This window comes from Sturnira hondurensis, unplaced genomic scaffold (assembly GCF_014824575.4).
Source record: "Sturnira hondurensis isolate 20B ecotype Veracruz unplaced genomic scaffold, ASM1482457v3 Scaffold0015596, whole genome shotgun sequence".
NCBI classification, from domain to species: Eukaryota; Metazoa; Chordata; class Mammalia; order Chiroptera; family Phyllostomidae; genus Sturnira; species Sturnira hondurensis.
The window spans coordinates 8,223,308-8,511,665 of record NW_028088227.1 but is presented as its reverse complement, the minus strand read 5'-3'; the positions used below and the strand labels follow the sequence as shown (position 1 = coordinate 8,511,665).

General features: G+C 42.4%; 2 protein-coding genes, 1 long non-coding RNA gene, 1 other non-coding gene and 1 pseudogene across 4 annotated transcripts; 3 read left to right on the top strand and 2 right to left on the bottom strand.

Annotated features, from left to right (window-relative positions):
* Nucleotides 1-73,024: 73,024 nt before the first annotated feature.
* Nucleotides 73,025-73,893, bottom strand: LOC119000299 (uncharacterized). Its single transcript, XR_005069283.1, has 3 exons — nt 73,847-73,893; nt 73,477-73,530; nt 73,025-73,154 (listed from the first exon to the last, which is right to left on the bottom strand). It is a non-coding gene; the product is annotated as an uncharacterized LOC119000299 (long non-coding RNA).
* A 4,701-nt stretch (nt 73,894-78,594) lies between these two features.
* LOC119000380 (small nucleolar RNA SNORA42/SNORA80 family) lies at nt 78,595-78,727 on the bottom strand. Its single transcript, XR_005069311.1, has one exon. It is a non-coding gene; the product is annotated as a small nucleolar RNA SNORA42/SNORA80 family (small nucleolar RNA).
* Nucleotides 78,728-85,758: 7,031 nt separating this feature from the next.
* On the top strand, nt 85,759-186,632 carry PREP (prolyl endopeptidase). The gene is made up of 15 exons (XM_037064957.1): nt 85,759-86,018; nt 91,251-91,325; nt 108,386-108,519; nt 109,686-109,816; nt 112,200-112,409; nt 113,299-113,420; nt 126,933-127,038; nt 137,515-137,706; nt 141,032-141,229; nt 146,905-147,008; nt 170,730-170,866; nt 173,517-173,611; nt 176,785-176,916; nt 180,522-180,678; nt 185,413-186,632. The coding sequence occupies exons 1-15, from the start codon at nt 85,959-85,961 to the stop codon at nt 185,705-185,707; spliced, it is 2,148 nt and encodes a 715-aa protein (XP_036920852.1). The 5' UTR covers nt 85,759-85,958; the 3' UTR covers nt 185,708-186,632.
* On the top strand, nt 181,405-183,489 carry LOC119000324 (kinesin-like protein KIF2C; annotated as a pseudogene).
* Nucleotides 186,633-252,869: 66,237 nt separating the features above from the next.
* On the top strand, nt 252,870-270,940 carry POPDC3 (popeye domain cAMP effector 3). The gene is made up of 4 exons (XM_037064956.1): nt 252,870-253,069; nt 267,057-267,790; nt 269,073-269,181; nt 270,125-270,940. The coding sequence occupies exons 2-4, from the start codon at nt 267,306-267,308 to the stop codon at nt 270,404-270,406; spliced, it is 876 nt and encodes a 291-aa protein (XP_036920851.1). The 5' UTR covers nt 252,870-253,069; nt 267,057-267,305; the 3' UTR covers nt 270,407-270,940.
* The last annotated feature ends 17,418 nt before the right edge of the window (nt 270,941-288,358 follow it).

Genomic DNA, 288,358 nt, shown 5'->3' with positions numbered 1-288,358 from the left:
TTTCTGAGGAAATTCTATATACTTTCCATAGTGGCTGCACCAGTCTGCATTCCCACCAACAGTGCACTGGAGTTCCGTTTTCTCTACAACCTCTCCAACACTTGTTTGTTGCTTTATGATGGCCATTCTCATGGGTGTGAAGTGGTATCTCAATGTGATTTTAATTTGCATCTCTCTGATGGCTAGTGATGCTGAACATTTTTCCATATGTCTCTGGACCCTTTGTATGTCCTCCTTGGAGAAGTGTCTATTAAATTCCTTTGCACATTTTTTTAATTGGTTTTTTTTGTCTTCCTAGAGTGGAGTCATGTGAGTTCTTTATATATTTTGGAGATCAAACCCTTGTCTGAAGCACCTTTGGCAAATATGTTTTCCCATATGATTGGTTCTCTTTTCATTTTAATGCTATTTTCTTTAGCTGTGCAGAAGCTTTTTATTTTAATGAAATCCCATTTGTTTATTCTTTCCTTTATATCACTTGCTCTAAGCGACATGTCAGTGAAAATATTGCTTCATGGAATATCTGAGATTTTCCTACCTATGTTCTCCTATAGGACTTTTATGGTGTCACCACTTATATCTAAGTCTTTTACTTACCTTGAATTTACTTTTGTGTATGGTGTAAGTTGGTGGTCAAGCTTCATTTTTTTTGCATGTAACTGCCCAGATCTCCAAACACCATTTGTTAAAGAGGCTATTTATACTGCATTCTATGCTTCTGTTCCCTCTGTTGAATATTAATTGACCATAGAGACTTGGATTTATTTCCAGGTTCTCTAATCTCTTCCATTGGTCTGTGTGTCTGTTCTTATGCCAGTACCAGGCTGTTTTGATTACAGTGGCCTTGTAATACAGTTTGACATCAGGTATTGTGGTCCCTTCTACTTTATTCTTTCTCAAAACTGCTGTGGCCATTTGGGGTAGTTTATGGTTCCATAAACATGTGAAAACTAAATGTGCGGGTCATATTTTCTTATCCATTCAGCTACTATATATCTTTTGATTGGAGCATTTAATTTAAGATTATTAAATGCAAGATTTAAGATAAAATGTAATTTAAGATGATCACATTTAAGATTATTATTGATAGGTATTTATTCATTTCCCCCCACCTTTGTACCTCTTGTTCCTCTCTCTCTCATGCTTTCCTTTTCTTATAGGAGTGCCTCTAGCATATGTTATAGTACTGGTTTGGTAGAAATGTATTTGTCCAGCCTTCTTTTATCTGGAAAATTCCTTATTTCACCTTCCATTTTGATTGAGAGCTTCTCTGGGTAGACTAGTCTTGGTTGCAGGCCTTTGTTTTTCATTACTTGGAATATCTCTTTGCCATTGTCTCCTGGATTCAACTGTTTCTGTTGAGAAATCAGCTGCTAGCCTTCTTGGATCTCATTTGTATGTTATTTCTTGTTTCTCTCTTGCTGCTTTTAAGATTCCCTCTTTGTCTTTAAAACTTGGCATTTTAATTATGATGTGTCTTGGAGTAGGCCTCTTTGGATTCATTTAATTGGGGCTCTCTGTGATTCCTGAGCTTGCATGGTTTTTTCCCTCTCCAGGTTTGGAAAATTTTCTGTCATTGTGTTTTCAAAAAGGGTTTCTCTACCTTGTTACTTTTCTTCTCCTTCTGCTACTCCTATGATTTGAATGTTGTTGTATTTCATGTTATCTTGGAGTTCCCTTAAGCTGTCTTCATATTTCTTTAGTCTTTTTTTGTGCAGCTGCCCTACCTGGGTGTTTCTTTCCACCCTGTCTTCCAGCTCGCTTATTGAATCCTCTGCTTCATCCAGCCTGCTTGCAATTCCTTCTGGTGTGTTTTTTACTTCCAAAATATTATTTTTCATTTCTTCCTGGTTTTTGTTTATAGTTTCTGTTTCCTTTCTCATACTGCTGTTGTTCTCACTCAGTTCCTTGTAGTTGTTTGTGAGCTTCTTGAGCATTCTTGTAACCATTGTTTTGAATTCTATATTTGATAGTTTGCTTACCCCCATTTCATTTAGCTCTTTTAGTGGGGAGTTCCATTCCTTTTGATTGCAGGTTCTTTTTTTGTCTCCCCATTTTAAATGACTCTTTTTGTTTGTTTATGCACTTCCTGATGTTCCACTTTGCTAGCTGTCTTTGTAGGGTGAACTTCTATGGTAAGAATTCTATGGGATTCAGTGATGTGGTCTCTTTAATCTCTTTGTCTGAGTGCTTCAGGTTTGCCCTTTTTTCTGTTTGTGTGGCCTCTCTTGTTGTACTTGGGTTTTTACCTGCTTGTGGTTCCTTTGTCAGTGGGTTCTCTCCTCCAGCACATATACTGGTGTTTACAGCCCCTACCTAATCTTGTATGTGATCAGTGGCCGGGGGGGGAGGCAAAATGAATTAAGACAGCAGTAGAGTATTCTGTGGGATTTAAAGTACCAACAAGTAGAGAAGAGATAGGCGATCCTTTGGTTAAGTATAGCATTAACTGTGATATTTCACCCAACCAGCCACTTTTTTTAAAAGGTGAAAAAGAGATAAGACTCTTGGTAGAGGGGAGAAGGGTTGTGAGCTGAATCTAGAAACAGAGCACTTGTGCAAGGTTCTATGATGAGGTATAGTGAGAGTACAGGACAGAAAGTAGGCGTATCATGCAAGAGAATGGAGTTAACCACAACAATAATAAAGCTCAGGAAGATAGTGAAATGGGCTAAGATCAGGGAGGGGTGCTGAGTAATATTTATAATTGTATGGGACAACAATTATTAACAATAGTACTGGAACAACTATAATATGACAAGAAATATATGATTTGGATAACAAGAATATAAAGTACACTACCAAGAGTAGTGTGTTATTGGAACATCAGTAAAGTGAAAGAAGGAAAATTAAAACACAATATGAAAGAGAGTTCCAGCCAAGATGGAGGTGTAGGTAGCAACCCTTTGTTTCCTCACACAACCAAAAGGAGGATAACAACCAATCTAAAATTGATAAACAACCAGAAGTGCCAAAAAAGCAAACTGCATGGAACTCCAATGACCAAGGAATTAAAAAAACAGTCAACCAAACCAACCAAACCAGTAAGACGGGCAGACAGAGAGAACCCATGGTGAGGCAGTGGACTGCATGGGTGGAGCCAGCTGAGAAAGCCTGTGGGGAATTGGTGAACTGCTCAGGCAGGGCTGGCTGAATAGGAACTGCTATGAGACTCAGAGCTGGCTGTGGACTACCCCAGGGGTGGGAGGCTGGGGGGAAAGTTGCTGTGGTGGGAAAGCTCCCAGTCTCATGTAAGAGTTCATTGGAAAGTGGGGCTAGAGCTGAGCAGGTGAGTTGCATTGTTCCCCCTTTGGCCCTTCCCCTGGCAAGGAGGGTTGCCCTGCCCTGGTGAATACCTAAGGCCCTGCCCCCTTATAACCTATCAGCTGCTCCAAGACAAAAAAATATGGACCAAATGAAAGAACACAGCAAAACCTCAGAACTAAGCAATGAGAAGGCTGCAAGCCTATCTGGTGGAGAATTTATAGCCCTGGTAATCAAAATGCTCACAGAGCTGATTGCACTTAATTGAAAAATGAAAGAACAAATGAAAAATACCAAAAATGAAATAAAGCAAAATATTCAGGGAACCAACAGTGACAAGAAGGAAACCAGGATTCAAAGAAATGATTTGGAACAAAAGGAAGAAATAAACATCCAACCGGATCAGAACAAAGAAACAAGAATCCAAAAAAATGAAGAGAGGCTAAGGATTCTCTGGGACAACCTGAAACATTCCAATATCCAAGTTATAGGAGTGCCAGAAGGAGAAGAACAACAGCAAGAAAATGAAAACTTATTTGAAAACATAATGAAGGAGTACTTCCCCAGTCTGGCAAAGGAAATAGACTTCCAGGAAGTCCAGGAAACTCAGCGTCCCAAAGAAGTTAGACCCAAAGAGAAACACACCAAGGCACATCATCATAATTTACCCAAGATTAAAGATAAAGAGAGAATCTTAAAAGTAGCAAGAGGAAAGGAGAGTACTACCTGCATAGGAGTGCCCATAAGGCTATCAGCTGATTTCTCAAAAGAAAACTTACAGGCAAGAAGGGGCTGGAAAAAAGTATTAAGTCATGCAAGGCAAGGACCTACATCTAAGATTACTCTATCCAGCAAAGCTTTCATTTAGAATGGAAAGGCAGATAAAGTGCTTCCCAGATAAGGTAAAGTTAAAGGAGTTCATCATCACCAAGCCCTTATTATATGAGAATTTAAAGGCACTTATCTATGAAATTGAAGAACATCAAAAATATGAACAGTAAAATGACAACAAACTCACAACTATCAACAAATGAACCAGAAAAAAGAAAACAAAAACTGAGCAAACAACTAGAACAGGAACAGAATCACAGAAATGGAGATCACATGAAAGGTTTTCAGTGGGGAAGGGGAGAGGGGAATAGGGCGGAAAAGGTACAGAGAATAAGAAGCATTATTGGTAGGCATAAAATAGATGGGGAAAGGTCAAAAATGGTATAGGAAACAGAGAATTCAAACAATTTATAAGTACAACTCAGGGATATGAACTAAGTGGGGGAATGCTGGAGGGTTGGGGGGTGCAGGGCAGAGGGGGGATAAAGGGAAAAATTGGGAAAACTGTAAAGCCTAATCAAAAATATATAGTTTAAAAAAGAAACAAAGAGAGAATAAAGAAAGCTAGTCAAACAATGCAATTAAACAAAGAAACCTAAACAGAAAGAAGAGAAGCAAAAAATACTAATAAAATAAAAGAAGTAAAAATAATGAAAAAACTATAATGATACAAATAAACAACAAATGCCAAGTTCTATAGGAGAGCAGAGTGAAATCCGTCAGTTTCTCAGTTGTTGTGGTTAGCCTTGTGCTCCCTCTTTGGGTCTGTCTCTGGACCTTTCACAGCTCCAGGTCTTATTGTCTCACTTAGGGGAAGAAAAAAGGGGAAAAAGGAAAAAGAGGCGGGGAAAGGCCTCCCCTACTGACTCTCAACCCACTGAGTGACTTCTGCTGGTCTTTCTGGATGCCACGGGCAGGGGTGGGCTGGGCTTCACTTTCTTCCTTCCTATGGTTTTGTGAGGATGGGGGCCGGCCTGGTCCACAATATTCCCAGTTGCCCAGCTTCCAGCCCAGGTCCTCCATGAGCTGCCAGCCCCACTGTCCTGTGTGCCAGGCCGGCGCCTTTCATCCACCAGTTTTGCTGCAGTCTGAGTGGTGCACCTCCCCCCTGCTCCTTGCGAGCCCACTGTGGCCAGAGCCCACCACGGGGCAAGTGGCGCCTCTCAACCTCCGGGCTAGCGCCGGAGTCAAGGATGTGTGGGTGGTGCAAATCGGAGGCAGCACTGCACTGTCAGCCTCCGGGTGAGCAGGCGAATCAGCTGAGGGGCGAGTGGTCCCACCCGCCACTGCATGAGCATTTCTTAAATCCTCTAGTTTAAGCCCTCTATTCTTAACAAGTGTCTGGCTTTTCACACAGCCCAACTTTCTAACCAGACCAGAGACTATCTGGACCAGGGCCTGACGGGGCCCAACTCTTCTCCCTTCTCCAGGTGTAACCCAGCTCCCCAGTTTCTGTGGTAATGACCTAGCCAGCGTCCACAGTCCCAGCAGGTGAACACCGCCTCTGGGCGTCTCCCACTCGGTCTTCGTCCCCGCCCCCACGACTTCTAGCACCCAGGTCCCTCCTGGTGCCCGGCTGCCCTCCCTCCTCTGGTAGGGGAGGGAGCTGGTGCTCTGACTCCCGCCCTCAACCCCCACCCCTGTTTTCTGGGGCAGGCACCAGGCTTGGGACACAGAGGCCTTGGTCCTGGTGCAGATCCCAGGGACCTTTCTGTCCCAGAGCATTCTCCTCACCGTCTGCTTTCCAATGTCCTCTATAATTTTTGGCCTCCAGACTCCACATAAGCTGGGATTCCATTGGCTGTTCACTCTGTTCCTCAGAAGATCAGCTACGTGTTTCAGCTGGGCACAGGGGGAAGTGGGCTCCATCCCACCTACCTCCACCCCTTCTTTCCCCGATCACTAACCTCAAAAATAAATTTAAAAGTTAAAATTTCAGGTTCTTCAAAGAAAAATACAAAAAAAAATCCAGGTTGCTAAAGTTAATCATTATTCTAAAGAAAACAATGATTAAGACCCTCTATTCTAAAAAACTTACCATTTGTACAAATATTATATGGTAATTCTGACAGGAGGGCTAATGGATAAATATAAATGTATTTTTACTTTTCTCCAACTTGAATTCTGTGGCATAAATGCATCTAATACATTCATATCCAATATATCTGATAAAGTAGGACCTGCTAAATTACACAAACAGGATTAAATATTTTAATCATTTTCCCACAGTGGCCAACTATGCATTTACAATATGAATAAAGAAAGATTTTCAGGAACAAATAAGTGGCTTTTATATTTTTAGATATGTTTTTTAAAATATATATATTTTATTGATTATACCATTACAGTTGTTCTATTCCCCCCTTCATTCCCCTCCACCCACACCCTCCCTCCCCCACCATTCTCCCCCCCTTAGTTTATAACCACCTGTCTCAAGTTCTTTAGATTCTATATTTCCCCTACTATTCTTGCCCTCCCCCCTATCTATTTTCTACCTACTGTCTATGCCATTTTCTGTACCCTCTCCCCCCTTCTCCTCCTCCCACTCCCCTGTTGCTAACCCTCCATGTGTTCTTCATTTCTATGGTTCCACTCCTGATCTAGCTGTCCTCTTGGTTTGCTTTTGTTTTAGGTGTGGTTGTTAATAACTGAGTTTGCTGTCCTTTCACTGTTCGTAGTTTTTATCTTCTTTTTCTTAGATAAGTCCCTTTAACATTTCATATAATAAGGGCTTGGTGATGATGAACTCCTTGAATTTGACCTTATCTGGGAAGCACTTTATCTGCCCTTCCATTCTAAATGAAAGCTTTGCTGGATAGAGCAATCTTGGATGTAGGTCTTTGGATTTCATGACTTGGAATCCTTCTTTCCAGCCCCTTCTTGCCTGTGAGGTCTCTTTTGAGAAATCCGCTGACAGTCTGATGGGCACTCCTTTGTAGGTGACTGTCCTCTTATCTCTTGCTGCTTCTAGGATTCTCTCCTTCATTTTCATCTTGGCTAATTTAATTATGATGTGCCTTGGTGTGTTCCTTCTTGGGTCCAACTTCTTTGGCACTCTCTGAGCTTCCTGGATTTCCTAGAAGTCTATTTCCTTTGCCAGACTGGGGAAGTTCTCCTTTATTATTTGTTCAAATAAGTTTTCCACTCGTGGCTGTTTCTTTCCCCCTTCTGGTACCCCTATAATCCGAATGTTGGAACTTTTAAAGATGTCCTGGAGGTTTCTAAGCCTCTCCTAATTTTTTTGAATTCTCATTTCTTCATTCTTTTCTGGTTGGATGTTTCGTTCTTCCTTCTGGTCCATTCCATTGATTTGAGTCCCAGTTTCCTTTCCATCACTATTGGTTTCCTGTGCATTTCCCTTCATTTCAATTAGTTTAGCCTTCATATGTTCCTCTAATTTGTGACTATAATCAACCAGTTGTGTGAGCATCCTGATGACCAGTGTTTTGAACTGTGCATCTGAGAGGCTGGCTATTTCTTAGTCGCTTAGAGTTATCGGCTCTGGGGCTCTGAGTTCTTCTTGAGCCATCTTTTGGACTGTTCGTGCCTGTTACGTATCAGGATCGGAGTCCTAGGTGTTCACCAGAGCAGGGAAACTCAGTCCCTGGGTTGTGACGCTGTACGTGGGGGCAGGGTCAAAGAGGAGCAATGGCAGTCTCGTCTGCCGCCTCCCGCCGCTGCGGCCACAGCTGCCACTGTCACCAGGACCCACGCATTTCGTCCCACTGCACGGGAATGTGCCACTGCCGTCATCCCTCCACCACTAGGTTTGCCCACTGGGGCCTGCGCGGTCCGTCTCACTGTGCATGAATGTGTGACTGTGGTCAGTCTGCCCCGCACCCCAACTGGGTCCGGGCTGCCTGCGTGCCTGGGTCGGGGGATCCTTCCTGCCCAACCCTGCTCCACTGCTGGCTCTGCCCCTCTTACCAGTCCCGGTTGAACGGTTCGTTGTTGTCGGACTTCTGTATAATGCAATTTTCTGTTCTTTGGCTGTGTCTTTGTTCTTCAAACCTTTGTTGTATTCAAACTTGGTTGTGGGAGAAGGCACAGTGTTTCCACCTATGCCTCCATCTTGGCGGAAGTCCTATTTTTAGATATGTTGATGATAGCAAAATACCCCTCCCTGATTTCTGAGAGTGTTCTAAAAAGTACTTTAAGAACTTGGTACTGAATCAATATAGGTTCATAGGAAGCACAGAATTTCATAGCCATCATTAAACCATTGGATTTGAACAACATTTGAACTTTCAATATCACTAGAATGTTTCCTTATAGCAATTATTATTCCTTCAGTTCAAATGACTAAAACCCATCTCCAAAACACTAAAGCAAAAAGGGAATTTGATGGCTTATGCAACTAAAACATTCAGGAACATCTTGATTCAGGATTCAAACAATGACAACAGGAACCAGTTTTTCATTCTCCAGTTCTAGGCTTCATTTCGTAGGGTTGGTTGAATCCTTAGTTTGCACGTGGCTGCAAATGACTGACAACAGGTTGAAGAACTACATTCCTCTAGGTTTAAATCTATCTAAAGGAGCAAACATCTTTTTCCCAGAATTCCTAGAGAAAGTTCAACATTTGTTCTGACAGGTCCATCTTAGATCATATGTTCACCCCTGAACCAATCACTGTGATCAGTGGAATAACATTTTAATCTACCCTTAGGATTCTACCATAAAATTTAGAGAAAGAATGGGTTCTAACCCCCCCAAAAATGATATATTGCCAGAGAAAGAAATGCAATGTGGTGAGACAAGCTAACCATTGCTTTGTTTAAAACACTAACCAAATGGGTAGAAATTATAGGAATATCCATCAGAAAGAGTAAGTGTGTTCAAGTAAGTTTGGTTCTTGTAAAGAAAATAATACTTTGATTTTTTCTTTTGATGGTTAAGATGATGAATTCAGTCAAAACAGAAGTAGGCTATTTGGGGAATAGTCCTAAACTGAAGACTTCACTCTCAAACTATTTTGGATAGTTGCATAAACAAAGTTTCATTGTTATCTCAATAGCATCTGAATGCAAATCGGCACCGCCTTTTCGCACTTTGAGAACTACATGGGAAGAGGTTTCTATCATAACCAGGGCCTGAGAAGAACCCCCAAAATGAGGCTATTGATGCACAGCTCTATAGATTAAGTTCAACACCCTAAATTGCATGGGAAATGAACAGGAGCTGGGAGTAGCTAAGGGGACACAGGTGTGGCATGTTCAGAGGAGCCTACATTCTTAGGTCAATAGGCGCCATATTCTGTTGTAGCTTCAATCCCCGGGTGGTCCAGCTAACAAAGCTCCCTGTCATAAAGCTATCGCTCAGTACAAGGCAAGAGTATTGCGAATGTCAGATTCAAAACAGTTCATTGAAAACTTCTTGGTTAAGTAATTAAAGCAGGCTGAGCTTTGGGAAATCCTCCAGGAGGGAGCTCATTTTGAGAACAGCTTTCCAATTCACATGTTTCATAAGCCCAGGGTAAGCTTAGTTCAGATGAATATGACACACACATGCACATATATACATCACAAATTGTGGGATTGAAAAGTAGAGTTGAGGTCAGGGCCAGACCACAGCAGAAGTAAATTGGCTTAAAGAAAATGAGATATTTCATCTCTCAAACCCTCTGTTTATTGGATTGTTTTGCTTGGTTGCCACTACCAGTATCTCCAGATTTAAATCTGTATTAGAATGTACCGGTATGTGAAGTTGCTTGCTTGCTAGGCATACAGCTTGGCCTTTTTTTTTCTCCTCGGGGAACAAAACAAATAATAAATTACATATATGTGTTTCAAATGAATGAGAGGCAAACAGAATTTATCTTGTGCCAATCTGAGAAATAAATAAAACAAAATGCAGTTGTTCCTAGAGATGTTTAAAAATATCACAGATACACATCCGCCCACCATCTGTCTTACAGACTATCCTTTGCCTCAGATCAGGTGATCAGAAAAAAGAATTTGTCAAAGTTCCTTCTAATCCTATTATCCAATGTGTTTGTCAGCAGTGTGGCTGTATGTTCTACCTGGTTCAGTTTACAGAAATTGCCTTCATAGTGCTTATATCAGTCTCTCATGATTCTGCTGTAACAAAGTACCACAAATGCTGAGGCTTAAAACTACACAAATTTATTCTCTCAGAGTTCGGGAGGTTAGAAGTACAAAACCATTTTACTAGGCTAAAATGAAGGTGTTGGAAAGCCTGGTACCTCTGTTTCCTTGCCTTTTTCAACTTCATGGCCGCCTATATTGCTTGGCTTATGTCCTCCTCCTTTATTGTCAAAGCACATCACTCCCGCCCCAGCTTCCATCATCACTTCACCTTCTCTCCGGCGGTGACTCCTCCTGTATCCCTCTGATAAGGACCCTTATGATTGCTGAGGACCCGCCTAGGTAAACCAAGATTGTCTTTCAAATCAAGATCCTTAGCTTAATCACATCTTCAAAGTCCCTTTTGTTACATGAGGCAACATTCACAGGTTCCAGGGATTAGGTCACGGACATTTTGGAGATGCCATTATTCAGCCTACTACAGTACTTCAGAAAATTGAGTTAATGTCATTCTATAACATTGTTCTATGCTTTCAATTAAAATGAAAAGCCAAGGCTACACATGCTAAATGCTGCTGGGAACTGTAGTATCTTCAAAATAACAAGGTATCATTTAAGCTTTTGAAGCGCTTTCATCAACTTGAAGACACTCGTGAGCCAGGTGTAGAAAATAGTAAATGGGAGTGATACACAATATTATGGAGCACCCAATATGCTTAGGCACTATGTGAGGAGCTGAATATGAAAAGGTGAATGAGTTATGGTCTCTACCCATAGTAGACTGTGAGTCCAGAGAGTGGAGAGATATGCATGGGAAACACTATGTATTTATAGAGAAAGGCTGCAGTTTTATACCCGCAAATTATCTCATAGATTGGATTAGTGAGATGGAAAAAAACAACAGTGAATTGACAAAGTACAGAAATCTGGGTTTTTCCAATAGACTTGGCAAATCTTAACTATGTACTCTTAGAAAGATCCTATGTCCTCTCTAATTGCTCTGATTTTAGCAACTTGCTAGTTTAACAGTCTGTGAGTTTTCTGAATACTTTTCAAAATTCTAATGAAAAACTTGTCAGTAATGGAATTGATAGAAAACACAATCATAGGGTTTGAAAAGATGGAGGAAAAGACTCAAGATTATTCAGAAACATAAATAAAGGAAGGCAACGAGAATTGTTCTAGGTGCTGAGGCAAGAAAGAACAGAGTGGATGCATGAAGGTCGAGCTGTCGGGGAAAGCACTGCCTGTCACCCGTGCTGGGACTTACTTTTCTGGAGTGACTAGCACATGGGCAGTGTGGCTTTGCTTGCACATGGGCCGTGTAAGACTTGCCTTTACAAAGTTAGCACCCCTAATTGTGGAGCAAGCTAAAGAACTTAAGAAGTCAGTTGTTCCCTGGAGATGAAAGTGAATTCCTGACTAAAAACTAAAACTTTCTGGCAGTGGACACATAGTTTTCTAGCTAAAGTCAGAACATCCCCGAACATTGATTAGAAATGTAATTGATTTTTGTTTATGTAATTAATTTATATATTTAAAAAAATCTTAGAAATAACCTCTCAGTCGAGGGGTCTGTGTATGTATGTGTGTGTATGTACATGTATATATATACACACACATATATATCAAAGTAGTTCACTATATGTATAGTGAACTACTTTGATGTGAAAAGTCTTAACTTATTGTATCCAATGCTTGTTCTACAAATAAATGTTTTTAGCTCTCCAATGACCTAACTTTAAAGTGTCCCTGAGCCCTTTTTATTCTCCCTGAAGTAGCATTAGGGGTGAACATCAGTGAATGGGGAAGGAGGCCCTGAAAGAAAAAAAGGAAAATCCTCTCTCTCACACAGCCTGAGGTTTAAAAAAAGCATCCAAGGAGCTCAGCTGGCTCCTTCTTGTGTTGCATTCTGAGCGTGAAAAGCTGCTGTTGTTGGTTGGTAGCATTAATGTGCTTCGGGAGAAAAATAAATAGCTTTCCACTGAACTGTTGATATTTATGGAAAAGGTAGAGTGGCTTTTTTTTTAGCCTCTGGAGAAAAAGGAGGAAGAAAATGGTACATTTGAGAGAAATGATATAACTCATAAGTGGTGTTTTCAGGAAGTTTCTGAGCTGGCCAACAGAAATGGTGTGTTAGCATACCGATTTTATTTTTTCCACAGTTGTAGAAATGAAGAAAGTACAAATGTCACTGGAAAAATAAATAAAAATTAAATGGTAATGGCTGACCTGGGGCACATGTCTTTTTCTACTAATCTCCTGGGAGCAAACTACTAGGCATTAGGTGAGACGCAAACACAAAGCCGCACAGTTCCTTGTGTAAGGAGGTGGAATAAATACATGTCCGGTTTGTTGGTTTCTTACAATAGCTATTGCAAAGCTAGAATCAACGATCCTTAAACACAAGGCTATTTTTTGTTCGAGTACAGTTGAGGTCTGTTTTAAAGTACAGCCTTGGAGTACAATAAATTCCCCCACTTTCCCTAATGGATTTATTCTCCTTAAGTTCTTTATGTAAGAAATGTTACACCATTTGAACCAATGACATGAAACTGTTGAAGAGAAGGTTTATTCACTTCACAGGTTAATTCATGAACACGTGGGTCTAATTGTTGCATTTGGCAAGTGGAAATACAACATTTGAACAGTGCTACTCATTTCCTTTCTTAACAGCAGTGTAAAATAAATGGATATTTTGCAGCCTACTTTTCATTTCATGGGATTTACACCCTGTTCCTGGAGCAATCAACAGCCTGTGATTGATGGCAACGCCAATTAATTTGAGTGATCTTTTCCCATGAGCTCACAGAATTTATCATTATTGCACACACAATTTACCTTTATACTCTAAATTTTTCTCTTTTTTTCTTCTATAGATTTGTCTTGAGGTGTTTTCAGGACAAAGCACCTAACTAATGATAGGTGGCCTTGCCAGCATTAGGTGGCTAGTAAAATTGACATTGTGCTGCTTATAAGATATTGTATTTTAATATTCTTATCTGTATTCTATCTCAAAACTACCAGAGCCACAAAAAAGTTTTTAAGTGGGCACTTTTTAGTAATTTTGCCTGTTTCCTATAAATTATAAATTTTAACAAATAGCTGTGTTTTGATTATGTATTGATATGTAAGTACAATAAAACATTTTACAAGTTTATACTAATTTTTACCACTTGTATAACACTTTTGTATCCATGACATCATCAATCCTAACAACCACCCCAGAAGCTGGAATGAGCGTCATTATCCCCTTTTCCTCAGAGGACAGGGAGGAAATGTCTTGCCGAATTTAATTCCTGGCAGGACCAGATCTCCAACATGAATGTTCTGGCTTCCAGGGCAGGGTCCTCCCACCCCTGCAGGGGCTGGAGGGGGAAGGGGAGTTCAGATTCTATCTCAAGGAATATCCTCTGAGGCCACCAAAAAAAAAAAAGTGTGGTAGGGGAGAAATACAGGGGTGCTTTGCCCCTTTCTGAATTTCCTCAGGAATAAAAAAGCCCTGCTTTTATCTGTTTTCACATGTTGAGAAACTGGATAAATTGTTATTTGGACAAAAAGACCCATGGGGGTAAAGGAAAGGCAAACCACTGCAATGGCCCTACGACTGGCACCACCTTAAAGTGACTGGGAAATGCTGGACCAGTCATAATGGTAGTTCAGCCAGATTTCTCCAGTACTAATAACTGAGTTAAGCAGTTTGAGAGGAAAAGGGCCATTATTATATACAAAAATATCATCAATATCCTCCTTAAAGCATCAAGAACTTTTGTGTCCTTTGATACCATTTTGGATAATTTTTTAGAATTTATATTTGGACCTTCTGGACACCTATCAGTTCATAACAGCAAAGTGGTAATCTGGAAAACACAGAACTCTGGCAATAGACGTCAGTTATGTTGGATGGAGACAAAGATGATGTGATACCTCACCTCTGTCTTCAAGGGTAGGATGCTGGCCATTTAACACCAGGTCAGTACTGTGCCTCTTTGGCATTCTGTATTCTTAAACCATGTGAGTAGTTTGCTTTTCTCAGAAGAGATTTATTGTGCTGTATATTAAAGCACTTGACTAATGAGGTTTTAAAGAATAATACATTCAGGAGGCACTACTCCAGTTATGTAAGATTTGATTGGAGGGCTGCTGGTGGCCATCATGCCTCTCTTCCCCAACACCCTCCCCCAACCACACACATACCACACACATACATTTATTGGAAAAAATTCGAAGGTTAAGAATATGACTTTGGTGTCAGAGGAACCCGGTTAACCCCTCTGAGGCTCAGTTTTCTCATCTGCAAAATGGGGATAATATCATGTATCTCAGAATTAAGTGAGTAAAGTGAGTTAAGACGTAGGGTAAAGCATGGCACATACTGTGGTAAACATCTTAAGAACATTACCTATGGTAAGTGGTCCATGGCCCTAAATGGATGTTAGAGTCATCTGGCAAGATTTTAAAAAAAAAAGAATGTTTCAGACTCACCACAAGTGTACTGATTTGATTGGTTTGGGAGAGACCCAGATATTGCTAACATTTTTGACAATTATTCTTTAATTAAGATATATTTGACATGCAGCATTATTTAAATTTAACAAGTACAACATTGAAGACTTCCAGTCAAGGCGGAGGTGTAGGTACATGTGGCTTATCTCCCTGCACAACCACAGCAAAACTGCAGCTAAACTACAGAACAAATATTAATCAGAACCATCAGAAAACTGAACTGTACAGAAGTCCAACAACTAAGGAATTATAGAAACTACATCCATCCAGACGAGTAGGAGGGACAGGAGGGCAGAGATGCAGAGACACCAAATGGGCTGGTTCCAAACCCAGGTGTGGTGGATGTAAAATAGGGATATCTTGGGAGTGAGGGATCCCAGCCCAGTGTTTCAGTGCCAGAAAGATACATCCCCATAACTTCTGCCTATAAAAAACCAGTGGGTGTCAGGTCAGCACAAGAAACCAGGAGATTCTCAGGTATTTCCTCTAGGTGGTGGGGACTCTGAACACAGATTTACTCAGACTTACTCCCTGTGGGTTCCAGCACCAGGACAGCACCTTGGAGGACACTAGTGTCATATAGGGAAAAGCTGAAGTGTCTGACATCAGAGCAAGAGCCAGAGGACAGCTTCCTCTCAGACAGAACTGCAGAGAGCAGCCACTGTACCTTTTTCTGAGCTCTCCTCTGCACAGCCACCGTGCAGCTGCATCATGTCTGAGACGCTATCGACCTGGCTCAAATGGTAAAGCCCACCTGGATGATGACCTAAGGGTTTACCCCGTCCAACTTACAAGACCACCCAAGCTGGTAACAGTGGCTTTTTTAATATGAAGGGCTGGGCTAGGTGCAGGTTTCAGACCTTCCTAAATCTGCTCAAACAAGCAAAAGCTGAGCCCAGCCCCTGTACCTCCTACTGAGGGGCCCCAGGCTTGGCACTAGCAGTAACCAACTGTGGATTATCACTTTATAACTTATACCAACAGACCCCAGACAGGACACAGGTGGAGGCTGACCTTGGCCTGCACCACCCAGAGGCTGTGCACCCAGCAGACAGTTACAAACCATGCTGGAGCATCATACAACCACCTCCACAAGCCACAGTGGGAGGTGGCTGCTGGCCAGAGGTCACAACTAGTCCTACCAGCTGTCTGGACTGGGTAAATCCTCCCACTGAACTGCTGATAGCAATCAAGGCTCATCTACAAGAGGAGGGAGTAATCAGCCCACACAAAGGGTGCACGTCAAGAACCCAGCTTAGGATAGAGGTGATAGTGCCCCTGGATCCTACAGGACATTTAGTACATTAGACCACACCACCATAACACAGAGCCAAAGCAGCTCTACCTAATACATATAAACAAACACAGGGAGGCTTCCAAAATGAGGAGACACAGAAATATGGCCCAAATGAAAGAATAGAATAAAACTCCAGCAAAAGAACTAAGCAAAATGGGGATAAACAATCTATGAAACGCAGACTTCAAAACACATGTTATAAGAATGTTTGAGGAACTCAGTAGGTACTTCAACAGCATAAAAATGATCAAATCAGAAGCAAAAGAGACACTAATTGAAATAAAGAACAATCTACAGGAAATCAACAGCAGAGTGGATGAAGCCAAGAATCAGGTCAATGGTTTGGAACATAAGGAAGAGAAAGACATCTAGTCAGTACATCAGGAAGACAAAAGGAACCCCCAAAATTGAGGATAGTGCAAGGAGCCTCTGGGACAACTTCAGGCTTTTCAACATTCACATCATGAAGGTGCCAGAAGGAAAAGAAAAGAGCAAGAAATTGGAAACCTATTTGAAAAAGTAATAAAAGAACACTTTCCTAATTTGGTGAAGGAAATAGACATACACATCCAGGAAACACAGAGAGCCCCAAAGAAGTTGGACCCAAGGAGGGCCACACCAAGGCACACCATAATTGAAATGCCAAAGGTTAAAGATAAAGAGAAAATCTTAAGAGCAGCAAGAGAAAAACAGATAATTACCTACAAAGGAGTTTCCATAAGACTTTCAACTGATTTCTCAAAATAAACTTTGCAAGCTAGAAGGAATGGCAAGAAGTATTAAGAGGGATGAAAAGCAAGGACCTACAACCTATATTACTCTATCCAGCAGTTATTATTTAGATTCAAAGGGCAGACAAAGTGCTTCCCAGATAAAATAAAGCTAAAGAAGTTCATCATCACCAAATCATTAGTATATGAAATGTTAAAGGGACTTATTTGAGAAAAAGAAGATCAAAACTGTGAACATTAAAATAGCAATACAGTCATAACTATCAACAATTGAATCTTAAAAAATCTACTAATCAAACAAACAGAACAGAAACAGAATCACAGATAAGGAGAACATTAGGATGGTGGCCAGTGGGGTGGGGGGTCTAGGAGGGTGGGGGAAAGGTGAAGGGATTAAGAAGTACAAATAGGTAATTACAGAATAAGCAGGGGGTGTTAAAAGCAAGAATAGGAAACAGTTGCCAAAGCACTTATATGCATGACCCATGGACATGAACAAAGAAAGTGGGGTCACCAGAGGGAGTATGAGGTGCTGTGTAGAGAAGGGGAAAGTCGAAAAAATTGAGACAGCTGTAGGGATGTAATCATTAAAAAAGTTAAAAACAAAAAAAGCCCAAAATATGTACAACATTGATTTGATACATTTATATGGCACTATGATTGCTGTTGTATTATAATTTAACACCTCTACATTATGACATGCAATTTCTTCTGGAAATAATGAAAATGCAGTCTCTTAGCAAGTTTAATGTTTATAATACAGTTCTGCTGTCTATAATCACTGTGCTGTGTATTTGAGCTCCAGGACTTATCTACTAATTGCAAGTGCCCTTAAATGTTACTCCTTGTATTTCCTCACCCCCTCAACCCCGGTAACTATCATCTTATTCACTGCTTTAGCATTTCAGTTTTTTTAGATTTCACATATAAGAGACATCATACAGTATTTGCCTTTCTTTGTCTGACTTGTCCCACTTAGCAATTTGTCTGACTTATCAAATTTCATCCATTTTTTTCAAATGGCAGAATATTCTTTTTTCTCATGCACACTCATGTTTATTGAAGCATTATTCACAATAGCCAAAATATAGAAACAACTCACATGCCTGCCATCCATGAATGGATATCCATGAATGAATGGATAAAGAAGGTGTGGTATACATACATAAACACAATTGAGCCATCAGACATTGGTGATTTTTAAAAGTTCCTAAAGTGATGGCAATGTGTAACCTGAGATGAGAGCCAGTGCCTTAGACTTTGGCACTGCCAATACCTACAACTCCTCTGTGATCCAGTTTCAAGCTCCTTACACTCCACATGCTACTTCCTATCTTTCCAGTTTGCTGTCTCTCTCTCAAATCTCAACAAGATGCTTTTAACCCCAGGAAGACCCAGTGATTCTACCACCTGTACACCAACCCTTTCCCCAACCTTTCATTCTCTCTTTATTTAGCTTCAGTTCCTTGGTTCATCATTAAAGGTATTTCCTTGGCCCCTCCACGTCACACACTTCATTGGGTATGGCACCTGGTCTTCAAAGATAGCTCCAAATGAAACATGCCTCCCAGCATTCGTGTCATTTTATAGTCTGTCCCTCCTCTTCCATAGTGAACCTGGCTGATCGGTGGCTCACTTTAACCAACAGAATGCATTGGAAAATAACACTGTGCCAGTCTAGGGCTAAAACTTAAAAAGGCCTGGAAGCTTCTGTGTTTGCATTTGGAGGAGCCTGAAGCTGTCAGGTGGAAATTCAGCTGCTCTGCTGGAGAGACCCCATGGAGATACCACATGAAAAGATCGTACGAGAAGGGGTGCTTGGCCACCCCTTTCAGTTGTCTCTGTCAAGGGTCCAGCCCTGGATGACTGCAACCCCAGTCAATATCACATAATGCAAAAGAACAGCTTGGCCAACCCACTTAATTGTAAGAAATAGCACATTGCTGTTTCTTTAAACCATTAAGTTTTGGGGGCTATTTGTAATGCAGCAACGTACAAATAGACATTCTTTCCTGTAAGTTTTGTGCTGACATAGTAAACTCCTAAACTTGGTGGCACTATCTTGTGGGACCAGACAGAAAGTAGAAGTGTTTTAGCAATAGAATTTGTAAAGACTGAAAGGACCAAAAAACATTATGAGCAAGACTAGAGAACAGGGGACCTGGGTTATGAACTGTCACCTGTTATGTCACAAGAGATAGAAAAGGTACTTAACAAAAGATCGATCTGTCAAAGGAGATGTCCAAGCAGAATAAGGCTTTGCTTAATAGAGTGCATACAGTTTGATACACAGAAACCCACAAAATTATTAAAGAAATTGTATCAGCTTATACTGAAAGGGACAGAAATAATTCAAAAGGAAAATATTCTTGGGGCCGCAACCACTAACAGGCAAGAATCAGGCTCAGAACGCTGTTCATATGCAAACACAGGCTATGCCTTATGGGAAAAGAAGAATGGTCTCTGTGGAGCTGAGAACCCAAATAAGAGAACAAAGACCCCCAAACAACTAGTCTTGAAAGCAAACATCTGCCTTAATAAATGTACATTCCTTGCCCTTGGAACAGAGTGTTGGTAGTATGTGCCCAGCTGGGTTTCAGAATTGCTATGGACCAGTGCCTCTTACATGCTTCCTACCTCACCACCCCATTTAAAAAAAATTTCACCCAAGGATTTTTTTCATTGCTTTTAGAGAGAGAGGAAGGGAGGGAGGAATGAAGGGAAATAAATATTGATTGGCTGCTTCCCACACACAACCAGACTGGGGACCAAACTTGCAACCCAGGGATGTGCCCAGACCAGGAATTGAACCCACAAGCCCTTGGGATTATGACACGATGGTCCAACCTACTGACCCCACTGGCCAGGGCCCTCACTCCCTTTTACATAGAAGTATCTTTATTCCCAGTTTTTTTCTCACTATTTTGTTTAGGGTATTTGGGGCAAAGGGCTCAGATATTGTCTCTTTACTTCACACACCTTCACACAAAGAGGCTATGCACCCAACGACCCCACCTATACCCATACTGAACTTTAAAGCCTGAGCATAACACTGTCATGAGACCAAAGTGCTGAGGTCTTGGGAACAAAGTGATTGTGTTTTATGTCTGTTAGAGACATGAATCAATGAAAGCCACAGCAGTGAGGCTCTGACAGTCTCTAAAAGTAGCCCCACTACACCACACCTTCTTGTCATCCTCTTCCCTCAGTTAATCAACAGAGTGTGGCAGAAGTGAGGCTGTGCCAGTTTCAGGTCTCGGTCTTAAAAAGAATCGCAGCTTCTGCTTTTTTCCTTTTGGATCCCTGAGCTGCCCTGTAATAGGTGTGACTACCTTATAGGAGATGCCAGGTGGAATGGAAGAGGCTGGCATCTCCAGAGATGGAGACAGAGAAGCCCAGACCTTCTCGCATACCAGCTCAACCCAGTGTTCCTTCCTGCCCAGATACAGACAGGAGATACAAACAGAGCTGTTGTGGACACTTCGGCCCAGTCAGGTGCACTGTGTTATTGCAGCCCTGCCTGACTCCTTGTGAGGCAGAAGAACCAAAAGGTCCAAGCACAGCGTTGTGAAAAGCAGTAAATTGTTGTTTTAAACTCCTGTGGTTTTGATATGTCATGCTGCGGTTGATAACTGAAACACCTCAGTTCTAACTAAATAAAGCCCTTCCTCGGTGCACACGTGACACAGGTACACACACCCAACTGAGGGAGGCTGGGAGGCTGGAGAAGAACACATAACCCTCTTGACTGGTCTCACTTTAAATCATAATCAAAATGTCAAATGTTAGTGCTACAGAATAATAAAACTGTGTCCCCAGTCCATTCTTGAACTCACCTAAGCCGCCTGTTTCCCGCTTTTTTACTTTGCCTTTTTTTGTTAATACCTTAGCCTTCATCCTGTCAGTTTATGACCTTTGCTCCTTCTTTCACTCTTAAAACAGAAGAATTAAAAGACAGTTTCCACAAACTCCCCATCACATCTGTGCACCTGTCTACATCTGGGGCCAGCAATCCCGTGTTTCCTTCTGGGTAAACTCCCCGTCTTCCTATTCAGCACCACCACCACCACCACCACCCCACCCCAGTTTTCTGCACGGGGTTCCATCCGGTATCACTTCAGCTCCTCCATCTCTGCCTCATCCGTGTTCCCCTCTAACAGACGATTTCTATTAGGGAAACTATTCTCCCATCTTAAACATCATGCTTCTCTTGATTCTACTTTCACTTCTGATTGCTTTGACATTTCAATGCTCCCTTTGGTAGTAAAAGCCCTCAAAGTGTTGTCCATATTGTCTACATTTTCTTTTCTCATACTTTTTAGAAAATTAATTTTAATAAGGATTTTACTGACATCTATATTACTAAATCTGTTTGTACAGTCACTGGTGACCTCCCTGTTGATAAATCCAGGGACCAATCCTCAGTCCTTACTTTACCTGAACTAACAGCAACATTTGAGACCATCGGCACGTTTCCTTTTCTTAGAAGCACTTCCTTTACTTGATTTCCAGGGCGCAGGTCTCCTGATTACCTGCGCGACACCAGCCCCTTCTTTCACTTCCTTTGCTGCTTCATCCTTTTTTCCACATCTGAATGTCGGAGCTTCTCATCACTTGGTGCACAGACCTCTCTTCTTCTTTACACGATTGTCGATATCATTCAGTCTCGTGACCTTAAATGCCATCCACATGCTGCTGTTGACCTCAAATGTACGTTTTTAATTCTTCTCTCTCCTCTAATGTCTAGACTTATCTCTATTTACTCAGGCGTTTGAAATTTAGCAAAACGAACTCCTGTCCTCTCTCGTACCACAAGCTCTCTTTTGTCCGAGGGACGACTCTGGACTTCGCTTACTCAGTCCAAACACCTTTGAGTCATCCTTAGTTCTTTTCTTCTTTTCTCAAACTGCGCTCAGTCGATCAGCAACTACTGTGGACTCTTCCCTGAAAACATGTTCGGAATATGACCACTTGTCACTACTGTACCACTGCCACTTCGTCCCAGCCACAGTCGTCTCTTGTGTGGAAAGATTCAACAGCTCTCTAACTGTTCTCCCATGTTCCCTGCAGTCTTTTCTCCATACAGCCACCAAACAGTTCCTTTTAAAATGCGAGTCAGACCAGGGTACTCCACTGCGCAAGACCTCCAATGCCTCCTGTCTCACCCCAAGTTAGAACCCTCACACTGCTTACAGTGCCCTAAAAAGTCTGCACACCCCCTAGCCCCCACCCTCACCTCTCTGACCGCATCTCCCATTTCACTTCCCTTCCTCGCTCCATCTAACCTTCTCTGGATTTCTCAGACTCTCCGGGCAAGTACCAAGCCATCTGCACTTGCTCCCCCCTGGCATTCCCTTCTCTAAATATGTTTATGCCTCTGCTCCTTCACACTCAAAAACACACTTTCAGCGAAGTTTCCCAGATAATTTTTCTAAAGTTTCCTAATCATTTCCCAATACCCATTTTCTTCCTTATTTTTCTCCATAGCAATTATACCATTTGTGTGTGTCCACTTTCTATCTCCACTGAAACGCAACTTCCATGAAAGCCAGGACCTGCTTCTTTTATTCACAGTTGTTCCATCATCAGGAACAGAGCCCAGCACGTAGTAGGTATTCAGCAGATACTTCTGGAATAGATGGATAAATAGTCCTAATAAAAATACAAATTCTAGAGCTGTACATGCAGCAACATGGATGAACCTCAAAAACATTCTGAGCTAAAGAAACTAGACACAAAGGGCAGATGTTGTATTAATCCACTTATACAAGGTTCTGTCGAAGAAAAAGCTAATCTATAACAACAGGAAGCAAATTAGTGGACACCAGAGGCTGGGGAGTGGGTGAGGAAATTGGGAAGAAACCCAGGAAACTTTTCAAGGTAATGAAAATGTTCGCTATTGTGGTTGTGCTGATGGCTAGTTATAAGGCGTATACATTTGTCAAACCTTTTGGGATTTTACATTTAAAATGGCCACATTTTGTTGTATGGAAGTTGTATCTCATGTCACCAAGTTAAGGGAGAAAATGCCCAAAACATGGAGTTAATTTATATCTTTAAAATAACAAGACTTGCACTAGTTTTGAATCAGAACAGAGGTAAACTTCACACACCAGTACATCTAATGTTCACAATACTTAAAGAGCACATGAATCATTCTTTCCTGGCTGCCTATGTAAGGAATGGGTCGTACCTTAGGAGATACTAACCAAACCTATCATGCCTCTGGTTTAGATCTTTGGATATTTTTTTCTTTAGCAAGATTCATTCATTTCTCTTTTTTACTAAATAGAGGATGTAACTACATTTCTTTTCATAGAAAGTGGACACGGGAGGAGGCGGACCTGCGGAGAGGAGGTGACACAGTACCCCGTGTGTCACTCCAGGTCTTATCAGAACACTCACAATGGGAATTGAATACAAATAACCAGCACAAGCCAAGCACAATCAGAGCAGTAAATTTCACTGTTTCAGAGGAAAATGGCACTTTTTAAATCCAAGAATGTTCGCAGACAGTGCTCAATGAGCATATTTCCCACAAGTTTGAAAAGTTAGCTAGATCCATAATACATATACAGTTGACTATGAACGACATGGAAGTTAGGGGCACCAACACTCTCCCCTTTCTACCCATGCACTTGAGCAGTCAAAAATTCATGTGTAACTTTTGACTCCCTCAAAACTTTGTTAATAGTAACTTGCGGTTGACCAGAAGCCTTACAAATAATATAAGCAGTTGATTGACACATGTTTTGTTATGTGTATTATACACTGTATTCTGATAATAAAGTGAGCTAGAAAAAAGAAAATGGTATTCAGACAATCATAAGCAAGAAAAATGCATTTATAGTGCTATACTATATTTATCAATATCATAAATTTGTGCCATCTGTTTACAAGATAAATCTTCTATTTGTTAGCACCTACATCATTATTGTCTTATATCATTAAAAAACACTGTAGATGATAAGTTACTAACACTAAATATAAAAATAAAATATGTAAAAATATTCATGTATTGATAATAAAGCAATATGATTGCTTCATGGTAGCCTAGCCTTGCCTATACAATAATGAATGGGTGAATCATTAGAAAACTGTTATGGCATACAGCATTAAAATCATATTCATAATATAGCATTGTAAGCATTGTTACATTTTTCTCAAACACTTCCCATTGATGATAGGTTGACACACAGTCTCTCCAATGACTGGAGACAGGCATACTGCTCAGTAACGTGATTCTCTGAAAGCACATGATGTTCTACGTGGTGAGTACTTAGGCAATGATGGTGATGGTGACACACAGCAAGAACTCATACAGTTCTTGCTCTACTGTTACTAGATTTCATTAAGGAGACGTGAATCAGTAAAGGCCTTCATCCTTGTTGGGTTTACATGGAGCAGGCTGAGAAGGAGGAGGAGGAAGGTAGTAGGTCTTGCTGTCTCAGGGACGGCAGAGGAAGACGGGAGGAAGGGGAAGCAGGAGAGAGAGGCACACTCGGCGTAACCTTAGGGAAATTCACCTTAATTCTCTAAAAAATGTTTCTGTGTGGTGTCAACCCTTCCTCCACCAGTGGCTTAAGTTTCAGTGCCCATATCATATAAAGGTCCATGTCATGAAAGAAGCCAAAAAGAATGATTGGAACCCTAATGTCAATTTGTCTTCTGGCTCTGCTTCTTCTGTGTCTTCTTCCTGATTGGCTGGCACTGGCTCAGACAATGCCTCATTATCCGGCTCAGAGGCACTCATCTCCATCAAGCCGTCTCTGTTCATTCCTCTGGGGTGGTGTCGATTTGCTCTTCAGTTTCTCCAAGGTCCATATCTTGCAACCCTTCACATACCCCGCCCCCCCCCCCACACACACACACTCACACGCAGATCTGTTGCTGTATCCACAATATCTTTCCTTATTTTCTTGATTGGCTCTGTTGTAAATCCCGTGGAGTCATGCACAACATCTGAGCATAGTTTTCCCCTTAGAAATTTATTGTTTCAGGCTTGATGGCTTTTTCAGTAGCAACAATCATGTCCTCAGTGGCATAATCCTTCCACACTTTAATGATGTTCTTCCCATAGAGTTCTCTGTGTAATGAGTTTTAAAGGCCCTTGTGAGCCTCTGATCTAGAGGCTGAATTACAGACATCATGTTTGGGGGCAAGCAGACCACTTTCACACTTTTGGTGTTGAACTCGTGGGGTTCTGGGTGGCCAGAGGGCACCGTCCAATATCAAAGAACCGTTAAAGGCAGTCCTCGGTTGGCAAGGTGTATCCTGACTTGAGAAACAAAGCACTGACAGACCCAATGCAGAAAAGAGGTTCTCATTCCCCAGGCCTTCTTGCACACCCAAAGAACTGGCAACTCCTGTTTACTTTTTCCCGTTGAAGCTCAGGGCTTAGCAGCTTTATTGATAAGGGCAGTCCTGATCATAAACCTCACTGCATTTGCACAAAACAGTAGAGTTCATCTATTTTTTACTGTTTTAAATCCTGGTGCTTGCTTCTCTTTCTTACCAATAAATGTCTTTTGTCACTTTTCTCCCCAGAATGGGGTACTTTTATCTACATTAAAACTTATTCAGGCAGATACCTTTTTCTTCAATGATTTTCTAATGGTATCTGGAAACTCATCTACTGCCTCTCGATGGCCAGAAGCTGCTTCTCCTGTTGTCTTGCCATTTTGTAAGCCAAATCTCTTTCTAAAATTATCAAACCAACCTTTGCTAGCATTAAGTTCTCCTGCTTTAGATCCTTCACTTTTGTTTTGCTTTAAAAGTTGTCGTATAATGACTTTGCTTTTTCTCAAGTCATATGGTCTATAGGTATGCTTTCCTTATAGATAAAAGTAACGCACACACAAGCTGCGTTTTCAATATAAGATCATAAGGTATTTTTGCAAAAAAGTGCAAGCCTCCTGTGTAATTTCCAAGTTTCTTTTTCTTTTGTTATAATGGTCCATATGGTGGACTCATTTATCTTGAGATGGAGGGCAACCGCAGCTGCAGACCTCCATCTCTAGGGCATATCAAGCCATTCAGCTTTTTCTTGTAATGTCATGACTTTTCTCTGCTTTTGGGATCACTTCCAGCGTCACTGGTGGCACTTTGTATGGGTCCCCTGGTGTTGCTCCAGGTTTACAGTAACAGACTAATCTCGGGGAGAAAGATGCAAGAGGTCACTTTTTACAATGAGAGAGCTCTTTTTACCCAGTTAGGCAATTTATTGGAGAAACAAACTGCTTGTGCGAAAGAGGTTAGTGACACATATCATTTTAAGCAAATCCTCATAACACGTAAGCTCACCACAGTAGCAACAGGAGGTGGCTAAGGAGTTATTGCAGCAGTACTATATGTACTACAACTGATTTTATGTGGTTATGACCTAATACTGTATCTTCACATTTGTTTACATTTCTCTTGATGGCAAATGGAGCCGTATGTAGTCTGTGAGTATTTCCATGTGTAAGTTTTGATAAATTTTAATTGTTTATAATATATGTTCATACATTATGGTAGTATGATATTCTAGTATCTACACACAGTCTATAGTTTTTCTTATTTTTGTTGATATTTCTAAGCTACAAGTTTCATCTGTGAGTTTTCAAATTGTCACATAAAATTTTATTAATTTTTTCCTTATTGAAAAAGATCTGTGTATAACTAGACTCATGCAATTCAAACCTTGTCAGTTCAAACTTAGCTATTCAATGGTCAGTTGTATTTGTACACATTACATTAAAATTAATTTGACAACAAATGTACAGTAACTAAATAAACAGCAAAATATTTTTACAGGACTGAAAAGAGATTCATCCATGAATGAATTTCCAGAAAAATTATGCTACATGAAAAAAGTCAACCCCAAAAGCTTACATACTATGTGATTTCATTTATATAACATTCTTGAAATGATACAGTTACAAAAATGGATAATAGATTAGTGGTTGCTAGGGGAAGGAGGCGATGGGAGCAAGAAGGAAGAGGGTTTGGGTATAAATGAACAAAAAAAGAGACCCCGGTGGTGGTTGCAGTGTATCTTGACCGCATCAGTGTCGGTCTCCTGGTTGATACTGTACTATAGTCTCACAAAAGGTTAACACCGGGGAAAACTGGGTAAGGGCTACGAGGCAGTTTGCCTGCATTACATATTACAACTGTGTGTAAACCTACAATTACCTCAAAATCAAAAGTTTAATTGAAAAGATGAATGAATTACTTAATCATTTAGAAAAAAGTTATTTCTCTATTTCATTCATGATACCAAAACTAATTCCCAAATGAAGAGTTAAGGCTAAAAACAGCTCATTGCTAACATTTATTGAGCAATTACTATGTGCTGGTATGTTCATATATATCCTCAGTTATCTGTTTAAAAACGTGCAAAAATGGAGGGCAACCTCCATTTTGTAAAAAATGATATTACTATCCACATTTTACCAAGGAGGAAAATCATGTGTTTTCCAAATTCATACATTAAAAATGGAAAAAATATGAAAATAGACAAGAAAAGGCATAGACAAGAAACAGTGTGTTAGGCTTGATTTGGATAAACATGATTCTAAGCATTTAAATTTTTTATTCTATAATTATTTATATGCCCTGGGTTTTCTGTAATGAGCATGTTTTTTTTTAAGTTTTTTTTAAATATTTTATTTATTTATCTTTAGAGGGGAAAGGAAGGAGAGAGGAAGGAAACATCAATGTATGGTTGCTTCTCGTGCATCCCCTGCAGGGAACTGGCCCCTGCCGGAAACTGGCCTGCAACCCAAGCATGTGCGCTGACTGGGAATCGAACCGCGATTGTCTGGTTCGCAGGCCCGTGCTCAATCCACTGAGCTACACCAGCCAGGGCATGAGCATGTTTTATATCTTTAAAATTTTTTGAAGGTTGAACAAAGGTAACAAATAAGACATTTTTGTCAAGGACAAGTTAGCAGGGATATATATGGCTCACACAGTGCAAAACAAAAAATCTAGCTTAGTATAAACTATGTTTTAATAATTGCATCTAATTATAAGGGAGAGTTGAGTATTAATCATGTTTAAAAATGTTTGCAAATAACAATTGTCAATCACAAGGGGAAAGTTGGAAACATTTAGAAAATAACTGAATGGAATAAACAAAACATATTTTGAAAGGTGGATTTTATAATAAGTAGCTACTGTATTTTTGTTCTCCTTTTTACCCAATTGAAGGAACAGAAATAGGCAGTCCTGGGGCCAGAGTCAGCACAATCTCCTAGGCAAAGAGTGACCAGAACCTGGGTTTGGGTGGTGGCAATGGGGATGGGATGGAAGGACAGAGGTCAATAAAGCTAGGAAGGAAGCAGAGAAGACGAGGTGATTCACTAGCAATAGGTAACAATGGGCAGTGAGAAGCTCAAGTGCGATGTGATAGAAAGAAAACAATAGTGGTTACAGTGTTGGTTTTGCCACAACCCAGACCTGAATACTCAGGACAGTCATTTAAAGTTCTCTTGCCTTCATTTTTCTCCTCCCTGCAATGAATGGGTGACCAGAATGATAACAGTGGCATTAACAAAATCCCAGAAAGAAATCTGATCTGGAAGACTGGGATGTAGTGGATTTTGATGATACCATTGCTGTGTTACCTTGAACAAATTACTTCATTCTTCTGTGCATCAGTTCTGTTATCAAATAATAATTAATGATAATGCCTATCTCACAGAATTGCCCCCACATAAACCTGTAGGGAACTGCCTGGCATATAAATCTTAATAGAAAGAACAATTAATAATAGTGCCATCCATACTTAAAACTGATCAGAACTATACCTCATGGTTCTAGCAAAAACTTTGGTTATAAAATTAAATTTGTATTACTTCACTAACATAATAATGCACACTGGAGGGCAATGGTCTGTATGGATAAGAATATGATGCATATGTATCTGGGATTTGGGTAACTGACTCATCAGGCTTGAAAAGTTACAGTCTTCAGATGCTGATTCCTACGGTGAGTGCTAGTTGTCACGTCCACTCTTTCAAACCCTGCACCACCATGTCCTAATATTTGTCATAGGTATTACCCTAAAGCAAAAGAACATAAAGATCTGAGTCATTTGGAAAAAAACAAACGTTGACCCAGCATCTGTAACTGTCAGAAACAAACCACTCTGAGCACAACGGATGCCCCTGTACCGGGGGAAGAGGGAGTGTGGCTGACCTCCCGTCTGGGCCCTGCTGCCGACACTCGCTAGTTTTGAATCGAGAACAGAGTGAGACGGCACGTTTACATATGCACGTTGATTCCTGCCCCTGCCCAAGCCTGTCCTCTCCTGAATCTCATTCCTGTATAAGAATAGGAGTTCGAATAACGTCTGTCAACTGAAAAAACAGCAACAGTTTGTCTAAGATTGCAGGAGGGAACCTCAGTACAAGAAGGTCAAGCTCTGGAGGAAAGGTGCAGTTGAACAAACAGTATCGGTACATGTGCCTTGATATTAAAATCCTAGAAGACATCTGTACAACAAATGTAGAGAATTCTTTGTTGTTATTATTTAAGATTTAACCTACTGAATTTGGTGTAAAAATCTTACTTCAGAGCCAACTTTCGATTTCAACTCACATAAGGCTGCAAACGCACAGCAGTCACTCACTCCCTAAGCCACCCTCTACAGCAACGCTAAGGGTGCTTTCCAGTCTCAAGCCAGGGTAACTGTCTTGACATCCTCTCAACTTCAATTTACAGGCCACCAAAACTGCTAGTTTGGGTATTTCTATAATGTGAAGGAGAAATGGTAGTTAAATAATTTTTTCCTTTGTTTCTCTCCCTAGTGGTATAGGATATTTTTGTCTTATCTGTTTTTTAAATTGTTTTTATCATTCTTAAGATCATACACTGAATAGGCAGAATGGTCATATATCAAACCTTAGTATGCCTCATTAATAAGGGTCAAAAGTTTGAAAAGTGACTCAGTGTTTGTGTCTTCCTGACCACCCAGAGCACAAAACACCACATCAGCTCAGGACTGAAAACCCAAACATCACGAGTGTAGCCCCTTGGACCTTGAAGGCCAGCTCTTCGTAACATTAAAATTGCTTATCAGCTGTCTTTTCCCCTCCAAGCAGAGATAAGCTGCAGCTTCGATTTTTTTCTGCTCCCAGGTACAGCTGTCGAGAGGAGGTTGGTGTTGCAGAACCCGCTGAAGTAGAAGCAGCTTGTTCTTGAGCTCACTAGCTTCAGGGGTGACCTCCATCCCTTCTGGCAATTTTTTAAAAGCCCATTTCCTTGAATTGTCTCTTCCTTTTTAAAACAGCTAGACGTCTTCTGTTTCCAGCTCAGAACTTGGACTGATAATTAATACAACTTGTCTAAGACAAAGAAACCCTAAGGACAGACAGTCGGTCCCACCATAGCACTACAAAGTCAGTGCCTTCTTCTCATGTATAAAATCACATGTAGGAATTAGTTTTTTGGTCACATTACTTTTTCTAACTCGAGTTACTTTTATTGGTGTTTCCATTATTCCTGTTTTTCTGACTATTAGAAAAAAACAGTAGAATAAACAAAGAGCACAGCCAGAAATTGTTAGCTCAAGAAATGAAATTTTTCTTACGTTAATTTTTTTGTCTACTAAATAATTGAAAGGAGATGATACCCATGAATACTAGTAGGGTCATGAAGTAATTGGCTCAGAGCTGAAAGTCAATGGTCAAATGTTTCCTTGTAATGAATAGCTGCATAAACACTACGGAACTCAACATGTTGTCACTTTATTATTTTATGCCAGTTTTGAGTATGAGAAAACAGAGACTCAGAAATTTTGGGCCACGGTGAACAGCAAGTGGCCAAGCAAGGACTCAAACAAGGGATGCTCTGGTTCCAGACACCTGGCCCTGTCCTAGGGCAATTATGGATGTGAATGTGAGTTTGCATGTGCGTGTGTGTTGATCAGCCTCTGTGGTTCCTTAAATACTGACCTTCACCTTTGGAAATTGCAAGGAGGGAGAGGCACCTTAGGGCTTAATGTTTCAATCCTGCTTTCTATGTTTATATTATCCATATAGAAATGAAGCCACTTTAGCCCTGGCTGCTGTAGCTCAGTGGTTTGAGCGCAGGCCTATGAACCAAAGGGTCGCCGGTTTGATTCCCAGTCAGGGCACATGCCTGGGTTGCGGGCCAGGTCCCCAGCATGGGGCACTCAAGAGGCAACTACACATTGATGTTTCTCTCTTCCTCCTTCTCTTCCCCACTCTCTCTAAAGAAGTCTTTAGAAAATAAAAATATTAACTTCAAAAAACAAAGAAAGGAAGCCATTGTAAGCCTGATGCTTGTTGTGGAAGTTCTCTTCAGAGCTCTCTCCCCTGTTGGAGAAATTCATTTCTTCTCTTTCTCTTCGGTCTGCCCCACACTTGAACTTTGTCCTTTGGTGATCACAAAAACCTTGATGATATCAAAAACCTTCCTGAAATAATGTAGGTAAATTTACTCTTCCTACGGGTGCCTCAACTCTCTTGAGAGGCTTTATTTCTCATCTAGAATGTGCCCTCCACAAGCATTTGGAGACTCTTCTGACAGAGCCTTTATGAATCATCTGTATGCTTTTCTGCCTTATTGCAACTGCAGGCTGAGCACAGGCATGACTATAAGCAAAGGTGCTGGAAGCAAGACCAGAGGTGGAAGGGTGATGAGCCAGTTCTTGAACTCCGCGCACCTACAGCAGGAGACAAAGGAGGAAGTGGATGAACAACCACAGAATATTAATCCTCTTGTTCTTTGCTTGGTAATATTTGCTACATAACAGAAGACCAGCTACGGGGATTGTGTTCTATGATTTCAATTTGCTACATGTGTTAAAAATGATTAAAGAGGACAATTGCGGTGATACAAACAAACTTTATCTAACACTTCATGACTCAGAGAGAGAGTCTCTTTTCCGAGAACTGAAAAATGGGGCGGGAGGCAGGCAGCTTTTATGGGATAAGAAATCAAGAACAAGAAAAAGAAAAATAGAAAACATGTGATTGTTTGGTGTGAGAAGGCCCGGAGTCGACTTGGCAATGGGGGATTGGCCGCCGGGGTGTGCTGCTTGTCTGGTCGAGCAGAGTATTTACAGGGACAAGGCAGTTAAGCCTGAGTTTCGGTTTGCTCACGTGGCATCCCAGGCATCTTCAGCCTAGAAATTTATTTCAATACGTGCAATTTTTCAAAAGTCATTAAATAACATTTTAGAACGTTTTCAACCACGCGGCACTCTGTCCTATAGCGTGAGAGAAGCTCGTATCCGCGGGTATTGTGTTTTGCTCCAAGTGCATCCTACCCTCCCGTCTCCCCTTGGTTTGGACATGTGAAAAAGTGAGAAATGCTGTCCAAAAGTCATCTGGAAAACCAGAAGCATGCACACTTCGGGGGAATAGCAAATAGATTGGATAATAGGCTTGGGACCAGAAGGATCTTGACACACTTGAGCTATGGACCAGAAAGAGTGCAGTAAAAGCCATGATGACTCAGGTAAAGGCCTGTACCTGAGCGCCATGAAAAAGAGAGGCTCACCTTTACTGAATATCTTCATGGTACGGGGCTCCCTTCAATATGCTTTTGCTTATCTTGTAAATGTTATAAGTTACAGTGCAATCACACCCTCGGAGTATGATTTTTACCTAGTGGGTAAGACAGTGCAAGGTTAATGAGGACAGGAGCTGGAAGAGAGCTCAGTGTCATACCTGAACTCATGTTATGAGTGGGTGCCTATCTTTGGGTTTGATGGTAGTAGCTGGGAGGAGATGCAGGGCTGTGGGTTCTCAGTAAACCCTACACTGCTGCGGTGCTGCATGCATAGGACTATATCATGGGCAGATATAGTGGAAGATGTCCCTTCACCGTGATTGGATATGACACTGAGCTCTCTTCCAGCTCCTGTCCTCATTAACCTTGCACTGTCTTACCCACTAGGTAAAAATCATGAAAGGATAACTGCATTGCCAAGGATGAAAGGATAACTGCATTGTCAAGTCCACATAGGGAGTCTTGCTCTAAAGATTATTCTCTAAGTGTGAGGGGGCAAATAGGGCCACCTTCAGAGGAGCAGAGAATGGAGTCTCATGTTTGGTGAGGTACAAGTTCTAAAGTCACCACACTACAAATCATGTGTGGTCAACTTTAGCTTTGTAAATTCTTTAAATCAATTTTATATTGCCTGGACCCGGGTCACATAAAGGTCAAAAACCAAAAATCAGCTCCTTATGTTTCACCATGTGTGTTTTCTGTGGGCTCCCCCTCCCTGGTTCCCCGTGAATCCCTTGGGAACGCTGAGTGTCAATGTGGCGGGGAGGAGGCAACGTTGGGGATGAGGAGACTCGTACACACACGCCTCGTTGCCAGTGTTTGCTGCAGCACAGACGCAACCGAACTTCTGATAGTTAAATGAGCTTTCGATGCAGCTCCACTGTTACCAGAGAGAAGGGAGCTCTCAACCTTGTCATGCAACTCAAGAAATTAGAGTTGCTGGGTGTTAGGGCAACGTGCTCACCAAAGACCCTTAGCTACCTCAAAATCTTTGGAGAACTGTCCAGTGAAACACGAATTAGAACAGAGATGATCACTTTCAAACTGCTAGTAGTTGCTGCCTGTAGCTTTGTACTAAAAGGAATGTGAGGCAGCACCCAAGGTCAGTGGGAAAGCGTTCTGCTTGGCAATGACGTCTGTCTGACACTTGAAAGAAAGCCAGTGCCCAGGTGCTCGCCGGTTGGGACACCAAGTGAGCACTTGAAAGAGAAGTCTGTGTGGGGTTGGGAATGCCGTTCCCTGTCATATACACCAAGGAGTCAAGCAGTCAGCTTGGAAAGCAGGGGGCGGGGGGCAAATTTTCAGAGATGAGAGAACTTACTACTCTAAATAGCATCCTTCTTCATTCCTGATAAATTTCCACTTTTCATGCATTCTCTTGTAAGGAAATCCGTGCATGTACTCTTCTAATAAATCCCCGCCCTTTTTTTGCTTTAGCTATTTGTCCTATTCATCTAGTTTCTGGTTTTTGTAACCAAGCGACCCCTTAAGGGGCCTATGTCCCAGTGGGGCAGACATATGTCAATCCCGTTTAATTCGGTTCAACCAGCGTTCAGTAATGCCTGGTAAGCTTCTTGTGCCTGAGAGTTTGGGTCCAGGTATGAGCCTGGCCTAGGACTAGTAACTGTGGAAGAGTAAAAGGGAATTGCAGGCACAGAGTATGAGACATATGTAAATAAAACATTACAGAATATAACAAATGTCCTTAGTTCTCCCCACCCATGACTTAGTTTTGCGCCTTCTTTACCTTTACTTCAAGTCCGTGCTAGTGGGCGGGAGGGGTGGGTGTCAGTGGTGGAGACGGAGCCTTTCTAATTGTCCTAAGTGCAAACCTACGGAGTGAGGGGAAGTCTAACACAGGAAATAGCCAGCAATGGGGCTCCTGACAATGAAGAACACAATCTAGTGAAGCCCTTTAATTAAGCAAGAGTTTTAAAAAATTTGTTCAGAAACTACTGCCTTAATCTCTCAAGATAATAAACCTCAGTTGCAGCCCTGAATTGACTCACTGTCCATAATGACTGAAATGCAAGCAGAGCTTTTATCCCACGTAAACCATTACCAGGACATAACCGATTAAAAAATTAACCAAGATCTCTGTCCCCAGTTAGAGCCCTTACTTCTAGGAATAGCCTGAGGGTAATAGTAAACACACAATCAGTTTCTTTTTACATTCTGACTGCAATGTCCAAAGCAAAGGAAACCCAAATAGTCGAAAATTGGGGGGGGAAACTTTTTTAGTTGGCCCCGAGCAGCCAAACTTCCCCTTCTGAGTTATCTGTGCCTAAATAACTGACACCAGAACCGGATGCCCAGAGCAAATTCCTCTGCCTCACCAGAAAACGTTTCTGCAAACCCCCTCGTGTTGCGTGCCTCTGGCTTGAAGTCTTGACCTGTGCGTCAGACCAGCAGAGCCTGGGTCACATACTTGGAAAAAACAGATCCTGGAAAAAACAAATGATCACCTTTACTCACAAGGAAGCAGACGTCATAAAGTGGGAGGTTCTCCAAACTCTGGAATGTTGTTTAAAAGATTCTAACCAGACAAAAGCAGGCACATGTTCATTACACTACCCTGAGGACTTACTCCTCAGGTATAAAATTCAGCTCATTAATAATCTAGTTTGGTAGAAAGCTGCCAACCATCCTCCCCAAAACCATTCTTCCCTTTTGATTCTTCGTAAGGTAACTCTCTCCGAGTTTAACTGGGCACATGACAGCTAGCAACTACGTTTCCCAGCCTCCTTTGCAAATAGGACTATGTGACAGAATTCTCATCAATGGATGTAAGAAAAAGATGGCATTTGTAGCTCCTCAACCTTTCCTTAATGATAAAGGTACTTAGCCTATACTTCCTCTTTTCTTCTTCCTTCTAGCTTACACAGGGCCACAATCGACCAGCTGCGTTGGACCTATTTAGGGATGCACGTGTTGACATGGTCAGAACCAACCCATAAGCCTGGCTCCCGGGTGACCTCACAGAGCAGCGGTTCCTGGGTGACTGCAAGGTACTCCTGCCTTTCCAGACTGATTAGAACACCTGCGGGCTATCACATGAAAAAAAAAATTTCTCTCTTATTGAAGGTGATGTTTGTATGGGTTCTTTGTTATAGCAGCTTAGGCTCCACAATACCTAATACAGTCATTCATTCAAGAGATAGCATGTACAAGGGGAGGTACCCCCCAAAAACCCAGAATTTATTTATGAAAAAAATTGTATTTATTCTTAGATGTTTAAACTTCAGTCTCCACCTGATGCAATGGAGAGTAACACCTATTTAATGGAATACCTATTGAGATGTTTTTCCACTGCTCAAAACAGCTCTTGAACTCATCGATTTTTATGTCTTTTAGTGCTTCTGCCTTTTTTGTCTTACCTCTTCCACAGTGGCAAAACCTCTGAAGACTTCTTTTTTACCCAGGGAAACAAACAAAAAAGTTACTCAGGGTAAGATCAGGTGAATGAGGAAGGTGACGCACGAGGGTCAGGCCATCTTTGGTAGAAAACTGCTGAACACTCAGTGTGGTGTGGGCGGGTGTGCTCATAAATTACCCATCATGAAATGGGCAAATGGGTTGAAAGTCTTAAAAAAAATGCTGAAACCCAAATACAGACTCTCACAACAACACCAGCTAGTTCGCTGATACAGATGGGTTCCTAGAACTCTCGTCTAGTGGAGGAAGCTTCTACTAAGAGGGGCCCATCCTCTGGAAGATAATTTGGGGGTTCGGGGGGCATCCCTCCATATGGCTTTGTAGCTCCTGCTGAAGTACTAGAGATAGTCTCATAGGCTACTGAAATTTGGAGTGCTGCCTCAAGTAACGCGTAACAAATAGGAACTCGATGGGAGGCCTAAGTGAGGTTCTAAATCCCTAGTCATTGCATGAAAAGTGGTAAGTACTTAATAAATGCTAACTAGTTCCCTAACTCTTCTTTCTCAGGACTCATGGCAGCTGAGTGTCCTGAAAGAATAGTGTTGATCTTACTCAACAGGGAATTCTTGAACATTTCTGGGAATGCTTCAAAAAACTTTCACAGATATGATCATCACATTGTTACAGCTTAAATTTACTCAAATAAGAATTAATCAAAGAGGAGGGAACTCTGCTTGAATCTGATTCTATATATTCCCAAAATATGCATCTTGTTGAGGTGGAAAGCTCATAAAGACGAGGTGCCTGGCTTAGATCGGAAACCCTTTAGAAAAGAAACCTCCCTATAATCTTTAAACGGACACTAACCAGGAAAGCTGCTGAGGTTTTCAGCCATGGGAAGCCAATCCTAGTGGCAGTAGGAGGCTTCACACCATCATGGAGGGCACAGGATGCAGGATGATTGGGGAGCATGGAGAGTTTGAGGATAAGGAGACTCAGAATGAAGGGAACCATCGAGAGACTTCTGGTGGTGACGGTACTGTAATTATCTGTGAAGGTGTCCAGTCCCATTAGGCTGAACAACCAGCCTGTCATTTGTCCACTAGTTTAGTGATGTTTATTGATCACTGACCATGTACCAGACACAGGACGAGGTACTGAGGGCATAGCTATGAATAAAACAAAATCTATAAGGTATACAGAGAAGATTAAAGCAAGGGTGTGAGACAGTGTGTGACAGGGATGCTCTCTGAGATGAGGTGGCTTGGGAGGCTCTCTGGGGCGGGAGGGGGGGGGTTAACCCAAACAGAGACCAGAATGAAGTGAGGAGGGAACCCCGTGGGTATATATCCGGGAGTACCAGGCATGCTGAATGTCAAAGACAAAGGCTCCAAGCAAGGCTTTACTTGGTGGGTTTAAGGAACAGAAAGGAGGCTGGTGTGCTGAGTAGACAGGAGGAAAGCCATCGGAAATGCAGGCAGAAAGGGGTTCTAGGCTTAGAAAATACAGGCCTTCTCAGAACAGCTACTGACCACTGAGGATTGAGTCTCACTCCAAGTCCCCTAAAATGCTTTAACACTCTAAACACTGCAAAGAAACTGGAATGAACTGGATAAACTGCTCTGTAATAACCTCTGCCCAGCAACACTAGGTGTATCCAGCCATGAGAAATATCTATATAGTTGACTCAGAGATTTTGGCAATTCTCTGCACAACCAAGCCTGTCTTTGGCAATCAACTAGTTACATTTGCTACAGGAAAAGATGGACCATTTTTATTTCCACATAACTGCTGATCTGAGAACTAGGAATGCAACGGCTTGAGGTAAGTGCCTGACATGTCATAAGACCTGGCAGAGTGATGGCACCAGTCTGTTTTGGTAATTTTTTTGAAAGAATCAGTAGAAGCATCTGTTGAAAAAGCCACTTCCGTATTTTAGGAATAAATACAGAGTCAGGTACCCGGGAAAAGCAAAGGCCTGCAGCCTGCAGGGTAGGCTCCTCATGTTGGTAAAAACGTTTTTCACTCTCAGATTCTCTAAGGGAACTGAAATGACACAGCTTAGTCTAGAAATTGTCTCCAGTGTATGTTAATCTAGTGCTGGTTTTAAAACAACAGCCTCTCCTTTTTAAAGAGAGATGTTAAATTTGGCAGGTGGGGGTTGGGGAGGGGGTTGGATTTTCTTTTTCCAAAGGCAAGAATGGCCTTTGACTCAAGGTTAGATTAAGGTACTCCATAAAGCACATTGAGGGCTTTGTGATGGCAACAGGAAAGCCCAAGAAAAGAGAGAACCTTGCTGAAGGATACACGCCTGAGAGGGAAGGGTGGGCTCTGGCGGGGGAGGAGGAAGGAAGGCAAAGAGTGAAGAAGATGAAGGAGACCTGGAAGTAACTATTATTTCAAGAGATGGCTCTGATAAGCTTATTGTAGAGTGTGGAGCACGGTCAGTGACCTTTAACTGGACTCGGGTTACACTTGCTGTCAGTATTCCGTCGTCACAGGAATGGTCCCATTCTTTTGAAAGACACGTACAAAGGATAGCTAGACTGAAGCCACATCTGCAATGGCATTAAAGTTTTCACCTGTTCTGTGTCACAGCCATATAGGGATTTCAGGCCACTCTGCCTTGTGGCCTCCTACTGACTGCTATGCCAAGTAGGCTCCCGTGGCCCGTGATTTCAGTGTATGAGTGCTGGGTGGTCAAACACGTCACAACTGTTGTGGGAGTGGGGCAGCAGTCTGAGGGGGAAGAGACGTATCTATCTCTTTGTATGGGATGGTTTTAATTTCATTGAGACAGTTTCTTAGAGATTTTATAAACATTTTAGTCCACAAATATGTAGTTTTAAATAGTTCCATTTTTAATAGTTTCTTCATTATTGTTTTTCTCTTCTTCCCCAGGAGAAATGTCATCTCATATATTTTAAGTCTTTTTTAAAGGACTTAATGTTATAGTGCCATCAAGACCAAAAAAAAACTATATGTTCGTTTACTGAGGGAAGACAATTCATTGCTTTAGAACATGTACATTTTGAAATATAAACATGTTTCTTTTTCTCCTTGGTCAATTTGGCAGCATGAAGTAACCTATTTGTGGCTGTTATTTGTCTCCGTAATTTCCCTTAATAGCAGGTTTCACAGTCTTTATGTCATGAAGCATTTCCTTATGTCTGGACCAAATCCCTTTTGCTCTAATTTGAAGCCAGAGACTCTGTAGAGTTTCTCACAATGATCTATTGCATAGACAAGCACTTGGAGTTTGTTTTGAAAACTCACTTTAGCCTCCTGTTTACCGGGGTAAACAACCCAGATCTCGGCAGCCTTCCTCAATGGCATTAGAACGAAGTCACGATAACGTGCTCGTGCGCGATTGGACACAGTGGAACCATCTCAAGACTAGTTCAAGAAATGCAGGACAAAATTTATTGGACTTAATTCTATTATCTCTCATATTTGAATGGTACTTTAATTTACAAAATTCTTTTATAAACAATAGCTCATTTTATCTCCATAACAAATCTCCGAGATGAGTATCTGTGGCTGAGAGAAACAATGCACTGGCCTCTTTAAGGGTCCCACGGACTCTTCCAAAGGAAACTAAAAGGAAATGTTTCCTTCCTCCAAAGGAAATGTGGCTAATGTTTAGGAAACTAAAGAGAGATTTGGTGAATGAACCCCTTACCCATTTCACAAAGATAACTTTTAGTTTCACTCTTGAATATTAGTGAGTTCAATGTACCCAACACACACATGCACACACTCCACAAACTAGAAGGACAGGAAAGTAAATCAATTTCTTATTTAGCCAAAACTGCCATTTATTGTACTTAATATCCTAGAATATAGATTTGGGGTATTTGTGGCATATGATTTGCATTTTGTTTGAATGAAAGTAGTTATTTCAATAAAACTCACCTCTTATTTGTGTCCCCAACCCTGAACCAGAGGTTAAAGAACACGATTGGAGTCACAGTGTACTCCCATGGATTTGAGCCTAGCCCTCAGTACTCCCAACAATATGTCAGGCATGTGAAAAACCTTCTATCATGTGTAATCTGGATGAAAAGAAAAGTAAAATAACTAATTTAGGGGCCAGTGAAGAGGGCTTTTGTTGGAGAGGTAAGGGAGGCAAGTAAATGTATATCGCCTCTCTATTTTGGCGTGGAAGAATACAGTATCACAAATAATCTTCATTGCCATGGGTGCATGGTGCATGCATAAGGCTACCCATGGCTCTGGTTTCCTTCCCTCAGTGGACTACTCACAGTGGTGAGACGAATGTCATTCAGAATTGCAAAGGCAGGTGTATCAGTTTTCTGTGAATTCAGTTACAAATTACCCTGAATTTAGTGACTTGAAATGATGCAAACTTATTTATTTTGCAGTTCTGTAAAATAGAAGTCCAGAGTGAGTCTCATTGGGCTAAAATCAAGGTGTTGACAGGGTTGTAATTCTTTCTGAAAGCTGTAGGAAAGAATCCATTTCTCTGCCTTTTCCACCTTCTAAAGGCTGCCCGCATTCCTTGGTTCCAGATCCTCTGCCTCTCTCTCCACAGCCAGCAAAAGTAGGTCTAGTCGTTCCCATCCCACACCATTCTGACATATTCTACTGCCTCCCTCTTGCATTTATAAGAACATGTGTGATTACATTGGGCCCAGCTGGATAATCCAAGAAAATCTCCATAGTTTAATGTCAGCCAATTAGCAATCTTCATTTCCCTTTTCTATATAAGGTAACATATTCATAAGTTTCAAAAATTAGGACATGGACACCTTTGGGGAACCCACTCCAGCCCACCAGCATAGACAGTGGTACCAAAAGATACTCCAAAAACCATTTGCCTAACTGATCCACTTGTAGGTTATAAGCCTCTCTTTTGTCCAAAAATACCTACAAAAATGGTTAAGGCTACCGCCAGGCGTGAACACCTTGGTGTCACCACTCATCCAGAACCACGGCTCTGCCTACTCACTTGGAGAGGGGCAGGGAAAGAGGACAAGAGCCCAGGCGCTTCGTCCTACACTCACCTTCTGCCACCCGACCTTTTCTTTGTCTTGATTATGTCCCCTAAGGGCTTCTCCAGCCCAGAAGGAGCACCCTCTCACACTCCAAGGACCCTCACACACCCAGAGCTTCGGTCCGAAGGTCTGTTGTTCTCTACCGCGCCATCTGCCACCCCAAAGTCCAGCTAAAGTGGCTCATGATAATCCCTGATTCATTCCTTGTTGGCTTTCCTCCCTTCCTAAGTATTAAACTTTTGTTTCTAAAATGCCTCAGGACAACAGAACGCCAACTCTGAACCCATTCAAAGAAAACAGATACATTCCGTTGTACCTTTAAAACTCAAGTCATCCATCAGTTTATTCAGTCGAGTTGGTACCATCAGAAAGGAGTAGCCAGAAAAAAAATATTAGAGCTGTTTCAGAAGAGTTAAACTTAATTTTTAAGTTATACATTAACCTACTTTTAGACCTTGAATGTTTTTTCTTTATTCATTTCCCTTTTGTACCAGAGTCAGGATCAAACCACTTACATCAAAGACAATTATCTGGTTTGGTTTGTAATATCCTCATTCTGCCAGAGGATACAAATCCACAGGTTTTCATGGCAATACATTCTGAAGTTTAAAAGTTCTCCTGTCTGGAATGTATGCCCGGTGCAACCTAGCTTAAATCCATTTTTCTTTTATATCCTTAAGAGAAATGTAAAAATTCTATTTTTCAACTTTATACAGAAGATGTTTAGATACCTAAAGACTCTTATCAATGTTCATCCTTGGGAGGTTTGCCAGATCTAAATCTGGAGAATGTGGTACATATTTTGACAAGGCTTGTGCTAATAGTAATGCCCTGTAGTGTTTAATCTGGACTCAATGATTGTATGTGCAAGTGCACGTGAGTGATGGCGTGTGTGTGCATGTATGCGTGTGTGTGTTTGTTTGTTCTTCTAAAAACAGAATTACCAGAAAACCCTATCCATATGGGACATCTGGAAATCCTGCCAAATTCTCCTTTTTTCCAGATCAAATAATCCCAGTCCCGTTTAATTTTGCTTCAAAAACTCAGATTTATAAACATCAAAATGAACCATTAATGGAAGCAAGGACCACACTGGCATGCACATGTAGCTAAGCATCTAGGGTGCCTTAGAGCCGAGCCTCCCTAGAAACAAAAGAATAAATGAAATGGCTTTTTTTGTTTATTTCCCTCTTTCATTAGAAATATGTTAAACAGCACCAAATATACCAGCAGATACTTGAGTGTCCGGTGGATTTTTAGCACTGACCTAAGGATATATGGGCCAGAAAAGTAACTTGGGTTTTAGGACCAACTTAAAATATGCACATATAGGACATATGCCAATGGAGCCATTGATGTGTAATTGACTCAGACTTCTCATTAACCCAGGGCTTCAACTATGTACTTTTGGTTCTTTTTCCCCAAGGAAGTCTTTGATTGACAGAAGATGTTCATAATTCAAATTGGAGCTTCCGTCTCATTACGGGTATCCCACCTATGGTGTACTACTTTAAATTCAATATTTTTAAATAAATCCCACAATTATCTTATGAGAAGCTCAATTATGTTGCCTTGCTTTTGTAGCAAAAGCATTAATTTATTAACCATGAGCATTTAAAATACACCACAACTATTTACAACCCTGTTATAAAGCTGGGAAGTGGCCTAGGGCCTCTCTCAGCCTCTAGGAAGACCTGTGCGAATAAAATCCTGTCCTGGCATCTGAGCCTTTCAATCGAAACACAGAGGCTCCCATGAGTGGCACTATGCCAGGATCCAAAAAAAGCAGGGTCTGCCTTTATTGGCCTGATGCTTTGATGGCCTTTGATCAAGCCATTGTACCGGAGCAGCCAAGATATAAGGCTAGATGTGGCCTTTCAGTAACCTCCCTTCTTTGTGTGAGAGTAAGACAAGTTAATTGGGCTTGACAGTACAGATGACCCTTTCAAGGCAGGTAAAATGAGACTGTTGTGCTTATCGCAGGTAGATAGCCATTAATATTGCTTGTACTGTCTATGGGAAGAGAAAGGGGCTTGTTTGTTTTAAATGTTTTTCAAGGAAGGCAACAAAGATTCCTGGGGGGTTGCCTGGCCATCCAAGGAGACAATGGTGCCATTGGAAGGGTTCACGACACATTGAAAGGTAGAGAACACACTCCCATTGATAAATTATTATTATTGATAACCCTGTCTTTGCCCTTTATCTCACATAATTGTCAAAGTTCAGACTCTGGGACCTAGTACACTTACTTCAGAATGTTCTTTAGAAAGCTACCTCTGAAAAAAGTCACCTTCTTGTACTTGAGTAGCAACGAAATGTTCCAGGCAATCTGAGCTGATATTGTTTATATTTTAATAAGCAATTTGTTTGCTCACAATATATTCTGGAACTCTCTTTCCCTTTGGGTCAGTTTGATTCTCTTTGTGAGTGACATCAGAGACCAGACACATGTTCCCTGGGGGAGAGGGAGACCCTGTGGGAGATGGACCCCATGAGAGGATCAGTCACTCTGTCTATTAAGCAAGGTCTCCAGGGCTGGAAGATGGCATTCTATGGACGGCATCTCTTCCCTATAGGAAACCAAAAAATCACAGGCTAGTTTCAGGGAGTCAAAGGCCATCTGAGGAAGGACAACTTTGGGGTTCACTGTTCCACGTTCATCTGTGTTAGTCCTGTTCCTGTTTCAGCAGTTCAGAATCTAACGTATTTTTTCTTACAGTTTATTGAAATATATTTGACCTACAACACTTGTGTAAGTTTAAGGTGTATAACACAATGACCTGATTTACATATGTTGCAAAGTCATTTTCATAACAAGTTTAGTTAACATCCATCATCTCACATAGATATAAAAGTAAAAATAAAAGATAAAAAATGTTTTTTCCTTGTGATAAGAACTTTAGTACTCACTCTCTGAGCAACTCTCTAGTATACCTTATAGCAGTGTTAACTATAGTCATCAAGTGGTACATTAAGTTCCTGGTACTTATTTATCTTGTAACTAGAAGTTTGAAACTTTTTACCACCTTCATCCTATGCCTCCCACCCCTCCTCCCCCCTGTCCCCACCTCTGATAACCATGTAGATGATCTCTTTTTCAATTATTTTTTTAAGATTCCACATGTAAATAAGATCATACAGTATATGTCTTTCTCTACCTGGCTTATTTCACTTTAGCATGATGCCCTCAAGGTTCATCCATGTATCCACGTTGTTGCAAATGACAGGATTCCCTTCTTTTTGTGGCTGAATAGCACTCCATCTATATCATCTGTTGACAGACACTTAGGTTGCTTCCATGTCTTGGCTATTGTAAATAGTGCTGCAATGAACCTGGGGGTGCAGATATCTCTTTGACATGATTTTATTGTATTTGAATATATACCCAGAAAGAGGAAGGAAGGAAGGAAGGAAGGAAGGAAGGAAGGAAGGAAGGGGGGAAGGGGGGAAGGAGGGAAGGAAGGAAGGAAGGAAGGAAGGAAGGAAGGAAGGAAGGAAGGAAGGGGGGGAAGGAGTACTGGGTTTCTGCTCCCTGTGAATGCTGTCCTGGCATTAGGGGCATGATCTATGGATTGGTGTCATGTGTCTTATATTAGTAAAGAGAGACTTCCAAATAACTCCGAGATTTCCCAGTAAAATTAGAAATAAAAAATCTGAGGGTTTTCTTTTCTTTTTTCTTTCTTTTTTTTTTTTTTTGCCTAGCAGTAACAAAATTTCATCATTATAGTATTGGCAGGACTTCAGAAAAGTTTTGTCCATTTATTATTCTAGGCTTTGTGCAGGACAGGTTGACAATGCATATCCAACAGCCAATACTGTAATACCCCATTTTTGAAAACATATCTTAAGGAAACAATACAAGAGGAGAAAGTCATATTATTGAAAGTGTCTCTAAATAAAGAGATAAGTTTACAGCACCATTACATATGCTATTCAAAACCAAAAATAATATAAATCTCCAACAACAAAGGCTAATTAGATAATTTTTAAAATCAATGCTGTGAATATTATACAACCATGAAAATAATATGTGATGGGTAAACATGGAAAAATATAAACCAAAAAAAACATAAAATTGTGTAAAAAAAGACCAAAATCATTAAATAATTTCATATATGTTGAAAGGGTCTATAAATAAGTGGAAATAAATTCTTTGGTGGTTTTCTTTTTTGTCTTTTATAATTTCCTGAACAAATGACAGCTAGGGGCGGAGTGGGCGGAGGTTAAGAGGTGGAGGGATTGAGCAAAAAAGAAAAAGGACTCATGGACATGGACAACAGGGTGCTGATTTTTGAGGGGATGAGGGTGTAAGGGGACTAAATGGTAATGAAAAAATATATAATGAAGATTACATATTTAAAAATAAATAAAATAAAATAAGAGCTGATTTAATCATGGGTAATTTACAATAAAATTAACTCGTATTTAGCAAATGGTGATTGTTGCCAGGGCTGTATTATCCTATGTTGTTATAAATGAGGGGATGTTAGAAGGTTAGTTTACATGCCAAACTTAGCCCATAGAAAATCTTTTGCCATCGAAGGTTTTAAGTATGGTATATGTAATATGCTTGGAAATGCTGGATGTTAGATTCTCAGCATCCTCTCTTCATGGCATGACCAGGGGAAACAAATCCTTTTTCATCATCTTAAAAAAAAAAACATTTACCATGTGTTTCAGAAAAATAGCATGTCTCATATAGTTAAAACACAATCAGTTCTCACCATTTTTAAAATTAGCTCAAGAGCTTTTAGTATTGTTCCAAATTCAATAAACTGAGTAAACTAATAAGTATATTGTGAGTAGGACACAATCTTATTTAAAAAGCAAAAATTCACTTTTCAAAGTTCTGTGTGTGACAACGGGGCTAGCATGAAGACATCGGTTTACCTCTTTGTTGTTGTGGAAGTCTGCCCCCCTTCTCTTGATGGTAAGCAACTTTACGGGCAATTTGCTTTCACTTCATTTATACCCCACGCATTGCTAGCACCTAGCCCATAATTGGCATTCAATAAATATTTGCTAAATAAATAACAAATGAATAGCCCAAGCCAAAATTTAAACAGACCTTCCCTGTTTTAATTTCTGTGTACTGTGTTATAGTAGAATTTGTTTTATAAAGTGACACCAGAATCTTTGATTAAAAGCCAAAAAGAATTCAACATTTAATAACAGAGTAAATCCTACCATACACAGAGCCAGTGAAGCCTTCTACTTTTGTATTTTATGTACTTCTGGATTGTTTTAGTTTTCTATTATAAAAACATGTATTACATTTGTAACTTTAAAACTATGATAAAATAATAGGTGAACAATGTTTTGTCTGCGGCATGAACATTCACACTTTGGGAATTTGTTGTTCCTGAGAGGGTAGAGACTAAAGGAAGTTTTAAGGGTGCTGAAGCACAGAAAGCCCTTAATGTAAATATTACCATTCCCATAGCTAGAACTTATCAAAATCAGGAGGACCCAGACCTCCCCAATCCTTGCTAAAGGAACTGAAAAGGAGCGTGTTTCTCTCCACCTTTAGAGCAATAGATTATTTTCCCTAGACCCTGGGGGAAAAGGGAGGCTGGGAATCATGTTGTTTGCCACTTCTTGAGAGTTAGTACCACTCCCTGTAAGAGAAGGAAAACTATTAAAATATCGAGGAAGGATCAATCGTAGCCCTTTCCTTCTTCACCTCCCCCCCACCCGTCTCCAGCACTTTCATTCCGTAATCACTAACAAGACTGTTGCTAAACCTACCTACCAGTCTTAGAATTGTGGCTCAACACTGAGAAGGTTTTAGTCTAAAATTTAACTTGTGGTGACTTAACAATGAGTTAAATCTTCCCACCCCTTAAGTTTGAGCTGGGCAAAGTGATTTTCTTTCAAAGAGTGAAGAATGGAAAGGCGGAAAGGGTAACTTCACAATGGAGAAATCCCACAAACACCCCAGTGATCAAGGTCAACAACAACTGTGATAAGTCTTGCTGACAGCATGTACCCTTGAGACGATGTGAAGAGATGGCGCTTTACAACTCTGGTCTTTCTCCTAAAAGCCCCTAATTCTAGTCTAATCATGAGAAACACATCAGACAAATCTCAGTTGAGGAAAAGGCTACAAAACATCTCACCAGTACTCCCCCAAATTGTCATGGTCATAAAAAAACAAGGAAAGTGCAAGGAAAGAGTTGCCTAAGGTGATATAACGAAAGGTAATGTAGTTTCCTGGGTGGGATCCTTCCTGGAACATAAAAAAAAGACATAAGGTAAAAACTAAGGAAATCTGAATAAAGTATGAGCCTTAGTTAATGTTAACATATTGAAATTGGCTCACTAGTTATGACAAATGTATCATAATAATATAAGATGTTAATAAGGTAAATGGGCTGCAAGATACATGGGAATTCTCTGTAATAACTTCATGAAAAAGATTCTGTACTTCTAAAACTATTCCAAAATAAAGGTTTCATTTTTTGAAAGTAAGTAATATAGGTATGAGGGAGGGGCAATTTAATATACTAATGTTAGAGATTGAAGATTTCTTCCAACATGTAAGTTCTGATTTTCTGAGAAATATACCTCAGTCTTTATGGGTTGATATTAATCCCAAAATATTCTTTCATACCATATCCTTTCAATAAATCTGAATACAACAAAAAAGAATTATACCTGAAGATTGGACAAGATCTTGGGAATACTCTCACTCAAACTCTTTATTTTATGAATGAGCTAGAAAGGAACTAATAGGCAGGGCCAGAAAGAAGGTAACCCAGGCCCCTTAATTTCATGCCCCCAAACTATCCCCTACAACCAAATGCCTATTGAACACAAGTAATTTTATTCTCAAATGTCTACCAGTCTGCTGGCCCTCTGCCTTTGTTTTTCACTAGTTACATCCTAAGGAAAGATGAGTCTCATATCCAGAAATTTGGTAAAATTGCCCAATATTTCCCAATAACTCAAAAAAAGGTAAAGACTTTAATTATTTATTTTCTTAGAGAGAAGGAGAAGGAGGAAGAAAGAAAGGAAGAGAAACATCAATGTGTGAGAGACACATTGATCAGTTGGTTCCCGTTCAAAAGCCCCCAACTGCGGGACCCGGCCACAACCCAGGCATGTGCCCTGACTGGGAATTGAACCAGTGACCTTTCAATTCACAGGCCAGCGCTCAATCCACTGAGACACACCAGCCAGGATGAATAACTTAAAATTTAAAGTGATCTATGTATCAGCGTGTCTGAATATAGTACTTTAAAAAGCATTAGTATTTCTTAATTCTTTGCTTTGTAGCTGCTCTAAATCCCTGGAGCGTCAGAGGAGGCAGGCATCTCAGACTTCTACTGGCTCAAAGTTTGAGCAAGTTTTCAACTTACATCTTAACACATCTCAGAAAGAGAAAGCTCTATCATAGCTTTCGGCCACATAAACTGCACCTCAGTGACTTCAAAAAGATGTGAGTTAGACACCAACTTCAGGGAAAAAGAACATTTTCTTTATTCTCTAATCACTCCTCGGAGTGACCAAGTGTCTCTGATGATGTCATTAGAATGCCTTCATGGAGGCCATTTTGCATGGTTGCGCAGATTGCCCATTGTACAGCTGGCGCGGCCGTCCATGGCTGTGCTGATCCGGGCTGGCACCGAGCCAGGTGTGAATCACAGTTGATATCTAAAGTGAGAAGAGATCTGGGTGTTCGTGTTTCCTTTAGCTCTTGTGATGCCTGAAGTTCTTTGGTGGCTACCTTTTTTAGCATGTAGATAACGCTCTGTTAGTGATTGTTTTAATAAGTTTATTGTTATCAAAAAATACATGCAGGAGGTATGCTCTGATATTCCTTCATAAGTTTTATGTCCAGCAAGCTTTCTAAACCCCGCCTACTTTCCCAAACAATGGAATGTGGATGTCCCAGTGCTTAGCAAGGTTACTGCATTTTGTAATATCTCTGTGAGCCCAATGAATCTGTGTCAGACAAGCCAGGTTTCTTGACTCAGGATACTAAGTTGTAACAATTTAGAATTGTTGGAATCACTTTTTTATTATTAAATCTAAAATCTAAAGACAATTAACTGTAGAGTCAGCCATTACTAGCTATCATAAAAAAAAATCCAGTTTCAGGTACTGGATGCAAAGATTCTGTCAGTGATGTACACACTAGCCTGCATTTGAACTATTAGAACTGTTTTGCCCTTGGCAAAGATGCATTTGATACTTACTGAGAGATTCTCTCTGAGTTATTTTCACCTATAAAGAGGGGAAATAGTGTTTTTAAGTATTTTTCCAGAATTTCATGCCAACACAAAATAATGTAGTAGATACTTTCAGTGGGAAAAATACTTCAGTTTACCGTGTTCCTTCAACTTCAGGCCCTAAAGAAGAATAAGTAGCTCCCCTGAGCTGGCTGACTCACCACAACTATTCAAAAGTAGAATTAAGTAGTCGAATTCACAAGATTCACCCTTGCAATCTTGTAGTCACAAGATTACAGCAACTGTTCTGATTAAATTTCCTGCAGCTGGGCCTCTGGGATGTAGGTAGCCAAGACAGTCCAAGATGAAGTGGGTCAGAGGCTAACCCATCATGCTACCGCCTCACTTTTCTATTTGGCAGCACAACTGTCCCCTCATAGCGAGCCAGACACAGTGTAGCAGGTCTGAAAGAGAATAGGAGAAAGAAATGTATCCTGTATGAGACAACGCAAAGTTACGTTAGAAAAAGATTTCACCAAGAGACATTTCCTTTCAAAGGTAGCATGATGTTTTGTTTCTTGTGACATACTCCAGCCAAATAATATTTAACTTCAACTTTGCTATGCAAAGATAAATCATCGGCTAAGGAGACCAACTTCAAAGTAAGTGTGTAATTTCTTCCCGATGTCTATTTCACATTTTTCCAGTTGTAAAGTTGGGTATTACATATGAAAAAGATGACACCTGAACACATACAGAGCCGTTGTGTTCCACATCCTAGGCCAGTGCTGTTCAACAGGACTTCCTGTGGTCATGGAAATGTACTCTATCTGTATCATCAGAATGGTAGCCACTAGCCAGACACTGAGCACTTGAAACGTGGCCAGTGTGACTGGGGAAGCCATACCCTCTGTGGAAGGAGTGAGTGTGTTACGACACGTGGATCAGGGTGGGCACTGGTTTAAGTACAAATAAGTGAAGTGCAGAGAGTCCTGGGCTTTGTGTCCATCTGTTATCATCATTAAATGTCTTCAGCTGTTAAATAGGAATTTGTGACATCATAGAAGGATGTACTTTGATAAAAGTCTAATGGTATTTTTCAGAATTTTATATGAATCAGGTATTTCTAACTAACCAACAAGGATTGCTCCATGTATATTTTTTAGTAGTCCTCTATCTGTTGGTTGCTCTGTAATCTTGATGGTCAACTTGGTGATATCTGATTTTAAATGAATATATATTTTTAGTTTTTTTACCTCAAAACATTTTCTTTTTTTAATTGTTGTCCAGTTAGTTTTCCCCATTTTCCCCATTTCTCACTCCTACCCTGCACCTCTACTCCCACAGTCAATCACCCATATTGCTTATGCCCATGTGTTTTTTAATATAAAAAATTTTATAAAGATTCAAACATTGCTAATTAATAATGTAATTAAATCTCCTGATCAAGGGACCTCAAGTTTCATGTTCATATAAAGTTCTTCATCTCTACTAAGTCTTTCTGACATCTAAGAAGAGAGATCAAGGAGGCAGTTGAATGTACAAGTTTGTAATTCAGGAAGAGCTCAAGACTACAGTTTACATAACTTCCCTTCAATTTTGAAAGAGTAACATACTATCTAAATATTCACATTGTTAAAATTTTAAATTCCTTTCAGAGATAGCCTATAACAAAGCTCCTATCTTCAAGAGTCTTTTCTATAGCAACTCCTGGGCAAGATGAATGCATAGGTAGACATGCTTTGCCTCCTTGCACAAGCACAGAAAAGAATTACAATTAATTTCAAAACAAATATAACCCAGAACTCTCACAAAATTGAGTTGTTTGGAAGTCCAACAACTAAGGCTTTAAAGAAACCCCATTTATGCAGATGGATAGGAGGGGCAGAGACACGGAGATGGGGCAAGGGGGATGGAGACTCGGTGTGGTACAAAGAGGTGGAGGTGGCGGCAGCGTGGGCATGGGTGGTCCCACATTCATGTGTGGTAGATAAAAATGGGGAGGGATATCTCGGAAGCAAGTGATCCCAGCACAAGGCCAGACTACACAGCCCAGGATTCCAACACCAGGAAGATAAATCCCCATAACTTTTGGCTGTAAAACTCAATGGGGGTTGGGATGGTAGAAGAAACTGCCAGATTTTCAAAAAACTCTGGTTAAAGAGCCCGCGTGGTCTTAAAACATATGCGAACCCACCCACTCTGGGATTCAAAACCAGGGCAAGAGCTAGGAGGGCACCAGTCTCGTACAGGGAGTATGTGAAATGACTGGAAATGGGACAAGTGCCAGGCAAATCCCCAGAAAACAGGGAGCAGCACAGTCTCCAATCCAAGCCCTCCACCCACACACAGGCACAAAGAGGTGAAGTGGGTTGCCCCACCCTGGTGATTACCTAAGGCTCCACCCCACACAATTTACAGGTGCCTTTTACATGGATTCCATGTAGCTCTACCTAATACACAGAAACAAACACAGGGAGACTGCCAAATTGAGAAGACAAAGAAATATGGCCCAAATGAAAGAACAGAACAAAACCCCAGAAAAAGAACCAAATGAAACAAAGATATCCACCCTATCAGATACAGAGTTCAAAATACTGGTGATCAGGATGCTCAAAGACTCATTGAGTCTGACAACAATGCAAAGGAAGAAATGAAGGTTACACAAAGTGAAATTTAAAAAAATCTGTAGATAACAGAGGTAACCAATCTATTGTATACAGAGTTAGCCTACCTATCAAAGATAGCCAACCTACGCGAGAGATAGGCCAAGCTACCAACTGCAGAGTTCAGAGATAGCCAGCCTATCAGTCGCAGAGTTCAAAACACTGGTGATCAGGATACTCACAGAACTCATTGAGCATGACAACATGAAGGGAAAACAATGAAGGTTATACTAAGAGAAATAAAGAAAAATCTACAGGGAACCAAAAGTGAAGGGGAGGAAGCCAAGATTCAAATCGATGATTTGGAACATAAGGAATAAATAAATATTCAACCTGAACAGAAAAAAAGAAACAAATGTTAAAAATAAAAAAGACTCTGGAACATCCCCAAACATGCCAACATCTGAATCATAGGGATGCCAAAAGGAGAAGAGGAAGAAAAGAAATTGAAAACTTATTTGAAAAAATAATGAAAGAACACTTCCCTAATTTGGCAAAGGAAATAGGCATTCAAGTCCAAGAAACACAGAGAATCCCAAACAATTTGGATCCAAAGAGGACCACACCAAGACACATTATAATTAAAATGCCAAAGGTAAAAAGATAAAAAGAAAACCTTAAAAGCAGCAAGAAAAAAAGCAGAGAGTTACCTACAAAGGAGTTCCCATAAGACCATCAGCTGATTTCTCAAAAGAAACTTTGCAGGTAAGAAGGGGCCAGCAAGAAGTATTCAAAGTCATGAAAAGCAAGGTCTTCTGGTTATTTGGAATGTGGCCATGGCTAAAGGTTAGGGCACTAAAACTATCATATAAAGTGATATTTAGAATGGGCCCTTTATATCTTTTATCTTTAACTTAGCTACAGGAGGGTGGATGAACAACTTCAGAAGTTTCTTTTTGTACGTTGTACAAGTTTGGCATTTTTGTTAAGTATGTTGGAAGAAAGTTAATATACGTTATAAGATAGAAAAAGTAAAAGTCATCCATTTCGATTCATTTTACAACATCGTACAAATTTTATTTCTATCACAAAGTCTTTCAAGGCAGCGCTTTCATTTTCTCATGTTTAAGATGAACAAAATTAACTAAATGTTCATTCTGAAGATAAATCAAAGGCAGTTAATGCTCTTTTCTTAACTCACTCAAGACCGGGATTTTGCTGCCACCTGTTGACGGTAATTGTAAGTAGTGAATCTTGTCCACAAATCACAAAGTTCATAGTTGAAAAAGTCCTTAGAAATTCATCCATACTACTTCCTTTATTTGATGAATGATAAAAGGGCTCAGAGGGCTAAACTACTTTCCCAAAGTTGCTCACAGGACACAGATTTGAGACTAAAATGTAAGTTTGGGCTGTGGAAGTCAGTGTTTACTTTCCTATACCAATTACTATGACCTGTTTAGGTGGCTGAACATCTGAAATGTGTGATGCTCTTTGAGCAAATCATGGAATACTGATGTGCTTAAATCCATTGCATTAAGTAGCAATATTTTTTTGCCATATGGAATAACAAGTCTTGTCCTCTCAAAAACAAGTCTTTTCCATTGGATGTGGCAGTCAGACAAGTATGGGCATGCGTGCAAGTTGAGTAAGATGGACTCACCAGGTGTCTGTTTGCATGACTGACCAAAGGAAGGGCTTTCTGGGAAAGACTTCATCACTGAAGGGAAGGGAATGGAGAGCTGAGGCCTACAAGTCTGAGGCAAGAGGACAGGGAGACCCTGTACACATCACGGAGTAGCTAAAGTCTCATGTTTAAGTCTGAAAGAGAAAGAGCTGAAACAAAAGAGTCAGTAAAAGCTAAAAGAGTTTTCCCCACATTGGGCACTGGCTTTCTAAATGAAAGGAGACATCTCCCCTGAGACCTCAACTCATTTTATAAGTGCATCATTTCTCTGGAGGGAGCATGAGTTTCTTCAACACAGGTTTAAAGGGCTTAGCAGGAACAGTCACCATGCAGTCAGGGCAAGGACAGAGAACCACATGGCACCTGGATGACCAGATTGATTAGCACTTAGTAAATATCCCCTGTGACTCCTAGAATAGCTGACAGGGGAGACCTTAAAGGACTTGGAGTTTTCTGGTTGCTGATGGGCACCGTAGCTAGAGAAGTGCTGTTTGCTTTCTATTACTCTGAACACCAGGCTACAGCATTGGCACTTGTTCATTCAAACTTTACAAATACGCCGCTCAAAAATTGTACCTAATTTTTTAAAATCCCTAGCCATCATGATAGCACGCCCTAAAGGGAACGTGTTTGACCTTAAAATGTATTCATCTCTCTAGGCCTTGGTTTTCTTATACGTAAAATGAAAAAAGATTAACCTACTTTTCCTACTTCCCTGAGAAAAAAAAGTACTTGACAATTGTAAGACTTACTCAAATAGATAATGTTTGTTAATTTAGTGTATCCTTTGTTTCCTACTGATCTACCGTTAATCATGACCATTCGTGTTCCTTTGGTCAATAAAATATGAAAAACCAGTGTGCATTTCACTGAACTCACTTCAGCCAACATGATGATTATGGAGCTCATGTTAGCATGGGGCCCATTGTCTGCCTGGATCAGGTCCCCTCGTGTCTACACATGAACAGAGCCCCCTGCTGAGCCATAGTGTACATGGAGTATGAGGGGAAAACATACTCTGTGATTTAAGCCAGAGATTTGGGGATTATTTGTTACCACAGCATTAGTTGGCCTCCCCTGACTGATACAGCGGCTTTGCCAGGATAAATAAGAAACCAATGTAAGATATAAAGAAAGTATGAGTCAGGTGGAGGTGATTGATGGAGGGCTTCTTGGAAAGGTTTAAAAAAAGACTAACAGGGAGAGATGAGCATTACTGTGAGTTGTTATGTTCACATAGCTAGCTCCATTTGAAATATGGCTAAGAACCAGGTGGTCAATAATAACTATGTGATTTTACAGATAATATCAATATACTAATCTCTTATACACTGTAATACCTAAATTAGCCTTAAGGAAAAATTATTTGCCTGGATTTCCCTGATGTTTGTATATTGAATGGAGACAGGAATAAAAACCCTAACAGGTAGATTTCCTTTTTCTAGGTAGCATCTATTTTATTTATAATGCCACTAGAGGTCTCTAGGAATCACAGGCACAGATATGACTTTAAAATACTTGAATTTGTACAAAAAATGAGACATACCCGAGAACATAAACAAATAAAAACAGATTCTTCATCAACAAACTTCTCATCCCTCCTCATCTCTGCCGAATGGCAGTTTAAACTCTTGATAAGGAGAGGTGTCTCCAAATCTTTATTTTACTACTTCATTCACACCTTCTCAGTGTTATGGAAAATGACCCAGGAGACGTTGCTGAGTGAAAGGACACCTTACCAAGGTGACACAATGAAAGAGAGAAATAACCAAACAATGAGGCTTTTGATGCTGAGCCCCAGGATTTCCCAACAGCAAATAGGGCTAATCAGTGGTTATGAAAGTAGCAGCTCCAACTCCCATTAAAATAACACTCACGCCTCTTTCCGTGCCTTCTGAGAAGCCCGAGGAGAGCAATCTATGGGACCTAGACAGGTCAAACTTCTTCGCCTTTCCTGAGTGCAATATGAAGAAAGCGTCCGCACAAAGGAGATATTTTTGTTGGCACCCAGATCAGAGCATGTTGACATCCTTGTTTTTAACGATCCACTGGTCAGTCTGGGTGTGTCCACTCTTTTTGAAAGTTGAGTCTTGAGGAAGTAGGGCAAGTGAGCCAATGTTGTGTTCTGAGCGTAACTACATCCTTGCACGCATTCAGCGTGTGTTGCTTTGGAATGGGTGTCTTGCTGACAAAGAGTGCCACCTACTGATTCACCAACCAGCATTTCTAGTTACTCCAACTGACCAGGAGGGCTGGACTCTTTCCTCAAAGCAAGCCGAGCTCGGCAAGCAAACATCCTGTTGTACTGAGAGTCAGAGGAGATTGATGCATGCACTGAATGTACTTGAGGAAAGACTGGTGGATAGAGTTGAGACAAATAATCTAAAGGGTCCTAGGTGGAAATGGAAAGGAACCAGGGACTATGAGATGACCAGAGGCAAACAAAGGGCTTTGAGAGGAAAGTGTGAGCAATGGTCCTGTTGAAAGTCCACTAGCTCTTCCCTCCATCACCATGGCGGAAACTGCCAGTTATTCCCCCAAACCCCCTTCCTGGAGTTCGGCTGGGCTCCATTTTTCAGATACCTTGCCACTAGTGTAGCCATGTGACTGGCTCCTGATGAATGAGCTGTGAGAAAAGCGCATTGTGCTACTTTCAGGCCTGGCCCAATATAACCACCCACTCAAATCCACTCTTCCCCCTTCTGTGGTGGTGTCAGAGGCAGCTCAGCCGAACCACCCTGGGTCTCTGCCAGGAACACAGCCCACTTTCCTCTTTATTACCCCTAGGTACTGACGCGAAACCACTTGGTCCTGTAAAGCAAGCAAAAAATAAACCTCTTTTCCTCTCAGGCACTGAATCTGTAAGATCTCTTTGTTATAGCAGCAAGGCCTATCTTGACTCTCACTGTTTTTATAACATCCATGATGACATTGTCTGACACATAGTATTAAATGTACTTACTCTAAAACAAGTGCACGACTCTCCCCATTCCCTGACAATAATGATTATAGGAGCAGTTTTCTTCTCCAGCTTCATCTCTCCTCATTCCCACATGGCTCTGGGCGCTCCAGAAACACTGAAGCACCATGATCCTTCCGATGCATCTCTCTTCCCCAGCTCTCAGCCTTTGCATAGGATGCTCCCTTAAACATTCCTGACCTCCCACCTCCCCCCCCCCACCTCCTGGTCTGTACCTGGTTGACTCCTACACATTCTTCCAATTGCAGCTTAGACATTACTACCCTGGAGATCCCTTCTTTGTCTCTCTAAGATTGAATTAGGTGGCCTCTGTGCTCCCATAGCGCCCTAGCCTACAGGTCCGACTGCACTAGTCTCCACTCCAGAATCCAGGCTCTGCAAGAACACGAACTGTGTGTGTGATGCTCATAACTGAATCTCCATTTACTAACATGGTACCTGGATTATGGTACACACTCAATAAATATTAATTAAATGAAAGACTTACTTCTGAGAGGTTATCAAAATCTTAATATAATAATCTGAGGTAATGTTTGAGACCAAGACAATGATTTTGTGCCTTTTTATAATTCCAGGATTTCATTCAACTCCTCATATGTGGATGCCACCTATACCTATCCATTAAGTGACTGTTTTCTTTGAAAAAATTTATATTTCATTACTTCAGGAAAAATTGAGTGCAGTTTTGATGTCTGACTCAATATGTGCATTTTATCCAAAAAATAACTCTTTTATCCATTTTTTCTAGCTGTATTTCCCTATGCATAAGTGAAATTTTTCTTGGGTGATCACTGGAAAAATTCCAAAAAGAGAAACATAATAATTAATTGTAGACGAGAAATAAATTTCTTAATAATTGACATAGATGCAAAAGACCCATTTTAGATTAATAGAGCAATATCAGGGTAAGTTTAGAATTGAGGCTAAGATATTCATCTGAAGGTGTAGAAGCTTTTAGTAGGTTGTCAAACCCTGTAGGCCAGCAAATAACAATCTGATCAGGAACTTTTAAAGTCATGCAAGAGGAGCAAGTTCAATGACAGAGAGGTGTGTGTGTACACACACTCAAACACATGCACACACACCAGCATTCAAAGGGAATGGATTCAAAGAACAGAGTCTAAGAATGTCAAAAGGAGAGAAGAAGCTAAAAAAGTCCTGTTCTTGGTAAGGTTTTGAATTACGATGGCAAATCTCGAGTTTCCAGGTAAATTGTGAGTAACACACTTTGTGTTGGTACTGTAATATGATGAGAGATTGCCTTATAGCAGATAATTTTTTAAAGTTATTTGCATGGTCTTTCTATAGCAGGTTGGAAGCAGACAGTCTTGGGTTGTGCATACAGGACGACAGCTCATGGCAGTGGGCAGTGCTGTACACATGCATTTTTATGGGAATGGTCTTGATCAGAATAAACTGGAACCAAACGCTACTGCTGCACACTTACAGGATTTGTATAGCGCCTCAGGGAAGAGGTGTCTAACTCCACAGTAAGGATCTAGGTGACGTGTAAGGCAACATATTGAGGACTAGGAGACGATCAGGAGCTTAAAAAGTAGAGTAAGCCCTCAGACCCTGGCCTTAGAAGAATGTGTCACCTCAGAGGGTAAGCCTTGAGCAGGTGAGCAGCCTTAAGAAGTCTCCCTTTCGGCAAGCCTCATACAACATTTGCAGATACTGTACAATAGCAGAAGCATTTCCAAGTTCCCTGTGAATTGGAAATTTCACGAGATAAGTAAAGGGACCCAGGGGCAATAGGAATTGCTCAAGCAGTTCCTGATGCAGGATAAAGCTCTCACTAGAAATCTATCTAGCACTTAAGAGTCAGAGCCACCCCAGCCTGCTTTGAAAGCGAAGCTACCAAATCTCAGTCAGGCCAGCAGAGGGCAGAGCGTTGAACTTGGAAACCCTGATGGGTGGGGCTAAGGAGAGTTTGGCAGGTGTCAGCCTGAACCAGAGCTCGTTAGGGAATGAGAGGTAGGGGACTGCCCTGAGAAGATAAGGAAACCAACAGGAGTCAGCCCACACTTCGGATGGGTAGATTTTAGAAGAGCGACACTGTGACTTTAATTTGCATTTTCCTGAATACTTGTAAAGTTAAGACCCTTTCCATGCGTTAATTGGCCCTTTGGACCTCTTTTATGAAAAACCTGATTAAACGTTTTGTCCATTTTTTACTGGCCTAATAAATGTTTTTTATTGTTTTCTCAGAATATTTAAAATATATTCTGCATGCTAGATTTTAATACTTAAATGTGCTATAGATAGTGTCATCCCTAAAGTAGACTTTTATTTTCATTCTCTTTTTTTGTTAACGAAATTTTCATTTAATTTTACTGGCTTAGCTATATATTATAAATTTTCTAATATGTGCATGTAGGTTTTTTGTAATAAAGGGAAGGCTTTAAAATATAATAACCAGTTTTTACCTTCAATGGTACAAAAATTTTACATAAATTCTATTAAGTTTCTATATATCAAAGAATATTGAGCCTCATTCTCATTATCAGGGAAGTAGCTTCAGAAAAACATATTCAGAAAATATCAAGATAAATTATTTGTTTTTTAAAAATATATTTTATTGATTATACCATTACAGTTGTTCTATTCCCCTCTTCATTCCCCTCCACCCACACACTCCCTCCCCCACTATTCTCCCCCCATTAGTTTATAACCACGTGTCTCAACTTCTTTAGATTCTATATTTCCCCCACTATTCTTGCCCTCCCCCCTATCTATTTTCTACCTACTGTCTATGTTATTTTCTGTACCTTCTCCCCCCTCTCCTCCTCCCTCTCCTCTGTTGCTAACCCTCCATGTGTTCTTCATTTCTATGGTTCCACTCCTGATCTAGCTGTCCTCTTGGTTTGCTTTTGTTCTAGGCATGGTTGTTAATAACTGTGAGTTTGCTGTCCTTTCACTGTTAATATTTTTTATCTTCTTTTTCTTATATAAGTCCCTTTAGCATTTCATATAATAAGGGCTTGGTGATGATGAACTCCTTGAACTTGACCTTATCTGAGAAGCACTTTATCTGTCCTTCCATTCTAAATGAAAGTTTTGCTGGATAAACAAAATAAATTATTTGGATAAAGAAGAATAGTTACCAATCTCTCAGGCAAAAGTTATCCAAAATCAGGAACAGCATTTGCTTCTAAAAATATATTATTTATGTAAAGTTTAATAGAAGGGGCAGTTATTTTCACTACATAAGTCAGAAGCAAATATTTTTGTCAGAAATGTTAATTTGAGTTAACTTGCTTAATACAATTGTAGAGATCTTCCTAGGCTCATTCCCCTTTATATATATATATATTTTTTCCACTATACAGGAGTATCTTGGAGATTTCAGAATATGCGTCATGGAAGTACTTTAAGATACATTTGTACATTTAAGACAGCTTGAAACTTTAAAACATTTTCAACCTGTTACAGAAAGTCAATCTAAATAAACGAAATCCACTGGTCACAATGAAAGTACATGATATTATAGTAGTTGCCATTATATTTCATCACAAGAAATTTTTGGAAAGTATTTTTCTATGTTCATGAGCTTTACATTCTATATATATGAGGTCTGTCCAGAAAGTATCCCACCATGTAATATGAAAAAAATAGAAGAAGAAGATACAATTTATTGAAGAAGATACATGATACAAGAAACATTGTATATGGGGCAATGACACCTCAGTCCCCTTCAATGTAGGCACTTTGGGACCTCCCACCATTCTTGCAGCATCTTTTCCACTGTTCAAAACACTCTGCACAATCCTTTTTTAGAATCATCACCAGCTGCCCTGTCATTTTTTCTGAATCTCATTGGCATTCTGAAATCTCTTCCCTTTCAAAGATGATTTTAGTTTGGGGAAAAGCCAGAAGTCACAGGGTGCCAAATCTGGGCTGTAGGAAGACTGAGTCACCTGGGTGATTTGATGTTTCACCAAAAATACTCTGAGAAAGATGTGGTTCATGAGTGGGCACATTGTAGTGATGAAGCAGCCAATCACCAGTTGCTCATAGCCACAGCCATATGCATCTCTCAACCAACAAAGAACACTGAGGTAGTGCTCCTGATTAATTGTTTGGTCTGCAGAGGTTTCCTCATGATGGACAACACCTTCCCAATCAAAAACATGGTTAGTATGGTCTTGATCTTGCTGCTCCTTTGCTGCGCCTTCTTCAGGCATAGAGAACCAGGTAACTCCCATTGGGATAGTTTAATAGAAGGGGCAGTTATTTTCACTACATAAGTCAGAAGCAAATATTTTTGTCAGAAATGTTAATTTGAGTTAACTTGCTTAATACAATTGTAGAGATCTTCCTAGGCTCATTCCCCTTTATATATATATATTTTTTTCCACTATCCAGGAAAAACTGGGCCTTCATTTCCAGGTCATACATGTAGCCATAGAACCACAGTTCATTTCCAATTATCTTCTTAAAGAACTCTGGTTCATTGGTAGTGGTTTGAATCAAGTCATTAGCAGCTGCAGCACAATGTTCCTTCTGCGGAGTAGCAGAAGCCACGGGATGAATTTTGCCCTGACACGTTTCATAAAAGATCCTGCAGTAGTTGTAGGGTTTTTTTAATTTTTAATTTTAGATTTTCATTTATTTATCTTTAGAGGGGAAGGGAAGGAGAGAAGGAGAGAAATATCAATATATGGTTGCCTCAAGTGAGTCCCCTGCTGGGAACTGGCCTGCAACCCAGGCATATGCCCTGACTGGGAATCGAACCGCGATCGTGTGGTTCGCAGGCCCGCACTCAATCCCCTGAGCTACACCAGCCAGGGTTTCCTGCAGTAGTTTTTGGAACCCTCAGATCAGCTTCTAGTTCTTGCACTGTCAGTCATAAATCTTTGTTGATCGCAGCCCTACACATTCAACATTCTCAGGTGTTCCGCTGGTTGCAGACCTTCCAGAAGATAATCAGTTTCAACAGATTCTCAACCATCTTTGAAGCATTTGTGCCACACTTTTATCTATGCTGTACTCGTTGTATTGTCCCAAAAAGCCTTCTGAGTCACTCAAATAGTTTCTGTGAAGGAATGTTCCAGCTTAACGCAAAATTTGATGCAGATTCACTGCTCTTCTTGCTTAGTCATTTTGAATGTGACAGCCACACAGTACACATGCTCACTCAATGGTGTCTACTGCCCCCACTGACTAGTACAGTGAAGTCATCATTGTTCACACATGTGCATTCCAGTCTCCTTGGCTGCCAGGTTCCATTGATGTCATGTAAACTATTCTAGTTATATTAACATAGAATATGTCAATATTCTGCACTTTTCAGACAGACCTCATATATTCTTAGATACAGTACTACTGTGATTGTTTTCTTAATTTCTCTTTCCAATAGTTCATTATGGGTATATGAAAATGAAACCCATTTCTGAACATCAGTCTTGTATCCCGTTAATTACTGAATTCAGTTGTCAATTGTAATAATATGTTTTTTAGGAAGAGGGCAAGGGAGAGAGAAAGAAAGGGAGAGAAACATCAATGTGAGAGAGAAACATTGGCTGGCTGCCTTTCACACACATCCCAACCAGGGACCAAACCTGCAACCCAGGCATGTTTGCTTATCTAGAATTATGCCAGCTGATCTTTTGCTTTGCAGGACCTCAACCAGCTAACTGAGCCACACCAGTGAGGGCAGTTTTAATAGCTTTGTGGTAGAATCTTTAGGATTCTTTATATACAGTATTATGCCAGCTGCAAATGACAGTTTTACTTCTTCCATTCTAATTTGAATATCTTTCATTTCTTTTTGACTGATTTCTGTGGGTAGGACTTTCAATACTATATTGAATAAAAGTGGTGAAAGTGGATGTCCTTGTCTTGTTCCTGATCTTAAGAAAACCTTTTTAGCTTTTCCCCATTGAGTAAGATGTTAGCAGTGGGTCTGTTATATATGGTCTTTATTATGTTAAGGTATCTCACTTTGCACAGAGTTTTCGTCATAAATATATGCTAAATTTTGTCAAGTGCTTTTCCTTCATCTGTTGATATAATTATATAATTTTTATTTTTCATTTTGTTTGTATGGTGTATCACATTTATTGGTTTGTGGGTATTGTATCAACCTTGCATTCCTGGAATAAATCCCACTTGATCATGGTGTATGATTTTTTAAATGCATTGCTGAATTATGTTTGCTAATATTTTATTGAGGATTTTTGTATCTTTATTCATCAGGGATATTGGCCTATAATTTTTCTTTTTTTGTGATGTCTTTGTCTGGTTTTGAAATCAGGATAATTGCTCCCTCAGAAAATGAGCTTTGGAACTACCCCTCCTCCTGAATTTTTTGGAATAGCTTAAGAATGATCGGTGTTAATCCCTCTTTAAGTGTTTGGTAAAATGTACCTGCTAAGCCACCTAGTCCAAAGCTTTTTGGTTACTGATTCAGTTTCATTGGTAGTAATCAGTCTGTTCAGATTTTATGTTTCTTCTTGATTCCATCTTGGAAGATTGCACATTTCTAGGAATTTATCCATTTCTCCCAGATTGTCCAGTTTGTTGGCACATAATTAATTATTCATGGTATTTTCTCAAAATTCCTTTTATTTCTGTGGTGTCCGTTGTTAATTCTCTTTCTTTTGATTTTATGTATTTGGGTCCTCTCTGCTTTTTTTCTTGACGAGTTTGGTTAAAGGTTGATCAATTTTATTTTTCTTTTTAAAGATCCAGCTTTTTGTTTCGTCAAACCCTTGCAATTTTTTGTTCACTTATTTCTACTCTGATATGTATTATTTTCTTCCTTCTACTCACTTTAAGCTTTGTTTGTTGTTCTTTTTCTAGTTCCTTTAGATATAAGGTTAGATTATTTATCTGAGATTTTTCTTGTTTCTTGAGGTATTGCTATGAATTTTCCTCCTAGGACTGATTTTTCTGTGTCCTGTAGATTTGGGGTCATTATGTTTTCTTTCATTTGTATCAAGTCATCTTTCAGTTTCTCATTTGATCCTATTAATCCATTCATTGTTCAGTAGCATGTAATTTAGCCACCCTGTGTTTGTATGTTTTTCTTTTTCTTTTTTTTGTAATCGATTTCTAGATTTATACCATTGTGTTTGGAGAAGATACTTGATACAATTTCAGTCTTCTTAAATGTCTTGACACTTGTTTTGTGCCCTAACATTTATATTTTGCTGCTTTGGGGTGAAATGCTCTGAAAATATCATTTAAATCCATCTGGTCCAATTTATCATTTAAGGGCACTGCTTCCTCATTGATCTTCTGTCTGGAAGGTCTATTCATTAATGTAAATGGAGTGTTGAAGTCCCCTACTAGGACCCTGTTACCACTGATCTCTCCCTTTATGTCCATCAGTATTTGCTTTATGTATATATTCACTCCTATTTTGAGTGCACAAAAGTTTACAAGGGTTATATTCTCTGTTGAACTGATCCTTTTCCAGATCTCCTCCTTATTATGAAATGTCCTTTTTTATTTCTTATTAGAGCCTTTGTTTTAAAGTTCAGTTTGTCTGATATGTTTGCTTCCCCAGATTTTTTTGTTTGTTTCTTTTTACATGAAAGATGTTTTTCCATCTCTTTACTTTCAGTGTATGTGTGTCTTTTGGTCTGCAGTGGGTGTCTTATAGATAGCATATACATATATGAATTTTGTTTTCTTATCTATTAATCTACCCTATCTTTTGATTAGAACATTTAATTCATTTGTATTTAAAATGATTATGGATAGATACCTAGGGGTTTTTTGCCACTTTATTGTTCATATTTATGTTCTTTTTTGTCCCTTCTTCTTCTTAAAGAAGTCTCTTTAACATTTTTATACCACTGGTTTGGTGTGATGAACTTCTTTAGCTTTTACTTGTCTGGGAAGCTCTTTATTTCACCTTCAATTTTAAATTATAGCCTTACTTGGTAGAGTGGTCTTAATTTTCATAATTTTAAATATTTCATGTCAGTCTCTTCTGGCCTGAAAAGTTTCTGTTGAGAAATCAGCTGAGAATCTTATGGGAACTCCTTTGTAGGCAACTAACAGCCTTTCTGTTGCTGCTTTTAACATTCTTTGTCTTTAAATTTTGCCATTTAAATCATGTGTCTTGGTTCGACCCTCTTTGGGTTCATACTGTTTGAGACTCTACACTTCTGGGAATTGTGTGTCTCTTTCCTTTACCAGATTAGGGAAGTTGTCAGTCATTGTATCCTCCAATAAAATTTCAATCCCTTGCTCCCTCTATTCTTTTTCTGGTACCTTTATATGAAAGTGATGGTACACTTGAGGTTTCCCCAGAGTTTCCTTACACTATCTTCATTTTTTTTTCTTTTTGCTATTCTGATTGGGTGTTTTTTGCTGCCTTGTCATTCAAATTGTTGATAGAATTCTCTTCTGTATTCAATCTGCTATTAATTCCTTCTAGTGTATTCTTTTTTTTCGGTTATTGTATATTTCATTTCTGATTGGTTCTTTGTTATGGTTTCTAGTTCCATTTTTATTCTTACTATCTCTTAAGTTCTCACTAAGTTCCTTGAGCACTCTTACAACCAGTGTTTTGGACTCTGTGTCTGGTAGATTGCTTGCCTCAATTTCATTTAGATCTTATTCTGGAGTTTTCTCCTGTTCTTTTATTTGGGATATGTTTATTTGTCTCCTTGTTTGGCTGTCTCTCTGTGTTTGTTTCTACTTATTAGGTAGATCTGCTACATTTTCCAGTCTTGGCAGGGTGGTTTTGTACAGTAGGTGTCCTCCGGGGTCCAGTGGCACAATTTCCCCAACCAACTAAGCCTGGTGTTTCAGGAGAGCCCCTTGTGTGGGTTTCTGTGTACCCTTCTGTTGTACTTGAGTCTTGATTGCTGTTGGCATGTCCATAGGTGGAACTGACCCGCAGGCTGACTAGCTGTGAGACTTGGCCACAACCACAGCATACAAACTGCTGTGTGGGGGTTGGCCCCATGGAGTGGGATTCACCCAAGCAGTCTCTGGTGCCTGCCAAGACCACCCTTTGAACCTGCCATTGTGGGGCTAATGAGTCATGCTCTGTTGTGGTGTGAAACCAGTCACCAGGTGTGACTCTGTGTTCTAGGGCCTCTTGAGAGATGCTACTGTTCAGGCCAAGGTCAGTCACTGCCTGTGAATGGCTCCAGGCTGTCTGGTGTCAGCTACAAAGTGATCTACAGTTAGTCACAGCCTCCTGTGCTGGACCTGGAGGTGCATGGGAGGGACCATGCTATGAACCAAGGCCAGCTGTGACCAGTACCAGACCTGGGGCAGCTAGGCAAAATGCACAGAGCACCGCAGGTCCTACTGCGGCATTGCTAGTTGCCTGTAATGCTCCACCACTAAAAGAGGTTTGGGAGGTATGAGGTTTGGGTGAGTTGGGATATCAGGGAGTCCCCACAGTGGGGCCAGTGGTACTCACTAGGTTAATACAGATCCAGATTCTGCATCAGTGCTGAACCTGTGTCTATTCAGTGAAAGGTACAGGGCACACTGAGGCCAGCAGCCACGTGTCTGGGGCCTGAGAACCTTTGAAAGTTTTTTTTTAAGAAAGCCTGTAGCAGGTTGAGGATGCTTCTTGCTGTTGAAATGGTGGCGTGTGGTGCATGAATTGGGAGGGGTGGAATCTCACAGAGTCATCACGCTGGAGCAAGTGGAGTCCACCATGCTAATGTAGGTTTGTATTTGTCTGTGAGGGGAGGAAAGATGGCACTTCACGGTCAGCTGTGGGGGAGGAGGGCTCAACCAGGACAGTGGTGGCTGTCCCTCCACCCTCTGCGCTGAAGCTACACAAGTCAGTTTCTCCCTGTATGTCTCTCGCACTTCCCAAGCTGCTGTACCTTCTCCGTAGCCCAGGAGAAGTGCCTGTGAGTGAGCGAATCTGTGTGTGGGCCCTTTTAAGAGGACACTTGGGTTTCCAGCAGCCTTTTGGTCTCACCCAGAGGGATGAAATCACTGATTTTCACAACCAGACGTTGTGGGGGCTCCTCTTCTTGGCACTGGTGCTCTCATCTGGGAAACCCCACGTGGGGCTGGGATCCCTGATTCCTCTCTTGCTGACATATCCCTCCGAACTTCCAACTGCCACACGTGGGTGTAGGACCCAGCTGTTTGGCTTCTCTGCTTCTCCTGTCAGTCTCTATATGTCTCCTTCTTTACATCCTTAGTTATAGAACTTCTGTTCACCTAGTGTTCCGATGGTTCTCCAGGTTGATTGTTCTATAATTTATTTGTAATTTTGAAGGGGTCATGGGAGGAGGTATGAACAACATTTACCTGCTCCTTCATGCTGACTGGAACTTCTCTTTTCACTGTCTTTATGGTGTATTTTGATGAATAGAAATCCTTAATTTTAATGCAGTCAAAATCACCATGTTTTTAAATCCTCACTTGAGGATATGGTTTTTTTTTTATTGATTTTAGAGAAAGAGGAAGGGAGAGTGAAAGAGAGAGAAAACATCTATGTCAGAGAGAAACATTGATTTGTTGCTTCCTGTATGTGCCCTTCAGGGATCAAATCCACAACCCAGACATGTGCCCTAACTGGGAGCTGAGCCTGCAACACCTCGGTGCATGGGACAACACTCCAGCCAACTGGAGGCACCTGGTCAGGGCTGCCATTTTTTTGATGGTTGATGCTTCTGTTTAAGAAATCCTTCCCCATCCTAAAACTATGAGAATTTTTTCATGTTTTATCATCTAAAAGGTTTACTGTTCTTTCTTTTTAGTTAGGCCTTTAATTTACACAAACTTTACTTCTATATTTGATAGAGCTGTAAGTACAATTTTATTTTTTTCTATTAATGCACAATTGTTTTAGCATAATTTATTATATATATAAGAACATAGTTTTTATATACTCATTTTATAACCAGCAGGTTCCTAAATTCTATTAATTCTAATCATTTATGCATAATTTAAAAAAATTATGTAGATGCATAGTCATACTATTTTTAGTCATAACTTATGAATTGCTATTGAATACTAATAATTAAAATTTTTAATTAAAAGTTTCTATAAAATTAATCACATGCTTTTTCTCATTTATTATCCAAAGGTAGCAAATTATATTAATTGATTTTTTAATGAAAATCAACTCTGCACTTCTGAGAAAAATTGACTAGACTATGATGGATTTTCCTTTTTAATATATTGCTGATATTTTAGAATCTACACTAACAATTTGTATTAGCCATTATAATTTTCTTTTATTCATACTATTCTAATCAGATTTTTATATCTAGGTTGTGACCCTAATAAATGAATTGGGGGATAGTCCTCCTCATCTATACTCTGGACTACTTTAAACTTAGCATTTTTTAATAACTTTCAATGAACATAAAACTTACATTCTGGGGCAAAATAAAATAGTATATCAAGTTTGTCAATCATTATGTTCAATTATTCTATATTTTATAAATTATATTTTATTGATTATGCTATTATACTTGTCCTGATTTTTCCCACTTTGCCCCCTCCATTCAGCACCCCCACTCCCTCAGCCAATCCCCCCACCATTGTTCATGTCCATGGGTCATGTGTAAAATTCTTTGGCTACTCCATTTCCTATACAGTACTTTACATCCACATGGCCATTCTGGAACTGCCTATTTGTACTTCTTAATCCTCTCACCTCTTTACCCATTCTTCCTCTCCCCCCTCACATCTGGCAACCTTCTGGTAAATAACTTCTCTTGCTTTGAAGAGTCTCTCTTTAACTTTAACTTTTGGCCTTTTGATAATGTTATGTCTTGGAGTGGACCTCTTTGCCTCTATCATAATGGGGACTCTCTGCACTTCCTGGACTTGCATGTCTATTTCCTTCACCAAATTTGGGAAGTTTTCTTTCACTACTTTTTCAGATAGATTTCCAGTTTCTCATTCACTCTCTTTTCCTTCTGGCACCCCCTTGATGTGAATGAATGTTATACTTCTTCAAGTTGCCCCAGAAGCTATCTATACTACCCTTATTTATTTGGATTCTTTTTTCTGCTTGTTGCTCTGAGTGGTTGTTTTTACCTCCTGTGTTCCAAATCATTGATTTAATTCTTGGTTTCATCTATTCTCCTGTTGTTTCTCTGTAAATTCTTCTATATTTCAATTAGTGTAACCTTTGTTTCTGACTATTTGTTATGCCACTGAGGTCCTCACTAAATTCCTTGAGCATCCTTATAAACAGTATTTTGAACTCTGCATCTCATAGATCGCTTATCTCCATTTTGTTTAGCTCTTTCCCTCTGTTTTTATCTGCTCTACCTGTTCTTTCATTTGGGCCATGTTTCTTTTCCTCCTTATTTTGGCAGACTCCCTGTGTTTTTTTCTATGCATTAGGGAGAGCTGCTTTGACTCCTCCATGTCTTGGTAGTGTGGCCTAGTGTGTTGGGAACTGCCCTGCCTGGTTTCAGGAGCCATACCCCCCTCCCATGGCTAAGGCTGAGTGAGCAACCTTGGGAACATAAGCCACTAAGGAGACAAAGCTTATCTCCCTGGCAGGGGCACTGCCTCTGCTCCGTTGACTTCACCCTGCCTGGCCCCAGTGCTTGATCAGTTAGCCAATGACCGGTAAGATTCCTCAAGAGAGGGATGACCTAAGACAGGCACAATCATGGGGAGGCACCAGGGAAGGACTTGGGGGGCTATAGCAAAAGGGAGTGATGGACCCTCGCCCCTCAGCTTTGACATAGCCTGAGTCCTTATTCTGTCTATGAGAAGTCTTCTAATCTCTTGGCTGCCTTACTTTCCCTCCCTGATTTAAGCCTGAAACAATGCCTTAAGCTTGAAACAATGCTGGTGGTGGGTGCTGCTCTGTGCTGGATAGGGTGGATTCCCTAGGGCAATCAGGCCTAAGAAAGAATATGTAAAATCCTGTGAAACCTGCTTTGTTTAATATGCTTTTAATTAAATGATAAGGATCCAAGTAAGAAGTGAGTTTATTCCTCAAAGTTTTATGGCCCTTTAACTATTTGACTCTGATTCAGAATAAGCCCTCAGAGTTCTTTATTATTTATTTCTTCCTGACAATGATTGAGGAGCTTTGTGTATACACCCTGTATTCCTATGCAAATTGAATCAAATAAAAGGTTGTCAAGGCAAGGGTTGGGGTTCTTTCCCCTTGAGAGAGTGGCCCTGCCATCCCTTTTTCTCCAAGGAACTCGGTAGTCTGTGTGAATTTGTCTCATATTTCATCCATAATGCCGCGGACACTGTGGGCCAGTATCCTCATCACTAATGTATAGTAGGTGTCCTGAAAGGTCCAGTGGCACAGCCTTCCCAATCACCCAGGCTGGATACTCAAGGTGCACCTTTTGGGTGGGCTGAGTATACCTCTTCTTGTAGTTGAGCCTTGGTTGCTGTTGGAAGACCAATGGGAGGGATTTAACCAGGCCAGTCTGCTGCAAGGACAGGCTGTGACCACTGACCACTGACCTCTGCCCTCTGTGCAGGATCAGCTGTGCAGGGGCAGGGTGGTGGAGCTCCAACCTGGTCTGTGCCTATCCACTGGGTGCATTGGCCCTGGGGTTTCAGAGGTGGTACAGGCCAAGGTCAGGCCCTTACCTGTGTTTTGCCCAGGGTACCCAGCCTGACCTGTAAAGCAATCTGAGATGGCTGCTACTTATGCTGGGTTTGGAGATTCCCAGGTGAATCAAAGCTGTGACTCTAATGTGGCTCACTGAAGCCAGATGTCACTTGTTTCATAGAATTTAGTGGCCAAGACCAGCTGTTCTTATGGAACAGCAGCTTGGATGGGCCTATAAATTGGGTGGAGTAGAGTCTCTGTGGATCTCCAAGGTGGGTCACATAGTGTTAGCCAGGTTGATAGAATCTCAGATATGGCACCAGCCTGTGGGCTCTGTTGGGGGCGGGTGCTCAGTAAAGAGACAATAGTCTCTGCTCATCCCAGTGCCAGACATTGCAGTCTCTCCCTGTATGCCACTGGTGCCCTTCAAGCTGCCACCCCAGTGCTGGAGCTCAGAGGGAATGAGTCTGAGTAAGTGAGTTTGTGGTTTTGATACAGGGTGCAGCCAGGGTGGGGGGCCCGGAAAAGATTTGGAATGGTGTCCAGAACTCAAAGTGTACAGAAATATTGGAGGAAATATTAGGATGTCCTCACCGCCCCCCCCCCCAGGTGTCAGTTGGGGGAAGGGATGAATGGAGCAGGGCCATTGAGAGCTGTTTTGCATAGCAACAGTTTTGCAGCTAACCTCTGGAATGGTCATTTAACATATCTATAACCTTTAACTGGTTTCATAGATATGTTAAATAGCTGTGGCCAAGTTCTGGGCCAGGGAGAAGGGAGTGGCGGCTAACCAGGCTGGAACTGGAGCTGCTTCTCTGAGAGAGGGTCTGCTTGAGAGCCATGTGGCTTTAGCAGAGTGGGGGCTAACCAGGCTGGAACTGGGGCTGCTTCTCGGAGAGAGGGCCTGCTTGAGAGCCATGTGGCTTTAGCAGAGTGGGGGCTAACCAGGCTGGAACTGGGGCTGCTTCTCGGAGAGAGTGCCTGCGTGAGAGCCATGTGGCTTTAGCAGAGTGGGGGCTAACCAGGCTGGAACTGGGGCTGCTTCTCGGAGAGAGTGCCTGCGAGAGAGCCATGTGGCTTTAGCAGAGTGAGGACCCCCTCTTGGCCAGATGAGGGGGAGAGCCACGCTATTTAGAAAGATGTAGACCCCTGTAGCCATTAGGAGGGAGAGCCATGCAGTTTCAGCAGAGTGCAGACCCCCTCTTGGCCAGGTGGAAGAGAAAACCACGCAACTTTGCCAGAATGGAGATCCCTGCGGCCAGGTGAAGAAGAAAGACGCGGCTTTGGTAGAAGAGGCCCACACGGCTTTGGCGTGCTCCCTTTGGCTGAGTAGCCTGGAAAGCAGGAGAGACTTTGACTAGAACTTGGTACAAAGAACTCTTGCCAGTGGAAGGTGCCGCATGACTTTGGATTAATTGGAGATCCTGCCTGGACAGGCAGACGACGCAGCTCACGTGCCAGCGGCCTGAAAACGGACGTGTGCTCTTTTCCTGATTTACGGTACCCGGAGTTGGGACAGTGGGAGAAGGGAGCGCTGTGTGTGTGTGTGTAGGTGTATACCCTTAAAGACTTTAATATTTCAAGGAAGGCATTAGGCCTGAATAGCATTAAATAAACATTTTGTTTCCTTTTCGCAAATCTCTGGCATTGAGAGATGTGTTTCCAATTGGCGGCGGACAGAAGGACCTTAAGATTTTAGTGTATCGGCCTTGGGAGGGGTCCCTATTTTCTGCAGCAGGTTTTGGCATCCCTCAGTGGGCCAAGTATTGCCCCCCCTCGGACCCTTTGTTCGGTAACAGTTTTTGGCGAGCCAGCCAGGAGGATAATTGTCCGTGGCAGACCGAATCCCCTCAGGTGCGAGAGAGTGAGGCTTTAGAATTTTCCCAGTCTCTGAGGATTTCTCTGCGCTCTTGAGGGCATCGGCCGCCTAATCACACCCGGAAAGGTGAAAAGGAAACAAAGCAGGCAGGGAGCAGAGACGTGAAAGTGTTTGGGTTGAAAACTTGGTTTCTGACTGCTCTTTTGCAATAATGGAGCTGGAATTGTGGGCGATAGCAGGGGAAATACCTGGTCTTTACGCCATCTGTATTCTTTTTGCTCTGAATCTTTGTTTGCTTTGTTGGAATTGTGTGAGTAGTTCTACAGAGGAGTGTGTAGTGGTCCAGAAGGAGAAAGGGGTCTCAGAACCCCTCTCTGATAGTAGATCACAGGAGGAAAAAGATGATGAGGAAAGAAACCTCATTAATGCTCTGAACCTGGGAAATGAGGGACCCCAGAGAGTGGGAACTCCTGTGGTGATGCTACCTTCTGGGGAGGTGAGGCCCACTACGGCTTCTCCTGCCCTGCAAGTGGGAGAAGTCTTCACCACGGATTCGCAGCCTCTGCAAGTGGGCTCTGCACACCCACCGCACCAGGGGTTGGCAGGGGCCGCCTTGGCTCCTGAAAACGGAGCAGCAGAGCCCCCACCTTCACAGGTGGGCGAAGCCTGCTTTCCACCTGCATTGGTGATGGCAGCTTCAGTGCATCACTCCCAATGGGTGGAGGGCGGCTTTGTGGTGCCCCCACACCCATGGGTGGAAGGGGCCTTGGGAGCTTTCGGGGCTCCTGAAGCCGGAGTCCTAGGACCTTCACAGTTGGGTGGAACCAGAGTCCGGGTGCTGCCATTTTGGGTAAAATGGATGAGCCACGTGAGTGCCCCACCATGGAGGGCAGAGCATGCATGGGCGTCGCCATCTTGGACGACCCCGCATGCGTGGGTGCCGCCATGTTGGATGATCCCACGTGCATGGGCTCCGCCATCTTGGAACTGGCTAAGGCTTCTCTTTAGATTATAGGCTTGTATGCTGTTGCTGTGTGGGCACTGCAGCAGTTAGGTTTTCTGTGTAACTGGTTCTGATAGTAATGGCTCTGGTTTTGAAGGTCACGAACTGTGGTCTGAGAGTGACCATCTGATTTATAGGGTGTTTGCAAGGTCTAAGTTTCAGAAAGGTGAAAAATGTCCCTGCGAATCTAGGGACTTTTAGTGGAAGGTACCTGTAGTGCTAGGGACTTTTGGCTGCCACATACTGAGTTTAAGTACTGAGTTTAGGTATAGTTCTTCCCGTGTGGGGAAGGAACCAAGATTAAAAGAGAATGATGGTTAAATCTAGATGAGTAGAAATATGTATAAAGAATGTGAAAGTTCTAAACCTGGAGTAAAGGAAACCTCAACTACTTGTTTTCTGGTTTGGTGGGAAGAGAGCAAATTTCTCACATGTGTTCTGTTTCTGATCAGAAACCTGTATTGTAAGGCCTAGGAAAGGTCACCTGTATCCGGTTGGGGAGAATGCCTTTGCCACCTGGGACCCAGGGAGGGTCATTTGGGGCTGATAAGTGTTTCAGCCTGAGGCAAAGGGCATGTCTCTGCCATGAGACCGGGCCCGAAGGAGCGTGTCTCCGTACCTGAAGACCTAGTGAAGGTCACCTGTAGCCGGTTGGGGAGAGTGCCTTTGCCACCTGGGACCCAGGAAGGGTCATTTGGGGCTGATAGGTGTTTCAGCCTGAGGCAAAGCAGCATATCTCTGCCAAGAGACCGGGCCTGAGGGAGCATGTCTCCATACCTGAAGACCTAGTGAAGGTCACCTGTAGCCGGTTGGGGAGAATGCCTTTGCCACCCGGGACCCAGGAAGGGTCAATTGGGGCTGACAAGTGCTTCGGCCTGAGGCAAAGGGCATGTCTCTGCCATGAGACTGGATTGGAAGAGAGCAAGTCTCTGCCATTGGTTTCTGATTAGAAACCCTGTGTACCTGAAGACCTAGGAAAGGTCACCTGTAGCCGGTTGGGGAGAGTGCCTTTGCCACCTGGGACCCAGGGAGGGTCATTTAGGGCTGACAAGTGCTTCAGCCTGAGGCAAAGCAGCATATCTCTGCCATGAGACCGGGCCTGAAGGAGCATGTCTCCACACCTGAAGACCTAGCAAAGGTCACCTGTAGCTGGCTGGGGAGAATGCCTTTGCCATCTGGGACCCAGGAAGGGTCATTTAGGGCTGATAAGTACTTCAGCCTGAGGCAAAGCAGCATGTCTCTGCAGTGAGACGGGGCCTGAAGGAGCATGTCTCCATACCTGAAGACCTAGTGAAGGTCACCTGTAGCCGGTTGGGGAGAGTGCCTTTGCCACCTGGGACCCAGGGAGGGTCATTTGGGGCTAACAAGTGCTTCAGCCTGAGGCAAAGCAGCATATCTCTGCCAAGAGACCGGGCCTGAAGGAGCTTGTCTCCGTACCTAAAGACCTAGTGAAGGTCACCTGTAGCCGGTTGGGGAGAATGCTTTTGCCACCCGGGACCCAGGAAGGGTCAATTGGGGCTGACAAGTGCTTCAGCCTGAGGCAAAGCAGCATGTCTTTGCCGTGAGACCGGATTGGAAGAGAGCAAGTCTCTGCCATTAGTTTTTCTTCTGATCAGAAACCCTGTGTACCTGAAGACCTAGTGAAGGTCACTGTAGCGGGTTGGGGAGAGTGCCTTTGCCACCCAGGACCCAGGGAGGGTCAATTGGGGCTGACAAGTGCTTCAGCCTGAGGCAAAGGGCATGTCTCTGCCATGAGACCGGGCCTGAAGGAGTATGTCTCTGCGAGGCACCAGTGGACACATTGGTGCAAGAGAATGCCTCTACCTATATATTGTTCTGAAACACTGTTCCATATTTTACTCTGTATCTGTTCTGAAAAGGAAATTGAAGATTCTAGAAAAGGTTAAAACTTCATACTCTGTAAGAAAGTAAATAAGGAAAAGGTTTATAAATATTATAGAAAGTCTGTAGGAAGTTATAAAAATAAATAGAACTGTGAAAGTTTTAGAAAGAAATTATGTAGTGTTAGTATAGAAGGTATAAGGCATGGAGATGCATCTTGATGGGTATTAGAAGGAGAAAGATTTTCCTTCAAGCTTTGTGTTTTTCTCCCTACCTGATCCCTCCAGAATTTGGCATTCTGAAGGAATAAATGATAACATAAGGTTTCTTTGCATAAAACCAATAAGACCAGTCATTAATAGTAGTTTTGTTAACCAGGACTTTGACTGGAATGTCACGCCTGAAGGAGGCATGTATAGGTTCTGGTCGTTACCAGAGAGCTCAGAGAAATTGGGATTGACTTGCGAAGCTAGCAAAAGCCCACGAGAAAAGCCTAGTACTTTGGTTGGTTCTGCGGTCCATGCCAGTCTTTCCGGGGAAGAAACGAAGGTTGTCTTCCTGAAAGATGGCTAAAAGGAACCTGTAGGCACAATGAAGGCTCAAGGATTTGAGTGAAACGACTAGTACAGGCGAAGCCAGATGGGAGATGTGTGGCTCTGCTTCTGTGCCCTGAGGGGCGGACTGAGAAGTCAATCTAAGTGTTCCCTGTGTGAGTTCCAGCAAAGCGGACTTAAGGATCATAAGTAATCCAGACTGCTCTTAGTGTGTTTATGCAAACGAACAGTCAAAATCAAAAGCGGGACCCAAAGTAGTCCCTGTAATAACAGTGAGGGTGATCTTAAGGAGAAAAATTGTAGCTCAAGGAAAATCACAATGCTCAGTATTAGACATCAGAATGGCACAGCTAAAGGTCTTGAAAGTTTTTAATTAAAGAGTTGAAACCAGGTTTGTGATGTCACTGAAGATGTACAATTTACAGGTTCGAAGGACCTTACAATAGAATGTCTTCCCAAAAGACTGTCTCACAGGCACAGAGATTAGTTTGGGGATTGTTGTGTGAATTAACCTGTGTGTTCTTCTGTTTTCATAGGGCGTATGCCTATGACCTGCCTATGCCTACGAGTGATTGTTTGCAATATAGGCCTTATTTAAGGAGCCCATCTTCCTCATCGCCCCCGCTAAGACTCAACGGTTTGGCTAAACTAAGTAGTTGGGTTGGTAAAGGGCTGGGGCAGTCTGTGGGTTTCGATTTAGAACTGATTTTCCCTTTTCTGTCTTGATGGCTTAGACAGAAAGGGCTCAGAAATCTGAAAGGAGGGAAATCTTAGCGTATTCCCCTCAGCCCAAGTGAAGTGTAGTGGGCCACAAGAGTCTTGGATAGGTGTAGCATGCCTTGTACACCTTCCTGTAGATAAGCCATTCTTTACTGAAGTCCCTGCCTTTGTTATTTAATAGTTATAATTTAATTGTGCTTCCAATTTCTTGCCTAATCTGTACCCTCCAGAATATGACCTGACCAGAAGGCCAACGGTCCAGTAATGCCAGCCTTTGGACACCAAGCCTGCGACTTCCTGGTGACAGCCACCTGACCAGGATCCTGTAAGGTCCTTCCCCTCAGAGGAAGGACTCCCTCCATGCTGCACCACCCTCCCTTTCAGGGCACCCCTGACCCAGGAGTAGGTAGGACAACGTCCATGTCCAGCCGGAAGCAGTTACAAGAAGATGAGACCTTCGTCCATTTTCCTTTATATGATTATAAAGTGGGTGTAAATCTGAAAGGAGGGACTGATACAGGGTGCAGCCAAGGGCGGGGGGGCCCAGAAAAGATTTGGAATGGTGTCCAGAACTCAAAGTGTACAGAAATATTGGAGGAAATATTAGGATGTCCTCACCGCCCCCCCCCCCCAGGTGTCAGTTGGGGGAAGGGATGAATGGAGCAGGGCCATTGAGAGCTGTTTTGCATAGCAACAGTTTTGCAGCTAACCTCTGGAATGGTATTTAACATATCTATAACCTTTAACTGGTTTCATAGATATGTTAAATAGCTGTGGCCAAGTTTTGGGCCAGGGAGAAGTGAGTGGCTGCTACCCAGGCTGGAATTGGGAGCTGCTTCTCTGAGAGAGGGCCTGCTTGAGAGCCATGTGGCTTTAGCAGAGTGGGGGCTAACCAGGCTGGAATTGGGAGCTGCTTCTCTGAGAGAGGGCCTGCTTGAGAGCCATGTGGCTTTAGCAGAGTGGGGGCTAACCAGGCTGGAATTGGGGCTGCTTCTCGGAGAGAGTGCCTGCGAGAGAGCCATGTGGCTTTAGCAGAGTGAGGACCCCCTCTTGGCCAGATGAGGGGGAGAGCCACGCTATTTAGAAAGATGTAGACCCCTGTAGCCATTAGGAGGGAGAGCCATGCAGTTTCAGCAGAGTGCAGACCCCCTCTTGGCCAGGTGGAAGAGAAAACCACGCAACTTTGCCAGAATGGAGATCCCTGCGGCCAGGTGAAGAAGAAAGACGCGGCTTTGGTAGAAGAGGCCCACACGGCTTTGGCGTGCTCCCTTTGGCTGAGTAGCCTGGAAAGCAGGAGAGACTTTGACTAGAACTTGGTACAAAGAACTCTTGCCAGTGGAAGGTGCCGCATGACTTTGGATTAATTGGAGATCCTGCCTGGACAGGCAGGCGACACAGCTCACGTGCCAGCGGCCTGAAAACGGACGTGTGCTCTTTTCCTGATTTACGGTACCCGGAGTTGGGACAGTGGGAGAAGGGAGCGCTGTGTGTGTGTGTGTGTGTGTGTGTGTGTGTAGGTGTATACCCTTAAAGACTTTAATATTTTAAGGAAGGCATTAGGCCTGAATAGCATTAAATAAACATTTTGTTTCCTTTTCACAAATCTCTGGCATTGAGAGATGTGTTTCCAATTGGCGGCGGACAGAAGAGCCCTATAGATATTAGTGTATAGTCCTTGGGAGGGGCCCCTGTTTTCTGCAGCAGTTTTTGGCATCCCTCGGTGAGCCAAGTATTGCGCCCCCCTTGGACCCCTTGTTCGGTAACAGTTTCGCCAAGAGGAATTACTTAGGGCTCCAGCCTCTACTGACTGTTGCATTCAAAACCACGAGAACAAATGTCGGAGACTTTCAGCGTTCCAGAGATGTTACTTTACTGGCCAAGTTTAACCTGCGCAGGGGCGAACTCTCCAAAGTGTCCGGAGACATGGTGCCCACAAGGGCTGCAAATGAGAGTCGCGCCAAACGCTTACAGGCTTAGGGTTTTATGGAGACACGCAAGCAAGCTGGATACAGAAGCAGATGTGGCGGTTAGCAGTTGGCTCAGGGGCACAATAGGGTTACTGATTATTGGTGAGTTAACTCAGGCACTGACTCGTGCTCCTTTACTTGATTGGTCAGTTGAGCTCGTGCACAGGGGCAAAATTTCCCTCCCTAGTGACTGTCCAGATGGCTATCTGCCTGACTAACCTTTGCTCTTAAACCACATCCTGGAACACACCCTGCTCTTCGGGCGTGTCCCGGAGCCTCTTTGCATTAGTTAGTAAAACACCTTTTGCTTCCTTACAGCTATGTTCTGGCTAGTTCCCCTTTGCCCTCAACACTGACTCAATTCTGCTGGCTTTTGCAGCCAGAAGTTGTGGGGGCTTATCTTCCTGGCACTGGAATCCTGGGCTGGGGGGCCTGGTGTGGGTCTGGGACTTCTTGCTCCTGAGACCTCCTTCCCAAATTTTTATCCACATGGGTGTGGGGCCAACCTGTTCCACATCCACAGCCTTCTTAGTCTGGATGGATGTGGTTTCTTCAATACTGTGGTTGACTTCCTCATTTCAACTTCCGGTGTTCCTGAGTGATGGTTGTTCTATATTTTAGTTGTAATTTCGATGTGATTGTGTGAAGAGGTGAGACATGTCTGCTTATGTCACCATCCTGACCAAAGCCTCTGCTATATTTTCACCGACTGATTGCTCTTTAATTGCTGAGATTAAAAACTTCTGTTATGATTGTAGACTTGTTCCTGTTTGTTATTCTATTAATATTTACTCTACATTTTAAGATATTATTAGATATTTTTATGGGGTTGGATTACTGGTATCATATAAGAATCTACAACCTCTCCTATAATTAGTACTGTCCTTTTTTTTTATGTTTTGCTAATTGAAAGGTATAAAATGAAACTTCATTGTGATTGTAATTTCCATTTCCCTAATTATTAATATTGTTCAGCTCTGAGTATTTATTGACCATATGTGTTTCCATTTCTGTAAATGCCAATTTATGTCCTTTTCCATTTTCCTATTGAGTTGTCTGTTCACTCTTCAGCCCACGATGAAGTTATTTTTATGTGTAGAAAATATCTTTTCCTAGTTTACATATTGCCTTTTCCTTCTCTCTCTCTCTCTTTTTCCATTGTGCAACCCACTTCATGGCTGGTAGCCTATGGGCAGAGGTCAGGCAATGGTTCAAGGGAGCGGCTGACTCTGGCATAGGGCCCTCTGAGAGACCCAGGGGACAGGCCTGCCGTAAACCCAAACCCATGCGTGCTTTTTCACTCTCTTTAAAGTCTTTGATGTCTAGAAGTTCTTTATTTTAATGTAGTCAAATTAATGTTCTTTTTGTGTGCCATGTTTAAGAAATTTTTTCTTAGCCCCATATAAGAAAGATGTTTTTGTTTAAGTCTTAAAGTTCTGCTTTTGAAATATAAGTTGTAATCTTTTGGGAGTTTATTTTGGGGCATTTTTATTATTTTGGTTTATTTTTATATGATATGAGGTAAGTAAACAACTTTACTTCTTTCCTCACAGATAAACATTTATTCTGACTCTATTTGTTAAAGTTCCTCCATTCCCCATTAATATAAAATGCTAACATTCCCTGTGTTTGTGAAATTGTTTTTGGCTATTCTATTCTATTCCATTTTTCTATCCATGCTCATATACCTTGTCAACTAACTGTATCTTTATATTAATTTTTTAGAGGAAAAGCCTTCCTTCCTTAATGCTTTGACAGTTCTTAGCCTTTTACTCCTCCCTATAGAATTAACTCATCACATTCCACCAGAAAAGAAATAAAAGTACTGAGATTTTAACAATGTTGGCATTGTATCCACTAATCAGCCTGCGGGCATCTGGCATCTTTTCAATATTAAATCCAGCAATCCATGAATATGAGGTATTTCTCCACTTATTTAGGTTTTCTGTCATGTCTTTCAGGAAAATATTCTAATTTTCTATGGTCCAATCTTGAACCTCTTTTAAGATGTATTCCCAGAGGCTTTGTGCTTTTTATTGACACTATAAATGGGGTTAAATTAATTTTTTGATTTGTTTGTTGGTACATCTAGAAATACAATCAACTTTTACACGTTGTTCATATATCCAGCCTCGGTGAGCACCTCTTATGATTTTGAATACTTTTGGGCAGAGGTTCTGTTCTCTAAGGAAACCATGACATCACACACAAGCAATGACAGTTCTGTTTGCCCCTTCCTAGCCCTCCAGCACCGCGTGCAGTGGAAGGGCTGAGAGCAGCAGGCTTATTCTCCTTTTGAGGTCAGACAGAGAACACTCCCCGTGTTTCCATGTTTCAAATGGTTGTGGTAGGGTTGAGTTTGGGGTCTTTGTTTTTGTTTTTGTTGTTACCTTAATGAGGTTTAGGATGTTCTCTTGTATTTCTACTTGCCCTTGAGATTTTTTCATGAATGCATATGGAATTTTGTTTTCTTAATTTATGGAGATGACCAAATGTTGTTTTGTAGTTTTTCACGTTTAATATTTTTCTTTTACTTTCTTATTATTATCTTTGTCTCTCTGTGTTGCGTTTAGTGTTATTTCCTTAGAGCTACCTTTCAGTTCACTAATTCTCTTTAACTTTCTAATTTGATATTTAACCTATCCATGACTTCTATCTATTTCACCAATTTATTTTTCATTTCTAAAAGTTATATTTTTTCCAAATCCGATGAGTAATTTTTATACTTTCCTGGAGCTTACTATTTGGAGGATGAAAATGTTTTTCTTGGTATAATTCATATCTTGGCATTCTGTATTATGCATTTGATCTTTCCAATATCTAAAACCCTCAGAGGGTCTACTTATGTTGCTTGCTATTTTTTTCTTACTCTTATTCATGGCTACAAGAATGTCTAAGTAGTAAAAAAAGAAAGAGCCATGCTAGATACTTCAAAGAGAGGGAATTTAATATAAGAAGTTTGTTATGCACATGAGATGGCTGAAGATTATTTAAAAAGGAACAGTGATGTTACCTAAAGATGAGTGTCAGCCCTAGCTGGTGTAGCTCAGTGTATCTCCAGACAAAACTGGAGATATTGAGCAGGGTAGAGAACCTTGAGTGTGCAGGTCAGATGTTCTATTTAGTCTAATTCACAAGAAAAACACCAAGAGGCCATGTTATTAATTATCCCAGAGTTGTAAAGGTTCCAGTAGAACTTAAAAATTTAACATTATTGTTCTAAAGACCATAAGACCATGAAAGACTATCTGTGTCCAACTATGATTGTCTGCATGTGCCTTTATGAGTTTACTGTCTGTCTCCATATTATCTCCTTATGCTTATCCTTACCTTTCTTGGTATTAGCAGATCTGGGATGAGGTCTCTCCATCTTGCTCTGTCTTTCTTACTTCCTTTCCCCCTCTGTTCCTTCTGATTCTTAACTCTCTTCTCCAATCTTATAGCCAATCATTTTGAACTGACACAGCTTTCTATTACATAAATATTCATATGTATGAATAGTTTCATATTCATATTTACTGAATAGTTTTAAGTTCTCAGTTCCTAATTTAAAACACATGAATAGATCATTTTCTTCTCTGGTTAAATAAAACTAGTTCATTTCACATGTGTCTGTGGCAGGGGTGGGGGGGTTCCTCTTTCCAGATCTAGAAACACCCCAAATTTGAGAACTTCATTAGAAATGGTAGATAAGTTCCATGAACTGAACTACAAACATGCTCCAGACGGATTGTTGATCAATCAATCTGATTGTTGATCAAAATCTGGGCTTTCTCTGCCCAGATGTTTCATCTGGATTGAATTCGGCCCTATCATCTCATTTCAGTTTTTAATGCAGATGGGCATTAAGTTGAGAAGGGGAGGAGGAGGTGGACACGGATTTCACGGCTGCAATTCCACCCTTTTAACCATATGCCTGTATCAAGAAAAGGGTATTAGAAAGGAAAAGCTACCGTTCTTGAAAAGGTCAGGCCTATGAATTCGGCAGACTACAGGCCCAGCGACATGCCCTCAGCCAAACCTGCCCTCATGGATTGTTTGAAAACTACAGAGAAGCCCTTTCAGCTGACGATCACTGCCCACTCTCACCTCCATCTGTTCACATGAAATGAACTGCACTCCCCCAGGACAATTTTCCTCTTAATTCCAGAGTTAGTTTGGAAACTCCTACATCTTCACTTTAGTTCTCATGTAGAATCAGATTCTTCCATGCCTTTGAGACCATCTGATCTAATTCTCTCATGTTATAGATAAAGATCCTGATGGTGTAAGGACTCCATTGGTGGCTGGGTTAAGAAGAGAACCTCACTTTTATTCTCGGTGCTGTTTCATATTTCATGATGCTGTGGATGTATTAGATACACAGGAATATATTAAAAATTTTATTAAAAGTTACACTGGAAAAAGGAATATAAAGCTTTGGGGAATAGTAGTCAGAAAAGACTAAACTCACTAATTAGTAGCTACCTGAAAACCAGAGTCAAAGTAAAAAGATGCATTATCACCCTGGCTGGTATGGATCAGTGGACTGAGCACCAGACTATGAATCTAAGGGTCGCCAGTTCAATTCCTGGCCAGGGCACATGCCTGGGTTGCAGGCCAGGTCCCCAGTTAGGGGTGTGCAAGTGGCAACCAAGTGATATTTCTCTCCCTTTCTTCCCTTCTCTCTAAAAATAAATAAATAAAATCTTTAAAAAAAAAGCCTTCACTGGTGTGGCTCAGTGGATTGAGTGCTGGCTTGCAAACCGAAGGGTCACTGGTTTGATTCCCAGTCAGAGCACATGCCTGAGTTGTGGGCAAGTCCCCAGTGTGGAGGCACATGAGAGGCAACCACACACTGATGTTTCTCTCCCCCTCTTTCTCCCTGCCTTCCCCTTTCTCTAAAGATAAATAACATTTTTTAAAAGATAGATTATCTGGGCAACACCCAAGACATCAGTCTTTAAGGGGTGCGAACAAGAGGGCATTCTTTCGTGAATTAGAGAAAAATCCTTCCCCTGGGCAGAGGCAGCCCCTTGGCAGTGGACCTTTGTGAGATTCTAAAGACAGACCTTCCTCCTTGCGAATGCAGTATGGCAAGTGGCGCGTGAGATGGATTTCAGCTGCCACTTGCCTCATGACTAAGTGTCCGTGTGCATTGACCAGAAATCCTTGCAGATGACTATATGTGGTTGAAAGCGATGCTTTGACGAGAACTTGAGATAGGACTGAGCCAGACAAAGCGATAAATGATTACTAGCCTGCCTCCTTAGCAGCACGACTCTGGGTCAGTCAGTCCAGACCTCGAGGTCAGGCACTAGAAGGGAGGCTGCAGGCTTCCCTGGAGGGCCTTCTGTCTCTGCTAGCCCCACTCGCCCGAGAGCTTAGTGTTGTGGGAATGGGTTGTCCTAGGTTAGAGCATGAGTTTGCCTGGTATTAATTCCCCTGAAATAGTGTGCAGTGACAGAGGTCAGAGACCTCTGGTATATATCCTGGAGGTAGCACTTCCACTTCTGAGGTAGTTCCAATACTTCCCTTTTCTTCATTTTCTGTGCACAAGGTACAGCATGGACTTTGAGGTTAAACAATGAATTTGAGTTTTGGCTCTACTTCTCTGTATGATGACTTCAGACAAATTCCTCTAAAGTCGCTGAGATTCCTTTACCTTTTCTTTTCTTTAATATAGTTTATTGATTATGCTATTCCCGTTGCCCCAACTTTCCCTCCTTTATTCCCCTCTGCCTTGCACACTCCCCTTCCATCAGCATTCCCTGCCCTTGGTTCATGTCCATGGGCCATACATGTAAGTTCTTTGGCTTCTACGTTTCCTATACTATTCTTACCTTCCACCTGTTTATTTTCTACCTACCATCTACGCTACTTATTCTCTGTACCTCTTCCCCCTACCCTCTCCTCCCACTCTCCCACTGATAACCGTGTGATCTCCATTTCTGTGATTCTGTTCCTGTTCTAGTTGTTTGCTTGGTTTGTTTTTGTTTTTTTTTTTAGGTTCAGTTAATAGTTGTGAGTTTGTTGTCATTTTACTGTTCATATTTTTTATCTTCTTCTTTTTCTTAGATAGGTTCCTTTAACATTTCATATAATTAGGTCAAGGACCTACATCCAAGATTGCTCTATCCAGCAAAGGTATCATTCAGAATGGAAGGGCAGATAAAGTGCTTCCCAGGTAAGGTCAAGTTAAAGGACTTCATCCTCACCAAGCCTTTATAAGAGGGTGCCAAACTCATATTTGCTGGGGTACACATCAACCTTGCAGTTGCCTTCAAAGGGCCGAATGACATTTTAGGACTGTGTAAATGTAACTACTCCTTAACAGTTAAGTGAGAGCTTGGTGATGCCACCGGGTAGAAACAAGGTGCTGGGCAGGGTAAAACAAGGCAGAAGGCCAGCAGCCCATAGGCCTTGTGTTTGCCATCTGTACTTTATAAAGTGAAATGTTAAAGGGACTTATCCTTTACCTTTTCTGTAAAATGGACTTTGCTAAGAAGATTAAAGCAGACAACACATAACAAGTAGGTGGCAAGCATAAGTAGTGTACACTCTGTCCAAGGGGAAGGGGATGGTGTTTGGGTTCCTCTCCATCTCACTGCAGTTGCAGACAAGACATTGCCGGTAGCCTATTACACTACCTGCCACGTATTACAAACCGTTGGCTTTAGAGCCCAGAGGAGCTGGGCACCAGCTAGCTGCCTCCATGGAGAGGAACAGAGGAGGGCACCTGAAGTGTGATTTGTCCTTTGCAAACTATATTCCCATAATGTCACTTTAGTTCTCACTAAAATGAAGTCCTAGGGAAGTTCCAGTGTTAATGGGTGTCCTTGTAGATCATAGAGTGCCCCTACTATGTACGAAGAGAAAGATCATCAAAGTGGTTAAGAATGAGGGCTGTCATCAGAGTGATCCGAGTTTGAATTTTAGCACTATTTCTGCTTTTTTTTTAATTTGCTTAATTTGTGAACTCCTGAAAGTCTTTTCTCAACTGTAAAAATGGGATATTAGTTTTTATCTCATAAAGTTAAGGAAGAAAATTTCTTGGCCTATAATAAGCATTCAATAAGCATTTAATTATTATTATTATTGCCTTTATTAGAAAATTTGCTGGGTCATGTGTACTAGGTTGCTTTTAAAGAGCCCCAAAGTGGCAGAAGTATAGGACAATGGCTGGCAGCCCCTGGGCCAGTGGTCTTGGATCAGGGATGCTACGCTGAGCTATGTCCCTGTGTTTATTTGCACACAGTTTGGCATCAACAGGGTGAGCTCCCCCAGAACTGAGAATTCTCAGGTTGCTCAGGGAGGGGGGTCTGAGGACATATGCAAGATATGATTATAAAACATCCCACCATGAACAGAAACACTGAATTAGGGGGTGAGACATAGAGTTGAGATAATAATAGAAAACAAACACAAGACAGGAGTTTAGAGTAGATCCCGTGTCCACTGGGGATTCAGGATGTGAAGGACTTTCTGGCCACACCCATGACTTCTCCCTGGACTTGTAAGAAACCAGGAGTACAAAACACATTGAGCACACACCACAGCTCAGGCTATAAAGCTTATTCCAGACGGGCCAGGTAGCAAGAGCAGAAGACATAGCATCGAATAGCTAAGAGATGAAGAAATGTTGTTATTAGATTGTCATCGCATTGAGGTCAAGCATCATAATCTGATACTCTCCCCCCACTGCAGGGACAACAGTGGGTGCTCACTAGACAAACATGCTGGCAGGAGAGGACAGAGAAGCCCAACAGCATGAACAAAAGACCCTGGATAATTTACAGGCCTCCCACCTTGGTCCCTTCTTAACTGGTACATCTCAAATAAGGGCTCATCCATTGTCAGACTGACAACTCAAAGCATCTTCCAATTCCAGGTGTCACACATATTCCAGTGTCCACCAGGGTGCTGAAGTGAAGAGAGATGCGTTCCCTTCTAGGTCCTCACGATCCATTATCCCTTCCCTTCCGAGTCCAGAATCGCAGGCAGTAGAAACTGGGTCACTTTAAGCCCTTCGCTCTCAAGAACAGAAGCTGGGGGAATTGATTAATGAGTTATCCTTGCCGTTCCGGCTGGCGGGGCAGGGGTGGAGGGTCTTGCCCAGCAGGCGTAACTTGACCTGTGCTCCACGGAGGGGTCCCGGAGGCGCGGCTCGGCGGCCCGCGCGGTGGCCCTGGCGGGTGAGGCGTGGCCCGCGCGGCGCCCCGCGTGTTCCGGCGGCACGTCCCACGCCCCGCGCTCCTGCAGAGGGAGCTGTGGGCCCGCCTGGCGCACGCTCTGACGCCCGCGCCGCTTCCTCTCGCCGCCGCTGGGCCCGCCCGCCGGGGAGGGGCTCCGGGACGCGCGACAGCTGCTTCCTGCTTCCCGGACGTCTCCGCGGTGCCCCGCCGGTCCGGTCGCGCGAGCCCCACCCGACCGCCCCTCTCCGTCTGTAGCCTGCACGGCTCCTGCCCGCGCCCCAGCCTTGCCCCGCAGCCAGGCCCGCTCACTCGCGTCTGCTCCTGGAGCCCACGCCCCACGCGACCCATGCTCGCTCCGGCCATGCTGTCCTTCCAGTATCCCGACGTGTACCGCGACGAGACTGCTGTGAGTACCACTGCCGGCGCCCGCCGGCTCCCCTCCGACCCTGCCTCGCCCGCAGCCCCTTGCCCCCTGCCCCCTGCGTCCTTCCCCTCCCCCTCGGCCTTTGTTTGCGAGAAACGGCCGGGGGCGCGGGGCTCCTCCCGAGCCGCAGAGTCTCCAGTGGCCGTCACTGTCGTCTGCTGGCAGCGGAGCCTGAGGTCAGCAGCCGCTTGGCAGTTGTCTAGCATCAACGGGATCAAGGGCAGATGCCCAGGTAGAAAGTGTTACTGGTTTTTGACTGGCGGAGACTCTTGCCATAAATATGGTGGTAGGAGATAGAGTGTGTATGTGCAGGTGATGTAGAATTTAAACACAAAGCAAACTTTTTAAACTTCCGCATTTAAAACCCTTAGAGCTGAAGTTCATTCATTCGGTTTTAAAACGTGTACTGAGTGCCTGCCCTGCCCAAGGCCAGGTGCTGGGCGTTTGGGGATGCAGAGACAGAAACGCGGAAGGTGAACAGTGACCCCTAAGTGTGGCAGTGCTGATCCAAGTTTCCCTAAGCAAGAAAAGGAGTTGATAGGATGCAAGAGGAGGCCTTGTAAGCGAGAAGGAATGGCCTTTTTCAGGATGAGCTTAAGTATTGCCTCGTAAAGGGGTTAGCTACCATTTACCTAAACTGTGGATGAACTCAGCATAACCGTTCAGATCCAATGGGTGGAATTGGTGGGCAAACAGCTTTTTCTGTGTGTATAAAAATAAACTTGGCATCTTAAGAACTGTCGTGCATCCAAATGTTGCAGGCATGATTCTCTTAGGAATAGCCAAATTTCTCGGGTTCCTTAAAATAGAATTAGAAAAAAATATTTTTGTGTAATACAGTTATAATTTTTATTCTGCTTACTTGGACCCAGTTTATGCCAGATTGTACTTTAAAACCTATCTCATTTTAGGTTAAAGGGTACTGGGCTTTACAATAAAGAACTTGTAGTTTCCTTTTTTTTAAAGATCTTATTTATTTATCTTTAGAGAGGAAGGGAAGGAGAGAGGGAGAGAAATATCAATGTATGGTTGCCTTTGGTGTGTCCCCTGCTGGGAACTGGCCTGCAACCCAGGCATGTGCCCTCACTGGGGATCGAACCTCGTTCCTTTGGTTTGCAGGCCCGCGCTCAATCCACTGAGCTACGCCAGCCAGGGCATTGTAGTTTTCTTTTTCTTTTTTTTTCTTTTTTTTTATTTTTAGAGAAAGGAAGGGAGGGAGAAAGAGAGGAAGAAAAACACCATCCAGTTGTCTCTCACATTCTCTAAACTGGGGACCTGGCCCAAACCCAGGCATGTGCCCTGACCCTGACCAGAATCAAAACTGTTGGCCTCTCTATTTGCAGAATGCCCTACCCCCTGAGCCACACCAGTCAGGGCAGGACATATTGTTTTAAGTTAAGACTTCCAAGTGGCACTGATGCAATCATGGTGTCTTTGACCACTGGCCATATGGTAACCATGTTTTCTAAGGCTCTTCAACCTTTTGCTTATTAAATTTGCTCTAACAGCCCAAGAAGCCCTATTCCTATCCCTGTGGTTCAAAAGGTTGTTTCGTTTGTGTTTGGGAGTAAAGTGATCCTGCCAGCATGGAAAGGACAGACCAAGTAGACCTGAGTGCTAGTTCTGGCTTTGTTGCTCACTAGTAGGATATCCTCTGGCAGATCATTTGCTTGTTATCGGCTTTCCTTCTCACGTATGAAATATTAGGGCTGGCTTACAGACTAACCACAGGGCTTGCTTACTTGCTTCTGTAGTGAGGATATTGTCTTTCATTCATTCACATGACAGTCTAGCCCTGCGGTGTGCCAGACTTTACTCATGGGAAGACATGTGAATAGCTCAGTTTAGGTCTTGAGGATCCTTGTGTTTTGGGGGATTGACAAAAAATATAAACAATTAACCATTATGTGGTTTGATAAGTGCCCTTTCAGATTTGTTTTGTTTGGTTTTGTTTGAGGGAGAGGGGGTTGTTTCTCGCTTTGTTTTTCTCTATTTGTGTTTCCAGAACCCTACAGTTCATTTATTTATGTTTAAGAGTTCTCGAAAGGGTTAAGTGAGAATTTCATGAAGAAATTAAACAGGTTATGAATAATTAACTCAAAGGATATATATATATATATAGTACCATGGATTTTAATACTCTTCGGTTCCTTCTTACCAGAGAACTCATGATAACGCTAAGCCTCATGGCCAAGGGACAGTAACTGTGGCCTAGCCTGGACTCTGCCCTGTGGATCCCACAGGGTACTCAGCCCTGGTAGCCTACATGGGGTATCTTTTCTTCTAGGACACAAGTCCTGATTGCTAAACCCTAGGATGGACTTACGCATTTGCTCACATTATAGCTTTCATTTCTAAAATGGGTTTATTTCTCTCCAGTAGGCACTAGACATTGCTGTAGCTCTCTGTCTCACTCACTTGATTATCTTTCTGCCATGTACTGGGCAGTCTCCTGCTGAACTGTGGGGTTGGGGCATGCAACCCTTTCTGGTGGGTTTGTGCTCTGGTGAGCAGAAATCTGGAAACCGTGGTACTTCCTGTGTAACGCCATTGCCATCCCCGGGGAGTGCTGCTGTCAATGATTCATGCTTGCGGCAGGGATTAGAAGAGTGTGTAGGGTGAGTGGGGAACCCAAGAGGATGGGATTAATTTCCATCAGTAGCAGGAGATAATATGTAAGTTGAGCTGAGAAGTTGGCCAGTTGGATAAGGTGGGATAAGAAAGGATATTCCTGGCCCTCTAACTAAAATAAAGTCGTAGTTACATAGGGCTGGCTGGTCATGAAATTGCATGTGTTTGTAGGATGGCAGCAAGGCCTTTGTGAACACAGCCTCCATGGGTGGACACACTTGGATAGGGTTGGAAAAGAAAAAAAAAGTGGGGCCAGTTTTCATGGGCTCTGCCTGCTATGGATATACGCCTGCACTTTATCCTGAAGGTAACAGGCGAGTCGTTGAACAGTGTGAGTAAAATATTGAATAGTAACAGTGGCTTATCAGGGCTCTCTTTCTAGAGCCTCTTGGGAAGACGAGGAATGATTTGCCAACTTAAATCAGATGAGAGAATTAGATACTGAATAGTTGAATTCAGGGGATGTGGCTCTGTGACCGCTCCATTTGTAAGACATGGTCTTGTAGAAGAAAAAAGGAGGAGGGGACCCCTGGCTGCTGGGATCGTCTTTGGGACAGTGAGGACGGACGGGATCATGTGGCCGGGATCTGCGCACAGTGGTTAGCTCCCAGGGACCTCTGAGTGAACCAGTAAATCTGCGGCCTTTACTCTTACTCACCACGCTGAATTGCATTCCGTAATGTGTAAAACAGGAATATCATTAAGCCCCTACCAGGTTCCTTTAAAACGTTCAGCACCACAGTGTGTATGTCCAGTAAAGGTTCAGTGCTTTGGTGCTAGCAGTTGGCAACACCTTTATTTACTTGGCTATAAAACGATCAAGCCTTCCAGTTCATCTTTTTGTTTCCATATGAAAAGTGAAGTCTGGATACTGGTAACTTTTAGTAACATCCTAACCTAGGAACACGTTTGAAGGGTCTGGTCTCTCCCCTGCAAGGACTGTTTGGGGGAAAGCTGCTGGCAGGTTGTCTTTAATCCCTGCTGTTGTTGTGAACTCAGTGTGGCCCTCGCGCGGCATGTCGCCCAGCCTTGTCCCTGCCAGTCCAGTGCTGAACCGGAAGGTCCTCTACAGGATTCTTCATCTGGGTTCTTATCAGCAGGGAGAAGAAAGTTGTTATTTTACATGTAATCTATAACCACTTCAAGGTGTGGGGAGTGTAAAAACTTGAGAAGATAAAAACCTTACATTCAGTTATGACAGGTAAACTCTAGTGGCTTTAGATAAGGTTTGAAAATTGGTTTTTTGCCCCCCCAAAATCAGTAATTTCATGAAGACTCATTGGAAGCGTCAGTCTGGTTTTATGTCCCTTGCGTGTGTCAGTCCCTGCCAGTGTTCCACCGTAATTGCCTGTCCTTCCAGGTGGGCATCTCCCCAGGTGACCCCTCCCCGGCACCAGAGGAGAACAGAGGTAGACACTTTGGGGATAGCCTTGGGTTTGGGGCTCAGGGGGATGTCTCTTACTTGGAACTTTGACCAGAAGTAGAGACAGCAGGTTTCTCTTTTCCAGGAGAGTGTTTGCTTTCTTGAGGGATTAGCCCATGCCTTCGGGTGTAATAGCATGGAGCAAGCGGACAGATTAGAAACTCATCTGAGGTAGTGGTAGTCCTTCCCAACAATTGTGTACGAGAGGCCTCGGCCGGCACGTTGGAGTTGTTTGGAGACTTGGTCAGAACGACGTTGTTGGTGTGGTTTCAGTGAACTGGTTTAATCACCATGGCACAAAATGGGGAGGTTTTATAATGATTTTTACCTTTGCACAGTTTCTTTCAGCATTAGCACCCAGGGGAGGGATGACTCCAGATTGCTCGTCTAGACTCAGTCCGTCTCAGAGGCCAGCCCTCCGAGGAATTCTCAGGGGAATTGGGGCTTTTCCCTAAGCTCCTAGGTAGTTGTGATGATCAGAACCCAGGGGTGCTCCCGAAGGCCTCCCCTCAGCCAGGCCCTGCTTACACCAAGCAGTTTTATTTCTATCAGGGTAAAGAAAGCATGCCGTAACAATACACGAAGAGGAAGAAAGGCAGTTTAGAAGTGCTCTGTCATTGCGCGGAAGTCCACCTTTTCAGCTGATGCCAAGTAGAATCATTATAACTACACATTAGTCACTTTCTTTGTGGCAGTTGAGACTTAAAGGCAAGCCCGATCCTATCACATATCACAGGGAGATTTTCGAATCGTTAGTAAGCTTAGCCAGAACAGGAAAATAAGCGCACACGTATGTGCCTTTTTTCCCTCCTGTTGCATTGTGCACAGCTCTGCACTGTGCCACCGACAGCACATTTTCAGGTTTCTTTAGCACAGCGGCCGGCCTTTGTTTTGTGTTGTACAGGCTGTGCTGTTTCCTATTCTGACCTTTCATCTCTCTTCCCACTCCAGTGAAAACATTCTTTTCACGAAGGGTGGCTGGACACCTTTGAGAACCTGCCAACTATGGCTCACGTGGTAATTTGGGCACACATGTTGCCAGCGAGCCGATTGGGGCGTTTTTGTCTGTCCCTTTTCTGCGTCTCCATCACATTCAGAAAGCAGTCATTTAATTGGGGTTAAACCCTGATTCTCTAATGACACATTTTTGTCTTTTGCAGGTACAGGATTATCACGGGCATAAAATTCCTGACCCTTATGCTTGGCTTGAAGACCCAGACAGCGAGCAGACAAAGGTAATCGGGGCTTATAATTAAAGACCAAGGCAGCCGTAGTGACTAACGGCAAGCCAGACGTCGGTAACCACGTCTGTCCCTTCCTGGTGCCTCCCTGCATTCTCTGCGATGGGACAGGGAGTGTACATGCGGTACTGCCTGCCGCTTTGTGTCAAGTGATTCATGGGAAAGGGTGAAAGTATTTTTAGCCCCAGAGAAGATCACGTAACTGTTCCAAGTAATGTTTACGGTTTGTAGTGACGCTGATGAACCAACTATTTGAAATGGACGTATTAGAAAGAAAACTGATTTTGACCAAAAGAAAACCTAGAGGAAAATCATGTAGAAGAAAATACTGCCCAACGCATTTTTCCCCCCAAAGGAAAGAAAGTCTTACTGAACAAATAATTAGGCCCTGAAAACTAAAAGCTGACCTTAGATTACATATGAACTTTTAGTGCAACAATAAAGATGAAACAACAATGAAATTATAAGTAAACTAATAAGTATCTCCTTATAGTTTATAGAAGTAAAGGGCTGAAGGGGAGAATTTTCTGCTCTGTTTAAAAGCTAGAGCTTTCTTACTTTGGAGAAACACAGGATTTTAGAGCTGCGGTCTTGTTTCATTAATAAAGCCACTTCTAAGTGCTATTTCCCACAGGTGTATTTCCTTCCCTGGAGCTCCCAGGGCTGGTTATTTGGGACTCATCACTTACATGCACTGTGTGTGGTTAAATAAGTTTGCCTGAGTGAGGACTTAGCATTTCTCCAACCCACTTCAAGTTCAAGTTCAAGAATATTTATTTATACAGTTTTCATTTACACACTGTTCCAGAAGTTTGTTAGAGCTTCTTTAGAATCCCAGAGTACATTTACCATAAAAAAAGAAAAGAAAAGTTAAATGCACTTTGGCTGGTTTTCCAGGCTCTGAAAAGCCTGTGTCTTAGCACCTCTTGTATTTGTGGCCCCTAGCTGATGTTCTCTGGAGAACTGAACTCAGATTTCCAAGGCAATTCACATTTGCCAGGGAAGTATTCACTCCTGATGTGGCCCTGGCAGTGGGGCCGGGATTCCCCCCCTCCCCGTCACCCGCTCCACAGTTCCTGGTCAGTGGGGCCACAGAGTCCATGTCTCCTTGGGGAAGAGCTGGACAAGGAAAGGAGTGGGGTGAGCTGGGCAGGATAATCTGTGGAAGAGAGAAAATAGAGGCAGGAAGAGGTTGCTGCTATTCAAGAAAATTGCATGTCATCTCTTTTTTCTTCATCCTCACACGCTGCCTCACCTGCTTTCTTTTTTCACCACCCTCACCTGTTCCTGCTTGCATCTCTCTCTCTGCCTGGCATTAGTGGGGGCAGTGACTGCAAGGCGTGGGAGGACTTAGAGGTGGCTTCTCACAGTAGAAACGCCTAAAGCTGCTCCCCGTCCTTTGTCCTTGAAGTGAGTCTCGCACCATTTTGAGACTTGTAACGGTTTTTACTTCTATGCATAATCTTCCTTCTCTTCATTTTTCTGTCATGAACCCTTGGGTTATAGAGGCAAAGAGGTAGAGATTCTCAAATGAGAAACAGAGGGGTATCTTAAGGAACAGGTGAAGGCTGCACCTCTACAGGTAAGGCTAGGAGGAGCAGGGAGCAGGTGTGGGGCTGCCTCACCTGGCACTGGCCATGGCCGACCTTGGTCGTCCAGCATTGGCCTGGGCTGAGACAGGGACTGAGTTTGGGAATGGAGAATCCCAGACAGCTCCATAAACTGTGGTGATGGAAAGCACGGGGGGAGGGAAGTGAGCTTTCTGGGTATCTCTTGGAGGACTGTCCCCAAGGGCTGTCTCTGATGATTACTTGAAGCATCAGGTGCTTCTTGGATTTCTTCAGTCTTTGGTGGTGATTGAGTGATTCAGCAATGCCAGAGCAGCCCAGCTTGGGCTTCTGTGTTAATGGACGCATACTTTGCCATCCTTGAATTACTAATGGCTGGTCCTATGGTTGACAAGCCACTTACTAGATGACTCTTTGCTAATTAGTGATTTTACAGTCAATATTTGATGGAACTAATGGGTATACACTGTTATTTTCATGGTATGTACTTACCGGATGCTTACTGTGTGCCAGGCACTTTACCGACAGCTTTGCCTGCCCTATCTCATTTCATCCTCAGTCCTTGAAGTAGAACTTTTTATTTTCCCCATCTTACAAATGAAGAAATTGGGTTACTAAGTGATTGAGTACCGTGTCCAGTATTGGAACCCAGTAGCCCAGGTGGTTTTCAACTTCAGATGTTATAAATAACAAAAGAAAGAAAAAGGACTCTGGGCATATAACAGCTTTGGGAATACAAGCTGTAGATACACGAGCACACTCGTGTCGGTTGCGCTGTGGGACTTTGTAGGTCCTCCTGCTTGGACCCGGCACCACCGACCCACTGCCACGCGAGCCAGTTCAGACAGCGTGCCTCGGCTGTCGAGGGCGAGGGTGAGCTTTCGCCCTCCCTCAGCATCCTCCACACCCACCCCCCTCCCTGCTCTCTCTAAGCGGGCTTGTTACCGGCCAAGGCTGCTCTGTCATCTGGGATCTCGTGAGCTGAATTTCTGTCTCGGACGAAACGGCAGGGCGTGCGTTCCTGATGAGCAGAAGAGCAGCCAGAGCACTTTCTGCCGCAGTTGTTCACGCGCACGCAAAGGTGTGTTAGCTGCACCTTCGTGTAAAGAGGAGGATCTTCCCATTGGTTCTGAAACAAAGAAATAGCTCTTGTTACATTTTCAGTGAGACCCAGTCAGGAAGTAAGGAACACACGTAGCTCTTCACAGTAAGATCTGAGATATTCTCGGAAGTCCTTGGATTTAGCCTTGTACTTAATATGGGTTATTCAGTACTGACAGTGTCTGGCATTTAAAGCTTTATCCTTTAAAACAGAATATCAGAGCAGACTAGTAACTTAGAAAATTCTCAAAAACAAGGGTGGGGGAGTTGAATGTGGATGAATCCTTTCAAGCTGTCAAAGCCCATATAAACACGTTTTATAGCAAATGTTCCAGATTGTAGGCAGTCTTACACAGTGCAATCGACTCTTAGAAGTAAATCCATCCTTGAAATGAAAACTTGAGAGAGATGCTTTGTGGAGAGGAAAGAGTAGACCCACACTGCACAGCAGATATATAATGCAAGTCACACGTATAATTCAAATTTTTCTAGTAGCTGCATTTTAAAGAGTAACAAGAAACAGATGGAAATAATTATAATATATTTTATTTAATGTGGTAACGTTGACCCTTGAATAATGTAGGAGTTAGTGGTACCAACCCCCCGAATAGTTCAAAATCCATGAGTAACTTTTGCTCCTGGGGCTTGGGTCTCAGACCACCCCCACCCCCACCCTCTCAGCCTGCAGATCCCAGAGCGTGGACTGAAATGGGACTCAGTCTACGGTTAGTTGAAAGGAGGATGCAAAACCGGTGACCGTACGCTTACTGAAAGAAGTTCACGTGTAAGAGGACCGCACAGCACAGACCTTTGTTGTTCAAGGGTCAACTGTATACTCAAAACATTAACATCTCAATGTGTAATTAATATAAAACATTAAGGTATTTACATCCCTTTTCTCCTGAGACGTGCCGTGCACTGTACAAGTGCAGCACGTGTCGGTCCGGTCGGCCCTGGCTGTGCAGGGGCTGCAGGCGGGCGGCCAGTGGCTGCTGTGTCGGACCGCAGACACCTGGGCCTGCCCTTCCGGTGAAGATAGATGTCAAGGGCAAAAATAAACTCTTTAAACAGATTTTTAAAAAGAGTTCATCACAGGGATTGAAGAATAGTTTAATATTACTAGATCAAATAAAGCTATATCATTATCCTACTAAATATTTTTTAAAAAGTTAAAAAACAAATGAGAGAAAATCTAAAACTATTGCCTGGAATAATAGTGGTTTAATAAGTGACATCTCAGTCACAAAAAACAATCTAAACAGTAGGCTCGCATGTCTGTCTCATTACTGTTATTGTATGTTTGCAAAGCTTCAACCAGCGCAATAAAAAATAAACCACCATTTGGACAGGAGAAAAGAAAATCATTACTAATTGTAGGTTATGTGATTGTGTATCTAGAAAACCTAAGGGAAACACAACTGAAAACTTACTATTAGTAGAATTAATGAGTTCAATAAAGTGAATGTGTACAAAGTGAATATAACATCAGTAGTACTCACATATGCCATCAATAATGAAAAATTAAACCTGTCTGAGAGCAACAGCAGAAAGCAAATACTTGAAAAAAGAAGACATTTCAAGTCTATTGGGAGAGTAATAATGTTATGTTGGATTTATGGAGATCTTGAAAAGGGCCAGTTTCAGGCGTTACTTACAGTAGTGAAAGATTGGGAATGATCTCCATTTCCAGCAGTAGTGTAGTGTTTCAGCAGAAAATCAAAATTTGCCCTATAAAAATTGCTTACTGAGACAAAAAAGTGCTTATGGCAGAATATTAAGTGGGAGAAGGATGTAGGATTAGAGTGCTCTAAATAATTTCAACTTTAAAAACTACTCATAAAACAATTCTAGGAGAATCTTGATGGAAATACAAAACTAAACAAAAATAAGATGAAGGGAAAGCTTGGTTTCAAACCACTTTATCTGCCACGTGTTGTCCACTCTTGACATGTCTGAGCTGGAGAGACATTTTGGGGTGTGAAGTGAGAAGTTTCAACACGAGATGCTGGAGGGGGAGGTTCACAGTCATTAAAATAGTTTGAGAAGTAGGTAGGCGGGACCCAACAGGCAGTTGGCCCACACTTCCCAGTCAGCAGGCGTGCCCGGCTTGCCCTTGCCGATCGTAGAAGTTTGTGGGGTCTTGTAGTACCCCAGCATTTTGACACTGAGGCAGTTCGAGCCCTCACCCTCCATCTATGATGTTAATACTCATGTGGTTGACTTCCTAATCTTTAACTCCCTAAACCTCCCTGGGGCAAACAGAATAAGCTAACCCCGAGCCCCACACTCTGCCATAGCTCTTTGTGATCTTTTCTTTTTTCCCCAGTTGGTCTCCAGGCCCCTTCAGGTGTGCCCTGCTTAGGTCTTGTTTCAGATCTTACCCCAGGCCACCCCCCCCTTTTCCTCTGCCTGTCTACAAGCTACTCTGCGTGTCCTTCTATGTAGCTGGAAGATTAACCACCCCGCCCCCCACCCCATCTCTCAGTAACATCCTGCATCCATGTAAACCCTTCTCTTCATCATCAGCAGTGGCCCAGTGGCCAAATCCAGAGACTTAAAACCGTCCTGTGTTCATCACTGTGCAGATGGACCACAGGTCCAGGAGCATCGTAGAGATTTTTGTCTAGACTGGCCAGTGGACTGCTCGGCTGACTCTCAGGCTCTTGGAGTTGCTTCCTTTGCTTTCTTCGCCGGGGCAGCAATCTCACTCACAGGTCGTTGTGAGAGCACTATATGAGTGTTTGTTTTTCCTGGCTTCTCCACCCATCGCTGCACACCGTTTGCTTCCCGATGGTGATAAATTCTCTTTAAATCGGTTGGCTCGGTTTGCAGTCCCACAGTCCAGATAGAAGCACTGTGCGTGCTACCTCTTGAGGAGTCTCCCCTTCCTGTCTTTTGCGGCTTCAGTTTCCTAGTCAAATGGTCCACAATTTGTTACTGAGTTACTAAATGGGAGATACACAGAAAAGGGGGGAATGTATACTTTTCAGGAGATAGCTGCCTTAATTGTAACTAATCGTCAATCTGCTTTCACAGAAACTGTCCAGGAGCTTTAGCACAGGCAGGCACCAAAGGTCAAGTATCAGCTGCATGTCTGTGGGGGGTGACTAATTATTTTTTTTCTCCCTGAGAATTGCCCCAGGGAAAGGGAGAGTAGCTACAGCTCTATTTTTTTTTGTGGATTGTAAGAGAAGAACTCTAGTAGGAATCAGTTAAAAACGAAAACAAATGTTCATTCTTTCTTGAAAAGCAAACTTTCAGTTTGTTTCAGGAAGGATCAAAGGAATACACAACATAGATCCTCTTTTCTAGGGCACTGTTTCCTCCCCCTTACCAGAGCCCACTGTGGCTGACGAGTTCGGGGCGGGCCATCACACCTGCTGACAGGGAAGTGCCGGTGGAGAGGAGAAATCCTTGGCTTGCAGGCTAAGAAACCTAGAAACATCTCTTTTCTCTTCCCCTGTCCCCACACTGTTTCCTTCCTTGGCAGGAAAGATTTTACACCTTAAAGGACTGCTGATCATCTCCAGGATATTGTGGTAGCCTAGGATTTCTGTGTAGGTATTTTAATGCCATGGAGGTCAAAGTTCAGGGAGGCCAACACCTGCTTTAATTTATGCTTCCTGTCTAATGAAATGTGTTTTTTTGTTTGTTTGTTCTTTGCTTTTGTTTGCATTCTGTAAAGTCAACCCTGAAAGTGTGTAGCACGAGGAGTTTCTGTTCCCCTCTGGTGCCAGCGTGGCCTAGACCTCCCTGCCCAGGGCTTTCCCGAGCGTGGAGCAGAGCCAGGGTGTGCAGGCACTAGTGGGGAGCCAGGGGAGCCGGGTTCCTTTGTCCAGTCGCATTTCTCCGCTGTGCCCTCAGACTTAGAACCAACAGGAGACAGCTTGCTCCCAGGACTTCCAGCACCATGAAGTTCTAGTTCAGTGTCTCCGGGACAGCAGATCAAGCCGACTATGGGACTGAGGAATACATTAATGAAAAGCGTGAAATACTGGTTTGGTTTATGGTGTCCTTTGAAGACTTGAAGACAAATTGTGACTGTCTGCTCTGTGGATGGTCCCTTCACCCTGAGCGCTTTGCAGGCATCTGTGGAGTTACTTCTGTTGGGAGGCAGGGTGGGTGAAGGAACCAAGTCCTTGCCAGACGGGACTACAAGTCAACACATATACATCGTAGCCCGTGGCCTTCCATTGTCTTGTTCTGTGCGCGTAGTAAGCTACCTTACCTGGATTCATTTTCTTCATCTGTAAAAGGAATATAATCATACTCAAATCATCTAGTTCCAAGGTTGTAATGACACCCAGCTGAGCAAATGCATGAGAAATTCGTCTTCCACCCGCAGCAATGGCCCACGCAGGGGTAGATGGCGTGGCTCGGGCACCCCTGCTTCAGTGTACCCGGGCAGGGCCGCCCCACTCTGGTCCTCCGATTGCTTCCTCGGAGGTTGAACAGCAAAGATTCAACTTTAATCCATGAGACTAAGCAGGGTTTTCCTTTTGAATTCTAGTTTTGTTTTTTTTTATGACATTCTGAGCATTGATTATATTTTTTTAATTAATGGAACTGGGACTCCTTGTTTCATTGTCCTCAGGAAGAATGATTAAACTAGGCCAAAAATACCTTAAAGCTGCTTGGTGGGGTGCCTTTTAATTGCTGCCTTCTGAACCCCACCGGCAGAGCGGTGAACGCCCATTACTGTTTCATGTAGGGACCTGAACTGAGAGTTACCACTGCATCATCCCTTCTCTCGTGGAAACGGGAAGCACTTTGGGTAAATATATTACCACATATTATCTCAGTCTCCAGGACTTCTGTGGTCTTAAGTGTCTCACCACCTCCTATGGAAGTGTTTAGCCTTATTATAGTTTGTAAGCAGAATGCTCATAAACCCATAGGTGAAATATATTTTAGGGAACAACTTTCTTTTGATCTGTGAATGGGATAGTTGTCAAAAGTATGAGGGTGTTACTGGTACGGGGTCAACTTTTTCTAGGCACTGCCTTTTCTTTTTCTCTCTCCTTTTCTTGGCCTCCTGCAACAAGGTTTTTGATGCAAGCAGTAAAAACTGATAGTTGTCAAGGTGGGCACATAGGCAAGCAGGACAGAAAGGCCAGCTTTTTTCTGGGATGGGCTGAAGGGGCCAGGCCTGGAGCAGGCGGGAACCGAGTACTCCTAGGGGCCCACAGTGGGAATTTCTACTTTCCACCCAGCACTGGGAACAGCCTCAGTGATCTGCAGTCATTCAGCCCTCTGCCACTTGTGCAAGGGACTGTGTCCCAAGCAAGGGGGTTTTGGTTGCCATGCGCCAGATGACTGCAACTTGTATCAAGTTGCCTATAGACGCTGGCCACCCCACGTGCCACAGGTGCACTGGTTTCCTTCCCGCCCCCTTCTCCAGGTGTGCTGCTTCCTCTCTCTCCCTCCCTGCCCCAGGTTTACCTGTGTGCCCACTGTGCTGAGAATTAGGTTAAATGGGGGTTAAATGGGGCAGGAAGGAAGGGGTACACTGTCATAAGCAAGACGGATGTGGTCCACGCTGACACGGAATTACCTACCTTCCAGCTTGGGAGGACCAGAGATCGGAGGTGAGCAAGCCAGAGCCTCTGAGCTGCTAGAGGTCAGTGTGAATGGAGGCTGAGCCATGTCTCAGCTAGAAGCCCGGTATCCGGCTGTATTTGTCCACAGTCAGGGAAAGCTCCGTTTTGGAAAAGCAGACCCTTAATTGCTGATGTAATGCTGAAGTGCTGGTGTACATTTAACATTGATATTTTCCCTGTAGGCCATTAGTCGGCATAGGTTTCAATCACCTCAGTTAGTTCCTTTGTGAGAAATGCTGATGTCAGATGTGGTATGTTTGGGAGGAACTGACCATTAAAGAAATAAGGTAAGTCTGACTTCTCCCAAGCTCTTCTTTTCTGTTCGTCCTCTACAATTAGGTCTCTAACACCCATCCCCCACCCCATTCTGCCACGTCCAGGGGCCTAAAAATCACCCGGGCGCTTGTTAAACCTTTCCAAGCTCTGCCTCTGGAGCGTCTGATTTCAGTAGGAGTCCCTGACTCCCACGCACCTCACCAGGTAATTAATTCTTAAGGTCCAGGAAGCTTGGGAAAACTGCCCTGGAGAATGCTTAGATAGACACAATTAGGGAAAGATAATAACACCTTTGGTCATTATTGGCCCACTTTCAAGGAGCCGATGTTTTGGCAGACTCCTCACTGTTGTTTACAGAGTCTTTATAAATTGGCGGGACGGCTCTAATTTTTCTCCTTGGGGAAACCAAGGCATATGACCCAGTAAGGGCGTCTGGGACTCTTCTATGTAGTGTCGCATGGCGCCCTGACTGTGTGAGTGGGATCTCTACTCATACCCGAGATTCTTTGGAGTGCCAGTTCTGACCCCGTAAAAGCTCATACTTCCCCTTTGTTTTATCTCTGCGGACGTCGTCCTTGTTGAGGCCTGCATCGGCACTGCGGTAGATGGTCCACCGCTTCCTGAGTTGTCTCCCCGCTTCCACAGTTTTCTTTCTACCTGCCTCCCCCAGAAACCGATGAGAACCCTCAGAGAGTACGGAGCCTGATCGTGGGAAGGCGATGGTGAATTGTCATTAAAGGAGCAGCTTTAGCCCCAGAAAGACAGGCTTGAATCTCCACTTTACAGTTTTGCCAGATGTGGGACGTTGGTCATGTTGTTTAACCTTTCTGGGTTTCGGTTTTCCGACTTGTAATTTGGAGGCGACTGTATGGCAGTACTGAAAATTAAGTGGTGGTGGTTTGGGAAGATGCGGCGCAATGGCAGGCACAGTAAGGGCCTACTAAGTGTTGGCCGTTGCGTTTATCATTGAATGGTTCACATAGCATGGAAAATTTTCTGCTGAAAAATTGAAGGCCCGTGTCTGTAGAGCTGTCTAGGGAGAACGCTTTTATTCCCGTTGTGGGCTGTTTTCCTCCACTTACCTTGTGGTTATTGCTCTGTTCCAATAATTTTTCTTTTTGGACCACTTGGGTCATTTGTATTTCCTAGAAAATGGTCTGTATTGTTGGGATTTTAAAATTTATTAGCATGGGGATATGTGTAATATTTCTTCATTATAAGAGAACTTACTCTCCCTGTCTGTGGTTACATTCTTCATTGTTTCTAATTTTGAGTTATCTGTAACTTCTTTCCCCTTTTTGGTTAGTTTAGCCAGAGTTTTGGTAGAATGTGCGATTTTCTTCTTCTTTTTTCTAAAAAGCATCATTTGTAGCACTTAGAAATTATACTCCTTTGTTTCTCTAGTTCATTATTTTTTCTATTGTTATTTTAAAACCTTTTTTGAACATTTAGCTTAATTTTACTATTTCTTATTTACTGATAAAACACCTTTTTGAGGCTTCCCCAGTCAGCCCTCTCCCAGACTGCTTGAGCGCCCCCAAGCTCACCTTGCTCGCAGGCGCACTGCAGGCCTCCTGGCGAGCCGTGCCTGAACCCAGCTCCCACGAGCTCATAAAAAAGCTGAGCAGCTCACATAACCGATGACCGGGGTATGTGTGCCTGCGGTTCCGCCTGAGCCAGGAGTGCACATGATATTTCTGGGTAGCTGTCTCTCTTTGTCTCTTAGGTCATCTGCTTTTTCTGATTATTTCCCAGCAGCCTCTGCTGTGTGGTAGGGAAGATGGGCCTTGGCTCTCTGTAGGTTTCACAGGTTAAGCAAGGAACATAAAGACTTGTAGTTCCCAGTGTTCTTCTCTGTCCCTGCAAAGGATTCTGCTCGCTTAGCCTGGATTCTTAAACACTCTGCTTGTGAAAGTGGACAGGGCGTACTCATATAAAAGGTGTAGAAAGCAGTTAACGTAGTTAGAATACGCGTAGAGGTATCAGTAACGTCATCTGTGGCAGATGACCTACCAGTACCGGGAATGGTAAAGTCTGATGGAGAGAGAGGGTGAACCCGAAACTTTCTTGCAGCATAACTGTCGCTTTCTAGACCCAGCTTTTGTTTTTCCTTGTTTTCTGTTTTTGTGGGAGGGTGACACTGAGCACCTCACTGGGGCCACAGGTACTGTATCAATCACAGTGTGATCACTGTCCTTCAGTATATCGCCTGCCCGGTGCACTGTGCACTTTGGAATCCAGCGCTGTGGGACCAGACCAGGTCAGCTACCCTGTGTGTGGGAGTCATGTTAACAAGCCTCTAGACCGGCTACCAGCCTCATCCTGCACAGATCAGCCCCAGGCCTGGGGCAAGGCAGTGCTGCCAGCCAGCAGAGATCCCATCCCCGATGCTGTCAGTGGGAGGGGCTTCCCAAAGGTCACAAAAAAACCAAATGTCAACTTTGAGCATTTTTACCATACCCTATGGACTTTGTTTTCTTTGTTTTGTAAATACTTATATTTTATTTTTAGAGAGAGGGGAAGGGAGGGAGACAAACATTGATTCTGCTGCTTGTTGCACACACCCCAACTGGGGACTTAACCCATGACTCAGGCCTGTGTCGTGACTGGGAATGGAACCATCGACTTTTCTCTTTGCAGGATGATGCCCAACCGACTGAGCCACACCAGTCAGAATGCCCCTCGTGAATTTTATTTCTTAGTGGTCTTGTCTTTTTTCCTAAATATTCCTGTTCTAATTTGGATTGCCCCATTGATACAAGACTTATTCAAGAGAGGATGTGTGTTTAACTTCTTCATGATCAGGGTTTAAGTTAGGTTTGGATTTGGGGTGCAAATCACCTCTCTCCTTGCCAGCTTTCTCGTCAGGAGTGTGTACACCTCAGAACTGAGCTAGATGGGGCTAAAATTTCAGTTATGAATGAGCTCTCTGCTAATGACTAGATTTGAGAAGAAGCTTGAATCTCGGGTCAAAAATGTGTGTTTCTGCTTCCTTGTGGTTGGCAGTAACTTGCCCCCATGAGGGAAGTGAAGTGCTCACATGGGGACAGGCAAAAAGGGGGAAAGGGACGTGGGAGGGCTTCTGGAAGGCTCCACCTGGTCTGCTAAGTATGTGCAGACTGGGAGCTCCTGAGGAGCTTTCCTTACCAGAGAACAGATGTTCTCAGAGGGAAGAAATGAACCCACTCTGGAGTTTTAATGTTAAAAGACAAGCCCAGTGGATTTGGGGATCTCAGAGATCGAATTAGATATTTCTCCACTTTAGGAATGTGTTGGGGGTTTGTGAGGACAGGAGGAGAGAGGCGCCTCACTTAGTTGAGGTTAATGACATTTGTGGTCACATTACATCTTGGGCTTTAGAGATTCCTTTGTTGTATGGTATATGCTAATTTTTATAAATATTCAGTGAGTGCTGGAAAATAGGGGCATTCTTTTCTCTTAAGTATAGAGGCCTCACATAGTCTCATTAAGTACACTATTCCATTTACAGTCCCAATTTGTCAACATGTTCCCTAAAGCAGCTGCATCTGTCAATGATTTTCTGTTTGGCATGACCCACCTCCAAGTTTGTTTGTTTGTTTGCTTGTTTGTTTGTTTAATGTGACTGGTTAGCCCTCCTGGCCCTGGGTCCTCAGGGATGAGCGTGGCCACCTTTTGACTTCTTTTTTATGGGCTGATCCCTGCCTTTGGAGGGTCAATTCCAGACTCTGCTAAACTTCAGTGCAGGGGATCCAAGTGTACTTCCCTGTCTGGCCACCAGGGTGCGTGCAGCCCTTCTCATACGGCTGGCATCCGGTGTTCTGCCAGGTTATGCTGTGACACCAATGCCTTTCTCCACCTCTGATACAAGATCATCCTACACACACACAAACACACACATGCATAACCACGCACACGTATTTGTAATTTGCAGCAGAAACTCCTCAAAATCTGAGGGGCACAGATAGCCCTACCCCAAGTTTTCATTGGTGTTGTATTTGGCAAGACTGGCGCTCCGTCCTGCTCGTGCAGGGCTTCCCCAGCCAACCCCACGCCTTCACTTGTTCTCCTGTAGCACTTATTTGTATCCTTAGTTTTTAATCCCATGTTGTGTAATTGTGCCCTTTTGGGTGTATTTATATCTATTGAATAAGTGTGCATCATTTTAATTCATGTATGTAAGAGTTGTACCTGTAAAAGGCCTTGAGGTATTTTGTGGGTTAAAATACACACAGATGAGGACACCCTGGAAGATTCTTCCTGAAGACACTTCAGGTAAAGGGCTGTCCGGCTCTCACTCTGGGTGGCCCTTTGCCCCCTGAAGTTCTGTGTGTGCGGGACAGCACGCTAACTCCGTGCACAACGTGGTGCAGCGACTCTGGAATACATTCATCCTGCGTAAGTGAGAGTCTCGTCTCTTCTCACGGTCAAGGCCAAATGGTGTGTGAACAGGGTTTTTTGTTTGTTTGTTTTGAACAGCTCTTGTTAGGACAATATGTTCAGATTCATCGATAGCTCTAAAATCTAAACTGTTGACTCTCTTTAGAGGCTTAGCTGCAGGGGTCGTTAATGGGCTTTCAGGTTTCAGTTATTTTGTAACGTCCTGGAGTGTGACTTCAGTGCTGAATCGCCTGAAGAACAAAGAGCTTCCTTCCTCCTGGTTTTTCCATTTATCCTTACACCTTTCCTCTTTCCCCCAAATGTGTTCTGATTTTTCAACCAAGAAGCAGGCTAGTAAGTCCATACAGGAGCAAGAAGGTGTTTTTCTGGTTAAAATATCAGAAATTTTATTGGAATTCTGTGGAACCCTAAATTTCACAAAGCTCCTTCATGACCAGGACTTGCTCAGTTGGAAAGATGTATACTTGTATTATGAAAGAACTTCAGACTTTAAGGAATTTGAACACTCATTCTGCATTGAGGTATTTGACTCAAAAAGGTGCAGTCTTTAAATATTGCTCTATTAAAAGTAATTGAGTAACATTTGTGGGTGGGAAGTGACAAAATCGGATGCAATAATCCTAGAATTATTTAGTTATTTGGTGGCATTACAGTGTTATGGACATTTTAAACATGAAGAGCCCACATATCTGCCTTAACCTGAGATGGATTCCGTTGTGGCAGTTGAGATTATACCATGAAACATCTGGAAGAAGCAAAGCAGATAGAAATGTGGTCGGAGAGCACAATTCCACCTTTCCGAGGAACACAGACCGAGCAGTCTGTGGCTCTTGGACCCTCCACGGCCTTCCTAGAGCCAGGATCAGGCCTAGATGCAGCCACCTACACACACAAATCAGGATGGAGAACTGAGGTCTGAGGGGCCCCCTCCTTAGAGCTCCCACCCATGGAAGGGGAGGGGCCGGCCAAGGCCCTCGGCGTGCCGGGGTCTCAGGGTAGGAGCCCGAAGTAGCTAGAATGTCCTGGTGAGTCCTTTCTGGGAAACAGCCATCCAACCACCCCCCTCCCCCCCGCCCCGTCACGTGCACAGTGCTGTTTTCTCCATCCCTCTCCTGTTACAATGGCCATTTCCATTCCTTTTAGGGACCAGCCATGCCATGTGGCCTCGTCTCTCACTAGACTCCTGCCCCAGCTTTCTTACTGACCTCCTTGTTTTTCACTTTTGCTCCCCTGAAGTTTTTTTTTCACCCAAAGCAAACCAGATTGTATAACTATGCATCTCCTTAACTAATCGTAGCTTGCTTGCACTTAGAACACAGATTCAAACTTCATAGCTGCCTGGGAGGGGCCCCATGATCTGGCTTCTGCCTGGGTAAGTAACTGTCCTCCTTCCCACTGCTTCCCAGGATGGATGGTGGGTCACCAGTTTTTAAATTTCTGAAACCTATGGGTTGATATTTTTGTGAAATGTAACAGACAACTCGGCAGGGTCATGTGACTTACGGCACTCCCCCTCAGGTTCTCATCTCGTCCTGGGCTGGTCGGGAGTCATTCAGGACCAGCACAGTTGTGGATGCTACTCTGAGTAGCAGTATCTCTCCGTGATGACCCTGAACGTGTCCTTAGGGCTAGCCACTCTCTATCCCTCTGGCTTGAATTTTGTCTTCCCCGGTACAGTGTTAGCTCCACAGTGACTGGGAGCTGGTCATGTGTAGGGGACCAGTTTGTTATGGCCTGGTAAATGTCACTCAGCTCTGTATGGAAAACCTACAGAAGCGAAATGGTAGGCAGAAGCCAGACCTTCAAACTGAGTTTTCCCAGGGGAGTCAGGCCTAGAAAATGCATACAGATTGTTATGGCTTTCTCTTGCTAAAACTCCATCACCCTGGTCTAAAACAACAAATATGTATTGTCTATCTTCAAGGTAATTTCCAAAGCCTGTGTGAGTTATTGTACCTAAAATGTAGACAATAATATTCTGTGTAATAGATAATAAATCTTTCTCTGATGTAAAACCCCAGGAAAACAATAAAAGCCTGTCTAGGGTTGGGGTGCTCCCCTCTTAAGGGAGTGACTAGGCGGTCATAGGTGCTGTCCCCCTTTTCTCCACAGGATTGTTGTCGCCTGTGCATTCATTCTTACCATCAGCCACAACAGACAGACTCTGATGGCCAGGGCCCGCCACATCTGGCGCCCAGGAACAGGGACGGGAAGGCTATCAGCCACAGCCATGGGCTTGCCACCCCTCCATCACCAACACCGGAACCCGTGCTGAAGCACACTAGGTTCCTACTAAATCCTTGTTGGTGCTCCAGCATCTCGAGGTGCCTGTCCTGCCCAGCCAAAGCAGGAGGAAATCATAGGAGGTCCAGGTTCCCTGCCTTCCCTACCTCCATGCGTTTACTTTCTCTCCACATCCAGTATTGGACCTGGAGTCTGCCTCAGTGATGGTTACAGTGATTGGAATAAAGTAACTCTGTCTTCAGAGCTATTGCTAATTCACTGCATGACCTTGACCAGTGACTGCAATATGGCATATCTTTATTTCTGTGTCTGCCAAGTAAGCATGGCGTTTCCTTCCCCCGTGCCCATGAAGTCAGGTAGTGCTCCCACACTCCCTTAGTGATCTCCAAAATGCTGCGCCTGAGTGGCTTTGCAACTGTGTGTCAATTTTGTAACTAAAAATCAAAAGCTAGTTTGTAACTTTCTAACTGCTTAGTTATACAGAGGGTATGCTCGGCTACAAGTGATGTGTTGTAAAAACTCCCGGCTCCGCCTTTGTGGCCAGGTCTTGTGGCTGCCTGCAGGCTGCCTCCCACCCTTCATATAAACCATTCGTTGTACATATTCAGTGCCACCTTTTTCCCAATTTTTAAAATTATTCTCCAGTTTCAAATTTTAGGGAAGTTCTCTGGAGTTGACAAGGTAGTAGCTCTTGGAAAGACAGTAAGTCAATATCAGAATTAATAAAATAGTGCCTATGCATCTCTAACTGTATTTCTTCAACTCTGACGTTTGGGATCACCGGCTACTGCCCCAGCAGCCCGGAGCCTTGGTGCAGTACTTCGCTGGCCGGGTGTGATCTGCGCAGCAGCGTGGTGTGTGCCTTCAGAGCAGAGGTTCACAGGGCCAGCTGGGCCGTCTCCTGGCTGCCTGACGTTGGGCACCTGTGTAACTGCTCTGAGACGCGGTTTCCCTGTCCATAAAGTTGACCAAACTAAAGAACCTTCGATTGTGAGTTTCAAATGAGTTAACGCTTGCCTGGTATATAGTTCGTGCCATGTAAATATTAGTTATTATTATTTGCTGAGAGAAAACACGCATTCACAGATATGTTTTGAAGTCTTTTTTCTCCAGTTTTATTTGAGATATAATTGGCATACAAAATTGTATAAGTTTAAGGTGTACTGCATAATGATTTGACTTACATGTATATTGTGAAAAGATTATTGTATTAAGTTTAATTAACAAGTATCATCTGGTATGGAAACAAGGAAAATATATTTTTTGTGGTGGGAACTCAGGGTTCACTCTCTTAGGAACTTCATACACGTCACATGGTGGTGTTAACGCAAGTCATTGTGTTGGTCCGCACATCCTTAGCGCTCCGTGACGCTTATTTGCTCTATAACTGGAAGTGTGTGCCTTTGACCCCTTGTACCCAGGTCCCCTGCCACCCCTCACCTCTGCCTCCCCTCTCCACTAATCTGATCTCTTTGAGTGTTTTCCCCCCCAATATTCCACACATTAGTGAGATCTTTCTCGCTGACTAATTTCCCTTAGCACAATGCAGTGAAGGTCCACCCGTTGTGTCCACCATTGTGTTGTCACAAACGGCAGCATCCCCTCCTTTTGTGGCTGAATGTATCCCATTGTGTGTGCGCGTAAGTCATGTTTTCTTCATCCACCCATCAGTGGACACTCGGGGCACTTCCACGCCCCGGCTGTCACAGACAGTGCTGCCGTGGACATGGGGGTGCGGACATCCCTTCAGCACATGGCTTCTGTCTTCTTACGATACATTCCCAGAAGTGGAGTTGCTAGACCTCTCTAGGGCATGTTAAAGTATAACGTTTCTCATGGAGAAATTTATATCGGGTTGCTCTGACCACTTGGATTTTTTCTGCAGGCTTTTGTGGAGGCCCAGAACAAGATCACGGTGCCCTTTCTTGAGCAGTGTCCTATCAGAGGTTTATTCAAAGAGAGAATGACTGAGCTGTATGACTACCCCAAGTACAGCTGCCACTTCAAGAAAGGAAAACGGTACGTGGGGTTGCTTTCATTTCATTTTATTTTACTTTACTTTTCTGATTGAATGCTTTCTTAAATTTTAAAATGAATTCTAAATAACTTACCAGTTTATCAAATTAACTCATTATAAAATCTGTTTATTTCTATGCTTAAATATAAGAGTAGTATCTTCCAGTCTATTGTCCAAATTCTTAAGCTAAAGATTAAGAAATGTAGTAGATATCAACTATAATTAAAAATAAATTTTTGAAAAGCGAACATAATCACCAAAAAAGGCAGAAGAAAAGAAATTTAGTGGTGATATGTCCTGGGAAGAAATCTGGAGCTTGAGAAGGTTTGTTTTCCGTGGTTAGTAACTGGGGAGATGGGCCAACTCTCAGGCAACAGTAGAGGCCTGTTTGCATATAAAGCAGATTATCTTTGGCTAATAGTACTTGAAAATATTTTATTAGATACTTTTTATAATGCAAAAATGGAAATTGTCCATGAAGTAGAGCCTAGTAATTCAGCTCTCTTGTTCCTCTCTTTTTCACACTCAGATAAACATGCTCTTGTTGTTTTTTAACCCTCCTTGGAAGTATCATCAAAAATTTGCTGTAGAATTTCTTAGGAGCCCCTGTCTCCCTGGCAAGGATCAGCAAAGTACACTCTGCATGCCACACCCCGCCACCGCCTGTTTTTATGAATAAAGTTTAAGTGGCACAGAGCCATGTGCGTTCACTTCTGTGCTGTCCAGGGCTGCTCTTGCACAACTGCAGAGTTGTGTCGTGGCCACGGAGAGCTGTGGCCCCCCAAGCCTGACAGTCTGCCAGCCCCCACCTAGCAGCCTGGTTAGGGAGGGGAACCTGCACTTTGCTTTAGAAACTCTGCTTTCTTCTCAATTGAAAAAAAAAAACCTGCTGCTTTATTTGAGTATTACTATTAATTTTAGCCAATAAAAATGTTTGTTTCTATTTGTCTAAGATGCAGAATTTGAATATGTAAAGCAATTCAGATAATACACTAGGTCCAGGGAGATGGTAGGACTGTCCACCTCATCCCCTGGCCTGGGCACGGCCTGTTTGCAGTTGCGTCCCTGTGTGTATGTGTGGGTTTTCTTCTTCTGGCTTGTGTGCATTTGTTTTTATTCCACACGTAGAAAACTCTGTAGCTAAACAGAGACTGTCTCTGCCCCCCAGGTATTTCTATTTTTACAATTCAGGTTTGCAGAATCAACGAGTACTATATGTACAGGATTCCTTAGAAGATGAAGCCAGAGTGTTCCTGGACCCCAACGTCCTCTCCGACGACGGCACGGTGGCGCTTCGAGGTACGTGCCCCCCCAGCCGAGCCCCCAGAGTCCCGGGACCCTCATGTGAAGTTGGTGTGGCCACCTCACCTCTGAAATGCCGGCCAGAACGTGCACCGCATTGCAGAGCAGACGCACACACAGCATCGGGAAAGCTGGTTTTTGCTCAGTGTGTTTAGAATGTGCAAGTAGTCGCCTGTTCTGAGGGCCAGGGCAGGGCTAGAGGATGCCTCGCTGGACCCAGATTAGCTGCGAGGGCTCCTGGGGTCCTGACGCGTCATCATCACTTCCTGTAACCTCCCTGAGAAGGGCCTGTGATTGGAAAACAAGTTGATCCTCGGCTAGAAGAAATTTAAGCTATACAAAACATGTTTCCATTATAAAAATAAAAGAGGAAGGAATGTTTATGAGATTTAGTTCCTTGGGAGGGGCGAACTGATAAAGAGTTTTAAAATTTAGATAAATGTCAGTATGTTAGAATTAAAAGTAAAAAATATGTACTCTTGTAAAACTTGGACAACTGCCCCCTAAAGATACAATTTAAAAGCTGAATAAGTTTAGCCCGCAGTTGCTTTATGTCACTTAAGATAACCTTCTCCACGGGCATAAATCTGGATTACCCCCAGCTTGTGCCGTAGCACTAGTTTTAGGGTCAGGAAGGTTGCTGCTCTCTGGTTCAGTAATTGTGTGCTAGGAGAACCACATCTCAGTAGCATTGTAGATGTTTCTAGTGAAGTCGGCTCATTTTCATCTTGTGTTTTATTTAAAAAAAAAAAAAAGCACAGGTGTAGGCTCAGTCCTAGAGAATTGAGCAGTGGGGGCGCTGAAGCCCTCTAACCAGAGGGGAATTACCCTGTGCAAGACCCTTTGATAAAGGCGTTTAGTTAGTCAGTGGTCCCACCTCCCCCTCTCCCCAGAGAGGCCCTGTGTGTAAATGATGATTCTTTACCAGCTGGTATTGAAAGTCAGGTGCCAGCCAGCTTATAGGGGCATTGCTCCATGAATTGGAGCTTGGAGTTAAATGAACTTTATACACTGGTTCCATGTAATAATATACCTTGTATGGGAATTCATTTAGTTTTAACAAGGGTCTATCTCGCAACTCGTTCAGAAAGACTCCATTGTGACAGGGTCTCCTCTCTTGCTCTGATACTTCATTCCAGTAACTTTTAGTGGGATTTTTGCCATGTACAGGCTCTGATGGATGAGAAGGAAAATTAGACATGGGACCTGGCTTCAGGTTTAGATACTGGTGTCATGGGGAAGTAAAAGTATGGGTCACCCTTCACATTCTTTTGATAATAGACATTGTCCATTTTAAATATATATATTTCAAATCACAGTGTTTTATTTAAAATTTTCCTGAAAAATTTCTAATGATATGTAAATACTTTAAACACCACAATGTTATATAGAGTGGAAAGTGAGTAATTTCTCCTCACCATCTTTTAGATGCTTTTCTGCCATTGTATACATAATGGGTATTTTATAGGGATTGTAAGTGATTAATAAATATGCTTTTTGAAATTTTAAACAGATTTCCCAGTGATAAAAGTCTCATGTAAAATAGGAGGAAACCTCAAAATAGTTGGGTTTCTGAGGATAATTTTTGACCCCCTAGTAAAGTTCAGCAAACGTTATAGAAGGGGAAATCTCTGGTGTCCACGCCAGTACCAAATCCTACATCTATTGCTCTTCACAATTATCAAAGCTGCTGTAAGCACGTAAACTGTCGTCGGGAAACCTTCTGTACTGATTACAGCATTCTCTCCCAGCCCTGGAGAGTTGCACACGGCTGCGCCGTCCGTGGGTGGCGGTGCTTCTCTGCCCTGGGGTTGCTTCTGGAAGATGCCCCACGTGAGACCCGTGCTGCAGACCCTCAGGCTTTACCTGCCCTGGGCCTGTGGCGGTCAGAGAGTGTGGGCGATGATCCCTGAGGGCCAGCACCGCTCAGAAAGTGAGGTCGTAAAGAGGGAGCTCAGATAGTTTGGAATCCATCCCAAAAATTACCTAATGGCTCCAATTTCATTGTTACATGATGTGTCGTAATTCAGTCATTACTGGAAAAGCAGTCTCCTCATTTCTCTTCCCCCTAATCCTTTTTAGAATATAAATAAAATATGCTGAAAGTCTGAGATACACTCTGCTTTTAACTGAACTGCCTATTGAATTATAGAAATTTAAAAAATGGAAGCACCTTAATGGTCATAGAATCTGATACTTCATTTTACAGATGAAGAAACAAAGACTTGTCCAAGGTCCTAAGGCAAAACGCCTGTAAGGCCCTCAGATTTTCTCCCTCCACATGCCGCCCCGGCACGTGACAGGGAGTTCTGTCCGGCAGCGCAGAGGGCGGGGAGCAGGGCTGGGAGTGGCATCTCCATCAATCCCCCATGTTCCACAGGCTATGCATTCAGTGAAGATGGCGAATATTTCGCCTATGGACTGAGTGCCAGTGGCTCAGACTGGGTGACGATCAAGTTTATGAAAGTCGATGGTGCCAAAGAGCTTCCAGATGTGCTTGAAAGGGTCAAGTTCAGCTGTATGGCCTGGACCCATGATGGGAAGGGAATGTTCTACAACTCCTACCCTCAGCAAGATGGGAAAAGTGATGGTAAGTTAAGACTTCAGATGAAGGCACACGTTTGTTATGAAATAGAAGTGTAACTCATACAACTTTCAAAGCGTAGTTAAACCTTAACATAGGTTGTTGGTCCAGAGTCAAGAGTCCTCCAGGACGTTGTATCAGTTAGCTTTGTTGTGTAACAGATCACCCCAAACCTTGGTGGCTTGGAGTAATGACCGTTTATGTTGCTTGAGTCTGTGGGCTCACCAGGCCATTTTTCCGGGCTCAACTGAGTTCATGTACCTGTGGTCAGCTGCAGGTCAGCTGGCTAATCTTGGCTTGAGTCTTTCACATGTGTGGGGCCTCAGCTCAGCTACACATGGTCTCTCATCCTTGAGCAGGAGAGCTCTCACGGCAGCCCAGAAGGATCCCAGTGTGGAGAGCTGAGGGGCACAACCTCCCAGATGCCTAGGCTTGCTGTTTTCATACGGTCACTTCCCTGAGTTCTGCTGGCCGCCCCTCTTCAAAGGGCAGTGAAACAGATAGAGGGAGCTGAGAAAAACCAAGGCCATTACTGCACTCAGTCCTTCACAAATGTGTTCTATTCCCAAGGGGATCACAGAAAAATGGATTTTTTTATTTAACGATGTTGGGTGGTTATAAAATTTTCCTACTGCAGTAATCCTACCTCTTCCTCAGGTTAGAAGTTGCCAGTCCCCTGTTGGTCACATTGACACTTTTCTCCTTGTTAGCTTCCTGTACACACCTGTTCTCTTCAGTTGCACAAAGATCCTATTGTGTTCAGTGGTCCCTCTTTCTTTTCCCCTCGCTCCTCATCTTCCCAGATAGGAAGGTCTCTACCTGAACATCATCTTATTTCCTCCATTCCATATTTCTGCAAACTGCTTTTCAGTGTACACTGTTTTAATTTCTTCAGGCACGGAGACATCCAGCAATCTCCACCAAAAGCTCTGCTACCATGTCTTGGGGACTGATCAGTCAGAAGATGTTTTGTGTGCTGAGTTTCCTGATGAGCCTAAATGGATGGGTGGAGCTGAGGTATTGTACTACAGCGAAATGTTACCCAAAAAGCTGTGTCTGATGGATTGTGTGTGTAAATATCCTTGTTTTGTGATGACCTCCATTGATGAAAGAAGTCCTTTGAGAGAATAGTCTTCTTGTTTAAAAAAACCGGCATTCAGTTGACTCTTAATAATGGTGATGATAAACCTTTTAACTGCAATTGCAATGTAAAAGTCTTATTACTAAAAGTTATACATGCTTCTGGTAAAAAAAAAAAAAAAAAACATGCGAGGGCAGAACAACACAAAGCATAATGTGACTGTCGTGACACTCGGGACCCTGCCTCTCAGAGGTGAGGGGCATGTCCTGTCACCTGTCCTCTCATCCACCAGTGAGCATGTAGGGAGAGCGCTGCGCATCTTCCTTTCTCACACCATGTGCTCTTGGTGTATATTGTTTACTTGTTTCTACAGTAAAATATGTCTCCTTTAGCTATCTTCCCATCTTATGGATCGTTCTTACATTCCTTGGGGATCTTGACTACAACCCACCTCTACTGAAGTGATGTGTCTTTGAAGTTACTGGCCTAGACTTTATTCTTGATAATCAGCTGAAAGAATGTAGGGGTGCTTGGAGTGGGAATTCACTCCTGTGAGCTCACCTATGGGTATTAAGAAATATAGGTAGGCCACCATCCCGTCTTTAGTGGAATCCACTAGAAACTCTTTAGATCACGAGCCACTCAGCTCCTCCCTGACAGTTAGAACTTCCATAAGAAGGGGACGCTGGCAATGCTGCTCCCGGATCTGGTTCTCGGGGGCGAGGAGTAGGAATCCGTGGTATGTAGGGCCATCGTGTTCATATACATTACTCCAAATTGCCCTTTTATTTATTTATCGTGTTTCTCTAGACCAGGGCTTGGCACACTTGCCTCGGCCCAGATCTGCCTGCTGCCCGTTTTTGTGAACAACGTTTTGTTGAAACAGCCACACTCCCTTGTTTACGTGTTGCCCGTGGCGACATTCGAGCAACTGCAGCGGATTTCAGTAGTTGTCACAGAAGGCCACGCGGCCCCCAGGGCTCAAAACAGTTACTCTCTGGCCCTTCACAGAAAAACTCCGTCAGACTCGAATATAGGGTGTTAGGAATGAATTTAGAGGGCTTACGTTGTACTGCCTGAAACTGTGCCCTTTTTCGTGCTTTCTCTTTCCCTCCTAAGTCCCCGCCCTGCACGCTTTCCTGGTGCAGTTCCTGTTCTTGTATTTCTCTCGCATTGTTTCTAATGGCTTTTCTGACTTCGTTTGCATATCTTTCTAGTAAGTTTTCTTCTTAGCTCCACTTTTCTTCATACCTAAGACTTCTGCTTATTATGGATAATATGTGTTTGTTTATAAAATGATGTACATTTGTACTTTCATCTAAGTGAAATCGTTAGGGAGATATAATATGCTACCAAAAAGCCTAAAAATATGAAGTCATGTGTTTCTCTTTTCTTTGTGGGAGGGGAGTTGACGTGGAAAATGTAAACATAGCATATTTTAGTAACCAAATTTTATTCCCTCTGGATTTATTATAAAATCAAAAACACACTCTCCTGGAGAAATTTTTTGCTTCAGGGCTAATAATTTTGTTGCACCAGGCCTATATTTATCAGAGTAAAATTATTTGGTTGATACAGTAACAGGAACATTAAAAATAAAGCCTGAATATCAAAGTATAATAAAGCCTGAAAGTATATTTTCGCAAATTGATCTAAAAGAAAATGGCTTAACAGTAGAATCCGTGTGCAACTCTAGCGGCTCAGATCTTTTTGTTAGCACTTGGTTGAAGCAACTAGTTTTTGTTTAATACTTTTTAAAAAATATGCTAAAATATACGTAACACAAAATTTACTAGTTTAATCATTTTATGTAGAGTGGCAGTAAGCACACTTACATTGTTGTGCAGCCACCAGCACTGTCCACCCCCAGAGCTGTTTTTATTTTGCAAAACGGGAACTGTTCCCATTAATCAATACATCCCCATCCATCCTCCTCTCTGGTCCCTGGTGACCACCTTCTACTCTCTGTCTCCATGTCTGTGACTGTTCTAGGCACCTCATGAGTGTCATCACGTAGCATTTGTCCTTTTGGGTCTGTCTGTTTCACTTAGCATGATGTTAAGGTTTGTCCGTGTTGTACGTAGCACAGGTCAGAATTCCCCCTTTTAAAGCTGAAGGATATTTCGCCAATGTATGTGCCACACTTTTCCTAGCCACTCATTCATTGATGGATGCTTGGAGTGTTTCCATAGCATTATTTGAATAATGCTGCTATGAGCAGCCGTCTTTAAAAATACAGTGGCGATACATCATGTCTACATTTAACATCTGTATATTCAATTCTGCTAACTAGGCAACTGAAAAGAAAAGCAGTTTTAATTATTTGGAGTGATCCTTCTACTGTTCATTCAATAGATGTTCACTCTCCGTGACTTGTGTGATGTAATCTTGACCACAACCCTGGAAGCGGTGATCATTCCGTTGCGTGGACACGGCAGGGTGGTCGACTTGCATGTCCACGGTTGGCACTGCCTGCAGGGCATGTCTGGCCTTGGTATCCTCTTAACCCCTGTGCACTCTTGTCTCTAGTTGGGAGGAGGAGGTCACACAAAAACAACAGCAATAGCTGTTTAAACAGTGACAGTGAAGAGATGCAGCTCTAATGAACAGAAATAATAAATGAAGTTGTTTAAAAAAATGATAAATTTGGATCAGGATCCTAATTAGTGGATAGTGCAGAGAAAGTCTGTAAGAAAACCAGCTTAGTGAACACAGACTGGCTGGAGACTTCCCCTAAGCTCTATTTCAGCTGCCCGGGTCGTCTTGTTAGACAGACTTCACCCCACCAGTTGCCAGGGTTGGCTGGGCAGGTCTGGCTGACGTAGGTGAGTGTCCCCATCCTTCCTCACCCTGCCATGTGTGATCTTTCTGAGCTTCGAGGACCTCCTGCTGCACAGAGGAGCATGCTGTCACCTGGACATGAAGACCATAGTTCTGTGGGTTTAAGCCTTCAGCAACCTCAGGCCCACCCTCAATGGATGGTTCAGTTCCAGGTCAGAAAAACCTAGACCATGAGAAAAATACTGATGTCGGAGTTGCTTGTACCTGGCATGGAAGTGTGGAAAGCCCCGGGGGCTCCAGGAAGCCAGTGCGCTGGTCACTGCCTAGGCCAGAATCTCCCACGCCTCTGCACAGATGAGTGTTCCCTGGAAGAGGAGCGGACAGTTTCCTAACGGCCTTTCTCTAGTTACCTGCGCCTTGGAGAAGAGCAGTGGTCCTTTCCATAACCAGGCACCAAATGCATGTGTTGCAATCGTGGCTTTTATGTTTCAGGTCGTTGCCTTTAGGATCATCATTCTGACCCTCGTACTTCATGAATACATTTAATGATGTCTCTGAATGGAGAGTCGGTGTTACAGAGATGGTGGTGTGCTGGAACAGGGATCAGGAGCACTTATCCTAGCCCTGTCTGGGTGGCGCTGGGTAAATTGCTTCATCTCTCCAGGTCTGTTTCCTCCAGGGCTTTTCAGCTCTAGAGAGCTGATTGGAGGATTATGGCAGCCTCTCAGAGGCCCTGAAGCTGGCCTCCTGGGTGAGAACAGAACTGGTGGATTTGAGAGCACTGAACATGGAGGGGCGTTGTGGGTGTGGTTTGAGGCTGTGGGTGGCCAGCTGGGTGTGGAGCGTGTGTCAGGTTCCCTGGCTGGCTGCCGTCCCCCTTCAGATTCTCTTCCCTTCGTGCCCTGGATGCTGCCGCCTCATGACTCGGCTGCTCCCTTCACAGATCGCTCCTCTGCTTTCCTGCACCGGACAGGTCTTTCTTGCTTTGACAGAGTCTGTAAATTCCAGTCAGGAAGCAGCTTTACTTTTCCCGTTGTTGCCTAGGACAGATCTCTCCCCAGGACAAGCACCTTCCACCTGACAGAACCCATCGCCTTCTGGACACTGTCAGGTATTAGATCTGTTACTGAAGGTTCATTTCAGTCCAAACCAAAGTATCAACTCCAGTTTACATGCTTCGTCCCTCTCCCCAGCTTGAGTCTGGGGAGCGGATGGGGCAGGGATTATTCCATCCTTTCCAACCTTTTTTTTTAAAGCCTTGGAGAAATAGTCCTAACAGCCTTGTTCATGATAGCCCCAAACTAAACATAACCCAATACCCACTAGAAAGTACATGAGTGAACAAATTGTGGTATATCTGCAGTGGGATAATACTCGGTTATAAAAAGGGGTTAAAAAGGAATGAACTATCGATACGCCTAACAACATGGGTGCATCTCAAAATAATTATTTATGCACAGCGAAAGAAGCCAGAAAAGAAGAAGTACACAGTGTCTCATTCCATTTATAGAACACTCTAGAAGATGCAGACTGTTCTACAGAGGCGAGGGCAGATCAGCGCTTGCTTGGGGATTGGGCGGGGGGACATATGGAGGGGCAGGAGGAAACCCTGGGGATGGTGCGACTGGGACTTGGAAATGACCTTTTACAGGTGGGGCCATTCTGAGCAGTGGCAAGATGCCCGTTTACCTTCCCTCAGGTATTCACCCTGGCTTTTTGTCTTCAGCGGCAGGGCAGGGAGACGTAGGCAGGGAAGGGGAACAGGATTTTTACTCATCGGGAGCTGTTTGTCGATCCCTCGTGGCTGCTCCCTGTCCACCCGCTCCCATGGGCATCCTTTTGTAGTGAGATCCCCTCTGTCCTGGGAACCTCTGTACTTGGCCATTCCCTGGGGTGGGTTATGAGCTCTGGCTGACCTTTGGCATTATCCCTCAAAGCTTCTGCTCCCAGGAGGGTTCCCTTGAGATTGCTAGCTCTCTGCCATGTCCTAGCCCTGCCCCCATCCTTTTCCATGGTGCCTTGGAGGTGACTGGAGCCCAGCTGCCTTGTAGGCACCTCCTGATCCAGGGAAAGCCACAGGCCTGGGTTACCCCATCCTGGGGATGTAGGCCATGCTCACCTGGCTCACCAGCCAGCCTCCTGCCCTCAGTTCCTCCCGGCAGCATCCCCGTGCCCCTGGGGGTAGCACACAACAGACACTTAGCATCTGGCTTGGAAGAACAATGACATCAATCATTATTTAACAGAGGCTGTGTGGCTTCAGTTGCAGGGCAATGATTGCAGAAGGTAGAAGTTGTCGTTTAGAAGGTTCTCTTGGACAGAAAGGAAAAGAAAAGCTTTTTTATTGAAAAGTATTTGTAGAGCATGTGGGGGGAGAAATCACAAAGAAATCAAGCATTTCCAGGCACTTTTCCCAGCAGAGGGTGCTCTGGAATGAAGATTCTGAAAATGTATCAAGTCCCTGTAGAAGAGATTAGGGAGAAAATACCCAGCCTCTTTGTGATTATCTAGCTGAATCCTATACCGAGAACCAATTCTTGAGGGGAAAAAAAGGTTTTTTTTGTAAAGAAGTAATCCTAGTTCTTAATATTCATGACATGTTTCTCCATAAGCCATTTTCATGTGTTCACTTGTAACCCTTAGAGTTAACATATACATATTCATGTACACATTTACATATTTGTCATATACATATATTAACATGTAAAACCATTGCCTGGTGCTTGACTCACCATAGGCACTCATGAATGTTAATTTTCTTCCTCCCCTGAGGAGGTTCACGCCCACAGAGACCGTCTGGGCCTGGAGCGCACCCAGCCTCGCTTACAGAATATACACGGACAGTAAGGTCTAGATGTTCCTCAGGGAACTGGGCCTCACCTGTCCCTTACACGTTGGATGGTTTTGAGTTGGAGCTGACCTCTTCTGGTCAGCACAGTTCATGCATGTATTCTCCAAATGCCTAGTGAGCCCTGGCTTTGCATCCCCTGGTGTGCTGATGCCCGGCAATACTCAAGAGCAAAGAGCGAAGCACTGGCCCTTATGGAAGATGGTTTGGTCTAGTAACCTATTCTTTTCCAATATTTTCATATGATACAGAGTCTGGGGGGTCATGACAGAATTTCTCCCATGTTTGGTTTGTGTGTCATTTTAAATACCCCATTGTCCTCTTGACCTTAACTTCAGTAATTGAGCCTGTGGCTGCCAACAGGTCTTCTTACTGGGGACCCTTCAGTTCCTTATGCTGTCCCTGGGGAGCCCTGCACTTTCCAGTGGCTCCTGGAGACTGACTCCCTCTGTTCAGCACGGGAGGGGCTGAGTGGTTGTCTTTGTGTTAGCCCTGGGTGGACTTTATATTAGTCCTAACTGGACTGTGTGTGCCCAAGGCTCATTGTCTGTGTCCTTTTTTTCATCAGCACTGCATGAAGTGATAATATCCATCATGCTGATTAGCACGCAGCAAAATCTCAGCAGCATGCTTGGGAAGGCAGAAAAGTCAGGAAGCCAGACTAAAGACCTGGATGTGAGTAAAGCTAGAAGGCGGTGCTGCTCTCTGTGTGTACATGAAACAGCCCCTGATGGGAGGGGTGGTTTTTGTAACAGTAAGGCAGGGTTTGCTGATCGGCCACTTTTCTCGCCTGACCCCTCTATTGCTCAGTAAGGGAGAAAAGAAAACAAACGGCGGATTCCTATATAACAAGCTTACCCGCCAGAAAAACAACCAGGTGGATTAGAAACAGTAGTGGCTGTGTCACGTCCAGAATCCCTGCATTACTTATTCCATGTTGAGTGGGTCATCTTTTCTTCTCCTGGAAATTCCTGCCGTGTCCGTTTCTGGCATACCAAACAGCGTACCATACCGAGTTTGGACTGATTTCTCTCTTCCCTCATTGCTGCAGTACCATACTGTGTTCGGAAAGCTGGGTGTTTGATTTAATGACTACCTATTAGAAATGTTTATGTTAAGGCACATCACGTGTGTTTATGACTACTCTGTACTTCTGTCCTGACATTATCTCTTTTTATTACGAACTCATAATGAGCCCCATAAAAGAAAAGCCATCATTGTGGGTGATTAGTTTGACATTTAGCAGTTTTTCTAAGTTAAGTTTTGCAGACATGCTTATTATGAAAGGGATGTTATGATTAACAGCTATTACAAAAGGAATTCAAAAGCATCTCTGAAACAAAATTGATAATCGTGTTCCTCTCAGAGCAGGGAAGGTTAACTCTGAAAGCTATTAAAATCCATTTCCACTCGCTTTGTTAATTTCCTGGACAAGTTTACATCTCACTACTTTTTAGTATACTTACTTTACACACACAATTAATTCTTTTATTATAATACATAAAATGCTTTCCTCAGTTTGAAAAAATGCATATAGATTCAAATTATGAATAAGCTTTCTTCACCCTCTTCTTGTTGGATTCTAAGTTTAAACACACACTCTCTCTCTCTCTTAATGTCCATCAGGTTTTGGTCATTAACACAAGACTGTGTAGATGTGCAGCTCAGTAGCTCTTGCATAAAATGCCTTATGGGTTTTCTTTGAAAATGACATGTTTGATGAAAGTCCACATATTCTGTGCATGTCTAAATATTGGTTGTGTGTCCTGTCACTTTGGGAGACAAATAAGTTTGTGGCTAGTTAAATGAATGGAGTTTAAGTCTTTAATAAGTGATCTTCTGTTAATTTTCTCTAAATAAAAGGTGCACGAAGAAAAGCTAGCTTATTCAGGTCATTTAGAAAACCTGCCTGTTTTTATTACATAGTACTGAGACTGAGAATAGCCAAATTCATTGACTTAAAAGTGTTTATAATGCTAATAATAATAATTAGTAATACAGCTTTCTTGTAAAATCAAAGATCCTATTCACTAGAGAAACTACAATTATCAACATATTAGTTCTATTTCACACTTATTTCTGTAGATTCATAGTTTTTAAAGTCTCAGATAAACTGGTGGTAGAGCGGACAATGATCTGTTGTGAAAATGAAGCCCCTGGGCGCAGACCCTGAGGGTCTGAACCAGGTGACATTACACCTACTTTAGGCATTAACTGGACATTTCATGAAAACATATCATTCGGGATAAGTTTCCCTGAGGTGTGCTCTGGTCTCTGGTCGCTGCTCATATCTCTCAACTCTGCAGTTTCATGGCTCCTAAATTTGTAGGGGTTGTGCTCTCGAATGTGCTGAGTCACATGGACTGTATGTGTTTGTTGGAGCAGCACGTGTCAACGTGACAGGATAAAGTAGAAATTACTATTTGAATGATACCTGTTCTACCAAGGGTTTCCTTGGTAAATATTGCTATCTTGGTATAGCTTAACATCACAATATGCACAACTAAAATTTCTTAGCAAATTAACGTGGCTCCTTTAAAAAAATAATAAAGTCCGATACCCTTATATGTTATGCTTTTCCTATTGATAAATGCAGGTGAGTAAGTACAGCAGCTGTTGTTATTGGGTGTCCCTTTCAAAAGCAGCATTTTGTGGACTGAAATTGGTATTGTTTCATGAGGCCTGTTGGGGCCCTTAGTTTTCCTGCCTGTCTCTGTTCCCTTTATCTGGATTTCAAGAAAGTCACCTTATGTTAATTCTGTTCATTCTTAATTCTTTTAATTTTCACTTTTAATTCTCTAATGAGATTCAAGTGTTCTCATCAACACAATTTTTCTCTTCCCCTCCCAATGATTTCCAAAATTTATTGTTTTTAATTGCCTTGCAATATAGTCCAAATGTGAGGCCACGGTTCAGTATGTATTGTTATTGATTAAATTATGCTGGAAGAAGGTGTAATTTCCAATCTGTATATTTGGGGGCAGTAGTGACTTATAAACGATTCTGAGGTCTGAGACCTTGAGCATTTGAAAATTCAGTTACACATCCACCTCGGAACATGCGGTGGTTGGCTGTGGGACGTGTCAGGTTGTGCCCAGGGGAGTGGGAGTTAGGGTGGCTGACTTCACTGGCCTGCCAACGGCAATGTGCCTCAGGATTCCCTGCCTTAGGTTAAAGCTAAGCTGCTATTTAGTACAGCCCAAAAGGCTGAGAAAAACTTGTTGCATGCGCTTGAAACAGCCGTCATCAAAAGTTTGGTGTGGTTTTTGCAATGTGTTTTGCTGCCTTATCTTTCTGTTGGATGAATTTCTAAAACTGAATTAAGCATCATTTATGATTGATGTAGCCTGAGTTTAAACAGCTCTAAAGATTCTGCATTTATTTAAAGCATAAAGAACAAAAGTTTGAAGTATTATTTTGTTTTGTCTTTTATTGTGGGGGGACTTTGCCCACAAGGCCCCTCCCCTCTCCGGCTGCCACAGATGAGAATAAGTCTACCAAAATATGATCTGCTTGGGGAGGAAAGGTGGCTGATCTCTCAGAGGAGAAGGGCCTGGATCCTTTTCCTCAGTGGGCTTTTATTGGGTTCATTTTGCACAAGAATACAGGTAAAGCTCATTAATCATTATCAGGCAGTAAGGGTCAAACAATAGATTACTTACAAAGTACTCTGAGGACCTATTTTGAGTCAAGGTCGGATAGTTAAAGAGCCGTAAAACTTTGAGGAACAAACTCACTTCTTGCTTGGACTTTTATTATTTAATTGAGAGCATTCCAAACAAAGCATGTTTCATAGGATTTTACATATTCTTCCTTAGGCCTGATCACCTGGGGAACCCACCCTTTCCAGCACAGGGCTGTACCGCCGTCTGTCATTGTTTCAGTCTTAAGTCAGGCAGGGGAAGTAAGGCAGCCAAGAGATTAGAGATTTCTTGCAGACAGAATGAGGACTCGGGCTTTGTCAAAGCTGAGCGAGGGGCGAGGGCCCATCACCCTTTTGCTATAGCCCCCCAAGTCCTTCCCTGGGGCCTCCCCATGATTGTGCCTGTCTTAGGTCATTCCCCATTTGGGGAATCTTACCCATCATTGGCTAACTGATCAAGCATGGGGGGGGGGGGCGGGCAGTTATGAATAAAAGGAGCAGAAGTGGTGCTCCTGCCCGGGAGATAAGCTTTGTCTCTTTAGTGGCTTATGTTCCCAAGGTCGCTCACTCAGCCTTAGCCATGGGGGGGGGTTACAGCTTCTGAAACCAGGCAGCATGGTTTCCAACATTTTATTTTCACCTGAACATGCCCATTGATTTTAGAGAGAAAGGAAGGGAGGGAGGGAGGGAGAGAGGGAGCGAAACATTAATGTGAGAGAGAAGCATTGATTGGCTGCCTCTCACATGCACCCCAGCCAGGGACTGAATCCACAAGCCAGACATGTGCCCGGACCAGGAATCAAACTCACCACCCCTTGGTCCACAGGACAATGTTCCGACCAACTGAGCCATGCTGGTCAGGGCAGAATATCAAAAGAAGGAATTAAGACTCCCAGAAATCTTCCTTGTATCCCCAGCTCACTATTAAGTGGTGCATGCATGGGAGGAGACGACATGGTGCAAACTAAGGACAACTACCAGGAAGCTGGAAGCCAACAACTGCCAAAGTTTACTAAGCCTGGGAGACTCACATTCTGACCAAAGTGGAAAGACCCTTTGAATGGCCAGGGCATTCGGCAGAGAACCAGCAGAGCCATGCCTCCGCAGCAGGACGGAAGACCTTACCAACAAAGCCTGCAAACAAGCCTTGAGTGGATCAAGCTGATTTAGCAACAAATTATCTGCCTCAGAATTTGTAAAGATAGAAAAACCCCAACAACATTCAAACTCTTCAGAATCCAATAAAAATATTACTGTGTGAAAATAAGCAGAAAGTTATGGCATAACCAGCAGAAAAATTAGTGAATAAAACAGATCCAGAAATGCCAGGTTACATAGAATTAGCAGACAAGGATGTTTTAAAAACTATTATAAAAATGATTTTAGAAGTGATTAAAGGGATTTTAGAAGTGTTATTATAATGAACAAAGGAAAAATGTAAAAACCACATATTATTCTAAAGGCGAAGATTAAACTATTTGAATTGAAAAATTCTTTTCATGGGTTTAACAGCCATTTAGATACTATTAAATAAAATATTAGGGAACTTGAAGACAAGTCAATTGAAACAACCATGAAGAGGAAAAAAAACACAGTCTTGTTGACTGTGGAACTAAGAATTTCATATTTGAAGTCTTAGGGGTGAGGGGACGCAACAGAACACACAGGTTGAGGAAAAGTAGGCTTACTGTTTTTCACATGGAAAATAATACAGTAGTTAATCAATAATATAAGAATAAACTGTTTTATGTACTCACAACTGTAAACCTGCTTTTGTTCCACCCTGTACAGGAGGGGGAAAATGGCCCAAAATGTTACGAATTTGATAGGCATACTCACGGATCCAAGACAGCAAATCTCAAGCAGGCTACTATAGCAAAGCCTGTTATAATCTGTCCCCAGAAAACCAGAGATAATCAGGAAATCTTGGAGAAAACGAGGCGTGACTTTTTATCTGCGTCAGTGCGAGGGAAAGGGCAGTGGAAAGACACCTTCCTGGGGAGGTCACACTTGACTGTCGTACTGACAACCGTAGACCCTTCCCACACGTTCCGCCTCCCTTACCCGGGCCTGTTCGTGTTCTCCACGGCATTCATCATTGTATACATATTCCACATAATTCTCTATTTATGTGTTTGTCTCCTCCACTGGGCTGTAACTTTTTATTTTCTTGATTTGCTCACTGATGTATCTTTAACACCTAGAAAATGAGTTGAACTTAATGGCTGCTTAGGAATTTTTTATTGGATGAACAGATGACGGTTGTTAAGTGTGATAGGGTTCTCCAGAGAAACAGCCAACAGGATCTGTGTACACATACCAAGAGAAGGACTTATTTTTTGGAAATTGGCTAGCGTGCTTTGGAGGCTTGGCGAGGCCCAGTCCTGCAGGGAAGCCTGGCAGGCTGGGAACCCAGGGGAGGGTGTCAGCGGGAGCCCTTCTGCTGGCCGAATTCTGCGAGCTTCGGGGAGTTAGTCTCTTTCTGTGAAGGCCTCCAACTGACTGGGTGAGACTCCCTCACAGTTATGGATGGTGATCAATTTTATTCAATGTCCACCGATGAGAATGTTAATCTCATCCAAAAAAATACCTCCACAGAAATGTCCAGAATAATGTTTGACCAAATACCTAGGTACTGGTATTCAGCACGTTGGAGCCAAGTTGACATATTAAGTTAATCATCACAGTAGAATGTGGAAGAATAGGAGCTGTTTTGCACTACTGAAATGGAAGAGTGAGTCAGTACAACACCTCATTTGGCAGTATCTAATAGAGTTGAGTTTGTGCACATCCTACCACTGAGTAAGTCTACTGCTGTAGAGAAACACTTATATAAGGGAGACGCATATATAAGGTGCTATTCAAGAATTTTTCTAAAGTTTTGCTTGTAATATGAAGAAAATGGAAATAATCTAAATGTTTATTGATGGGAAAATACATCAGTTAATTGTGGTATTCTTGGATTGGGATACTGTACAGCAGTTAAATGAAATAAATATACATATATCAACATGGATTAATTTTTTAAATTATGTTGAATGAAAAAACTCAGTTTCAAAAGGATATATATATTTGTATACTTTGATAGCACTTACATTTTAACTCAAAACTTTAATGTTTCTTGCATTAGTTTTTTTATCAAGATTGCTTTTGCTATTTAAGATTCTCCTGTTTGATACTATAAAAGAAATCCACAGAAGGACAGGCCTTTGTCTCCAGCCTCTGTGGTAGGGGTGACTAAAGACACGCACAAAGAGTTGTTCAGTGGAAATTGTTAATGTGTCCAGTGTGAACCACAAGTGAACTTCTTTGCATCCATGCCCATTCTGCTAATTTTTACTCATTTAGGACAACTTTTAAAATATGTAACCTGTGACAAAACTTTAAAGTCAGGAATAATAATATACAAAATGACAGATTGTGTGTATTTTCAGTTAAGAAATAGGCTGAGAGCCTGTTCTAAGACCGAATCCTTAGGAATGAAAACACCCTGGAGGTGCCCCAGACCTAAGACAAAGGACATGCGTACAGGACAGAGACCCTGTTCTAAGACAGGTGGTTCCTGCTCTCTGGAGAAGCACTGAATCCTGACCTGCGCAGAAGGTGCTACATGACCCTGCTTCATTATAACAGCATTTTAATGAATTAGCTTGTGGGAGTCTGCTGCCCTGGTGGCCAATCAAGGAAAGTCTTGGAGACCACAAGCGCAGTAGCTTTAAAGTAATATAACTACTTGTAAATGTGCAATAAAACCCCACCAAACCTAGCCAGGAAATATCTGCCCTGTAAGAACAGAATCCCTCTAGCCCCTGAGGTCAATCTGTGCTCAGAGCTGACCCGCTCGCATGCTCCGTGGAATGAACTATCGCTTAATAAATCTGATCTCTCTCTCTCTTCTGCTATTTAAAAAAAAAAAAGAAATAGGCTGAATTTAAATAAAACATCACATTGAGTCATTTTTGATATTCAGTTATATCTGTTGATACTTTGTACTTAAATATTTTACTGTTTTTGTTAAACTGTGATTATGAGTGAAATAAGTTAAAATGGATGGGTGTTCATCTTTTTCTCTGATAGCTTTTGAGTTTAACCTTTAATTTGTACTTAATATTTAACAGCACTCTCACCAAAAATACATCCTAATCAGCCCCCTGCATGTTTTCATCCCCCTCGTAGCTGTCAGACGACGGCCGCTATGTGCTGCTGTCAATCCGGGAGGGCTGCGACCCCGTAAACCGACTCTGGTACTGTGACCTGCAGCGGGAGTCCAAGGGCATCACTGGTGAGTTACCTTTCACCACAAGTAATGACTCCAGAGAGCTCATTAAAAAGCAATACATATTTCAGCGACTGATACAGATGTTCAAACTCTACACTCTTAGTTATTAGATTACCTCATTATTGGTATCTAATGTATATTACATTATAATAGCATATAAACTTTTTATTATTGATTGGGCATTGCATCAGTTTTAAACTTCTCTGAGTAAGACTTGCATCCTAACATTCTTAGATATTATGGAATACCATTCATACATACAGCAGGATGAAGTCAACAACTTTTATTCTGGTGTTAAATATTTAATAAACCGTTTAATAAACCTATTTTTTTTCTTAAAGATACATCCATTTTGATCTCAAGAAAATTGGACCAGCCCCAATTGGTGTAGCTCAGTTGGTTGGGCAGCCTCCTGTAGAGCGAAAAGTCGCCGGTTCAATTCCCAGTCAGGGCCCACGCCGGGGTTATGGGATTGGTCCCTCGTCAGGGCAGGCATGGGAGGCTACCAGTCAGTGTTTCTTTCACATATCAAGGTTTCTTTCCCTTTCTGTCTCCCTCCCTTCTCCTCTCTCTAAAAATAAATAAATGAAATCTGAAAAAAGAAAATTGGATCAACCACTTCAATGTTCACATTCTCTGACGGGAGCAGACTGCCACCCTAGAATTGTTCATTTAAGTTGCAAGTCCAAGTGTACACAGAACTGAGCAAACCCCCGAAGATTGAATCTGAAGGAAACAGGAACAGCTGCTGCTGTTGTCCTGCCCGGTGTTCCCGTGTGACTGAGGTGGTGGGAGGGGCTTGGCCTTCCCTTCTGAACACTGATCACAGTGGTCTTTGTCCGGAGAGTTCTGGTTTGTTTTCTATTCAGTACTTCATTTTTATATAGTTAAATTCGTACGTAGGCTTATTATTAAACAATGCAAGTTAACAAATTGCTTCATTTACTCTAAATACAGAGAAGAAAGTGTTATTTACATATTTGTATACGGAACTGCTATTGCTGTGTCCACTCTAATAATGGACAGTGATACTGTGAATGAAACTTAACCTATCGGTACCAATAGAATTTGAGGAACCCTCTGTGTTTCCTTCCTGACCTCTTGGTTCTTTTTTCCTTCAGCTCATATAATTTTTATCCCCCAGTTTGCTTCATCGCAAACATTAGTGAAGAGTTAGAGAAGAGGGCGTGATACCAACAGATTGGGATTCCTGAAGGAAGACAGTGCAGGGCTGCACCAGGCCCCCCTAAACAAAATTCTAGACCACACTGCCATGAATGAACATGCAGAAGAAAAAGGGGATGCATTTAAGAACCCCTGAGTGGCTGTGATGCATCCAGATTGGAAAGCCCTATTCCCTGCATGAGCCGGGTCCTGGCCTGCCTTCCCAGTGTGCTCTTTCCTTGAGTCACTTGACCAGGGTCTTCTCTGCTTCCTGGGTGGTCTCTATGGGAACCGCCCATTTCTTGTCAAAGTCATTCCTAGGTGTTTTGTCTTTGTGAGATATTGATGGTTTGTGAAGGTATCCATCAAAGTTTAAGCAGGAGGAGATAGATATGAAGAGTTCCAGCTTTCATAACCGTGGGCTGGCTATGTAGGTCAGAAATCTGTAGGGCAGGCTGGCACTCTTGGGTGGAGGCTGGAGCTGCTGTCCACCGTAGAATTTCTCTTCCTTCGGGGAATTCTGCACTCTGCTAGAAGACTTTTCAGCTGATCGGACCAGATGCCCTCAGGCTGCGTAGAATAATTGCCCTCACTTCGAGTGAATTGACCATGGTCTTGAGTCACAACTAGAGATACCTTCACAGTAACACCCAGCACAGTGTTTAGTTGACTGAGTGGGGACGTTACCCTAGCCAAGGTGACAGGTCAAAAAGACCGTCACAGTGAGCTCACGGGAAACCCCATGGGAAGGGATGGAGCCGACAAGGCTTAAAATACTGACCGATTGTATTTTGAAAAAGGTTACTAAGCTGACCAGCATTCGGAGTTCATTCTCAGTATTTAGAAAAGTATGTAATATCTATAGATACGAAATCAGAACTTGAAGTGGATTTGAAGCTGTTGAGTTACACCCTGATGAATTGGGATCAACTTGGAGAGCGCTCTCCAGTTGTAGCCACCAAATTCTGGGTGTAGCACTGCACCTGTCATATTTTTTAAATCATTGCTTTAGCAGCATGAAATTTGTCGATAACATAAACCTCAGTGTAGTTAGTTCTTTCAAATGCCAGTCCTGGGATTCTGAAAGCTCTTCAGAGTGGCAGTGATTGACCAGTCCTTAAAGGTGAAATGTGTATCAGTTTTCAGCTGTGGGTTCAAGTCAATTGTGCAGGATGAGACTAGAGAGACTTGGTTTGGGGGGGGCAGGGTGTGTGTGTGTGTGTGTGTGTGTGAGAACTGATCACTGGTCTATTACAATATGGTTATGGCTGTTTAAAGAAACAAGTATTCTGTGCGAATTTAACTGTTGAAGATATTGACTAAATATATTTAGTTTATAACAGGAGAGACAGCAGATTGAGTGATTAATTTTTTAAAAAATTCCTCTTAAATACAGTTGGATATATTGGGACAATAACCATAGAGCTCTGAAATAGAATTTGAATTTTAGTCTCAGTTCTATCACTAAATAACTTGTGACCCTGGGGATCAGCAAGTTATTTTCTGTCTCTTAATATGTCCATGATTGAAGAAGGGGGAGTAATACCTACTTCATGAGGAATTGTGTGGGATAAAAATACACAGAAAGGACTTACCAGGGTCCCTGGCATATGGCAGGTCTCCAGGTATTCTTTTACAATATAAAAGAATATTGTAAAATATTGTAAAATATTCTCCCCGCCCCCGCTGTTTCTTGACAGAGCAGGGAGTATTTGGAATCTCCGAAATTTGGGTTTAGGTAGCATAATAAAATAGATAGACCATGCCCTGGAGCAAGCATTATCCTCAGTCCCAGAGCTGCTTGGAACACAGTTTTTGGTACTGACTTGTTCTCTGTAGAGCCAAATTCATAATAAGAAGAGTCTCTTCACTAAAGAAACCCTAAATAGACATGCCTCCAGTGGGAGACTGTAGGGGAACCTGTCAAATTTTGCAGTTTGACAATTGAAAATCAGGGGTTTATGTGCCCATCTAGTGACTACTGCCCAGTGTGTTTTCTTGCTATTTTCTTACCTGCTCCTCCATTTTTATTTTGCTTTTTAAACTATGGGAAGATTAACCCTTAACTTCAGTGCTAAATCTGGTTGTTAACTATTAGATGAATTAAACCTGAATAGCTGGTGACTGAAAACTAAATCCAATGTTAGGAAATCTTTAATTTTATATGACTGAAATGTATACTCCTTTGGATTAACTAAAGACTTTCTGCTATGATTTTAATCTTTTTACCTTAAAAGCAGGAGGAATTACCAGTACTTTTCTACCTTTTCTATCATTTTTGTCAGAAAACCATTTTTGCCAAGAAAACCTTTTTACCTTGTGTATTTTGAAATGAAAAGCACCAAAAAAAAGTGGCTGCTGGCTGATGCGGACTCTAGCCAGCGGTGTCCACAGTGTTGTGGATGAGACAAGACAAATTCATGTGGACCACCAAAGTCCTGTGGAGGAAAAGGGATGGCATGGCCGCTCTCTCAAGGGGAGAGCACCCCAACCCTTGCCTGGACAGGCTTTCATTGGCTTTCTAGTAGCGTACATCAAAGAAGGCTCTCATTCATTATGTTCAGGTTTGCTTTAGGTGATTACTTTTGCAGATAACAAAGAAAAGGGTGTTACTAATTACTTGCTACAAATCTGTAGCAAGGGAAAAAATGTTGCAAATGCAAGAGAACGATAAGAGTAATTAATTGGTCTGGTTACACTTCAGTCCTTGGAAGGACTTCAGTCCATAGGAAGTTACTTTAAAGATATGCAGTAAGCATTTTCTACGTCAACTCAGAGTAAGGGAGTTTTAGCAAGAGCAAGTCTTAAAGCAGCCTAAGTATAATGCAGGCCTGGTCTCCCACAGGAGAACCCACCCGTAGGTTTGGTGTCCTGTGTGCTGCCATGCACCAGTGGGCTTTCCAGTAGGACTGGGCTACATTTGCCATTGCCAGGCAGATCAGTCCCCTATAGGTGGCTATTGAATATCATAGAAAAATATATCACATAGGGAAAATAAAACTACTTAAATATAGGATGGAAAAAAATCTTAGAAATTTGAGAGTTAAAAGAGTTCTCTACAAAACTGATGCCTTGGTCACTGACATTGACCATGTAAACTTGAATTCCTCGTCTCCAACTTGGTAACCATCTTGCTGCTTGTTGCTCCCTGAGCAGGACCCCCGTCCTGTTACCCTTTGCCTCTCTTTGGAGAACCTCCTTCCTGCCATTTACAGTTACATGTTTGAACATGTTCGTTACAAACTATAGGCTGTAGCCTTTCCACAGGGGCTGCAGGTAAGGCTGGTGGCTGCTCTTTTCCTTACCTTCCTGACTCACTTCATTTGTCATTGGGATTATTTGGCATAGTTGTACATATTGTTTATTGAGCTTTATGTGTGCCAGATTCTGAGCTACAAATGTAGGTATTTCTTTGTCTTCTCAGCAATGTCCGAGGGGCACATGCTGTTACTCCTAGGAAACCAAGGTTGGAGAAGCCAGGGAGCTTCCCTGGTGCCCTTGAAGACTCAGACATGTGTTGGTTGAACTCCCAAGCCCGCATTCTCAGCATCGCTGTGTGTCAGTGGGGGATGGGGGCAGTGGAAGGAAGGTGTCCCACCAGGAGGAAGGCAGCCTGTGGTCCCCTCTGTCTCGGAGCAGGACCCACACTTTGCATTTGTTTATCCTCATTACAGGTCAGGCTGTTAGCATTTTGTAAAGTATGAAAACATTTTAGCTCCTCTTGTTAGAGAGCCTCCAAAACATTTTCTCTGAAACATGTAATAGTGTTGATTTTCAAAGAAAGCGATAGAAGTAATGACTGCGCTCTAGGGAATGCATGAGGCAGCTGACTGTGAGCTGACCCTCACTCTGTAAACAGATCATTCCCCTGCCAAGGAGCAGGTTTATAAGAAGTAATTTTAACTTTAATGTAGAGAAGTTTAGGAATTGAATTCTGTGGAATTCAGAGTGAAAAATACCACTTATAGACAAAAAAAAACCTCTGAAAAGGTGAGCAAATGTGAGATGGTTCGGGGGCTTAGCCGTGTCTTGTTTTGTTTTGTTTTGTTTTTTTAAGATTTTATTTATTTATTTTTAGAGAGGGGGGAAGCGAGGGAGAAAAACACCAATGTGTGGCCACCTCCCATGTGGCCCCCACAGAGGACCCGGCCCACAACCCAGGCCTGTGCCCTGACTGGGAAGAGAACTAGCAACCTTTTGATTCATAGCCTGCACTCATCCACTGAGCTTTTTTTTGTTTTTGTTTTTTTTTTAGTAATTCCTATAGTTCCTATTTAAATCAGTCACATCCTAACTTATGTGTAGTGAAAGTGAGTGAGTCCCATTGTTCATCTGAAACGCCATCTCTCTTGACTTAGGTCGTGTCCAAAGCCCCTCCGAGTGATGGCTTCGGGAAGCTACAGGGTTTCGTGAGCTCCCATCTCACACAGGCTGCCGGGCAGGGCCTGCACTTTGAGCTGTATTTCAGATTCCAGCTGGATGTGTGTCAGTCCAACCACCTGCCCTAATCTGAATGAATTTACGATTTGGAGTACCTATTTCTGAGTCAGGTTAATGCTTCAGAATTTGGTGGCAGATAAGACCACAGAGTTTTTGATTTTTCTGTATTCGGTGGAACTTGATCATTAAAACAAGTTTGCCACATCTTCATGCTCACTGGCTTGTACAGAGGCGCTGAAGGGAGTTTCTGCTGTGTTTGGGCTTTGGTGGATATTTCGGTGACTTTTTTGCAGAGGTGGAAAAGGTCATAGTAAATACCACTGCAGTGACTGCAAGACCTTTTCAAGCAGAAACCCTAAGGTGGTTTCTTTGAGGAGTAAAGGTTTCACATTACAAAGTGTTGTATTGTCCGGGACATTTAAGGAATTGACATTTCCGTGAACCAAGATTCTGTGTCTACAAAAGTCATAGTCCAGAAAATGATCTTTTATCATTATTATTATTTAATAAAATATACCTTTCTGAGTATCTACGGATTTTTATTGCCGGCAAATTTTTTACCTATAAGAGGTAGTATTAGGTTTTTTCCCTTTTAAAGCATTGTTTAATGTAAACAAAGATGCAAGTTACCTTTGAGTGGTCACCTGCTTTTCAAGTTAGCAGTTTGTCACTGAAAGTGAAATTGTGACTTGAATACAGAGCTTAATTTTTTTGAAAATTAATTGTATGGACTTCTGTTTGAGGGAGTTTGTCCGATTGTATATTCTGAATTGCCTCCCAATTGAAACAACTAAAATGTAAAAACTTTATAAAGCATCTTTCTAAGTATAGTGTTAAGTTGGCACAAAAGAAGAGCAACCTTAGAGACCAAAGACAAAATGAAAGCAGGAATCCTGAATTGTCCCTGAATGTTTGTGCTGGGCCCTGGAGGCTGAGCTTCCCTCTTGGCCACCTGGGGCAAGAGGGGAGGCAGATGAAGCCTCTGGTTCTCCAGGGCAAAGAGTCTAATGAGAGACACCCTCAGTGTGAGGGTGACTGAGAAATAAACCCACAGGAGGCAGAGCTGGGGAGGGAGGGGAGGAAGCATGTGGCAAGGAAACCTGCCTGTCACTAGTGAAGGGAGAAGGTAGGCGGGATGTCAGTTCTCCTAAAACACGAGGAAGGCTGACCCTACTGTGGTTCGGGTTGTCTTCATTGTTTATGTGAGGTCCAGAGATCCCATACCAGGAATTTAAAACTTGGGAGGCACCCAGTTTTTGTTGCCTCCCGAGAGGCAAACAGCAGGCGAATACAAATCTCTGGAACAGTGCCACTTCTATTCATGTTTCTAAGAATTCCCACAAATAACTTTTCAGATCAGTTCACAGTCCAGTATGACAAAGCCAATGAAGAACTTCACCAGCTGAGGAATAGAACCAGCAGGAATACCACTATGGAATGATCAGATTCCTAATGTCAAACCAGTGCATCACACATCCATTTTAAAATAAACTACTAATGTCATGTAGCTCTTACAAAAAAATAAAAATAAATAAATGAGAAGCTTGGCAGCAAAACAAGAAACAATATACTATAAAAAATGACCAAACAGATTTAGAAGAGGACTAAGTATAATAACTTCTGCAAATAAAGTTATGATTAACATTAAAAAAAATTAGTAGGTTAGTAGGTTAAAGTAGGTTAGTAGGTTAGTAGGTTAAAATCAGTAGGTTAAAATTAGTAGGTTAGTAGGTTAAATCAGTTAGTAGGTTAAAGACTAGATTAAATAGCTGGAGAGGGAACTAATTGAATAAAATATAGATGTAAAGAAATTGCCTAGAATGTCGCCCACCAAGAGGTAGAAAACATATGGGTAGTTAAGAGCCATGGAAAAGAGCAAATCTTTTTAGAAACTTTAAACCACATAATTGGAACTAACTAATCTATAGAGGACAACTGGCCTCAGTTATTATCACGAAAATGATGTAGCTGTACACTACATCATTTATTAGAATAATGTCTTAATCTCAAAATAGACTTTAAAGTAAAAAAGCATCACTAGAGATAAAAGTACATAATCAGAAAAGGCTCACTCAATTCTGTTTAAATGCAGTGATTCTGTCCTGTGTTCATCCAACTTCCTGCATGGGGTCAACATACAGAAGGCAAAAACTAACAGAAATCCAAGTAAAAATAGATAAACCCACAATTATAGAGGGACATTTTAACAGATCTTTTCTGGAACTGATAGGGGAAAAATGGCTCCCTAAATCAATTAAATATATAGATTTGAAAAACATGATTAACAAATTATTTAATAGCTATATTTAGCATATCACACCAAAAGACTACAACATACTCATTCTTTTTAGTTACGCACAGAAACATTTAAGAAAAAAAAGGGGCCATAAAGCTTTTCTTAGCTAATTTTAGAAGATTGAAGCCAGAAAGAGTATGTTGTTTGGGCACAGTGGGATTTAACCAAAAGTAAGTAACAATCACCAGAGGTTGAGAATCTCATAAACATGATATCAAGTGAAAGAAGTCATATGCAAAAGAATACATATTATGTGGTCTCGTATGTGAAGTTCAAAAATAATGTAAGATTTGACAGTAGTGTCGAAGGATGCACCTTAAGGCAGAAAAAGAACAAAGAACAGTACGATTACCATGAAATCCAGGATGGTGATTACCTTCAGGAGGAGGGGGCTTCTTCAGAGCATCATAGTGCAAGAAGTTCCTTCTCATTCTGTTGTCAAAAGTGGGTTGATTACCCCAGGTTCCTCTTCTTTATCTAGGAACTTTAGAGTAATATTGTCAAATTCCTTTAAAATCTCACTGGATTTTGATTGGAACTGTGTTAAATTTGTAGATTTCCCCTGGGATTATTAGCATCTTTGAAATATTGAGTCTTCCCATCTAGGGTTATGGTATGTGTTTCCAGTCATTCAGGTTTTGTTTGTTGTTTTTAAGAATCCTTAGAAGATTCTTGTTTTAAATCCTTAGAAGAATTTTAGAGCTTTCTTCATACAGAGCCCACATTTCATGTTAAGTTCATTCCTAAATATTTAATGATTTTGCCTCTATTGTAAATGAGCCCTTCCCCCTCCACCCCATATATTCTAACTGGTTATTGCTAGCATTTAGGAAAGCTATAGAGATTTTTTTTTAAAAAACTACTTATCTTATTATTAGCTTTAATTTCAGTTTTATTTTAAAATATTTATGGAGGTTTTGCTGTGAAGTAGGTATTAGTAGTCACTTTATAATAATTTTTGAATCTGCTCACTAGTTCTACTTCACAGTTGAGAAAACAGGGCTTATCTTAGGGGTAAAGCATCTGCTCAGGTCACATAAATGAGTAGTGTTGGAGCTAATGTTTTAATCCAATTGGTCTGAGCAAAAAACTCAGGGTTTTTTTACCATCAGATTATATTTTTCTTGATAAATTTAATTCAACAACCAATTACATATGAAGATATTATGCTATGGAGATGAATGAGATAATGAATATAAAATTGCCCTGAACGATTCAAGGAATATAAATGAACTATCCAAATTAATGTAGCAATTCCACTGTGAAATGGAAGCTAGGAGATTAATTAGAAAATAGCTAGCATCTGGCATAGCCTCTTAGTACTTTAGAAGTCATAGAAGTGTTTGTTCATAAAATTTTTGAGCTGTAATCTGAACATCCATGTCTGATACACTGTGAAACAGGTGTCTTCCTAGTGGCTTCTTTTTAATATTAAAAGTGGCATTTAGTGAGCCATTTCAACAGCAGTGATAGTGAGCCACATTTAAGATTTTTTTAGTAATATCCATCTCCAGACTGGATCTTGGCAGTAAAAGACTAGAAAGTTGTTCCTTCTTTTATTTTACGCCAATTTTATTTTGCACCTTTGAAGTATCTGCTACTGTATTTAGGTGCTGAGTATTAAATAATGAATAGAAAGGACACATTTTAAACAACAAGTGCATATATATCTTGAGAGAAGTGCTATGGAGAAATGGCCCGGGCCTTGGAGAGCGGGCCAGGCAGAGGAGCGCCCTGTCACGAGGTCCTGAAGCCTGTCTGAAGGAGCTTAGCAAAGGCAAGTGGTGCTGGAGGACAGAGGTGCAGTGTAGGTCGGAGCAAGCCAGGGTTGGCCAGGTGGGCAAGACTGTATGTGACATGCAGGACCAGGGAGACCACAAAAAGGAATTTGGATTTTATTCAAAGTGTATGGGGACATTGTTAAGAAGGGCACCAACATGGGCCAATGAAGGATATTCCAGGTTTGTGGTGGCCACTATATTGAAAAGATCCAGAGTGGCTGTGGAAAGATGGGGCACGAGGCTGCTGACCAGGGCAGGCTAAGTCTTTGCCGTGGGAGCTGTCCCGTGTGCTGAAGCTCACTTAGCATTCTCTCTGGCCTTCACCCGCTAGGTGCTAATAGTAGCCTTCCTCTCACCTGCTAAGCTGTGACAACTAAAATGTCTGCAGACATTTCCAAATGTCCCCTGGAGTGGTGGCGTCATCCCCGGTTGGGAGCTACTGACAGAGACCCAGAGGGACATGGTGAAGGTTTGGAACAGTGCAGTGGCAGGAGAGCTGGAGAGAGGTGCTCAGACCTGGGATCACTCTCAGGTAGAAGAGGGGTTGCCAGTGGGCTCAGACGGAGGTCCTTCAGTCTCCCTCACTGCCAGGTTTTTCAGGAAAAAATGTTTCTTCACAGTTTTTAGAACCTTAAAATTTACTCACACTTGTCCTCACTTTCGAAAACCTTACATCTTCCATAGATTGTCTCCTCTTTATGTTCTGCAAACGGACAAGACCTGCCCTCCCTCCCTTACACACAAACTACACTGTTTCAAACCCTGGGGAGGTGACGGGGATGCTTATTCTCTCCCCAGGAATCCTGAAGTGGGTAAAACTGATCGACAACTTTGAAGGGGAATATGACTACGTGACCAACGAGGGGACAGTGTTCACATTCAAGACAAATCGCCATTCTCCCAACTACCGCGTGATCAACATCGACTTCGTGGATCCTGAGGAATCTAAATGGAAAGTGCTTGTTCCTGAGCATGAGAAAGATGTCTTAGGTAAGACTGCGTGCTGCTTGAAAACTGCTATTGTTTTTTGTGAGGATTTCAGCAAATTGGTACATCTCTCATTCTCTGGTGACTGATGACAAGGTAAAGAACCTTCGACCTCTTGATTTGGGGGCATGAAGTGTCTGAATAATTCGACCTAGTATGTACTGTATGACATCTGAGCAGTTACCGCAGGATTATGCAGGATCTTTGTAATAACTGTGAAGGTATGAACCCAGACTTTCAAAGGTGGTGCTTTTTTTAAAAAAAAAAATCAGTTGTCTTTGTGTAGTTATTGTTTGATAATAGTCACACATTTAATTTTTTAAACCATTTGGATTCAAAAGCCTTAGCTTTTAGCTTTTGAATAACCTGCAGCTGTATTATACCAATTGTAGACTAAAGGGTAGATTTACAGTCCTCTCATTAGAACGAGAACAGACTACTGTCTGATTTAGTCGAAATGCCCTGCAGTTGCTGCCGTGTGCACTGAGCCCCATTAACCTCTTGAGGCTCTCACCTCTGCATCAGTCATTTCAGGGGGCCTTTAAGTTCCCTTTTATTCATTTTCTCTGGTTTTCTAAAAATGGTATGCTGCTTTATAGCCTGGAAGCTGGATTTGATTAGAATAAGACTCACTAATTTCACTACAGTTTTTTACACAAAAGGAGAATCCATTTATCTTCAAGCCAATGAAGAGTTTACTAGTTGGAGGTGAACTTCTGCTAATGGGTTCAATAGGGGTAAAAGCTAGGGCCATCTCCAAATGGGAAGGTATAAGGTATGTAATTGGGAAAATAAATCCTTTTGAGATCTGCAGAGGGGTCCTGTCTCAGATGAAACAGTCCTTACACGTGTTTTTCATTGAGTTAAATGCACAGCTGCCAGAGTCCGGCAGACCCACGTTCACGTCCTGGAAAAGTAAGGGGCTCTTTCTCCCCTGGCTCGGGGCGGCTGCCCTGGGCCTGGCGGGTGTGTGGAGCTGGCCTCCTGTAGTGGGTGGAGGGGACAGGTGTGCAGATGGTCATCCTGACTGTCTCAGGGAGGGCCGCCCGGGGTCCCCTTCTGGGCCCTTCCTTCTACATGTATCTTGGCCCAGGAGGAAGCACCACTCCGGGTCTTTCCTCGAGGCTCTCCCCCACTGCTGGGTGTGTGGCTGTGCCCTTCCGCCCTCTTCTGTACTGAGGCTCCGCAGCTCTCCGGCCAATTCTGTTGCGCAGAACCAAGATGACTCATGCTTGTTCTCTCCTGCAAAACCCACATCTGTGCCTCCAGCACAGCAGCCCATCCGCGCTCTTCCCCTGAAGTATTTAGTCCACCCTCTGCCTTCTAGATGTCCCAGTCCCAGTCCCTTCCACCTCTCAGGTTTGGATTGGGCACCAGTTTTCTGTCTCTCAGGCTGGCTCTCCCCAGCAGAAACAGAGCTTACAGCATGACTGGGCTCTTTCCAAGAAAATCCACCACCACCACCACCACCACCACCACCCCCCGACCTTGTCTCTTCAGAATCATCCATTCACTCTCTACCCTCATTTATAATTGGATGATGGATCCATGGGTCGGAATCAGGGTTCTGGCCATTCCCTTTAACATCTTCCTGTGAGGAATCAGGTTGGTAGTGAGTTTGGTAGCCCGATGGCTTGGAGCCAGATTCAGACAGACAGACTGGCCCCCCTAAGGGCGATAATAGCCGGGCATTAGTGAGTGCTTCCTCAGTGCCACATAACTTGACCTCGTGTTGGCAGGTCCAAGTGAGACTTCGGGAGCATAAGTCTTCGTGTAGGGTGCCCTGGCTGACTTTCAAGTGCGAGTCGGGCTGGGTCAGTGATTGTTGAGTGCTATCAGAAACATAACCTTCCTAAGGCATGTGACTTTTCTGCCCTTTAAAGCCACAAAAACGGTTCGACTGTACACTGACGTGACATCCTCTTTCACTTGTAGATCTAATGAAATGCAAATCACCACTTAGAGGTTAGGTGCAGTGATGTATTTTTATAACCTTCCTTCTGGAAAATTATAAGTTCCTCAGACTGGAAAGGGGAAACCTTCAATATTTCTTAGAGCTCATCAATTCAAAGGGAAGCCCAGTTGAATTTGCTATATATCATTCGCACAGAATGCCCTATTGAGAATAAAAACTAGAGATGACTTATAAAGTACAGCTGTAAAGTCAGAGCTTTTATTAATGACAGTCTACAAATCACCTTACACTTTTCTCATTCACTCTATTTTATAATTCTGGTGTCTTTGTAGTTAACACAGATTAATTATTCTTTGACAGATATAATTTACTTCTGTTTTTCTCCCCATACTTCCTTTAAAACTTTAAGGCCACATGAAATATATTATTCAATTGAGGCACTTTTTAAAGAAAAATTGTACTGGAGAATGAGCAAATCACTTTCAGCTGTAGAAGTTCTTCTTTTTGTCTTCACTTGAGGGAAAGTTTGCTGTGGTAATCTAAACAACCCAACGAGGTCGAAGCCTCTGGGGGTCCTCCCATTTCCCTCTGACAGATGCCTTGCTCGTGATGAAAACTGATAATGTTTTAAAAATGAGCTACCAGTTGTGTGGGTTTAAAAAAATAAGCGGTGTCCAGGATTCCTCAACCACACTGCCCACCGTGAAACCCGAGAGAAGCTTCCTGTCCATGCTTGGGCTGGAGCTGGAGCCCGGCCCTGCTTCCATTCACGCCAGCTTCTCTCCCTGTGGAAGGCCTGGCCTCACCTCGGGCTGATCTTGTCCAGAACAAAGTGGATTGCGTTCTGTGCCTGCCCTTCTGTTTCCTCCTTCCCCCGTCCTGTCCCCGTCCCTGTCCCTATCCCAGTCCCCGTGCTCAGCCCCACCCGCCCAGCTCTGCCAGAGGACAGCAACATTGCTGAAGTCCCAGCCCTGGGAGTTGGGGAGGGCTCCTCTCTCCACCTTCCTCCCCATTTCCCCAGGGCCTGGGCAGTCTTCTTGAGAAACGCCTTTCATTTATTTTCTCACAGCCCCACACTTGATCCCCACCCGGTTTGATTTGACTGTCTTATGTCTTCTGTGGCATGCCACTGAACCCAAAATGGATAGGCAGGATAATTTATAATACACACATTATCTGCATAATCAAAAGCTCCTGGCCCAATGTGGACAATATTTTGTTTCCTCTAGACATAACAATGATAACCCTCTGTTAAAGGAATATGCTGGAGAGGAGTCCAATGATTGGAAGCATTATTAAATCGCTTTGCAGCCTCATTGCTGTGGAGCATAGTGGAGAGCTCCAGGTGACATCAGTGTGCTTTCCGTTCCTTTTCAGAACGTCATTGGCCTTGATCTGTTATTATCTTTGCAGAATGGGTAGCTTGCGTCAGGTCCAACTTTTTGGTGTTGTGCTACCTCCATGACGTGAAGAACATTCTGCAGCTTCACGACCTGGCCACGGGTGCTCTCCTGAAGACCTTCCCACTAGAGGTTGGCAGCATTGTGGGGTACAGCGGTCAGAAGAAGGACACAGAAATCTTTTATCAGTTTACTTCCTTCTTATCTCCAGGTGAGAGTCCAGTGTGGTTCAGTTTAAAATCAGATTCATTCTGGCCAAATGGCTCAGTTGGCTCAAGCGTCATACTGTGCACCAAAGGGTTGAGGGTTGTGGTCAAATCCCTGGTGAGGGCGCATACCTGGGGGGTGGGCTGGATCCCTGGTTGAGACACATGCAGGGGGCAATCAACTGATATTTTTTCTCCCTCTCCCCTCTCTTCTCTCCCTCTCTCTGTAAAATCAATGAACATATCCTCAGGTGAAGATTAAACAAAGAAAAAAATCGGAGTAATGTTTGGGTTTCTTTTGGGAAATAGGAACATAATGCTATGTTATTGAAAATCACATACAGTTTATTACAGCCAAGTCACTTAGTGGAACTAAGACAGTAAAAGAGATGCTCAGAAAGAAGGGACATGCAGCCGCCTAAAGTGCACTGTCATTAATCTTATATCCTAAGCCTGTGTTCTAGAGACAGGACCAACTGTTGTTCTGGATCGATTTAAAAATTAATATGAACAAGTACAACCTTAGATTCAGCCTTGGTTTACATGTACCAGGGCACACATGGTGCAGACAATAAAAGCTTAAAGTAAAAATCAATAGTCACATCTGACAATTAAAATTGTTTTCTAGGACAAACTGAGAATAAATTCTGCAGTTTTAAGTTGGTCGTGCTTACTTTGCTGTGTTTTTTTTCCCCTTCTCCACTACACTGTTCTGCTAAAGCCGAAGACACACACATACTCTGGTCTATCCCAGGCACCTGTTCAGTTGGTAGTCTGCACTTGCCCGAGCAGACCTGATCTTACAACCCCTTTGGCTGAAAAAAATTTCTGCACATTTTCTTGTTTTTGTTTTTGTTTTTTTTTTTAGGTTCCTCCATAGCACTTTTTGTCTTACCCATTTTTGTTGCAATAGTTTGGTCCTTGGCAAATAAAGCAGACCTCAGGGAGAGCTGGCAGGTACTGAAGTAGCTCCATCTTCTTCCTGGGGTTTGGCTAGATGACAGTGATGTCTCGTCTGCATTCTGTGTGTGTGCCTCAGAGTCACAGGGCAAGCCATTCACAGGAACCTGATCGTGGACAGGTTGCCGACAAGGATATTGAAACCAGAAGAGTGCTCTCTGAGTCGGTCCGATGGCGCACCTGAGACACACAGCAGGCTTTACCTTCCCCCGTGCCTTTCACGGGAGTTGGTAGGCTAGGAAAAGTGCCTACCAGGAGTGGCAACCAGGCCAGGACCTAGGGACTGATAGGTTAGGAACCCCATGTTGGGGAGTCCTGCATCTCGCCCCTCTCCCACAGGGACTGGGGTGCAGCGGCAGCCAGTGGACAGGAACCAGGAAGAGCCAGTGTCTTCCAGATGGTCTCACCCACTGCAGTAATGTCCATAGTTTAGTTGCTCCGGTTGCACTGGTTCTAGAAATTTTACACTGGAAAAAATCTCATAGCTTGAACCATTGAAATGGATAAAGGACAATGTGAAGAACAGAGAAGGGGTGACTCACCTGCTCTTAATAAAAGCCAGGGTCACCAAAGGCCTGTAAGCCTCCTTGAGTGACCCCATGTGGACCATTTATTTCAGGAACAAGCTCATCATTACCTGGGCAAGAAAGGGCTCATTGTCCTAGTGTAAGGTGGCGGGTCGTGTGCCAAGCAATGAAATGTTACCTGTGACTGTGGCTGTGAAGTTTGAAAGAGAAGCATGTTCTTAGTTCTGCACTGCCAGGCTGCTTCTGAACAAGCTTTAATTTGTTGCCATAATGCTTTGTTCTTTCCTTCGTCTGTCCTTCTCCAGTTTGCCTCCATCTTTGTTTTTTCTCTCTTTAATGCGATTCGATATCTAAAACCAGAGAACAGGACTTCCAGACCCAGGCCTTTTGGTCCAAGTATAAAAATGGTCATCAGATGATTAACAGAGGTCTCTTGAAAACATGAATTGTCAGTGTGTGTGTGTATATATACATCTGTACACGTGTGTACCACCTTAGAGGCTGTCTTGCCCTGGTCTCTAAAGGTTAGCTGCCCACTACTGCAGTAAACAACTGAGATACGAAATTATGAGGAAAGCCCCAGGGCCAAAAATAACTGCAGCTCCAGCTGCTGTGGACATGTGATACATTTGGCAGGTTTATGCCACAACTGACCTTTGTCCCCATAGAGGTACATAATTAAGATGTGTCTTGAGCCTAAGCCACTCAAGACTCTTGTAAGAGAGTCACACAAAATGCCCTGGGAGAGAACAGGCAGCCAGGGCAGTTTGGAGCACAACACTCTCACCCCCTGCAGCTCCATCCACTTAGTGGTTGAGCGGATTAATTTTGTACTCGGGCAGCCTCAGAGGGTTGTCTCAGGTTAGTTCCAGACAGATTGCACTTGTCCTAATCCAGTACAACAGCCCCAGGCACATGGCTCTGGGAAACTGTGATGAGAAACTAATCTTCCCAGGCTGTTTGAAAAAGGCAAAAAAAACCCTTTCAGACTATTTTTTTAGAGCAGATTTAGGTTCACAGCAGAATTAAAAGCTAAGTGGAGAGATTTCTCATATAACCCCTGCTGCCATATGTGTGTAGGCTCCTCATTGTCAAGGTTACCCCCTCCCAGAGTGTTACAGTTTTTACAGCCAATGAACCCACATTGACCCAGCAGCATCCATAATCAAAAGTCCATAATTTACCATAGGGTTCATTTATAGCGATGCACATTCTGTGGGTTTGGATAAATGTGTACTGCCTTGTACCCATCATCACAGTGCCCCACAGAATATTTGCACTGCCCTAAAAATTCTGTGCCCTGCTTTTTCCCCTCCCCTGTCACCCAACCCCTGGCAAGCACTGATTTTTTTAAAATTTTCTCCATAGTTTTTTCTTTTTCAGAATGTCATATAGTTGAAATCATACAGTATGTAGTATTTTGAGACTGGCTTCTTTCACTTAATATGACACATTTAAGGTTACTTCATGTTCTTTCATCACTTGATAGCCCGTCTCTTTTTAGCACTGAATAATATTCCATCGTCCGGACGGAGCACTGTGTGTTGACACGTTCACCTGCTGAGAACATCGAAGTTGCTTCTGCGTTTTGGCAATCGTGAATAAAGATGCTCTAAACATCCATGAGCAGGTTTTTGTGGGGGCATGAATAAGTTTTCAATTCCTATTGGTAAATACTAAGGAGCATACAAATTTTTAAGAGACTTAGTTTAGGTGTTTTTTTTCTTTTAAAAACCTTAAAACTCAACCTAGAATCAGATAAAGCAGTATGTACATGGGTCATCTTTTGCAAAGTTCTTGTGCCTTTTCTTGACATATCCAGTGTTTCCCGTCCCTCCAATACTTCTTCCGCAGTTCCTCCTAGAGTTACCCCTCCTCCTAACTCCCATTCTTTTAGCTCCTTGCATTCATTTTGCATTGTAGCAGGAACATCCCAGCTGATCACCCCCAACTTTTTCCTGTTGCTAGAATACCCTGATTAAAGCACTTATTTTCATCAGAGGCCTGTCTCCTAAGTCCATACACCTTAAGAGACTTCTGTGATCTAATTCTGTCTTTCATCCTTAAGTTTTGAAATTGATATCCTAGGGATCACTTAACCAGTCCTCCTTGGTTCATGATTCTAGGATGTTTTCTCCAAACTACTCCTTCCTTTGTATTTAAGGAACCAAATAAGGACACAAAGCATCATGACATTATAAGGATTCACTTTACAGTGTGAGTGGTGAATGGCTAACCCAGCCTAACCCGGATGGATCTGTAAATAGAAAGTATTGATCACATATATTAAGCACTTCTACCTTCAGGGTTAACCCAGCCGCGTCCAAGAGGACAGAAGAGTAGAGGTCAGGCAGTAGCCCACCCCTGTGGTATATTTACTTCATTCCACTGTTAGAGGATGTATGTCTCATTTTTTTTCTAGATAAACAGGCATTTAGAGTATGTTTCCTATCCATTGTCTTTCACTAGGGATTTCACATTCTAGGACTTTGGTGACTTGTATGACTCAGCTTATTGGCCCAGTAATGGTCAGAGCTAGGGGTCCTGGCTCCCAGGCCCTGAGCCAGTCCCTGTTCTAGAGGCAGCTGCGGCACCAGGGTGAGGCAGGCGGCACCTGCTTGGTCTGCTGTGTGTGTTCTTCATTATCAGGTTGGATGGGGTTTCCTTCAGAGATTCAGGTTTTTTTGTATTTTGTGGAAGGGAGCAGGTACTGATCAAGAAGCTTTACAAAATTCACATATATCTGAAGATAGCCTGTGGCCTCAAGATCACATTCAAGTACAAAAGTTCACCGTATGCCCCGAGTGTAGTTTGGAAGTACTGAAGTGAGACTTTACATGTAGGCTCAGTGGAGAAAACCAGTAGTACAGTCACGTTACATATCCCCCACTGTCAATGTCAGTCATGCACCTATTACAGTACCTGAAATAACTTGTTAGTGTGACAATTAAGATCACATTCTTAGCAGTCTTTCTGCTAAGGAATCTAAATGCACTACTCTTTGCCAGTGGGTAGGGGCAGAGTATTGTTTCTCAACTGTTAGTGAAGAACATACACAGAGGCATTGAGAAAAAAAACAAGCCACCATTTCAATACAAGATCAATCAAGTAGAATGTGCCCTGTGGGACACATGATTTCTGGTTTCCCAGAAAGTAAGGGGATCACTAAATCAATTTTTCACATATCTGACAGCACATATTTAAAGTATTACGTGACAAGGCTGCTTGCACACCAGACACTCTGGATGACTAATTCTGTTTCATAAACCACAACAGTGTTGTTTTCAAACAGTAGGACTTGTCTTACTTATTATTTCTTGGATTTAGTTCTTAAATGTTAGAGTATAGTAGCATTAACTTCAGGAAATGGAATTTTAATTAGTGGTTAAATAAGCTGGAAATCTTGGTGCACATTTATCAGTTTCTGTTGTGCAAAATTACAAGGATAATCAAAATTTAAAAAACAATGCAATGCCCTGACCCAGTGGCTCAGTTGGTTGGAGCATCGTCCCATACACCAAAAGATCATGGGTTCAATTCTTGGTCAGGGCATATGCCTAGGTTGCAGGTTTGATCCTTGGTTGGGGCACATACGGGAGGCAAACAGTCAATGATTCCCTCCTTCCCTCCCTCCCTCCCTCTCCCCCCCCCCTCCCTTCCTTCCTTCCTTTCTTCTTTCCTTCCTTTCTCTACCTCTCTTTCTAAAATCAACAAACGTATCCCAGGTAAGGATTTTTAAAAACAAGTAATTCAAAATTGGATCCCCAATCATCTGTGGTCCCTGATTGCTGTCCACGTGTTTCCATGAAGGAGTGTCTGTTGGGTAGCTAGCAAGAGCCCCCAATTGCCTTCATGAGACCCCTGACTGGCTGTTGATTTTGGGCAAATCATTTGAATTTTCTGTCTTAATTGACTCTCAGATAAAATGGCTCTGCTTGAAGTTTCCCACATTTGTTTGTTTTTTGTTTTTGTTTTTGGGATTTTTTGGTGTTTTTTTTTTTTTTACCTGTACTTCTGAGTGACGTGGTGTGGAAAAGACCTGTTAAGTTTCCACGGTTAGGATTTTTACCTCTTCTCATACTTCCCAATGCTCTGCTCTTGCTCCTTGTGGCATCCGATTATGCTTGGTAATCCTTGCTCCCCTTGCATCTAGTGGGTTCGTGGACTAAACTAAGACTTCCGCTTCCTTCTAGGCATCATTTATCACTGTGATCTTACCAAAGAGGAACTAGAGCCAAGAGTCTTTCGAGAGGTGACTGTGAAAGGAATCGATGCTTCCGATTACCAGACAGTCCAGGTATGGGGGAGTGTTTGCTCTCGATAATGTGAATTAGAAAAGCTGAGAACTAATGGTCCCAGGGCCATTCACATCCCAGCCTGTCGGAAGCCGTGGAGGCAATGCACAGTATACGGATGACAGATGTGTTTGGAGCCTGCTATTTCTGGGCATTGAGCCAGGCACAGTCCCGGCCTTCCCAGAGCTTACAAGTTCTCCCAGAGCTACACTCTGACAGGACGCCAGAGTCCCTTGTCTGGGGGATCTTACTTCGGTAGCTATCAAAGCAACACAGTTTGTCTGTATTACTCTGTTTGCTTGAGAGTGGATTGTGTTTTAGCTCAAGTCTTTGTGGTGCCATAAATAACAACACAGATTTGCTCTATGTAAAGTATTTACTCAAGTGCTGTGAGTCAGTCTTTTCAGTCTGAAGTTCATGTGTATTTCTGCCTGGCACAGAGTGGGCACTCCATGTAATATTAGAAGGAATGAAGTAGCTAATTAATTGTCGTGGCACCACAAGCTCAGTTTCTGGTCACCATCCTTTAAGGTTAAGAATCTCTGTTTTTATCTCTCCAGCTCCCCAAAGGTACTGAGTTTCCCAGAAACTGAATGACTTACTGATCGATGGCACAGGGTGTCTCTGCTCTATTACAGTGAGAGGCAACCTACAGGCACCAGGTGTTTATCAGGGCTCTCCTGCCTGGAGGGCAGGACACACGGACCACAGATTAGGAATTTAGGGATGAAGGACGGTTAGAACAAAGAGCACTGGATGCTCCCAAGAATGCTTCTGTGAAACTAGGGCATTATTTTATCTTGGTGAAATAGTCTAGAAACAGTCTAGATGGTGGGCGAGATCTCAATCATAAAAAAATAGAGCTTTGTTTACAAAAAGCGATGGTCGGCTGGATCTGGCCAGCTGCAGCTGATGTGTTTCGGGAGCCTGACTCTCTGCCTGACTCTCTGCTTCACAGTGAAAACTCCCCTGGCACTGAGCTACACAGATACTTACAACCTTTTGTTTTACTGCGGCAGCAGAGGGGAAAGAGATTCACGGTGGACATTTAAAGAGGTGGTAGCTGGTCAGAACACCCTGCTTTCAGATCTGCCTGCCCTGCTCCTCATTTCCGTGTTTTAGAAAAGGGTGCTGTGCCCGTGGGCAGAGCAGCGCCTCTGTCTGTAATGCCAGTGGGAGATTTTATATCTGTTGATTACACGCATCGCATATTGCACTGAGTCGTTAAACTAGGATGCTCTCATGTGTAAAGGTGCCTTTGAAGTGCACAGCACCATACACTTGTTTCACTTAACACCCATTTTGCAGTGGCTGAGATTCAAGTGTGTGCAGCCAGAGCTCAGACGTGAAATGTGAGTGTCACAGATGTTCTCCGTTTTGGTCAGGCGGTCAGTGGTGTCACCGGCGGACAGTGACCGACCACTGTAAAAGGGGCTCTAGAAGGGGTCTGTCCCTGAAGGGAGAGCATCTTGATGCTGTGCTCTAGAAACCATAACATTTTAGAAAATAGATATTCTACTTTTGTTTTCAGTCACTTTAGGGTAATGCCGATTTTGATTCCATGTGACCCTGGTGTTTTTATTTGTTCCATGTGTGATTTAAAAAGACGATCCCTGGACTGTTCCCCACTCCTTTTCATAGTGTGAGAAGCACCATTGTCAGGAGCAAACACTGCAGCCACAGATGACCCTGCATGGCTGGCCAGCGCGGTTTGTGGTGGTCATGACCGTGCACCACTACCTGGTGGTGTAGCTGGTGAGACAGACGAAGCCAAAGAGAGAGGAAGGGAGGGGCCAAGAAACTGCAGCTGCGTAAGCCACAGAGGGCTGTTCTTTGTGTGATCTGTACTCACTCCGGACCCAGAGCATCTTGGGAGGGGCGGGGGTGGGAGGAGGATATGGGGTTGCGTTTTGCTGACAGACACGTGAAGCTGCTCCCTATATAGGCGTCATCCATTCCTGACCACAGCTGTGGGTAGAAAATTGATCTGTATCAGAAATATCATTTTTAAAGTCGGATCCTGGAACACTGTTCATTTTTCTCCCAGTCTGGGGTACATTAGGAATTTAGTTTTAGGCAGGTTTATCGAATGTACAGTTGACTAATCTTTTCCCTTCTTTTATTGTGAATGACATGACCATGTAATTTTGATTAGAACCTCTGTGCCCATGTCTTCAAAAAGAAGTTGAAATACTGAACATTAGAAATTACATTTATTAAACAGGTTGGGTAATAAGTGGCTTACCTGAAAATTCTGTCTACATTTACAATCAGTAATGTGTTTTATTTGAAACAAAAGTGAAGTAGAAGGGAAATGTTAGTTAAATTTAGTTCACCGACACATATTTATGACATGACATTCCATGCTGGGTGGTACCATTTGAACATAGAGAAATTTCATACAGTCAATGTCTATTAATTTATCTAAGCTAACTTTGGAAATTTGTAGTCAGGCCAGAAAGTTGAGACACAGATCTGAAAGGTCAGACACCCCGAGGGTGTTCCCACCACGATGGAGGGTGCAGGCTGCAGTCCACTCTGCGCTGGGGGGGGACCCTGCTGGCCGGGTCCTGGAGGACATCTTCACAGCAGAGGTGGAAGCTGGACAGGGCTCTGGGCGCTCTCAAAGCTCCTCCTGACCCACCAAGACTCCGGAATGATTTTCACTACCCGTCACTCAGAGACTGGTTCTGCCTTTCGTAGCAGTGTAAGTTCGTAATTTCACAGTAAATTCAAAAGGAAGGAATCCTGCTCTCAATCACCTGTGCTACAGGGTTGACCTTGGCAGTTCCCTCCATGGAAGGAATTGTGTTTGCATTGTGATGGAATGTGGCATGCTAAAGAAATGCAGTGTAGCAAACACTCAGCTTTTTGGTTTCTCGGTATCTCATTTTTGTTCACCCACCTGAGAGATTGGTGTTTTTCCTCCCAGTGTGAAACAAAACTTACAGGCGTGAAAAAGAACAGTGAACTGAGTATACTGTGAACACACTTCACTAACAAGTTTTCCACATTTCGTGAAAGACAGTTTTTAGAGGAAGAGACAATTTAATGAAGCAAAGATAAACTTAAGTCAATATAGTACAAAATAATACCTTTGAAACATCAAAAACATCCCAAAGGTGGTTTGCTGTGTAGATGAACAGAAGTGTTAAAATTAGATGATTCTTTGGGTTTACCAAGATGCCTCAGGGTAGAAGGAGTGGAAATGTTTTTCCTTAACCTAGATTTTTCTAACCTTGGTGCTGAGTGGTTTGTCATTGCTAGCAGACAGGCTGTTCCGTTCGGAGAACACGTTTTCAGAACAGGATTAGTGTTTGATGGTCATTAACTCTGTGCTGAGAATGTGGCACGTGGTTTTTGAATGTTGACTCATCCACATCCTTGGTGAGCTATTAAACTAGTGACAGTGTTTTCTATAACACTGTGTTCTCAGAAATCTTCAAAACATGTTAGTGAAGAGTGAATGGGGGAAGATTTTTATAAAGAACTTTTTGAGGGACACTGTACTTGCAATTAGAAGACTGCTTTAAATTTAGCTAGTTCCTGAACTCTTGTCTCGACTTTAGCAGAAGTGTGATATGAGTATAGGGGGTGACTTTGAGCGTTAAACACAAGATGATCTCCGGTATTATGAGGAAGCTACATACGTTAGTGTCTAGCTGGCTTTTCAGATGTTTCATTCTGTGCTCGAGTATTCTTGCCTGGGATAACCGACTCTAACCACCCTCCTGTATGTACCTACAAAGGAAAGGGACACAGGCCATCCTCGAGGGGCCTGCTTGCCGGAGTGAGAGCATGGTGTGAATCAGCCTTTCAGGAGGTGGGCAGGTCCCTCATTTCATAGCTGCCTCTCATGCTTTTTTCTCAGTGTGTATTTTTTTGGCCGATATGGTTTTGGGGCTCTGGACAAAGTCATATGTCTTCCAATTCCATTGGTGTTCATCTGGCTGAGCTCTCTCATTTTACAAATGAGGAAATTAAAACTCAATGGATGTGTTTTAACAAAAGCCACACTGTTAATAATTGACCGAGCCGAGACAAGAATATAGAATTCCAGAGCTGCATATTTCATTCTCGGGATAAGTTATTTGCACTCTCTACAGCTCAGTTGTTTTTGGTTTGGACTTGTTTTTCACCTGTAAAATAAACAAATTAGAATAAAAGGCCTCTAAATTCTTAAGATTCCTTACTTCTAAAAGTATGTTTTGGATATCCAAGATGGCGGAGGAGTAAGTGAAAGCTGTAATAACCTCTCCCAAGACAAATCTGGAATTGCATCTAAATTGTAGAGAAATTGTCCCAAATAACGGACTGACTACTACCTAGAGAGAAGCCTTATAACCAGGACAGACAGAAGAAACCACTTCACCACAACCAGACTAGCAGGGAGTGCACCAGAGGGCTGGCTGGGCTCCCATGGTGGCAGCTGAAGTTCCAGAGGGATATTTCAGCGGCTGGAGGGATCCTCCTGAGAAGTGTGAGGTCTAAACTCCAAGCTGGGCTCCCCGGCCTGCAGCACCAAAGCCTGAAAGGAGCCAAAGCCAGGTAACATCCAGCTGTGAAAAGCTGCAGAATTTCTGTCCACCAGAGAGAGACTGCTGGAGACACAGAGAGCCTTTTAAAGGGCCAAAGCACAAAGTTTCATTTGCAGCCACTTACCCTGGGCTGTGGCCGAGGGAAGGCAGAGTGGACTAGAGATGCTTGAGGTGAGTCTGGGTTTGGTGGCTCTGGGGAAAGGACTGGAGGAACAGCCACCAGGATCCCTTCACTGAGTCATTCCCCTACTGCAGAAGCCATCTTTCCTCAGGCAGAACACTCCTCTCCAAGTGGCAACAGCCTAAGGAAAAGCAACAGTCCTGCCCACAGTAATTACTCTCCCTCACTCTGTGGTGCTTAAGACAGACTGCTGATTATAGCCTGAGGCCATATCACTGATTAGTTTAACATATAAGGTGGAAAATACAAAGAAGCAGCCAAAATGGGAAGACAAAGAAACCCCAAATGAAAGGACAAAAGAGTTCTCCAGAACTAGATGAAATGGAGGTAAGTAATTCATCAGATAGAGAGTTTAGAGTACTGATTATAAGGATACTCAACTGCATGAAAAAAGACATAGAAACCATAGAAAAGGACCAGCCAGAAATAAAGAATGTAATATCTGAAATGAATAATACACTGGAAAGAATAAACAGTAGGTAAGATGAAGTGGAGGACCACATCAGTGATTTGGAAGGAAAGGTAGAAAAAAATACCCAAGCAGAGCAACGAAAAGGAAAACGAATTTTTTTTTTAAATGAGGAAAGCTGAAGAAACATTTTGGACAACATGACGCAGAACAACATCTGTATCATAGGAATACCAGAAGGAGAAGAGAGTGAGTGAGGGATCGAGAACATTATTTGAAGAAATAATGACCGAAAACTTCCCTAGTTTGCTAAAGGAAAAAGACGCAAAAGTCGAGGAAGCTCAGGGAGTCCCAGACAAGTTGGACTCAAAGAGGCTTACACTGAGACACATCATAATAGAAATGACAGAGTTTAAAGACAGGAAGAGAATGTTAAAAGCCACAAGAGAAAAGCAGGTATATACCTACAAGGGAGCAGTAATTAGACTCTCATCTGAGTACCCAACAAAAACATTTTAGGCCAGAAGGGAGTGGAGTGAAGTATTCAAAGTGATGAAAAGCAAGGACTTACAACCAATGCTACTCTACCCAACAAGGCTATCATTTAAAATCAAGGAGGAATAAGGAGCTTCCAAGACAAGAAAAAGCTAAAGGAATTTCGTAGCACCCGACCACTACTATAACAAATGTTAAAGGGCTTGCTTGAGGAAGGAGGGGGAGGGGTAGGAGGAGGAGGAGAAAAAGAGAAAGAAAAAAAACAGGGGAAAACAGTCTGACATTAAAATGGTACTACATATGTGTCTATCAATAATCACCTTAAATGTAAATGGCTTAAATGCTCCAACCAAAGGACAGAGGGTAGCTGAATGGATAAGAACACAAGATCCATATATATGCTGTCTACAAGAGACCCAGCTCAGATAAAAAGATACAGACTAAAAGTAAGGGATGGAAAAAATATTTCATGCAAATGTAAAAGAAAAAAATCTGGGTTAGCAGTACTTATATCTGCCAAAATAGACTTTAAAACCAAGGGTATAGTAAAAGACAAAGAAGGACACTACATAATGACAAAGGGACCAATCCCACAAAGGATATAACCCTAGTAAACGTTTACATGCCCAACACAGGAGCACTTAAATGTGCAAGGCAAGTCTTGGTGGACATAAAGAGATAGATCAACTGAAACACAGCCATGGTAGTGATTTTGCCACCCACTGACTTCCATGGGTAGATTTTCCAGGCATAAAATCAACAAAGAGACAGCAGCCTTAAACAACACACTAGATCAAATGGATGTAATTTATATATTCAGAGTACTCCACCCTAAACCAGCAGAATAAATGCACTGTTTAAGTACACATGGAATGTTTTCTAGGATAGACTCAATGACAGGACATAAAACAAGTCTCAATAAATTGAAGAAGATTGAAATCATATCAAGCATCTTCTCTAACCACAGTGCTGTGGAACTAGAAATCAATCACAAGAACACTGAAAAACATGCAGCCATGAAAGCTAAATAACACATCTTAAACAATGAATGGGTCAACAATGAGATCAGGAAGAAATTAAATACCTTGAAACATGAAAATGAGGAAACAATGATCTAAAATCTGTGGGAAACTGGGAGAGCAATCCTAAGAGAAATTCATAGCATTACAGACCTATCTCAAAAAACAAGAAAAAGCTCAAATAATCTAATTTCACATTTAAAGGAACTTGAAAAACAACAACAAACAAAGCTCAAACTGAGTAGAAGGAAGGAAATAATAAAGATCAGAACAGAAATAAATGAAATAGAGTCTTTAAAAAATGATATAAAAGATCAGTGACTCCAACAGCTGGTCCTTTGAAAAGATAAACAAGACTGGCAAACTTTTAACCAGACTCACATGAAAAAAAGAGAAAGGACTCCAATAATAAAATTAGAAATGAATGAGGAGAAACAACTGTCACCAAAGAAATACTAAGGATTTTGAGAAAATATTATGAACAACTATATGCCAACAAATTGGACAACCTGGACGGAATGGATAAATTTCTAGAAACATACAATCTTCCAAAACTAAATCAAGAAGAATGAGAGAATCTGAACAAACAGATTACACCTAGTGAAACTGAAGCAATAATCAGAAAACTCCTGGCACACAAAAACCTTGGACCAGATGGCTTCACAAGTGAATTTACCAAACATTCCAAGAATAACTAACACCTTTCCTTCTCGAACCATTTCATAAAATTCAAGAGGAGGGAAGACTCCCAGACTCATTTTATGAGACTAGCACTATCCTAATTCCAAAACCAGATAAAGACTCTGCGAAGAAATAAAATTATAGACTAACATCCCGGATGAACATAGACACTAAAATCCTCAACAAAATATTAGTGAACTGAATACAGCAATGCATCAAAAAGATTGTCCACCATGATCAGGTGGGATTTATTCCAGGAATGCAAGGTTGATGCAACATTTGTAAACCAATAAATGTGATTCATGATGTAAACAAAATGAGGGATTAAAAACCACATGATCACATCAGAAGAAAAAGCATTTGATAAAATCCAGCACCCATTTATGATAAAAACTCTCGGCAAAGTGGTCAAAGAGGGAACATACCTAAACATATATTACATATATGATAAACCCACTGCCAGCATTACACTCAATGCCAGAAACTAAAAGTGTTCCCCTTAAGACTGGGAACAAGACAGGGATGCCATCCCTTTTCACCTCTCTTATTCAACATAGTATTGGAAGTTCTTGCCACAGCAATCAGATAAGAAGAAATAAAAGGCATCCAAATTGTAAAGAAAGAAGTAAAACTGCCTTTATGTGAAAATCTTATACATAGAGAACCCCAATTATTCCACCAAGAAACTACTAGAACTGATCAATGAATTCAGCAAAGTAGCAGAATACAAATTTAATATCCAGAAATCAGTTGCATTTTTATTGCCAACAATGAACTAACAGGGAAATTAAGAAAACAGTCCCATTCACAATTCCTTTAAAAAGAATAAAATACCTAGAAATAAACCTAACCAAGGATGTAAAAGACCTGTACTCAAAAAATTCTAAGACACTGAAAAATGAAATTGAAGAAGACACAATAAGTAGAAGCACATACCGTATTTGTGGATAGGAAGAATGAACATCATTAAAATGTCCATGCTATCCATAACAGTCTACAGGTTCAATGCAATTCCTATCAAGATTCCAATGATGTATTTCACAAAACCAAAACAAATATTTCAAAAATTTATATGGAACCACAAAAGGCTCCACACAGCAACAATGATACTGAGAAAGAACAAAGCTGGAGGAATAGCACGACCTGGTACCACACTATCCCACAGTATTGGCCGTCGTGCTCAAAATGTGGCAGTGGCGTGAAACGGGCCTCCACCTGATACACCAGTGAAACAGAATAGAAACCCCAGAAATAAACCTACACGTTTGTAGTCCATTAGTATTCAAGAGGAGAAGCAAGCACTTACAATGGGCCAAAGATAGTTTATTCAGTAAATGGTGTTTGGAGTCTTGGACAGATATATGCAGGAAAATAAAACTAGACCACCTTACACCACGCACAGGAATAAACCGAAAATAAATCAAAGACTTAAATGTTAGACCTAAAACCATAAAAATCGTAGAAGAAAACTTAGGCAGCAAAATCTCAGATTGCTTGTAGCAATATTTTGTCAGATATATCTCCCCAGGCAAGGAAGCAAAAGAACAAATAAACAAATGGGACTATATCCAACTAAAATGTTTTTGCACAGCAAAGGAAATTATCAACAAAGTAAGACAACCCACAAAATGGGAGCACATGCTTGCCGATACATCTGATAAGGGGTTAATATCCAAAATGTGTAAAGAACTTACAAAACTCAATGCCCCCAAAATAAACAACTCAATAACAAAATGTGCAAAGGGCATGGACGGACACTTCTCCAAAGAGGACATACAGATGGCCAATAGAAATATGAAAAGATGCTCAACATCACTAATCATCAGAGAAATGCAAATTAAAACCACAGTGAGATATCATCTTACACCCATCAGAATGGCCATCAAATAAATCAAAAGACAAGTACTGGCGAGGATATGGGAAAGGGGAAACCCTTTTGCACTGTTGGTGGGAATGTAGACCAGTGCAGCCACCGTAGAAAACAGTTATGGAGATACCTCAAAAAATTAGAAATGGATCTGCATTTTGACTAGGCTGTCCCACTTGTGGATATATATCCGAAGGAACCCAAAGCACTAATTCAAAAAAGCATAAGCACCCCTATGTTCTTTGCAGCATTATTTGCAATTGCCAAGCAAGATATGGAAGCAGCCCAAGTGTCCATCAGTAGATGAGTGGATAAAACAACTATGGGACATTTACACAATGGAACACTACTCTGCCATAAAACAAAAGAAAAAAACTTTACCCTTTGTGACAGCATGGATGGACCTGGAGCACATTATGCTAAGTGAATTGAGCCAGTCAGAGAAAGACAAGTACCATAATGATTTCACTTATACGTGGAATCTAATGGACAAACTGAACTAACCAGGAGAGTGGCAACAGACTCGTAGATGGAGAGCAGGATGGCAGCTGGGTGCGGGGGGTGGGCTCGGCGGGGAGGGACTGAGCGAAAAGGAAAAAAGGCTCGGGGACAACAGTGTGGTGATCGCTGTGGGGAGGGTGGTGTAAGGGTCCTATATGTTAATGGAAAAAACACAATAAAGATTAAATTAAAGAAATAAAAGTACCGTGTGTTTCTACCTCATGTGTCTAGTGACTATAGGCTCTTATGGAACCTATTAAATAATAAAAAATGCCATCTGTGTGAAAGGGGAGACTACAGGGGCCCATAAATTTATTTTTTAATAATTTGTAAATATGAGTTTAGTCCCTTTGTTGCATGTTAGTGGAGATTCTCACTGCCTTATCCATTTATTTATATCATAAACATGTGTGCATACACACATATACATTTATATTCTAATTCTAAATGTTCGTCGTCACCATATCGCAGCTTGAAGTTCCATTTAAAGTATGCTCAGAAGTGAAGTAAAACTTGTGTTTACATTTTTGCGTTTTCATTTCATTTCCGCTGGACTTTAAGACTTACTTGGATTGGCATGGATGCCACTCCTGGCACCAGGAGGCTCCTAACTCAAATTCAGAACAGTCCCCTGTTTGTTGGAACCGCTGGCCCAAGCCCTTTGTTTCTGGTGCAGAGCACACTGGAAGTAACGTCTGTGCCCAGAGCCAGCGCCCGTCTTGACTGCTTTCTCTTGGACTACGTCCACTCCAGCGTCTGCATCTGTGTGTGTATTTTTGCCTTTTTCATAGGTGAAGTTAAACGAAGAACTAATAGGATGTAGAGGGTGTCTAGAAATGAGAATCTGAGAACTGTTTAGCTCTTCTCCACATTAAGAAGGCTCAGCAGGAGAGACCTGCGGTGATCTTTTCAAGCTTTTCTCTGAGGGTGCCAGCCCTAAGCCCAGGGTTATGTCTGGGGTACATCTTCATAGGCTGCCAAATAGACAAGTGGTCTCTGGCCTCCTGCTCTGTCTTTTAGGGCAAAAGATAAGAGACCATAGGAGCTTAGTGTGGGTTCTCTTTCTACTACTCAGTTTCTCCTCTCATCTCCCCTTTCACTGGCGTTACACTGATGGTCCGTGGGAGATGGAGGTGAGGAAAATGGACCTAGCACTGCCATTATTCCACTGTCTCCCTGGAGGCAAAACCGTTACAGGACGAACTTCGCTGGTGTGATGATGGAAGGAAAAAGTTCTCATTTCCTCTGGGTTTAGAGAAGTAGACTAGACCTACTGTTTACTCCTAGGGTTCACTAAAGGTAACAGGCAGACTAGAAATACTGTAACGGGTTAAGCATGACATAAAATACCGTAAAGTGGAGGCGTCAGGACAGTACTGAACAGGGACACACACAGGTTCCCTGTCTGTTGCTCCAGACTGAGTTTGCAAGGGCAGGAATAAGAAGAGGAGCCTCTATACAGGAGTTGGGACTTGGTTGAGTACTGAAAACGGAGTAAAGAAAATGAGCAGCACAGGATGGAAGAGGAGGAAGGAGAGCCCAGCAGAGGTGAGCTGAGAATGCCGCTCAAGGGCCGGGGTGGCAGGTGAGCCTGAGTGGCGAGGAGGACTTGGTTGGGGTAGGGACTCAGGGCAGTGAGGTGGTGCCTTTGCAGGCATGGACTACGGAGAGCATCACAAGTTGGGTAGAGGCGTTGGATATTGGAGTCTTACAGCCTAAGGAGAAGTTCAAGTTGGGGGTGATAAGTGTGGGAGTGTTTGGCCTAAGTGTGTAGCTGAAGCCAGTGGCAAAGACAGAATCGCAAGGAGGAAAATGAGCATAGTGAGAGGGCCCCAGACTGACATCTAGGGATCAGTGGGAGGAGGAAGAACCAGCAAAGGAGCCTGAGAAGCAGTGGGGAGGTGCCAGGAAAACCAGCAAAGCAAACCTCGGGCCAGTGGACTGGGGAGTGAAGGAAAAGGCAGTAGAAGGAGGGAGCGACGGACGACACTCAGAGTGTTTGGCTGGACCGATAAAGAGGAGTTCTTGGATTTGACAAAGTGTGTCCCTCGGTGATCTTGACAAGAGCCCTTTCGAGGAGCAGCAAAGGCAGATGGTGGAAGAACAGGGAACCCTGAGACAGAGGGGAGGTGTGCCTGGTGTTCATAATGCAGATTTGCTGTGGGTGACTGGGGTCGAGGTGTTGGCAGATTTGCTTTCAAACATTATCATATGGTATTATTTTTCTAGTTGCAACAGTCTTGTATTAATGCTATCATCTGAAAGGCTTATGTTTTAAACCTTTTAAAAAATTTTTAAGAAAAAAAAGTCATCTCTTGTAGTTAACTGAACATTTCTGACCTTTTAACAGCTGTGACTTATATCTTTCTCGTTCCAGATTACTTTTCAAATTTGTTGTTTTCAAGCTGCAGAATAACTTGCAGAGCTGTGCTAAGAAGACATAGCAATCTAAAAAATCAAACTTTTAACTCTATACAACATTTTACAAATGGAGCTCTTCATAGCTTTTTATGGCAGTAAGTTCAGGATCAGGGGGAAGGTCTGAGAGGAAAAGGAAAGGCAGAACCACGAAAATAAACATATTTGGGGGGGTGCGAGGTTAGTTGCAGGTATTAGTAAGGTGGGAGAAACCAGGCTATAGTGGGGTGTTGACAGGTTGGTTCTAGCAGGAAGGGGTCCACCATAGAGGCCGAGGTCCTCGGGAAGGGACCGGCCTCCACAGGAGGGGTGTTTCCTGCATTCCAGGTCGGGAGGGAGAGAACCTGGTGAGAGAGTGCCTGGGCGCTTCAGAGTTGCAGCTCCAAGTACTGACTCCTTACTTTCCTTCTGTGAGATGTCTTAGGCTCTGAATTAGCTATCTTCTTACTTATTTTTTCTTGTAACAATTTTTGAGTTTCAAAAAGTAGTTTTGAGCCAGGTGCCTAGGTTGGAGTGTTGTCCTGTACACCAAATGATTGTAGGTCTGATCCCCGGTCAGAGCACAGCGCTAGGTTGTGGGTTCCATCTGCCGTCGGGCATGAAGGAGAGGCAAAGGATTGTCTCTCACGTTGATGTTTCTTCCTCTCCCTGCCTCTTCTTCCTCCCTCTCTGTCTAAAATCAATAAACATATCCTCTGGTAAGGATTTTTTTAAGTAGTTTTAAAACTTTGAAATATATACATTTTTGTTGTATACTCAGAGGAGGAGTGGGAAGATGCTCAAATATTGAGCATTCGAATTTTTTGTTTCTTACTAATGGGTTTCTTCCTGGCTGCTCTTTTCTGTATCTTCTGAACAGGTTAGGCCATTGCCCTTAACAAATACCTCTGAAATCATGGCCTAAAGTCAGAAAAGCGTACATCTCGCTCCCGTGGGCTGTTTATCAGACTTCAGGTGGGGCCCAGCCCAAGGAGCGCCCCCTCCCCCAGGCTTCGCCTGCCCTTGCAGCACAGAAGGCATTTGCATCCCCGGGCGGCTCGCAGTCCTTTTGTGTAGAAGCACCACAACCCACCCCCAGTCATGTATCACTGGGCTACACCATGCCTGAGGACAAATCAGCTCCAGAGTGGACAGCTGGTGACATCCATCCTCCAGAGCAGGAAGGAGAGAGCAGTGCACATGGGACTCACCCTGTGGACACCACCAGCCCCCCCCCACCCCCCAGCAGGCAGAGCAGGCCCTGCGGGAGCTGGGCAGTTGCCGCATACTTGGCCCTGTCCTTTGACTGCAGTAGGTAAAATTCTGTCAATGAAATCTATTCTGTTATTATTAAACTTTCATTTTTCCAAATATTTTCTTTAAAAATACCAGCAGCTCTAAAAATCTGTTGAATAGTGAGTCACCTTTTTTCTCCAAGGATCTTATTATTTTCTCTGGCGGAATCAAAAGCATAGGAGAGTTGCTCAACACACTGTGTTTTAAGTAATGCTTATTTTCCTTCTCACTAAATATAGAACTGTCCGGCGAGCTTCTGCTTGGCCTGAATGGATGTTAACTGCAGGCTGATGTGTGCAGCCTTGTCTTGCAGGCCCGCTTCCTGGTGGGCCTTTTGGAGTTCTGCCTGTAGGTGGGCCTCCATTAGTCCTTTGTGGGCCCATTTGGTCCAGGAAGTTCTCAGATGCGTAGGGGTCTGTGAACGGAGGGCAGGATGGGGCTGGTGGGGTTCAGCCTTGAGGGCCACTAGGGCACTGGCCCCGTCTCCATGCTCCGTTTGTCCACCCACTTGCTCCCTCCCCTCCCTGACCACCTGCCTTTTTGTCATACTTCTTAGGACACCTCCCTGTCTCTCCCCCTTTGGGAGTCCTTCCAGGGAAGCTGTGACCCTCCACGACTGCTCTCCTCCGGGCCCGCCCACACCGCAGGCCAGTGGCCGGGCTGGTCTGTGGCAGAGGTGAAACTGGCCCTTTTTGCTCCAGTGCCTGTCACGCGCTGCCCTCCTCAGGGGCAGGGGGAAAGGTTGGTGTGCTCTCCACACTCTCCTTGGGGTGACCGTGGTGAAGGGCGGCCTCTGGTGAACACATTATCCCCACAGGATTGAGAGATTATGCTGGTATCAGTTTGGGAGATTGATTTATCTCCTTCTTGATGCATTAGCAGGCAGGATTTCTGGCTGGGGTCAGTGTTAGCAGGCAGGACCATCAGTTCTGAGATCAGTGGTCAGAAGGAAGTGACTATTTGCTATTGTTTCATAAGATAAAGTGGCTTCTTAATAAGTTGCATATGCCTTGTGATTACATTAGTCTGCTAGTTTAACCAGCTTGGAGTGATGCCCACAGACCCCACAGGCAGGCCCCTGCCCTGTTCCCTCAGCCACTCACTTGCAGTCAGACAGGCCCCCTTGCGTTGCTTGCAGCCCCACACCAACACTGCCACTGCCTTTCTCTGCTGCTCCTTCACTTCCTCTGATCTCTACAGTGGTCAGAATCCCTTCCCTCTCCATCCCTGTAAGACAGCAGTGCTTCCCATCCCCCTCCTGCAAGTCAGCCTCACTGCCTGCCCATTGCACTTACCATCAGCTGACATCATCTTTTCATTTGTTTACATGGTCTTTAGAAAGTGGTTTTGCCCACTGCTGTGTCCCCAGAGCACAGAATAGATACATATAAGTACTTGAGAGAGATAGGCCCTGGTAAATGATACATTCTGATGTTATGTCATGATTGCCAGAAACCTGTAAAGAGGGAATATTTCCTTTCTGTAAAAGTTCGATGTTGGACCATCTGCCTCTCCTGTCCCATGGTAATTGGTCCTGTCCACCCAAAACCAACAGATATTGTCAAAAAATGACTGTTTGCTACCATTTGTACTTCTGTGGGGCTTTTTGCACAATTTAGACTTTAAGAGTATTTTGGGTCATAGTCTATGACCAAAGCAGGAAATTATACTGCCCCTCCCTGTTATAGCATCAAAGTAAAAATTTATGTTTTCCTAGCACACATGTATTGCACATTGCCTGAGTACAAATGTTTGAGAACCTTTTGGACAAGTTGACCTATAAAAACAGTACTTCTACTACATGTAAATTCAGTCCTTACGTTCTATGAAAGTCTGTGATCATTACTCTGGACTTTATTACTTTTTTAAGACTATGAAAGTTTAATGTTCTTCCGTTGGCTTTTAGCTTTTCTAACATTTTCCAAAGGAGCTTCTTATCTTATACATTTAATTTTCCTTTCCTTCTTCATTTCTCAATATCATTATTGATTTATATGCATGATTCTAGTCGTCTTCATTGTTTGTGTTTCTTGTGATGTCTTCCCAAGCTGTTACGCTGAGTGAGGTTCCGGAGGCCCTGTGCCTCAGCAGGGGCTTAAGGCAGTGACAGTTACACTGGCTAATAGTCATTTAAATCAGATGAAACTTTCAAGTGAGAAGACCACTCACTTAATGTGTATAACTATTTCTCAAACATTGATTAAGCTACTACCTTGTGATCTGGCAGTGCTAGAAATATAAGGAAGGAAAATGTTTACTCGGGGAAATGTAATCAAACATTTTTAGCAGTTCAGTGGCGGGGAAACTGTATGGAAGTAGATCACAGGTTCTGTGGGAACCCAGAGGAGGAGGAGCATCTCAGACCACGCCCTGGACCACAGCTACTGGGAAGGGAGCTTTGGATAGACGAGGGAAGGGCACTGGAGGGAGGAGAGCTCGTACCAAAGCACCACGGCTGGAACCCAGGGGCAGGAAATGAGCCTGAAAAAGGAAATAAGTTCATACCCTGAGGGTCTGGTGTACGCCCAAATAGGGTGAGATTTTACCCTCTCTAGGATGAGGAGCTTGAAAAGGCCTGCGCCAAATGCACTGAGTCTGCCAGGTTCCCAGAGACTCAGGGTCAGGGGTCAGGGAGAATCATGAAGGCTGGTGGGGTGATGGTTGATGAACCGTGTTTAGCTTGAAAACCCCATCGGTGTGGATAGTCTTAAGGAAGCACTGTCATTTAGTTGGAGTGAGGGAGAAGGGGCCTGCATCATGGGAGCCAGAGGAGGAGTGTCATGGAGGATGGCATAGTGTTGTGGACAAGTCATGTGGGACACAGTGTGCAGTGTTGGGATTGCCCATGAGTATTTGAGAGCAGCCAGTGGAGGTCAGGTAGCAATGGACTGAAGAGACTGCGAGGGGAGCCAGCGGGTCCACCTACCTCTAACAGAGTCGGGGGTCTTCCTGCAACCCTGGGCCCTGTGTGTGAATGCCTAGGTAGTAGAGATTTCACATGAAACCCACTGAGTGAAAGGTTTTGTACTCTGCACAGGCTTTGCAGCCTCGCACAGAGCCAGGTATTTCATAGGCGTCCAACATTCCCATCCACCCTCACGGACGCCCTCCATCTATTGTCAGAACAGCAGGACGTGCTGTTGTAGATCTTCCATGAACGTGACCCAGGTATTCATCTGAAGCTGTTATTTTTCTTAGATTTTCATTCTTTTTACTACCTTACATTGCCTTGATTACTGGTGATAATAAAAAACTGTGTTGCTAATTAAAAATATATTATTTTGTCATTGTAAGATAAATAGACAAAATATTTCTGTCATGATAGTGCTGGGGTAAATGGCAGGGGGGCGCATTTCATGGCCACCAAAAGAGAAAAAACTATACATTTTCACTGATAAGATTTGTGCCACCCTTACTCCACTGCACACATATAAAACATTTCACAGATCCCAGTTTGCTTTCTAAATCATAGAAGAATTTGTGCTTGTACCTTCGCAACAGAATTTCTGAACTTCGTGATTTGCCTTAGTTTTCCCCTTCCTCGTTTCCAGCCCTCAGTGACTCGCCTCCCACTAGCTGTTTGTGATGCTCCTGTGAGCCCCTAGCTCTGTCTCCTCCAGCTGACCACGCCTCTGCGCCTGCCTTCACCAGCGTGCGTCCACTCCTGCTCCCACGTTTTCTAGTGAGCACGGTGAACTGCACTGCAGTGCTCATGGCTGATTGCTGTTTAAGTGACCCATAGTTTTCTGTGATGGGTTTTCTTCCTTGCCTCTTGCTTACCTGAGGGCTCATGTTGGTGATTTGCATTTGTGCTGAGACTCTAGGTAGAAATAAATCAGTGTATTAACAGCGTTAGATGTGTCCAACAGAAACTGGCCTGTCTTTGCCTCAGAGAATTGTACTTCCAAATTCACTATTCACTTTTCACTATTGTGGTGATTCGTTTTTCTGTAATAAGACACTGTGCATTTGCTTCCCGCAGTGTTTTGCTGTATCTCAGTTTCGTCTTGGATTGTGCAAATGGCAAATGGTAACTGGACAGCCTGGGTTTTTGTCATCGTTGTCCCCGGTGCAGGGCTATGTGCCACTGTACGCAGTTCCCTTCGTCCCCTGCCACCATGAGCTGCTTCGTTGCACACTCTGCTCTCTCCTCCTCACCAACAGCTGCTTTAGTTCACCCTTTGAAGGAGCACATAACTACCAGCCACCAATTTCTAAAGCTGTGCATTTTTTTTTGTTGTTCCATTACTGAACGTTCCAACCAGAGTTTGCCTTTTCACCATTTTGGTTATTGATTTTACTTTTCTAATGCAATAAAATAACTAAGCAGTCTGCTATAGTTTTGAGTTAATGAGGATTTGGAGTGGATTTCAAGTATTCTTGTCTGGTTTTACGACGCAGGTACGGACTCAGGCAGTGAATTACATAACTGAACAATCACAGAGCCATAGAGCCCTCTGCTGCAGTGTGGCTAGAATAGATTAATAGCTGTACATAAGGAAAATGTCAGCTGCCAAATATTTTTCATTAATAATAACTTGGAAATTTATAACCTTGTCCATGCTTATGTAGCCTTCTAAGTCCCTCAACTAGAGTTAATCTGTATTTTATTACTCTTCAGCTTATAAGCATCTTGATGTCAGACTCTAGATTGTTCTATTTGTATGGATTTTTCTCAAATGAACTGCCATTTAAAATACTCTTATGCTGTTTGATGGAGCAATGGGTCCAGTTAGAGCTTTTATTCATGCACTTTTCTAGCTTTTGTTTTCAGGTGCTTGCTGTCTTTGGTACCATTCCAGGTACAGAAGTAAATAGACAGCCAGTCCCTGAAGGGAGAAGCATGAGGGCACAACCGGCCACGGAGAGTTCAGGAGGGACCCCTGGAGGAGGGCCCAGGGGGCTGCTGATCCCTCGTTCGTGGTGACTGAGTGCGTGGAGTCTGGAGTCAGATGGCCCAGGTTCATATCCTGACTCCATTACTTAGGAGATCTGTGACTCGGACAAATTACCTCTCTGGGTCAGAGTGGCCCCTCCAAGAAATGGGGGATGTTCGTAGTACAGGCCTGGTGTGTGGATTAAAATGAGGGAATATTTATAAAGCCCTTAGATAGTGCTTGTTACATGGTAAGAACTACTCTTTTAAACAAATCAAGTAAAATAAATAACGTATTTTGACCAAAATGGGGACTAAGGAAACCTCTGTTGTGAAAAATATAGAAACTTGCCCTGCCTAATGTGACTCAGTGGATTGAGTGCTGGCTTGTGAACCAAAAGGTCACCAGTTCGAGTTCCAGTCAGGGCACATGCCTGGGTTGCAGGCTAGGTCCCCAGTGGGGAGGCATGTGAGAGGCAACCACACATCGGTGTTTCTCTCCCTTACTTTCTTCCTCCTTTCCCCTCTAAAAATAAATAAATAAAATATTTTTAAAGAGAAAAATATAGAAACTGGCAGATATTTTAATATTTGTCTTTAAATGTATGGAAATTTTAGTCAATAGTTTATATAGGAATTTATTATCACTAGGTTCTGTCTCTAGAGCCTCGGCTAACTTGTTTTCTATATTTTCAGTTATTTTGACGTTTTCAGGGAAGGAAGAACTCTCCAACAACTAGAGGGGCCCCAAAGTGCGGCGAGCAGCATTCGTGCTGCTGTGAAGTTCTTCTCAGTGCCAGAAACAGCCACGCAGGTTGAACCTGCCTGAGCTGGAGCTTTGGGGAGGCCTGCATTGGGTAGGAGGGGGTCAAGCAAGTGAATACCTAAAAGCCAGTTCATTTTTTTTTCTTGTTGGTAGTGCTTTCGTCTACAAAGGTATGCAACATTGGGAGGGGGGTCTGGGGGTGTGAAATGGCAGTGTCAGTGGGGAGGACTGTTGAGTTTGAGAGGGATTCTCAAAGGTTGGAGGCAGAGAGTGGAGAGTTTTCATTGCTGGTCTAAATGTGGAGTTGATTTTGTAGAGAATGGGGAGGTATTGCACATTTTCAATGGGGGAGTGGCTTAGATTAAAAGGAAGATCTCAGGGAGAGTAATCTGATAACAGGTGCCCAGACTGGAAGCAGGAGGCCTGTTAGGTGTCAAGGCTGCCATTCAGGCAGGCGGGGAGAAGAGGGTGTGTGAGAGGTGTCCAAGATGACATTGAGCCTCAGGAACTGGGGCAAGCTGGCTTAGGTATTGGATATCAGGAAGATAATGTTTTATGTGCCATTCTAACTCATTTATTCATTCAGCAAGTGCTTATTGAATGCAAACAGTGCAGAGCTCATAACCCCTGATGCTGGATTTATCCTGCTGTTTTCATGAAGATCAAAACAAACAGGTGCATTCCACATGCAGTTTAAATCTCATCGTAGCGAGCCTTATCGCAGGGCAATTTACATATTCTGCAAGCACACGCTTAGGTACAGCACCTGTTAGAACACAGTGCTGCTCTTCCTGGGCCTCTGCGTGTAGTGAGTAGGTCCTTCACTTTAGTGGAAATGGCTAATTAAGTGTTTGCGTTGACCACAAAGAAATCAGAGCAGTAGAAATGAAGATAGCTTTTATATTCTTCACTCAAGTCATATTTGCTCATCATAGCCCTGAATGTCTTTCTACCCTAATACCTCTAAAATAAACTGAATACCTCTAAAATAAACTCATCAAAGTTCTCATACCCCAAGATCCAGATGTACCTCCACCACCATCCTTCTTTCTAGTGTCCAGAACCTTCCACTTTCTGTTTCACTCTGGTTCCATGGTTTGAGACTGGGGCTAGGCTTATTATTCAAAAGAACAGGGGGCTAAGCCCTAGAGAGCTGATGCATTCCGCAGACTATCAGCATAGCACTTAGGACATTGTTAGTGCTCAAGAAATGTACCAAAAATTACAATAGATTTTTAATAGGCTGACTTTGCTGTTTTGATGCCAGCATGAGGTGCCCTGTGGGAATGTTTAAATCTCCAATTTGACAGATATCTCCAGCCATCCTTTGAAAAGTAAACCAAAACAGAATGGAAATTTCCCTTTATATTTTCTGCCTAAAGGTGACTCTTAAACTCCTCCCCACTCCTCCTGGAATTAAATGCCTGGAAAGCAGATGGGAGTATAACTTTCTGCTGCCTGACTAGTGTTTCTAACCCAAGCACAATACAGAAAGCTACAGTGCTGCTCGGAGTCCGGGGAAGTTCTCCACTTACGACTTGTTTTATGGGAAGAGAGGAGCATGGAGGTGGCCTTCTTTCTGCTCAGTTCTTCGGGCAAAGGAATGTCTTGCTCCGGCTTGTGTTGACTGCAGGACTTCCAAGCAGCCCTGCTCCTTGTCCAATGTATTTGCCACACTCCCCGCAGGCCACACAAGTGGCCTCAGTCAACTCTGATAAAAAGGGAAGCTCAACACCCTTTATGAACATTCTCCTTGGAACCTGTCAGGCCCTAAAATTAGGAGTTGCTATCACCAGACGTTCTTCTTTCCAAAGGGCGTGCCCTTTGCAGCTACCTCCGCAAACTGGGCACGTCCCATTGCTGGTGACGCTGCGAGTCCGGCCTCTGCCTCAGATGGCAGCAGACCTGAGCTAGATCGAATGTGAGGGGGAAGACTGTTTTCAGGAGCCTAAATGGTTGCACATCTCTGAGTGCCTTAACAAGACCGAATTTGGTACAAAGTGCATTCCTCTCAGGAAAAGTGCTCATTTCGGTAGAAACAGCTGATCTTTCATAACTGGTGCCATTCCCTTGAAGAGCGGTAGGGTTCCCTCGATTTGTTATGTTTATTTGCGCCTCTTTTGCCAGATGTTTTTATTTCATTTGAAACCGTGTTTAGATGTTAAGACAACTGGGCACCTGTCCTGGGACTTCTGTCTCATGCCCAAATACCCTTCCCAAGTAAAACCATGTTCTAGCTGGTCATGTCTCTGGAAAGGCATGCTTGGTAATAAAGATGGGTCATTTCTGACCATTTATACTGTGTACTTTATAAAAATGCAAACCTTTTCTCTCTTTTCCTTAATTATATAGTAGTACAGGAGAAATTTGAGCCTGTTTGTGTGCCAAGGAAAGGAAGAGAATACAAAAGAAAGCTGTGGTAATGGGACGAGTGAGGTAGTCGTGGTTGATAACAAACGGAACCGAGGCTGAGTGGTCCTTCTTTGTCCTACCTGAGCGAAGTTGGCAGAAAGGCGGTTTTATAAGAACTGGTAGGTGGCCAGATACAAAGTATAGGGGATGCAGATGAGTGGTGTTGGGAATGGAAGAAAACGGAAAACACTGGAATAACTACTCTGGAATTGGTTTAGGGACCAAAAAAGGTACCAGGAAGACATTTTTAAAAATGTAGGAATTTAAAAAATAAGGAAAAACATCTGGGGGTCAGGGGAGACATAAGACTAAGTTCAAAGGCCAAAGTGTCATCAATTTATCATGAAGTCAGCTGGCCTTCCTGAGTGCCCGGCAGCCCAGAGGAGAAGGAATCCAGTAGGCTAGGCCAGCATGAAGAGGTTTTTAGCTACTAGTAACACTTAAAGTGCTGGCCAAGGGTTTCAAGCTGGGCAAGAAAGCCCAAGGGAGGCAGACAGCCAGACAAGGTATAAGGGACTAAATGTTGTAGTTAGAATTTGGGAGGGGGGAGGCAGGAATAAGGAAGGAGGTGGTGAAAGAACAAATGGCATCACAAGGGGAACATCCACGTTCCTTGCAGAAGAGTTTGAAGTTCTAAGGGCAAAGATAAAGCTAAGGTGATGGGTGTTTGTAGTGTCCATTGGTTTACTTCTGCAGACTTTGAAGGAAGGAACTGTCCAAGTCTTGCTTGTCTTTATGTCTTCAGTGTTTAATGCAGCACCTGGGACATACGAACTCAGCAAACATTTAAATGGTAGGATGAAAGCACAGGTCCTGACATTGAGGAATTTAAGCCCTTAGAAGGTCAGGATGTTGGACAAATCCTCAGTTTCATTGATAAAGCCACTGAAGAATATCTTGATGCTGTGGTTAGAGTGCTCCAAATCCTCCCCAGGTCTGAGTGGAAGGCCCTGGCTTTTAGCTCATTAGCCCCAGCCAATCTGTTGTAATGTGTTCCTCTCACTCAGCATTTACGCATACCGCCCACATAGTTACACTTTATTAGAGACTGCTAATTGCTGCTAAATCAACTTTAAATAGAACTGTGCTCCTCTGGTGATTTTGAACTCTGCAGAGTATTCTCCATGATTCTTAAACTGTCGAAATTATCCATTTCTCAGTATTTCTCTCCAAATCAGAAACAGATGTTTCTTATACTACTATTCTTGGCAGGTTTCAACAAACTGCCAGGCTTGCAGCCGCATACTGCAGCCCTATTGTGCCTTCTCCAAATCTGCTTCGCCCCCATCCTTGCCCCTCCTCCCACCGTTTATTTCCAAACTCTTTGTAGCATCTTTCTACAATAGAACTGCTACCTGAAAAGCTTTGGACAAAATACAGCTGCAAGTCACACTAAATGTAAAGGCTTGTATCCTTGACTACAGCATACGAGGCCAGCAAGACGTTTCTGAGCAGGGTACTCTCCAGATGTCAGTTGGGGGAAAGAAACTGTATTTGGCCAAAGAGAACGCTATCTACAGACTTTCCGTCCAAAAGAAGCCATTATTAGCTTTTGGTGGCTTGTTGCTTAGTCTATGGCTTATCGTTTGAAAGCATTTAAAGTTCTCTTTCTTATTCTCTTACTCCTTTTATCCATAAAGTAATGAATATAGAAATGTTGACTGAATCTGCCCAGAGTTGCTCAGATTTGGGAAGGTTTTATGAGCCTTAATTAAAAATACTGGAGAAGTGTCTTTGACCTGGAATAATAGGGTTTCTACATTGTTTCTCATCTACTCTCTAAGCTAATATATGGTTTATTGTTGCTAATATTAATTTAACAATTATACATAGAAAAATGCAGGTGAGTTGAGTATCTTAACATTTAGAGAGGAAGTTTAATATGAAATTTGCTCCTTATTGAATTGTTTGGCAAGATGGCCAAACCTGACTTTTTCCAGTATTGGGAGTGAAAAACAAATGTGTGTCTTGTGTGCCTCATGAGAGTCGCCCTTTAGGGGTGAAGAACTGGGGCTGGGGAGGAATAAATAGTATGCCCAAGGTCACCCAGCTGGACAGCTGTGGAGTAAGAATTCACAGTCAAGTCTCCCTGTTTTCAGACTCCCGTGCTTTTCACTACTCCACACTCTCCACAAAAGCTGAAAGACGCGCCACCACCAGACACCCACAGTGGTCCTGCATCTCCACTGTGCTGCTCCACGGCCTGAGGAGACCTTTCCTACCTGTGTACGCTTCCCATGTACCAGCATACAAGTGCTGCCTAACTGTTCTCCCTTTTGTTCTAGATTTTCTACCCTAGCAAGGATGGCACAAAGATTCCAATGTTTATCGTGCATAAAAAGGGCATAAAATTGGATGGCTCTCATCCAGCTTTCTTATATGGCTACGGTGGCTTCAACATATCCATCACACCCAACTACAGGTAAGCCTGGAACACTCTGCACTTCAGCATGTAGGCGGTCGCCTCCACACAATGGAAGGGGACCAGAGCAGTCATTACACCATGAATTTCTAATATATTTAATCATACATTTCTTGCTTGTCGTTTTCACAAAGAGGCAGGGTCATGTGTTACTACATGCATTTTTGGTCAGGAATTTCCGGATCGTTACAAGGTAATCTTGTGTCTTCAGTGGAATGGGTTGTTTGAGCCCTAGATGCTGAAGGCATGGCTGGCTGCCAGGCGACAGAAGGGTGGTATCAATTGACTTTTGAACGAGGAAAGCTCTTACCTTCAGGGTTGGGCACTTGCTGCCACCCCACTGCCTCAGTACTCTCTTCAGAAGGAAAGCTTTTTTCCAGCTTGTGATTATGTTGTTTCAGCAGCACATGTCTTAGACTGTGTTAACATTCAGCCGTAAATGTCCTTTCTTGGTACACTACTGCTTCATTTTAAACTGTTTTCACTGTGTCTGTGATTATTTCCTGATAACTTATGTTCAGGGAGAAGAAAATCTATACATTTGCTACTGTTTATATAAATGACTCCTGTCAGTTATTTGCAAACTTGATTTTAATATTCCATTCATAGTGTAAAGTGGAATTTGCTTTGAACATTTTTAATCAAAGCAAGGAGTTTCCTGCCAGCAACATCAGTTTTAAGCTGCCTTCTAAACAGTGCTTCCCATGGAATCTGAGTCACAGATTCATCTTTCTTTTGGGGGAAGAAATTCATGGGCTGATGACTATGAGGACATAAATTCAGATAAATTCCATCAGCTGTCCAAAATTTAAATATAATAAAAATGTTACTTTGTTTCAAGTACTTGCTCTCAGTAGAGCGTTCTACTAATTATTTAGGATTTAATAAGAGACATGATCCCTGCCCTCAAGTGGTTTAGGGCCAAATTGTGAACTGTCTTGAACATCTGGCTAAAGAATTTGACTTTTGTTCTTAATGAGGAGCTGATGAAGGTGAGAGAGCATAATGTAGAACAGTGCTGTCAGATATTTGTGCGCACCGTCATAGAGTGCACCAGTGGGCGCTCTTCATTCGTTGTGCGGTGGCATCACCATTCTGCATTCCGGAGTGCTTCCTCTACACCACGCACCACCCCAGGCAAAGCCTGAGCCCACAGACACGCTTCCTGTCTCCTACCAGACTTTCCCAGCGATGAGATTTGCTGTTTCATGAGCATCCATGTCTGTGTGGTGAAACCGGAAGCCATATTTATTCTCTGTGACTGTTAGTTTAAGACTGCAAGGCAATAGCTGTTGGTTCATTAGATTCACTGAATCCCTACAACAAAAAATACAGTGTGTCATTGTTTGCCCCTCTCCTCAAAGTGATGAAATTCAAGCTTCAGCTTCAAGTCATAGTGATGCCTAAGTGTAGGGCCTGTGAACATGGGCCCCGTCTAATGAACAGGTCAGAGGCTTATACCTCGAGCCCCATCCTCTGGGTCCCCACAGGTGAGTACAATCAGGATGACACTGATTCCTGAGCAGGTTTATAGGTATCATCAGTTGTCTTCATTTGTACAAGTATTTATTAAGGATGCTCTGTTGGGAATTGGGAGATGAGTAAGGAAGGGCCCTTTCCCATTTTCATCCCAGAAGCCAATGGATGTGCTGATAGTTTCAGTAGAGTCTATCACATGTGCATGAACAATATCGAAGAATAGACCAAGCAATTGAAAATCCATTTGGCCAGTCACCACCTACCAGCTCTCCTTTTCTCTTCATCCTCAAGATCCAGGAAACACCAGCTAGAGCTTCCCAGGTTGCAGAAGCCCATGGTTTCCCCAGTTACTGGGAGGAAGAATGATAAAATTTCTCAGAAATAGTTCTCAAAGACAATTTAAATTTAAATAACAGCAGCCAGAGAAGTAAATGTCACTCAGCATTTTTTAGGATCAGAGTGGAAAGTGGAGGAGAAAAACATAAAATTCAAAATTTCCAAAGGACTTAACTCTTTTTCCCTAGATGTTTTGTGATGTAGTTTCTTCTGTTTATTCCTGGGAAACATTCTCCAGCCATGAGCTGTCCATTCTTATTTTCTGGTCTGTGTCCTTCACCTCCTCCACCTCTCTGATTGTGTGTTTTCTAGTTTAACATCTAAGTTTCTATAAAGCTGTTTGAAATCCACGTTTCAGAAGGAGTTCCCATTTTCAATTTGAGCAATATGGAGAGAGATACTGGGAGCAAAGCAGGGGCCATTACCGGTGTTCCCACGAGCCCGGTGCCGTTCACACCAGGTCACGTGGCTGGCAGTATTTGGTTTACCAAGAGAGCTGTTAAAAGATAGATTCAGTAGGAGATGAGGACTTCTTTTTTTTTTCTCTGTTTGCATTATGAATTTGGTATTCCCACTTTGTATAGTGACATATTTACCAATATAGTAAAATGAGGTATGCTGAATACTTGTATGTGTGGGCTTTGCAGTTAAATATTAATCAGAAGTTACATACTTTTACTTTAATCAAGTAATATAAAAATAGTGGGCTTCAATTTAGATGACATTACACATGGAGTTTTTTCAGGGATACTTTCTTTTTGGGGGGGGATGCAGGGAAAGACCATGGTCCTTACCAGGTGGTCACGGAAGGTTAACTATTTCTACCGTTGCCCAGCGTGTCCAGGCTGATCTTTGTGAGACATATGGGCGGCGTCCTCGCAGTGGCCAACATCAGAGGCGGCGGCGAATACGGAGAGACGTGGCACAAAGGTGAGGTGCTTTCTCTACAGGAACAAGGACGGCATAGTCAAAGCCATCTTTTTTTTAAAGATTTTATTCATTTATCTTTAGAAGGGAAGGGAAGGAGAGAGGGAGAGAAATATCAATGTATGGTTGCCTCTTGTGCATCCCCTGCTGGGAACTGGCCCACAACCCAGGCATGTGCCCTGACTGGGAATCGAACCATGATCATCTGGTTCTCAGGCCCTCGCTCAATCCACTGAGCTATACCAGCCAGGGCTCAAAGCCATCTTTGAATGAGCTGAGGAGATTCGGGGCAGAAAAAGCATTTTGACCAAAGAAATGAAAAATAAGGATATTTTCAAACACATTGCAGGTACCACTCCCCCTTCAAAAACAACTTCATCTATTTTTTCACTTTTATTGAATTACTGGGGTGACATTGGTTAATAATACCATACAACACATCATCTGTACTTAGTATTGTATGTTCACCCAAGTCAAGTCTCCTTCCATCTCCACTTATTCCCCCAAAGCCTCTTCTACATGTTTTATTTTCCTTTGTATTCTGCTTAATGAGATACCTACTTGTCAGCAGCATTCACTGTAGACCATAATCAGAATCGTTTGCTTTCTTGGCCGTGTGTCAGACAGGTTTTTATCTGTCACTGTCATAAGCAAGTCTCGGCAGCCCTTTCTAGTATTTGTTCTGTCTCCCATTAGCCTGGCCTTTACTGTTCAGCATTGTTTGACAATCTCATGAAACAGCATTCAAAACAGGACATTTTCTGTTAAAAGAAAAGAGCAACCTGAAACAGAGCTTTCCTGTCCTCAGTGTGGCCATCCCTTTGCTTGTTTTCTCTCATCTCCCCAAGAGCACTGAGAAATGGCGTCCTCGTGGCAGTGCTGCTGGGACTGTTGCCTGCAGGTTTTAGACACACACCTGCGTCACTGTTCTTCGCTGGTTTGAGTGGGTCCATCTCCCTCTCTGGCCTCCTGAAGCCTGCATTCTAGAGCATTGAGGGTACTGCTTCTGTGCTCAGCTTCATTTCTAGATTGTCACAACATTTTGGAAGAACAGTACGTTTTCCTTTTTGAGCCCTACCTCTTCCTTTTGTTTGTGTATGGAGCACACCCCTCTCCCCAGCTTTTGTGTATCTGGAATTCACAGAGTCACCAGTAGCCTGAAGAGGATTTCCACTTGCCTTGTTCCCGGTCCCGTGGAGGGGATTATGGCACCTTCACGCCCACCAGCTCCATGCTCCTCCCCTCCCATCATCAGCCATCACTTAGAAGAAAGCCTACTGGGACCAAGGTAGCCACTCGAGTTTGGGGTTGGTCAGCAGCACCACAGGAGGAATACCTGAGGCCAACAGCTCTGGTTTTCTGCATCAGATCAAATCCGCAGAGATGATGGCAGATCTGTAAAGAGATTTTTCCTAAGTACCTGCTAGATGACAAAATGTAGGAGAGGCCTAGGCCTGACTGCTGGCCGTCCCGCGGGTATCCCAAGGGCTGACGGCAGACAGCAAACTATTTGAGCATCTTAGCAGGAGCTGCTAATCGACACCTGGGCTCTGGGCCTGTCTGCCGTCTGAGGGCCACTCCTGCCCAGTCATCCCCAAAGGCTTTATCAGTTGTCAGTGTATTTGAAACAGCATAGGATTCATTATATAATTTTAACTCTGACCTGGTATTAAAATTTAGTTGCATTAAAATCATACAGTAAAATTGTGATATTAAGAGATAACTGATAAAAAGAGAAAAAATAAAATAGAATCTCTATGTACCATATGCTTGATTTACATACCAAATCCACATGCGAAGTCCGGACCCCTTAGCTCACCTGCTTCCCTGGTCTGAACGTGTGTGGTGTGCCCAAACACACAGCCACCTGCACAGACCCCTGTGGTCGTCTCCTCCAAGAGCCCGGATTCTTCTCTGTAAGACCCCCTGCTCACCAGGGCCCGCTGTGCTCTGCTTGGGCAGAGCACCCCTGGTTCTGGCCAACACTTTCTTTCTCATCTCTCTGCAAGTCAGAACCACTTACTGTCCAGATGCCTTGGGGAGCTTGACTGAGGCCAAAAGCAGACCGTGTTCAGGCTGATCCATAAACTTTCTCCAAATTAAGGCAGTGAAAGGATCAGAGACGGATCTTTTCCACTTAGACCCTCGAATACTGAGCACTGATAAAGCTAAATTCCATTCTGCTAATTTAATGCTCTTTAAAAAATATAGTCATAGACCCAAAATGATATTATTCTTGGAAACCAAGTAATCCTAGCTGTTCTAATTCACCGATAATTTTTTATTAAAATCTTAGTAACATTTGTTTTCAGATGAAAACGTTTCTTCAGTAACACTGCTTCATCTTTAATTGAATTTCTGCAGATGTGTTTAATCTCAAAAATCTAATTAGATCTGTCTTCCTTTTCTTCACTTCATAGGCAGTTATTTTAGGCATCTGTCCGTTTGAGGGCTTGCCCTGGGCCGTTTGGCTTTTACTTTTAGATATTCCAGAAACTTACGGATGTTCCTCCCTTTAAGTAATCAGCTTGTTTGGTTCTATACACTGGAATGACCTTTGGAGGAGAAGGTCCAGATTCCCTGGGGACATGTTGGAGACCCTTTTCATTCAAGACTTGAGAAACCTCTCCACCTAATTGTTATTCACAATGAAATTGGAGAACTTATCCCTCCCTTACCCATTTCAGACTCTGGCAAAGAGGGGTGAGACGCACGCCTCACAGCAAAGCACTTTCACCTTCCCAGGGACGGGAGGCCCAGCGGCCCATGGTCATGTGCTGGTGGGACTCAGAGGATTTGAGCGCTGCTCCAGGTCTTGTTTCAGTGTTGAGTTCAGCTTCTCCAAAGTACAGGTCCTTTTCATTCCCATGGTTCACTGACATAATAAATCATCTCTGTTTTCCCTGTGGGGCATTTGCATTTTAAGTCCTAGGAGTTCTTAGAAAAAATACAAATCCAGGTGGATTAGCGATTGTGGAATTGATGATGGATTTTCACAATGCGTAACAAAAAAGGAGGCATTTCTCTAAGTTAGTGTTAGCCCATTGTGTTCAAATCAGACTGAGCAATAGTTGAAACGTTGCCCTCTCCTCAGTTGAATTCCCTTTAGGTTAGACTGCTGCATTTCTAATGCTTTGTGTTGTTAATGAACGATCTCTCACTTTGGCACCTCGAAGGTGGTATCTTGGCCAACAAACAGAACTGCTTCGATGACTTCCAGTGTGCGGCAGAGTACCTTATCAAGGAAGGGTACACGTCTCCCAAGAGGCTGACTATTAATGGAGGTTCAAATGGAGGCCTCTTAGTGGGTAAGAACTGAATTCTATTCATTGTACTTACTGGTTAACATTCCAGGTTTTCGGATACACTTTTTTTTTGGCTCATGGATGGAAGCAGTGGTACAAAGAAAGCAAAACCCATCTTTACTTGGGCCTAAAGCCCCAGCTGAGCCCCATCCTCGGATTTGACCCATGGTCACCTGGACAGCTGTCTGGCCTCCCTGCTCTGGGCTCTTCCAGGCTGAACCGTAGGTCTCCCCAAGCCAGGGAGGGGCCCCACTCCCCACACACTGGAGCCACAGGCTTCAAGGGTTCAGGCCACACAGTACCGAACCTGATAAGCCCCTGATTGTGTTACTCAGAACTTGTAAGCTGTGATGCTCACTAAACATTTGTTGAGTAACTATACCTGGTGATGCAAAATGCTGTGGGGAGAGAAATGTCATGAGGAAAATGAGGGACGTATAAAAATGGATCCACAGCATAATGGTAATGAACTAGCTCATAGAAATAGTTTCCAAAGTAAGGAGCACCTTGGGTGCCAGGCTCAGCCTGCGCCCTGACGCACCCGCAGCCTGGGAGACAGGGACTGGTGACGTCCCCTCTTACGGAGGGGGATGCCCTGGGGTACTGAGAGGCTGAGCAGTTTGCCCCGTGTGCACAGTTGGAAGTGGTGATGCTGGGCTTGGGCTGAGCACCGGGGTTTTAGGTGCTGCTCTTTCAACTTCTCTGTGGCTGTGCCTCTGAGTACCCACTTTTTTGGGTAGTTAATGAAATTTTAGTTTGCGTTTTCTCTCTCAATAGCACTGAACGTTGTGATGAACATTTATGGTAGACCTGAATTTTGCTTGCTGGGCCTTATATCCAATGTCATTAGGACATGAGGGGCCATTGTACACGTGTAGAATAGTATATATAAGCTCAGCTTAAAACACACGTGACAGTTTTTGGTTACGGGTTTGGCAGAGGGCAGTCAGGTGGCGGCACAGGCACTCAGAGTCCGTGCCTTGGAGATACACTGGGTCATGCCAGAGCATGGGTTCCTGTTCTTTCTCTTTATTCACCCCAACAGAATATAGAACATTTTCCTTTGGAGGTAAAATATATACATCCAGAATAATTTGCTTTAAATTTAGAAAATATGTTGATACAATGTTTATGAGCAACAGAGACAGCCCCTCTGCCCTCCTGGAGCTCTCAGTCTGAGCTGGCAGACAGCCCGCACAGGCCCTGAGGCCAGCACGCAGCTCCAGCAGGGGTGAGGCGCCGTGAGGGAGGGAGAGGTCGGGGCAGGGGCTGAACCAGTCCTGAACCAGGCAGGACTGCAGAGCCAGACTGGGGGACCCAGTTTCCTGGGAAATGAGACACCTTTGGGGGAGTTTTGAGAGGAGAAGTACCATAATTTGACTTGTTTCTCACAGGATCATGGATTGATCCCATTATGGTGATAGTGTAGAAGAAAGGAAAGTCAAGGGCAAAAAAGCAGGTCAGGCAGGAGACGTCTGTCCAGTGCGTGACACTGGCGGCCTGGACTGGGGCGTGGTGACAGAAGTAGTGAGAAGTGGTCAGATTCTGGGTAGATTTTCAGTTGGAGGCCACTGAATTTGCATATGATTTACATAGGAAATGTAAAGAACTAAAAGCAAATCCTAACATTTAATAGGAAGCGATATTAAAAATACCATCTGGTGCCAATAGTGGGAGACTGTTTTGTAATTCACTGGTTCATCCAATAACTCCCTCGTACTTTCAGAGTTTTACGTTCAGGATTGGTTTGTGTCTGTTGACAACCTGGTCCCTGAAGGCACCTGCAGAGATGGAGTGCCCCCACCAGGGTTCTGAGTGTGCGTTCAAAGGGCAGATTCCTGTGCTTCCCCCTCTGAGGGAGAGCACGGGGGCCTCCAAGGTAGGACTGAGGATTCAGAACTATGAATAAGCTCTGAAGTCAGAATTGGGCTGGCAGCTGTGTTTTCTGCCAGAGGCAGGAAAAGGCTGGGTCCCTCGACACATGTGACTTCTTCCCTAAATGCCTTACAACTGGTTGGGTGCCCCCAGGCCCCACCTTGGTAGCACCTGGATTTTCTCAGCACTGCCACTGCCAGCTCACGTCTGTGTCCTAGTCACTGAGATACTCACTGTCCTATCCGCAGGCCTGGTGCCAGGCATATGGCAGATGTTCAGTAAATATTTGGTAAATTAACAAGAAAAAAAACGTTTAAGTAACTTTAGTATACAGAGAAGAACATTTTAAAAACAGGACTAGAAGGTGTGCCCGTCCTGGTTAGAGCCCTGAGCTCAGTTTGAGGCCCTGTTCTGCCTTGGGCTGATTGAACTATTTCTAGTCGTAACACCTCCTCACACCAACCAGCAACTCTGCAGATACCACCTTCAGTTCCGATGCTGCTCAGGGTTAGCACAGACCCCACAGAGGAAGGGCTCAGACCCACAAGACCACTTCCACTTCAGATGCCAATCACATGTCCTGAGTCTCCCATAAATCTCGTTGATTGGCTGTACATGGGGGTTCCGAGGACCCCCTTCTCAGGTTCAATAATTTGTTGCAACAACTCTTAGAACTCAGAAACAGTTTTTTCTTGCATTTACCAGTTTGTGGTAGAGGCTGGAGCCCAGCAGCAGATGGAAGAGACAGAGACAGGGTAAGGTGTGGGGCTGGGTAGGTGTCAATTTCCCGCGCCCTCTGGGCACACCACCCCTCCGGCACCTGAATGTGTTGACCAACCTGGAAGCCGTTTAACTCCATTGTTTAGGGAGTCTTATAGAGGTTCTACTATGTAGACACAAGTGATTAAATCACTAGCCATTAGTGACTGCTTCAAGTCTGCCAGGGGTGCTTGCATGTGGCCCAACACAAAATTGTAAATTTACCTAAAACCTTTTTTTTTTTTTGCTCATTGGTTTTCATTAGTGTTTGTATATTTAATGTGACACCCAAGACAACTCTTTTGTCTTCCAATGTGGCCCAGAGATACCAAAAGTTTGGACACCCCTGGTGGCCCCTCTGCCTCCCCAGAAATCGGTGGGGTGGGGGGTGGCCTGATAATTCCAACACTCTAATCATATGGTTGTTTGCTTTGGCAACTGGTCCCCATGCTGAAGCCGTCTAGGAGCCTACCAAGAGTTACCTCATTAGCAAAAACTCAGGTATATTTGAAAGGGGCTAGTTATGAATTGTAAGAGACACTCTGGAGTTCTGTGCCAGGAACAAAGACCAAAATATATATTATTATATCACAATATCACAGGCTTGTTTTGAGACAGGTTTCTTAACCTCCCTCGTCACCTGTGAAAGCAAGTAGGGATGGGAGGAGGAAACACGGCTTTCTTGAAAGTCCTTGAGGTTTTTGAAAGTCCTTGAGTTTTTCCAATAGCCCTCTCTATTGAGATTCATTTTGGGGAGTAAATCTCTGTTACTGGTGAGAACATTCTACCCTCAGATATATTGGAAGAAGGGGGAAAAGTTTGTGGACCATTAGACAGGTGATTTATGATGGTTTCTTCCTTGCTCTGAGAAAAAAGGCAGCCTAGGTTTTTAAAGGATCCAAATGTTGTTTTGTTAGTTTATTTAGGTATTTGGTCATAAACTGCCTTCCTTTTCTTTCTATCTTGGTTTTTAGCTGCTTGTGCAAATCAGCGTCCTGACCTCTTTGGTTGTGTCATTGCCCAAGTTGGAGTAATGGACATGCTGAAGTTCCATAAATACACCATCGGTCACGCCTGGACCACCGACTATGGGTGCTCAGACAGCGAACACCACTTTAAATGGCTTATCAAGTAAGGTTTTAATTCATATTGACAAAAATGTGGGTGACAATTTGATGACCTTTTGACTGATTGTTCAAAATTATGGTATTTGACTCCTTGTTCTGCTCCGTGTCTCTTACTTGCATGTAATTTACTGCAAAAGTAGGGGCACTGGTGGGAATGCCTGTCTGTCTTCCTTGTTTTGATCTTGTCCTTAACAAAAACCAACTACAGAGATGGAAAGGAATTCTAAACATGTACCTCCTCCCTCAGATTCCTGCTCCCTCCTTCTCTTAGACACCAGTTTTAGGTCCTGCTGTGAATGGACTTGGCAGATTAAATTAAGGTTACTAATCATCTAACACTGAAATAAGGAAAGTATCTTGGATTATTCAGTGGCCCGTAAAGACAGAGCACCTCCTCCAGCTGGAGTCGGAGGTGCAGCAGTAAGGAGGTCACAGAGACTGTAAGCACGGGAAGAACTTGACCCACCAGTGCTGGCTTTGAACATGAAAGAAGGGGGCCTCTAGTACCTGAAAACAAGAGCCATCAAGAAATGGAGACCTTAGTCCTTTAGCTTCTTGGGGCTGGATTCTGCCAACAACCTATATGAGTCCAGAAGTAGATTTTTTTCCCCCAGAATTTCCCAATCAGAGCCTAGCTAGCTGACACCTTGATTTCAGTCTGGAGAGGTCTAGAGCAGAGAACCATGCTGAGCTAACCCAGATTCCAAGTCACAGGACTATGACATAAGAAATGAGGGGTTAGGGCTACTTTGGACTGTCATCCACTTCTGTATGTGACTGGCTACAGAAGAGCACAGGATATGTGTTTATGTTAGGAAACATCCACTGGAAAAAAACAAGAGTTTTTTCTCACACCAAGAAAGAAATTGGTGTGAGTCCTGACTGCTGTGGCTCAGGGAGCTGGGCGTTGTCCTACAAACCAAAAGGCCACCCTTTCAATTTCCTGTTGTGAACAGGTCCTCACAGGCGGGTTCCCAGGTGGGGGAATTGGGGAGGCAATCAGTAGATCATTGTTTCTCTTGTACATTGGCATTTCTGTCCCTCTCTCCCTCCCTTCCTCTCTCTCTGAAAGTAAGTAAAATCTTAAAAAAAAAGATGTGATTTCTGTTCCAAGCAAATGTGTCCTTGAAGGTACACGAGCATAGGTTAAAAGTAGATTTAACAAAGTTTTGGAGAACCAGGCATTCTACTTTGACTTTGCATTTGATGAAACAGCTTCAAATGAGGTCATCTACTGGCTCACAGCAAGACCACTGGCACACACAATTTTCCAGGATGGAAAAGCAACCTGTTTTGCATAATGAGACAGGAAGGGGCAAGACACATACTGTGAGCAGAGGCCCCTCTGGGAAAACCCAGAATGTATTCTAAGGGACCCATGAGATGGCCTGCCAGGACATCTTCCTCCTGAAGAATCAGCCCTGCCACCAGAACCTGGGCCCAAGGTCTACGTGACACTCTGCTCAATAAGAAGGCCAGGCGGTGTGTGCTGGAGGGCGGGAAGCAGCAGGTGCAGGGGCTGGGGCTGCAGGAGCGCCTGGTGAGCTGTGCTGGCAACGTCATCGAGACGATCCACATAGGCAGTGCCTGCAGGACCTCTGGGCAGGCATTCGCCACCTCCATCTCTTCCCACTCCCACACCTGCTTCCAGATTTTTCTTTGAGCCAAAGGGAGAGTACATGGCAAGTTCTCTTTGGTGGATCTGGTAGGGAATGAACAGGGTGCAGAAGCTTCCAGTACTGACCAGCAGACCCACATGGAAGGCACAGAAATCAACAAAAGCCTCCTGGCTCTGAAGGAGTGCCTATTCTGTATGAGAGCAGGCCGACATACATGCTGTGGGACTGCTTTACCAGGGAGAACTCAAGGACCTGTGTGATTGCCCCAATCTCCCCAGGCATAATAAGCCCCTGTGAATGTACTTGAAACACACTCAGACATGCAGACAGGGTCAAGGAGCTGAGCCCCCACAGTGGGCCCAGTGGGGAGCAGCCCACTCAAATGGAAACAAGAAACAGAAGCCAGCTCTCACAGGTCCCGATTACAGGCAGAGTTACCTAATTGGAAGAAGAGGACCTGTCTGCCCAGATGTCCAGCTTTTAAGAAGCCATCACTCAGATCTGGGAGCTGGAAGACAGGGCCATGGAGGAGCTCATGGAGATCATGCAGCAAGGGCCAGGCTGCCCTGAGCTCTCCAGGATGACTGCGCAGCCAGACTCCGACCTGCAGGCCTGTGTGCACAAGGCGGAGGCAACCCCGGCCCAGCCGCCCAAGCACTTCTCAGCCCTGCAAGATGTCACCGAGGCCTTGCGCCTGGCCATGCAGGTGAAAGAGCCGGCCAAGAAACAAACAGCAATAAACAGCCCCAGTGACAACTGCAAATAAAGATGTTTGGTTTCACACTTGAAAAAGAAATCAGTGTTTGAAACGCTACTAAATTTGTGGTACATCAATCAAAAACCACTTTTTTGAAAGGTGTCATTATACCTTACATCAATATGGGATTTCCTTTTATAAATCAAATGTGGAAATGAAGGGGAATGTGTGCGAATACAGTTAAACTTATTTTGCACTCTCAGCGCAACTACATGTATTTGAAACTACGTGTTACATTATGGAAATACTGAACAGCTTCCCTCTTTCATATCCCTCAACCGCTTTGGCAGTAATGAGAAAAGAGCAGGTATTTAGGTTCTCAAGACTGCAAGCTACAGTGTTTTTTGGCTCTTCACTCTGCTTCCCACACGTAGGCGTCGGGGGATTACCAGCAGGATTTAGGGATTGCCCTTGGAATAACTCAAGAAACCTGTGAAACAGTCTTCTCAGTCCATTACAGATTTATTTAATTTTTCCTCCATTTTGTGTGCTTTTTATGGCTTGCTCTCTCCAATTAGAAATTCAGCTAAAATTACTGAATTTTTGGAATTGGATACTTTAAACAACTAAATTCAGTTCTCTGGCCGGGAAGAAGGGGATTTTACTTTGTAAACCTATTACTTTTAAATACACAAGTAGCCTCATGAACACATACTGTTAAAAGCTGAATATCTGAAGAAGCCATTGTTCAAATTAACTTAGAGAAAATACCCGTTTAGGGGGGATAAGTCCCATTTAAACTCCAGAAAATACTGAGTTAGGTGATATCAAAGGTGGTAAAATATTGGATGGAACCTGGTATTTCCGATATTTCTAAGATTAATTTGAAAGCAAAAAAACCCCTTCTAAATATTTTTTTCTCAAGATGTCTGTGAAATACGGGGTGGAAAAAGGTAGGTTTACAGTTGTGAGTATGTGAAACATAGTTTATTCTTGCATTAGTTATTAATTATTGTTTTATTTGCATTACGACTGTAAACATACTTTTGCCTACCCCTATATAGTCCTGCTCTGGACTTTAATTTCCCAACTGAGCACTCACCATCATGCATTTCCACTTACCTGCTGCTCCCAAATATGAGCGGCGCTCAGCCCCATACACTAGAGCCAGAAGGGGTCTCACGAGACGCTGCTCGAACCCTCCACCCTTGGAGTATGCCCCATGAAGCACCACCTGGGATATTAATGGGAGCCCGCCGCAAAGAGCTGGATAAATAAAGCCTAACAGATTTTTTTCCCTACAGAACTTCTGAGTCTTTAATGTACGCACATGGTATATGAATCTTGGGGAAAGGCCGGGGTGGGGTTATATTAATAGGCAGAGTTTTCCAAACTCGTTTCCCCACAGCACTGCTATCTGGAGCACTGGGGCTGGTCCAAAACCACTGTGAAATGAGGTCAGAAGACCAGTCCATTGCCACCCCATCTTGTCTGTTGGAGACTAAACCCCAGAATGTTTAGCCTTGACTTGGTTAACTGACTAGAAATTTTACCTTTTTCAACTACCCTCCAAAATAAAATTTAACTAAAATATTATTGTATTCATTAATCCTGAACCCTTTGAAAACCATGACACCCATATTGAGTGAAATATAAAGACAAACTGTCCAGAGATTTCCCTCTCTTAACTATTATCAGTCACTATTGAATTCAACTATGCTTTTATTCTAAAACCTCTTTAGTTAATGTTACTGGCCACTTACCTTGTACTTCAGCAGATGCCTTCTCTGCTCCTGGGTGAACTCATTCTCCACTGGCCAGAGGCAGCTGCTTTCTGCTGGAGCCAGAAGGAGGTCAGCACCCAGCCCAGGGGTACAGACTGGGAGGTAGGCCCAGAGAGGGCCTGCGGTCTTCCTAAGACTGCCAAGCAGAGCCTGGAATAAAGGTTTTATAGATATTAAAGGTGCAGAAAGCTGATTTCAAGTTCTTCAACATAAGAAAGGCTCACACCTATTATATCCACAACTAGTGTTTTAGAAAGAAAATCAGTCCACTTAGTAGTAGTGAAAAAATAAGGCTAAAGCTCTGAAAACACTCAAGACAGTATGTGTGCATATAGGTGGGGCTATTTCAACAGGCCTGTGAGTTCTTTTTCTTATATAGTCCTCCCACGTAGGAGCCAAATAAACGACAGAGCTCTTTCCAATTTCCAGTGGCCCTGGCCAATTAAGCTCTAAACAACCGAGCAAGCGCAGTCCGCAGTGGTCACTGATGTACTCGTTAGCTGCAGTCCTTGCTGCGAGTGATGTTAGGCAGGTTAGCCACATAGGTTACTGTGCCCAGCAGTCCTCCTTGATTATCTGAGTGAGAAAACAACTCCATTCTTGATACTTGGCATCATGAGAGTACCTTTGCCTTTCAGATATTCTCCGTTACATAATGTGAAGTTACCAGATGCAGACGGCATCCAGTACCCATCCATGCTTCTCCTCACTGCCGACCACGATGACCGTGTGGTCCCACTTCACTCCCTCAAGTTCATTGCCACCCTTCAGTACATCGTGGGCCGCAGCCGGAAGCAAACCAACCCCCTGCTTATCCACGTGGACACCAAGGCGGGCCACGGGGCTGGGAAGCCCACGGCCAAAGTGATAGAAGAAGTTTCAGACATGTTTGCATTCATAGCGCGGTGCCTGAACATTGACTGGATTCAGTAAATGGATTTCCCCACTCCCTCCGGACAGCCGCAGAAAACCTCAAGGGCTTTCACACCATTAAACCGAGAAACCACTGGGCACAATACTCCCCAAGTGAACACGGTTCCTGCACGCACAGACTGCGGTCGAACCGAACTGCTGCAGGGTCGATTTTATCTTTTCTAGGCTTCTCCTTTTTAGCAAGCCCTTGGCCTTTTGGTGGTTTTTTTTTGTTTTGTTTTGTTTTTAGGCATGTTTGGGTAAATAACTAAATGGCAGCCAACACATTGTGACTATTAGATAACTGAATTAAGATTCATAGGCATACTTCATATATAACATCTCAGTGAAATTTGCTTCTATAACCAACCAATATCTCTCTAAATAAATGTGAGAACTGTTCTCACGAAGACGTCTCTGCAGCAACAATAAATGCTTTTTAAGCATGGGAGGCTTTATTTCTGCTTCCTTTGTGTCAAGGGCAATTCCAGAAGCGCAGTCATTGGATCATGTCACTTTTCCATGGGAGTAAGCAGTTGACCTTTCCACACAAATTAATTTCTGAAAATGAAGTCATAGAGTATTAGCCCCAGAAAGCAGTTGAGGGCATCGATTGCGGTTCCTTTGTTTATAGGTGATGAAGCTATTAGAGGTGGTCGCTGTCTCACAGGTTAGCTACTCAGCCACCTCCTAATCTGGGGCTCTTGGTTTCGATGCCTCCTTTGAAAAATCAGTGGACCATAAACTAAAGATTATGCATCTGTTTGTCTACCAACATGTCACGAAGCATAACTGGAAATCAGAGCACTGGGATATAACACGGAGAACACAGGAGTGAACTATCCAGACAGATACATTTATCCAAACTTATGTTACACTAAGAATTCCAGCATTTTCCAGGCTGTTCCGTCACACCACCAGAGACCACCTTCTGGAAATAGAAAGTCGTGTTAAAAAAGTGGGGTTGGACCCCGCACAACCACCCTGCATCCTCAAGAGGAGGGTCTACTGTTCCCCCAAACTACTGTCTGTAAAAAAGTTTTAAGGCATCAGTTTGGGAAATGCTGGTCTAATTTATGAGAAGAAAAGCTTCACCCTGCCTGGTTTGGCTCAGTGGATTGAGTGCCAGCCTGCAAACCAAAAGGTCGCTGGTTCGATTCCCAGTCAGGGCCCTGCCTAGGTCCCCAGTGGGGGGCATGCGAGAGGCAACCAACTGACTGTCTCTCCCACATTGATTTTTTCTCCCCATTTCTCCCACCCTATCTCCCTCCTTTGCCCTCTCCCTAAAAATAAATAAAATCTTTTTTAAAAAAAAGTTTCTTCTTTGTCTTGTTTCATCAGACATGACAAAAAGAATTATTATCTGTTTTGTATGAAGTATCTTAACCTTTTTTTAAAAAGCTTAACTTGACTGGTGTGGCTCAGTGAATTGACTGCCAGCCTTTGAACCAAAGGGTCACCGGTGCGATTCCCAGTCAGGGCACCTGCCTGGGTTGCAGACCTCGTCCCTGGTAGTGTATTGCTTCCCCTCAGGCTGATGCCATTCACAGAGGAGTGCTCTGCCTGAGAGAGAAGGCTCTGGCAGTAAGGGAGGATGACTCAGCACAGGGATCCTGATGGCTGTTCCCTCAGTTCTCTCCCCAGAGCCACCCCCCCACCCCCCCAGACTCACCTCAAGCATCTCTAGTCCACTCTGCCTTCCCTCGGCCAAAGCCCATGGTAAGTGGCTGCAAATGAAACTTTATGCTTTGGCCCTTTAAAAGGCTCTCTGTGTCTCCAGCAGTCTCTCCCTGGGCATCAGAACACTTGCTACTTTTCACATCTGGATGTTATCTGGGTTCCTTTTCCAGCTCTGGTGTTGTAGGCTGGGGAGCAAGCTTAGGGTTTATACCCCACACTTCTCAGAGGAACCGCATGGGTGCTGAAATATCCCTCTGGAACTTCAGCTGCTGCCTGTGGGAGCCCAGCCAGCCCTTAAATCTCCACACTTGCTCCAATTCCATCGTGCTGAAGTGTTTTATTCTGTCTGTCCATGGTTATAAGACTTTCCAGCTACTTTCCAGTTGGTTAGTTAAGATGATTTCTCTACAATTTAGTTGTAATTACAGATTGGTCCTGGGAGGAGATTAGTGTAGCTCTCACTTCTCTGCCATCTTGGATCCAAAAGACACCTTTTTCATTTTCACCAATAACTTTACTGACTTAGATATTTTGAGTACGTTGGCTATTCCCTGCTATTGGAGGCCAGGAGTGCTGCTATACATCTTCCAATGCATAAGGCATCCCCACAGCAGAACTATTTGACCAAAGTGTCAACCAACAGTACCTAGAAACTTCACAAACCTCTTTTGGCTTGATCAATCACAGCACCTTCTCCATACACTACACAAATCTTTTTGTTGTTGTTGTTGCATTTTTACCTTTCTTGAAATACTAAAGCACAATATGCCAAAACAGTTGCATACCTTCTATTTTTGATATTAAAATGGCTGCACAAAAATTCACCAATTTTGAAAAGATTTTTTAAATGCACACTGATGTGACAGCTGTCACAATACAATCCAACAAAATGGTTTCAAATGAAGTAAAAGACAACCAGGCACTACTAGCACCATCATATGGAAGAAAACAAATGAGCTTTTTGACCAATTCAGTATATATATATAGAGAGAGAGAGAGAGAGAAAGCAACTACCTCCGAGAACGACCTGAACACCCACAGAACAGATCTCCACAGTGGAGGATATAAAGAAAAAGCCACATTCAAGAGGGTATGAGGGGCAGCAGTACAGCATCCATAACCAGGAGGGACATCACCACTTCAGCAGCCTCCCCCTACAAGGAGTGAGACATCTGGGACCCACATCAAGCTCCCAGCCTAGGAGCCTGCCCAAGGCAGAGGAGCCCTCTAATACTTAGTTGTGAAAACCAGCAAGGCTTGTATTCCGGAGAGTTGAGGGCTGTGGGAAACTGAGAATCCTTGCTTAAAGGCCCCATGCACAAATTCACTCACTCTGAGTCACAGCACAGACAAGAGTTTGAAAGGGACCCATGTCATACGTGAAGGAGATATATTGACTGATTTTAAGATACACGCCAGAAGGATTTGTTGGCACTCTCTCTAGGGACACAGGCCATGGTGGGCATTGTTCTTTCTTTGCTTTGTTTGCTCTCCTTCCACCAAGCCAGCACCTGGTGGACACCAGGTCTGACACCCTCCATTAACCTGCTGTTTGCTCTACCTGGCATTTCCCTGAGGACTCACCCAGCACAACCACTCTCCAAAGGCAGCACATCCCCATCACCCAGGAAGCAGCACCCTGTCCCCCAGCTCCCAGGAAGCCTCCAAAGTGGTGTCCCAACCCCCCCTCCCACACCTGGTAGATGGCATGAAAGCAACCCCAAAGGGGACTGAGGGACCAGCCCCTGCCCACCAACACACAACAGTGAGACCAGGCCTCTCAGCCACTCACTGTGAAGGCCTGCCCCACATCCCAGCATGCCAGGAGCAGTCACAGCCAAACCCCCTCAGCCAGCAACGCTGGGGCTCCGCTTCACACACCAGCATGCCTGCAGCCATTGGAAATGGGCCTCACCACCAGGGGCCAGTTGGACCCACCAGTGTAACCACAGCAGTTGGGGCTGGGCCTCACAGCTAGGCACATCCTACAGAGCCCCACAACAGCCATGGCCCAAACAGAACAGGAAGGTTCATGCAGCCCACACAGAACACACCCCTAAAATACCTGGCCCTGGTTACCAGAGGGAATTGTGTTATTTGGCCCCACAGGACACCTTCTACAAGCCACTCAACACTCTGAGTGTAGCTGATCTACGTAGTACATAGAAACACAGAGTCCTGGGCAAAAGGAGGAGACAGAGGACTATGTTCCAAATAAAAGGACAAGACAAAACCCCAGAAACAACTAAACGAAACCTAGATAAGTGGTCTACCACGTAAAAAATTCAAAGTAATGATCATAAGCATGCTAACCAAACTCAGGAGAAGTATGGATGAACACAGTATCTACAAAGAAATAGAAACTATTTTTTAAAAACCCATCAGAACTGAAGAATACAATAAATAAAATGGAAATACATATACTTGTATGCTAGAGGAAATCAACAGTAGATTAGATCATGTAAAAGAACAGATTAGCAACATGGAAAACAAAGTAATGGAAATCACCCAGTCAGAAGAGCAAAAAGGAAAAAAATGAGAGTTTAAGGGACCTCTGGGACAATTTCAAGCATACTAACATTCACAGTATAGAGAAGGAGAAGAGGGAAAGAAAGGGACAAAAAACCTATTTGAAGAAACAATGACTAAATAAACTTCCCCGTCTGGCAAAGGAAACAGACATCTTAGTCCAGGAAGCACAAAAACTCCCAAACAAGATGAATCCAAAGAGACCCGCACCAAGACACATCATAACATGAAAAGTTAAAAACAAAAAGAATCTTAAAAGTAGCGAGAGAAAACAGCTAGTAATCTACTAGAGAATTCCCTCAAGACTATCAGCTGGATTTGCAGCAGGACTTTGCAGAAAGTGGCTTGATGTAGTCAAAGTAATGAAAGGAGATAAGCTGCAACCGGGAGTACTCTATCCAGCAAGGTTATCATTCAGAATTGAAGGAGAAGTAACGTTTCCCAGACAAGCAAAAGCCTAAAAGAGTCCATCCCCACTTACATGCATTACAATAAATGCTAAAGTAATGTCTCTAAGTGAAAAAGAAAAAGCCCGAAACTAGAAATAAAATATGTGCAAGAAAAATCTCACTGGTAAAGGCAAGCATATAGTGAGGGTAGTGGGTCAACCACTTACAAAACTAGTATGAAGATTAAAAGTAATAAAATTATCTATTTCTACAATAATAATAACATACACCAAAAAAGATTTAAAATATGACATCAGCCCTGGCTGCCGTAGCTCAGTGGATTGAGCGCGGACTGCGAACCAAAGGGTCACCAGTTTGATTCCCAGTCAGGGCACATGCCTGGGTTGCAGGCCAGGCCCCAAGTATGGGGTGTGCAAGAGGCAACCACACATTGATGTTTCTCTCCCTCTCTTTCTCCCCTTTCCCCACTCTCTAAAAGTAAATAAATAAAATCTTTAAAAGAAAATCCATGCATCCTGTTTATAATAAATAAATAAATAAAAATATGACATCCAAAATATAAAACATGGAGTGGGTGGAGTAAAAATATAGTACTTGTAGAATGCGTTTAAACTTAAGTGACCATCAACCTAAAAAAACCTGCCATATACACAGGAAGTTATATATGAACCTCAGGGTAACTACAAACCACAAACCTATAATAGATGCACAGAAAATAAAGAGAAAGGAATTCAAACATAACACTAAAAAAGTAACCAAATCCCAAAGGAAGAGAATAAGAGAAAAAGAAGGGGACAGAGAAGAACTACAAAAACCTCCAGAAAACAATGAATAGAATGGCAATAAGTACATACCTATCAATACGTACTTTAAATGTAAATGAACTCAGTGCTCCATTCAAAAGACATAGGGTGGCTGAATACATTAAAAAAACAAGACCCATGGCCAGGCTGGTGTGGCTCAGTAGATCGAGTTTGGGCCTGTGAACCAAAGGGTCGCAGGTTCAATTCCCAGTTGGGGCACATGCCTGGATTACAAGCTAGGTCCCCAGGAGGGGGCTTATGAGATGCAACCACACATTGATGTTTCTGTCCTTTCTTTCTTTCTCCTGCCTTTCCCCTCTCTCTAAAATTAAATAAATGATAGAAATCTTGAAAACAAAACCCAAAAAATAAGACCTGGCTCTAATGCTGGCTACAAGAGACTCACTACAGATCTAAAGAAACACAGAGACTAAAAGTGAAGATATGCAAAATAAATATTTCTTACAAATGGAAATAAAACAAATCTGGGCTAGTAATACTTATATTAGACTAAATAGACTTTAAAACAAATATTGTGACCAGAGAAAAGGGGAAATGTTACATAATAATAAAGAAATCATTCTAACAAGATGATATAATCTTGTTATAGAGATGATGTAAATACCTACACACCCAGCATAGGTGCACCTAAATACATAAAGGAAATATTAACAGACCTAAAGGGGGAAACTGACAGTTACACACTAATAGTTAGGGACTTCAACACCCCACTTACATTAATGAAGAGATCATCCAGACAAATTGTCAACAAGGAAACATAGGCTCTAAGGCCATCTGCTCTAACATGTCATTTAATGGATATCTACAGAATGTTCCAATGCAAAATGGTAGAATACACATTCTTTTCAAATGCACATGGAGCATTCTTTAGACCAGATATCATGTTAGGCCACAAACCAAGTTGCAATATATTTAATAAGATTGAAATCGTATCACATACCTTTTCTGACCACAATGGTATGAAACTAGAAATCAACTACAAAAAGAAAACTGGAAAAAAAACCACAAACACGTGGAGACTAAACAATGTGCTACTAAACAGTGAGTGGTTGGTGAAGAATTCAACAGAATAAAAATATCTTGAGATAAATGAAGATGGAAACCGAATGTTCCACCGTCTATGAAACGCAGCAAAAGCAGTTTTCAGAGAGTTCATAGTGATACGGGCCTAGCTCAAGAAACAGGAAAAGCCTCAAACAAATGATCTAAACTTGCACTTAAAGGTACTCAAAAGGACAAACACTGCCCAAAGTGAGCAGAAGGAGGGAAACAAAGACCAGCATGAAAATAAATGAAGTAGAGACTAGAACAGAAAAGATGAATAAAACTTAAAAGCTGGTTCTGTGAAAAGATAATGTTGTTAAATCTGTAGACACTCTTCAAAAAATAAACGGAGAAAGAACGCACATTAAATTCGAAGTGAAAGAGAAGTTACAACCAACACCACAGAAGCGTCATGACAGAACGCTCCAGTTCCTGGGTTGGCCCGAAGGTCCGTATGGTGTTTTCTGTAAATTAAATGACAAATTTTTCATTTTCACCAATAACTTGACTGAGTTAGATATTTTGAGTATGTCAGCTACCTCCTACGTGGCAGAACATTGATGATTCCCGATTAATGTCTCTATTGATTGTGATCAGCTCCAACTGGCCTACCGTCCCGCGAGGCGGCACCCAGCGAGAGAGCTCCAGCAGGAAACTTCACAAACCGCTTGATCTGTCCCAGCACCTTCTTCGTACACTGTGCAAGTCGTTTTATGTGTTTCGGTTGTGTTTTTCCCTTTCTGGATATAACAAAGTATTATGCAAAAATGTTGCATATTTTCTCCCATCTTCAATGTTAAAATGGCTACCCAAAATTTCACCAATTTTGACAGGTTTTTCTAAATGCACTTTGATATGACAGCTGTCACAATACAACCTAACAAAATGGACTTGAATGAAGTTAAAGATGACTAAGCACGACTAGAGCCAGTTGATGGAAAAAAACAAATGAACTTTTTGGCCAGTCTGACATTTCAGTCAAATAGGTCAGAGAGGGACTCTTTAAGGAGGTAACATTGGAACTCCGACGTGAACATGGTGGGACAGAGTGGTGAAGGCAGGGAGGCTCAGCACAGGTAAGGCCATTCGAGGGTTGAGCGGGAAGAGAACAGGGTCAGACCCAGTAACCATGTGAAAAACCGACTGTAGGGGGACAGGGGGAGAAGCAGGAGGACCATTCAAAGAGCAGGTGGTCTTAGCAACCCTAAGGAGTTTGGGAGTGGGGGCGGCAGAAACCAACGATCACAAAAATGATTTGGACCTAACTACCTAAAACTACCCTACCACCTCTGGATGAACCTCAAACACATGATGCTACGTGAAAGAAGCCACAGATCATCATATACTGTATGATCCCATTCATATGAATGTCCAGAAAAGGCAAATCTATAAAGACAAAACAGAGACAAGGGGTCGCCTGGGGCTGGGAGTAGAAAGGGGGCTGGACTAACCAGGGTACTAACTGGGGTGATGAAATGTTCTAAAACTGGATTACAGTAACGGCTCCCCATCCAGTGAGTTTACAAGAAAGGAATTGCACACATGATAGGGGTGAGTTTTATGGTATGTGAATTATTCCTGAACAAGCTGCCAAAATGAACTCCAGCAGTGAAAGAAAAAGAAAAAAGGAGCACATGAATCTCTGGACATGCACCACCCAGGAATAGCCAGCCACCTAGAGAACTGCAATGTCAAGTAGAAAAAGCAGGTGACAGCAATTGAGATTAAAGCTTTTTTTCTTATCAGGTTCAAGCAAGGAGGAAGATGACTATTTATTTTGAGCACTGGTTCTTATGTCAGAATTCACTTCGGGGGGCACAGCTGCCCCTCCACCGAGTCTGCTGTAGCACATCAGACTGCTGATACCACGTCCTGCCAGGAATGCCCTGAACCCACTTCACAGGCTCCTCCCCCACCCCCTTTCAGGAGCGCGGGGGCCCCCTGCTGAGACCCCCTGCAGCGGCAAGCAGGCAGTGACACAAAGGCAAGTGAGCGGGCTCCCTTTAAGGCTGTAACTAAGAAATCTATCATTTTCTCCACTGCTCAAGAGAAAATGTTTCAGTGGCCATGTATGAGAGTTATTAGTCCCAAATAACCTGAAGAATCATGATATGCTGTCTCATTATCCTGTTTTAAAGGATAATAAACTACCTTAATGGTGATAAGCAATTTAGAATGTGAATTACATTTAATTGACAATGTAACTATTCCACTATGCTCTGGTTCCAAAGGATATTAAAGGCTTCCGTGAGTATTGAAAGCAAGAGGTCAACCTGAAGACACAGTCAGCATCAAAATGTAAGAATTCTTCACCTGGGGCAAATGACGGACATTCACACAGATATTGCCACATTACCTTCCCCCAGGACTTTCAGACGTTGCTTTGCAACTGGCCTTTTCCAGAACGCTTGGCTCCCGGCCATCTGGGTTCCCAGAAGTCCTGCACACCTGAGAGACTCCAGGAACAAGGGGGACACCCCGGCTCTGCCACTGCCTCTGGTCTTGCCTCCGAGAGCAAAATTCCCTCTAATTCAGCCTGGATGGTTGTTAAATGTGAATGTGTTTTCAGAAGGAAGATGGCTGGAAGGGGCTTCATCGTTTGCTAACACCTGAGTTGGCTTTGCTGTTTCTTAGTGAATTGGCAAGGCTGGGCCAGATAACCTGGGGGAAGTGGGGTTTACTCGGTGAGCGAAAGGATGGCCAGCGTCGGGGAGGTAGGAAAGGGGTGATTCCAGACGAGAAGTTAGGGAACACATACTGCAGGAGGAGTCTGCCTACCTCTCACTCTGGCTGTTACGCAGCTCACCCCCAGCTGTCCCACCATGTCAGGGGCTGCCGCTGATCCAGGTGGTGGACATGCGGCCTGAATCAGCCCAAACAGGTGAAGAAGGGAGACACACGGGAACCAGAACCAATTCACATGGACCTTGGCCACCTCACGTAAACCTTGTTTCAAGTATCAGTTTTTTCTTTTCAAATCTCAGCTTATATTCCTTTTAGAAAAAGTATCTTTCACTAATATTTTCCAAACAGTGTTGCACAAACAAATGTTACGTGTAATTTTTTTCACTTCGTAGTTTAGATGTACAGGAACATTGCCAACATTGTATGGAGGGAACCCATCGGCCCCTCACCCAGATGTCCCTCGTGTTAACATTTTCTGTAATCAGAGAACAATGATCGAAACCTGGAGATATGGTTCTGTGAACCACCCTACGCAGCCCACTGAAATGCAGCCAGCTCTCTCACAGAACGTCTCTTTCCTGCGAGGGTCCCACTCCGCATTTAGTTGTCCTGTCTCCTTCGCTCCCTCAGCCCGAGATGGCGCCTCCATTTGTTGCTGCCTTTCAATGGCCTGAACGCCTTTGAAGGGGACTGGTCAGTTATTTCATAGAACGTCCCTCAGTGTTAGTTTGTGTGATGTTGTCTCATAAATGAAGTTATTCGTTTTTGGCAAGAAGACCCCCCACTGTGATGTTGTGCATAATATCAGGAGTATTCTGGTATGAATGTCTTATTTCTGGTGACATTAATTTGGATCACTTTATTAAGGAGGTCTCTGCCCAATTTTTCCGCTTCGGTTAAGTTACCACTTTTCCCCTCTCAAAGAGTGCCTTATAATTTAGTGATAGCTATACTTTGCCTAAATTAAATACATGTTTAAATGCCATCTTTTGGAAAAGTATTTGAGGCAAATTAGAAAGCAAGATACATACAAACGAGGTTCTCAGGAGTCCTCTCTCAGCGAGGAGTCCTTACCTGTTTATCCTAAGCCATGAAGAGGGCTTGCTATTTCTTTCTTCACCAGGTTCTACCAATTCCACCTTCTAAACACGCCCCGGCTGTGTCCTCTGCTCTCCAGCCCCACCATGTTTCATGGTTTGTCTGCCTGACTCCAAAGTCTTGCTCCTCGCAAATTCCATCTACTCACTAACTCCAGAGTGAGCTTTGAAAAGCAAGTAAGATAGGTCACCTCCCACTTGGAGCCTTGAGTGGCGCCCCTCTGCCCTTAGGCAGAGAGGATCAAAGCAGCAATGTGTGGCGTGGGCCCCCAGGGTGAACTGGTGATAAAATGATCCACTGGGCAGATGAGCAAGTTCAGCTCCCAGCCGCAAATCAGAATCAACTGGGGAGCTTGTTAAAAATGTAAATCCACTGGCTCCTACCCACAGAGATTCTGACTCAGCGGAGAACCTGGAGTCTGCACGGTAGGAGCTTCCCAGGTGACTCAGACGGGGGTCAGCTGGGGAATCACCGTTAGACACACCCAACTGGTATTAGTTCTTAGGGAGAGCTATGGGAAAAATTTTCTCTAGTTTTCAGATTTCTGTAATGATGTTGCAGTCCTGTCATAATTATTAAATGTACCTAAATTTATTGAAATTTACATTTTAAAAAATTGGCAAAATGAGAAGTCCTGGCGTATTCTAACTTCTGTTAAATTCACACACAAGAACATTGTAATTTTTCTTGAGAAAGGCCGTTGTTTAATTGCCTAAGTCTCATTAAATTTAACTCCCTAGTGGTATGGATAGAATCCTTTTGGAATCATGATATGCAGTCTTATTATCCTGTTTTAAAGATCCCAACCACTGCAGTGCCCCGCAAAGCCACCTGCCAAGCTCTGGCCCCCAGGTTTTAAAACCCAGGTGGGGCAGGGTGCCTGGCTGTGGAGCACAGGAAACCTTCCGTGTCGGGCAGGCACCCACCGTCTGGAAGACAAATACAGTCAGCCCCAGTCCTAAATACATCTTTTCAGTCATTGATGACATTTTCAAATTTAAATAAAAAATTAAGCAATTTCAAAAACTCAAGCAAGCAATTATTTGTTAAGCTCATTATACTTGTACAGGAGAAAAGACATTCCACAGCCCGTACACCCAACTTCTTTAAGCTTCAGCTAATTCCCATTGGTAACTCTTGGCCTAGTATTTCTTTTCTTCCTTAAATTTTTTTTTTTCTTTTTAGAGAGAGGGGAAGGGAGGGAGAAAGAGAGGCAGAGAAGCACTGATGTGAGAGAACATCAATCAGTGAGAACATCCGTCAGTTGCCTCTTGCTACACCCTGACCTGGGGACCGAACCTGCGGCCTAGGCATGTGCCCTGACTGGGAACTGAACCAGCCACGGCCTTTTGCTTTGCAGAATGATGCCTGACCAACTGAATCACACTAGTCAGGGCAGCTTGGAATTTCTAGACAAAATACATATTACACCAGTGAGATTTAAATGTATAATGTGAACATGTTTTATCTCCCAACAAAATAAGAGGAGTGACATTTAATCAGATTTCCCAAACACTTACCTCCCTCCACTCTGGTTTTGCAGTTGAACTGAGCAGGGAAGTGCTGGCAGAAGGAGGAGCTGGGGAACCGCAAGCCGGTTAAGTACTGGCCTGTGATAGGCTGTTGCTACCTGTTTCCCCGGTCTCCTCCGCTGGGAGCCGGAACCGAGGGAAGGGAGGCGCCCCCTTCTCAGGCCCAGCACCTCCGCCACCTCTTCCTTTGTTGGTTTTTTTCTTGTGACAAGTACATATACTTTTTAACTTTCAAGGAAAACTGGTATGTACATTATGACAAAATCTTGATTGAGGAATAAAGTTTCTTTTGGTAGTAGTCTTCTGTTTTGGTTACTTAATGAGAAAAATACGGGCACTGATACAGATCTTTATCGAGACTGCCCATGCAAACCAAAGGAAAATGGAAAGTGTGATGCATTTGAAAAGTCAATATTCTGTTATGTTTAACTACTTGCTGTTGAGTTTGGTGTCTAAAATATAAATCCAATGAGCTCCAAACGGGAGAGCTGGCAGGGGGTTGTCCACTGGCCACTCCTGTGCAGGGCTTTCCATTTGGGATTACTACAGCATTCTTATTGAAAGATAACCGGTCAAATCATTACCACAGTGCCAAATCACACTGCATTTTATTTGTAAGAATTCTGGGCATCTTTCAAAGTTAAACAACACATCTAAAAGTGGGAACCAGAAAGCAGAAAAATCGTCAAAGGAGCAGAAAAAGTGATGTCAAGCACCTGGATGAACCGCTGGAGCTGAATGCGGAGTTCAGCCCTGAGTCTGGAGGTCCTAGATGAACTTGGGTAAATCACCCCCAACTCAGGAGCTGCAGCTTCTTTAGCAACAGCAACAACAAAAATACTATTTTACTCAAAGGGCTCTTACATAACTTAATGAGAAAATGTCTTCCCTGATAAGGACAGTCTCCGCCCTGGCTGGCGTCTTTTCTCCACCCTCCTTCCAGGGCCCAGGCCTCTCCACACAGGGGAGGTCTATTCTGTGACCCGCCCTGATGGCTAGGGATGTTCAACAGGCTCGTGTGTCTCTCTGTCCACCACATTCTGTTACCCACCACCTGGCTCCAGCGCACTGGCCACATTCCCTCACTCCGCCGCTTCTTCCTCTTGACCTCGGGAACCAGGTAGACCTCTGTCCTCCCAGAGTCTCTGAATTTCTTCAGTGGGCCACTTCTGGCTCTCTGCACACATCTCGCAGGCTGTGGAGAGCTGGGAACTGCCTCAGGCCCATCAGTCAAGCCAGCTTCTCCTTCAGGGATGCACCACAGCACATGGAGGGGTACAGGGTACAAAGCCCTTTGCTTTTGTCTCCACCTATTTACCACGGCTCCTGGATGTCAGCTCCAAGAGGGGTGGTGAGAACGCATGCATCTCACTGCCAGCTTCCCTCCATTTCCTTCCTCTTTCTCACATGCCACCTACCCTATGTCACTCATTTTCTCTCTATCACTACCTTTAACTGTGGTCCACAGGACGGCTCTTAACAAACGATAAAGATACTGCCTCTCTCCACAAAGCTTGCCTTTTATTTTTATTTTTATTTTTTACAAAGCTTGCCTTTTAAAACAAATGATTTTCTGGAGACCTAGAAGTCCTACTCAGGGTGTCAAAGGCTGGATATTGAATCTTTTTCTTTGCATTCCTGCATTGGTACTCCTAATCCTCCCTCTAGGCAAAGCAGATATTTCTGGCCAGAAAATGTAAATCCATGCATTCTTTCATGTATTTCAAAGAACATACACATTCTTCAGAAAAACCCCTTCCTGTAACAGTTTCTCTCTGTGCCTCACATTTCCTCTCTCCCGATTGAACAGGGCTGAAAACCTCCCCTGAACAGATTAGCTTCAACTGGGAACTTGGGGAAAACACAGAGGGATTATTGAGGATGAAGCAAGCCATGTGGCTTTTTGTTTCACCATGCCAACCCCTGCCTTTGGTCATGTGTATGCACCAAGACGACCGAGTCAAACGCGCAGTCTCCTTTCCTCTGAATGCTGTGTCAAGCGAAGGCACACCTGTGCCGTAAGCACTTCACATTCCCAAGCCCCTTGCAGCTGCAGAAAGGTCATCTTCTACCTGATGGTTCATCACCACCCACGCATGGTTCTGCGCGTTCTCAATCACAGCTCTATGGAATATTTTGCAAAATTCCTTATATAGACATTTTATTCCACTCCACCTAGGGCACAATGCTGTAGGTAAGGTGGAGGTGAATAAGTCAGGGTCTGCAGGCCAGGAATTTCCGACTTAGTGAGAGAGCAGACAGGGGAGATGAGCAATTGCGTACATAGCTCTGAAATGGAAAACAAATGGAAAACAAAACGCTATGGAAGTGTTCACAGTGGATGGTAAAGAACACGTCTCACATGTGACCCCATTTGGCGACACTGAGTCACGTGCTAGAGAATGCCCTGACAGTTAGTTGCTTTACAGCCAGTACAGAAGTGACCTCCATGAGACTGAGTTCTGATGACTGCCTTGGGCCAAACCATCTCAGTTCGAGTCTGTTGGTTTCTGACCAAGTGGAGGAGGATGAAGCAAAGCCCTCAGATGGAATGGCCCATCTCTGTGCCAAGCTTTGTTAGAAGCTGAGTGGTGGACAGGAGCCAGGAATAGCCTAGAGGGGCGGGCACAGACATCTGCCGCCATTCGTCGAGGTGTTCGCAGCTGCTGACTGAGCATGTGCGTGTGGTTTGGAACCCAGGTAAGTGGAGGCTGAGGTCGCTATTGTGCTGTGAAACTTGAGACCCACACTCTTTCCCCAGAAATTTTGTCCAGATGGAAGGCTGATAGGGGTCTGCAGAGAGCAGTGACCAAGGGAGAGCACAGAGAACAGGGTGAGCTGGCCAGGGTTCATTGTCAAAGCAAATAGGGAGAACACTCGAAACAGGAGACCGCTGACATGGTTAAATATTGCATCCAGAAGTTGTTGTGCATTTGATAAACCCTTTAAGGAAGAAGATGAGGCAAAAGAACCAGAAAAGCCAGCTTTGGAGGAAAATAATAAATCCTAATGGGAGAAATCAAACAAAACTTAGACTAAGCAAACCAAATATTCACTGGGAAAATGTTGATAGGAACATGGAAATTAAAATAGCTCCACTTAACCACCTAAGGGTCTCTTATTTCCCATCATGGGCCGGTAGCTGGCAAAGACCTATCGCAGTGACCAGGGTACAACCCAGGGCCTGGACTGTGGCCAGTGCACTTTACTCCATTGCACCGTAAACTGACAGCAGGGAGCAATGGCTTAGGAAACTGTCGTCCAGCCCAAAGTCTAGATAAAGTTGAGCAAAGAAGCCGGGTATGTAAGGGTTAGCCAGCCCCGTCTGGGGAAAGGGACGCTGAGTCCAGTTATTCTGTGTCTCCACACAAATGAATAAATTGCCGTCTGATCTGCCACTTGGATCTGACAACCCAGCGAATGTGAAGAGTCTACAAAGCAAAACTTTTCACTGGCGTGGTTCTAGCACGTTACATCTTCAACAAAATCCCAGGAAGAAGTCTGCACAGGAACTGGGCCAGTAGAAGTTCTTGCCACACACTTTAAATATAGAAAAAATCTTTTTAAATCCCTGTGACACAAAAATTAAGTAGAAAGGATAAAATCTAGATGGCATATTTGGACATTAACAGAAGGGAGCAGGACCAAACTTAAGCTAAGCACTTTCTCAGCATCAACATTCTGTGAGTTATGTGTGGCCCGTAAGAACAAGTACGGAGAGCCAGCAGATGGAAAACTTAGTGGCCAACCCTATGCCTATGATGTGAGGACAAAGACTCCGAAAACGTTACTTTACACTACCATCAGAGGAAGTGGGCATTGTTATGCACAATTTCTGCTCGGTTTGATAAATTTACCTGAAGCAGAAGATGACAAGATATGGCATCTTGTCAAGGGTCCGTACCCCTCCCCCTAAATGAAGTGATGGAGCTGGAGAGATGCATGGAGGGAAGGAAGGTATGCCCTGGACCGGTCACAGTGAGTGCAGGCCGGGGGTCTGACGACAAATAGGGAAATCTTACCTGAGAGAATAGAAAACAGATTGAGAAACTTGAGAAGAGCTTGAAACAGTCCTCGGGAAGTGCAAGTCACCTGTCTAGACCACAGATTCACACCTATGAAATAAGAAAGTTTGATTGGACAATTTTTGAGATCAGAGTCAGCTCGAGAATTTCCTTACTAAATGATATTTAAGAATCAGCAGAAATCCCCTGGCTGGTGTAGCTCAGTGGATTGAGCTCAGGCCTACAAGCCACATGATCGCGGTTTGATTCCCAGTCAGGGCACATGCCTGGGTTGCAGGCCGGTTCCCAGCAGGGGACTCATGAGAGGCAACCATACATTGATATTTCTCTCCTTCTCTCCTTCCCTTCCCCTCTAAAGATAAATAAATAAAATCTTTTAAAAAAAAGAATCAGCAGAAAGCAGAAGAATTAGGCCAAAGCAGAGAAATGTCTTTTGTGACAAACTACATGAAAAGCAATGAAAAGCCCCAACCCAGAGTCTGAGCAACAAATGGAGGAACATATGATTGACGCACAAAGATTTTTTTTAAAGTTGGTTCTATGGGATCGTAAGGAAGACGCTACAATGCAAGAAAAGGTTGGAGGAAGGGAAAGAAGGTGAAAGGAAAGCAAAATAATTTGAGACCTTATATTCAAAATGAGTTCATATTTAGTATCTCAACTTTTCATTGGTTTTAAGGGTGGAAGAAGAAGATACAGTTATCTCAATTAAAAAAATTTTGGACACAATTTTAAAGCACTTCGCCAAGATACAGCAGTCACTATTTTTGTTACCTCTGTGGCTGGTTTGATGGGAACACCGACTCTCTGAACTCCCGGTGCACCTAGCACCTGGGGACATTTGGCTATGCGTATGCTATGAAAGCAGCCGTTCCCAACCAAAATCCTAGATGATCTCTTGAAACAATTAGTATGACAAAAGCATAATTTTGAAATAATGATGGTAAGAATGAGGAGGGCCAAACAGCCCCAAGTACAAAGGAACAAGTTGAAAGTACCAGAAGAACTTCCACTTTCAGTGTCTTTCGGTTATTATCAGTATGGATATTAGCGCAAATGTACAAAAGGTTTTAGCTAAGCTCTGAAGCCTCTTGTGCTTTCATCAGGATGACAGAGCAAGAGGTAATGCATTTCAAGACGGAAAGAATGGTGATAATGCTATTGTCAAACACCCTAGATATTAGCCTAACACTTGTTTCTTAAGACCAGGTGCCAATTTCCTGGGAATTAGAGTGCACGGTTATCTTCCTGGTGCTTCCCCCCTGCCCCTGTGAACTTCGTGAACATCAGCAATGAGATATGGTCAAAGTTTCCCCGCACTAAAGGGAGCCTACACCGCGGCACTCCGTGTGCTGTCCCGATGACGGGCAGCTGCACCACGCCAAGAAGCAGCCTAAATGTTTAATGAGGCGGGAAAGTCATTCTTCCGTTGTAATGCAGACCCACCCGGTCTGAAAAGACCGCCTCTGTTTGCTTTAAACTGGGGATAGATTGCTGAATATTTAATGAGAGCCACAATATTCAGCTCTGCGAGCGGCCAAGCAAGGGTCAGGTTATGGCTGCCTGCTGCTCCCTGCAATTTCAGGTTCCCTCGGGGTCACGAGAGGTGGGAGAGAGCAAGGTCAAACGAAGACAGCCTCCGGCAGCACCTCCGCAGCACTGTGTACGCAGAAAGAGAAATGGGAGGACACGTGCCTGTCCCAGGGAGGCAAGGTTGGAATTAGGAGCCATCATGGCAGGGGGTGGGGAATGAGGAGTAGGCCTCGCATTTATCCACAATGAATCATCTTTACTCACAAGGTGAGGAGAACAATAGTGCCAGGAAAGAAAGCAATCAAAAATCCTTGATGTGATTATGCTGGGAAGGAGATTTTGCATCTAGTTGACGTCATTATTTATTGGTTGAATTAAGTACCCTCTGTGGCTGAATAGTCCTAGTCAAAGAAAAGAGTGTGCTTTGGTGAACAATTTCCTCACAACCAGATTCAACCTTTAACTGACTTCAAATCTGTACCAGTAACGTGGGTGAGAGTTGGCAGTGGTTTGGATAAATATGGTAGCACAGAAGCAGAACTAAGAGGCGTTTTCTGATAGATAGGTGTTTTTCTGATATGTCTGTGGCATATCATTTTTTTTCAAGAGTCAAGGATGAATCTAGGAGATTTGCAAACCATTTTGGCCATACCATTTATTGAGATAGAAAAGAAATGAGGAAAAGCAGTTGTAAGAGAAAAACAGTTTTAAACGATGTTAAATTTGAAATGCCCTGTAGACGTCTAGACCTGGAGGCCTGCACTGGGCAATTGGATAACACTGAGCTGGAAGTCTGAGTCGAGATATCTGAGATTCACCATTGTAGCAATGGAATATGACTAAATAAAATTACCTTGGGAATGAAGATAGAGAATATTTCTGGTAACTGAGCCCTGAGACACTTCAGTATTTAGTGGTCAGAATGTTGAAAAGAACCCTCAGAGAACACTGAGGACTTGGGTCTTCAAGGTATCGCTTCAAGATTGCAAGACAGCTGCTGCAGACACAGATCTGACTGAGGAAGTGTGACAGGTGAGAAATATCAACCTTGCTTCCACCACGTCCCTTGTTTTTAGGTAGGAAACTCTTCCCACCCAGCAGACTTCCTCTCCGTCCTATGGGTGAGAATTCTGTCACACGCCTCTCCTCTCAGGGGAAGATGAGCTGCCAAAATGAGCTTCCGGTACTTTCAACACCTTTGTGGGGGGCAAACTCTACGATGATGAAGATAGGAAGATAGCTTATGGGTTTGCTCTCACTTGGATCAGAATCAACTGATACCAATCAACGGTGGACAAGATGAACAAGTATTAATTAAACATTTTAAAGATAACTACTAAAAATAGAAATAATGGGAATAGCTTTCTTATTTGTGGATAGAAATGAAGGGCATTTAAGAAACGGCGATTCAGAGAGGATCTGTGACTGAGCTACGGCGCAGAGGGAACTAGCCCTCCAGGTCTGGATGCCCGACCCAACACTCTGTCCACAAAAATGGCCAGCCCTTTGCTCCATTGTTCTTAGAGTTATACCCCATGATGTTATTACTGCCATAAATGAACTGCCTTTCGATGTTACACACACAAACACCAATCTGTTTCATGTCATAAGGCATTTATTTTATTTTTCAGCAGCATTGATAAAGTTGCATTGTTCTATCAGTACTTCTCCCACCTTGCTTCTCCCACCAAGCCATGCATTCCTACAGTACCCAATGAGCGGAATGGAACAGTCTGACTGGAGGGAGCTGGGAAGTCCCGAGGACATAAAGTGTATGACCTTCGCAGCAGCTCTACCAACCATAAATTCCCACGTCTCTCAGTTACCACTACCCGTCTTGTTCTCCACACCTATCTCAGAGTCACTTTTGCCCTTCAAGAGTTTCTTTTTTTATCATAGTAAAATATAGATAACCTAAAATTTACCATTTTAACCATTTTAAGGGTATAACTCAGTGTCATTAAGTACATTCACATTGCTTTGTAAGCTTCAACGTTATTTAGTACCAAAACTTTTTAATCATCCCAAGCAGAAACTCTGTACCCATTCAAAAGATCTACCCACTGCCTCCTGCACACCATCTCCATGGTAACAACTTAATGAATTTGAGTATTCTAAGTACCTCATATAAATAGCACTCTATAATATTAATATTTGTCTTTTTTTGTTAGGCTTATTTCACTTGGTACAATATCTGCAAGGTTCACTTAGCACAGTATCCATGTTGTAGTATGTATCAGAATTTCATTGCTTTTCATGGCTGAATAAAATTCCATTGTATGTATATACCACATTTTGTTTACCCATTCATCTGTTGCATTCCCTTTACTTATTGTTATTCACCCAGCCCATATTTGTTCTTGGTTTGTGTCCCTACAATCTTCTTTACTGACCTCACTATCTGCAAAGTACCACTAGTTGCCATGAATCATACTCATTCCCTCTCTCTCAGATATGAGTCTCCTCTTTCTCACATGTGATTTTGAACACTTCGTGTTTCAACTCAAAAAAGTAACTCCCAGATGTTTCTCATTCACATCTAAGAACAACCAGTGACAAACTCTCTTTCCCCCTTACCCTAATTCAACTGGATTTATTTTAGTCTATACTCTGGTTCATGGGAACCAAATATTTAACCAATATTTATGTATGACCTATCCATTCTCATAAAATAGATCTTTCTACTTAGTTGGAATACTTCTGTCCCTTTCCAATCATTTTTTTCAAATGCACCTAAAATGTTTCCTTAAATGTTCATAAATCATTTCCCTTAAGAGCCTATGACAAATCCCGGTGGTCACCAATTGTACCAACAATGCTCTTGGTGTTTGAAAGTGGACCTGTCTACTTGTGGCACTCTGATAGACAGAGATGGATGGAGCTCACTGGAATGTCTGCATGGTTGTTGTGCAAGTAAGAACTTGAATTAAGGGTGTAGTGATCATCTTTTTAATTTTGTAGTGTTTTGGCATCTTGAGGGCTTTACTGGTGGGAAGAGAAGTCCCTGCTAGGGCTAGCTAATTTCTAGAGATAATAACTCACCTGCAAATCTTTCAATATACAAACCAACCATTTCCAAGTTCATATCCCCAACTACCTCCTTTATCTAACTCTCACGCACCAAGCCCTAAATATTTCCCCTGCCCTAAACCAACCCAGGACCAAGTACCAGAAAATCCAAGACCATCCCTTTAGCCCAGAGACTGCTGACATTAGTCAAACAAGCTCATCTATCCTGCCTTGCCTCCCGTGCAGGAAAGGCTCTGGGCCATGCTTTCTCTCTGCTCCTTCTGCCTCCTGAACAGACCTGGTGCTTTCTCCTGTGGCCTCGAATGGCCTCTTCCCCTGACTCCAAGCCTCCTCTTGGAAACTGTCAGTAATAAGTTCCTCTTTCCATGGCAGTCACCTCTTATATTGTCACTCAGTCACCTCCATAAATTAGAAATCCCAAGGGTACAGCCGAAAGACAAAGGACCATTCAAAACTGCCCATGGTATCCAAAAGTTCTAAAGAGGAGTAAGAATAGCACAAAAGTTCTATCAACTGCTTCTACCTACGGAGAATCCAAACCAGGCTGTGCGGATAAGAACTGACCTTTGCAGGCCTGATGCTATCTTTCAGAAGGCCCGTTTACAAAGTTGGCCCTTGGCAGTGTCTGGGAACTTAGATTTTGGGAGGGTTTCCATCATTAACAACTAAGAGTGGCTAACTGTCTCTAATCTATTTGTTCAAATGGTGTGGTTTTTAATGGTGTGGTTTCCTTTTGGGGGTTTGGAGTTTAGGTATCTCTCTGGCAGAGGGGGACCCCAAATGAAAGCCCTGGACACTGAGTCTCTAATGAACTTCTCTGGTGTGCAAAGTTGCATATGTGTTGTCGCATCTCACTATTGGTAGAATTAACCCCATGCTATGTGGCTCCACTGGGAGAGGACCCTTGAAAGCTTGCGCTTGGTCTCCCTGGACTTGCCCCATGCAGTTTTCCCCTTTGCTGACTCTGCTTGGCATACTTTTGCTGCAGTAAATCATTGCCATGAGTACAGCTGTGAGCTGAGTCCTATGAGTCATGATAGCCATTCTTCCAGTTCAGATGCCATAATTTCCCCTTTTCTAATCAAAGTGAGTCTGCTCCACATCCATCATTCACTGTGGCTGATATATACTGTTGTCATTTTTGAGGTTCTTTGCTCTCCCTAAAATTGTGGAAGAGCCCTGAAAAATGTTCCCAGTCTGTGGCTGCAGCTATTTCACTACTGAGTCTTTTTCTGGGGCCCATGCTCTTTCCAGGGGTGTCCCTCCTGGTGTCCTTTCTACTGTCCACAAGCTGACATGTGGACATTCCATCCACCCTCTCCAACCACTGTCCCAAAGTCCAGACAACTCTAGGATAATGTAGGTCCTAGAGATTCCATGCCAGCCCCTTCCTTTCTTGCAGAGTATACCCTCTCTCCCCCTTTCAGACAATTAGCTGAAATCTTTGCTCCTGAGAGTTTGGTACCCAGTTCCTCATAACTGTTTATTCCTTTCAGGAGCTATGGATTCCAGAATTGCAAGAGCAAAGATCTAATACCTAATAATGGAGTTGAGGGTGTTGGTTCATGTGTGTCTTTGTGTGTAAGTGTATAAAAAAAAAAGCAAAGGGTGCCCCAGGTAGTGTGGATCAGTTGCTTGGTGTCATCCTGCAAACGGACAAGTCACAGGTTCAATTCCCAGCCATAGCACCATGCCTGGGTTGCAGGTTCAGACACTTGGGCACAACCAATCAATGTTTCTCACCCTCTGTTTCTCCCTCCCTTCCCTCTGTCTAAAAACTCAAATATAAAATATTTTTCAAAAACAAAGGGAGAAGAAGGAGGAATAAAAGAAAACAACTGTTTCCCTACTCACAACACTTCTGACACCAAATACGTTGTGTGTTTTTTACCCACATCAACCAATTCTCCAACATTCTGGACACCAGCTGGGTGTCCTAAAATTTAATTCGGATCTGACACTAACCATCTGGATTAGCATCAGACTCCACAGGTTAAGGGCTCAGCCTCATGAGAGTGCCTCTTCTTCAAGTGCCTATTGCAAGTCTCTGGTACTTCTGACCAACCTGGCCACAAATCAGGGGTTCCTACTGCCTCCTCCTCGGATTTGGTAATTTGCTCTGATGGCTCACAGAACTCAGGGAAACTCTTTGCTTGCTATTTAAGGGTTTGTTTTGTTTGTTCTTAGAAAGGATACCCAGATGAACAGCGAAATGCAGAAGCACATAGGAAGGGTCCTGAGCACAGGAGCTTCTGTCCCTGTGGAGTCGGGGGGGTGTCAACCTCTTGGCACGTGAACACATTCACTCACCTGGAAGCTCTCCGAACTCCATCACTGAGGGGTTTTATGCAGGCTTTGTTGTGTAGGCAGACTGATTAAATCAATACTGACTGGTATTGGAGACGAATCTCCAATCTCTCTCCCCTCCCCAGGGGTTGGGGTGGGGCTGACTGCTCTAATTCTCTGATTGAATGGTGGCCTCCATCCTCCAGAAGTCAGTGTATTAGCATACATTCCGATATGCAGGGAAGGAGCTTATTTTAAACAACAAAAGATCCTCCTGTCATCCCTATCACAAAATTCCAAGGTGTTTAAGAGCTCCGAATGAGAACTGAGGACAAAGACCAAATATCTATTTGTTATTATATCACAGTACCAGGCGATATAAACTATTTAATCTTTGCATCTTCTACAACTGTATAAATAAAGTGGAAAATAGTATATCAGTAGGTTGTCCTGCCACAAAAATCAGTAAAATTTTTAAAGAGACATTCTGACCAAAGACATTTACTTACTTGTACCAGTAAGCAATTTTTCTTCAATATCATCTCACTGCTACTGACAGACAATTCACTATTGCTCAACCTTTCTCTGATCCATAATCTGCACAGGACATCTCTAGTCTATTTCTTGTTTACAACATCCACAGACAACAATCTGCAACAACAATTTATGACCGAGAAAAGAGACTTCTAACTGAAACAACGGTTGGCGATAGAGGCATTAAGATGAACTCTGGAAGACTAATAATCACGGGTAATAACCACGAAGGCATCATCGACTTACATATATTGATTTAGGCATCCCAATTCCTGTTGAGAGACTGAGCAAAAGGATTTACATTTCTGAGCATCAACTAAAAGGTCAGAAAGAGGTACCCCTGTCCCCTCACACACGATACAAATCTTCAGGATCCTGTCCTGAAGCCCCTGTAGGGCCGCTCAATGCAATTGCCCTTCAATTCTCAGTCTGGGCCCGAGGTAGGACCACTTGGTGCCAAAGCTTTCTGTACAGAGAACACTACTGAAGCTTCCAGAGTGGTATTAAAGATAAGGCACGATTCTCCACTAAAAGGAATCAGGGCTTCTTAGCTAAACAGCTGTGGAAATGCAGGATAAACTGGGGACGTCTCTTAGCACCATAAAGGAAGGAAATGCTCAAAAATGAACAAACAAACAAACAAACAAATAAATAAATATTAAAAAGACAGGACATGTCAAAGGGACTCAAGAGTGAGGATGACAGTGCTTCCAGTGGACAAAGCTGGAACAATGTGAGCAATGAAATAAATAGCATGACATTGGACTGTAACCCGAAGTATAACGTAAATATCCATGGGATCCATGTTAATACAAATGAGTGATCGAAGAAATAAATAAGGGAGAAGATAAAAAATCCCCTTATAAAGAATTTCAAATAATTTATGTAGATATTCCACCCTTGAGTAGGTGGAAATTAATCTTCTTTCTTCCTTAATTTAGTAACTTGCTCCCAAAGCACCAACTGTGGCAAAGGGTAGAAGTGACTTTAGAGTGGACAACGTGGCCAACACTACCTGGGTCAGGTGGTCAAGGTTAACACCACCCATGACAAGTCAAGTTCATCACATATACTCCTTGATATGATGTGACGAGAATGGCACTTTGCCTCTGCAGTATTTGTCCCCCAAACCTATTACCACAGTCTAGTCATGAGAAAATATCAAACAAATCAAAAATTGATGGACAATATACAAAATACCTGAGCAGTAATCTTCAAGGCGGAGAAACTGCCGGAGACCAGAGGAGATGAAGGGGACATTACAACTGCATGATGCAATGTGGTGTCTTCGACAGGACCCTGGGCCAGAAAAAGAGTTGTAGTGGGAAAGGTGGTAAACTGAATAACGTCTGTGGTTGAGTTCATAGTGTTCCAATACTCGGTTCTTAGTGGGACAATATATTATGGTTATATAAGATGTTACTACAGGGGAAGCTGCTGAAAACTACATAGGCACTCTCTGTTCTATACTTGTGATTTTCTATAAGTCTAAAATTATTCCAAAATAAAAGACTTTAAATACATAATATTATATACACACTAGGTATATATTATATAATGTATAATGCGTTGGCCAGTTACTCAAGCTAATAAAAGTGTCTTCTCCATTCTGGTGTTTCTATTTCATTTATTCTGAATTGCTTTGCCTGGAATCTGACACCTGATTCCTTAACATTGACCAGGCAGGATAAATGGATTTGGAAGAAAGCTTTCTCCTCACGAACTAAAATGAATATTATAGAAACACTTCCAACCCCGTGGGCAGAGCTTGTGACGCACTGGGAAGGCTTCTGCCAAAGATGAGCAAGTAAGAGTCACAGGTCAGCATTGAGAAGGCTCCATCTCGGTTTTTTGTAATTAACAGTTTGTTTCCATGCCATCATTCAGCTTGAAGAGGCCACAAAGGAACCAGCAGTCTCTGCCATTAAGAATCGCTAGCGAATGTGTTATTTGCAGCTATTAACACTCCTCACTTGTGAACTGTGGTAATTATTTCTATACTCCAATGCCACTTCCATTTTTCACTCCGGTTCTAAAACTCTCTTACAACAAGTAGCATATCTGGATTGATTTCAATTGCAAAATCAAGTTTTTAAAACTATTGTTTGAAAAACATTTGGAATCATTTTCTCAACTAATACCTTTTTGAACGGAGTAAAATTTCCTCTTTCACATGAAAATTAGAAATTTAAACATGTTAATAATTTCTCATCTTATGCCTTACATTTACATCACACTTTCATGCACCTAAATTCACCCTTATGATAACCTAAGTAGGCAGGGTACATACTATCAGGGTGAAAAGTTGGGCAAGTTGGTGTATGTCACGCTGGGATCTCAGCAGTAGACAGGTGGGAGAGGGAGAAACTATAGTGGGAGGAACTGGAGTTAGGAGAACGGGCACTGTTACAGCGCAGCCTCCTTGAGGGAAAGCCGCATGCACATTACAGAGAAGGGAGGGGCTGGGCTGGGCCAAAGGCGTCTGCAGGTGGTGAATGGCAGAAGGAACATCATGGAGCTTGTAGAAGCTCAGCTGATGACTAAGGTCCCCAGAGACAGAGAGTCTCCTATGCCAAGGCTCCGGTTCTGGGTAGAATATTGACTAAAACCACGCAGAACACCTTGCCAAAGTACTTCTTACTTTTCCCCAGATTGTCTCAGGAACTACACAGAATTCAGTCTTCTTCTGGAAATCTCAAGACACCAGCTTCAAAGCCTGGAGAGACAGGTTGTAACACTCAAATCCATTTTTCATATAAGGAAGGAGGTTAAGTGATTTAACAAAGGCAGACTATGCAGCCAGAGTGCTTGGATTCAGATCCAGATTCCTCCACTGCCCGGGGTATTAGCTCAGTTGGAGCTGGCTATGCTGTGGTTATAAGCAGACCCTCCAAGAGGCAACGTTCAGAGTAGAAGTAGTTTTCATATATGTGATTTTCGGGTGGAGCGGGGAGGGGGCGTATTCCTGATTGCTGGAAGTGATGCAGGGACCTCGGCTCCTTCGGCCCTTCTCCCCGAGGCGCCTCATCATCTTCATCCAGCTGGCAGAAGGTGTCAGAGCATGGAGGGGACACTCCTGTTTCAGAGAAGCTTTAGTCTAGAAATGGCACACGTCTCTCACGTTCCATTGCTGGGGGATGTCAGCTGGGTATGTTCCCAGGAAGAAGAAACAGGTCTTGGGTGAGAGGGGTCTGCTTCACCAGCAGTCTGAGTTCGGCAGGTTACTCAGCATCTCTGTGCCCCATTTTTTCTCAACTATACAATGAGGATTATAGTATTTCCTGCTTCAAAGAGCTTCTATGAGGATTAAATGAGTTGACATGCAGAAAGCACTTGAACAGGTCCACGATCTCAGTAAGCACTCCAGAGATAACTATCTATTGTCACTGTCACCATTAGCATCTTCGTTATCACTCCTTTCATCACGACTGTGATTACTGAAAACTGGGTGGCTGGGATTCACAGCTCCAGCTTTTGACTGAGAATCCAGGGAGAATTTGTTCTGCCTTTCTAGACTGCTGCTACAGTCTTGAGCATCTATATAAATGATTCAATCTCAGCTTTCCTCTGGAAATAAATATTGTTCCTCTAAAAACACAAATGAGGAAATCTGGTCACAGTAATTGGAAGCAACTATTTGGGCTAATGCAAGGACATGGTAGGTTTATTTGATTTCAGAAGCAAGATTTCAGGGTTATTTTCCTACTTCAAAATTTTTCATTTTAACGAAAGACAGCATAGAAATGCCGTGCTGGTGAGAAAATCCAACTAAGGGCTCATTGTTCCCTATGCCTGAATTTTTAGGGGAGAATATACAAATTTAATTTTTTCAGAGAGCAGTTTAGTGTCTCTCCCAACACATTCATGTATCAAACACATTAAAACAGCCAGGGAATGCTTACTAGGTTATCCCTTGCCCTTCTAGCCTTTCCGCTAAAACAGATTACATCATTCCATTTTTAGTTAATGCTATTTAATTTGCTGGAGTATTGAGAAGAGTATCAGGAAATGAAAATTTCCTTCCATTTGAATAAGCCAGACACTTTCAATCAGGTAAATAAAAACAGAAGGGCAAATATCATCACTCATGAACAGTAAGTTTTTCATTCACTATCCTTGGGCCATTTGACCATCTAATGCTGCTGTCAGTCTGCATCTAGACTGAGGATTTATTGTAAATGTACTGTGGTTATGGTTCATTGTCAGGCTGCCTGGAGATGTTCTTGCCCACGGCCAGGACTGTCTGTTATCTTATCTCATTCATCAGACAGGAAAACCTGCAGCCCAGTTGATTCAGCCCAGCAAAACTATCTTTGCTAGAATAATGTGACGCTGGGTTTGAAACATCAATTTATTCTCACCAAAACAGGAAGCATTAACAAGTAGATCTTGAAGGGGTGTAACCTGGCCATCTTGTTCACCTCCAAAGTCATGAAGGTGGAAAGAGAAAGTCTACTCTCAGATTCGCTCCTTAATAGGCCACCTCTGTACTCAGGAAATTCCAGGAACCGAGTATTTCAAGAATGTGCTGAAAGAAAGAGTGCTGTGAAGTGCAGGCCTGGAAAGAATCCTGGACACTTTTCCGAGTGCACCTCACCTGATTGCGTGACCACCAGAGGTCTCTGGGAGGTGCAGGAGGGGACTTTAGATAGAGGACTGTGGCAGGACTGGGAGCTGTCTGCCAACATCTGTTCCCTGCTCTTTAAAAGTAACAAAATTGTAGCTGTGTGCATGGCTGCCTAGCAAGATTACATTTCCCAGATGCCCTTGCAGAATGTGTGGCACATAGCTAAGATTTCACCCAAGATAAATGAGCAGAAGTGATATGTGTCACCTCCAAGTCATAAAGCAAGCCTCCACCACCCTGCTTTTCCCTGCCTGCAGGTTAGACCCCAAATGCAACAGCAAACAGACTCTGCTTTGACAGTGCAGACAAGGGTAATTCCCCAGTGCTCAGGGAATGGCCCTCCCATCTGGGAATTATGAGAAATGCAGACGCTCGGGCCCCACCCAGACGTACTAAAATGGAATCTGCCTTTTAACAACACCCCTAGGAAATCCATATAAACTATGTATATAAAACCCTAAAGACTCCACAGAAAAAGATGGCTAGACCCAATAAATAAGTTCAGTAAAACACAAAATTAATATTCAGAAATCAGTGGTATTTTTGTACACAAATAATGAACTGGTTGAAACCATCTTATTTACAATTGAATTTTAAAAAGTACCTAGGAATAAATTTAACCAAGGAGGTAAAAGACCTGTACTCAAAAAATTATAAGGTACTGAAAAAAAAATTTAGGGAGATACTAAGTGGAAGCACAGACCCTGTTCATGGATAGAAAGAATTAACATCATTAAAATGTTCATAATACCCAAGCAATCTATAGATTTAATGCAATTTCTATGAAAACACCAATGGCCTATTTCACAGAACAAGAACAAGTATAATAAAATGTATATAAAACCACAAAAGACCTCAAATAGCCTCAACAATCTCGAGAAGAACAAAGTTGAAGAAATCATTGCTGCCTAATAACAAACTATACTACAAGGCCTTAGTAATCAAAACAGCATGGTACTGGCATAAAAACAGACACATATGGAACAAAATAGAGAACCAGAAATAAACCTATGCCTTTATAGTCAATTAATATTTGACAAAGGAGGAAAGAACATATAGCAAGGTAAAGACAGTCTTTGTAATAAATGGTGTTGGAAAAACTGGAGAGATACAATAAAAAAAAGACTACTTCCTTATATCATACAAAAAATAGAGTCAAAATAGATTAAAGACTTAAATGTAAGACTCAGTACCATAAAAATCCTAAAAGAAGACATAAGCAGTAAAGTCTTGACATTTCTAATGCAATATTTTTTCTGATATACTTCCTTGGGTTGGGGAAACAAAAGAAAAAGTAAACAAATCACACTACATCCAACTAAAAATTTTTTTTAAAGGAAGCCATCCACAAAATGAAAAGAAAACTCACTGAATGGGAGAATGTGTTCACTAATGATACGTCTGATGATATGATATGATATGATAAGAGGTTAATATACAAAATTTATAAAGAACTTACAAAACTCAACACCAAAAACCAAACAATCCAATTAAAAAATGGGCAAAGGACCTGAATAGACATTTCTCCAAAGAAGACACAGAGATGGCCAGTAGACATATAAAAAGATGCTCAATGCCATTAAGTATCAGAGAAATGCAAATTAAGGCCACAACGAGCTATCATTTCCCACACATCAGAATGGCTACTCTCAACAAGTCCACAAATGACAAGTGTTGTGACTATGTGAAGAAAAGGGAATCCTCATGCACATTGTTGGTGGTAATGCACATCGGTGCAGTCTGGAGTTTCCTCAAAAAATTAAAAATGCAACTGCCTTATGACCCAGTGATTCCATTTCTGGGAAGATATCTGAAGAAACCCAAAACACTGATTCAAAAGAATATATGAACCCCTATTGTTCACTGCAATGAGCAATATTTATAAGGGCCAAGATTTGGAAGCAGCCCAAGTACCCATCAGTTGATAAATGGTTAATAAGGCTGTGGTACATTTCACAACAGAATACTACTCAGCTGTAAAAAAAGAAGGAAATCTTACCTTTCATGAGAGCATGGATGGACCTAGAGGCCATTATGGTAAGTGAAATAAGCCAGTCAGAGAAAGACAAATACCATATGATTTCACTTATCTGTGGAATTTAATGAAAAAAATTAATAAAATAGAAATAGACTCATAGATACAAAGAGCAGACTGACAGCAGGCTGAGAGAAAGGGGGACCTTGAGAGTCTGGGTGAAATAGGTGACGTGATTAATTTAAAAAAGCCCTCATAAACACAGACAACAGTATGGTGATTACCAAAGGGAAATGGGGGTTGGAGAAGAAGAAGAAGGTAAAGAAGGAATGAATGGTGACAGAAAGAAACTTGACTTGGGGTGGTGAACACACAGTACAATATACAAATGATATATCATAGAATTGTACACATGAAATCAATATAATTTTATTAAGTAATGTGACTCAAATAAATTCAGTTTTAAAAACTTTGAAAATAAAAATCACTGCTTCACCCTGCTGGTTTAACAAGTATGGAAATGACCATACAAATAAAGATTTCTCTCTCAGTGTGAAAAAAATCATCACTTGTAGTTAATATTTGTATTAAGCTGCAGAAGTTAGATGGCAATGTAGATAGATGGATGATACATTAGATAGATAGACAGATATGGATATATGTGTATAATACACACACTGTGTTCTTATATGTTACTCATTTAATATTCATTACAATTTATATTCTTTGGGAGCAAAATGCCTCCACCAGTGTTTCTTCTCCTAATGCTCCAGCACTTGTAAAACGGGCTGCTATGTACGGTGGACAGACACTCAAGGAAATTCATGAACTAACTGATGAAGTTATTGCCGGGAATGTCATCAGTTCCTTTGTTCTTCTAGAAAATATGGATGTGTTTTATGAATCCCCCCAAAAAGCTGCTTCTATGGGTTTCATAACATTATTTTCTTCTCTAATGTATTCACATTCCCAAAACATAGTTCTCCAAATTGAATGATAAGAAACCAGTGGTTAAAGATTTAAGAGATTATATCTTACTGTGAGAAACAATTCTCTCACGCAGGAATTCAATTTTGCTATGAGAGCTGGAAAGGATCTCTGTGTCAACACAGATATCTATAAGACGTAGTGGTTTCTGAGTTGATGCAGGCATTAGAATTTAAGGTAAGCCCCTTACTGTCCTTGGGTCACACAGGATGCAGAAACAGCCAGCAACCTGCAAGAGAATAAACAAACACACACCTGTGTGTATTTTGCACTGAGCTTTTCAAGGGAATGGTTTGTGTGTCACAGCCTCTCCCTGCAGAGTAACCTCTCTTGAGCCCACAGTCACATGCTTGTGACTCTGCCAGAACATTTTTTTCCATGAAGCACTTTGGGCGATGCCATAATGAGGATCTGTGAATCTCACAAGGTCAGTAAAGCTTATCAGTAAAGACCCAGAGTCAACAAATCAATCCTAGCCGACTGAGTTACGGGCCTGCTTTAATAAGAGCACCAGCATCAGTAGAATCACAACCAACAACAAAAAAAAATAATGACTTTCTCAATCTGAGTGCAAAAAGTGACTGGCTTGTTAACTGGCAGCAATAGAACCGACAAGCATGGATTGAGATCTCCGAGACTTCTCAGAATGCTGGATTTGTTTCATTCTTTATTTCCTTACTGTGAGATTCACAATATAAGTAATTTCATTTGGGCTCTATCTGCTTTTCCCTTATTAGTGTCATGTTTTTTTCATGTGACTCTAATTCCTAGCTGTAATAAGAAAAAAATTTGTTCAATAAAGTATTATTTGTAAACATAACTAACCTAAGAGACTAATAATAGAAAGCAGCATTCGCATTATTTTTTAGAGAGAGGGGAAGGGAGGGAGGAAGAGAGGGAGAGAAACATTGTCGGTTGCCTCTCCCACACACCCAATTGGGGACCTGGCCCTCAACCCAGGCGTGTGTCCTGACCAGGAATTGATCTGAGGACTGTTACTTAGTGGGATGAAACCCAACCCACTGAGCACACCAGTCAGGGCTGTCCTAATCCTTTAATGCATATTGACGTCTACATTTGAGTAGTTCATAACCTATTAAAATTATGACACTTGTCACATCTCTATTATTTCTTAGCAGATAAGAATAAATCAGTGAGAAAGTTTTGTTGGGAGCCTTTCAGGAGCAGATGTTTAGGTGTGGATGCTCGTATCAGGCGGATCCTAAAGGAGATGTTCACCAAATACCATGAATAGCAGTTTAGTAAAACAAAGCTAATTATATTATTATCGTTACTGAGAGCATTAAAACACAGTAAATAAGAACATATTTTTAACAGATAATGCAACGATCATGATACTGAATGAGGGTTGGAATTGTTTTGATGAGAAAAGTACATGGAGTCAAAGTTTTGAGAAGATGGACTTAAATATGTTTTTCAAATCAATTTGTTAAGGTATAATTTACATGCAACAAAAGGCATCCAGATTAGGTATAAAATTTAATGAGTCCAACAAATGTATACAGCCATGTGGCCATCACCACAATTAAATATAAAACCTTCAGTCCCTCTTCGGGACTAAGTCCCTGGCCTCCGGTAACCTTTACTCTAATGGCTGCCTCTACAGATTATGTTTGTCTTTTCTAGAATTTCATATAAATGGTACCATACGTAAGGACTTAGTGGCTCCTTTTGTTCAGCTTAAATTTTTGATTCATCCATGTTTTTGCATAAAAAAAGTAAATTTCATTGCTGAGTTGCTATCATTGGGCATGGTTTATTTATTTGACCAGTCGTTTTTGACTTGTAATACAATGTAGTGAAATTGTATTTTCTACTTTATTAACAGTTAGCTGCTGAACTCTGACTAGACGCGCCCTAGCGTTGTCACTATGGAAACGTCCAGATAGTTGGCCTGAGCATGGTTTTGGTTACACTGATATAAGAAAATGACATTTGAAAGCTTAAGAAAATGAGTAAAGAATGAACATGCTATGATTATTAGGATCGGTGTTATATTCAATATTGTAGTATGTATACATGCCATTAAAATATTTCCTTTTTGAAAAAGTCATTCTTTATTTCCCCTCTCAGATGAGCTTTCCTTTACATCTAAGCAATTTCCATGCCTAGTTGAATAAGACAAGTAAGCAATCATCTCAGCATCACCGTCTGGTGTTTTATTTCTTACCCTTTGCAAGTAGGCACGATCCTTTTCTGCTCCTCAGGAACACTAGATTTTTGATATAATTATTTTAAAGTTGAATTATTGAATATTCTTATCACTTGCAATGTTTAAAGTTTTAAAGTACCCCAAATCCCTAGCCCTGAGAAACTCGGATATATGGCATCTGTACTTGTCAGGTAGTCCAGCAGACCTCTGGAACCGACTGAAAAATCTAAGTTCATCCATATAGATAAGAGTTGGATCTCAGCAGGTAAAAATAAAACAGCTAACTAGTTAAAAGCACAATTGCAAAAGAGTTATTCATTTGATTTTTTATATCACCCACAAGTTTGTTCAATAAGGACAAGGGTTAAAACACACTTAAATACAGACTTTCAGCCATGATGGAGGCATAGGTGGAAACACTGTGCCCCTCCCACAACTAAATTTAAAGACAGCGAAGTTTTAGAAACAAAAACGCAGCCAAAACAGTGAAAATTGAACTGTACAGAAGTCCAACAACAACGAACCACTCAGCCAGACCAGTAAGAGGGGCGGAGTCAGCAGCGGAGCGGGGTCGGGCAGGAAAGACCGTCAGTCTGACTGACCCAGGGGGGGAGGCAGAGGCGGTTGGTGGATCCCAGATGTGGGGTGGCGACAGGCGGACCCAGTGAGGGCACAGGGTGGCTGGCTGACTGCGGTCACACATTCGCACGTGGATAAACCAAGTGAAGGAGCGAACAGTGAGACAGACGGCTCAGGCTAGGGCATCAGCGATGGGAATTAGAGCCTGAAAGCACCAACTGGAAAGACTTTCTTGGGGTCAAGGGGCCGGGAGAGGCTCCCAGGCTCACAGAGAGTTTGTTGGAGAGACCCACAGGGCTCTGGAGGGTACACGGGCCTACACCCTGAAAACAGCACCAGAGAGGCTCAATTTGCTTGTGGGAAGCCGCACAGGGGACAGAAATCTGAGAGAGAGCGGAGCGGAGCAAAGCACCTTTTTTTCCCCTCTCTGACCCGGCCCCCACATACAGCGTCACAACCCAGCAACTGGGTCGCCCGGCCCTGGTGAACACCTAAGGCTCCACCTCTCAAACATAACAGGTGTGAACAAACCAAGCACTATGACTCAAGAACAGCTCAAAGCCCCAGAGCCTATTAGTCTAAGTGACCAAGAAATAGCCAACCTTTCAGATGCACATTTCAAAATACTAATGATCAGGATGCTCACAGAATTGGTTGATTTTAGTCACAAATTAGAGGACCATATGAAGGCTAAACTGATTGAAATGAAGGGAAGTACACAGGAAACCAATAGTGATGGAAGGGAAACTGGGACTCAAATCAAGGGAGTGGACCAGAAGGAACAAAGAAACAACCAAACAGGAAAGAATGAAGAAACAGGAATTCAAAAAAATGAGGAGAGGCTTAGGAACCTTTAGGACATCTTCAAATGTTCCCACATCCGAATTATAGGGGTACCAGAAGGGGAAGAGGAACAGCCACGAGTGGAAAACTTATTTGAACAAATAATAAAGGAGAACTTTCCCAGTCTGGCAAGGAAATAGACTTCTAGGAAATCCAGGAAGCTCAGAGAGTCCCAAAGAAGTTGGACCCAAGAAGGAACACACCAAGGCACATCATAATTACATTACCCAGGATTAAAACGAAGGAGAGAATTCTAGAAGCAGCAAGAGATAAGAGGACAGTCACCTACAAAGGAGTGCCCATCAGACTGTCAGCGGATTTCTCAAAAGAGACCTTACAGGCAAGAAGGGGCTGGAAAGAAGTATTCCAAGTCATGAAATCCAAAGACCTACAGCCAAGATTGCTCTATCCAGCAAAGCTTTCATTTAGAATGGAAGGGCAGATAAAGTGCTTCTCAGGTAAGGTCAAATTCAAGGAGTTCATCATCACCAAGCCCTTATTATATGAAATGTTAAAGGGACTTATCTAAGAAAAAGAAGATAAAAAATATGAACAGTGAAAGGACAGCAAACTCACAGTTATTAACAACCACACCTAAAACAAAAGCAAACTAAGAGGACAGCTAGATCAGGAGTGGAACCATAGAAATGAAGAACACATGGAGGGTTAGCAACAGGGAAGTGGGAGGAGGAGAAGGGGGGAGAAGGTACAGAAAATAAGTAGCATAGATGGTAGGTAGAAAATAGATGGGGGGGCAGGAATACTATGGGAAATACAGAATCTAAAGAACTTGTGACACATGAACATGAATGAAAGGGGGGAATAGGGGGATGCAGGGTGGAGGGGAGTGAAGGGGGGAATGGGACAACTGTAATGGCATAATCAATAAAATATATTTAAAAATAAATTAATTAAAATTAAAATTTAAAAACCACACTTAAATACAAAAAAATTCACAACTGAAAAAATCATAAGCAAACCTTCTTGAATTTCTTCTCTTGAAAGGAAATTTGTGCTCCCAAACCACTCTTGTTGTATTTTACAGAAAATAGGGCAACATATTTTAACTGAGTAAGCAGAGACTCAGTGATAACATGGTGAGCAAGGCAAACAGATCCCCGGCTCCCATTGGGCTCACATCTACTGCAGGAGCTGGGGAGAGATTAGGCAATAACAAAAAATTTAAGCCCATATATTTGAAAATGTAAGAAATGAATAAATGATAAGAAGAAACAGAAAGCAGGGTCAGGGGAGAGAGGGTGCAGAGGCCATTTTAGATGAGGTGTTCGAGAAAGGGCTCTCTGAAGAGAGACCTGAGGAAGTGAGGCAAAAGCTGTGCAAAGGTCTGGGAGAGAAAATGCCAGGCAGAGGGCAGGGCAAGGCAGGGGCAGTTTATTTCTAAACCTAGAATATGTGATTCTTAACAAGGGCAATCCAGTCAGGTCTGGATTATGAATTCTCCAAATAACTGAATATAACATAATCAGTCTATATTGTGTGCACACTAAGTGCTTCTCAAACAGTTGGCTGCCTGGGGGTCACCTGGGGATCCTGTTTGAAATAACAAATGAATGCTGCAGGACAGCAGGCAGCCTGCCGGGCATTTAGTTAGAGCTCACCGTTCTCGGTAGAATCAGGCTTCACATTCTCTGCGCTTAGTTTACACCTTTTTAGTAGCTCTGACTGGTGTGGTTCAGTTGGTCAGGCATCGCCCTGCAAGGCAAAAAGTCACCAGTTGGATTCCCGGTCAGGGCACACAGTTGGGTTGTGGGTTCAGTCCCCACCCAGGGTGCATGTGCAAGGCAGCCGATTGATGTTTCTCTCTCACATTGATGTTTCTCTCCCTTTCTCTCTCCCCCTTTCCCTCTCATAATAAGTAAAAATGAAAAAATAAACTTTTTCAGTAAGGGACAGTTTGCTGGTATGGGTCCAGAAAGAAATAGGTTATCGTGAATAGAGCAAAGGTTACTTAGGGCTGGAAATAGCAGAAAATGTCATTTGGACCAATTTTTTCATTGAAGACAACTGTAAAATCTGAATGAATTTATCTTAATTTTAGAAGCATCATAGAGCTAAATGATAGGATTTACTAGGGCAAAACTGTGAAGAGAAAAACAGTCTTTGCTATCCTCAGTCTTATATCCTCAGACTGGAAGAAGCAGCGGAAGAATGGCCTTGTGAGAGCAGGGAGGTGATGGGGTGGGGTATAGCAAATCAGAGCCTGTACTTCCTGGAGTTAGAACCTGCTGGCCCCACCCCCAGACCTGGGCTGGGAAGCCAAAGGGCTGAACCGTGAGAGTGAGGCTCCAGAGCACAGTCCCTGGGGCACCAGCAGCCTGAGGGACTAGTAGAACGAAAGCTTTCAAGAGGAAGAAAACACCATCTTAAGTCCAAATTAATTTAATACTTATTTTTTCAAATGCAATGCCCAGCAAACATAAAACAATAATGGCATATATGAAGAAATAAGACAAAATGAGTATGAGCCATCAGGAACAAACAATACATAAAGAGGTCCAACTCTGAATAATGGAACTTTTTAGATACAAATGATCACATAACTTTGCTCACCAAGTTCATGGTGAGAAAGGGAAACCTTGAACATTCTAGCAAGAAACTGGAAATTTAAAAAGTGATACAACAGATTTGAGAAATAACCAAGCAGAAAGTGTAGAACTAAAAATGAAATCACAGTAATTTAAATCAAGAAAAATAATAGATTCATAGCTGAAGGAAGAATCAGCAAGGTGGAAAACAGTTCTAAAGAAACAGTCTAGCCCTGGCTGGTGTGGCTCAGTGCATTGAGAGCCAGTGTGCAAACCAAAGGGTCACCAGTTTGATTCCCAGTCAAGGCACATACCTGGGTTGCAGGCCAGGTCCCCAGTAAGGGGTGCGTGAGAGGCAACTACACATTGATGTTTCTCTCCCTCACTTTCTCCCTCCCTTCCCACCTCTAAAATAAATGAATAAAATTCTTAAGAAAGAAAGAAAGAAAGAAAGAAAGAAAGAAAGAAAGAAAGAAAGAAAAAGAGTCTAGAGTGAAGCACAGAGAAACAGAATGGCAAATAAAAAAGAGGGTAAGAAGCACAGAAACCACATGTGAAGGTTTAACATACATTTAATTCAAGTCACAGAAGGAGAGGAGAGAGGAGCAGAGCAGTATTTGAAGAAACAAAGGCCGAGAGTTTCCTAAGACTTTTAAAAAACATTAACCCATAGAGTCCAAGTTTAAATCAAGTCCAAGCAGAGTTTTCTTTCTTTCTTTCTTTTTTTTTAAGCCATACCTAGAGACACTGAAGTGACATTACAAAAGGCCAAGGAGAAAATGGGTTTTTTGAAAGAGTGTGGAATCAGATGGAAACAAGGTTCAAATCCCAACTCTGCCATTAATAACCTGTGTGACTCTGAGGGAGCTACATCTCTGTGGCCCAGTTTCCCAACCATGTAAATAATAATGTCTAGGTCACACAGTAGTTGAGAAGATTCAACCAAATCCCTTATGTAAAATGCCTAGTACGGTATCTGGCACGTATAGAGGTTCCCTTTCGTCCTTAGGGAGCTCTTTGAACTCTGCCCACTGCTCTCAATTGTCAGGACTTTGCAGCTTTGTGGATAGAAACTGTTAAGGAGACAATTTTAAACTTTTAGCAGATTTTTCTTAAATTATTGTGAGGTATGATAATGAACCCAGAAATCTAGTCAAATCATTCACCGGGTTAATAACATCAGAGCAAGAAGCTTTCTTTCAGCCTTTGAAGCAAAGGGAATAGGTTGTTGTAAATTAAGTAAGATCTGTCTCCCCAGTACCAGGTCCTTTGTAAATCATTTCCTAAATAATTTCCTACAAAACCTCCGAAAGCTCATTTTGTTCATCATGGTAGGATATTTCACATTATCACTCAAAATTTTTCTTATCTACCTTAATTATAAAACCTTAAAGGGTTAGGGCTATACTATCAAAGAGTAAAAATAGCTACTTATCAATGCATACTGTCTAGTCAGATTCTTCAACATCCTTCACTTAGATAGCTATTAATTTCATGACTTCATTTCTAATTCTTTATAGTAAAAGGCTCTCTTTTTTCTTCTTCAAAGAAAGGCTGGCTTTCAACTTTGCATTTACTGAAAATGTCTCTTGATACTGGAACTTCTGTGTAGGAACGGTTATTTACGTCCACTAGGGAAAATATCGTTCATGAATAACGTAACAGGTAGCAATGCACAGGGAATCAACCACAATTTAAGAGGGTGTTTCTTACTGAACAGAGGGAAACAAGTAGACGCAGCTTTTACACTGACCCACTTTCCCTTTTATCTTTACATTTGTTCTTTGTACTGCTAGACCTTATCTCTCCAGTCATTGAATAAGGTCCTGATATCTGTTTCCTTTCTTCCCTCCACCAAAAGGGAAAATCCCTGCGGATTTCCTTTGTGTGTTTCATGCTTCCTGAGTGCTGACCTCATTTTATAGATCTGAAAATCCATGTATCTAATTAAATTTTACTTGAAGGTCACAAAGTTAAGTCTTTGCTTAACTTTGTGACATTCAAGTAACTTTTTAAAATATTATTAGAGTACAACCACAGCAAGTCACTCCTTTGCTCTGAGTCTTAGCTGACCGGGGACTCAGGTCCTCTCCCTACTCCCCCGGCCCTTCCCCAGTCCACGGAACTTCTGGTCATGTGCTCCAAAAGTTTTAAGTCTCAACCAGCGATGAGATGTTTCATATCATGTTTTCCCCCAGGAGGAGTACTGTAAACCCTATAGATTATGAAAGTCTATAAACAATGTAAACTGTCAAAGGCAGTTATCAGTCTTCCTTTCAAATGGTCTTTTGAAGTTTAACACTTCCCCTCCCCTGTGAGGGAATCAGAATGAGAAATAGCTTTTCCCTGTGCTGAGCCTCAGGAGGTCCCTCTTCCCTGCTGACTCAAGTCAGCTTTCGGAGATCTTATGTTGTGTGTACGAGAAAAACTCCAGACAAATCCCAGTTGAGGAATATCCTACAAAATATCTGACTGCTACTTCTCAAAACTGTCAAGGTCATCACAACCAGGAAAAAATCTGAGAAACAGTCACGGCAAGAGAAGCCTAAGAAGACATGATGACTAAACGTAAGGCGGTATCCTGCATGGGATCCTGGAACTGGAATAAAACAAAACCCTTAGATTAAAAACAAAGGCAATCTGAACAGACTGATCACTGGTAAGGAAACTGAATCGTTAACAAAAACCTCCCAACAAGCTGAAGTCAGGACCAGATGGCTTTCAGGGTGAACTCTACCAAACATTTAAAGAAGAATTAATATCAATCCTCTTCAAACATCTGCAAAAAATAGAAGAGGAACAAACACTTCCAAACTCATATGAGACCAGCATTACCCTGAGTGGGGGGAAAACACTGCAAGAAAAGAAAATTACAGGCCAATATCGCAACATAGATACAGAAATCCTCAACAAAATATTAGCAAACCAAACCCAACAATATGAAAAAAAACACCAAAAAAATGGACTCACTGATACACACAGAGAACAGAGAACAGTTTGGTGGTTGCCAGAGTCAGTAAATGGGGGATGGGTAAAATGGACGAAGGCAGTCTAAAGGTACAAAATCCCCATTATAAAATAAATATGTCATGGGGATGTGATGCACAGCACATAACCATAGTAAACAACACTGCATTGCATATTTGAAAGTTGCTAAGAGGGTAGATCTTAAAAGTTCTCCTCACAACAAAAGAAAATGTGTACCTATGTGTCCCGGTGACGAGTGTTACCTAGACTTATTATGGCGATCCTTTCACGATATCTACCAATACTGAGTCCTTCTGTGTGTACCTGAAACTAATATAATGTTATGTGTCATTTACATTTAAATAAAAAGCTCAGCAAACCTGGATAAACTGTATGGACGTTAGTTAATAATAATATATTGATACTGGCTCATTAATTATGACCAATGTACCATACTAATATAAGATGTTAACAATAGGGAAATTAGGTGTGGGATATACAGGAACTGTTTGTACCATCTTTGCAACTTTTAAAACTATTCTACATTTAAAACTATTCTAAAATGAAGAGTCGATTTAAAAAGAAGATGAAGAAAGTCTGCCATTCAGATGAGTTAAGAAACTGGGGGTTGTGATCTCTAGCTCCAGACTGGTAGGTAAGAACTCCCCTCCTTTTTTCCTTCACTGGTCTTTATAAGTGGGAAAGCACTTTTTAAAAATTTTTTAAGAAATATTTGATTTGTCATTCTGAGTCTGTGATCTTCTTTTCCTACAAGTTCGTTTCTCCATCTATAAAACTGGAATATTAAGTGGTGGTACGGAAGAACACCTTCAGCAACAATTAGAAAGCAATCCTATGCTTGGGTATGTTAACTTGTAAAATCGGGTTCTTACTAATGTATGCAAATACCTCCAATAGTGATAGGCAAATCTGCTGCTCCTCATCTGCATGTGAAAGTTAAAATGGACCTACCTCTGTAACAGGACAAAAGCTACTTTCTCAGGCCCTCTTTCACAGCGCTGGCTAAACCCCCAAGCATGGCTGGCCCTAATTGTTCTATGAGCCTTTATCCTGAGGACTAGAAAATTACAGGAAGTGCCCTGAAGGTGCAGAACCTCTGGGAATTTGGGAAACAGGACAGACCAGACCACAGAACTACTGGACCCTGCACCCAAAGATAACATCGAAACAAGCTGCAGCCCAACGGAAACATCCTGCTCCACAACCACCCCATTACCCGGTAAAAGGTCACAGCCCCACCGCTCAGGGCTGCTGCACAGCTGTGCACCCAGCCCTCACCCTCCCTTGGGAAAGTAAAAATAAAAACCTTTTACTCCCCGCACTCTCTTCTCTTTGTGAATTCTTCCACAGCCCTCCTCACCACGCCCCTAACACTCTGGATCCTTCCTCAGGGTGCTTCATTCAATCCACTTAAAAAACACTAACAGCGGCCCTACCGTACTGGCAGGTTCTGAGTCTTCCAGGTAATGCCGGCTGAGTGAGAGACAGGCAACCGAAGCTCCTGCTGAGCCTCGCCAGGGTATCAACAGCTCGCCTATTGTTCGAACTGTTCATCTTGGATGTTGTCAGAAAAGGTGAATGGAAAGATCCATCAAATGACAATTTAAAAAAAACAGAGAAATGTCATACTAAAACAGAGAACTCTTTAAAAGGGTCTCTTTGTTTTTCTGCCTTGGTGCAGCTTCACATGTAGATTTGTCTTTCATGAAAGAAAAGACCAGCATACAATTAATCAAAGACAGAAATGAAGGGTCACGATGTCTAGCTTTATTTCAATCGGAAGCTATTTCCAGCAATGCTTATTTTGGCATTGCTAACACAAAGGTAAGATATTTAGGGGACACACTCCTATTTTTATACTGAGGAAACAAATATAGTAACCAGGGTATCACATCACGGCATGAGTGTGTGTGTATTTGTGTGATAAAGTAAATAGCAATTTTGACACAGTCAGAAATCTATGAATGAACTGAGGTAACACACCAAGAAAAATATAGAACTATACACATCCAAGCTTTTGCTATTGGGGATGTTTGCAATAAAATGGCCTGAAATGCATGCAAATGTCAGGAGGAATTAACATGTTTTTCACGTAAAAGTTGTTACTATTTTACTCTACAGCATCTAAATGCTTTCAGTGTCTGGGAAATACCCCTCCTTACAAGTTTTGGTTACAGGTAAAGGCCACCTCCCACCATCCAAGCTGAAGTCGCCAGGTTCTCACTCTCACAGCATCATTGGCAGTTAACAACTTGGGCCTCAGAGGTTCCATGCAACTGCTTTGACTTTGAAACGGGATGCTGGGAAGCAGTAACAGCATGGAATTTTCTCCCACAGCACCTGGCGCCGGACATGGAGGGTTCTGTCCAGGGCACAGGCTGTACAATTCAATGTTCTGCCTACTGGTGGCGGTGTCCCCCATTGGACCAATTTTGTGGCTTAATTTTGGATGGTTAGGATCTGGATGAATTGGGCTACCTGATTTCAGTGAAAACAGCAAAATCCAGCCCTCTTGGTATTAATGTGAGTTATCCCACATTCTCTTAATAAATTTCTAAGTCAAAGTGAATTCGTTTATTTTTCTTGCAATGGCATCCTAACTGATAAGGGGATAGCTGCAGGCAATGGACTTCAGAGAAATAGGGTAGAATTTGAGGTTGATTACTTAGCTTAGTCAGGGTAAAAGGCAATAAAACTTTAGCTAGGATTGAAGAATTGGGAGGTGGGCGAGGGACACTCTGACTCCCAGACCCTGCAGAGGTGACAGAGTTCCTTCCCTTATTTCCCCACGGTCATCGGAAGAGAAGCAAGTGCCCGCTGAGTGGTTATTGCCACAGACCAGGGTTTCTCAGCTTCAGCACTACTGGCATTTTAGACCAGATCTTTCTTTGTTGTGAGGGGTGTTCTGTGTGTTCACTATAGGATGTTTAGCAGCACCCCTGGCCTCTGCCCACTAAACAGCAACAGTACCCTTTCCCACAGCTGTGACAACCAAAAATGTCTTTAGACATTGTCAAATGTCCCCTTAGGGGCAAAACTGTTTTCAGTTGAGAACCACTATCATAATGGAGCGTAAAGAAGCTGAGGAATTTAAAAACTTTGGGGTGGATAGCTTAATAAAAGAGAGTGATGACCCATAATTCTTAAATGTTCGGTTCAAGGGATGGCGGGAAAACAGGGAATCCGTCTGACTTGACCAGAAGCCTCCTTTATCTGTTGTAGCTGCCAGGCTATGAAGCCAAAGGCCAATCACAAGCTTGAGACTTGAGCTTTGCTCTGCCACTTGCTCCCAACAAGCAGAGCCACTGGTGCTGAGAGAGCTGTAAATGGGGAGACGGTAGGGAACTTGTGGCAGGCATCTCTTGAAGGACTTACTGCACCAGGGGCTAGGATGGTGCCTGCAGACAGCCTTCAGTGGTGAGCCCTCTTTGGCAATTGCCTCCGCTGAAGAGAGTTTGCCCCAGGTCTTGTCCCCTCCGAGGGGAAGCCCACAACCAGTGACTGATGATACAGGGGTATAGGTGCCCAGCTCCCTCACAACAGATTCTACAACTCAGAAGAGCCACCCCAGCTCTCAAACACTTTGCAGCTTCAGTAGAGACCCTATTTGAGGTTGCACTGCAGCCAGAAATGGGCTTGTAAGTGGGCTCTCAGGAGGAGGGGATAGCCCTGAGTTATAGCACTTGCCAATTTCCATGCAAGCCAGCACCAACATACTGTTGTCACAGTTCAACAAATCTCTCAGCCTGTTTCTGCTCTGTTCCCTTTTTATATACAGGTGGTAACTCCAAGACCATGCCCTGATCCAACTCTGGCTCTCCAATCTCTGTCTGTCTCAGAGTCCACTTCCAACGGAGCGCACACTGAAACTCAGGAGAGTGGCAGACCAGACCCCTAGGAAGGACTGTGAGCTCCCTTAATGGAGAGAAAACAGTTCACTGTTTAAATCATGATAGCCTCCAAACGCTTGCCTAGGGGGAAGAGGAATGCAGCAATCTCTTATCTTTCCAAAAACACCATCAAGACTGTTGTCAAAACAAACCCCAAATGCAAAGAAAGTTACGTTACATCACTGCTGTCTTATGACCGAAGTAACAGAAATGGCAGTAGCGAATGTCTCCACATGACTCCATAGTTTCTATCTTAACTCTAATTTTAAAGTAAAAAAAAGAATCCCAATTTAAATTCACTTCAGAATAACTGAGTCTTCAGGGAAGATGCATGTTTTTGAAGAATAAGTTTCTCTCAACATCTTGTCTTAAGAGTATAAAAGTTTGTGCAGTTTTTAAAAATTTTCCTTCAGAATTAATTCCCCTCTATATCTCACCAGAACGAAATAATCACGTGGTTTACCTATGGATTACCTGATATGTGAAATCAGGTCATCTCTGCCCTGAGGAAGGGACCTGCCTACTCCTGGGATGCAAGGCATGAGAAAACCCGTTAGGGGTCATTGCAGGTGTTTATTTCCTTGGGGGGGGGGGGGCGGTTGGGAGGAAATGAAATGCCAAGAAATGCAAAGAAATAATGTAAAGTAGAAATTCTGATGTCCCCCTAATTCAAATAATTTCTAATAAGTCAACGGTGATGTTGTAGAGAAAAATACATCAAATGTTAAAAAGAAATAGAACATAGGAGTGGGCCACATATTTTGTATGAGAAAGGAATGAACGGATGTAAAAGCCCATTGAAGAGAAGAGGGTGACTAATGTACCTGACAAAACAGGTTTGAACAGCATGATTTATCTCCATCTCAGAATGGAAACCTACGATGCAGAAAATGAGGTTAAAATGAAGAACGTAGGAATCCTGACAAACAACAGAATAAGAGATAACCCATGTTTAAAATAAGGGCATAATTTAAAATGAAGAACTGACATTCTCCTTGTAAAGAATCCAGGAATTTACTGACAAGTGTGGACAAGCAAACCAAGTTGTAATTTTTCCTTAGAGAATTTGGGATTCTTTGGCCCAAGACATACCACAGATCTAGAAGGAAAAGACCTGCCACATTTCTTAGGAGCATCAGGATGCCTCAAGCGGTAGCAAAGATTTTACAAAAAGAGCAAGGGCAGGGAACGGACGCCACTTAGATTTTTTGTTGTGGTAGAAACAGAAGAGTAATTCAGGGTTCCCAGGGAAGCAGCTGCATGCGGATGATGAGCCACTGTGAAAATTAAATAAAGGTAAACTGAGACCACACTTGGCATTCAACAATATTCCAATAATATTACGAAGAGTCAAAATAAAAGATGACTTACCAGGTGCCAGACAGGCTGGTAGGTCTGTGTTCCCTCTCTGCAGATGAAGAAACAGGCTTGGAGTGAAAGGGGGAAGGATCACTGCCAAAGAGTAAGATCAACGCCCAGCTCCGACCTCTGATGTCCTGATGTGAGGGGTGCTTCCTAACTCCGTGGCACAACCTAGTTGGGGGAAGCCGTCTTTTCCTACACTTAGAAGACAAACTATTTCTGTTGTTTCTATTTCCTCTTCTCAGGGTCAAGGCTTTCAGCAAGAAGTCATTAAACAGCTACAATTTCATTACATTAACACTTTGTCAGTACAACCAGTTTTTGTTTGTTTGTTTGTTTGTTTCAATGCAAGAGCAACATCAGGTCAGCATTTTATTTCTTAAATAAATTTATTCTTTTTAATATTTTATTTTAGATTTTTTACAATATATTTTATTGCAGTATATATACAGAAACTGTATATGCAAAAAGTATACATTTCCATTGATTTTTCCAAAATGAACACACCTACGTAACAAGTTTTGAGATAAAGAAATAGAACCTGACTTGGTCCCCAGAAGTCTGCTTGTGCCATCCCTCTTGCTAACCTTCTTTCAAGGGTAACAATCACTGAATAGCAACACAAAATTAGTTTTGTCTGTTTTTGCACTTCATATAAATGAAATCACACATATTTGTATAGTACTGTATTGAGCTTCTCTCATTCAACATTGTAATTATGAAATACATTTATATAGTTGCATGTGGTTACAGATTATTAATCCTCATTGATATGTAGTATTCCACAATTTATTTATCTATCCTACCACTGGTAAGTCTTTATTGATTCTTTTTTTCCTTCAAGTTTTGATGGAATAAATGCTGCTATTAATCTTTCTATGTATCTTTATGGTGAACATGTGGGGGTCAATTTGGGAATTATTAGGATCCATTAGCTATATTTTTTGCTTTGAATGGAACTTAAAATATATATAATTTTTCTCTTTTTAGTGTGTATTTATTTATTAGATGTTTGGTAAATATTTGTGAACATCTATTTTACATATTTTGTGTTACATTTTCCCCTAAATGGTGATTTCTTCAAGAAATGGCACACCCTTAATTTCCTTGAACATATCACACACCACATGTTACAGGAATTCAACAACAATTAAATGATTTGCCAATAGAAACTCCTATTTTTCAATTATATTTTGATTATGCTATTACAGTTGTCCCAATTTTGCCCCCTTTGTTCCCCTTTACCCAGCACACCCCACTCTCTCAGGCAATCTCCACACCATTGTTCATGTTCATGTGTTATGCATGTATAAGTTATTTGGCTATGTCATTTTCTATATTTTACATCCCATGGCTATTCTGTGACTACCTATTTGTACTTATTCATCCTCTTCATTCATTCTCTCACACATTCTCTCACACATTCTCACCTCTTCACTCATTCTCTCACACACCCCTCGAATCTGGCAACCATCAAAATACTCTCTGTATCCATGATTCTGTCTCTGTTCTTCTTGTTGCTTAGTTTGTTTTTTAGTTTCAGTTGATAGATATCTATTTTTTGCCATTTTATTGTTCATAATTTTGATCTTCTTTTTCTTAAATAAGTCCTTTTAACATTTCTTATAATGGTTCGGTGATGATCAACTCCTTTAGTTTTTACTTGTCTAGGAAGATCTTTATCTGCTTTTTGATTCTAAATGATAGCTTTGCTGGGTAGAGCAATCCTGGCTATAGATCCCTACTTTTCATGACTTTGAATGTTTCTTGCCAATCCCCTCTAGCCTGCAAATTTTGTTTGGAGAAATCAGAAGACAGTCTTATGGGAACTCCCCTGTAAATAACTAACTGCTTTCCTCTTGCTGCATTTAAGAATCTATCTTTAACCTTTGGCATTTTAATTATGATGTGTCTTGGAGTGGGGCTCTTTGCATTAGTCTTGTTTGGGACTCCCTGTGCTTGCTAGATTTGATGTCTGTTTCCTTCACCAAATTAGAGAAGTTTTCTTTCATTATTTTTTGAAATAAGTTTCCAGTTTCTTGCTCTTTCTCTCCTTCTGACACCACTATGATGTTGGACCTTGAAGTTGTTACAGAGACTGCTTACACAGTCCTCATTTTGTGTGGGGGGGGGGGATTCTTTTTTTTTTTTCTTGTTGTTCTGATTGGTTGTTTTTGCTTCCTTATGTTCCAAGTTATTGATTTAATTTTTGGCTTCCTCCAATTCTATTTCCTTCTAAATTTTTCTTTATTTCAATTACTATTTCCTTAATTACTGATTGTATCTTTTTTATGATGTTGAGGTCCTCACTAACTTTCACAAGCATCCTTATAACCAGTGTTTTGGCCTCTGCATTTGATAGATTGCTTATCTCCATTTTGTTTAGTCCTTTTTTGGAGTTTTGATCTGTTCTTTCATCTGAGCCATGTTTCTTTGTCTCTTCATTTTGGCAGCCTCCCTGTGCTGGTGTCTATGTTTTAGGTAGAGCTGCTTTGACTCCCTGTCTTGGTAGCATGGCCTAATGTAGTAGATGTCCTATAGGGTCCAGTGGTACAGCCTCCCCTATCACCCAAGCGAGGTACTTGAGGTGTGCCCTTCATGTGGGCTAAGTACAATACTCCTTTTGTAGTTGAGCCTTGGTCACTGATGGCAGGTCAACGGGAGGGATTTACCCAGGCCAGTAAGCTGCAAAGACTGGGTGTGACCACTTACCACAAACCTCTGCCTTCTGTGGAGGATCAGCTGTGCAGGGGCAATATGGTGGTGCTCCAATGTGGTCTATAGCCATCCACTGGGTGCCCAGGCTCTGGGGTGTCCTGGGTGGTGCATGACATGGTCAGCCCCTACCTGTGTTTTGCCCAGGGTCACCCTGCCTTAGCTATAAAGCAATCTGAGGTGGCTGCTTCTTGTGCTGGACTTGGAGATTCCCAGGTAAAACCATGTTGTGAATCTAGGCTGGTTGCTGCTAGTGCTGGGTCAGGGTCTCCTTGGCTAGAGAGAGGTATGGAGGCTGGAGGCTCACTGTGTCTGGCTGTCACTTGTTTGAGAGGATTTAGAAAGTGGTGAAGCATGAGCCAACAGCAGCCATTCATATGGAAAAGTCACTATTAACAGCTTGGCCCATAATTAGGGCCACTATATTAGGCCCATAATCTGGGTGGGACAGTCTCAGTGGCTCTCCAGGGTGGGACGAGTGGTGGTAGCCAGGTTGATGGACTCTCACATATGGTACCTGCCTGCTGGTTGTGTGACCCTGTTGGAGGGAGGGTTCAGAAAAGGGACAATGGCTTCTGCCTACCCTTCTGTCTGGGAGAAAGCTGTCCCCCAGCTCTTACCTTGATGCCAAACACTTCAGTTCCTTCCTGGATGCCACTGGTGCCTTTTCAGCTTCTACCCCAGTGCTGAAGCTCAGAGAAAATGAGTCTGAGTATGTCTGTGTGTGGGTTCTTTAACAGGAACTGCTTGGGACTCCAGGAGTTTCTTCCACCGAGTCAATTCCAGCTGATTTTTTGCAGCCAGAAGTCATGGGGACTTATCTTCCTGGCACTGGAAACCTGAACTCAGGGGCCTGGTGTGGGGCCTGGACTTCTTGCTCCTGAGATATCCCTCATGACTTTTTATCCACTATAGATGGATGTGGGACTAACCTGTTCCACAGTCTGCCCTTCCTACCAGTCTGGATTGATATGGTTTCCTTAATTCCATGGTTCTCAGACTTCCATTCAACTCATTTTCTGATGTTTCTGAGTGATGGTTATTCTATAGTTTAGTTGTAATTTTGATGTAGTTATACAAGGAAGCAAGCTGTGTTTACCTATGCTGCCATCTTGACCAGAAGTCCCTAGACTCACTGATGGATGTACAGCAAACTATGTTCATAATAGATGAAAAATTACTGGATAATATTTATCTTTTAAAAGTCTTCTTAAATCCAAACTGGGTAGAATAGATGACAAGGAATGCAAAGGTCAAAAACTAAAGGGTAGCATTTGGAGAAAAGAGAACACTAATGTTACTTTCATCTTGAGTGCATGTATTGAACTGTGTGAGTAAGAACTTTGATACGTACCACCTTCTAGGACTAGGGAAGAGAAAACACAATCCAGAGTTGAACCAAGAGTAACGCTAGAACCCAAAGGGTACACTCTCAATGGAAGAATGAAGTAGAAATATTCATTATCTGCCAGGGGATTGTAAAGATAAATGCTAATGAGTGGAGAAAAAACATAGTTATCATAAAAAATATCCTTATACTAGTCTATAAAGCAAGATTCACCTAGTGTCAATGAAATGGTATTTTCAGACAGACCACATAGCTTAGAAACTATCAAGAAAATAATAACTAGAAAGCCTTGACCAGTGTGGCTCAGTTGGTTGGGTATCAGTTGCTGATTTTGTTCCCAGTAAAGGTATATGCATGGATTTCAGGTTCAATCCCCAGTCGAGGCATATACAAGAGGCAACCAATCAATGATGCTCTCTCGCATTGATGCTTCTCTCTTTTTCTCCCTCCCTTACCTTCTCTCTAAAAATTAATAAATAAAATCTTAAAAAATAATAACCTGAAATATCCCATATTTAAAAATAAAGAACTATACTTCTAAACAGTAATCAATTCTTTAGAGAAGATATTATAACAGAAATTAACAAAAATTTTGAACTATACAATAATGACAATTCCACATATCAACACTTTTGGTACACAGCTAACACAATAATTAAAGAGATATAGAGCTTTTGTTGAACTTATTAGGAATTTTTTTAAAGGCTACATATTAGCAAAAAAAAAATTCAACTTGATGAATTAGTAAAAGAACAACAAAATAAATTCAAAGAAAATGGAAGTAATAACACAGATAAAAGCAGAAAACAAAATCATAAAACAAACTTACAATTATAAAAATTAACAAATCCAAAAGTTGATTCTTTAAGATGATTAATTAAATTGTCAAACCTGTAGTAAGACTGATAAAAAACAAAAGAAAGAGGCACAAATAAATAATATTGGGAATAAAAAAAGGAAACATGACTATAGATACCATAGACATTATAAAAGTACATCATGAATGACCCCATAGTAATAAATTTTAAGTTAGAAAAAATAGACAAATTCCTAGAAAATTATAACTTATCAAAACTGACTCAAGAAGAAATGATGTAACTGAACCCTTCTAAAGAAATTGACTCAATAATTGAAAATCTTCCCAAATGAGAGATAATAATAGGCTGTTATTTTAAAAATTCACACAGCGATCAAAAACCAGAACAGCATCTATCTGTATTTGTTATAAAAGTCTCTAGGTAAATCTGAACATAGATTAGATGCTTACTGATATTAAGGAATTATTATTAATTTTAGATATGACTCTGGTATCATGTTTAAAACAAGTCCTTGTCTTTTAGAGGTACATTTTAAAGTATTTGTGGATGAAATTATATAAAATCTGGAATTTCCTTTAAAATGAGGAAGGAGGTAGGGGTCACATGGAACAAGACTGGCCAGTTGGTTATTGAATTGATTATTGATGGAGGTGGGTGGTTAGGGGTTCACTATATCATTCTCTTCATGTTCGTGTTTGCTTGAAAATTTTTATAAGAGAATCTTTTTAAGTTTCCAGGGATGAGAACCATGACTTACATATATTTTATAAATATTCTGTTGACATATTCAATAGTTCATCTAAAGAATTAAAAAGTGAATTCAGCACTGCCAACATAAGTTTGATACTACTTCTTATGCTTATGTTTTATGGGAAACAATTTATGGGAAAGTACTTGAAATACTTTTAAAAAATGAAGTGGGTATACAGAAAAACTTATGTACACTGATTGCTAAAATATGATACAGCAAATCATTTTACTAGTATGAAACACCCCCAGCCCAGTCCCAACCCCCATCTCCTTTCCAAGACTGAATCCTTAGGTCCAAACTCGACCTCTTCCTAGGATAGCAATGCTAACAGCAATCTCGTTTCCAATTTTCTGTCTCAATTTCCCTTCTATGTGCCCACTAAAATGCACATCACTCACTCCAGAGCATGAACCTCATTATATTTACATTGTATGCATGGCCTTAGCTGGGTACCTGCCTCCCTCACTTGAGGCTTATGGTGAGACTTAAAGGAGATGAATGCAAAAGCCTCATGAATTGAATGTCTTGCAACAGATCCTCTGCTGCAGGTAGACAGCAGGCAGGTCTCATCTTTGGAAAGAGGCTTCTCTGTGTGGAAGTGTCCTTCCCTGTCTCACCCCACTGCCACGAGCAAGTAGAGTGTTTCTTTGTTTCTTCTACAGTAATTGGGACTCTGCAGCATGGGGTGGAGAGGCTAGAGGAGGAGGGCAAAGCCACACCTCTGCTGTCTCCAAGGGGACATGTGACTTGGACATTTTGGCATAACTTAGTCATTTCAGTTCATTCACAAGGGGCTGGGCTTGAACTCCTTTGGTGGGGGAAGCTACATCATGTCTAAGGGGCAGGATATAATGGGGATTGCTCTGTTTGGGGCCTCACCCAATGTAAGGTACCTTTTCAAGTGCTCAACTACTAGCTGGAAATACTACAAATCTCAGCTTCCCTTATCCCTTTGCTCCTGACAAGATAAAAGGAGTTGGAGTCCTTTAACAACAAATCCTGCCTATTCTGCCCTTCAAGAGTCGAGATAAAACAAAATGGATTATTATGCTTCACAGGGGCATGGAATAATTTCAGTTAAACCTGAGATTGGTGTTTTTAACATGTCAGATTGTCATTTAAAATTCATTTTTCTGTACAGATCAAGAAACAAAAGAGGTTTTAGGATGACTCTCAAAGGAGCTGAACAACTAGTCATACTGGGTGGATTGTTAAAAGCCACATTTGAGAAGTGGTCCATATACTGTGTTTTAGATGAATTTTCATGGCTTTTCCTTTGTCGGAGAGGCCTTTGTTTTTCTCCATGGTTTAAGTAGGATTTATTCAAGAGTTTCACACCCAGGACCAGCTGAAGGAGAACTTTACATTTTAATGCATGTACGCCCCTGGGTCTGTCTCTCCTTCCTGCAGCTGGCAGCTCCTCTTCTCATTCCCTCTGGTCCTGACTCTGGAAAATTTCTCCTGCTCCTTCTAGGACACATGTGTACAATTCAGTCAACCCTGATCCACAGGAAACAATAACACATCAATGTAGCTCAGAAATGTCATTATAGCTGTCATTATAGCTAGAGTGGACATCCTTACCTTAGTCCTAAAGATCAATTTACTCTTTAAACAAGTAATCCCGATTTGTCAGGATAATGTACCATATATACTTTGTAAAGTTTACCTAGTGGTAGATCTTTTATAGGGAAAGTGTTCGAGGGCTATATACAGGGCAGGATAGAAAGAAGTTAGGGGAAAAGTCCCAATAAGTGGAATGAGAAAGTAGAAGTGGACATCACGGGCTGATAAGAAGCTAAGTCTTCTCACCTTGTTACAGAACAGACCTGGGGCAGCAGGGTGTTGGGGTGAACAATATACTATTACCAAAAGAATCCCTGCTTTTTCTCCAGGGGCTTCCCCCTGTACTAGGTTCACTTTGCCCTCTGCCAGAGGAAAGACGTCTCTCAATGCCAGAGACTGGTGAGAAGGAAAGGAATTATTTATTGAAAAGTTATACAGACTTAGAGTAATGACTTAATGTCTTCATTAAAATAATAAAGTTCTTTAGAATACCCACAAACACACACAGTACTTCCTTGCCTCTCTGCCCAGTCTGGGGTACCATATCTCAAAAAAAAAAGTAGAAGTCCCATGGTTCAGGCTCCCAGTACCATCAGCTGTGTCGCCACCATGATCTCCAGTTAATCCAAAACCATGTGGCACCTTCTCGTGGCCCACCAGCAAGAGTCCTTTCATCCCTCTTCATCCAGGCAAAGTCTGTCCTGCTTCCCAAGCCATGTGGCAAAAGGGATCACCCCAAAGCAGCATGGTCCTGACTCTGCCAAAGCCGTGTGGTCCCAACCTCTGCCCAAGCCACGTGGTGATTCCCGTCCAGGCTGCAGCATCTGGGTTTAAATCCCTGCGCCAGTCTTCCTTTGCAGCCCTATTTTTTATTCCACCCACAATCACTTACACCTGCCAGCATTCTTGTATCCTTCCAGCTTTACTGGCTGCCATAGTAAGTCCAGGCAGACATGGCGCCATGGCATGGAGCCAATCATCTCCGAGCTCTCACACAGGTGCTGTAACCAGGGGGACTTGCTTCCCAGCTACATCAGGGGTTGAAGTCACTCCCATCCTTTTGGCTCAGAGCATGGCCACAGCTATTTAACATATCTATGAAACCAGTTAAAGGTTATAGATATATTAAATGACCCTGCCAGAGGTTAGCTGCAAAGCCGTTGCTGTGCAAAACAGCTCTCAATGGCCCTGCTCCATGTGTTCCATCTCCCAGCTCAGATTGGTGGGGGTGGTGAGGACATCATATATATTTTTTTCTCTTGTATTTCCCGGACAACCTAAGTTCTGGACCCCATTACAAATCTCCATTTGGGCCCCGTCCTTGGCTGCTCCCTGTTACAACCTGAACTCTGCCTCCTATCCATGCCCAAAGGAAAATAGTTTATGACAGGAGATGCCTGCAGTGGTAAAGAAGTCAACTATAATGACTAGCTAAAACCAGATCAATCCAAGATGGAGGGAAAATTGACCAAAGACCCACCTCAAATCTCATTACACCATCGTTAAAAGTGACATCGCAAGTGACACCCTTCCCCCCACCAAGGGAACAAATGCATTGACACTTCCAAAACAGACCACAGTAAGAATAAGAGCCTTCTTCCCAACCAGAAGGTGGAGCCAGAATTTGGTTCAGCAAATTCAGAAATAGGCCACCCTTGGAAACATAAAATTTCAAGAACTGACTGGCCACACACACGACTCACTTGGAGCTTGCTCACTTCCACTCGGATATGTACTTTCACTTCTCTCACAGTGGTCCTATGAGACTTGCAACCAGATAACCCGAATCCTAGCCTCTTTCTTTTTCTACGTAAATGAAACTCGATTTTGCTCTCACTCAGACTTGTTCTTGAATTCTTTCCTGCATGAGTCAAGAGCCTGGAGGTCCTGGACCATGCTGGGCAGCACAGCCCCAGCACAGAACCAGTTCAGCAATATATACAACCACGTTGATGCGGGGTTTTTTGTTTGTTTGTTTGTTTACTCAATAGAGAAGTGGTACCTCTTGAACAATTGGAGGAAGGGACAATCTCTCTTACCACCCCCTTTCAGACATCTTTGCCATGTAGGTCTCCTTTGTCAGTTTTGTCAGCTAGAGAATTGCTACTGGCTGTCTACACACACAGGGCAACTGGATCTGACCCATTTGCGTGTGTGCCTCCTAGAGGGAGGGAAAATATGAGCTGCTGAAGCTAAGATCATTTGCTTTGGCTCCTATTTCCACCATGGGCTGGTTCATTTGTGTTTTCTTCCCTCGGTCACTTATTTTAGTTAGTGAACAGGCCACACAAGGAAGAAAATCATGTTTTAGGTAATTTAGGAAGAAAACCATGTTTGAAAGGTAAACCAGCAAGAACCTAGACTGATGTCCTGTGACTAGGTTTTCTGCTGTGTTAAACATCTGTTATAATCATATACTTGTTGGTGGCCAACTGAATTCAAAATTAAAATACGCATAAGACAGACTAATACACCCCATTCCCAGATTCCCGGGAACAGCTTGTGGTGGCTGTTCTATCAAAGGGAGCCTGGCTCTGTTGCAAGAATGGCTTGCTCACTCTGCTGATAAATTAGTTGTATTAATGTAGCAGAAACAAAACAATCTGGGCATGATTTCTATAAAACTTGGTATTTCATCCAAAAGTAATTAACACAGCCAAGAATTTTTGCCCTTGCTACTGTGAAATAACTCAGAGCCAGAGGTTGAGTTAATCAAAGCTAATCTTTTGTCCCCATTTGAAGAAAGGTGTCAGTTGATTTGCCTTTTGTCTGCATAAGAGTTTTTGAGAGAGCCATAAATAAGCCTCTCTTTTTTTTTCAGTTCGAAGGGTTTTTTTTTTTTAGAGAGAGGATCAGAGTATGGAATCTGCCAGTTTAGAGATTAATTTGGGAATTTGGGGGAACCAACAAGTTTGCAGATTTTGTAATGAAACAGTTATTGGATAGACATGAGACACTGGCCTTTAAAGCTGCTATGTAGCAGGTCCAAAGCTATAAACATAATTTTGCCTTTCTCTATTCTTTGGGAGGCTCTAGAGGATTGTGGTCCAATACACTCATGTGGGCATCTGAATGATTCCGTTTAATACCACCTCACCACTTTAGGTTCCATGTGAACGGAAGCTACTTGCTGGAGACCTCTCAGTGCCTTAATTTTTGTCCCATCACAAATAGGGGTAAAGGTACCTCTCAGCCTCACTGAGAAACTGAATGAGATAATTCAAGTAAAGCTCCTAGCACAAAATCAGTGCTCCACACGTGGTAGCTGCTCTTACTAGCTGCTTAGCTGTTCGATTGTTATAAAAAGTACGCTTTAGGTGATCATGAAGAGCACGCACCACATCAGAGGAAGTAGAAAGAATTTATCTTATTTGAATTAGTGTTAACTCAAAGTGTTAATGCACTCATTTTCTCCGTAACTCACACTGCCTTGTTCATGTATACTTAGCAATTACTTTTTAAAAACCCCACCGCTTCATATGTCTGAGACAGCTGAGGTACAGGACGCTTTCTGAATGCATGATGATTTGACTACAGCAAGCTGACTCAGAAGGCGGCAAAACAACTCCGTGTTTGGGAACAGAACATGATTTCTATTTTAAGTATCTTAATCTTTTAGACCTCAGTTTCTTTACCAGCCAGGGTTTGAGATGAAGGAAGCAGGGAAGGTAATCACTTGCCCTCTCCTGCTTCTCCACTAAGTGGTGGACCCAGGATTAAAAGATGAATCTCTTGGACACCAACATATGTGTATTTAACTACTATAGCGCACTGCCTCCCAAGTTAGGGGAACAAATAGAGAAGCGGCATGGTACAGGGGCAAAGAGTGTGGCCTCTTTGGAACCTGCTGCCTGACTTGAAGCCCAGCTCTGCCGCAAGCGCTAGAAAACCTCGGGGAAATTACTCGATCATCTCTTTGTGGCCGAGCCTCCTTATGTAGAACGTGAGCATGGAAGCAGTACTTGTCCATAACATTGTGGGGAGATTAAATACCTCGGTGTGTGTAATCTGCTTAGAACAGGGCCCGACCTATTACAAACAGTTGTTACCTGTTATTTACCTTGATGAACATATGGAAACACCCTAAGGTTTTTTTTTCTTTATTTATGGGTTATTAGATCTAAGGGACATTGTCTCTTTTGCAACACATTTTTTACTTTGTTCTTAAAACCTGGGGATATGCCTTTTATCTCTCATGCACTGATGACTTCAAACACTGCTCACAAATTTTCCTCCCCTCCTATTTCACAGGGATTTCTGGGGATTGAAGGAGATATTTCTAAATCAGGTAATACCCCCTTGAGGACTGTAAGTGGTAAGTGATTTATCTTTCGGGCAATGGTTCCAAAATCACTAAGCTTAAAAAAAATGAGTTATTGGAACTGCTGAGAACTATAAAATTGTAAGGTAAACTCTAACCCAGGGAAGTTAAATCTTAAGCCAGCACTTAAAGCAAAAAAATAAACATTGTTAAAATTACTCTTGAACATCTCTTAGAGTACAGAACAGTTCTGTTTTTTCAATAAATCCATTATCATTTTTTTCCTACAGCTTTGGAACAGACCACATTTCTTCCATTGAATACCAGATGAAGTAACTGATTTGTATTTAAGCCAATTTTGTATGAAAAACATATACAACATAAACCAAACACTTTATACATACTATCACATTTATTCCTCACAGTAACCTTATGAAGCATTCATATTTCTTTTGCTACCTGTGAAAGACTGAGGCAAAGCAGAGCAAGTGACTTACCCATGGTCACCAGCAGGTAGACTCTGGAGGGGAATTTTGATCTCAGTTTCCTTGGACATGGCAGCCCCTATTTTCCCTCTACAGCTAAATACTCCCTCTGCCTAGAATCACTTTTATGTGGCACTGAGGATACAAACTGCCTTTTACTCCACTTGAAACTGCTTAGCAGCTATTAGGGGAAGCGTTGAGTGTAGAGCTCCTAAACTTGAATTGAATACAAAGAAGTTGGTGGAAATCTAAAGAAGACTAAGGAACCCATTTAAAAGAAACCCCAGGAGAGATCTGGTTGAAGAGGGGGAAGATTTAGAGACAGACAGAAGGATCTTACTGATGCCACTGGGTTTTAGAGTCATAAGTAAGTCACACAGGGAAGCCAAGAAGAGTCAGCCCTGAGATTGTGTGGCCTGGTTGCAGCCCTCCTTGAAGACAGGCAGGGTGGGAGCCTCCCAGACTCCTTTTTACCTCACGGTTCTAAGAATCCACCCAGGATATCACTAATAAATGTAGCAAAGCTAGACAGATTTTGTCTGAGGCCACACATACTGCTTAGTTGATTCTTGGAATTTCTGTCTAAAGGGGGACCAGACATGACTGTCTTCCTCTCATCTAATGATGGAGAAATGAGGCCCAGGCACTCAGTTCCCAGGAAAAGTGACTGTTCAACAGGCATTTTTGCTGGACAGGTGGCCCCAGGGGTACTGGCTTTACATATTATCACTTTTGCATGTAGAATTCCAAGGATGTCAGTGAGAGTGTCCACTTCTACCCTCGGGCTGGAGGAAGTGTGCAGAGTGTACTTAGTGACACCTGCCCCCCACCCCCTCACCTGCCCAAGAGGTTTAATCAGGACTTAATCAGGATAATGTCCCTGATAGCTAGTGCCGCCTACCTGTAGCCACAAGAGCAGCCTGCTACTTCTGTACAAATAAACTTATAAGAGAAACCAATTCACTCAAATTTCTGGTCCACAATAATGTCAGGATCCCTTCTTGTGGATTTGCTCTTAAGGACTCTTTTTTTCTTTTAATTGCTTTATTCCTGACTATATACTCAATATAGCTAATATTTTTAAAAAACAGAAAAGTATACAAAGTATTTTTAAATAAAATTCAGTTATATAAAAATATTCTGTGATATGAATAACAATAACAGTAATAATGAAATAGCTTATGTGCCTGAGGCTGTCAAGGGCTTCAGTTGCATCATCTCTCTATGACAGGGAGATGAAATGAAAGCCTGGACAAGAAACACTTAACTCGTCCTCCAGCTTCAACCCAGTACAGCATTTTTAAGGGGTCAGATGTTTTTCCTTTCCTTAAAACGAACAAACAAACAAAACATTCTCTGAAAACTCATCAATGACCCACCGCCCTTCCTCATTAGGCCAATGGTAAAATGATCAGTCTAGTTGCAGAACTGTTTTGAGTTTGTGCTTCAGCTGTGCTTTATTTGGATGACCTTCTGTAAAGGTCTGTAACTCCTTTTAGTTCTGTTGTTTTCAGTCTGTGACTGTTAAAGACTATGCTGATACAAATATCCTCCTAAGCTTTATGAAAGGTACCAACACATCTAAACAATAAAGTTTTCACCTACAATTTCTGAATAGAATTATGTCTGGAAAGTAGTATGGTATTGGAAAATAATCAATATTTTAAAGTGCTTATGGAGGACTTTAAACCTTTAAACCATCCTTTTGTTTTCTCTTCACTTTAGTCGGTTTGTATTTATATTTTTCAGCCACTTTCCATTTCTTTACTTACTCTGAACATTAATTCTCTCCTCCAGACCTTCAGAGATAATTTGTGATTTAAAAATCCTTTAGGGCTACTGAATTTTAAAATGTGACCTTTTAATTGAAATCTTAGCAAAAATAAGTCCTGACAGAGGGCTCACTATTGTGAGGCATTTTTACATAAAATATTTTTCTCTTTGTGACTCAGTTCCAACTATGACCTAAAAGGCAGAAAATTAGACATGTCTCACTCACTATTCCCATACATTAAAGCAACCATATCAAGACATGTGAGTTAGGTTTAAAGCTATAAGATGTGGGCAGAATATATTTAGAGCCTAATCCGCTTTCTTTCCTGAGTATATTTTCCTTGGAACTTGGGTTTTGCAATGAGCTGCCAGTTTCAAACTGCAGTCATGCCATGGCAATGAACCACAGAGCCGTAGTGAGGGCCCTGGGACACAGCCCATTGGTGCCCAGAACTGCGTCTGACCCGTGGCAGTACTTTATCAATATTTGCTGAATGAATGAATCTGTGACTGATGCAGTGATTTGAAAAGCACAGAGAAAAACAGGCAACTCTGGTCTCTGCCCCTTACCATGAGTCAAGCCAAGACACCCTCAGCTCCTCCCGGGTTCCATAAGCAGCAGCGGTAGCCAGTCATTGGGTTCTTGGTCTCGGGCACTGGCTGAGTGCGTGAGCAGAGCGAAGCCCCTCACAAAGGCTGACTTGGACCCCAGAGGCTGAGCTCCGTGTTCTCTCTTAGAACCTCTTTGACACAAGAATCAGACTTGCTACTAGATAGTGATTATCACTCTGTTGTGATTCTAGTCTAAACTCTGTTCAGTTTTCTGAGAGAACAATTGCTGGTACGTCCCAGAAGTTAAGGTTTGTTTCCCAGTTATGGTTACTTGTGTAGTGACACTCTCTTTACGGGATGCACAGAAAAATATTCTCTCTGAATGGTTATAATATTATAAAATAGTTGAATTATGCACTTTAATATACTTAACTTTTCTCATTTCTTAAGTGAACATTTAAATGCATTTCTTTATGATTGTTTATTCTTCATTTATAGCCTACTTTATACATATAGGGTAGGGTTACAGTTGTAAGTACAACTGTAAACAGTTTATCCTTGTATATGGATGAATTATTGTATTATTTTTCATACAAATATCTGTAAATCTACTTTTGCCCCACACTTTAGACTGTTGTCACTTTCTCCACTTTTATTTATTTTGCAATTAATTTTTATAGAGAGATAATTGACTATAATTATGTTTTACTTGGCCAGTGAAACAGGATTATTTCACACTCAGTTATTGCTCATTGATCAGTGTTTATCTTTCTTTAATCAGCTCCATAATGATATTGTCTAGCTCTAACTATAATTTTTATATCAATCATTTTACTTACTATTTGAAATGTAACTATTATTTACATTTTATACTAAATTTCTTGAATTTGGGTCTTGTTCAGAACAAAATTTATGTAAAAATAACAATGGCACTCTTTGAGGATATGAAAAAATAGGTATTATTGTTTCAAAAAATATTTTTTATTTTTATTTTTATTTTTATTTTTTTAAATATTTTATTCATTTATCTTTAGAAGGGAAGGGAAGGAGAGAGGAAGAGAAACATCAATGTATGGTTGCTTCTTGTGCATCCCTGGCTGGGAACTGGCCCCTGCCGGGAACTGGCCTGCAACCCAGGAATGTGCCGTGACTGGGAATCGAACCGTGATTGTCTGGTTCACAGGCCCGTGCTCATCAAAAAATTTAATATTATAGCCTAACCTAAGTCTTTTGCCTCCTGCACTATATGAAGATATACTTGGGATGAGGAATTAAACGGTGAATATTGTCTGGGCCTCACTGGGGCATGCAAAATTCATGGTTCATTACTCAGAAAATATCTCAAGAAATGGATGTTCAGAAGCACTGAAATTGTAAACCAACCAGAGGCTCCCTGGTTATAGGTGTTCACTAAACTCACAAAAGTCTCGCATTCCTCAGAGATCCCCCAATCTGCTTCCAGAAGGTACTCCTAAGGGCTTCTGGGTGAATAAAGGGGCATACTCCTTCGGTAAGATGTGACCTTCACCCAAGAGCTGGAGCTCTTGAATCTCTCAAGGGACTGACACCAGGAGCATGTTCAAGTTGAGAAGCCCCACCAAAAAAAACCAAAACAAACTAAAGATCAACCTAGACACACCACACTTGTTTCAGAGAGCAATAGAAATGACTGAGGTTTTTCCTGGGTGCTGATGGAGAGCTAATCAAGATGGCTTATTCTGCTGGGCTGCATCTCAGAAAGTTTCCTAGGCCCCTGACCAAATCCCAGCTGCCCTAAGGCCTGCTGGGTTTCTATCCAGCTAAAAACATTGCCATTTTCAGTGTTGGAAGCACCTCTGACAACTTCCACTTTAAAAAGAAATTTCTCTTTGAAACAGCCTGAAATCTAGCTTAACAGAAATCCTACAAGTAAGGATTTAAGAAGCCACATTGAGACTGGTAGGAGGGACAAAGACACAGAACGAACTGGCCCTCTTTCCCCTGTGGCAGATGAAAACTGGGAGGGATATCTCAGCTGCAGAGGTGCCCCCTGGGGAGTGAGGGGTCCAAGCCTCACATCAGGCCTCTGGCCCAGAGTTCCAGTGCCCAGAAGAGAAGTACTCATATGTTCTGGCTGGAAAAACCAGCAAGGATTATAGCTGCATGAGAGGAGGGCTTCTGGAGCCATAGGCAGTTGCTCTGAAAATGCCCCTTCTCCTCCACGGACTTACTCAGACTCACTTGCTTTGAGCACCAGCACTGAGACAGCAGCTCCAAAGATACCAGGGGCATAAGGGAAGGAATTGTCTGGTATCAGGGCAAGAGCTAGAGGGGCAGCTTTCTATGAGACAGAAGTCCTGGCAGAGGTCATTGTTCTGTGTCTTAGACCTTTTCCCATAGAGCTGGTAGGTGGGCACCATATACGAGTCTCCATCAACCTAGCTAACACAGTTCACCCTGACCTGGTGATTCCCTGAGACCCTGCCCCACCTGACTTTCCATCCTAACCCAAGCTGTTTGTCATGGTTTTTCCAAGACATGGTTTGTCTTGGCTCAGACTTTCCTAATATCTCTCAAACAAGCAGCATCTGGCCACATGGAACCCCATACGTATTGCTAAGTGGCCCCACACCTGGTATTAGTGGCAGTTTGCCTTGGTTCACAGCTTGGCCTCTCCTGGTACCTCCAAGTCCAATTCAAGTAGCAGCCATCTGCAGATTACTCTGTAGATCATGCCGGATGGCCCCAGGCAGGACACAAGTGGCAGCTGACCTTGGCATGCACCCCTTTGGAGGCCCCAGAGCCAGTGCAACCAGTGGATATCTTCAGACCACACTGAATCACCACTACACAACCCCCTCCATGAGCAACACTCAAAGGGCAAAACCAGTGAGCTCTGCTGAAGTTAAGTCATGTGCTGAGCGAGATTGGCCCCTGCACAGCAAATCCTCCAAGTTGTTCCTGACAGTCCTTGCAGACAATTTGCCTAGGTGTAAATCCCTCCCATTGAGGTCCCAACAGAAATTAAGGCTCAACTGCAACGAGAGGGTATACAAAGTCCACACAGCCCATACAGGGCATACACCTGGAGTCCCCAGCTTGGGTGATCAGGAGGCTGTGCCACTGGACCCCAAAGGGCACCTACTACATTAGGACACTCTACCGAGCCTTGGGATCTCAGCTCTGAGACACAGGGAATCAGCTAAGATGGGGAGACAAAGAAGGAGCATGTCTCAAATAAAAGAACAGAGCAAAACTCCAGAAAAAGAACGAAACAAAATGGAGAAAAGTAATCTACCAGATGCGGAGTTCAAAACACTGCTTTTAAGGATGCTCACTGAACTAAGGGGAAGATTAGATGAACTTAGTGAGAACTTCGATAAAAAGGTAAAAAGACATAAAAAAGAACGAGTCAGAAATGAAGAATATATTCACTAAAATGAAGAATACATTACAGGTAATCAATCGGAGTAGAGGGAGCCGAAAATCAAATCAGAGATTTGGAAGATAAGTAAGCAGAAATTACCCAATCAGAACAGCAAAAAGAAAAAATGATCCCCCTCAAAATGAAAATAGTATAAGCAGCCTCTGGGACAACTTGATATGTGCAATGGAATATTACTTGGCCACAAAAAGAACAAGATCTTTCCATTTGCAACAGCACGGAAGGACCTAGAGGGCATTATGCTAAGTGAAATAAGTCAGTCAGAGAAAGACAAATACCATATGACTTCATTTATCTGTGACATCTAAAGAACAATATAAACAAATAAAACAGAAACAGATTCATAGCTAAAGAGAACAGAATGACGGTTACAAGAGGGGAGGGGATGGGGCGACCAGGTGAAAAGCTGAAGGGACTGAGAAGCACAGACTGATAGCTACAAAATAGACATAGGGATATAAAGTAGAGCATAGAGAATGTAGTCAATAATATTGTAATAACTATAAATGGTTCCAATTGATACTGGAAATATCAAGGGAAACACTTTGAAAAGTATATGATTACCCAACCTCTATGCTATACACCTAACACTAATACAAAATAATATTGAATGTAAACTATAATTGAAGAAATTTTTAAAAACTAAAAAATGAAAAGACAGAAAAATCTTAAAAGCAGCAAGAGAAAAGTAGTTAGTTACCTACAAAGGAGTCTCCATAGGCTCTCAGCTGATTTATCAACAGAAACTTTGCAGGCCCAAAGGGATTAACAAGAAGTATTCAAGACCATTAATCAAGATTTCTCTACATAGCAAAGTGATTATTTAGAACTGAAGGACAAATAAAGAGCTTCACAGAGATGAAAAAGATAAAGGAGTTCATCACCACCAAACCAATATTAAAAGAAATATTAAAGGGTCTTTTTAAAGAAGAAGAAAATGATATAGAATATGAACAATAAATTGGCAATAAATATGCATCTATCAACAATTACTTTAAATGTAAATAGATTAAGTGCTCCAGTCAAAAGATATATGGAGGCTGAATGGATAACAAAACAAGATCTTTATATATACTGTCTTCAAGAGACTCAGTTCAGATGGAAAGACACACACAGGCTGAAAGTAAAGGAATGGAAAGAGACTTCATGAAAATGGAAACAAACAAAAGGTGCAGTAACAATACTTATAGCAGACAAGATACACTTTAAAACAAAGGCTATATAATAAGAGACAAAGAAGGACCTAGCAATGTCACTTCTGGGCATTTATTCAAAGAAACCCAAAATACTACATTGAAAAGACATATATATTTATATATTCATTGCAGCATTATTTACAAGAGCCAAGATATGGAAGCAACCTGAGTGTCCGTCAAGAGATGAATGAATAAAGAAGAAGTGGTGCATATATACAATGGAGTATGACTCAGCCATGAAAAAGAAATGAAATCTTGCCATCTGCAACAACATGATGGAGCCAGAGGGTATTGTGCTTAGTGAAATAGTTCAGATAGAGGAAGACAACTGCCGTATGATTTCACTTCTAAAAAAGAAAATAAATGTACAAGCAGAACAGAAACAGACTCATAGATACAGAGAATTCTGTAGATATACAGAATTTTGACAGTTGCCAGATGGGAGGAGCATTGAGGGGATGCGTGAAAAAAGTGAAGGGATTAAGAAGTACAAATTATAGTCACAAAATAGTCATGGGGATGTAAAGTACAACATAGAGAATATGGTCAATAATACTGTAATTACTATGTATGGTGACAGATGGATACCAGATTTATTGGCGTGATCACTTAGTAAGTCATATAATGTCTAATCACTGGATTGTACACCTGGAACTAGTATAATATTGTATGTCGACTATAATTGAAAAATAAAAAGTTATTTGAAGTCAAAAAAGAAAAAAAATATAATAAAAAGAAAATAGGGGTAGAGAGAATTTTACAGGAACTAAAAAATGAAAGAACAGGAGACAGAAGGGAAAAAAGAAAGTAGGGAGGAGGGGAGGGAGGAAGAAAGGAAGGCGGAGGGGGGGTGCTGAGCAAACCAGTCTGCATTCACAGCTAGAAGTGGCGGCAATTAGCAAGCAAGTACCTGGAACTCAAAGGTTGAGGCTAGAGGAGGAGCAAGTTGGATCAAGGAGAAAGAAAAAAGGAAGACTCTGGAAGCCTCAAATTAAAGCGTTCCCAAAGTAAGTGGATTAAACGGGGCTTGCGTTAGTGTGTAACCTGCTTCTGGTTCTTCACCTTAAGCGTTCGTTACTTCGCAGTTGCAACCTGACTTGTACACGCTGAGTTGATTGTGTCTTGCCCAGCTACAAGGATTTAGTTAAGAGAACATCCCCCAAAACCTGAAGGGAGGAAGGCTATGGATCTTGGGATCATCCTATTTGAAGCAGAAATGCAGCTGGAAGTCCCAAGGGAGCCTTAGACCAGGGGCTGATCTGTGGGGCACCATTTTACCAGAGTTTTTGTTGCCTGGAGACTGTGCAATGCAGATCAAGGCAACAGGGCAGTAACATTTACCATGAAATTGATCAAACAAGGAACTACACTGAGTACACTAATATCTTGACTACTTGAACAGCACATACGAGCTGTATTTGTTACCAACGTAATGGCTTAATATAACACGTCTATCGCCTCACAGTTTGGGTGGGTCAGGATCCTACAAAGGCACATTGTAACTGGATCATCTGCTTAGCAATTAAGGTGCCTTCTGGTTTGCATTCTCATCTGGAGGCTTGACTGGGGAATAATCTTTTTCCAAGGCCACTTAGATGGTTGGCAGACTCCATTTCTTTGGGTCTGTAGGACTGAGGACCTTGGCTTCTTGCCGACTCTTCGATAGAGGCTGCTTTCAGCTTCTAGAGGTGACGTACATACCGTTCCTTGCCAGGTAGATGCCCCCCAAATGGCCACTTACCTCATCAGGCCAGAAAGGGCAGTCTCTAGAGAGTTCGCCAGCAAGAGAGAGTCTTCTGTAATTTTTTCACAGGAGTGACATCCAACACCTGGGCTACGTTTATTGTTTACAAGCAGGTCACAAGTCCCAGCTGCACTCCAGGGGAGAGAATCCTACAAAGGTGTGAACACAGGAGGTGGTGGGAATCATGGAGTCACCTTGGAGTCTGTCTGTCACTCGGATATGCCTTTGCTGCTTCTGAGTCTTTTCATTAAAATTAACCATAAATATAATCCTTAAAAATTGTAGTATGAAATAAATAAATAAATAAATAAATAAATAAATAATAAAACAAGAAGTAAGTAAATAAAAAGTAAAATCTAAACCTACAGAATACCTAATGTCAAAAATTGTGACCTTCTCGCTTCAGAGTTATATGTACACACCATGGATTAGATCCACTATATGCTGTGTTTCCAACGTTTCTCAGTGAGTCCCTAGAATGAAGAGTAAGCAAAGGCCTTGGAGTCAAGCAGTTTCTAGTCACGTATGGGATGTAGGAATACACCCCATATGCATTTTTGTTCTCAGTTCCAGCGTCATTTAAGGGAGGTAAATTTTACCCCCTGTATTAATGGCTTTTGCAGTTATTGTGGGGGCCAGAAGAGACATCGATTACTCAACAAATGTTGGTTCCTGACATCATTATCTCCAACGTGTTTAAACGAAAGCCCGGACACTGGGAGAAGGAAGGAGATGGAAAGCCTCACCAACCACCGTATAGTTTAACCCACTGAACAATACAGAACTTCACGAATTTCACAGGAGGGAAAAATGCATTTGATGTTTGTTTCAAATTGCATTCATTTGCATTCCTATTCCTGAGTTGAACTTTTTTTTTATCATTTGCACTTGAAAGTTTTTTTCTGTGATTGTCTATAATCTTTACCCAATTGCTTTTTTGAGATATTCATTGATATGAATCCAGAGATCAACCTTTGCTCGTCCTATACATCCAATATCCCCATACCCCTCTGGTTATGTATTTCATGTAGCGTATGGTGTGTCTGTGTGGTGGGGATGGGGAGGGGAGGATAGGGTAGGAGAGGGAAGGTTTACGGGACATTTTCAATCCAGTAGTCATCTCCATCGCTCTTTGCCTAATGTAACAGCGAATACCGAGTTTATTTGTAACTGTGAGCAGTGTTCACTTCCGAAAACTGGTCTTTGCAAACTTTGTCCGCAGCTGCCGCTAGGTTTTATCAGCAGTCCCGCAGAGCGTTGGCCGCAGGGGTTTGCTCTCTGGGGTTTGTGCTGCCCAGGCCCGACGCGGCGGCCGCCCTCCCCACCCTCCCCGCCGCGCCACCCGGCGCGCAACGGTGCCCGGCCCCAGTCTGCGCCGCCGCGCCGCTCGGGAGCTGCCTGCTGTCACCGCGCGCCCGGGCGCGGGGAGGGAGCCGACCCAGTGGGCGGCGAGGAGAGCGAGAGCTCGGACCTAGGGGCTTCCGAGCGGGTCACCCGGGTCCAGCGCGAGGGGCTGGGAAACTTCTTCGGGCACGAGGCAGGAGCTCTGAGCAAGGCCCGGGAAGGAAAGGTAAGAAGGGGACCGTGGGGCCAAGGTGGCCGCTGCCTCCCCCGAGCTGTTCGCAGCGCGTGGTACAACTTTGCCTGCGCGGCTTCGGCTCTAGCCCCGCCCCGAGACCGGGACTGCGAGGCCGCCGACCCCGGGAGCGCCTGAGCTTCGCCGCCCGGTGTTCCGCGCCGCGCGGCCCCACTCAGCCCAACTGCGAGCCCGGAGTCCAGGCGGCGCCGCGCACAGCTCGGGTGCTGCGGGGCTGGAATGGTCTTCCAGGCGAATCCACCCCCCAGATCCTGTTGGTCCTACTTTTGCCCCAGGCGTCTTTGGAGTCCCAAGAGAAAAGGCCGGGTTTTCAAGCAAGAAAGCTGGTCCAAGGGGACCCCCAGTCTTATGTTTCACCTTGGAGAAATCGCGCAGTGACTGGGAGGTTCCTGTCCCTCGTCTGTTGCGGCCAAGACCAGGGTAGGAGGGTACTGATTTGGAGCAAGACAAAGCTGCCTCATCAAAGGGGACACTGACCCGCTTTCTCTACTTGGGGACCCCCCCCCCCCCGCCAAAGTAAGGAAGGAAGGGAGGGAGGAAAGAAATTTGAAAACCACTGAATTACCTCATCAGCAACTCAGTTACAGAGGTATGATTTAAGTTAAGGGTCTGTATTTTAGGAAAAGAGTAAAGGCACAAAATCCAAATGCAGTAGTAGTGCTATGGCAAAAAGAAATGTGTTAGCCAGGCTTCAACATTTCTTTAAATGTGAAAAGTAAAAAAAAAAAAAAAAAAAAAAAATCTATATGCAATAAGTGGGAAAGTAGAATTAGAAGCCCCTTTTGAACATGATTTAATTTGATTTACTAAACTTTTAGACTGTGACTATCTTCCTTCCCAACTTTTTACTGTAACTCTTGTAGTTAGGTATTTTGAATTTGCAGGCTTATACAATGTAGTTGGGTTTTATTGCGGCCTTAAAATATTTTTTCTCTCTGTTCATACGACGGTTTGGTGGCTCTTTTCTTTTCTGTTATTTTTGATACCAGGGACTGTTCCACATATATACCCCCGGTGTGACAGTTCAGTGGCTTGGCATCCTTCTTTGTGGCAATAGAAGACCAAACAAGAACTGCGTGAAAACAAAATATAAACAAAACAAAAACTGGACCTCTTTCCACATTTGCAAAATGAGGAAATCTTGCTGATCCCAAATGCATTTTAAGTCTTTTTCTATCCCAAATTCTCTTGGGATACTGACATTAATTGAACTCAAGAGTAAGACATTATCCGTCAGAAACTTTTATACATGTATACTGGGAGAAACAGTTGAGTTTCTTTCATCTACTCAGCCTCTCAAAAAAGCTGAATCATTGTGTAACCTATGCTTCTAAATGGTGATATTCTGTGCTATTAAATAAAAATGTGTCATGGGAAACAAAAATCCCATGCTTCTTACCACCAGACTGACTAATAGNCTGAGCAAGGCCCGGGAAGGAAAGGTAAGAAAGGGGACCGTGGGGCCGAGGTGGCCGCTGCCTCCCCCGAGCTGTTCGCAGCGGGTGGTACAACTTTGCCTGCGCGGCTTCGGCTCTAGCCCCGCCCCGAGACCGGGACTTCGAGGCCGCCGACCCCGGGAGCGCCTGAGCTTCGCCGCCCGGTGTTCCGCGCCGCGCGGCCCCACTCAGCCCAACTGCGAGCCCGGAGTCCAGGCGGCGCCGCGCACAGCTCGGGTGCTGCGGGGCTGGAATGGTCCTCCAGGCGAATCCACCCCCCAGATCCTGTTGGTCCTACTTTTGCCCCAGGCGTCTTTAGAGTCCCAAGAGAAAAGGCCGGGTTTTCAAGCAAGAAAGCTGGTCCAAGGGGACCCCCAGTCTTATGTTTCACCTTGGGGAAATCGCGCAGTGACTGGGAGGTTCCTGTCCCTCGTCTGTTGGCGGCCAAGACCAGGGTAGGAGGGTACTGATTTGGAGCAAGACAAAGCTGCCTCATCAAGGGGACACTGACCCGCTTTCTCTACTTGGGGACCCCCCCCCCCGCCGCCAAAGTAAGGAAGGAAGGGAGGGAGGAAAGAAATTTGAAAACCACTTGAATTACCTCATCAGCAACTCAGTTACAGAGGTATGATGTAAGTTAAGGGTCTGTATTTTAGGAAAAGAGTAAAGGCACAAAATCCAAATGCAGTAGTAGTGCTATGGCAAAAAGAAATGTGTTAGCCAGGCTTAAACATTTCTTTAAATGTGAAAAGTAAAAAAAAAAAAAATCTATATGCAATAAGTGGGAAAGTAGAATTAGAAGCCCGCTTTTGAACATAATTTAATTTGATTTACTAAACTTTTAGACTGTGACTATCTTCCTTCCCAACTTTTTACTGTAACTCTTGTAGTTAGGTATTTTGAATTTGCAGGCTTACACAATGTAGTTGGGTTTTATTGCTGCCTTAAAATATTTTTGCTCTCTGTTCATATGACGGTTTGGTGGCTCTTTTCTTTTCTGTTATTTTTGATACCGGGGACTGTTCCACATATATACCCCTGGTGTGACAGTACAGTGGCTTGGCATCCTTCTTTGTGGCAATAGAAGACCAAACAAGAACTGCGTGAAAACACAATATAAACAAAACAAAAACTGGACCTCTTTCCACATTTGCAAAATGAGGAAATCTTGCTGATCCCAAATGCATTTTAAGTCTTTTTCTATCCCAAATTCTCTTGGGATACTGACATTAATTGAACTCAAGAGTAAGACATTATCCGTCAGAAACTTTTATACATGTATACTGGGAGAAACAGTTGAGTTTCTTTCATCTACTCAGCCTCTCAAAAAAGCTGAATCATTGTGTAACCTATGCTTCTAAATGGTGATATTCTGTGCTATTAAATAAAAATGTGTCATGGGAAACAAAAATCCCATGCTTCTTACCACCAGACTGACTAATAGAGCTGACACACTGGAGCATTCATGTGTGCTTACTTTGTGATAGTCTGCAGGAAAAATCAAGAATAGTTACGAAACATATGCTGGTGTATATGAGCATAGCAACACGTAAGCAACCTCACAGTCAGGAGGTTTCAAAACTGCTTTGGAAAATACCCACGATCGGTTTACAAGCCTGCAAGTTGTGATTGAAATTGTTTTTTGTAATTATAGTTATTGGTCAGCTGGGATTATGACTTACAGAGAGTATATAAGAATTTACAAAAGTATATTGAATTATTAAATAGATTTTTTGGGGAAATATTTCTTTTATCTAAGGAAAATGTCTTAAAGTCAAAGGTATAACAAGTATTTCTAAATTAAATAGCCAAAAGTTTCTAACTTAAAGTCCCTGTAGTAATGTTGGATCGTCCTCAAACCCGGAGAATCAAGGACTAATTTTTGGAGACCCAAAGTGAGACTTCATCAGAATAATAACCCCTAGTGAATCTCACGAGCACTCTGAAGTTGGGGGGTGGGAGAGTTTAAGTTGATGAAAGATAAGCAACTGACTAAGGCTGTGGAAGAATCTTCATCTCTCCGAGCCTCATTTTCCACTCGGAACAATGCTGAGGACACTACAGTAATTAAGTCGCAGAGTTGCTGTGATTCCTGAATGGGCAGGTGTATGACAGACCTAGTGCCTGGCACATGGTATGAGCACAGCTGATCCTAGTTTTCCCTGTCCTCCTGAGGAGGTGTTTGTTTATTGACTGAACAAACTGTAAGATAAACAGGTTATAGTTTTTACTTTTAGTTTTAAAAAACTCTGGCAAAATGCTCATAATTGTTGAATCTGGGTAATGGGTATGTGGGGATTTACTATGTACTATATTTTCTGTTTTTGTACCTGTTTAAAATTATTCATCAGAAATAATTAAGTGTGGTTCTGAAAAAACACATTATAAGATACATTTCTAATCTTGCATTTCATTTTAAATTGCAACTTTTAAAATTACTCTGTAGACTAGAAGGATAAACACAAGTATACTTATAAAGGGAGTGGTCAGGGAATGGAACTGGAGAACAATCCATGGTGATCTTCAGGTTTTTTTGGAATTTTTTATTATAAAAAAGACCTAAAAATATGAGAATGTTGATGTTTGTGAATTCTGGTTGTTGAGCTCATAGGTTCTTATTATATCCTTTGAAGTCTTTGTATTTAAAAAAATTCATTAATGTAAAATCACTTTATTGTTTTATAAAATTATAAAGAATGCAAATAACACAGATGTGCGCTTAGAAAGTCAGAGTAGCATCCTAGCACCCACAAGTAACCATCCTTAACATTAAGTGCAGACCATTCCGTATGTCTTTCTTTGTATGCATACAAATAGAAGGAGACAAATGCATTAATATGCAATGTGCTACTCCAGAGGCACATAAAATATTTTGGGTTTCTTTGATTTTGATCTTTGGTCAAAGTTCTAAATAACAATCTTGCATTTTGATTTTTAAGACTTTAGACCATAGTTCAAAATATAGCAATTATTTAAACTTAGTATGCAATGCCTAACTTTACATGTTTTAAGTAGTTTACATTTATTTGTACCTAAGAAGTTTTTTTTAGCTATTTAAAGTATACCTCATCAATTTGAAACTGGGTTTGGTGTCACCATTTGAATTTTACTAAAATGCAACCTTTGGTACAACCACTGTGGAAAACAGTATGGAATTTTCTCAGAAAACTAAAAATGGACCTGCCTTTTGACCCAGCAATTCCACTGCTGGGATTATATACTAAGAACCCTAAAACACCAATCCCAAAGAACCTATGCACCCCAATGTTCATAGCAGCACAATTTACAATAGCCAAGATTTGGAAGCAACCTAGGTGCCTGTCAGTAAATGAATGGATAAAAAAAATATGGTACAGCCCTGGCTGGTGTAGCTCAGTGGATTGAGTGTGGGCCTGCGAATCACACGATTGCGGTTCGATTCCCAGTCAGGGCACATGCCTGGGTTGCAGCAGGCCAGTTCCCAGCAGGGGACTCACAAGAGGCAACCATACATTGATATTTCTCTCCTTCTCTCTTTCCTTTCCTCCCTAAAGATAAATAAATTAAAAATTAAAAATTAAAAATTATGGTACATATACACAATGGAATTCTATGCAGCAGAAAGAAAGAAGGAGCTCCTACCCTTTGCAACAACATGGATGGAACTGGAAAGCATTATGCTGAGTGAAATAAGCCAGGGGTTGAAAAACAAGTACCATGTGATATCACCTTTAACAGGAAGCTAAACAACAAAATAAACAAGCAAGCAAAATAAAAACAAAGACACTGATAGAGAACAGGGGGACAGTGACCAGGGGGGAGAAGGGAGGGAATTTCAGGGGGGAAAGGGGAAGGATTTACAGGAACTAGTATAAAGGACACATGGACAACAACTAAGGGGGGTGGAAATGGCAGAGAGGTGGGGAGCACTGGGGGGTGGGCTGGGATGGGAGTAAAAGACAGAAAACTGTACTTGAAGAATAATTAAATTAAAAAAATGCAAGCTCCGTGAGGGCAGGGATTTATTGAATTGTTGCATATATTAATATCATTTCCCTCAGGCTATTTGAAAGTTAATGATACAGTCAGTTATGCTTAATGTTTGTTTCTAAAACAAGCATAATTCTAATGCAACTGAAATATTAGGGAACAATTTGAGCGTAACGTGAATTTTGCACTTGCTTAGCACTATTGACTCAGCAAAAACACCAGGTGAACACATTAAACTGCAGCCAGCTGACCTGAGCCGTGTAGGAATACACGAAAAAGCAAATGTACACACACCTCAAACATCTACCGCCTTCCTGGGCTCGCCACATGTTACCCTGAAAGACTGTTTTGCTGTGCTTTGGCACTTGTGAACTTTCCTATATAAAGACAGTTATTCAGCGTCCCAAGAATGCCTAAACATCTGGGTTCAAAAGTGCCAAATAGTGGATGACAAGGGAAAGCTTCAATACTGAAGAGAAGCTTGAGATAAACATTTTTAAAAAGCCATGGGACTACGTGCTATTTCCTGAGCTGCAGGAATAAGGGAATGACCCACAATGTGGGTCGTGAGAGGCAATGACACAGAAATAAAAGAAACACCTATGGCTGAAGTAACTTCAAGCTCTGCAAAGTCAGTAACAATAAGGCTGAAAGAAATAGAAGAAATGAAGATTGTTGAGCATGTGGATTGAGCACCAAACAGTGAGCGATCTTTCTCACAAGCAAAGAGAAAGCTCTGTCTCTACATAAAGGCCTTGGAAGAAATCCACACACCCTGCAGAAGTGCTCTTTTTAGTTTTAGTAGTGGCTGGTTTGGCGATTCCAAACACCGCTGACCCTGGTGTGTGGTCCACCTGGTTAGTTAGCCAGAAAAAAAAAAAAAAAACTAGAGAAGATTATAGACAATTAGCTAGTACGCATGAACTTGTTAGATGTGTTTGCCAGGAAGAAACATGAGAATCTTAACTAACGTAAGCACAGAAAAAGTGAGTTAATTTGCTGAATGGAGGTCACCTGGAGGAGAGGGAAAGGAAGGTGTCCACCCTTGACTCATCAATCAAAAGCTGTTTAATGTATCCATTAAATCCACTTGAATCCATTTCTCTTGGCATCTTTCACCAGGAACCTCTGGTGAGGTTCTGACATAGTAGCAGCTGATTCAAAGTGAACAGCTTCCTGCTAGCCCCTTTAGCCTTTTCCAGGACATGGAGAAGTCAGAAGAACTTGAAGCAGAGCATGCGGATGGTTGAGTGAAAGCAGTCAAAGGACAAGCTTGAGAAAGAGAGGTTTGGTGCTCTTTTTCCAAAGTGGGAATTATAGAGTCAATGATTCAACGTAGGTCCCACCCTTCGATCCCTCTGTGGCTTGAGAAATTGTGATGTCATAAGAAGACATTTAAATTCACTGAATCTTGATCTGAAGGGAGAATACACAAGAAAGCTGTTGATGTAGTGCAGTAAATCCATATTTAGATTTAAACTGTAAATGAAGCTGTATGGTTTGGTGGTTAAGAGAGCAGGTACCTGCCTGGCACTGAATCTGGGCTTTGTCATTTGTGTATCCTTAGGCAACTGACTTCATTCTCTATACCTCAGTTTTTCTCATCTGTAAAATGGGGACAATACCACTACCTAGTTCAAAAATTTGTAAGGTTTAAATGACACAATATTTTAGGGTTCTTAGAAACATGGTAAGCAAATGCTCAGTCAATGTTAGATGCCAGTAGTAGTAGTAATAGTGGTATATGAGGGTTAAGAACATTGCACTTCCCATTGCTCAACTCATCTGAACTTGGTGGAGTCACACAATTCGAGAATTACAGAGCCATTTGTTCTGAGTACCTGTGGGCTGTCTTCTGCGTGTTAGTCTCTGGATGTGTCTGAGATGTCAAGTTTTTGCCCTATACACATGGCTCAGTTTTACAAAGAACTGACTAAGCTGAAAGTCCACCAAGGAGACACAGTATTCCAGGAATTTCAGAGATAATAAATTGATGCCGTTTCAAGTGACTAAGTTTGTGGTAACAAACTTAGTAACAAGTTACCACAAACTTAGTTACAAATGACATAACTATTCTTGAAGTTGTCCATGTGTCTAAATGCTTAATGAATGGTGTTGGGGCCAAGTAAAAACTGTAAAGTGGTGCTGGGAACAACAGTGAATTTAAATGGGCTTGAAAGTCCTAGGGCCCCTCATAGTGTCTTGTTTCCCAGATATTACTGGAGAGCCACTCTCACCTGATTGTCTCGGTCTAAATCTAGCCAGGATTGTGTGTCTTCTCCATCGACCGGTGTTCCAAGTTCACTATAAAATGTAGATTATTAGATTAATGGAAAGCCTCATGTGTAGTGAGTACTCATAATTATGTGTATATTCATTTTCTATTGCTTTGTTACAAATTACCACAAGCTCAGTCACTTAAAACAGCAGGTTATTATCCCATAGTTTTGGTGGCCCTGGAGTCCAGGCGTGGCTGAAGTGGGTCTGCTGCTCAGGGTCTTCCACGCCTGCAATTCAGGAGTCATCCACGCCACTGTGCTCCTCATTTGGAATCCAGGGTCCGCTTCCAAGCTTTGAGTTGCTTCTCAGAATTCAGCTCCTTGTGGTTGTAGGGCTGAAGTTCCCCATTACCTTGGTAACTAGTGGTTGGGAACTTCTGGTAGTTCACAAAGACTGCCTGTAATCCCTTGCCTTGTGGCCCCCATGGGAGGTTCACAATATGGTGTTTGCTTTCTTCTAGGTCAGTAAGAATATGTCTCTCTAATTTCCAATCCCTCTCCAGTCCTACAGTGGAGTCTTATATGACTTAACATAGTTACAGGAGTGACTATTTCAGCATCATTTGCCATATAATGTTGTTACCTAAACAAGGCAGCATCTGTCCCATTCACAGGTTCTGCACACTCAAGCAGATGGTATTACAGGGTGTGCACACCAGTGGGGCAGGAATCTTGGGGACCATCTTAGACTTGAGAAAGTGAAAAAGCATGCATGGCTGGAGATAATCAAATGTGACTTTGGCTGAGATGTGAGAATCACAGCCTGTAGGCATGTTCTCTAATTTGCTCAAGTCTCAAAAGGAGCCAAGCTCTCATTGGTATGAGAAGGTCAAAGGCACGCTCCAGCCTAGGAGCCTTGTGGTGCATGAAGAGACTCATGTGATATGTGAAAAGCAAGGCTGGCGTGGACCCCATAGGATCCAGAAAGTCAATGAATCTGCAGTATAAAACTCAGGAGAGTATCTGTCTAGGATTTCCAGTGTATTCCATGAGGTATCACCAGAAGATGAAAATGAGACAGAAAAACTATGCAATATAATTGCTTGGAAAGTGGAATTGCAAGGCAAAAAGAAAAAGCAAAATAAAGGCCAAGTGCTATGACGGGGTTGGCCATCTACGTAGGCAGACACCAGATGGTGACATCTATGCCATGGATAACATCTGACTGACTGGAACAAATGAATATTGGAGCCAATATCATTTACATTTATATCAACTTAATCTTAGATAATTCTTCTGTATTTATATACTTATACATTATACATATGCCCTGTTCGCACAGCATCATGCCAAGTCTTTTCATTTCCTCTCAGTGCTGCTTGAAAGATTCTAGACCAGCACAGTCCTAGAGAAATAAAACGCAAGCCACATGTGCAATTTTAACTTTTCCAGTAGGACCATTACAAAAGAAAGAAATGGACAAAATTAACCTTAGTGATGTTTTGTTTAACCCAGTATTTCCAAAACATTATCATTTCAACATGAAATCAATATAGAAATTACTCATGACATACTCTTTATTTTTGTATTAAGTCTTCAGAATCCACCATGCCCAGTACACCTCATGTGTGGATAATGTGCAGACCGGGCACATTTCAGGTCCTCACAGCCGCAGGCGGCTGGTGGCCCCATGTTGGACCGCACAGTGCTCCAGCATCATCAAAGGCTCCTGGTCTTGAGCACTTAACATTGACTCTCATCTCTCTCTGTACTACCTTTCCGGATAATCTTGCCAACCCCAGTCTGTATTCACTGTTGCCCAGTGTAATAGTGACTGTTAAAAGTGTCCATCTTGCTTCTTATCTTCTGCTGTGAATTTAGACTGAGGGCATCAGATTCAACATGACTAAAGCTGAGCCCACATAGAGTCCTGTTATTTTAGGGCTAAAGGGACCTCATATTATTTTGTCCAATTTCTTCACCTTACCATGAGGAAAGAGGTCTAGAAATAGAAAAATCACCTATTTAGGGGTACCGTTAAGACCAGATTCCTTCTCCTCAGGAATAATGTGAAATGGACCAAGTGTGCAGCAGTGTGGTGTGCTAACACTGGTATTACAGCCCAGGACAGACAACGAGAGAGCAGAGAGCAATGCACTGAGTGATTGGCCTGGAAAGACAGCCCAGTGGTCGACAGGAGTGGTCAAAGCAGAGGCCCTGCAAACAAGCAATGATGATTCAGAGACCTTTCAAGAGCAACATAAAAATAATGGCTCCCAAACATCAATGTGCAGAAGAATCAACTGGGAGCTCATTAGAAAGTCATCTTTCTGGGTCCCTTCCTGGCTCAGTAGTGCCAGGATGGAGCCAGGGAAGGGTCATTTTTAACGGGCCACCCAGCTGATTCTGATGCAGGTAATCTGAGGGCACCTCCTGGGAAGTTCTGAAGTCTAACCTAAGGTCTAGAAGATTGTTGGTGGCTTCCAATAACTGGCTTCTTGGCATTTGGAAAGTGAAGACTCAAGGGTGGGTTGGTTATAGGTCTACACCTACCAATAATAGGAGGTCAGGACACAAGGTAGGGAAGAATAACAGGGATCACCCCTAAGGAATAAGTAAACTTAGAATTTATTAACTTAAAGATGGACAGCAGCCAAAAGGGACCATTTATATCTCTATCTTCAGTTGCAGTCCTCTGGGAGGAAAGAAATCGTTTTTAAAACTATCTTCTCTGAATGACTTGGCTCTGTCACATACAAGCAACAAGTAGGGTTATGGTACTGCTGTTTACTTAAAATTTTGCCAAGAGTTTTTAGTATGTATTTTCTCACTTGAACCTTCCAGGACCCTTTAGAGAGGATGGAATAGGTTACATTGCCTGTTTCACTGACAAATAAACATTCCTGAGCTGCTCTAAGTAGCAGGGAGGAAACTGAAGCCTATGTCTTCTGAAACCTGGTACTGTGGAAGCAGAATGAAGTGGTTTTAAATTGTGAACTTCAGAGTCAGGCAGACCTGGTTGGAATCTTAGTTCCGATCTTAACAATGTGAACTGAAACAACTTATTTACCTTCACTGAGTTTCTATTTTCTCATCTGTACAATGGATATAATAGTCCCTTCCTCATTGTGAAGGTTCTTGTGAAGGTTAAGTGAGATGACTTTTTGAATATGCTTGGCACATAGTTGCTGAACAAGTACATCTCCTCGAGGGTAAGTACAGAAAGCCAACTTTAGGTGAATGACTGTTTCACATATGGAACACATACCAAAGTTAGGATCTGATTCCAATCAATGAGAAGAATATTGATGGGATTTTGAACTTTTAGGTTGCCTAGCAACCACAACTTACTCAATACCACCAGTTACCAAAGTTTTTAATCAGGTCAGTAATTCAGCCACTTCTCTTAGGGAGCTTAAGGTTGTAAGAAGCCAAAAGGATTCCCCTATGAATTTGTAGTTGTGCCAGACATTTCAAACAAGTGATGTCTCACTTCCTTAGTGTCTTTGTACTGAAGTGTCTTGGATGTTGGGATCTCCCCCACTTCTGTCCCCTAAGTGACAGAAGATGTTAGACGGTCCATTAAACTGGGTCGAGACTGGGAATCCAGAGCCTCTATGCCAGTGTATTTGGTCGACAGCCCTTGGGTACCAGGGGTTAGAAATACAAAAACATTTCTCCTTGTCCATTAAGAATTTCAGATTCTAAGAGGGGAAAATTAGTTGATGTTAAATGATTATAGGGCAAATCATTCCATGAGTGGCTTTCTATGCCTTCATCCCTGGCAGTATTCCAAGCATTATAGATTGAACAGTACAGGTGGATAGAGCAGGTCTTAAATATCCAGTGTCAGGGTCATTATTTTCCTGGCAAACCAGTTCTAGCAGAATATCCCACTTTGGTCTCCCAACACATTAATATCCAACTGACAGGCTTGAAAGGGGGCCTTGGCTGCTGGGGGCTGGTACTTGGAATTATTATGTTTATTTGCATTTAAGCTTGTCTCCATCATTTGTATCACCATATGCTAACTTCTTTTGTAGGGAAGATTGATTTCATTGCTTAATACACCCGTTGTGTCACTTTGGCAGTCTGGTGTTTGTTTACCCCAAACCGTGACGTAAGGCCTACAAGCCTCTCACAGTTGGTTGATGAATCATGTTCAACATCCATCTAGCACAGCTGGCACACACCAAAGGGACACTCATGCTCCTCACCTGCCCCTGTCACTTCCTTCCTCTTCTAATAAAGTGCATCTGTTTTGGTGACTGAATGAAAACACACCAAGCGGAGAAAGGCTGGGTGCGGAGTAATGTAATCAGGGCAGTGAGACAGGGTCAAGGATAGACGATGGCTTGGTAGCGGCTTACTGAAACGGAAGCCAACTGGGAAAGACCCAAAGCACATTTCCTCTCGTGACCATAGCAGGTCATACTCTGAGGGTACACAACCCAGTGTGTCCCCCACGTCAAGATATTAAGGGGACTAAATATCCATAAGCTCCCTTCTGAACCGCCACAGACAGTGTATATGGCCTTTCCCCATTAGGATCATTTTAACATCTTGTCAAGGATTATAAATTTTTAAGGACGTTCGAACCAAAGTTCATAGCTCCGCTAGCAGTGCTCTTTAACATTGGCATTAGAAGTTATGTTTGGTATCCTGAGGAAGTGATTGATGGAAAATACCGATGTTTTAGAAGTAAAACAGCGGGAGATTGACATTTGCAGCTTGGTATTTCCCAGTTCTCGCTACCCATGATATTTTTAAAATTTTTCTTTGACTATCCAGTAGTATAAAATTTTCTGATTTATTTAAAAGATGAGAAGTTAAACCTGTTCAGGGGCCAGTCTGCCTTAAATCTCATGGTCTCACAGGGTCGGGAAGAGGCAGTAATTCAGGTGAGGCAGACTGTTTGAAGTGTATTTGAAAGCAAGTTGAGTAAAAACAATATCACAATAAGTTATAAGTCTATGTCATCATCATCATCATTATTATTATTGCTTCTGTTAATGATTCACCTGGTAGCATTCTTCAAGGCATTACTTGCTGAGCAAAGAACCCCAATCCAGGGGAAGAATCAGAACTTCAGCAGCAGCAGCATCTTTCTCTCTAGTTCTGCTGTTGATTACACTGTTCCTTTTTTTCCAACTTCAGCTAAGTCATTTTCACCTCTGTGTGTATATTTTTTCTGTGAAACCTGATCTTTTATTAACAGGTGTTCTGGAAATAATCTGTCTCAAAAATAACACTAAATATAGCACAGAAGTTCAAGGGTTTTGAATGTTAATTGTGAGAAAGAATCAATCTAATGAATGCTTCACAATGACATATTTATTGTTAAGAAAACTGGTGGTAAATGACACATACCCTACAGCTCTTCATCGCGGTTAAATATGTGACTCAGATCACATATTAGCATTTTTACCATATGGCTGAAAGGGTAGAGAATGTATGTGTAGGGAAACAAGTCGGTAACATTTTGACCATCTGGTAAATAAATATGCAAGTAGCAGGAATTTCAATGTTTATTTAGTTATAAGGATGCAACCTTTCATCTGAAATAGCCTCTAATATGGTAAGGTAGAACTGCATTTATATTTCTCAAATAATATTTACCTAAGTCACTAAACATTTTACAGTCTACTATGTGATCTGACTTCGGTTATGTGTTTCTTATGTTTATTTGTTTATTAGAACTCTGTAAAGTGCCTCATTTAAAGCATCCAGGAGAGGCCGCAGGATGGAACCCAGTGCACAGGTTCTGTGCTGCTGTTCTGCGCTGTCCCCGCCCAGTGGTCTGAGATAAACTACTGGGCCTCTCTCATTCAAATGTTGTCAAATAGTACCTCTCAAAGGTGGGCCACGGAGGGCCATGGATTGATGCACAAAATCTTGTGGGCACCTCATTCTAAATTCCAACACATAGTACCCTGCCCCCCACCCCCCACCATAGAAGATTCTGAGTCAGTATGTCTTGGAAACAATCTATGAATCTGCACTTTTAGTCACTGTCTTAAGTGATTCTGAAGTATATTGAACTACTGTTATGGAAACTAGCTGATTATAGCACTTAACTCCCTTGAAAAAATATGTAGTTAGTTAATCTGAACAAATATGAAAATGTCTGTTAATAATTTGTTATTATTAATAAGTGTATTCTAGAAATATTCTTTCTTTATTCTAGAAATGTAACACTTGATCGCATTGGTGCTTAAATATTATAACTTTATTGAAAATAAGACTTTACCTTGAATAAGTAATGCTGGTGATTCATTAAATATATGTCTCAATTCTCCTTGTTTAATTAGATTCTTTTTGGGTGTTTTTGCACAGGAAACCACAAAATATTAGTGGACTGCATCTAAATCAGGAGCCCAGATGGACTCACAGACGCAGCATGAGATTCTTTATTTTCCAAGATCCATACACTGCACACCCTTAATCACAGCAACTCCTGTCCAGGCTTTCTCTGGTTTTGTGAAGATTTGGCAAAACTTGGATGATGGAGAAGCAAAGGACTTAATTACTCACTTTGATATCATCTAACATCAACAGGAAAGTGAACCAGATGGTAATACAGCCATGGAAAAAAATTTAACTTTATGGAAGAACCTGATAGATGAACACCCCGTCTGCACATCCTGGAAGCAAGAGGCTGAAGGAGCTATTTATCATCTTGCCAGTATTTTATTTGTAGTAGGTTTCATGGGTGGCAGTGGATTCTTCGGACACCTTTATGTCTTCAGTTTGCTGGGGTTGGGTTTTCTCTGCTCTGCTGTCTGGGCTTGGGTAGATATCTGTGCAGCCGACATCTTTTCCTGGAACTTTGTACTCTTTATTATCTGCTTCATGCAGTTTGTTCATATTGCATATCAAGTGCGCAGCATAACCTTTGCCCGAGAATTCCAGCTGTTGTATAGCTCCCTTTTCCAGCCTCTGGGGACCTCTTTGCCTGTCTTCAGAACGATTGCTCTGAGCTCTGAAGTGGTCACTTTGGAAAAGGAGCACTGTTATGCCATGCAGGGGAAAACCTCCATTGATAAACTCTCTCTGCTTATTTCAGGAAGGTTTGTACTCTTGGTGCTTGAATGTCTTTTCTTCTAATTATTAGCTTCTCTTCCTTTCTGCTACATTTCTATATCAGGGTAGTGTAGTCCTATGTGCATTTAACACCCTGTGGTGTGGGAAAGCCCCTGACATACAAGTCATGCACATAGGCATTCAGAGTACATGGTACTATTTGCCTGAAGCAAGAAATAATCCAGAGCCTTGATATTTCTTCTTAGAAATCAAATGTATGAATTGATTTATCTGGATATGCTATGTGTTTCCAAGCTAATTACTGAAAGTTATGAGGATGATGCCAGCTTGAATTAATATAATACTTATGCTGGCATACAAAATACTTTTGTATTTTGTAGACTCTCATAGGGCAGTCTTTTAAGTAATAGAGAACATTATGTTTTGTAATGATCAACTCAGTAATTTCTGGCAATTGCCCATTTGCTAGAAGCAAGGTGGGTGCACCTCATTATAGATAGACAGACAGACAGACAGACAGATGACCCTTGAACAACACAGAGGTAGGGATGCTGGCCCCCACACAGCCAAACATCCATGTATAAATTTTGACTCCCCAGAAACTTTACCGATAGCCTATTGTTGACCAGAAGCCTTACCCATCACTTAATCAGTTAACACATATTTTGCATGTTATATGCATTATATACTGTATTCTTTCTATTAAGATTGAGAAAAACTGTTATTAATAAAACTATAAGAAAGAAAAAATATATTTACATTATTTATTGGAAAAATGCATATAAGTGGACTTGCACAGTTCAAACCTATGTCGTTCAATGGTCAATTTTATAAAAATAAATAATATATATTATGTATATAATATATAGAACAGAAAGTTTGGGGGAGGAAACAATGTGATTATTTATGTTTTTAAAGGTTAAGTATTTAATTTACAGAGGTATTTATAGTGGTAATCTTTTATGTTCTTCAATGTTCTACTGAATTTAAGATCTGAGTGCACTGAAACTTTTTATTGAAGTGTAGTATACATGCATAAGTGTGCACATATAAATGGACAGCTTGATGAATTTCCTGATGAATTCTGCCCAGTGTGCCAAAATTTTACCTGTGTGAGGAACACCAATACATGAATCTTAGGGGAGATTTGTCACTTATTATAATGTATGAATTTAATATTTTTCCCTTCAAAATTTTTATAGCCACAAAGGTCATCAGAGACCTGAAATATTGCTCCCTCCCCTTGCCTCCAAAATTATGTGTTGGCTTTCTCCTTCCTCATAAATGCTATTCTTTGTGTTTGGGTAGGATCAGAGTGACAGTTGATGGCGAATTTCTACACTACATTTTCCCCTTCCAGTTCCTGGATTCTCCTGAATGGGACTCACTGAGACCCACGGAGGAAGGCATTTTTCAGGTAAGGGATAACAGGCACATGTGGTGAGCTTGGCCTCTTCCAGACAGATAAACAAACACAGCAGCAGGTGACAGCGGAATAATTTATATTTAACTCTGGAATGTACTGTGCGGCATGCATGACTCCCCAAAGCTGCCTGACTCTGGCTAGTGAAGGTCACTTTATAGGTCCAGCAACAAGGAGAAGAATGGGTTTCATATGACATAAAGGAGTTCATGAGAAATAGTCTTGATTTTTTTCCTTAACTCCATATATGGGAATTAAAATATAATTCATTGAGATCTCACTGTTCCCTAAACACTGCTGCTGTGACAGTTGAAAAAAAAACAAGAAAAAAAATCTTCCCTTATTACAAAGTAAGTGATTTTTTAAAATTTAAAATGCCGATGGTTTGCAACAAAATGCTAAACCTCCTATCTATGCTCTGCTGCCCATGTCTGGTAGTTTTGAAGGATAATAAGTTCAGTAGGTTCAATCTGTTATAGTATATTCTGTTTCCATATGATTAATACTGCACCATATGTGTGTGTGTTTACAAATACAAATTCATGTACCTATGCAGAATAGGTAAATAAATTCTATTTTGTACTACTGAAACTGGATCAGGCTTAAATGTCCACAGTCCTCAGTACTTACTCGGAAATACTTCTCTAACATTAGCCAACTTTATATTTTAGTATAAGGAGGTCTCGCTTCAGTGAAATGCAAAATATAGATATCGGAACTCAGAAAACAGATAAATTTGAGATGGGCACAATCTTGTGACTGTTCATGTTATAAACTTTATATATAGTCATGAATTTGGGGGGTCAATGAGCTCTTTTAACCTTAAAAAAAGCAGAAGGAAAATTTATTTTAAATTTGGGGCACAAAAAATGTGGCAGAGCTTTTCTTGTTCCCTGATCCTTATTTATATGTGGTTTTACTTATTTATTTTTTTTAGGTAACCCTCACAGCAGAAACTGATTGCCGGTATGTGTCTTGGAGGAGAAAGAAATTGTATTTGCTCTTCGCTCAGCATCGTTACATCTCCCGTCTGTTTTCAGTTTTAATTGGCAGTGACATTGCAGATAAACTCTATGCCTTGAATGACAGGGTGTACATAGGAAAAAGATACCACTACGATATTCGGTTACCCAACTTCTATCAACTTTCAAGTCCTGAAAAGCCCAGGTCACCCCTGATAAGACATTTTCAGAATTCCAAACAATATTGTGACAAATGACATTGAAGTCTGAAGTTTTGTAATTATAAAATAAGACTCTCTTCATCCTTCCCCAAAATTAAATGGCAAAACAAAGAAAATTGAGTCCACTCATATTTTTATAAATCAAACTGAGAGGCAAGACACCATTTGCCCACTGTTTTACTCATCTCAACTTCTGCATTATGAATAAATTCTGCCAATTTTTCTGTGTTTCTCATTTGGCTAAATGTGGGGAGGATGAATATGGGCAGTTTGTGCTTTTCTGCATCAGAACTGGGAGAATGAAACGGTGCATTCTCAGCTATTTCCTCAGATTTATTCAAATCTGTTCTCTTGCCCCATTAAGTTAGCTGCTGCTTCTCTCGAAGCAGCCAGTGGGCACTCTCAGCAGGAGAGTGGACTGATGTGGAAACACGTCTGAGTTTCCGGAGCTCACTTTTTCCTACAACCTCTGATGAAAGCAAGATGGATTGTTGTGGTGGGCTGCAATTATTTAGTTCAATGTGAAGTTACTTAATGTGCCTAGAAAGCAGAATAAACAAGAGATGATAATATGCCAGTGTTGAAGCCTGTTCTGTTGCTACACATCGTTCATCGACTTAATCTTTACAGTAACACATTCTAAAAGAGACATTTGATGGAGAACAAAAATGATAATAATTACTGAGTAAAAAGAATACCCATAAAGAAATAGTAAAAATGTTGCACTCTGTATTTATTTCACGCACTTAGCTGAAAGGGCAAGTGTGAGTGGTTTGACTGGAGTGTGAGGGGCGTTTAGCGAATGCTCCCCCACCAAACAAATAAGAGAGTCTGCCTTCCAGCCACTCTGGCAGCTTTGTAAAGAAGAACTTTAGAAAGAGATCCTCAGTCACAGATCTGATCCCTAGTTTTGGAAAACTGGTTTCTTTAGTGTTACATACAGGCCGTGTTCTTTCGTGGAAAGATATATCATCCTAAGTTTGACAAATGTGTACTGAGCACCAACCATGGGTCCAGATGCTGATCTGGGCAGTGGGGATACATCAGGCAACTGACAGGTCCCATTCCTCACAGAGCTTACATTCTGGGGGTGAAAAAGACCAATAATAAATCAGAAAAACCTAGAGTTAGAAAGAGAGTGCCGTGGAAAACAATAGACGAGAGAAGATAGATAGGAAGGGGCGCTGTCCTTTAATGGATGGTTAAGGAAGGCCTGAATCAGAAGGTAATGTTTGAGCAAAACCTGAAAGAAGAAAAGAACAATCCATGCAGATAAAGGGCAATCTGGGCAGAGAGGAGAGCAGGAGCTGAGGGGTGAGCAGGAGCAGCTGGAAGGCCAGCAAGGCTGGCCTTAGGGAGAGAAGGCAAAGATGTGGTTTGGGGCAGATTTGGTGGGACCTCATAAGTCCTGGTAAAAACTGGGACTTTTATTCTGAGAGTAACCAGAAGCTACTGGAGAGTTTTAAATAGAACAATGACGTGATCTACCTAATCTTTAATAAAATCACGTTAGCTAGCCTGCTGAGAATAGACTGGGGGAGGTGGGCAGGGAAGACAAGAGTGGACTTGGAAGGGAAGATCAGGGATGAGTGTGATATGCTAACTAGACATCAAAGTAAACAGATGAGTCTAGAGTTCAAGAGAAAGGTCTGGGCTAGAGATAAAGGTTGGGCAGCACTTCACAAAGAAATAATATTTAATGCCATGAGATGAGATGGCCAAAGGAGTGAGTGTAGATTCAGAAGAAAAATAGCCCCAGGACCCTCCCTTAGGGTCTCCCATTGTTAAGAGGACAGAGAGATGGGGAAAGTCAGCAGGACTTGAGAAGGAGCAACTAGTGAAGTAGGAAGAAAATCCAAGGTGGGGAGTCCTTGAAGCCAAGTGAAGGTATGTTTCAAGGAGAAGGGAGTGATGGACTGTCTCCAATGCAGCTGACAAGTGATTTGAAGTCTGAGGATGAACCATTGGGTTGAGCATAATGGAGGTCTCTGGTGACCTTGATAGGAGCAGTTTTAGTGCAATCCTTGGGGAAAAAAACTTGACTGAAGTAGGTTGAGGGGAAATGACAGGAAAGAATTTAAAGGAGCAAGTGTAAGTAAGTTTTTCAAGGAGTTTTGTTGTGGAGGGAAATAGAAATAGACAGCAGCCTGAGCAGGGAATAAGGTCAAGAGAGGATGTTTTTGTTGTTTCAAAGATAAGAGAAACAATGGCATATTGGTACACTGATGGGAGTGAATCAGAAGGGGTGAATCGCTGGAGTGATGAGCTTGAGCAGGTGAGTGATGATGAGATCCCTTCACCTTAAAGAGGAACACGGACAATGAATCATTAGTAAGGAGAGAGGGCAGAATACATTGGAGGACAGTTGCTGGTAAGTGAGAGATGAGGTGGGAACTTACAAAAGTTTGGTCATAACCACTTCTATTTTCTCAGTGACCTAAGAAGCAATGTCAGCAAGGAGGATGGGGAAGTATTGAGATTATATAAAAATGCATTACTTTTTCTGTGTGTTAGCCTCTGCCCTAAGTAGTACAACATGACAAAATCTGAGTCATTAATCTGGATGAGCTACTGAGCTGTTCAAGTTTGGCAAGAACTAAAGGAAAAGCTGGAGGGCGTTTTTCTGTCTCCTGGACACATGTGGCCATCAAGGGCAACTCTCACAAGCAGATACAATGGCCACTCTGCCTGGTACAATTGAAGGCCCTTCAGAGAGCACTCACTGGCCTGTCAGTGGGCTTCACAAAGGCTTTGGGGGAAATTCATTTATTTGAGTCTTTAAGGCTTTGTGGTATTAAATATTAAAATAAAGTTCCCTAAGTAGAAGCCACACCTTAAGTTAGTTACAGCTAATAGTTTGACAGGGGTTAATTACCAGATAGCTTTGTAACCATGAAAGTCAACCGAGGGACTTCTGGCCAAGATGGAGGCATAGGTAGATACATTGTGCCTCCTCCCACAACCAAAAGAAGGACAACAATACATTTTAAAACAAAAAACAGCCAGAACTGCCAGAAAATCAAACTGTATGGACATCCAACAACCAAGGAGTTAAAAAAGAAGCATTCATCCAGACCTGTAGGAGGAGTGGAGACAGGCAGCCCAGGAGAGAGGACCCACAGCAAGGTGGCAGCTCTTGGACCCGGTGAGGTGGTGGCTGGCGGACTGGGTGGTCCCACATTTGCATTAGGATAAACCAGGAGAAACAACTGGGGAATGAGACAGACCATGCAACCCAGGGTTTCAGCACAGGGAAATAAAGCCTCAAAACCTCTGGCCGGAAAAACCTTTGGGGGTTGCAGTGGCAGGGAAACTCCCAGCCTCACAGGAGAGTTCATTTGGAGAGACCCACAGGGACCTAGAACATACACAAAGCCATTCCCCTGGTCATCGGCACCAGAAGGGCCCAATTTGTTTGTGGGTAGTAGAGGAAGTGACTGAAAGCTGGCTGAGAGCCCAGCAAGCAGCATTGTTCTCTCTTGGACCCCTCAACCACATGCCACAATGCAGACAGGAGTTGCCCCGCCCTGGCGAATACCTAAGGCTCTGCCCCTTACTATGTAACAGGTGCGCCAAGACGAAAAATCAGGGCCCAAGTGAAAGAACAGATCAAAGCTAAGCAATAAAGAGATAGCCAACCTATCAGATACACAGTTCAAAACACTGGTAATCACAATGATCACAGAAATGGTTGAGTGTGGTTGCAAAACAGAGAAGAGTGAGGCTATGAAAAGTGAATTAAAGGAAAATGCACAGGGAAACAACAGTGACCAGGACTCAAAATCAATGGTTTAGGCACCAGGAAGGAAACCAGGACTCAAATCAATGGTTTAGACCAGAAGGAAGAAATAAATATTCAATCAGAACAGAATGAAAAAACAAGAATTCACAAAAATGAGGAGAGGCTTAGGAACCTACCAGACAACTTTAAACATTCCAACATCCAAATCATAGGAGTGCCAGAAGAAGAACAGGAAGAACAAGAAACTGAAAGTATATTTGAAAAAATAATGAAGGAGAACTCCCCCAATCTGGCAAAGGAAATAGACTTCCAGGAAGTCCAGGAAGCTCAGAGAGTCCCAAAGAAGTTGGACCCAAGGAAGCACACACCAAGGCACATCATAATTACATTATCCAAGATTAAAGATAAGGAGAGAATCTTAAAAACAGCAAGAAAAAAAGGAGATAGTTACCTACAAAGGAGTTCCCATAATATAATCAGCTGATTTCTCAAAAGAAACCTTGCAGGCAAGAAGGGGCTGGAAAGAAGTATTCAAAGTCAAAGGCAAGGAGCAACATCCAAGATTATGCTATCCAGCAAAGCTATCATTTAGAATGGAAGGGCAGATAAAGTGCTTCCCAGAAAAGGTCAAGTTAAAGGAGTTCATTGTCACCAGCCCTTATTATTTGAAATATTTACCTAAGGGACTTAGCTAAGGAAAAGAAGAAGATCAAAAACAATGAACAGTAAAATGGTAACAAACTCACAACTATCAACAACCGAACCTAAAGAACTAAAACAGACTAAGCAAACAACTAGGACAGGAACAGAACCACTGAAATGGAGACCACCTGGAGGGTTATCAGTGGGAGGGGGAGGTAGGAGAATGGGGGGAAAGGTACAGGGAATAAGAAGCATAAATAGTAGGTACAAAATAGTCAGGGTGAGGTTAAGAGTACTATAAGAAATGTAGAAGCGAAAGAACTTATATGTACAACTCATGGACATGAACTAAAGGGAGGGGGATGCAAGTTGGGGGGATGCGGGTTGGAGGGGTGTTGCGGAGCGGAGAGGAATAAATGGGGGAAATGGGGCAAGTGTAATAGCATAATCAATAAAATATATTTAAAAAGAAAGTCAAGCGAGAACGAGGCCACTCAGAAATAGGATGTAGGTTTTCGGTTCAAATCAGTGGCAGAGAGAGAATTTAAATACGAGTTTTCCAGAAATCTAACCACATTTAGGACGAGGAGGAAGGAGTGCAAACATGACAGGATAGAGGCACGCTGACAGAGGAGGTAATGAGATGCTGTGAAACCTTCACACTCTGGTGTGGGGCTGGCACCATCTCCCTGTCTTAACACATATGCCAATACCAACTCCTGGGTTTGCACCCAAGTTTACTCACTTAAAAAAAAAGTCAAAATCCTATAGTGACCTCTGTGTATCTAGTCTGCATGTTCGGTTTGAAATGTCCAGCAAACCACATGCCACAATCTCAAAATAACCCAGATGGAAAGAAGAGACTACTGATATCCTGGAAAAGTAACCCCTAAAGTATAACGCCACAGTGCACTTAAAATTTAATTTCTACTGAAAATTGGATTCATTTTGTCCTGTCTAGTGTGGCTCAGTGGGCTGAGCACCAGACTGCAAACCGAAAGGTCGCTGGCTGGATTCCATGTCGAGGCACCTACCTGGGTTGTAGGCCAGGCCGCCATCTGGGGACGTGTAAGAGGCAACCGATGGATGCCTCTCGCCCATCAATGTTTCTCTCTGTCTCTTCCCATCTCTCTAACAATACTTAAATAAAAATTTAAAAGAATGATTTATTCTTAAATTCATTTAATCTCTGCCTAATTGTTTCCAGCCCCAATTGCCTTTGATTTGTTTATTACTGCTAAAAATGCAGTAAGATGAACTAGTTGTTTTCTTGTTAAAAATGCTTTATGGCTTTGTATATAAGATCTGTATATCCATAAATAAATGGAGTGACTTGTTCAGAAAGCATTAAGAATTTCAAGACCACAACAGCAGCGTATTAAACCAAATGTGGGGCTCTAGTAAGCTTGAGGCTCTTTGTGATGTTCAGGTCAATGCCTTACAAACCCAGCCCCAGCCAGGAGTGTTCCCTAGGACTTGAAGGAATCGGGTGATTGCTGTGTGCTTTTCTGTCCTAAGTTTCATGACCAAGAAAGACTCTGAGAAGTAGACTGAAGGATGAAAGGAGTGGCTTAAAAGGAGCCCAGAAACACCTCCACCCAGCCCCCAAGGCAAGCCCCCTTGCACAGTCTTTGCTCCATCTTGATATTTGAAGCCTTCCTGCGCCCCCAGGACGCTGGTCCTTTGACCCTGATTTGACCACTGTCCAACTATAAGAAAGGAGCAACATGATGTGTCCTGAACGCTGCACTGCTAGAGCACATGGTGCTGAGATGAATCTACCATAAAAAAACAGTATGATGCTCTCTGAGCACTTACAGGGTGAAGAATTTTCTCTCCTCTTCAACAGAGGAGCAGCAGGAAATTCATTTGCTCTCTGCTCATCTGGACAAGCTCTGGGTGTCATGTCGTGACACTGTACAGAACCAGAATGACAGAGTTGATTTGACAGAGCGGTTACAAAGTGAAATCCCTCAGCTAAGCTGGCAAGAGCCATAAGAAAAACATACCGGGCAGATAGTACATGTTATTATAAGAGCAACACATTACACAACATTATGTACTTGAGACTCGTGGTTTGACCAAGGACATAAATATATATGTGGCAATGGTTTGCACTTTCTGACTGGGTTTCATGTTCCTTTATATTGCACATGATTATATAAGAAATTAACCTTCAGAAATGGTGTTATCAACTTAATAATTTTTTTTTAGGAAAAGACAGCTTTTCACAAATTAGGTTAACCAATAGGCCCAATTAATTCCATTATTTTCTTCATTCTATTAAAATTTAACACTACATATCAATAAAAATACAAATGGATATCAATTTCATGTTTTTCGATTATAATAAAATACAGGTTTAATTTTATAGAACTTCATTGCTTCAAGACCAAAAACCTTGCAGTAATGAAAAGATGCGGCAAGACTGAAATATTAGTTACTTTAGCTTTTAGTTCAGCACGAGCATTACCATCATTTTAGTTCTAGGCTGCACATTTTCATATAATACCAGCATGATTTGAACATAATTTGAAGTTTTATTATGCTAAATTCAAGTATTTTTAAAAACTGCTAGCTATTAAAGATTGACAGGGAACTTTCTTTTTCTTCTTAAGAACTGGTGATCTGTATCTTGAATTATAATTTTCCCTTTATTTCTTTTATTTTTTAAATTTTTATTGAATTTATTGGGGTGACATTGGTTAATGAAACTATATAGGCCTCAGGTGTACAATTCTACAATACAGCATCTGTGTATTGTATTGTGTGTTCGCCACCCCAGGTCAAGTCTCCTTCTATCAACATTAACCCCCCTTTACCCTGTTCTACCTCCCCCTCCCATCTTTTCTCCTGGTATTCACCATACTATTGTCTGTGTCTATGAGTTTTTTTTCTTTGCTTAATCCCCTCACCTTTTTCACCCAGTCTTCCCATAAGCCCCCTCCCCTCTGACAGCTGTTAGTCCGTTCTCTGTATCTATGAGTCCCTTTCTATTTTGTTTGTTAGTTTATTTTGTTCATTAGATTCCACACCTAAGTGAAATCATATGGTACTTGTCTTTCTCTAACTGGCTTATTTCACTTGGCACCTTCACTCTGTTTCAATTCAAGCTTTGGTGATCTTAATAAATGTAATTTTATTTTATTTATAAGATTCCAAAAATATTTTTACATAATTTTATAATAGGATTTTAGCTCCACTTAATATAACTCAAAATGTTTTATCATCTAACTTGAGATTATTATTATATATAAAATTATCTCCCCAAATATATAATTACAAGACAATATCTTACATCTATTTAATACTTTGTAGTTTACAAAGCACGTGCCTACACATGATTTCATTTACTCGCTCCTTGGAAGAATTCCATTTTATGGAGGAAGATTAGAAAGGTTGAATCACAATGAATGGTAACTATAAGGTAAATGGAGGCAGTCTGGCTTCCTCACCCAGCTGTTTGGGCAACTAAGGGAAGCAGTTTCCCATAACCTTGAATGGGCCTGATAAGCAGTGTTCAGGTCTCATAGCCTCGAGACTGGGTCTGATAAACGGTTCCCTTAACATTGAGTGGGCTCACATGCACAGAATTTTGCTGTATTATACAATACACTAGCACCTTGCCAGCTTTGTCTATATTTTAGTATATAAGGGAGTTGGGCCTTCCTATCAAGAGACACCAGGGACACATGAGGACAGATGACATGCAGTGTGACACACAGAGACGCAGGGGGACTGGCAGCCTGCAGCATGAGCCCACCCTTGAATAGAGGCACGCCAGACATCTCAACGGCTCTGTGAATATTATTCCATCTGGCCAAATTCCGGAGCCTGTCCAGCCTTGAATGATCACAGTACAGTGACACTCAACTTAAGCCGGTTCTTCCAAATCAATGTCTTTGCAGTTTTCATGCTACACTGACCGCGGCGTTCCTCAGTGACTTGAAAATGTCCTCAGTCTCAGACGAAAAACGCCTCAAAGCCAAAACGCTAGGCATCTACTGGATTTGCTAATGATAGCATGGGTTCCAAAGATGAACTTTCTTCTTCAGCAGCTCTCCTGGGCTCCAAGGTCATTTACAGTGAAATGTGTAATCCAGTGGAACTATTAAAACGGCTATACATTTATATAATGAAAGAGCACGTCCAAGCTTCTTGGATGCAGTTCAGTTAAGTTCTTCAGACTTCGGGTCTGTCCCATCTTCCTTTCGGGTAAGTCTATGGCTCATCTGCGACCACCCAAGGAATGTCACTGAGAGGCCTCCCTCCTCTCAGGCCACTCACTGAGCTTGACGTGCCACCTCGCTCACTTGTACTCCAGGTAAATTAATTCAGTGCCCCTGTAGTTCCTCTCTTTTTTCAGATGAAAAAAAAAAACTTTATGTACAGTTGAATTTTGTAAACTGAAGCTTTTCCAAATAGCAGCTAGTGAGGTCTCCGAGATGGAAAGAGAGTTTTTTTGGTGTGACACCAGCGGAGGTTTCTGAAGAGCAGGGTATTGCTGTGCGATAGAGTTGGTTCAGCTGAGATGGAAGGGTAGCCGGCGCACCAGCAGGATACCTGTGGTTCTGAGAAAGGACTTTCCCCGCTGGTCTCCATTTACCCATCGTCTGGGAACAGTGTTTGGCACACAGCGGCTGCTTTGTAAATATTTGTCAAGTAAAAAGAAAGTACTCACATCTGTTCTTGAATCTGCCTCTGAATTTTAACACTGAATTCACTCCCAGTTTGACTTCCACGATGCAATGCCATTGGTAGCTTTATCACGAATTAAAATGTAAGAACTGTAATAATGTTCTTTTCCTGCATGGTGCAGAACTATTATTTCTTCAAATGACTTTCAAAGCCACATTTTTCTTCATGATATTGTTGCAGGGCGTTTGAGCAGCACTTGCTCAGAAGAGACAGTTATCGGTTTCACCTTGGAACCTCCAGGTTCTTTAAGTTAAAAATCTGCAAGCTGATTTACCTTAGATTGATCTTGGTATTTTATTTTTCTCAAAAATACATTGTTTGAGAGCTCTTCTGATGTCATCTAAAGCCAACCTTCATACTTCTATTATATTTTGCTATGCAAAAATAGTTCCTGGTCTAGTGCTCGGTATATGGTAATTGTGTGTTAAATTATTTTGGAAAAAATGAATAAAATATGCAGCTGATATAAATCGAGGAGAAATTGATCAGACACATGGTAAACATATCTTTTTTTTACCAGCCATTGATTGCATCCTGTGTTCACGCCCTTTTCCCCATAATGGCAGAAAACATTTGATCCTACAACTTAAAGGTATTTCTTTCCATTTTAAAGTCATTTAAAATGAACCCCTCCGTCTTTCTGTCTTGCACTCCTTGCTGCAGGGATGCAGAGTCAAGTCTACACAGCTTCATGGAAGAGCAGCAGAAGTGTTTGACCTCTCTCTGTTCTCTGATTTCTCCCTGGATCAACTGCAATGTTGCTTGGCCACTTGGTCTCTGGGCATCTGGGCCGATGGCTGTGGAGTGTGGCTGGTCCTGCCTTTGCCTCTGACAGTGGGGTCTCTGCCCTCTTCCCACTGCTGCATCCTGACTCAGGCACTTCCCACCCATCCGACCACTCAGTGTTTCTAAATGAATGAATCAGTGCACTAAGGGTTAAACCACCACTTCTTCCCACTTTCTCCAAATCTATCTTTTCCATGTTTTTTCTGTTCCATCATCAATCAGCTAGATGGAAAGTGGGAGGAGAGGCCGGTTGGGGGTAGGCAGAGTGTGAGAGAAAGCAGGGGATTAGGATGTCATTGTTATGACAAAGCAGTTACCATAATTCTAATAAAGCAATTTTTAATATAGTAGAATATTGTCATTTTGTTGTTATTTATTCCTTGTATTAGAATGATAATATGACCACATGGGACAGAAAAAAGATAATAGTTTCATTATTCTAATACAATTTCTATTAACATGTTGGCATATATTTCTTCTGTTATTTCCCTCATTTATAATAATTTAAGTTGTAAAACACAATTAGAACTATTTACTATTTCTTCTATTGTAGAATTATACTTGAAAGCAAATGCACTCAGTTACTCCATCAATTAATATTTACTGAGTTTCAAACATATGTGAATCACATGCTAGTTACCATGGAGATATGAAAGATAAATTGGACACGATTCCTACCCTCTAAAAACTTCTGACCTGGAGGAAGAAAAAGCTTGTACATGAATATATAAAAGATAGCAAGTGATAAATGCCATAACATAGACAGAAACTGACTGCTTTGGGGAATCACATTTCTGTAATATCACTTTAAAACACTGCCAACAAGTTGTCATTAATAATGTAAGTACTAAATGCCACAGTATTTTTCGTGATTTTAAGATCTGGCATCTTATAATGGTCATTAATAGTAATATTTTCTACTACTAGAATTTTTCCCACTCAACATCAATTTTCTATGTATTAGAAGTTTTATTTATTCATTAAACAGTCATATGAAATCATCTGCAAGATTTCCGGACTTACATTGGAACACTGTGTTGCTTTTAGATGCCATTTTCTGAGCTTATAATATATTCATTACACTTCTCTTCAGATAACTTAAAGTGGTGTAGTTGATGTAAAAAAATATTAAGAAATCCCTAAGTTGTAGTATGCAGTAAAACTGCATAAGAATAGCTTTGTATATGGCATGAAAACCAAGATGGTGTTCTGTCAGAAAATGCACTACCCAGGGTATTTCCATTCTTCTTCCCACATTCTGAAGGGACTCAATGACTATAAAATCCATATTTTTTCAAAGTGTGTGAGGGTCTCTGTAGTTTTCAAATCCAATATCAGAATAACCATTTTGTGTGGTTTTAACTTGTACTGAATATGTTTGTATTGGGCTAAAAAATGTTTCTTCTTCTCCACCACTTTTTATGCCAAAAGATAAAACTGCTGGTATGTGCCTCATAAATATTTTATTAGGTTTTATATATGCATTAAACTAGAAAGGTGTCTTATTTTCATAAATTTATTACCACAATTTAAGTAGTAGTAATAATAAAAATTTGCATTTAAATAATGCTTTTCTCCTGGGAACTCTGACTGTTCTTAAATATCAATTAATGCTAGATGGCAGCCTCATTATTCCCAACTTTTCTTATTACATCTTTATAATGTTTTGCTTTGGGTTTTTGTTTCTAGCTGATGTTAATTACCAGGCTGGCTATTATCAGGCCTCACATTTGCCTTCAACACCGTCCCTTTTTGAGAATTAATTACATAAGAGAATGTTATTGCTCAGTAGAAACTCCATGATTGAAAGTTGTGCTTTGACCAAATATAGACTAAAAATCATTCCATGGTTTCATTTTCAATCAAAAAAAATTTTTAAGATTTTATGTATTTAATTTTAGACAGAGGGGAAGGGAGAGAGAAAAAGAGGGGAAGAAACATCAGTGTGTGAGATATACATTTATTGATGGATTGCCTCTCACATGCCCCCCCACTGGGGACCATGCCACAACCCAGGCATGTGCCCTGACTGGGAATTGAACTGGTGACCTTTCGGGTGCTTGGTCCACTGAGCCGCACTAGCCAGGGCTCAATCAAAATCTTATCTATACCACTATATTACATGTTGTTAAAAATTGCCAAAAATTATTTCCATCATTAATAACTTCTACTCTCTAATCACAAGTCTTTCATATAAAGACGTTATTTACACTCTTAGAAAACCATACCTTTAAAAGTATCATCCTCGGGGTTGTTGACTTTCTCTTCTCTAAAAGTAGAGGCGCCTAACTTGGGATTCATAGACAGGATTCAAGGGTCCGAATTTCTAGAACAAAACACGAGAGAGGTAGTGACAGTGGCTGGTACCAGGCTTTTGAATGTGCGATTCCAGGGGGGCTTGCCTGAACCCAAGACCCTGGTTTGTTTTGCAGGTCCAACCTGAGCTCCAGCTGAAGCTTCTTTGGGGCTGATTGTGAATTCAGAGCTACTACTTCTTTGATCTTTTGACATTTAAAAAAGAGATTCTGTTATGCTTAGTTACTTGTGATAAGTTTCTTCTCTTTGAAATAGCTTTCTAAAAATTGGGGAATTTTGTTAAATGCTTCATCTATTGCCTTCACTCATGATTGTTAGTATTTTAAACAAATTAGGAAGACAGAACAAGTCTCAGACCACTAGATTTAGACACGATAGTCACTAGGTGCATACTTCTGCCGACGCTAAGATGATGAATTACTGTAACAGCTCTGTCAAGTGCCTCGTGTCTAGAACCTATACCATTGCATATTTCATGAGTTTTATCTTAAAGCCAATATCTCATTTCTGGCTACTCCAGGGAAATCCCAAACCACTGGAAATTTTAGCATATGCCAAAGTCTTGCCATATACAAATTTTGTTTGAAATATCAGTCTTGTGTATATTATAATCCATCTATTTAAAACAAGCAAATACATCTTAACTATTATATGTGTTCATAGAATATTTCAACTATTTCATGAGACTGGGGAATTTTGATGATTGAAATTCCGCACATGCAGAATCTGAAGACTGATGATTGCGCATGCAGAATATAATAAGGAGTTAAAAGAGATGCACAATTAAGCTCCCCAAAATTGGATGCCAGGCACTTTTAAAAACATAGTCTCTAGCCCTGGCTGGGGTAGCTCAGTGGATTGAGTGCGGGCTGCGAATCAAAGGGTCACTGGTTCGATTCCCGGTCAGGGCACATGCCTGGGTTGCAGGCCAGGTCCCCAGTGGGGGTCATGTGGAAGGCAACCACACATTGATGTTTCTCTCCTTCTCTTTCTCCCTCCCTTCCTCTCTCTCTAAAACAAACAAACAAACAAAACCCCATAGTCTCTAAAGGTCAAAATAATCCTGTCAACTAAGAATTGTTTTCCCAACTTAACATACAAGTAATTGAGGCTCAGAAAAGTTTGATAAGTGATTTGAACTCACTGTAAAAACCATGGTTCCAATCTAGGTCCTAATTACAAAGCCTCCATTCTTTCAACTGCCTTCATAATTCATCGTCCTCTTAAAGTTCTGGGTCACATTTTAAAATTTTAGTTGTCTTTCATTTCTTTTAAGAGTTGTTGAATGTACACCTTGATAAGAGCTCAATGACTCAAATGCAATCCAACTTCTTAGAGATCTTCTCCCTAAATATAGTATAAGAACTAGTTAGACATTGTTTAAGATCATAGGCCTCGAATGCGATAATAATGTGAAAGATGACACCCCCTTGCTTTGAGAAGTCATTCCCTGGTTTTTATTTAACCAAAACATAAAACACCTGTGCAATGCATGACATGTTTGGTTATTTTGAACAAATTAATCAACTGAGTCAGTTTTGTTGTTGTTGTGTTGGCTATTGTCATGTTTTTCAAAATTTTAATTAAATTATTGGGGTGACATTGGTTAATAGAATCATATAGGTTTCGAGTGTACATTCCTATAATACAAGATCCACATATTGCAGGGTCAATTTAGAAAGCAAGACAGTCCTGGCTGGTGTCGCTCAGTGGATTGAGCACTGGCCTGCAAACCAAAGGGTCTCTGGTTTGATTCCCAGTCAGGGCACATGACTGGGTTGTGGGCCAGGTCTCCAGCAGGGAGTGTGCAAGAGGCAACCACACACTGATGTTCTCCCTCCCTCTCTCTCTCTCCCTTCCCCTTTCTCTAAAAATAAATAATATATTTTTTAAGCAGAAACACCTATTAAAATGGCTAACACTCAAAAAAGTTATCATATCAAATGCTAGCAAGAATGTGGAGCAATAGGAGCCATCATTCATGGCTTTGCTCGTGGTAATGGGAAATGGTCAGCCACTCTGGAAGACCGTTTGACAAATTCTTAAAAGAAAGCTAACATAGTTTGACCATATGATCTAGTAATCACACTTTTTTATATTTATCCAAATGAGTTGAAAACATGTCCCCAAAACCTGAATATATGTGTTTATAGAAATTTTATTTCACAATTGCCCAAAACTTGAAGAAATCAAGATTTTTTAAAAAATGGTAAATGGATAAACAAACTGTGGTACATTCATACTATGAAATATGAATACTATGAATATTCATACTATGAATCACTGAAATATATAATTCAGTGATTTAAAAAATGAGCTGTCAAAACACAAAAGACATGGAGTGACATTAAATGAGTGACATTAAAAGCAATAAACACTGCTAAGTGAAAGCAGCCACTCTGAAAAGGCAATATTCTATATGATGCCAACTATGGGATTTTGGAGAACACACAACTATGGATATGTTAAAAAATCAGCGGTTGCCAGGCATTAGGGAGGGGAGGGAGGGGAGGAAGGAAAGGGATGAATGGGTGGAGCACAGGAGAGTTTCAGACCAGTGACACTATTCGGTGTGGGGCTGTGACGGTGCGTACACATTACCAAAGGAAAACTCTGCTTCCTCTGCTCACAACACTTCAGACATCAGATGTGTTTGTGTTTGTCCCACACCAACCAATTCTCCAGCTTTCCAGACACCAAACGGGTGTCCTACAATTCAATTCTCACACTAACTACCCAGAGTCAGTGCGGCTCCCACCAGTTAAGGACTCAGTTCCCCAAGACTGCCCCCACTTCAGATGCCAATCACAAGTAGTGGGCCCACACTTACAAGGTTCACACTTATGCCCGCCTTGGCTTTAAAGCAGTGTTCCCGTGACCTCATGTTCAGATTTGATAATTTGCTCTAATGACTCGTGCAACTCAGGGGAACACATCATAAAAGATATAATGAAGGGCACAAACACACGGCCAGATGAAGAGGGATGAAGAAGGTGCAGGAGCTTCTGTCCCTAGGCGGCTGGAGTGCACGACCCTCCCAGCGCTTATTTGTGTTTACCAACCCGGAAGCTCTCCGAACCCCTTAGTTTAGGGATTTTTATGGAAGCTTCCTCACATAATTGTGATCGATTACTAACTCAGTCTCCAGCCCCTAACCCTTCTCCAGAGGACACAGCATGGGGCTGAGAGTTCCAACCGTCTGATCATGGCTTGCTCTTTCCGGTGACCAGGACCCACCCTGAAGCTATCCTGGAGTCCACCTAGGCTCCTGTCATTAGAACAAGACGCTCCCATCACCCAGAAAATTGCAAGCAATTTAGGAGCTCTCCGTAGGATTCGTTTACCACCCCCATCACTCGGAAAGTAACAAAGGTTTTAGGAGGGCTGTGTCAGGAATTGGGAGTCAAAGACTAAGTGTTAGAAAAAAGATGCCTCCAGAACCCCTATCACGCAGGAAATAACGAAGGTTCTAGGAGCTCTACATCAGGAACTGAGAGAAGAGACCAAACCTGTATTTCTCATTATGTCCTAGGTGGATATGTGACATCATACCTCCAGCAAAACCCATAGGATGGGACAACTCAGAGACAACCCTAATGTAGACTTTGTTCATTATAACACACTAACATTTGCTCTCCATTTGTGACTAGTGTATCACCCCAATGCAAGGGGAAGCTGTAAGCAGGGAAGAAAGGGAACTCTTGTACTACCTACTTAATCATCTGTAAATCTAAAACTGCTATAACAAAACAAAGTATGTTAATGTTTTTAAAAAGAGGAAAAAATTAAAACAGAGGTTGTTTGGCAAACTGCTCAGTGGAAAGAGTAATGTAATAGTTAATGAGAGGAACTTAGTACAGAACGAATCTAATTAAATCACTGTTTAATAATCCGTGTTTGATCAGAACTGTCTGCCATGAGACCATATCAAAAGAAGTTAGAGTCTCCATGCAATTAGGAATAAGAGTTGAAAGAAAGTTTACACTGATGTAAACCATGGGTAGATATAGATAAGAAAGATAATGCTATATACTTTCAAAATCAACGAGTCCCTCAGGACTTATTTTCACAAAACTTGTCTCATCTGAAATTTGGTATCTCATCAAGTTTTTGTTCAAATAGTAAAAGCAGATGAGGATGCCCAGAGAGAAATAAAGATAGAAATAATTGTTTATGTAAATCTAAGATGTACTAGCTAGAGTTTTTGCAGAGAAGGCTGGCTGCACTATATTTTGTTATTTATGCCTTGTATCCTTTCATTCAAGTCTTCTGTGGAAGTTACATCCTTGTATTACACTAGTTTTCAAATAGTGTTGAGAATCTTTCAGTCTGACCCTTTCTATGACCAGTAGGAGTAGACCAAGGAGCCTAAGGCATTCCTGAATCCAGATTTTTGTGTCTAGAAGTCTTATTTTGAATTTTATAGAGCTAGTATTCATATGTCACTGATAAAAAATTTAACTATAAAATTATGCTTTTAATTCTTACATGGGTTATAGTGAAGGGTTTAGGATTAGTTCAGTCCCTGTGTCTATGAAACATAAAACACAGACTCTATCAAAGGTCAGGACACAAGTCTTATGATCTCATAGCCAGTGTTCTTTTCATAAAGTATGCAGTCTCTTGTATGACTCCATAACCACACCTCTGGGTCTGGCTTTCCTGTCTGCAAGAGTCAAACCCGGGCTCTACTGTTTTAATAAATGTTTAAAAATTATTATAAAAGTAACATATAATCACTGTAGAAAACTTAGCAAGAGAAGAAGCAAGAATAATTGAAAGTAGAGGAAGAAAGGGAGGGAGGGAGGGCTGAGTAGAAGGAAGGAGCAAAAGAAAGTCACTTAAAATCTCTGCACTTTAAGTTAAGGAATGTAAGATTTTATTGTTCACCACCCTGGATATTTGTAATATTCTACACACTGTTGTAACTTGCCTTTTTCTGTTTTACATCCTTTAGTGGGAGACTATATCCAGAGTTGGAAGGTGGCAAAAACTGTGTAGCTAGTGAATGAGAGTCCGGGTGTTGGAACTAGATGCCTTGTTCAGCTTCTCTATAGTTGTGTGATCCTGAGCAGACCACTTCACCACTCTGTTATCTCAGTTTCCCATCTGTACAATGGAGATAAAAATAATAGTAACTGCTTCTTCATAGGGTCCATTGTGAAGATTCACGGCTTAATAAATTTAAACCACTTATCACAGTGCCTGGTATAATGCACACTCTGTATCAGGGTCAGTAAAAAACCAAACAGCACCCTGGTTGGTGTAGCTCAGTGGATTGAGCACAGGCCTGTGAAGTGAAAGGTTGCTGGTTCAATTCCCAGTCAGGGCACATGCTGGGTTGCAGGCCAGGTCCCCAGTAGGGGACACATAAGAGGCAACCACACACTGATGTTCCCCTCACACTCTTTCTCCTTCCCTTCCCCTCTCTCTAAAAAATAAATAAATAAAATATTTTTTTAAAAAGTCGAGCAGTAAGCCCTGGCTGGCGTAGCTCAGTGGATTGAGCGCGGGCCTGCAAACCAGACGATCGCGATTCGATTCCCAGTCAGGGCACATGCCTGGGTTGCAGGCCGGTTCCTTGCAGGCTAACTACCAGCAGGGGATGCACAAAAGGCAACCATACATTGATGTTTCTCTCCCTCTCTCCTTCCCCTCTAAAGATAAATAAATAAATAAAATTAAAAAAAAAAAGTCAAGCAGTAAATATCTAAGGCTTTGCAAGGTCATGTGGTTTCTGTTGCAACCCCTCAATGATGCATTTGTAGCACAAAAGCAACTGTAAATGAATGAGGTGGCTGGTT

What these genes read in the sequence shown, in the direction of transcription:
- PREP (XM_037064957.1), top strand. Translation starts at nt 85,959, where the DNA reads ATGCTCGCTCCGGCCATGCTGTCCTTCCAGTATCCCGACGTGTACCGC. An exon ending in CAGACAGCGAGCAGACAAAG is followed by an intron (nt 91,326 to 108,385) that starts GTAATCGGGGCT and finishes TTTTTTCTGCAG; the next exon opens with GCTTTTGTGGAGGCCCAGAA. An exon ending in AATGGATGGGTGGAGCTGAG is followed by an intron (nt 113,421 to 126,932) that starts GTATTGTACTAC and finishes TCCCCCTCGTAG; the next exon opens with CTGTCAGACGACGGCCGCTA.
- POPDC3 (XM_037064956.1), top strand. Translation starts at nt 267,306, where the DNA reads ATGGAAAAAAATTTAACTTTATGGAAGAACCTGATAGATGAACACCCC. An exon ending in TCTCTGCTTATTTCAGGAAG is followed by an intron (nt 267,791 to 269,072) that starts GTTTGTACTCTT and finishes GTGTTTGGGTAG; the next exon opens with GATCAGAGTGACAGTTGATG. An exon ending in CGGAGGAAGGCATTTTTCAG is followed by an intron (nt 269,182 to 270,124) that starts GTAAGGGATAAC and finishes TATTTTTTTTAG; the next exon opens with GTAACCCTCACAGCAGAAAC.